We start from the raw sequence: 235,919 nt of genomic DNA, 5'->3' as shown, positions 1-235,919 counted from the left end.
GATCCGGGGGGGGGCCAAAGGGGGCCATGGCCCCCCCCCCCAAAAAAACGAAACCAATTTTTTTTTCTTATGTGACATCGCAATAAAGGCAGGCAATGAGTACACCACCATCTTTTCCTCAAAAAAAACCCATTGGTTTATTAAAGTGGTCAGAAATTGCCTCAGATCGCACCACAGAGCATCTAGAATCGAACAAATTTCGGGGCCCTTAAGCGGGCCCCGAACCCCACGCCGTAATTTTTTTGACCCACTTTTTTTTGGGGGGGGCCAAATTTTTTTTTTGACCCCCCCAAAATTGTGTTCTGGATCCGCCCTTGTACACTAATACAGAACATACATATTGTCTTTTTCCGGCTTTCTTGGTTATTGTCTTACATGTGCGGTGCGTTTCACATAACATTTTGCCACCTAGTCCTATAATGCTCTTCAATTTCTTTACATATCACAGTTAAATTTAGAAAAAATTCTAACTGCATGCACGTGTTTTAGCGCAAGACAAAGACTTTCTAGCTTATTCAGCTTCAGAATATACGTTCTCCGTAACATATAAAAACTTGGGAAACGAAAACATCAATAATTTGAAATACATGATAAAAGTGAAAACAATTTACAACTACTCTTTATATAATATTATACAAAATAAAACCCGGTTGAAAAAAAAAACTCTCGCTTTTAATGTTTACGCTATCTGGGGTTTATATATCGCGCGGCGAACCCATTTTTATTTGTCTCAATTCCCCGCATCATTTCGTTTCCTAAGTGGTTGAAGCGCGATAACATTGGCCGCCTTTTTCTCGGGCTTTCTGCAGCAAAATGCTTCCAGAAACGCTTGCCTGAACCTCTCGCCTCCCACATTGAATATGACGGGGTTGATGGCGGAGTTCAACACGCGAACAATCGCCATCGTGCCGTTCCAGATCCTTCCAAATTCATACTGATAGGTTACCTTATCAGATAATTGGGCTGTAGTCATTGCTAAGTTAACAATCCTAAGAAGGTAACAGCCGAAAAACACGACACAGTTGACAAAGAGAACGACTGTGACGCGATTGCGTCTTCTGGCTGCGGTCTTGGTTTGCTTTGAAGCGGTTGGTGGCAATTTTCGCGCTTTCTTGAGAAGAAGTGCGTTCAAGACAGCGTTTGTCAAAAGTAACAGAAAGTACAGCACGAGAAAAAATACGGAGAGTCGAGTACGGAAGGTGGGATAAGCATTTATGACCTCAGTCAGACCATTCAGTGATCTATGTTTATCGTCATCAGGCCACACGAGGCAGATTGTGCGAAATGAGAATCGGTACAAGACCACTTCTACAACCCCCGGTGCAAGCGTCACAACCCACGTTAAAATTACCAATAGTATGGCCCTCTTCTTGCACTGCAAGCCCTTGTATTTATGAGGATGACAAATGGATATATATCTTTCGACCGTTATGAGTGTACAAAACCCAAATCCCGTGTAAGCACTCACTATGTTTATTACAGTCATTATGAAAGTGATAAGCGAAAACACATGTCCAAGATTCCTGACGCCGTACGGATGCACTGTATGCAAAACCTGATATTGCAATATTGTGGAACTACTCAATAAGATAATCAAATCAGCCACGGCAAAATTGGATAGATACAAATTAGTGAAGTTGCGCAAAGCGCGGACACGATACAGCGTAAAGAAGTAAGCAAAGATGGCCAGAATACCAAATGTCTTAATTGCAGGTATGACATATCCATACACGCTTACCTCAAAAGTACCGAAGTCAAACCTTTCCGCTCCCTGGCTTGTAATCTTGGCGGCAAATGAGGTGTGATCATAAGCTCTCAAACGGGGGTTATTGCTAGTATGATTCTCGCATGTAGTATTTGGTACATTTTCTAAATATATGTTTTCATAGGACGAGGGGTCGCAACTTCTGAAATCATCAACATAGCATATCAAAAATGTACACACTAGGAAATCTAGCTGACTATGGGTCAGTGAGGTGTTGGCGCAAACAACTACACGAACTTCTTCAAACGGTGCAATAATCATGATTGTCGTTTGTCTACTTACACTAAATTTTCCCTTAATCTTCTCTTTCTATTTAGTTATACCTCGGTATAAGGGAATCGAAATGAGGCACTGGATGATATTGAAAGTCAGAGTCAAAGGCAAGTGTTTTCTTTGTAGTTTTACAATCCTTGCGGTTGCACTAAGAGTTGACTAGTTATGTTGGTCTAGTCCCTGGACGTTGTTGGGTAGCTCCTCGCCTTACATCGAAGAGGGCTCTCCTGGTGTCTTGTTTAAAAACTGGCCGTCTGCAGATCACACGTGGGCAAATGGCGGTAAATGGGGAAATTCAGCTCAGAAGTGGGGAAATTCAGCTCAGAAGAAACTATGTTTCGTAAATGTTCTGGAACTAAATTCAGTTCGATCCACAAGTCAATTAACTTTCAGACAGCAGGAAGGATCGGGTGCGGCGGCAACTTGAAATCAGGTGAGCGTCTATTGATGCCAGCTAGATGTTCGTCTAAATTGGCACACGGTGAAAAGAGTCGGCGCAGTTTGAGTCGAACAAACTCCGGTTACCTCGATATAATGGAGTTCAGCAACCGAGTTATTAGTTGACACTGCATGTGAGCTCACGCCGGATGGTGCTCAAGTACATAAGATTGTTTGTCTTTATGAAAATGTTGATACCTCTGGCGGTAAAACGTATCTTCAGTTGGCGGGAAAATTGAACAACAGACCACCAGCCGAACTCAACTTCTCCTAGCGAGACGGTACGGGTACGGTGAAAATACGGCGTCACGCGGTCAGAACGTTCCCGTCGAGTTTTACTGGCTATGCCGATTTAATTTTGTTCGGTTTCTTGCTCAAATCTATCTGTCAGAGAACGCCAATTGTTGACAGGATCATGCATCAATCAGTGATCTCTCTCTTCTCTTGCCAGATGACACATAAGAGTCTAAGTTTTGCGTTTAGCTGTTCGGACAGTGTGCATCCAGTATTTATGCATCTTCAGTTTTTAATTCCGTTTTGATAACATGCATGGGTAACTACAGACATCGGGGGAAAACAATGGAATTGAGAGTGAAAACTGTAACTTTTTACTTTCACCAAACTATGTACTTCCTTTTTGGTCAGACACATCCTTGATGAAAGTTTTAACAATTTTTTTGTCTAGACCAGGACACTTTTAATGGATGTTTAATTCTTGTCCGAAGATACAAAACAAAAGAATATAAAATATAGAATAACACCCTACATTAAAACAAAGATAAACGGTAATGTAAACAGATCATGGAAATAAACTATTAGGAAAAGGTTTTGTTTCAGATTAAAAAAAAACTTTTGACTTTGGAGACTGTTCAACGTACGGAAATCCATATTCGCACGTATTTGACAGGGACAGGGGGCGACTGGTACAAAATATGCCACTTGTTCCACCCTGAACCAATCAAAACACTTAGAACGCGCATATACGAAAATACTCGCCAATGGTCTGCCTCCTTGTGAGAATTATGCAAATTGATTGTCAATATGAATATGCATCTGCTACAGTTAATAACAATCTGTAGAGCAAGCAAGACGTCACGGGTGAGGAACAAAAAGTGAAAGCCGGGGGTTAAGATTATTTTACAAGCCGGTTTTAGATGGGAAATTTCCCATGGCGTGATCTATTCTCGGTTTCAGTAGATTGGCAAGACTAAAAATAAATATTCCTAGAAACGTAATACATCATTTAAAAAAATGCTTTATACCACTATTGGCTTTGTATTTTTGCTTGTTGTTTGGGTGGGGGGGGGGGGGGGGGGTTGCAATGAGTGAGATAGGGGACATGGAAGAGGGACGGTGCCTCCGATGCGGCCGAATCACTCGATGCTATTGGGTCAGACATTTTTTCTCGGACCAAATAATATAATCGCATATTGGCTTGACATTGCATGGATTTTGAATGAACCAAGGCAATTTCTCTAGTTTTATTGACACTACAGATATTATTTGATTGAGAGCCTGGTATTTACAATTCATTGATAGCAGGTTACAACACTAATATATATATACAGAACATACAAATTGTCTTTTTCCAACTTTCTTGGTTATCGTCTTACATTTACATGTGTGGTGCGTTTCATATCACATTTTGCCACCTGCTCTCCAATTTTCTTTTATATCAAAATTAAATTTTGAAAAGCATTTTTAACTACATGTGTTTCAGCTTAAGACAAAGACTTTGTAACATATTCAGCTTCAGAATATACGTTTTCCGTAACATTATAGAAACTTGGTAAATAAAAACATCGTTAATTTTAAATAAGCATAAGAGTGTAAACTTTTCACAACTACTCTTTATATAATGATATAATACAAAATAAAACCCGGTTGAACAAAAACCCTCGCTTTTAATGTTTTCGTTATCTGAGGCTTACGCGCGGTGAACCCATTTTTATTTGTCTCAATTCCCTGCATTATTTCGTTGCCTAAGTGGTTGAAGCGCGATAACATTGGCCGCCTTTTTCTCGGGCTTTCTGCAGCAAAATGCTTCCAGAAACGCTTGCCTGAACCTCTCGCCTCCCACATTGAATATGACGGGGTTGATGGCGGAGTTCAACACGCGAACAATCGCCGACGTGCCGTTCCAAATCCTCCTAAATTCATACGCATAGATTACTCCAGCTAATTGAGTTGTGGTCATTGTGACAGTAACAACCTGAACAAGATAACAGCCGAAAAACACGACACAGTTGACAAAGAGAACGACTGTGACGCGATTGCGTCTTCTGGCTGCGCTCTTGGTTTGCTTTGAAGCGGTTGGTGGTAATTTTCGAGCTTTCTTGAGAAGAAGTGCGTTCAAGACAGCATTTATTAAAAGTACCACAAAGTACAGCACGAGAAAAAATATGGACAGTTTGGTACGGTAGTAAGGATTACCGGCTACGGCCTCAGTAAGACCACTAAGTGACCTGTGTTTATCATCATCAGGCCACAAGAAACAGAATGTGCGAACTGAGTATTGGTACAATCCAAATTCTAAAATGCCCACTGCAAGCGTCACAATCCATATTACCATTACCAATAGTATGGCCCTCTTTTTGCACTGCAAGCCCTTGTACTTATGAGGATGACAAATGGATATGTATCTCTCGATTGTTATTAGTGTACAAAACCCAAATCCCGTGTGAGCAGTAACATGTTGTATCGCTACCATTACGAAATCGATAAGCAGAAACGCATGACCAAGATCCCTGAAGCCGAACGGATTCACTGTATGCAAAACCTGATATTGCTTTATTGTGAAACTACTCAATAAGATCATCAAATCAGCCACGGCCAAATTGGATAGATACAAATTAGTGAAGTTGCGCAAAGTGCGGACACGATACAGCGTAAAGAAGTACGAAAAGATGGCCAGAATACCAAATGTCTTAATAGCAGGTATGACATATCCATACACGCTTACCTCAAAAGTATCGAAGTCAGATCTGTTTGCATCCGTGCTTGTCAGCTTGCCGAATGACATTGTGTGATTATAAAGTCTCATGGAAGTATTGGCGTTGTTGCTCGTAAAATTCTCACAGTCAGTCTTTGATAAATTCAAGCTTGCACTGAGAGAGCTATGTGTTTTTTCACATTCAGTGTATCGACCGTGACAACTTGTAAAATTATGAGCTATGCATACCCACAAAGTACACACTGCTAAGTCTAGCTGACTATGTGTCATTGTAGCGTTGCCGTATACTGCTGCGTGAAATTCCGGTGGTAGAATATCTCCGTATACCATGATTATCTCTTGTCTATATTCCCCCCTTAGTGACCTATAAAAAGGTGGTGATAAAATTCTCCACCCTGGCTACTCCGTGTGATTTTTTTTTAAATCGGATGCTCGGAGGGTTAATCTTGTTTTCTATATTTTCAAGTGAATCGATTTTTTTCACATGAGGCACTATGAGACTAATTAATGCCGAAAGTCAGACTCAAAGGGAAGATTTTTCTGAGTTTTGCAATCCCTGCGGTCGAGAGCCGTGACTAGTTCTGTTGGTCTATAGTCTCTGGACGACGTTCGTGGGTAGCTCCACGCCTCACTTTGAAGCTGGCTCCTACAGTGCACGTTGTTTTAAAACTGGCCGTTTCAGATCACACGTGGCGGCGTTTGAAATCATCGGCACCATCTGTAGTAAATGGTCTAGAGCTGGATTCAGTTTGATCCGTACAAGTTCATTTTTAGAAAAGCAGGATCGGGTGACTGGCGGCAACTTGTAATCAGGTGAGCGTACCGCCTGAAGCCGGTTCCTTGTTCGTCTTACTTTGCACACGCGGTGAAAACTCTTGAAGTGCGGCAACCCAGCGATATTATTAGCTGAGACTGTGAGCTCACGCAGGATGGTGCTCAAATACATGGATTGTTCGTCTTTATGAAAATGTTGATGCCTCTGCTGGTCATAAAACGTCTTTTCAGTTGGTGGGAAAATTGAACACCAGAACAACAGACCACCAGCCGAAATCAACTTCTCCTGGCGAGATGGAACGGGTGAAAATGCGGCGTCACGCGGTCAGAACGTTCCCGTTAAGATTTATACGCAAACAAGTTTTTGTGTCGGTTGGGATGATCCTAGTGTAAACGTCGAGGATGTAAATTTTTCAGTTTCTTGTTCAAATCTGTCTGTCAGAGAACGGCAATTGTTGGCAGGACCATTCATCAGTAATTGATGTAGCTCTTTGCATGTCAGATGTAACTTACGACGGTTCTGCCACATAGGAGTCGGAATTTTGTTCGGACAGTGTGCATCGAGTATTTATGCATTTTCAGGTTTTATCCATTTTGATAACTCGGACAAATCGGGAAACAATGGAATTGAGAGTGAAAACTAACAACATCCTACTTTAAAACAAAACTACGGTAATGTAAACGGGTATATACCCATGGAAATAAACAATTAGAAAGAGGCATTATTTCAATTCAGATTTAAAAAGAAAGTCGTTTCACTTCGAAGATTCTTCAACAGAAATCCTTATTCGTACGTTTTTGAGGGCGACTGGTTTAAAATATGCCACCTGTTTCATAAAAGCACCCTGAACCAATCAAAACACAGAACGCGCATATTATTCAAAAATACTCACCAATGGTATATCTCCGTGTGAAAATTATGCAAATTGATTCGGTCTTATGTTTGCCTTATTTTACTGCTGTACAATAGTGTCCCCAAAAAGTGTCCGTCTGACTTTTTTCGAAATTAACTGCAAAACCACGAGGTCAATTTTAATTTTGTTTGATTGTGCAGATACTATAATGCTCCTTATCCTTGACCAATAATGATCACAACTTGTTTGGACCATGTGACCAAGTTCCTTGACTTAATGAATTTCAGTGCTGTGTTATGTAAGCTGTGTAAAATCGTTCATGTTGAAAAAGGGCTGCGGTTGATTGGAATCCTCATTTGCTTGGCTTTCAGTCATCATGGCAAGACCTCAGTTTAAAGCTCAAGGGCAAAGGATTCCAATTCCAAACCACATCAGGTTTTTTTTCACAACATGCAGGATTTTACACAGCTTACATAACACAGCACTGATATTGATAAGGCAAAGAACTTGGTCACAGTGTCCAAAAATGTTGTTGTGATTAATTAACCATTGTGAGGCGTGATGGAAATAAAATGAAACTCATTGGGGTTTAGGACAAGGATAAGAGGTATCTGCACAATCAACACATTTCAAAATAAGCTTCACGGTTTTTTAGTTACATGTATTTCAAAAACAGTCAAGAGGACATTTTTGGGGGACACACGTGCAGAATTTAATGACAAGAACACAACGGTTGAAAATCATTGACGCTCAGTACCACGTTAATGAAGTTTTTATTTTTAAATGCTGCAATGTAAATAATTAGTCCGAAAAGGGACCACGAGGGTTGCAGTAATTCAGTAGCCGGATCTGGGGGGGGGGGGGGGGGGTGTGTGTATGTGTGTGTGTGTGGGGGGGGGGGGGGGGGGGGGGGGGGGCTGGGGGTTGCAAACCCCGTTGAGACGCTGAACAATGTTATGAAACTCGTAAAATTGGGCCAAAATAATAAATGGAATGCTATTAAGTTCCTAAATTTATTCTTGAATTGCCTCCGGACCCTCCCCTTTTGTATCATCCCCCCCCCCGTTTCCTAGCTAGATCCGCCCGGTAATTTTACCGCTTACGTCACCGGTGAGGAACCAAAAGTGAAAGCCCGGAAGTTAAGAATAGTGTAAAAACCGGTTTCATTATTTAGATGGCAAATTTCCCACGCCCTGATCTACTCTCGGTTTCAGTGGATTTGTCAAGACTAAAATAAATATTCACAGAAAATGTAATATATTATTATTCTGTTTATTTTATACCACTTTTCTCTGCATGGTATTTATTGGGTTTTTGGGGTGTGTGTGCAATGAGTGAGATGTGGGAAATAGGAATGGGGCGGTGCCTCTGATGCGGGCAAATGACTTGATCTATTAGAAATGAATCAAGTTAATATAAGTAAGATTTGAGGCTTTGCATGGTGAAGATACTAAATAATGAAAGGAAAAGTTAATATATAAGCCGAATTAATTTTGTATTATGTAGGCCTACAGTATCTTGTCATATCTCTGCCATTCCAACTCACACATTTTCGGAATCATTGTGTTGACAACAATTTTCAGGAAGCTAAACCTGAATGTTCTCTCTTTAAAACAAAAGTTTGAGTTAGAGTCAGATAATGTCAGTCATTTACGTTGATCAGATCATTGTGCACAATTATGGGGACATAAGGGTGCAGTGAACTAATTCCAGTGAGAATTTCTACGCGAGCTCATTAGCATAAAAGGTACCCCCCCCCCCCCCCACACACACACAATTTCTTTTGAAAACGGAGACCGTTTGGATTTAAAAACGGTGGAATTGTGTAAACAATGGCCAAGGATCAACTCCCTGGTTTTTGGGGCTTCCATCTGAGGACAGACTTCATAAAATTACGGTTGAAAATGGGTCCTATTTGCCTGAGAAAGTGGCAGGATGCCACTTGTAAAGTAAAATAGCTACATAAGGCTTGGGAACTATCACTTTTCGGGAGGTGATTTTGTTTTGGTGTGAATATTTAAAAATTTAATCGGCTAGTCTACCCAAAACTGAAAAGAAATAAAAAGATGAAGGACAAGACAATAATTTAATTTTTGTTTGAGAAACCCCAGTGACGTCGGCTTGCATGTTATTTGGCAACTTTGTTAATTTGACACTGTTTTCAATGGGGCTTGAAATGGTTCTGTGCACCCATAAGCACTGCATGCTGCGCATACCAGACGCCCTCTAGTGACGCTTGGGAGTCATTTTCAGCGGATATGAAACCGAAAGAAAAAGTTCTCTTTTAACTTTCTCTAAGCCAACTGATCCCCAACTGTCGAAATCTATCACAGCTGGAGGTCCGGAGGCGCAGAAAAATCCAAGGATGCAACAACTTGTTCAGTCAGTTGATCGTCTCGAGCGCCCGTTTGACTCCGGTGCCGGTGGCGACGTCAACCGCGTTTATGAATATGCACCGGCCGGAGACGACTCTCTGTCCCGGGGCTATGCCCCGGGCTGGCCCGGGGTAGCTATCGGCTGATGGGCAGCACTTCGGAGCGGCGACAGGGTTTAGGGAGCGATGTCCGACCGCTCATCCCTTGTTGGCCCGTGGTGCTTTTAATCATGCCAGAATTTCTGGAAAAACCATTAGAGTTTTTGCCAGGGACTCGTGATATAAGGACGGTTGCGGAGTAAAGGGATCCTTTATCTGTGCCGTGCAAGTTCAGCAGGTTTGGTTAACAGGAAGCAAAAAAGAGGACATCACAGGGAAGGATGGGGGGGGGGGGGGGAGGGGTCGGTGATGGGGTTAAGGGTGAACTGAGAAAGTGCATATCCAATTTCCAATTTAAAAGGAAACACCCCTTTGCCTGCGTATCCGCATTAGATATGCAGACCGTTAATTGCTAAAGTGTTCATCCCAGTGTACACAGATGTACGTGATAATTATGAAAAATTCTTTCAGTTCATGATTTGTTGTTTTATGTGTAAAACCCTTTCTCTTCACATGGCTTATCATGATTATATATCCATCTTTCTTTCTGTCTCTATCTCTCCCCTTTTTTTGGGGGGGGGGGAGGCTTTTTCAGGCTTCACTCAACAAAATGTCTACAGTTGGCACCAAAATCCCTTTTGAATTACAAAGAGATATGTCCGGGGGAAAACAATTAGTTAACGAAAATATCAGATAATGGTCCAATATGTTACACATATCTTGTTTTTATAAAACAGTTACCGTACAGAGCCATTTTCCAGAAGAAAATCTGCTACATCTGGTATCCGTAATAAGTGATAAACAAGGGCGGATCCAGAACACAATTTTTTTGGGGGGGGGCCCAAAAAAAATTGGTCCCCCAAAAAAGTGGGTCCAAAAAATTACGGCGTGGGGTTCGGGGCCCGCTTAAGGGCCCCGAAAAAATTTGGATTCTAGATGCTCTGTGGTGCGATCTGAGGCAATTTCTGACCACTTTAACCAATGTTTTTTTTTGAGGAAAAGATGGTGGTGTATTCATATGCTGCCTTTATTGCGATGTCACATAAAAAAAATTGGTTTCGTTTTTTTTTTGGGGGGGGGGGCCATGGCACCCTTTGGCCCCCCCCCCCGGATCCGCCCTTGGTGATAAACAAGTTATGAGCAGGGTAGGAACATGGAAGCATAAACAAACTTTTATATGTACATAAGTGGGGCCGCTATACACACATGCTTTGACAGACTACTTTATTATCACAAAATGTTCACAGCCGATATTGCACGAAAATCTTTAAAGGCATGCAAGACACATCTAGTTTTGCCCAAAATCTCTCTTGAAGGCGCGCTTTCCTTCGGAATGATGCATTGTGCAAAATAACAGATCCGAACGGAGCTTTGTCATTTCCAACGATTAACTGTCCCACTATTCAATATTTAAATAAGTTTAAATACAAAGTAAAATCTGAGTTATGTTGTTTTATGCACCGACAACTTGTAATATACGAAATATGTAATTCTACGCACGTCAAAGCGATCTAAACACGTCACAAAGTCTGCCGCGCAAAAAGTTAGCTTTTATGGACAAATACAAAAGAAGACCACAGTTTCTATTAACGTTGTGGTTAACATTATCATAAGGGAAATATTATTCACAATGCTCGTGTTAGAATTCCTCTTTTAAACCAAGGCCAGCAAACTTCCTGTCTGAGGGTCTTTTTCAAGACCGGTTTCAACAATAAGTTACAAAATTTGGTTGGGATAATCTCAATATAAAGACAATGGCAAATAACAAAGGTGACGTCATTGTGAATAAGCGGCTTTGTAGCAAAAGCTGTGACTTACATTGCAGTTAATTTACTTAATGTAACTGAGAAGCGACTCCATCAATGCTGTTCTGGCTGAAATATCAAACCCTTAAATGCATCTCAAAGTTTCTGCCGAAAATCAAATTTTTACAGTAATAATTAAGTGAGCTATTGGCAAGTGGGCGTGCACAGCGGCCCCTCCCCTCGCTCAAGGCCTGTCACTCAACCTCCCTCTCAGAATTTGGGAAAAGGAGCTTTTTACTGTTTTAATCTGTGCCCACATGTGCCCCTCTCCATAAAATCGGCCCCAAGTACCTCTCTGCAGATTAGACCCTTTGTTTAATACGCCACATGTTTTTGTTAACAAATCTACTCGACATATCTAATCAAATTGGCGCACTCCGACGACTTTAGTTTTGTTTTATGAGTTTTGTCCCAATGTTGATGGAAGGTATGACTGTAGTTTGATCAAACAGTTCTCTTCGTAGTTACCTATATACGGAGTATTACTGGCCGGGGAGTCTTAAGCTCGAGACTCTTCAGTTGTCAACCGATCGATGCTTTTCATGGCGCTTCGCATGGACCCATTGGTTGTCTTCATGGAGCTACAGGTAGCGAAGATAGCACGCCGATCTTTCTTGCCCGCCTCACCCTGAGCGGACGGGTCGGAGCGGCACCTCGATCCGCAGGTCACGCTGAACGCCTCGTAGAAAGCCCGCCGGTACCGCGAGTTGGCCACGTTGTAGATGATCGGGTTTATGGCGGAGTTGCAGTACGTCAGCAGATGACTGAACAGGAGGAAACCCTCGAACTGCTTGTTGGATTGGTAGCGTGTGTGTCCTGTTAGACGCCGGACGAACCAGTAGAGGGAGAGGGTCTGGAACGGCGCCATCAGGAGGAAGAAGATGACGCCGTTGATGACCAGCATCCGTGCGATTTGGTTGCGGACTTCCAGGTTCTTCCGCACGCCGGCCGCCTGCCGACCGATGACGCCAAGCCGGTCGTTCATGGCGCGCATGACGCGCACGAAGAGGACACTGTTGACCGCCATGGCGACAAAGAAGGGAAAAGTCTGGATGAAACTGGCGTAGCGGAAGACTGCCTCTGAGACGGAGAGATAGGCAGTCATGGTGGCTGGTAGGGTGGCTTCGAGTTCCATGGTCGGCCACATCATGCAGTAGACGACGGTCCGGCACTGTGACGGCACGGTGGTGCCTGCCAATATGGCCGCCACCACCCACGACAGCACGACCAGTTTGGACGCGTTCCACGGGTCAGCGTTGCCCACGAAAACCTTCATTGGGCGACAGACGGCGTAGAATCGCTCGAAGGCCACCGCTGTTACCAGAAACTCGCTGGTGAAGAAGGCGATGTAGGAGACCACATAGATGACGATGAAGCAGCCGAAGTTGATATTACCCTGGTCTTTAGCAATGGGCGAGCTGGCGAAGTGGGCAATCTCCTGTCCCATAGCGGCTCCCAAGAACAGAATATCAGCAAAGGCGAGACTGACTAGGTACACATTCACCACTGTCCTCATCCGATGTACACGAGCCACTACGAACAAGAAGGCAATGTTAGACAGAAGACCGATGGCCATGATGATCGGCAGGATGTAAGTATTGACAATCTTCTCCATGGGGCTGTACATGTACTGTTCCACTTCTTCCTCCGTCTCGACAAACACGAGCGTATCGCACGACAGGTTAAATGTCCCGAAGAGTTGGCCGTGCTGGATGAAATGGCCGCTGCCGTTCGCCACGGTCCAGTTCAGGAACGAGAAATCCATCTTCGATCCTTGAGCTAAAGACGAATTGTGCAAACAAAATGTTCTGCCAACCGCATAAGCCAGGCACGAATTACTATGTTACTTACTGTCTCGGCCTATTTTTGGCAGCTCCCAGTCTTGCTTTTAATTGCACACGCAACCAAATAAAGTCCGGGGCATTGTGAGCGCAATAATTGTACAGGTCTAAATCTGATCATTTTCAACCTGATCACCGCTTTTGCATCACATTTCCTCGCCCTCAGAACTAGCGTCATTCTTGGCGGGGAAAAAATCGATCGGGAGGCAAAGAAAACGGCGAACTCAAACACAATGCGATGTAGGTAACGACTGTATCGTATTTGCAGTCTCTCCGGTGCACATTTTGACGAGCAGAGCTAAGTCTAGTTTTTATGCACGGCTTTTTGGTCGATTGAAGGAAAAATAAGACAGTCTGTCGCCCAGCAGACTGATAAGAACTTAAAACTGCGTATCTGATGCTAAAGCCCCTGAGTATTCATTCCCTACTGTTCCACTTCAAAAACAAGACGCCTCCTGTCTTGCCGGAAATCATGCGGATGTGCTAAGAGCGCTGGGGGCGTTTCGATCCACATAAACCGGCACCTCGTGGCTAAAAAAGGTCGAGAACATCGTAGATACATCAGGAGCAAAAGCAGGAAAAGTACATCTTGTAGATGTCACCCCTGCCTCAGATAAATGTGGTGACGACAAAACATCTGCTAGGTAGTCCTGCCACATTAAAAAAAATCGTCAGCTCTCTCAAAAGTCTGACGAGGCTAAAATAGTGACTTGAAGTAAGTGAACGCCCACAATATGAACTCACATCAGGCCCCGATGAAAAGACAATCGACAACGGCGCACAGGCACAGGTCCTTATATGCTTGCCCCAGTGCGCGCTCACATCACGACGGGTCCTCTGATTGGTTGGTGTGCAACCACCTGACTGAATCCATGCACCGGATTGGCCCCTCGCCGTCCACCTCGGTTGTAAAGTCAACCAGGGGTTTCAAAACGATCTAATTATTTTGCGTGCGCAAACTGTCAGTGTATAAAACGGTGTATCGAATCGGTAACCGTATCCGCGGGTCTGACAGGCCGACCGTAATACCCCACTCAAAAAGTGAATTCGACGGGTCGTTCTCCGTAAACAAGTCCTAGAATCGCTCGGAAAAGGGAAGTCTGTTTTGCAAATAAGTGGAGCAGCGCTAACACGAAGTAAACGACCCATCGCACCGTTGGTTTCAACCAGAACAGCAAACAGCCGTGACATTGTCTCAGCCGGGAGGCCTTGTAAATCCGCTGCGAATCCAGTGCACACCCAAACACCGCCACACCAAGATCTTTATTTGCTCAACTGACATTTTCTAATTGAAAAAGTGGAGTTAGTTACAAGGTGTCTAAACACCCCTACTTTACATCACGTGAGGGAGGGTGTATCACGTGACTATTGACTCTTGCATAGACTCAGATCCGGTTCTTTAACGGCGGAGAAATGTCATTGCGTTGACTCCAAATTTAATGGTAGATTTTAGCGCATTCAATTTTTCCTTTTAAACTCGAGATAGCTTTGGATGGATTTGCATGGATTGAAACAAAGGTGGATTCGAAAAACAGAATTGTATTAGTTGCACATGCAGAATTCTATTAAAGTTGCACACAATCACCCCTTCGAAAAATACACTGCAAAAAAGTTTGGCACTTGCACATTATAACAGTGTAGTAAATGTCGTTTTACATTAATTACAGATGATTTTAAATGCAATGCTGCCCTCTGTTGACGATTAGAGTTTGCCAGGAATTGATTATTAATTTTACACTAATCCCATTTTGCATTATAATTTTGCGTCTCCCCACTCAGTGTAACTGGCGCAGATATTTCATCTAAAATATGAATAAGAACGTATTCAATTAAAAGCGCTGATAAATTTCTCTTGGACAAATTAATTCATATTAATTTAAACTAATTCATGCAGCATGCATTTTTGACTGCCAGAGACAATAGAGAAAATTAAACCTCGGTTTCGTGGAAGGATCGATATCAGCACATGCGTCACGACCATGTACCATAATCAAATGACCACTGCCTGTTAGCAAATCGGCAAGACTGGAATTAAAGTGTGTGGAATTTCTTCTACCCTTAATACATTAATTTGATTTACGAAATTGGTATCTATGCACCGGGACCTCATCAACACAGGGAGCGGGGACGGTACGGGTTGAGTGTCCCGCTGGGCTCGAGGATAGATGTCCCCGAGCAACCAGATGCATCCTTAAGTGCAGGGGATGGACTACCTCCTCAATTAGATGTAACGGCAGAGTCTCCGGGAATATCAGCTGGGACATTTGATGATAGCGCTTTAGCGTAATTCTCTCGACAACGGGCAGACGGTGTTGAGTGTTACTCCGCGGCTTGCGTCGCAGAAAGCAGCATGGCATTCGTTATAACGGAGCTGGCCCTCGGTTCAAAATGATCGAAGCACCACGCCCAGAGGGTCCGATCCGATCGACACTTTCCATGAATTTTTATAATTCCTGTATCGATCACAGATCCATGCATACAATGTGCATTCCATATGAAACTTGGCGATAATTTACTTAGGTTAATTCCTGATCATTTTCATTATTCAAAAGGCAAAAACAAAACTGTTTCAGTTCCTATGGATACTTCAGATACCATTCAAAGGAAATAATCAAGAAAAAGGGTCCAATTAGTTAACCTTTAAATTATTTTAATGCAGTGCCTTGGCGCTCCTTCAAAAAGATGTACGAGCAAAACAAAACATATTTGTTTAACATGTAGGTTGCTGAGCTATATTAGGCCTACGTATTAAATTAAGACACAATTAAAGAACCCATAGCTTGCAAGTTTATCCTCTGTTTCAACTCAAGGGCCCATAGTTTGCCATGCACATCCGCGTTATCCATACTGATGCGGGATAATCAATATTAAACCTTCCTTTAATGTGACAAGTCCGAGCGTTGCCCCTCCTTGGTTACATTTTCTGAACGGCATGTTTGCCTACAGAGCCTGTCGGCAAGGGACCAAGGTTCATCAAGCAAGACAAAGTACATAGCCCCCGTGGAGGTTACATCCCAAGATCTTCACCGCCTAGACAACACGCACGCAGTGACGTAAAAGAGCGCGCATTCGAGGGCTCTCTTGCGGGGAGCAAAGAGGGCTTGAGACCGTATACCACTTGCTGGGGAAGGACGCTGCGGACGAAGCAAGCGCTGAGCAGACCATGCTGGGAGATTTTGATCTCGAGCAGGTTTTTTTTTTTAGGCTGGAGTGGGTCCGGCATGGATCTGCGCAGATTTGAGGATGACTTAACAAACCGTCTTCCTTGTTTGTCGTTTGACTTCAAGACCCGAGGTCATTTCGATAAACACAATTGTAAGCAAAAGCGAGGAAAACATTTTAAGTTCATGCATGTTATTGAGAACATCATTGACTTTAGTGCAGGCACATACATGCACTCGCTAACGATCCCCTGTCAATAACATGTACTTGTTTCAAACTTTCATGGACCGTCACTGCAAAATATTCCAACTGCGTGCAGGTATCTGGTATCATGCACCTTTGAACCATTTCATTAGGATAGCCGACAAACCGAAAATGAGCAATGAAGGTAGAGTTTGCGCTGATGATGGAGCAGTTTGCACTGCAAAAGGATATTTAAAGGGGGTGCTGGGGTGCTGTGGTCCAGTGGTTACGGTGTTCGACTCGTGTGCCGTGGTATATGGGTTCGAATCCTGACCGTGGGAACATGGTGCTTGTCCTCTTGAGCAAGGCACTTTACCATTATTGCTTCGTCCTTCGGATGGGACGTAAAGCCGTAGGTCCTGTGTGTTGTGTATATAATGCACGTTAAAGAACCCATAACACTTATCGCTAAGAGAAGGGGTTTGCCCCGGTGTTTCTGGCAGTGGCTGCAATATGCGCCGCAGCATCTTGTAAACCGTTATAAGATGCTACATAATGGGTCTCATATTTCTCATAAACTTTATTTACCTTTCTTTAATAAAAAACATAATCTCCAGCGCCTTGAGTATATACCTAATTGTTGGTAGATACGTGCGCTATATAAGACTGCGATATAAAAGGACCGATTAACTATCGATCAAAAGATAGTTTATAAACAGAAAAGTCTGAGTTGTTACGAGGGAGCATGCATGAACACTCTGTTTTCATTGCCTCGGAGTGCACTGGCACATCGCATATACCTAATAATGGTTGTTTGTTTTTTTCTTGGCCTGAATGTTTTAAAATCTTCGCAACATCTCGAGTGTTCATTGTGCAAGGCGAATCAACACCGAAATATCACTGACCCCCGTTCACCCTGTCACATGAGATGACCGCCGAAGGATAATAACTACTGACGTTCTTGCCTTGTTTCCAGGCCAGCAGAGGATTATACGTGAAGACAATGTCAATCAGAAAACAGACGTATGTCGCCACGTGCAGAAAGATGTGCCGCGTCTCAACCGATATCATCTCCCGAGTGAATGAAATTCTCCCCGTAGGGCACTGCTTGACAATTTCCCCCACTATGCGGAGTGGCACAATTCTGCCTCCCCAAGTGTCCTCCATGCTCCTCTTTTGTTGGTGGGTATGATCTTCGTTTGGGGGCATGATTTCTCAAAATGTCACGACGGAGTGTTCTCCTCCAAAGACTACTCCATTACCTATAGCCGGTCCTTGCACTCGATGAGCCCGTGTGGCCGTGAGCGCGGTCGGGCGGTCTTTCGATCGTTCTTCTTCACGTCACAAAGCTGAAAGTGGAACGATTTGAGAAAAAAATCTCTGTGATAAAAGGTTAGGAAATGAGGCAACAGGGAATCGAAACTCTGGTGCGGAGGGATTTTGACGATGCATGCATGAACCAGAAATGTAAACACGTTTGACAACATAGTTCTCAATTTCGCAGCAGTGATTTTCATGACACCTCCTTAGAATTTTGAGGGCAAACTCTCTTTCAAAATTGTTTTGCATTATAGTATTCTTGTATGGCCGTTCGTGCCAGCCAAATTAAAGACATGGGTTAAAATGACTTCGAGGCTATTTTTGAAGAAAACTGAAGAAAACTGGTATCATTTGAAGGTTTGCACCATCAGGCGCGGATCCGGGGGGGGTTAAACCCCCCAGCTCTGTCAATTTTTTGTCTACCGAAATTCATGACAAAAAATGCGACCCCCTCCCCTGCTCCGACACCTATTTTTTTTTTTGCTAGTAATAATGTCCGCCTTGGACAAAATACGCACAGAGCCAGCTTGGTAAGCTATAAGGGGGTCTAATGTACATTACTCTGTGATATAGTGTTAATAATCGTCGGATATGAACAGCGCCCCATTTTAAGTATGGTACGAGCCCCCCCCCCCGCCCCCCGCCTTTTTGATTTTACTGAGGCCAAGTGTCCGGAGAAAAAAACTTGTCTACATTTCAGATTTTTTTTGCCGATGAAACCCCCCCCCCTGCGAAAATTCCTGGATCCGCCCCTGATCATGCATGGTGAGCTCAGCAGTAAGTCTGTAGTGACATGTAGTGATCGTGTGACACTAAAACTCTAAAGACACTGTCACTCAGTGTGGTTCTGAGAAAACCAGTGTAAACTCAACGTTTTGGACAGAATTTTCTGTTTCTCGTCGCCGCGGTGAGAGAACAATCTCGGCAAACGCATTGTCCGGCGCGGCACGGCGACACTGCCGAAGCTGCATCCGGCGACTTTAAGCTGCGTTCCTGCTCCCACGAATTAAAGGCCACTCACCTCACTCGGCCTGACCAGTGGCCAGCAAACTCCGGTCCAAAGTAAATTACTATTTACTCAAGTAAATTATTCAGCCTTCGGGCTTGAGATTGTATCACGTGCGAGTGGTCATCGATTATGAGGGGCATTTCCTTGAATTTCAGTGACCAAGACCGAATGTCACCGTAGTCGCTAAATCATGTGGGCAGGGGGGATCCACAATTTCGTTTCCTCAAATTTCACCGTGGGAAAATGGATCGGGCAGCAGTTAAAAACAATTTCTCAAGACTTTGCCCTTCTCTTGATAAGCAGTTAGGAAGGGGAAAGGTCATCACTGCACCTGCATCCTCCTTTCGATTAACGATGGAATCTTATACGAGATTTTTCCAGATAATGCGGATTGGATACCCTAGATGCGCTATGCACAGGGCATAATCCTCAGCAAATCGAAGTGAAAACCAATCTGCTGTTCCTTTTTTTTTTTTTAATCAAAAAGGTCTTTTATTATTAGGTCAAATTTTCGTTAACGCTAGGAAAGCTCATCTGACAGGCTGTAGACTTTTTGTCTGGAAACAGAATAGCCAGAACAGAAGATGCGGTATCGCGCAGATTACCATAGCAACCGCAACGATGCCACTTTAATGGTATTATAACCGTGTAGTTCGAATCACAAACTTCACGCACTACTTCTTTTGCACAAAATACACGTTCGAAACAATGAGCACGCACGTACGCACACAGATTCAAGATGGCGAACCACTGGCAGGAAAGGGATTCGTCGGCGTCGACTTCATTCGACGACGAAATATACGACCTAGATCGCCTGCGAGCAGAGATTGAACAGGAGAAGGATATTTAGTAAGAACTTATGGATATAATGTTGGGAAATAATCAGGTTATTATTGAGAGAAAACCATTTGCCTCGGGATGTTAAAATCTGGCGTTAGACATCGATGATTTGGGATTGATAGACATTCGTTTCGCATGTCAAACCGTGCTTGGTATGGGCGGGGCACGGGAGACGGGGGGAGGATGATTTGGTGGTTGGAAGAGGTGGATTTCTTTTACTTTCTGGGCGATTTTTGACTGCCACATTTTTGTTTTTTGCATACTTTCTTTGCTTGTTCACTTTAGCTTGGAACACCTAGGCTCATGAAGAAATGGGAAATTTGCAAATGACGAATTTCCATGCCATAAACTCTCAAAGTCTCATGATTCCTTTGACCCATTTGAGTCCTGCTGCCTACATGATCAAGAGCTGGGTTTTCCAAACTAGATTATTTTAAATATGGAAATTATGTGTATTATTAAAGACAGGTAAATGAAGTTAATGAGTACCTTATACTGGTTTACAAGGTGCTTGGTTTACAAGATGCAAGGTGCTTACATATAGCTGGGACAGTTTTAAATCTGTTACTGCTCTTCTTGAAAAACTGGAATATCCACCTTGGAAAATAGGAGATATGTACAGCGCCTCACAAACTTCCACAAAATCTTCAGTGGACAGATCGACGTTAAAGTTCCACCTGAAATAACCATTAGGCAACCAGAAATAACAACGAGACGCTCAAAACCCAACTACCTTCAGATCCCCTTCACCAATATCAAAGGACTCCAACACTCATTCTTCTATCAGACCAGCAAGGACTAGAACGACCTCCCTCAGCACATTACTGGCATAGGAGACACCAATCAATTTAGTGATACCCTTAGATCCCTCAGCACTCGTCAATAGCAAGCTGAGTGATATTCCTGTAGGAGCTGATCAGCTATATCAATCAAGATCAAGATTAATCCATTATAATTAATTACCTCCTCAACCCGAGCAGGCCAGTGAACTGAGTTTGAGACGTGACCGTGCATGGCTTTTTTGTTTAGTTTTTGTTTTTCCAAGAGTACAAGTTTTTCTTCCTTTATTGTTTTATATCGAATACTAGTATTGCAGAATAATTATAGGCCTATTGTCTTTTTTTCTGGCTCTTGGCTCTGGAGGATTTTTTTAAAAGGGATGTCGGCCTAATATTTGTAATGATATATAATTTTAATGCTATAATTGTTTTCCTTTATATTAGTGGAATGCTTGAAAACTCAGTGGGAGATTTGAAAAGCACTGTGACCGAAATGGAAAGGAGATATGAACTGGCAAGTGAGGAAGGTATGCATGCAAAGGCTTACATTGTGTGATTGGGACAGGTTTCTAAATTAGCCCAAGCCTTTTTTTCAGCTTTTCCTTTTCACATTAAAGGCAAACATCAAAAAATAAAACTACCAAATCATTTTGAAATACCTTGCTGGACTGTTAGTGAATGACAGTGTAAAGCATCCTGTAAAATCATGGCACCTGGTATACTGTCATTTTCAAGAAAAGTGGTATTTTTGTATCAATTTCCAACGCTGATCGGCCGATCAGCGTTGGAAACAACTGGCTTTTTTTTCTTCAAATACTGGCCCCAATTGACCATCGCACTTGTTTGCAATCGATTACAAACCTATGAATGGGTACGAGCCAGCTAGACTGGTTCCCTGACCTTACAATTCCCCAATGTATGTAAACTGCTCTGTTTCTTCTTATATGGAGTCAGGGAACCAGACTACAGGAAAATGATCGTTTTTCTTGGTTTTTATAGCATTTTCGAACCCAAAACCTCAAAAAAGTCAGTGTAACTATATTTGCTTTATATTTCCAACCCCCCAATTCGATCCATTTCTGAAAATTACAGCAAAAGCAAATGATGTGTATTCCCTTTAAATTTAGGCAGTGGCTATTTGGCAGACGCTGGTTTTCTTTCAGTAAATGCTAATTCACCGGAGGTCATCTTCGATTCCTCTGGCAAACTGAACGAAAACCAGTGCATCCAATATGATATAATTATATATCAGCCAGTCAAAGAAAGCCTCCATTAAAATAATAATAATTAAAAATAATTGTGCTCATATAGCACTTTCCATCGTATCAACAATCTCAAAGCGCTTTTCAATTGTTACCCCGTTCATCAGGCCGTGGGACCACGCGGCAGCCGATATCAGCGCTCAATTGAGCCTCGACCCTCACAGGTACCCATCCTGGGTGGAGAGAAGCAATTGTAGTTAGGTGTCTTGCCCAAGGGCACAAACACCATGTTCCTGGCAGGGTTTGTGCCCTTGGGCAAGACACTTAACTACAATTGCGTTTAAATAACATTTATAATTGGCTGGACCGATTGCGTAAAAATAATGTGTACCAAAGGAAACTGGCTTGGCCAAATATACACTGCCTTAAATTTATACACATGACTTAGTCTTAGTTCTTATTGACAAAAAATGTAATCATGGGTACAGAAATCTGTATGAAACATTCATAAAACATTGTGTGTATGGACAGGAAAAAGACCAAAAAAATAAATGGAATGAAAATTCAATATTGATTTCTTATGTTTTTTTCCGTATGGTTTTAAGATTTTAAGAAATCCATCTACACTTAAAGTAAAGCACTGTTTTTTTTCTTTCATATTGTGTCCAGACAATGAATGGAAGACACGATGCGAGACTCAGGAGGAATTGAACCAGCTTCTGAGCAAGCAGATACAGTACCTGCAGGACCGGCTAGACCAATCACGGGATAGCGCCAAGGATGGCTTCGAGAGTGACCTGCGATCTTATGACGAACTCTCGGAGGTAGGCAGCATAGACATATTGCTTATTATTGATTGATTGATAATTGGTTGACGATTGATTAATTTACCAGTGGATTGATAAGTGCATTGGTTGACTGATAATTGTGCCATTCCTCATGGGTGATGAGGAATCAATTTTGTTTTTTGGGGGGGGGACAATAGAGTGGTGGTTTGATTAATGAACTATGTGTTAGAATAAGTTAGCTTTGTTGGCATAAAAAAGTATGACTTACTTGCAAAAGAAAAAAAATAGTTAATTGGCAGACACTCTTGTCATTTTTGTGGTTTGCATGCAAAAACTCCCCCCCCTCCCAAATTGGACGATTGGCCTTTATTTTTTCAACAGCTAAATGGAGACGGTCAAATTCTTATTGTTCAAAAGAAGTAATGATTTTAGAACATTTAAAACCATTAAAGGTAGATTATATCATTTGTGATTTGTGCATTTTTGTTTGTTTGAAACAACAAAAGTGCTCAAAATCTAAAGAAGGGTGTTTAACAACTAACCTGATGAACTTTTAGCTCAATGAATGCTGTACATTCCGAGAGAACAATATTCAAGGATCTGGATTTCAATTCAAAAGTTGCCAAATCATGTTTTGAATTGCTCCCGAAATCAGCGTCCGGGACACGTTCTTAATCAGAGGATTTCAGCTGCGCAATGTCACGCACTGAACCGACAAATTATACATATATTGATTCCTTTGGGGAACTAACCCACCGGGCCGGTTTTTATGTGCAACCTCTTTGAGGGAACACGGCGAAAAAAATCATTAAAAACCGGCCCTTTTTCACATCTGTCGCCACAACTTCATTATTCGACAGAGTATACCTTAGATCTTACTACAGTATGACCCTAATAATATACTCTTTCAGATAATGAAAGAAAAGCTGAATAAAACACTGATTTTCACTTGTGAAATGATGTTAAACACTGCATTTTTAGTCAAAAATCTCCCCGTTTTGTGTGTAGACACAAAATCTCTCGAGTCATTTTTCTTCGTCTCGTCAGCTTTCCAACAATATAACCCTTATTGTGATTGGTTGAGGATTAGGCTCGCGTGTATTCATTAACAAAAGAATTGTTCATCTAAACTCCAATAAAATTTGCCGTTGCTCATGGCTCAGTGCGTATAGGGTCTGTTTATTGTACACGCGCTAGGCAGCGCTAGTGTATATACACAGAGCCCGGGAGCTGTTATCTCTATGTCCAAGGTCATCTGGCTGTGCCCTTTGGCCGGTTTACACGGGGTCCTTTTGACCACAAAGGATTTGATATGGCGTGCGCGTGTGCGTCGTGTCAACGCTTGCGTGTCAACACGTGCACTCATTCATGGCTTCGCTGAATTAAAAACTACTAATGGAAATTTCCAAAAATGCGTCTTTAGACGCATCTTTGGAAATGGCCTTCTTTTACTGTTTTCGTCTAAATGGCAGCATGCCAGAAAGAATAATTTTGTCAGTTACTCTTTGGATAGCTGCAAATGATAAACTCTACCTATAAGATTTTAAACATAAAGTGTGCATGTTTTCCTTCAACACCAAATGTGCCTATTGTATATTTCTGTGAAACAGATTCGAAAGGAGCTCATTTATATAAATGAAATAACAGTTTTAACCTATATATGGATAATAAAAAAGAACCAAGTATCAACTGGTGAACTCAAATAAATAATTAAATTGTAATATAAGACATTTGTATTAAAAAAGGCGTATTTTAAATGGCAATTTTCCAATGGATAGGTTTATCAGAAAGTATCAGATTGCATCCCTACAGAAACTGACTGTAAATTGCCATCCTGGAATGACCACCCTTGCCCTTGTGCATTTCACTACATAAATATCTGATATGCAACAGATAACTCCATTAGCTCAAATGGGGCTTTTTTTTGTATTGATCGGTTCCCCCCAGATAAAAGGGGGAAAAAAAAATCCATTACGGCGAAAAGCACTGAATGTCGGGCATCACCGGGGGGAAACCAGGCCGTTTTATTTGCGCCGACAAGGATCGACTGTTGCCTTAGCAACCCAGCAGTCCATTTACACAAGTAGCCGTATCAAGTGTTGATTGTGACCGGTTTCCCCAAATGTCTGTTCTGGGAGAAAAAAAAAAAGGAGTCGTTCGCCCGGAGTAATATTTTGCAACGGAAATCAAACGAGGGGCAACAGTTTAGAAAAACAGTGCATTGATCACAGTGATTGCAAAATTTTTTGTTTTTTTCGTTGCGATGGAAAGTGACTTGTGTCTGGCAGTTGTTTTTTTAGACAAGGATTGACAAGATCAAAGGATCACACGGTTGTCAATTTAATCCTAATGCATATTTTACGAGTTAATCATTTTAGGAGTTAATCCATTAATTATTCACCATATCAATTATTTCTCAACTGTTTGCTACATTTTTTTGAGAAGGGTGTTGCATGTCATCAGTACTAATAATTGTGCATGACAGTTTTTTTAGGTTTATTTAAGTGCATTTTAAATCAGTATAACTTGTCAGAGCATTCGCTGTGAAAAAGAGTTCGTTCTCAACTTCTGCCATATCTCATGGTTACACCAGCTTGACAGATTTGTTATAGATAGCGTAGCTGAATTGACAGCCTCCGCATGATATGAACTATATGATGTGAACTATAGATGATATGAACTATAGATGCATAAAATTGTACGTGTGTCAGTGTTGAGGCACTGCGATCCAGAACCAATTGGGTAAATGGACTGTTTATGGGAAAAGGGTTGGATCGTACCAGACGTTGGCCTTTTAAAGCATCATGAAACAGTCTCTGATTTTTTTTTTTCATGACACAGTTTATACAATTCAATATTGCTTGATGTTGGTTCATTTGAAATACAAATAATTGCAGTGGTATGATAAATATCCAGATATAAAAAAAAGTGGGGTTTTTTTGTACGGCTTTTGACATTTTCCATTTCGAGTACCAAAGTCCATTTGCAAGAAGGTGTGGGGGGGGGGGGGGGGGGGGAGAGAACTTTTGACATTTGTGAGGATGATGCGACAAGTCATGACATTTGTGGGGACGATGCGACAAGTCATGATGGAAATGTCAAGTGTTTTATTTTGTTTTTGTCCCTTTCTTTCTTGACTGGTTGTTTGGTACAGGGCAGCTTGAGGAAATTATTGAAGCAAATTGAGCGGGAGAAGCAGAGCCTTGAGAGCCAGCTGAGGGATTATGAGTGGAGGCTGGACCAGGAATCAAAGGTCAGTTCTTAAAATAAAAAAAATTACAAAATTAAGAAAATTAAAAAAATCCTTGAAATTGTGACTTACAATGGATGTTAATGCTCAAGAGATATGAATGAAGTAGAACTGAAGACAATAGATTCCAAACTACAAATTCAGTTTTTCGACCTTAATATTTCAAGTCTATTTTGTCTTTGTTGAGAAAATAATTATCTAAATTTGTTCAATTTTGTAAAACCAAAATTGCATTTTTTCTTTGTGGTGCACGGAGTGATAGTAATATTGTGCTTTGCACGCAGGCTTTCCACAAGGCTAATGACGAAAGGAGAAATCTACACACGGAACTCTTACAGGTAATTATCATTTTCAATGAAATGAAAAATCTGTTGATTACACCATAGAGACAGGTTTACACCAATTCCTGCAGACCTGTCAACTCATTGACATTTGGAATTCATTGTTCAATGAAAAATTGAACGCTCTTGAAGCATGTGATTTCCAGTTAAAAAAAAAACATTTTATGATGTTGGAAATCTTCATTTTTGTTCCCCACACTTTAATACATTTGTGTTAAAAAAAAAAAATTAACAACTACATCCTAACAACTGCATTTGACAAATTTCCTTAAAAATGAAGGTATGGTTTGGGGGTTGGTTTTAACCTCGCAAACAACCATTCCCCCTCCCTAAAATAAAAGAATTCATCAATATTGTTAAAATGTATTAACACTTTAACTTTTTTTTATAGGCAAAGCTGAAACTGGAGGAGCTGAAATTTACAACCAATGCCGGCAATCAGCAGAAGAAACGAGCCAATCAGAAAGGGCGAGGAGTGGAGGAGAAGTAAGTGAAATATTTGGGATAAGATTGTTAAGACAATTCTAAGATGACATGTTGACTTTCAAGGTCAGGACGTCCGCAAAGAAGATGATGGTTAAGAACCTTCAGATTTGCCTGTGGAATTAAGGAATTACTTTAGTAAAAGAACACAACATGGTCAGGTAGGGGCCAAAAAGGCAAATCAGTGAGGGCCTTGAGAGGTAGGATGACATCAGTTTGGGAAAAAGATGTCAAATTATGACATCTTGTGAAAGAATGGCATTCATACTGAAATTTATATGGAAATGTAGTTCAGATTTCCCCTTGGTAAAGTGAACTTTATGCTGCGTCTTGGAGACATTGACCCCAGCCAAATTCTATTGGGGCTTCATTCAGGATCAATTTCCATTGAAAGTATTCATGAATTCATCTGCATTGAAATTTACATTTCACAGTGACGATGAGCAAAGATGTTTTTATAATATCCACATTTATGATTCATGAAAGCTGGAAAAACGTTCTTCTCATAATGCATAAAGTTACACCGCGTTGGCATGCATGGCAGGCACATGGACTGCATACGCGATCACGTGCAATTTACATTTGTGTACTCAAGAAAATTCAGTCCTATCAAACTAATGAGCATATTTAATCAGTGAAGGCAGTAACTACTATAACTAGACATTGAGATTTTAACCGGATATTGAAGCTACAGTCCATCATTTGTAATTTGTGCATTTTGTTCGTTTGAAGCAACAAAAGAGTTCAAAATCTAATGAAGGATACTGAGCAACTAACCTGATGAAGTTTCAGCTAAGCTTCAGCTGTACATTCCGAGAAAAACAGCATTCTAAGATCTCAATTTCAAATCAAAGTTACTGAATCATGTTTTGAATTGTTTTGAATTGCAGCTATACGCGACGTAGCGTACTGATCCGACGAATTATAACAACCGCGCGCGCGTGTGCGTCGTTCCAATACTTGTGCGCGCTGCGCTGAATAACAAAACGAACTACTAATTTAAATTTTCCTATGGTGCTTCTTAAGAATCACCGTTGGAAATGCCTTCTTTCGTTGATTACTTCAAAATGACAGCTTCCCAGAAGGAATAATTTCACAGGGAGTTTAGTTCCCTTACTATCTTTCAACCAAGTTTGTTTTTCAACAATAATTACGCCAGTTACTTTTCGGATGGCTGCAAATGATGGACTATAGCTTTAAACTGCATATTGATATTTTTTAACTGTATGTTGAGGTTTTAACTGGATGTTGATGTTTAACTAGATATTGAGGTTTCAGCTGGATGTTAAGGTTTTATTAATGAGGGTTTTAACTGTATGTTGGGGTTTTAGCTGAATATTGGGGATTTAACCATGTACACGAATTGAGGTTTTACTTGGATATTGTTTTAGCTGGATATAGAGGTTTTAACTGGGTATTGAGGTTTTAATTGCATATATTGAGGGTTTTAACTGCATGTTGAGGTTTTAGCTGGATATTGGGGTTTCAGCCATGTACATGTATTAAGGTTTTACTTGGGTGTTGATGTTTAGCTGGATACTGAGGTTTTAACTGGATATTGAGGTTTTAACCATGTACATGTATTGAGGTTTTACTTGGATGTTAAGGTTTGTAACTGGATGTTGAGGTTTCAACCATGTATTAATTAAAGTTTTACTTGGATGTTGATGTCTTCAACTGGGTATTAAAGTTTTAAATGGATATTGAGGTTTTAAGTGGAAATTGTACTCTTTTGTTTGTGTAGCGTTCCGGACGATCAGAGGATTTTAGACCCCAAGCACGGTCCCATCAAGAAGACCGCGGCCATCAAGAAACTACCCAAGCTTGACGCCTGAGGCAGACCGAGCGATCGGGTGACGGAATCTGAGACGCAACTCGACAGCAGTAATGTCGTCAGGGTTGACCAAGTACCTTAATGTGTGCTAGGGAAGTGACGTCATAACAGTGTCTGTGAACTGTGGGGTAACAGGGTGGTAAAAGGGTGTTATGTGTTTGGTTGGGGGGAAAAAGGTTAATTGTCACAAATTTTCTACTTCTATTTCTCGAGACAGAATCTGAGACACAACTCCAAGAAAAAAAGTTGCAACCTGCCACTTTTTTCTTCATATATATCATCTCAATGAAAGTCAGTCATTGCAAAAATGATAAGACATGAATCTGGGACTAAGAAACATTTAAAATTTTGTTTGAAAATACTTGGAGAATGTTCTTGACTCTCCATAGACTTTGTACAAAACTGCTGAAGTGGTGTCAGGTTGCAATATTTTTTCCAAAAGTCCACAGCAGTAATTTCGTCAGGGTTGACCAAGTGCCTTAATGTGTATGAAGGAAGTATCATATTCAGTGCTAAAAGGCTATAACTTTAAAGACAGTGTTATATTGCCGTCTCTAGCAATCATAATGAACATGGGTACTGTAAAAGAGTGCCTGTGGCATATCTATTACAATTCTTTAAATCTATATTTTAAAAGCTCTTAACAGAATTTATTCACAAATACGCAGGTTACTAATGTAGTCTTTTTTGAAGGATTAACTTTCAGTAGCGACAAAAACCCAATGATTTCTATCACAATAGTTGTAAATATAAATGTGGCTGTTGTACAATATGTGTACATTTTTGTAAATTATTTTGAAGAGTTTTAACAGTGGTCAGAAGACCATTTTCTGCAGTGCAATATAATGTATATACAGCTTCAAGTAAATAGTACTCTTCTGTATAGCAAAACATTTCCAAATATTTCACAACGACTCAGAGCTTTTCTATTTTATCGTTTTGTTTATTTACAAACTTGAACTTAAAATATCATACTTTCACAAACCAAACAAGTCTGTCATAATTGACCAATTATTTTTAAGTATCAAACTGCGAACAAAGTTAGTCTTTTCCTTTTCTAAGTGTTACGTGAATGTGTAATGACTGAACAATGTCTAGAAACATCTTTTTTGGGGGGCCAAACATCTCTGCACTAATTACAACAGACTGAAATGGATAAAATCTAAAATTGTTTGTTTTTAATTTGAGACCTTTAATTAACCATATATGAATAAACGTGTTCACAAGGCTACAGAAAAAAGGCTTTTGTTTAAGCATTCTTTCTTGTAAACCTTACAACTTTTTTTTTCAATTTTCAAAATCCTTTGTTGTTCATGTATGTGTACAAATGGTAGGAACAATAAATCCTCCAATTCGTGCAAAAAAAGTCTTGTGAAAATATCCTTTATCAAAAGTCCAAATGGTTAAAACTGTTGCTATAAGTACAGTGTTCCTATGCATCTGCCGACTGCCCACAAAACGATGCGCGTATAAATTGCTAAAACAATGCAACCGCGCATCGCTATAACCAATTAGAAGAAGACAGTTCAGTATCGCCTTTACAGGAAACTATACTATAATTTGATTAAACCGTCTCGCCCTTTGGACTAATTGTGGATCCTGTTATCCCGCTATCTGAAAAACAAGCACTCTAAAGTGTGACGCAGATGTCACGTTTTTGCGGTCTTAATAGCAAGAAGGTTTTCTCTGGAGACGGTAAATGTTTTTCGAGAGTTCAGTCGGAGAAATGTCAAGATTTCTCGGGCTTGGATAAGAGGCATCAAATTTCTTTGACTTCCTACCAAATATGGTTGGGCCATGTTTGTTAAAACAACTGACCGAATCTGTTAAAACACTGTCCCCGAACAAACAACAGGTGAAACGTAATTGCATAATTCAACTACAAAATTTGGCCGCATGGCTACATCTGTTCTGACTCTGCAGCCAAAACACACATTTGCAATATAAATAGATATCAAACTGTGTAATCAAGACGAGGGATACGAGGAGCAAATTGAGAGGGGACTAAGCACCGTTGATATATTGATATTATTGCTGGTACCAATTTTAAAATTGTATTGAAATATCACAATTCTCAATATTGAGGAATGATATCGAAAATATCAATAATGCGTCAGATTATCGTCAAAATAAATCTCCCGTTAGTGCTGTTACTTTGTGTTTAACATTTGCAGTATAATGAAATAAAGCTTGGCGACAACTGGTGCTTGTGACTAAAAAAAAAAAGGCGAAATGCCAAACGGCGTCGCGTTGTGCTCTGCGTTTGCTGGAGTTCGTGGTCTCCCCAATGTAAAACCTCAAAAGAAACCACCCGTTCTGGACAATCTCTCAGTGCTGAGATTTGTTTTAAAAAGTTTGTGCAATATGCTCCTGAGAAAGCCGTGGAAAATTGGGGCTTAAGATTGATTAAAAAAACAAAAACAAAGTGTCGTCTTTATGGTCTTTATTTTTTACATGAGATAATCGATATATCGAATATTCTCGATATTGGATATCCGATATATCGATTATTGACAATTCTGATATCGACAGTGCTTAGAAGGGAACCCTTTGCAAACAAATCAGAGAATTCTCAATCTTGCGTTATTTGGTTTAACATGCACCTTCCAAATAAAATCTAAACACCACAGCTCAAAAGTAGTATAAATCTCTGATTTTAATGTACATCAAAGCTGAAGCAAATGCAGATACTCCAACTGATTGGCATCCGTCATTCACTCAGTTTCCTGGGCAGGGCACATGGGGTTCAAAGCGTTCAGCCATCTTCTTAGGAGGGGCTGCATAAGAAAGTAGAGAACAATTGGTTACTTGAAGATGTTTTTGCTTTAATAAAATTAAAGTACAAAAGATGTCTTTCTATACAGACGTACCATTTACATTTGCAGATGAGCACAATTTTGCAAAATGTACTTGAATAGCTTCGGTTTAAAATTAATGTCTATGGCATGTATGCAAGGAAAACAGAATATGTACAAATAAATATTAAAAAGAATGGTAACAAGTGCAGAAAATATGGTACATACCTGTGCACTTACTTTACTGAGGTAAAAACAAGGTAAATATTTATATTTGTTGTATAAAAATAAAAAAGTCTGTTAATATGTTTGATAATTTAATTTTCTGAAAACACAAAGTGTTACAATATTGCACTTTGGGCACACTTCAGCAAGCAGCAGCTTAAACGTATTGTACCATAAAGCCAATGTGAACCTGATGATTTAATAACGCACGTTTCTGAAAGTCTTCTGGATGTCTTGCAATGTAGTCCTCAATGTAAAAATCCCTCCTGCCAAATCGTTCCTTTTCCATAACTCCCAGAAACGAACCCACGGAGGCCCCAGACAGGCTGTACAAGAAGTGACGGTGTACCCCTGTAAACACACAAACAAAAATGCAAAACACAGAATAATTCAAGTTATTATTAGAATGATTGATATTGTACATGTATGTAACCCCTCCTGCTGTCTGAGTAGTCACAGACAGTCAAAAAATCAATCCTCTTCCCCTGCCATGCCTTTTATACAGGCTAGTCAGTTTCAAGCAAGCACTGTGGCTAGTCAAATTCAGTCAACAGACAAAAGCAGGCAAGTGGTTGGCACAGCTGGTTTATCAATAACCTACGGTCAAATCAATGAAAGAAAAACTGTAATGATGAGAATTATTTATAATCATGCTAATAAAATAACAAAAAGCTAGAATTTAACATGAAAGAGGTATCATCTAGCAAGCACTCATTGCGTGCGAAAAGGCATTAGAAGGCACTGTATCTTGCGTTTTTTGTCACACGGAAGTTTTGGCATTTTTATCTCAGATTTTCTCATTCCCAAACAAACTGTGGATCGGGGAACAAAGTTTTTCCGATAGGGTACATGTCATAATCTACGGTGACCTTTCTTGGTCTCCCACTGTCGTCAGCATTATAGTTGTCACGCCCCAACTATCGCATCGGTCCCAACTATAGTTGGGCCTGTCCCAACTGTAGTTCCACAGTTGGGCTGGCCCAACTATAGTTGGGCCTGTCCCAACTATAGTTGGGACGGTCCCAACTGTAAGTTCCATTGTTGGGCTGGCCCATCTATAGTTGGGCCACTCCGATCTTTTTATTTTGCGGTCCCAACTATAGTGTACATTGTTCAACTTGTACGATTATAAAACATTCCCTACAACTCTAATACACATCTGACTTTACTGGGGACCAATGAAATGATCTATGGGTGGGGACCATCTGTAGTTGGGCCACCGCAATATTTTTATTTGGCAGTCCCAACTATACATTGATGTACGACTATAAAACATTCTCTACAGCTCTGCTTACATGTCCGACTTCGGACCTTTGACATTAGCTATGGGTGGGGCCCATCTATAGTTGGCCGGCCATGGCAATCTTTGAATTTTGCAAAATGTTGCTGGATAATAAAACCCAGCGGTGCACAACTCATCCAACTAGGCAGTACCACGTGACCGGCCAGCCTTGCGGCATGCATGCACGACGAATACACGGTGCCAGCGCCGCGGAACATTTAATCCAACAAGATCTATCAAGCATGAAGCATCCGGCGCAACTCCAGTCCTAACTATAGTTGGGCCGACCCAACTGCCGCACTATAGTTGGGACAGTCCCAACTATAGTTGGGACCGATGCGATAGTTGGGGCGTGACATCGTTAATATATGCATAGATAATACTTTGCAGTTTTTTTCTACAGGGGTGTAACATTTACGGTGCAACCAAAAAGACGCGTTCTTATATTATTTTGGAATTTTTTTGTCATAACTATTAAAACTTGACATCTTGACAGTTGTCTTTGTTGATTGTGATGATCAAAATAACAATATAAAAGTGGGCTACATATTAAATATGTATGTATAAAATGTAGTTATATAAATATGTAAATATAGGCCTTTGTATAAATTAACAATTATCTATTGAGGTTTCAACCGTTATATTGAAATTAATCTTGATATTATGAAAATTGTATTGGCATTGAAAAAAAAATAAGGAAAAAGAAAGAAAAGGTTTGACATGTTTGAAAAGCTCAAGGAAATATTTTTTCCTAAAACCAAGGAGTCTAGCTCATTTAAAAAACAAATATTATATTGAGTGACATGGCTCGGACAGCACAGATTTTTCATGAAGCATCCCCTACGTAAAATTAGGCAGGATTTATTTCTAAACTGCACGCTTTGGAATTCCCCGCTTGCCGCCACAATTAAACTTAAAGTGATTTCGCTTAGTTAATCGGTATGGTGGATTATCGTAAGCCAACAATATAAGTTTTGTTGAGTAAAAGAGTGGTTGCTTTGCTATTTTTAAGCTATTTGAAAAAAAGCTTGCAAAGCCTTATCTGCGCAAAAATAGGATTAGGAGGATCGAGGGGACGAGGATACCAAGTTAACTGTCCGGAAACTGGACACACATGACACACGCCACTCAAAGCATAAATATTTTTTGTAATAATACAAAAACGCGCCCCTTACCCGACCATGCAGGTCTTCTCATAAGACCATTGTGAATGAGTGATGTAGCCAGCCCAATACATCCACATATAACCGTATATTTATTCAGATATGAAGTGAGATTTTTCTGCGCCGAAGACATTTTGCAGCACGTACGAACATTTCTCAGTAGTGAAATAGTCATCTACCCTACCGCCGTACAGAATATTGCACATTCAATGTAGGTTAGAAATAATTTGTACACGTTCAGGTATAAGACTCACATTTCCGTCGACAAAATTGTCGTTGAGGGCAGCATAACGTTTAAGTAGTCAACAACGCGGTGTGGAGGTGCGGCGCGGTGGAATTAAATTCTCACATTTGCACACGCTCTCGGTAATAATAATATGTGATGATTGAATACTTGATGATTTCGCTTTATATGTAACATAAATTGCTGCAAGGTGAATCTACATGTGATGTAAAGTACTCGTATGATTAGACTAGGTATGATCATGGAGCTATAGCTCCATGGTATGATGATGAGGGTCGTCGTACTTAATTTGAGTGGGCGGGGTACGTGAGGAGTACTGGGTGGGGGGGGGGGGTAAATCTCGTCTCCATATTAAATATTCGTGTAGTCTACCTCATATAATGCTTTTGATCATCAGCAATAGTTAGTTATTTCAAATAGTAAATAATATTGACAAACACAAAAATTGGAGGAAAACAAAATTATATTTTCTATTTAAAAATCGGAAGTGTAGGCTTAGCTAGGCCTAGCTGGAGTTACCTCAGCCCTATATTTTATGATGGTCTAATACAACAACCCAATGATGAAATATAGGGCTGAGGTAACTCCAGCTAGGCCTACGTGGTCATGTATCAAAGCATCAAAGTTTACCTTGAGTTTTATAAGATGGAAGAAAATTGAAAGCAACAAGTTCGTAAATGTGTGCATTTAATCCAACAGTCACTCCATTATGGATGCAGACGCTGATGATGATTCCTCGACTTCCAACGACGATGCCTCCCCAACCACAGTTGAAGAAGTCCTCTCCATGATTGATGCCAGCCTCACTGCCGGCGATCTAGGCCACGCCTTCAGCGGTTACCTCTACCTCCTCCAAGGTGAGGACCCAGGATGCAAGGATCGCATCCGGGACGACTTTGCCACGGTTCTCCATCAGTGGGCGGAGCATCAGGAGGCGGCAGGGAGGCGGGAGGATGCCCTGTGGTGCTATGAGGTTGCCAGGAGGCTGTGGCCCGAGAACGCTGAGATTCACAACAGTATGGGGGTGTTCCTTCACAGGTACACACGAGGTGGGGCACATGGACTATGGAGTACTGAAGTGTGATGTCATTTAGAACTAGAAAGTGTAGTGCAAACGAATGGAGTACGCGGGCGTGTTGGTTCATGGGCTGAATCACTCGCTAATGTCTTTCACACACATTTTGTGCGCATGACGTATTCACTTCGGTACTCCATTCCTTCTTTTGTTTTGGACCAGAGGTTTCAGAGAAGTGGTAGTTTTGGAGTGCCGTGGCTTCATGGTCGACCTGGAGCATTGAACTCGTAGTCCGTGGGTAATTCTGTACCAGTAGGTTATGGGTTCGAGTCCAGCCTGGGGTTATGGTGCGTGTGCCCTTGGGCAAGGCACTTTATCACTCATTGCCTTTCCCTACCCAGGAGTAAATGGGCACCTGTGAGGGCAGAGATGGTTATTGTGATTGGTGATTGACAAAAGCTGCTTTGCGCTGAAATGGCAGCATCGAGCTGTAGCCGACATTGTCTTTGAGTTGTTTCATTGGCCTAATGAGCAGGGGTAATAATGATGTAGTGCCCTCAGCACCAATAATGGTGGATACGTGTGTTACATAAAAAAAGACATTATTAAACACATTTGTTGTTTAGTCTTGGAAATTGTGGATTTTATTATTTTGGATAAATGACCCCTGAACGAAATGAAAGAGGAGTCAAGTTTCTTTGACAGAGTTAGAAATAAATATAATTTGTGTATTATTTGCAATGATATACAATGCCACTTTTTTGTCAAATGTAAAATTGATATCATTTACTTAAAAATTATATATCTCACAAATGTTGCAGACTGGGACAAGATGAAGAGGCAGCATCATGTTTTCGCCTCGCTCTAGAAATCGACCCCGGATTCGCCGGCGCCCAGAAAAACCTGTCCAACATAGTCGGTTCCCCGTTCCAGGGATGGCATTTTCCGATGCTCAACGACAAGAAGAGGAACGTTGGTTACCAGACTGCCATAGCTAAGGCTGTTACACAAGGGCACGATCGGGTACTGGACATCGGTTCCGGTACCGGACTGCTCAGGTTGGTTTTAATTATTTTGAGCAATATTTTTTAAAAATGGAACTTAGTGGCAAGCGGTAGCTGTTTTGAGCTCTAGATTGATGTGCTATCGAGTCTTTTATTAGTTGGCACAATTTACAGCTTAATTTCCTGTTGGAGGTTATCCAATATTTCTTGTCTCAGGTTTGCCAGCGCCAAAGGTTGTGATAGTCTGATAATAAATCATTCCTCTTTGCAACCCCCCCTCCCTCAAAAAAAGGAAAGAGACACTGTATCTACTATCTTCCAAGCTAACTTTTTTCAACCAATTGAAACTGAATTTGAAAATGATTTTCACTTTAGTAAACAAAATATTAAGCTGTAACAGAAATTATCACGTCTGTAATCGTATGCTAGATAGTACCCATCATTTGTCAGTTGTTTGTAAAAAAATTTTGAAATACTTATAAATCTCATCAGTCAAGTTTCACTTGCAAGGAATGATGCCCAATCAACTTCCCTCATTCGAAAGTGGGTCATGAATATGCATGAGATTTTGAGGCCTCTTTGTCTTGACAACTACGTTTTTTTCATTTGTATCCAGTGTGTTTGCAGTGAATGCGGGCGCCAAGTCGGTCTTTGCCTGCGAAGAGTCACAGGATATGGTCAGACTGTCACATGATGTTTTGGCAGCCAATCAGATGCAAGATAGAGTCCAGCTACTGCATAAATTATCCACGGATATGAAAGTGCCGGAAGATATACCAAACAGGTATAAACTGAGATTGTTTTTATTTCTGGTTTTCTAAGGATTCCATAAAAGTGCCCATGTAGCATGAAAACCTGAAAAAAAAACCTGTAGAGTGAATTAAACAATGAAAAGGTTAAGTTTTAAAGGAAGAGCAACCCAAGAAATCAGGTCGACACTGAAAAGTCAATCCACCCTGGCGGGATTCGAGCCCAGATCACAAAGGTGGAAGGCGAGGAAAGTAGCAATGCACTTCTGAATATAACTAATTTTGTCATTGAAGTACTTTCTGTTTTACAGATTGGAACAAAACATTTTGGCGGTGAATTTAGGGAGCAAGTGCATCAAGCTTGATGCTTTCTTATTCTTCAGTACAATTCAAATGCTCATGAAAAACAATACTTTTTTTGGCTGGATTTCCAGAGTGACCCTTGTGGTGACGGAAATCTTTGACGCTGGACTTTTTGGAGAAGGAGCTGTCAGTACCCTGCAGCACGCCTGGAAACACCTGTTACTACCTCCAAAGGCATCCGATTCACAGGTGTGCAAATTAAGGGCCTGAGTGTGGTTCACATGAAATTCGCTGTGCTGTGTCCTCAGGCAAGATAATTGACAGCAATTACTTCTCACAACCAATGAAAAGCTATCTTTGTGAGTCCAGTATATCTTGGTATGCCTGGACACATCTGCTACTACCACCAAAGGCACCTGATTCACAGGTGTGCAAATGACCTGAATTTGGTTCATATGAAATTCACAGCTGGGTGTGTCCATGAGCAAGATACTTGACAGCAATTACTTCTCACAGCCAATGAAAAGCTATCTTTGTGTGTCAGGTATATCTTGGTTTGCAGACAGCTGATTCACATGTGTGTAAACAACCAGATTTTTAGTCATGTTAGTCTGACAGTGTCTTGACCTTCACCAAGATACTGACAGCAAAAACTTTTAACAGCCAGTGGAAAGCTGACTTGCTGACTCCGTGACTCGTAGCTATGGTAGCGTGGCAACTATTGTTTTCTAACGATGGGCGGTTCAATTAGCACGATGTTGCTAGACTAGGATACCATACTTTCTTCAGTCTGCTTGCCAAGAGGTAAAATAATTTTGGGACATTTAAAAGTATATCTGTAAGAAGATGCACAGAACACCAAAATCATCTACATTGCAGAAGACAAAAATAATATTTTCTTTGAGAATGTAATGTAAACATTTCTCATTGATGCAGCCTGCAGGATCTTATGGTCGAGTTATCCCAGCTGGAGCCACTGTCTTTGCTCAAGTTGTTCAGTGTCAGCACATACGGAAGCAGTACAGGTAATTGACGTTCCAATGAATGGTTAAATCAGCTCATGCAGTATTTCAATTAGCACATAGTGTTTATATGAAAGTATTTTCCTAATGGCAACCAGATTCACCTTCTAGCGAAGCGCAAGAAAGAAAAATGAAAGTGGAAGTCAATATCTTTTGAAGATGCAAACAATTTACAATGGATTTACCATGTAACAAGATTTTCTCAACGAAAGAAGATGCTTTGTCTCAAGACTTGTCGTGATTTTAAAATTAACCAAAAAAGGGATGTCAAATATCTTTCATACATTTTAGAGGAGTAGAAAGTTGCACAAAATGTGTTCCTAAGGAATTTTCATTTTGTGGACCCTTTAAATGAATGGCAATCAAGTTGAATGGGTTAGCAGATCAATATAAGGCCGGCCAGCTCAATGGGTAGCACACGGATGCTGCTTTCAAGAGGACATAGGTTCTAATCCTGCTGTGGTAACTTTACGTCATTATTACCCCTAAATCAGTTGATTTGGTTTTCAATTCACAGGGTGTTGAATGAAAGGATCTGTAACCTTAATGTACGCGCAGTGAGGTTTGGCACCGAATGCCAGAAGCCAATGGGAGGCAACCGGGAGGAGAAGGGAACCTCACAGAAAACCTCAGAAACCTCAGAGAACCTCAGAAAACCTCACTCAGATTACCAGGAAGAACCGTACACCTCAGAGAGGATCAGTGAGGTTCCCCTGAGTTACAAGGCATTGACTCCAGCCATGAAAGTACTGGAAATAGACTTCAACGACCCTCAGGTAAGCAAATTGATTTTTTCAAGTTTCCAAAGTTTATCTTGTAAATTTCTAATTTGTTTTAATGTAGCCGGGGCGCTGTGGTCCAATGGTTACGGTGTTAGACTTGAGTGCCGTGGTGCATGGGTTCGAATCCTGACCGTGGGAACATGGTGCTTGTGCTCTTGAGCAAGGCACTTTACCATTATTGCTTCGTCCTTCGGATGGGACGTAAAGCCGTAGGTCCCGTGTGTTGTGTAATGCACGTTAAAGAACCCATTAACACTTATCGCTAAGAGAAGGGGTTTGCCCCGGTGTTTCTGGCAGTGGCTGCAATGTGCGCCGCAGCACCTTGTAAACCATTATAAGGTGCTACATAATGGGTCTCATATTTCTCATAAACTTTATTTACCTTTCTTTAATAATTGACATAATTTCCAGCGCCTTGAGTACCTAATTGTTGGTAGATACGTGCGCTATATAAGACTCCGTTATTATTATTAATAATTGACCAGATTGCTAATAATTGATAGACCCTTACATATACACATTGATTAATGATGATCATGATGAATCGCATTAAATTTCTTATGAAATTTACTTGATAAGTACATAACTCTGTTAATATTTACTTTTATCATACAAAATATTGGGAAAAAAATTGAACAGGGATTAATACAAAATTCTACAAATGAATGAGTTTGATGAGTATGTTTCATCTAAAGCAGTAAGCAGCGACATCATTTTATATTCATGAAACAAAAACTTTGGAAAAAACAAGATTTGCAGAATATCTACGTAAAAAAACATGACAGATGTGAAGCATAAACTGCAGGGCAAATAAATAAAACAAGCAAAACATGATCACATGGAGGCTAATATAATGACAGATGTAGTTTCAAATTGAGACTTACTGAGCGATATTGTCGGTTGTGATACACAAACGAAAGGGAAACATTTTACGGGCCTCCTGTCTGAACTCCCCGTTCCTCAAAAAATAAACCACAACGTTAATCCAGCTGTTAGATAGGAGCAGCCCGTAACTGATTAAACCGCCTATGTCAAACGAGCTACGGCTTCGTTCCCTAGTGATCAAAATAATGGCAGCTGGTATTATGGTCACCATAAATGCTACCGTAACGATAAAGACAGTTTTAGTGGACCTATTTATAGTGTTTCTGTGGGGAGGATTTGGTCCCGTGTCTGCATCAGTAACCTGGGCTTGGTTGGCGATGCGTTGACGTTGTTGACGCGCGATCACAAACATGTGAGCATACAGAGTCAGAAAGACGAAAACTGCGAGTAACAAGAATCCCATGGCTGTGTAGTTGTAGGACGGTGTGTGCCTAACAGTCCATCCGCATCTTAAAATAGGGTCAGCGGTCTGGTATCTCCAGTCGACAGCGAAACCGTAAACAATCAGTGTTGTGAACATGAACAGCCAGGCGCAGCAAACCATGATCCGCGCTCGCGAGACTGTCATCAGCGACGGGTACCTCAACGAGAACACTACGGAGATGTAACGATCCACAGTGAGAAGAATCAAAGAGCAGATGCTAGTTGCATGCGTGTTGTGGATGAAAATGGCATGCACAGTGCACAGGAACTCCCCAAACGGCCACGATTTGCGAATCAAGAGAACCAGCGTCGGGATGCCGGGGAAAATCCCAACGATCAAGTCGGAGACGGTGAGGGAACGCAGAAACACCTTGGTGGTGTCCATGATGTTTTTGACGCGCCACAGAACCAGCAGGCACAGCAGGTTCAAGACGATGATCAGAACAACGTTCAGCCCAATCACAATCACGGTGATAATGTCACTGGCTGAGTATCCCGATCCGGTGTTCTCCAAAAAGTCGAGATCTCCCGTTTCATTCATTTTGTCTTCAGAACTCATAATCTGTTCTCAACTCAAAAATGAAGTCTCTTAAACCCGAACAGAAAGTGTTGAGTACTCCTCAGATGAACATTTTAATGCCTCGCCTTCCCATCAATGCTTTGTTTTTAATGACATTTGCCAGTTTCAGTACAATAAGCCCCTTTTTGGCCATTAAATGTAATATAATACTTTCCTTATCGTGTCGACCTCGGTGCCTATAAACAGTTGTTGCTGCCTGCGTCTGTACACCAGTTTTCTTTTTCCTTTCAGTTATTGCCACATTCTTAAGTCAAGCGCGTGTGTCAGCATCTTGTTGGTTAATTGACTGCGTCGGGAGATTGTAACCGAATCTGAAGCGTTTGGCATATTAGCAATCCCTCGCCGTACCCCATCCATCAAAGTAGCTCACTGAGTAATTACTTGCAGTCTATCTGGACCCCGCAACACAAATTTGATATCCTTCAGCAGAAGCCTTTATGTATGGTAGAAACATTACTTTGTTTTTTTTTTACTTTGTGTCTGATATACCGGAAGGAATGATTAATAATACAGAGAAGGATTAATTAAATGTACAACTAAAAAGTACAAGTTAACATTTACTTTTTTTTTAAACGGGATTTATTGCAGTTCAGTAATGATCTGTTGAGTGACAGCTTGATTGGAAAGGGCATGTGTGTTTGACAAGCAATCTAGCTTAGGGAAATATTCGCCAAGTGTTTTTACATGTAATTACTGTCAAACTGTGTTGTGGTTTTCATCAATATAACATACATGGTTATGGAGGTGTCCAAATGTTATGCAAATTGAATATTATAATTTTGTAGTGGTTTAGATTTTTATATTTTGTTTTGCTTTGTTTTGGTGGGTTATTTTTTTTGGGGGGGGGGGTGGGGGAGGGTAAAATTCTTATGTTAGGCCAAAAAAAAAAGTCTCCGGTTTCTGGTATGCGCACGCGTCGCCGTAGCCATGCGCGTCGGCAAAATGAAAAAGTTTTTTTTTCAATAAAAGATGATGACTCAAAACCGCCAAACTCACTGGTTTGACTGGAATCCTGCTGCTGCACAATTTTAATGTGTTTTTAGATTGGGTTATGGTCGAGAATAAACTTTATGTAGCCTCTCTGGACTCCCATATATTTGCACTAAGGTTAGTCGGGCACCATTTGCAGTCATCAACCGACATTTGAAGCAAAAAACTCAGGTAAAAAAAAAAAGCCGCATCACCGCACCACTTTTTGGGCAAGCTCCAAACCAGAAACCGGAGTATTTTTTTTTGGCCTTACAGGCAGACATGCAACTTTTCCCCAGACCGCTGATTTCCTAATTTTTTTACTTCTCATGAATGCCATTACAAATTGAAAAACACTGTACAAAGTCTTGTGTAGTTTGGAATTTCCTCGTTTATTCCCTCTAAATTCCCAGTTGCATGCCTGTACAGGTACTTATATCCTTTATTTCATGACTAGTATTTTGTAAAATTTAATACTTATTAAAAGTAGAGTAGATCATTTGCAGCTATCCAAAAAGTAGCGTACCAAATTATTGTCAAAAAGCTTACTTGGTTTAAAGATAGTAATGGCACTGAACTCCCTGTTACTTATAATTAAATTAATAATTAAAACAAGGTCATTTCCGAAGATGAGTCAAGTCACGCATTTTTGGAAATTTCAGTTAGTAGTTGGTTTGTAATTCACGTGTGCGTGCTATTATTTGACGGGTTCAGTGCGTGACATTGCGCAGCTGCAATCGGCTGAATGAAAACGTGCTCCGGATGCTTATTTCGGGTGAAAATCAAAATATGACTCGACAACCTTTGAATTGAAATCCAGATTCTAGAATATTGTTTTCTCGGAATGTACAGCATTCACAAAGCTATAACTTCATCAGGTTAGTTGTTAAGCATCTGTCGTTAGATTTTGAGCACTTTTGTTGCTTCAAACGAAACAAATGCACAAATGATAAATGACACACTCTACCTTAATGACATCAATTGCATGTATTAGATGGAATTGAAATACTGTGCAACTGATGTACCAGTCAGAAGGATATAATAAAGTTTCATCTTCAGCCAGCATAATTATTGGCTCATGTAAGAAATAATATTAACAAGATAAAAAAAATTGTGCTCCAAATCTTGGGCATAACGTAGACTTGTTTGGCGTCTCCAAAGAGCTGTCACCACCAAAGTGCCAACATCTTCCCCCTTGTAGATCCTGTCAGCAGACCATGCAACCAGCGAGTGGAAGCACATGGACTTCCCTGTCCTCAGCAATGGCCGTGTGGATGCTATCATATCCTGGTTTGATCTACGTCTTGATGAGACGGAGACTCTCAGCAGCTCACCAGAGAGTGCCTCATGCTGGGAGCAGGCGGTCTTCCCTGTGTCTTCCAGCAACTTTCCTTTCCCGCAATCGGATGGTAGGTGGTAGATTAAGAGCCTAACTTATTAGGTTTTAAGAGTGAGTTCTTTTACTGTACCTCTTTGGTTTGAGGTTGTAGGATGTCCTGGGGGTTAATGGTGACCTAGGGGTTTATGTTAAATGTACACAGGATCATTTGATCTTTGTACATTTTTATTTTCGTTTGTAGCCACAAAATTGCTGAAAACCTTAAGTAGGGTGGATAACAACTAACCTGTGGAAAATTTAGCTCAATGGCCGCTACACATTTTGCAAAAACAGACAAACATGCACAATTTTTCTGGCCTAATATTTGGATTCCGTTGTTAATACACATAAAATGTCTGATTTTTAAAAAGAAGTTCAATATTTTTTTTCCTTTTCTTTCAAACGATACCATTTCAGGTTGATCATCAAACAGGGTATTTGGTAACACCCCTATTTTCAATTAGACCAAGGTTTTTCTCATTAAATCAGTTGTTCAGTTTCCGGTATATTCCCACGTGCCTAGAACAGTATTGAATCGATCCAGTTCCTTTTTACAGCTCCATGGTTCATATAATCTTTTTTTTTACACATCCAAGGGGGTTGGGGTAGCTACGATGGAATGTAGAGAGATTAGTCAAGCCGGGAGTAAACACTGCGATTTCACCTCCCTGGGTTAGGTGGTTACTGATAGACCAAGACATTATCAGCTGAACAATTAAGAAATGGAGTTCTCTTGCCGCACTTTCCGGGGGTAAACATGATGGATGATTTAAGATTGTGGGATGTCTAGGTTTAGGTTGAGGTGGGAGGTAGTCTTTCGTGTGACTCCAAATAACTACAGGGTGAGTAAAAAAAAGGAAACCCAACTGTCGGGACAATTGTTTTAGTGAAGTTCTGCATGTAGCACTTTCAAAATCTAGGACACGAAAGCCCAATTAATAAGTTTTCTTTTAGTACAAGAATCATTTAAATCACTCATGTACTTGTCAAGTTACGGAATTTTAAACACAACCACCATTTTAAAGTTCTGTCCACGGATCACACAAAAAAGCGTGCATTTTTTTCCCCAGCAAAACGAAAACAATTTAAACACATCCCTATGTGATTTGTTTTTACTCACCCTGTATGCCTCAAAGGGATTATCTGGTTAGAAGTTGCCCAGTGTCTTGTGGCATTTTATAGTCAATTGTGATGAATTTCACATTATTATGACCAAAAAAAAAACAATTTAGTGTGATACTTTTGTTTTGATTTAGGAAACTTTGAAGACACTCTCTGTGTTGATAAAGGGGCCACTATCACTGTAGCCATGTCTTGCCGTGACGAATGCCTCCACCTCAGATGTGCAAACATTACCCATCATGCCGCATCCAAGATGGAGGATTCCCTGCCTGCCGGGAAACCAGCTTCATCCCATGAAGAGGCAATGGAGAGCATGGTTACCAGTTTTGAGCAGAATCTTGTAACATCTGCCGACTCAGCTGGCAGAAGTCGTAAAGAAAACTGCTCTGCAGATTCACCCACCGATATCCCTGCTTCTTATACATTGCAACCAGACACAATTTCTATCCTGAATGACCAGAAATTCAACAATGCCTGTTATAGTGCAATAAAGAACCTCATTTCTGAGAACGAACTAGCAGAAGAACACATAGACCTTGCCTGTGTAGACTCTTCATTAACAAAACCAGAGCTTGTCTCAACACAGCAATCTGCATCACACCTACATTCCGACAGCTCCAAAAACTCTTCACACAAGTCCAGAACTTCCAAGTTCTCAGTGCTAGACATAGCAAGCTCTGCCTCCCTGACTGGTCTCTTTGCAGCAAAACATTCCTCATCCACGAGAGTCTGTTTCCCAAATAGCCAATCGGAGACCAGGTCTCTTATACAGACAATCGCCACAGCCAACGGGATCGAGGATTGTGTGGAGTTTGGGTCGGAGCCACACCCCCTGAGTCCATCTTCAGAGGCGACATTTGATGTGTTAGTGGCAGTCTTGGTAGCACCCTGCGGTACACTCAAAGAGCGCGTGCTGGAGGATATTGCTGTTGGCAGGTTGGTTGTTCATCCAAGAATTTGTTCAAGACTCTTTTTCTCTTCAAATGAAAGTTGGTTGGATTCTAACCTACAACCACCCACTTGCTAGTACATGTATCTCAAGCTTGCACAAAATACTTGCTTAATGGCATATTGTCCATTGATCTCATACCCTAGGCATGCAATGTGCAGCTTATAGTTCAAGTAGGTGACTTGGTAGGGACACTAACCCTAAACCGCTGCTAATAACACCGTTTGTTTATTGCCCGATGGGCTTTCACCTATTTATCACCCTCCAATGCAAAAGATCATAATACAAAAAGACTGCCTGTGTAATGAAGCGTGGATAAAAACTAACAAACCCTGGTGGGATTCTCACCCACAACCTTCAGCATGCTAGTGCAAAGTTGACTGATCAATCTACCACCTATCTCCTTACCCAGGGTGTGTGCTTTGAAACCCACGGGTCGGATCCTACCGGCGTCGGTGTCTGTATTTGCCATGTGCATAGAGTGCGCCAGCCTACAGAGGGACAGTGAAGTGCTGGGTACCGACTCCACCATGGGAGTCAAGATTGACGAGTTCATTAACAAATACAAGGTAGGAATATAAGTTGGAATGTATACATTTTGTCTTAGTAGTCATATGGTGTCTTTCCATTATAAGACTGCCTTATAAGTGAGCTGATCTGAATAGATAACATAGGTTGTCTCCTCAAGTGTAACCATCGATTCCAAAATTATTGCCATGAAGACAATATACACAGATATTTATGGTGAAATAGCATCCATCTACCTTCCCAAAACTGAAATATATCTGAACTACCTGCCACATCAGCGAACAGACTTGAAAAATAATCATCCTTGTGAACATTCAGATATGATTCAATTGGTAAACAATTTATCAGTCGTTTTTCAAAATGACCACAGCTCTGATATGGTGAGTTTGAGATAGCTCAAGATCTGAAAGTAATTTGCATTATCAACATAAAAGTCTGTTCTATATTTCATGTTTGTTTTTATATTGCGCAATTAATTTACACAACAGCAGGACTAATGTTAGATCCGACCAATTAATTAAACAATTTGGATTGTCACAGGTGTCCACATTTCTAGACATCCACCTGTCAGCGCGGTCCTACAAGCAGCTTAGCCCGCCCTTCCTTCCTTTCCATCTCAACCTCAACGAGAAACCAAAGCCAGACTCGACAGATCTGCCCAGCTTCGTCAACCAGACCACGACCCACGCGTTTGAGGCAATCAACGACGGCACAATCACAGCGATACCGTTCTGGTTTGACATTGGCCTGGACGCGTCCAACCACGTGAATACATTGGACATTGAGACACACTGGAGGCAGGCGGCTTTTCTGCTGCCAGAGGGGCAACTCGTCAGGAAGGGCGACTCTGTGAAAGTAACAGCCACACTTGAGAACAGTTGTTTAGTCTTCCAAGTTGAGGTGGTTAGGTAGTTGTTTTCTTTGTCGCAATTACGTCCAAATTAGCAGATTTTATTAGTGAAATAGGAGAATCTCTTTTGTTTTACATAATTTTTATATTTTTTTATCAAAATGGGTAGGCCATTTGTACTTCTTGGACTATTCTGCAAATTGAATCTTTTTATTTACTTTATACCATCACTGTTGGCTTTGGTTGTAATTGCTGTTAATCGTTCAGTTACTTGATACTGAAATTGCACCGACATATCATGAATTGTACAGTAAGACCAAATTCAATTTTGCATTTATGAACCAACTACCCATTCTGCACTGATGATATGGCATAGTTGACCCTGCTGAAATCTCAGAAAAGATCACACATAATCCACCTTTGGCCTTAGTCAAGGTTATCTTTAATTTCATAGTTCAAGTGGCGTGGCAGGATAATAAACAAGTCTGGTTGTACAAATGGCAATATGTTGCAACATGTCATCTTTTATTGTAATGCTGTAGTCTGTGTAAATATAAAGATCTATGCACAAACTTGCATTTATGTGAATAAGCAATGTTTTGGATTTTACATCTATGATTACAAAGGTAAAATTACATTCATGGTTTACAATCTGGAAAAACATTGTTTGATATCTCTCATATCGGTACTTGATATAATTTATTGTTTACTTTGTTAGTTTCCGTTAAAAATATGAAAATGCTTCCAATGAAATAAGCTTTGTTTTGAAGTCTTATTGCCCTAAAGCAGCATTACTGATCATGGTCTACATATGAAATAAAAATGAGTATTTTATTAACCTATTTTCAAATTTAATACATTTCAAGGTACTTTGAATGAAAATATCAAGGTTTTTGTTGGTGTATTCAATTACATTATACTCAGGTTTAGATTAATAAACTGCCATTTGATATGGTCTGCTCAAAATACTAGTAAAGGAATTTCTCAAAATACCAGTAAAGGAATTTTCTTACAGTTCAGTTGTGTAACAAAATGCTGTATTACTATATGGTATCAGCCAAGTCACTGGACCAATCAAAGTTTAGATATCAACTTACGAACCAATCACAGCTGAGATAGTAATACTTTTGGTATACCTTGGCAAAGTAGTGAAAACCACAGAAATGTACAAAGCTTCTCATGTACATTGCATGCAATATACAGCTTATGTTATGTATTTCAAAAGAGATTTCAAAAAGGAATGTCATACTATACGAGTAATAAATGTTTGAGTGCAATGGTAAGAATAATTTCATGAGGTGACAACTGGAATGATCTGTGAGCCGAAGCCGAGTGGAATGGAACATGCCGTCTGTCACCAAATGAAATTATGCTTTCCACTGCACGAATGTGAAACATTCATTATTTTTTTTTATACGACACCTGAATAAATCCTCGTCATCTGAACTTCAATTTACCATGGATTGGATCTTCTATTTTTGCGGTGCATCCGGGGCTTGGGTTGGGACAAGTAATTCAATGACACATGATTAATGACCACCAATCAGGTGACAGGGATATATTCAGCCGTTGTAGAGTAGTGTTCTAAGCCTCTGAGCTTCCAAACCCGTCACCATCTGGTTTTCCTTTCCGTTTCACCTCCTTGCCCTCCGGGTATTGCTCCTCACTTTGCTCCACGATGCTTGCCACTGTGTGTGCCGTCTCAGAATCCAGGGTTGAGGACTGGTGACTCCGAATTTGCTCCCAGTCCATGTCCTCGAAGGTCATCCCTGCATAGCTGACCTTCTTGACTCGTTTCTTCTTGGCGACGGCAGGGGAATCATGGGAAGGATGTCCTAATTTGCTCGGGTCCAGATCATCGAAGGTCATTCCAGCATAGCTGACCTTTTTCACCCTTCGTCCTTGAGGTTTGGCTCCGCGGGGAGCGTCTAACCTTCCGTCAAAGGGCAGGCCATTGTCAATGTCACTGTCGTCCTCGTCATCTGTCGGAAACTCTTCGTCCAGGAAGTCGTCAGTGTCCTCACTGGCATCGTCACCGAGTCCGTCCTCTTCTGTCGGTTTGGAATGCTCTTGGCGCGATTCTCCTTGAAACCCGGGGTTTTCGATTCCGTGAACCTGATTGGGTTCGCCATCTTGATTTGGACGCGGCTCGCCGCCATCGTGATTCTGATCGCCGCCATCTTGGTTCCTGGGACTGTGGATCTCGGCTGCGTGATCGAAATCTTCGGTGTGGTTAATAATGATGTCTGGCATTGAGATGAACTGGTGCCCGGCTTTCCTCCTCCTGGGTGGTTCAGCTTCTTCCTTTGGTGGGGCACCATTCTGCTGGGATGCAGGAGAGCCTGCTGTGGTCTGCTGCTGGTTGTCATCTCTGCTAGTATGGTCGCCTGTCACAAAACCAGGAGATAGAATGGTCATTGTTGGATGGTCTCTTATACAGGATAGTTTAAAGGGGGAGGGGTCAGGACACGGACAACTAAAAAGTGGGGGGGGGCACTTGAATTTGGAATCCAGATGACCAATTTGCATTCTTGGGTCATGGGGGAGGATACTAAAAAAATGTGTTTTAAAAAATATCTTATTTAAGATCACTTAAAAAGCATATGACACATTTGCAATAACTGCAATCCTTCAAGGCATAAGTTGTATTAAATAGTGCTTTTAGTGCACATCTTTGTAACATAGAAGCTGAACTGGTTTTAAAAAAAAACCCACACATAGCGTTTTCTACAAAATCCTAATCGATTTAACAATCATCAATAAAATTTCATTCATTGTGATAGTCACTGAACAATGGATTTCAAAGTTTAAATCACCACCCTCCCCCCAAAAAACAATAAAATCTGCATATGTTTGCATAGAATTAACATAAATATGCATATAGACTTACCCCTTTGTCTGAACCGACCAATTATATTGGACGCCACATCAGACACGCCCCAGATTTGCTTGAGTGACTGGGCGAAGCTGAGCCTGGGTTGGCCTTCAACCTTGTATCGTCGGTAGTCAAAGGCGTAATTAAATAGAAGGGCAACTAGGACCATCTCGAAGCACAGCAGAAAATTCTGCAAAACAAAATGGATATGTTAAATATAAATAAAAATAAAAATACAGAGTTTTTGATGCAGAAGTAAAAAAATTCTGTGTTGGATTTCCTAAAAGACGCTTTTTTCAAGCAAGACGGGGGTTACTTTATCTAAATTGTTGATTCCGATTCTATTAATTTTGAAAATATAAAGCATTTGTCACAACCATTGTCATCTGTGCATTTTTCCCTTTAAGTCAGATTTTTTTTTTCCAAAAATATATCAGCCCCAAAAAACACAATTGCAGACATGATAGTTTTCTATCTTAATAGGATTTCCAAATCTTTTTTTCGTCTTTCATTTCCAATTATTTCCTCAATTTTTTTTAGCATTTTGTACTGTAGGCATTACCCTTTGGGAGTTTGCAGGACACCTTTTCCTATTATATTTTTTGAGGGTCAAAAACACGTCTGTGATCAAGGGCGGATCCAGGGGGGGCCAAAGGGGGCCATGGCCCCCCCCAAAAACGAAACCATTTTTTTTTTTTTTTATGTGACATCGCAATAAAGCAGGCAATGAGCACACCACCATCTTTTCCTCAAAAAAAATGGTTAAAGTGGTCAGAAATTGCCTCAGATCGCACCACAGAGCATCTAGAATCCAACAATTTTTCGGGGCCCTAGCGGGCCCCGAACCCCACGCCGTAATTTTTTAGACCCACTTTTTGGGGGGACCAAAATTTTTTTTGGCACCCCCCAAAAAAATTGTGTTCTGGATCCGCCCTTGTCTGTGATTGGCGCACATTATTTTCAGGCATGCAGTCAGAATTTTGTAACAGTCCTCTAAAATCCGCCAATCGCTGTAAAGAGAAAACGTAGTCATAACGCCAAATAATATTCATCACTGCATGAACTGCCACCTTGCCTACTATTAAACTGACCTCCAACATGGTGGCAAATTCCTGTTTGTCTCCAACAAAACCCGGGTAGCTAGATTTGATTGCTCCAGAGTTGGCCAGGAGACGCAAGAACATCGTCTGAAAATGGTCGAAGAAGAGCGCCAGGTGGACGCCGACGAACTGCGAGCTGGACTTGGGTAGCATCTGGAGTTCCTCGCGGGTCACTTTACGGAGAAGGGATAGGCAGAACATGGCGCACTGGTGGGAAAGAGGGAAAGAGGGCCGTGAGCAAGGCGAAAGGAATTGGGATGGGAATCGTTCGAGCAGTCAGTGGCAAGAGGAGAAGTACGGGACGTATATAGGTTGATCTAAATAAAATAATATGGGGTGTGGAGGACATTGTGGCGTGATGCGCACGAAGGCACATTTTATATTTTTGTTCAATTCAAGATTTTAAACGGGGAACGGGGCGGGGGGGGGGGGGGGGGGGGAGCGGACAGGCAGTTGTTGGGAGGGGGCGTGGCCCCGTCCCCCTTTAGTTACGCCACTGAGTAATAACACACATTCTTGTTTTACTATACTCCTGAGGACAATGCTTTGTGTTTTCCTTTGTCCCTGTAATATAACGCACTCACATAAGCACACAAACACACTACAGAGGACCGTTTTGAAAAAAAGACCCAACTCTCGAGGACTGAAAGAATCTGTTGTTCTCCCTTTGTGTGTCTGTCCCTTGGGTTATGTAGAACAAGTACACCCCCCCCCCAAAAATAAAGGTACACACAAACGTTTGTTTATGGTGTAAATCGAAGATTTTCTAATTTGTTCCTCTTCCCTTTTCCTTTGTATGTACTTTTTCGCAACAGCTCTCATTGGTTTTGTACACGTTTTCTGATCAAGGTCGTCCTCGATTTGGTCCCTGTCCTCGATTCACCGATGATGTTGCACGTGTGTGTCCTCGATTTACACCAATAACAAACGCTAGCATACATACAAGTGTGTATTTGCCTGCAGTATAGGGGACCTCCTATTGTCCCTCTTTTGTTTGTACCTTAACTTTTTGGGACGACCTCCCACATGTTTTGTACATGAATCCAACTTGGGGACCTCTCGGGAATTGGGAACCCTATTGAATGCAGAAACAAACTCACCACCCCTACCCCCTTCCCCACGGTGATCTACCACTGAACTTCTGAAGTATTGAACTACATAATTATCAATATTCTCGTACTCACAATCTGGGCGATAGTTAAGAAGATCGTCACCCATAGGTATGCACCATCAGGTGAGAACCACCCTTGCAGAAACGTCTTGGTTTGGAATGCAGTTCTACATATCCAAGACAAAAAAAACACACCAAAAATCTCTTTTAAAAGAGATGAAAATATGACTCATTCTAATATATTTTAGTGCCTCGGTTTCCAAAACAATACTCGCAGCAAGCTTAGTAGAGCTGGTCCAGGGCGCACAGATTATATTAAATTGATTTAGAATGGCTATTCACTGGATAGTCTTTTAATGCATCTGGGTGTAAAGAACCGGCCTGATAGCCCATTGGTAGGTATTACGGGTTATCCTACATGATGGCACTGCCCGGCTTGCAAGTGACAGATAAGCCCTTTTCACACTAGAGCTTCTCAACCCGGGTTGAACTCAACCCTGGGCGAACCCAGTGTCGCTCTGGGTTGATTTTTTTTTTGATTTTTCAAGCCCGCGTTTAACCCCGCATCGTTTCACACTTGTTTCATGCAAATCAAGCTTATCATGCTCAGTTACTACTGTTTTGAACCCTGGCAAGAATTTCAACCCGGGTTGAAAATCTCAAACCTAGTCTGGAGCAGGATTGAGTTCAACCCGGGGCGAAATCAATCGCGGGGTTGACGCAGGGTTGACGCAGGGTTGAAATTCTTTAAGTGTGAAACGATGCGTGGTTTCAACCCTGCGTCAACCTGCGTCAACCCCGAGATTTGTCTAGTGTGAAAAGGGCTCGAGTCAGCCAGTCAGTCGGTCAGTCAATCAACCAGTGAGATAGATATACCAAAAGGCACTATGTGTTGATCCTTTAAGACCAGCAAAAATAGCAAAATTTTAAGCATAATTGTTGCGTTGCCTTTATGTAAATCTGGAAAAACCACAAATCTGTATACCGATCGCATTTTGTTATTGTAACAGCTTTTCCAGTATGATATTTTCTTTTTGAATTCGTTGAGTCAGAAATGGTCGAACTTACAGAGAGATTATGGTGAAAACTATCCGGATGATCTTGTAGCTGAACATGCCGTACTTGCATTTTTGAATAAGCCTGCAAAGAAATTATTAATGTAATGAAATGATCAAATTCATCGTCATAAATTGTGCAGGCATTACGAATAAATTTGTTTAAAGTTTAACCCTAACTCCCTAGAGGATGTGCAAAATCGTATTGAAATTGGAGGATTCAGGACAGTTAGGGATGATGAAATTTCTACTTTGTATCAACGAACATATGGTGTGTTTGGAATCGGGTAGAGCAACTTAAGAAACAACGAAAAGTTCAACTTGAAGACGAAAATCGGTTTCCAAAACAGTTCGCGATGCAGCCACTGATCTTCGTAATGTTCAGAATTATGTGGGAAGATTGGTGAATGGGGGTCCATCAAAATAAATAGACGTAGCTTAAATTTGTATCCCTCGTGGTTTGAAAAAAAAATACTTAAGTTTATTTAAGCCTCCACAAGAAATTTCAAAGTTTAAAATTTGTTGAAAATTCCTAAACTTGACCGTGCAGTTTTCCCTGGTAATCCTTTTTGTTTCATTAAGTGGGAGGCAATATAGGGTGAGTAAAAACCGAAACCCAAATGGCAGGACCAATTTTTGAATGAGGTTTTGCATGTAGCACTTTCAAAATTCAGGATATGAAAGGCCCAACTTTTGTTTTAGTACAAGGATAATTCAAATCACTCATGCACTTTTTAAGTTACAGAATTTCGAACACAAACACCGTTTTAAAATCCGTCCATGGATCACAAAAAGTAAGTGTTCTTTCAGCAAAACGAAAACAATTCTCACAGGGATGCATGTGAATTGTTTTCGTTTTGCTGAAAGAAAAAAACACGTTTTTTTATCCGTGGACAGAATTTTAAAAATTCCGTAACTTAAAAAGCACATGAGTGATTTGAATGATTCTTGTACTAAAATAAAGCCCATTGATTCGGCTTTCATATCCTAGATTTTGAAAGTGCTATAGGCAAAACTTCGTTCAAAAATTGGACCTGCTATTTGTGTTTCGTTTATTTTTTTTGACTCGCCCTGTATAGTTCAATGTACAGCGTTAGTATAGCCGATAGAGCCATAAACTTTGGGCTTTTATTTGTATCTAAAGTAGTTTTATCTGATCTTCTTGTGGCATAATTTAACACGCTGTTCATTCTTGTTCCTCGCTCGGATGACCTTCGACCTGAAATCTGTAATGTATCATCATCCCGCTCATTGGTGCTACAGCAATTTTGTTGAATGTAGACGCTGATAAATATCGAAAGTAAATAACTTACCATTCGCACAATAATGTTCAAGGTAATTCCAAATATGTTGTTGCGAGTTCACCCCCCCCCTTCCTTAAAAAAAACATAACGTGTTGGTGACTCTCTATGTATATATTTATTTAGGCCGAAAGAATCATTATTTCAAGTTAAAGGCCTCTGCTTCGGATTTGTTTTCTTGCATTTTCGGCTTAAGAAACAAATGCACCCATTTCGGGACTTCCAGCCGTTTTCTGTATTAAAAATACATTGCTCAAAGACATAGGCCTATTACGACATTTTCGCACTGGCATGATTCGGCCCAACATTGGGAAGATTCTCCACATGCGAGTCCGGCATCCGACTATCCGGTTCATAAGTGACCGTGTCATACTCGCGCGCGCACGCCCATTGGCCAAAGTGTGACGTCAGTTCATTTTAAACCACACCCACCATTCATTAAGTAGCGTTGGAACCACTGGAACCGGAAGCTAAGCAACTTGAGTGTTTATCCAATGGGCGCTAGTAATCAGTGGTGCGCGCGCGTGTATGACGTGTTAACCAACCAACTGGATGCTACTACTTTTGGAGTGGGCGTGGTTTAAGTTGCAATGACGTCACGAACCGGATCATCTCGCCTCACCTCTTGTTTGGCGTCGCCTTCTTCCAGCAGAAAGGGCGCGGGACCCTGATCTGCGGCTTCATGGCCAGGCGATTGTCAAAGTTGGGCACCTCTTCGAAGAAGGCCACGAGGTAAACGACGTAATTATAGACGAGGACGGCCTGGTACAGCTGACGGATCGACTCTAAGTAGATACCACTGTCCGGGAAACGGAGCGCGAACCACTGTGGATTGAAAAAACGACAAAATATTATACGAATCGAGAGAGACTTTACTAGGTACGAAACTCAGATTCAGATAAAAAAAACTCCCTCCAGTTTGAAAGTTTCAAATATGAACGAACACAACTAATAAATCTTGTATACACAAACGGCACACAAAATCTTTGAGAGTAGGGCCCAAAGTTTTTTTCTGTTCAATTTGATGGCTTCCATTTTGCAGAAGAAACCCACATGCACTTGGACCTCGACTCTAAACATTCTCATGCATAATAATGACAAACGAAAGCTTCTACTTACACTAGTCAGCTCGAAGATTGGGATCATTAAGAGAATTCTGAAATACAAACAGGTACGTTAATATTTATTATCAAAACTCGTATCGGTATTCACACATTATTACGCTGCCTTGATCATTGAAATGCGCTCGGACGTGAAAGACAGGCTCAGTACCGAAAAGCTCCCGAACATTGCCAAGCAAGAGTGGCAAATCCGTTCGGGAAGACTTCCAGAATCAGAATTCCTGCAAACTCACCCCAAGAATCATTGACTCTGAGTCTTGGTATGAACAGTGGAATGTGTGCGTGCATGTCATTTCTTGACGTTTAATAGTCGGCAAGACATTTAAGAGTGTTCCTGGTACAGTAGGAATATACCGTATACTCATTACTTTACCTGATGATGTATTTCTGCATAGCTGGGCGTGTGAAGCACTGAATGTGGTTGATGATACCCCAGGCGGATATCGCTAAAGAGGCGACCATGGCAAAGAACGCTGGTCCAGCCAGGATAATCACTAAACTCTCATCACCTTGCGCCCCATGTATTATGTCTAGGATGATGAGTGGGGTGGCAGTGACCACCACAAGTCCGTACAACACGAAGAAGACGGGGCGAATCCAGAGCCTCGAGGACCGGGGGCCGGCGTCGCTCTGCTCGGAGGGCGTGGAGGCATGCTGGCCCTGCTCGGCCTCGCTTGAATCGCGGTTGTCCTCCATCCCGTAAAGTTGAACCGGTTGACTGCCAATGACTCAGATAGCAGAGGTGCTTTCCATGATCACATTTTCACAAGGATGGTCGAGTAAATCTCAAAACTGCGAATAGTACGAGCGTGCGAAATTAAACCGATCCAATGCAAAGTTGCTAATGATTCTCGTACGACAAGAAAATCTGTGCATCGCAACAAAATTATTCCTGTATATATCGTGACACGACTTGTAAGTTGTATCATTGACACGACTTGTCATATGTGTTCTTTTTTACTGTGTCAGAGTTACTGGGTATAATGGCACACTTATGTTTACTTATTCAAAGTTCAAGAGCTTTGATAAGATAGTGTGTGACTGTGAGCCTACCTGTATACAATCGTGTATAGTATATATGCTAGGAACTTGTTCAGGCAGTCTTACAGGCAGGTTTACGTACATGTTGCTGTTCCAGCTTCGTGAAATTGACCCCTGGTGCATGGTATGATCTCCTCAAACACTCCGCTGACTGATTGACCATCTGGCTAAGTTGGAATTCATCTGGATTTCTGATTAGGGTGGCCAATGTAGCCGTGGGCGGGTGGGTCTGAGGAAGGGGGGGGGGGAGATGTACACAGCTGGCGGGTACTGGGTATCGATGTGATCTGCCAACCTCCCGAATCCGCCACAAATGTTTGCCTTTATTTTTTGCTCATTTAAAACGAAGAAACTTGACATGTGTATTGAATTCGAATAATTGATGCAAACAAACGATCACGCATATTCTTTCTTTTTAAAACCTTTTCTATAACGTTATTTTACACAATAAAGTTTAAATAAATTTGCTCCTATATATATACAGAATCGTTTACTTCGTTCTCATTGGCTACCAATGTTAGAAACTGCACCAATCACAGTCCTCGCAATAAAGGGGCCACAGGGCTTACATCAATTAGACGTATAAACTTGACGAATCAGATTGACATATTCTCTATTGTCGACTTTATTGGTTACACTTCGTCACTGATCTGTATTCTTCGAGGAAACAATTAAGGCATACGAAAAATATTATATAGGTTTACAGATAAAACCTAATTCAGTTTTACAGTCAGGTAAGAATTGCAGACTTTTCCATTTGTGTTTACACGCTACTTAATTTAATAGTTAAATCATCTCAGATTTCGAGTGATGTTATGAAATTTATTCATTATCATCATGACTGTCATCCATCCAAAAATGTGCGTCATAACCTACCACATTTATAACTAGATATAATCTGCATGTACCAGCAATATGCGACCACAAATTGTCAACAAAAAGGGAAGCCTGGCGCGGCCCGCATCAGGCGTCTCTAGCTCTCAAAGGGGCCCTCTCAAAGGCCCAGTATATAGTGTGGCATAATGGCATGCACCTTACGAGGTCCTACGCCTCCGAGCTGCCAATTCCGTCACCTTGTGTATTTAAGTCTTTGTCTGTTGACTTGATACTCGGCGTCTGGGAGTCCATGGTTGGAGACCGATGGTTCTTGATGTGGTCCCAGTCCATATCGTCAAAGGACATCCCTGCGTCGAAGCTGAGCTTCTTCACGCTTCTCTGCTGGGGAGTGACAGTCTGGTGGTCCAACCTCGCATCGACGGGAAGATGATTGTCATCGCTGTCGTCGTCGTCGTCGATCGCAAACTCTTCACCAATCAAGTCGGTGTCACCACTTATGTCATCCCTAGTGTCCTCTTCCTGAGGCTTCGCACCTAATCGCCTTTGATCCTCGTGGTTTTCAAATCCGTAATTTTGAAGCCCGCCATCTTGGCTTCCGCCATCTTGACTTTGGCCGCCATCTTGGCCACCGTTGTCAGGGTGAATATCGTCGTTGGTGGCGTTGTCTGAATCGCTGTGGTGATTCAAGACGATGTCAGGTAGAGAGATGAGCTGTTTGCCTGCCTGTCTGCCCAGGGGACTCGAGACCACATCCCGAGGTGGGAAGGATTCTTGGATAGAGGTCGGTGAGTCAGGAGTGGGTGAGAGCTGGTCTGCCCAGGCCGTAGCCTCGCTGTGCTGCCTGTTGAAAGTATGACCTGTCCGCAAAACAAAAACGCAAATAGTCTTTTTTGTTCCTTGTACCAAACAAAATTAACATGTAACAATTTGTTTGTATTCTATTAAAATATGCAGCAGGTATAGGCGTTTTTTTCTGGGGTGTTTGTCTCGAAGAGGTATAACACCGTGCGGTGTCTGATATGAACATTGTTACAAAAAGGAATAAGGCTTACTCGAAAAAGAAATTATAGTGTTTTGCAACTTTCGGCAAGAATATTTCGGTATTTCAATCTGCAAAAAGTCGCATCTGGAATCTCACCTCCAAACCTGAGATGCTCCATAATGTTGCTCTTGACATCGGACACGTTCAACATGTGCTTGAATGACTTGGACAGTATCATCCTCTGCTCACTGTCTGTGTTGTAACGCTCGTAGTCGAACGCATAGGAAAAGATGACGGCGCCCAGAATCATTTCAATACAGATTAAAAGATCCTAAAAAAAAAAGAAACAAGTTGTAATGCTGGATGATTTAATTGCACCCTCTCTTTTTCAAGAGTAAACTGCAAAGCAATGCAGTACATGGATTGCTCAGCTTGTGTCCTTAAGCAGGCTAGTTTGCAGTTGTTTATTCTCGACGGGAGAATTGTTACACAATAATATTGTTCTGTTTATATACCAAAAATGTCTACAACAATTGCCTCAGTGGCATCACTTATGTCGTGTTCATGAAAATTAAAACTATGGAGTTAAAGGATGTAGACATAAAATGAAAATAAGAAGACGTTACTATATATAGTCCACCCTCGGAGCGAAAGTACTTAAGATGGAAAGAGAGTATACATAACCAAAAACTATATGCTGGTCATGAAAAGCATTCTGTACCCTACCTGAAGCATTGTTGCGAAGGCAAAGGGGGTCTCATATCCCCACTCTGGTTTGGGCGTCAAGGCTCCAAACTGGGCCAGCATAGTCAGGATGACAGACTGGAAGTTCGTGCAGAAGACCACCACCTGGATACCAACGAACTGGGATCTGGAGCGGGGCAGCATCTGGAGTTCCTCCAGGGTGGCCTTTCGGAGGAGAACCAGGCAGAAGATTGCCCACTGGGAGGAGACGAAAGGATGAAATAGAATGTTTGAGTTATAGCAACATGCAGAGGCCTACAATAACCTCTGATTGTACGTGTTTGAACCCCCTCTAGCGCCCTCAGTCGTTTAAGTTATGGTTTATTGCAAAGTGCAGCTGAGTGGAAAGAAGTAATTGGTGTAAATTGTATTGCTCAGGGACACAAGAATAATGTGAAATTATTATACACAACAAAAATAAGGTATTCAAAAGTAACCAAGATGCCCCTCTCAAAACCTTAAGACACACTCCTGCAACTTAGAGAAACCTGCCAAATTGAGGATCTTTGAATTCGGCCTGAAAAAGGAGGGCGTGGCATCCTGTGGGCCTATCAAAATGTCTATCACAACGACAGATGGACATGTACTTACAACTTGGGAGATGGAAACGCATATAGTCACCCACAGGAAGGCGAACTTGGGCGAGTAATTACCCTCCTTGAAATTACCAGTAAGATCGGTGATTCTACGGAGATTTGAACAGAAAAAAAAGTGAAGAATGAATACACCGCGACGGTTCGAACGAACGCAACTTCAAAACATTCTGTGTGCTCACAAGCCTAGCTTATGATCAAAGTGGGGAACATTTTGGTCCAAAATGGAGATGTCCTCAATAGCTTTTGAATTAAAAAAACGCCTTTAGGAAGCAGCTTCTGAAGCTGCATTCATCAATAGGCCTTCGTGAAAAAAAAGTTCCAAAAGCCTAAAGATTTTTGTCTTATTTTGTACTCTCATTCAGATAGAGTAGTGTTAACCCGATTAACGTGGACACTGTTATGCTGTGTAACATTTATGTTAAGTTTATGGCTTTTTTTCCTAAGGGGGAAACCTCGATCATTTTAAAACGTTAGCTAGATTTACTTACATTGAGATGACGGAAAAGATAATTCGGATCACCGTGTAGTTGAGGACTCCGTTCTTGCATCGGTTGATAATCCTGGGGAAATCAGAGCATGGTTTACAAAAAGCCGACTTTAAATTTGCTGAATAACCAAATCCAACGAATTAAACAGGACTTTACAACTTGTGATACATTATTTGAGCTCAGCACGAGCAAAAGCCTCAATTGGGAACTTAAAGGAATAAATTGCTTTAAAGGTTTTAAAAAGAACAGAGTATTTTTAAAGCGAAATAACAACAAAAACCGTGAGTCAGATGACAAAATTGTGCGCCAGCATTGACGCGCATTTTACAGATACTCTTTGACCTTTCATGATTGTGTTACTGTATATTGTATATTCACGCGTGCCTATCACACAGAGGAAAAAGAAAGGTCCTCAGATGTGACGTCAGATGTAAGGGATCTATCTGTTTGGTAAGCGTGACGTCATTTCTTAAACCACGCCCACTGCACACGGAGTAGCAGAACCATTGAAATATTGCCGGCCAATGGGCGCTGTGCGTGCGCGTGTATACAGTCCCTTACGAACCGGATACACTACATGTACTCCAGTTTCTTTCACTTGGAGGAGCAAGGTATAACTCCGAATCAGGGCGTGGCGTGTCTGTGCCACGCCCCCTGGACACGCCTCTTTGCACAATTACCTCTGGTTAGGGACCGCCTTGACACAGCAGCAGGGAGGCGGGGACTTGATCCGAGATTTGGCGACCAGCCTCTCCTTAAAATCAGGTACCTCTTCGAAAAAAGTCAGGAGGTAGAAGAGATAATTGTAGATGACGTACGCTTGATAGAGCTGACGTAATGTGTCTAAATATATCTCCGCCGCGGGGAAACGTAGAGCGAAAAACTGCAATGGACAACAAACAAACAAGTTTTGTTCTGGTTTTTATTGGGAAATAAAACTGAACCAAACATATTATTGTTATTTTTACGGAAGGGAGTTGTACCCCTGATGTTCAAATAATAATTATGATTATCCCCGATTTTCATACTTAAAAATCCAATGCTTACACTGTTCAACTCGTAGATTGGCACCAACCACAAAATTCTGCAATTATAAAAAAAGAAGAAAGTAAGGTTGTTATCCAAATGCAGTAAAGGGACATTGCCAATTTTGTTTTTCGTTTACCAAATTCGGAAAAAAAGGCCAACTCATCATACCTTATGATGAACTTCTGAAGGTCCGGTCTAGTGTAGCACACAGTGTGGTTGATGATGCCCCACACCGATATGGGTATACAGATGATCATAGCAAAAAAGCCAACCCCGGCCAATGTAATCTGAAAACTGCGCTCATCCGCGTGCACGATGTCCAATATTATGAAGGGGATTGCCACCGCGACGAGCAGTCCGTAGGCTACGTAGAATGCCGGTCGGATCCAGCGCCGCCAGTTGCTCAGGCAGGAGTGGGGGTTCGAGTCGCCCTGCACCAGGGGCGTCGGGGCCGATTGGCCCTGCTCCGCGGCGCTGCTCGGTTCAAGATTTATCTCCATCATCCTTCTAAATCAGAGAGTTGGATGACAGGTTCCTACTGTGAAGAATATATTTCGTCCGGGCTAAAACCAAGTTAAAAGAATGCGAACCAAAGATATTTATCATCGAGGAATTCGCTTCTCGGAACTTTCAAGGGTATTTACTTTGTAAACTTGTTTGTCGAAATTGTGGATTTTGACCCACAAACCGGAGGCATGTAAATGCTCACAAGGTCAGAAAATATGCTTTAAATTCATCAATGCACTGTTTTTTTTTATATTATGACATAGGCTTATTAGGGTTACTGGGTGACTGGTGTTTGCAATTTGTTTTATTTACCCTGTCCGAAGTCCACTCACTGCTTCTGTGGGTGCCGATAAGCCTCCATCGAATGGTCTGCACAAGCACGAACCAACTATCATCAGATAAGTCAATAGCATTGTTGATCGCATAGCAAAATATTGGATAGACGGAATCATGCAAAAAGAAAAAAAATCGAGGGGGGGGGGGAGAGGTAGTATGTTAAGCGGGAGGGGGGGGGGGGAGATAAGATTGGGGTTATGTGAGGGGGTTCGGGGATGGACATCACTTAATATTGGGGGCACTGTTCATTGCAGATCGGGCTTGTTCTTTTTATTTTTGCTCACGTACCCCTCATTTGCTTGTCATTTGGAGAGACACGCCCTATTGGCGACAGTGTTTTGTTTCACTTTTGTTCTTATCCTTGGTCCACGTTCTGTATTTCGTGTGTAGTGTTTACTTGGTTTCTTATCACATGTATGTCCTTTTGTTTTAATATCAAATATTATGTATTTATTGTAATTGTGTGTATATTTGTCAATTTGCCGAATAAATGTTATTATTTTTATTAGAGAGCCGGGCACACGCTCAAACTCCCGAACCCTCCCCCAGTCCTCCTCCCCCAATTCTATTATTGCGGTACACGTAAAAGCGCCCTCAATTGTTAGAAAGAAAACATGTCAATAATACTTGTTCCTGTTTCTTACTAAATAAGTTAATACACGTATGTAGTTCGAGAGTTCTACCTCCATTCTCGTGTTGTGAGTGATCGTACAGATCTAGCCTGTATTCTAATACTACGGACTGTCGGACCATGGAGCTATAATTTCGAAGTTAAAACAAGAGGAAAAGGAATGCTCAGCTATTTTAAAGTGGTAAATGTAGGGCCTACAAATCGTAGATCAGTCAGCACAGCTCAGTAATAGTCAGTATGATGGGATTGATGGCATAGACTTTCGCATGAGTCATCATCACGCTTCTAAATTCTAGTACCGTTCGCCACATGTAGTTGATGTACACGTAGGCCTAGATGTTTCTCTAGGGAGTTGAACTTCAGAAGTGTAATAGCTGTTTTTCGTGTAATGTTAACATTATAAATACATGCAAATGGAAACTTGTTCATGTTGTTTGCACCACAAAGTTTAAGGATGTGAATGTTCATGATTAAAGTAAATACTTTATTTATTCTCGTTTTGTGAAAAACACGGCATTAAAAATGACATAGTCAGATAGTTTATGTTTATGATAGTTTATGTTTCTTCAACTTGGTAACATACTCAATTGTATTAGCACGCTTTTAAGTGTTAAATAACTGTTAAATATCATTTGAATTCTGTTTCTTCCAGTTTCGACAGCAATGAAAACAGTGAAGACTAACAACCGTCAGTAAGAAACATGGCTCAGTGTCGGGAAAACGGCATCAGAACTGTGACCACCGCATCGGAGAACCAGTTGAACCTGCTTCGAAAGTGTCACCAGAAAGCCCATCAGACAATAACCAATGCTCTGACCCAGGACGAAGCCGGTAATTTGGACCAAGCCATCCAGTTGTATAGCGACGGCCTCAGCTATCTTGCCAAGGGTCTTGAGATCCCTTTTGGGGGTGGCGGGGCCAGGGGGGGCAGGGATCTGGAAGACGCTCGCCAGATGCAGAGCCAGATGCGGAAAACCGCTCGGCAGATGAAATCCCGACTGGAGGAGCTGGAGCGCGACGCGGCGCGGAGGGCGCCCTCAGCTGCACGACGCAGCACCCTCAGCATGGGAACCATGCAGGAATTGGAGGAAAACTTGCGAATGGAGGAGGAGCTACTTGAGCTGGACCAACCGCCATCTTACGATCAGACACAAGCGGATGCATCTGAGATCTTCGCTGTGCCAGACGGTGTCCAGATATTCTTCATCAACCCGGAGGGTCACGTCTCTGCACCCAGCCACCCGGGGGCGCTGCGCATTTATAAATTCAAGGACAGCCGACTCGTTGACGCAGCCAATCAGCCGCCGGCGTTTTTGCAAGTGGATGACTGGCTGTACCCCTTGGTGCCCGGGGAGTCCCCCGCTCTGAGGAGTAGGCAGGGGGCATTCGTCTTCCCAGATGTGGTGTCAGGGGTGCCTGGGGCATGCGTTGGGGTCATGTTTGATCCTAACATTGACAGGTTAGCATCTAGCTACTTCAGTTTATTGCAGCTTTGTTATATCAACCTTTATTCAAGCAGAATAGAAAACATTATTAAGCAAGAACAAAGCGAGGAACATTTAAGCCCAGGACGACACCTGAATCACAAAGTGGTCCAAGTAATACGCAGGGCTGTACAAAGTACAAAAAAAAAAAAATAATAATAATAATACAAGACAAGAAAGTCAGTACTTGTGATTAAGGTCCATACATTTCTTTCACTATCATACATGTACAGCCGATTTTTCAAACTGTACATAGAACATTTTATTTGATGTTATCTAATCTATACTTCCGTAGTCATCAGTTTTACTGAAAAACAAATCTTTCACTGTATTTTGAAGGAAAGTTATATCATCCTTGAAGTCTGTCGCTCATCAGAATGGAATTTTTTAATTACCCACACAGTCTAACTGATTCCAGTCAGCAAAATCTCACATAGACATTGGAAAAACCTTGTTATAGAAATCTCTTGTCCAAATGCTAAACTGGAGCCTTATCATTTTTTTTTGACAAAGAGCAAAGATACAAGCATTTGAGCAAGCAATCCAAGAGCTAACGGTGTTGAGAGAGCAACAGGTAGCCCCACCCAGACCACCTCCCCCTCGATATCGACCTTCTGAGGGGCGGGAACAAGCAGAGGAAGAGAGGGAGGAGGGAGAGCAAGTGAGCACCAAGATAGCCAAAGGCATCGCCATTGGTGAGGGGCATAAAAAATGAAATCTTTTCCGTACCTTTGTAGCTCATCGGGCTTGAGTTTTTCTCCGTTTTCAGTGACATGAAACAAATGAGACTAATTCTATTTCTCCTAGATGGGATGCCAGCCATCACAGATTACTCCCCAGTACTCAGTTATACTCCTGGGTGGAGAGAGGCAAGTGGTGGTGAAGTGGCTTGCCCAAGGACACAACATATGGCCAGAAGAAGGATTCGAACCCCTTCCCCCTGATCTTAAGTCAAAAACCCTAACCACTAAGTGGGATTGAATTATTATTGGACTATCGTGATATTAGTTGGAAAATGACGATGAGTTCTTTTGGCTGTGTTGACCCTAAAATCTAAAAGTTATCAATATAATGCATACCTTGCCCCCTTTCATCCATAAATTGTTTGTGTTCCAAGCGCTGTGGTACTGTGAAGTGTTCCTCATGTGAAGCTACAATACTTTGAAGATGTACCACAAGATATTACTGACATGACCTTTCGATATCGTGAAAAAGTATAACAATGTTATTGTGGGTGATTGTTTTATGATTCTAAATACTTGAAATCACCCACAGGTGCCGAGTGGATCAGCTGGGGGTTAGGCAAGGGGGCGGAGGCCACCAACTATCTGATCGGCGTCGGCAAGGAGAAATTAAAACAGAACCTGAAGACAAACGAGATACCCGCCGAGATTGAGGAGAAGTATCAGACAGGGGCCGAGTATGCACAAAAGGCATCAGTGGTGGCCGTCAAGGTATGGACTCAATAGTCTTATCACTGTCTCATAAGCCTGCCAGGTGCAACACAGTGCAGCAGGTGTACAAGTCTGTGGGGTCTGTTACATTGGGTCATCAACACCAGCTAATCAACTGCCAATTCTAAAAAAGTGGAAGCTAGTCCCATTGAATGATGCAATTGTTGTATCCTGCTGCAGCGAGCAACCATGAACTCTGCGGCAGTTTGGCCTTAAATGGGACTTTGACCTGTTAGATCACTTGTTACACTTGGCAGGCTTGTTACTTGGTCAAGTGTTGCATTGTTTTCATTGGTGTTTTGGACAGAGTTTCTGAACAAAACAACTGAGTTGGTTAAGGTAATTACCCATTCAGTATATTATTGCCATGGTCCAGTGGTTACGGTGTCTGACTCAGGTACGATGGTGCTTGGGTTCGAACCCTGCCAGGAACATGGTATTTGTGCCCTTGGGCAAGACACTTTAATACAATTGCCTCTTTCCACCCAGGAGTATAAATGGGTACCTGGGAGGGTAGAGGACCAAATGTGCGCTGATATGGGCTTCCGCGTGGTCTCGTGGCCTGATGAAAGGGGGAATAATTGTAAAGCTTTGAGATTGTTGATATGATGTAAAGTGCTATAAAAGCATTACAATTTATTTATTTAGTTACAATAATATAGAGAGTCAGAGATGGTTAAGGTATCATTGTCCTTCCGACATCTGACATGAGGTCAACCAAATTTAAATATGCGAACGAACATTTAAAGGCACTGCATGTTGTGTACATCGGTGTAGAGAAGATAACTGAAGGACTCCCAAAGTTATTTTGCTCCACTCATTTCACAAGCTGGTTGTATTGTTTATGAATCATTGTATTTCTTGTACATTTCTAATTCTTTCTGTCTTGTAGGTGAGTCGGGCCGTAGTAGACAGCCTGTGCTACTTGACAAAGAGACTAGCTCAGGAGGCCAGCCCCTACATCAAGGAGCAGAGCGACAAGTTCTTGAAGAGCAAAGACCAACCGGACGGCAAGAGGAGTAAAACGCTGGATGGGGTCGTGGAGGTCGCAGCGAGCAGTCTACGAGGTACGATGAGAACTATAAAAAATAGTCACCAAAACACTGCAAACAAACTCTGCCACTAAATGCACCCTCCATCTCTAGTGCATTTAAGCAAGTGGAGTAGACATGTTATTCATGGCACACAAAAGTCAGCATCTTCAGCTTTACTAAAATACAATGAACTTCTATTTTTAACAAAATCTGCCACTAAATGCTTCTTTTGTACGAAGTACATTGAAGCAGTTGGTGTAAAGTACCTTGCTCGAGGACACAAAAAGTCAGCATCTTTAACTTGATTCATATCTGTCTTTGGTAGATACTGCTTCTTTTGGACAGTCACACTCTACACCAACATTTGTTAATTTTACTAGTTTAAAATTTGAAACGACCTTTTGGAACCTTTTCTCAAAGCATCAAACTAGAGTTCACATGGTTTAATGGTAGGCCAGTAACTGGGGACATCACTGTCATTTCCTGCAGGTTTCGGGACCGTTTACAGTGGGCTGGAGACAGCGGCAAAATCCTTGGCCAAAAGCATCTCCAATGCCACTGTGGAAGTTGTGCAACACAAGTGAGTAAACATGATTTGTGGAATAAAAGTGACATTTTTACTATAAGGCTTATCATGGAGATTTAAATTGAGTAAAAATTCATGACTTGCAAAGTAGGTTTTTTTTTGCATGGTGTTCATATTCACTGACAAGTTGACATCAAACGCTTAACATCGACGTCAGCACCAAATACGTCATTGGTTTCCTACACAAGGGAGAATGAAAGAGGATTTTAAAGGGAGGTGCCCATCATAAATTCCAAGGGATTCAGGGTTAAAAGTTTTCAAAAAATAAACTTGTTCGTTTCAGATATGGCAATGATGCAGCACGTTTCACCGACACCACCCTTGATGCTGCAACAAATATTGGAGTGAGCGCCTACAACATGAATCACATCGGAGTCAAGGCCATCGCCAAGCGAGCCGCAAAGGACACTGGGAAGGCCGTGCTGGAAGACTACAATAAAGAGTCGGTCAGTAAGAACGGCAAAGATCAGCCCAACGGCCAGCGGAAGGGAAGCAAGTGAACATTAGGCAGCATATGAGCACTATTGGCTAGGTCGTCGACAATTAAAAATACACGACAATAGCCACATCCATAGCTCCTGGAGCGCATTTCAGACATGGCTGTTGCCATGGGCTGACATTAAAGGTCAAAGGTCATAATTAATTATGATGTCAACGCTGTAGAGAGGCTGTCAAATATTTAATTGCAGTTTATTACAAATAAATCTGTTTGAATTAATAACAAAAGGTCAACATTAAGGCTGAAATGTGGGTGGTAATGTACATAATATAAAGTTTATTTAGTAGTATTGGGTGAATTTTATTCTGACAGTTGAAAATTATTTCTGAAAAGAGTTACCAGAATAAGTTTTTTACTCGAAGGAAATCATTTTCGATCTACAGAGTTGCCTTTGCTGTTGATGTTAGCAAAAAAATACCAAAATATGAGATAGACGAATGTTGAAGGTGGATAAATTAAGAAAGACTTATTAGTATAGTTTCATCTAACTGTATCTTATTTAATATTCATATAAAGTAATTAACATACATTTGTTTATTTTGTTTAGTTAATTTGGTTAAACATTAAAACTTTCATACAGCGATTTTGTAAACAGTGAAATGTCACTGAAAATGCAAACTGTCGCTCATTTTATCAAATATAACTTTATTTTTCTTTGTACATACATGATCATAATAATAGCGCTTCAATGTTGTTTGGATTTATTGAATTATGGATACAACTCTTGGGAAGAATGTAGTATCCAGACGCCACTTCTTTGGTTGTGATCAAAGTCTATGGAGAGTCGAGTGCATTTTTAGGGTATTTTCTAACAAAATTGGAAAACAAATTCAGTCCTAGATTCATGTCTTTTTAACATTTTTGCAATGACTGACCTTCGCTGAGATAATATATAATGAAAAAAGTGGCGTCAGGATGCACATTCTTTCTCTACTCTTTACCTTCTTGTTTCACTGATTTATATCATATTGGCAAGTTACAAAACTCAGTGAAAAGAACATCTTCGGCATACTATTTAAAAAAAAAAAAATGCTGTAAGGATGATGCACAGTAGAATGAAGTAAAATGACATTTTTGTCAGGCCGTAGACGGCTAACTTAAAAATTGCTTTCTGTATGGCCGCATTTTTATAAAAAAAAAAAAAGAGCAAACAGATTTCTTTAAACCTTGCTTTAATACACATGTTCTTCGATTTAAATCAAAATAAAATATATTTGTTGTGTTTTTCAAAGATCATACTTCATAACTCTTCCAACAGAAACATGTGAAAAGTGGAATTACATCTCTGAAATAAAATATATTAAAACACATCCATTTGTATTTTCTTTTCAGTTCATATCAGAATGTTACATCTGGACCGATCATGTTCTTATAGGTATTGACACTATTTGCAAAGATTCAAAAATGAAACTGTCAAAATATCATGAATATCCTACTTGACTGTAAGTAAATAATAGGATGAAGCAGCCTGTGAAATCAGTGCGCCTAGTAGGCTGTCAATTTTTCGAGAAAAGAAAAACTACTATCATTTCCTTGTGATGGCTATGGCCAAACCATCATGATTGTAAGTGAAAATTATGCTTTATGTCCAGAAAAATGAAGACCAATGTTCACAGTTTTCCCAAAAAGTATTGAGTACTAAAAATATACTGAGCTGAAATTTCGACAGGTTAATATTTTAATTCACTCTTTTCACACTTTCGCCATGGGAATGCAGAGCCTCGATCTGGCAACTTTACACAATGACTATAGCCGGTTCAGTGATTCCCGTGTCGGGGTTCAGATCACTGAACCGGCTATTTTTATTGTGTAAAGTTGCCAGATCGAGGCTGTGCATTCCCAATGGCGGAGCATGAAAAGAGCGAATAGCCTGCTTTCTTGTATTCCTTGAATCAACAGAAACACATTTCTTTTTGCAAATGGTGCCATTACTGCGAAGACAAAGTATGGGGAACTAGCAAAATATAAAAAGTACTGAGCTGTTAGAAAAATTCAATAGCTAGGATAAAGTTGACAGTTACGAGGTTAATGGCAGAAGCAGCACAGAGATAACTGTTTGTGATTAACATTGGTTCTCATCATGGCGTCTCATTTGCCTTTGACTTTTGCGATCAGAGTAGCGTTCTCTTTCTTCATCTCCTTGTAGTCGGCAGTAATCTTCTGCAGGTTGGCAATGGTCTTCTTGTTGCTCTCGGTTTCAATCTAAAACGAAAAATTATAAAAAAAATTCCATTCAATATTGACTTGCACCAGAAAAGGAGAAACAATTTTTCTCAGAGTTCTGAATTATTGTGCTGTTTGTATAACAGAAATGTCAGCACAATAGACTAGAACATCGCTATAGCACACGCAGCAGATTTCAGATAAGATTGCCCAGTATGCCGTTTTTCCTTTCCTTTTGCCCGATTTTCAGCCACCCATGCTTGGTACATTTGCAAATGAGATTTGGGAGCCATTAGGGATGTTCATTAAAACTGAATATTAGGTATAACCTAATCCGATTTTGAAACTATGGTGACAGTTCTGGTAGCCAATACTGGGACACTAGCATGCCTGAGTGTATGTACTTTACATACACCCCGAGGACAGACACACAAAGGTAGAACAACAGATTCTTTTGTTGTCCTCGAAAGTTCATCTTTTGTTGAAAGCCGTCCTCGATCGTGGCTTTGTGTGCTTAGTCTGTGGGAGAGTGTTATATTATAAGAACAAAGGGAAATACAATGCCCTGTCCTCGAGAGTTATGTAAAGTACACTTCACTCAAGAGGAGTGCATTGCGTAAAATACCAAAGTGAGATTAAAGCCAACCCAGTAATGGAAAAAAAGTGGGCGACTTAGACTGCTCTATAGCTGTTCATGTCATGGCCAAAATCTACTGTTCCTTATACCGTCAAAAGAGACTAATGAAAACTTTCATGAAAAATAAAATTTGGGGTTTTACCTGATCTTCCAAGTCTCGGATCTCCCTGACAATACTGCCGGTGTCTTCCACGGTTTTAATGAGCTGATCGAAATTCTGGAATTTAACACAAATGTGTTTTTTAATGATAAATAAGTGTTGCAAAAGGGGAAATTGGAATAGACAGAAATTATATGAAGCCTTTATAAAAGGAAATTTGTCATCTTACCTCATGGAGGGCTGCGAGGTACTTGTATGCCTTGCGAACTGATTCATCTTTCCTAGCGTCCTGCAAAATAAATTAACAAGAACGTAAAAAAAAATTTTTTTAACAAAAACGAAACAATGCTTCTGAATCCATACATTTTTTAATGGTGTTTATAATTTAGTTACCTGTTTAACTGAACATAGTTGAAATGCTCACACTTTTGAAAATTCACGTTTTTAAATGTGAAATAATATTGTGGATTAATAAGAAAAATATAAAATTACTAAAACTTATGTTGCATTCACATTTCATAGATTTTAAGTCTTTACATACATTCTTTTACATATTTTGCACATTACTACAAATATTTTACATACTGTAGTCACACCCGCAGTTAGCTAAATGTAGTGTTTTATTTGCTTTTCATATGGGGAAATTTATCAACTTATATCTTACCTTGAAAATGAGTTCGTCTGTGACAGTGAAGGTCCGGTCTAGTTTTCCTGACATATGGTTGATTTCTTTCTGTAGTGTCTTAGTGTCTACAAGAACCTAAACCAAAGAAAGTATTATAGTCTTATGAGTTCCTCGATCTTTCTTGTCTATCATAATGGTAAAGTGAACCTTTCACTCACTTCAGTTGAATAAAATCAATGGCTGAGGGGGACTCGAACCAGCAACCCCCTATATAATGTATCAGTGCTCTACCAACTTAGCTATCCAGATTACTATTGTCTTTCTTCCAATTTTTCAATTTCTGTGGCCATTGACCACAAGTTATACAAAAAAAATTATTCTAAGAAATTTAATGCCAAAAAGAAATTTTAAAAATATAGAATACCTTTTGAATTTCATGTTTCTGCTTCTTGATATTGGCCACAATTTCCAGAATTCTTCTTGTGTAGGCTGACCGGTTGACGTCCTTGGTCATACGCTCATACTCCGAAACCTGGAACCAAACAAAATTGTGATATTACAAAGGGACCATTTTTTAAAATCTGTATTCTACCTGCTTGTTAATTCGCCAGTGCACATAGACCTCTTAGATCACAACTTTTGGTCAAGTGGCTCTGGTAGATCCGTCGAACTCGGTCACAAACACTGTGCGAAATATCTCAAAACTAAAGGTGGGCAGGGCTTATATGGCCAAAAACAGGAATGGTTCATTAAAAATTGAAACTACTAGGTACTCTGTTTTCTATCTCTTTCTTATTTTGTCTCTGCTAAAAGCAGTATTTTATGTCCCCTAACGTAGCACGGCACATAACGTGGCACACTTGGATATTTTGCCTCTAGTGCCTTGCTAGAGCAACAAATTTACCCGAAATTTCACAGTAAGTGAAATTTTATCAAGCTCTAAACGTTCCCATTTATACAAATTTACCCGAAATTTCACAGTAAGTGAAATTTTATCAAGCTCTAAACGTTCCCATTTATAAATCTTGAGTTTACCGACCCGTTACAAAGTTAGCAGAGAAATTTATTTTGCTGTGATTTTCCACACAAATGCCCCAAAAAATAAGAAAATAATTTTCTGACAAACTTCAAGTTGAATATGTGAGAAGAGATAGTAATGGTTTATCAGAGACTTTTTTTAACTTTAAAGAAATTCTTAAATGTTAACGTGGGATTCTCCGAGATTTGTTCAAGTGCGCCACGTTAGGGAACACTCAGCCAATTTTGTGCCTTTTGTGAGTTTTGGACTAAATTTCATGACACTGAAATTGTTCACAACAGGTTCAACAGCAAGCATTATTAAGGTAAAAGTACCAGTATTTAACTGAATGAATTTGAAGTTTGTCTACAAAGAAGTGTGGCAACACTGCACGAGGAAATTTTTTGGGGGGGGACGTCAAAGTGCGCCACTTTAGGGAACACCACTATATGAGTTCATATCAAGTCCGTATCAAGTCACAATTTCCGTGACTCCAAATTAATTCAAGCCCATCTGCAAAAGACTCGGACTCGACTCAAGTAACTCTACTACAACACTGGCATATGGAATCCTACCAATTGTTTGTGTAGTTCTTCCTTGCCTCTTGTCTCATCCACCACTTCTTTCATCCTGTCTCTCAATTCCTGGATGTCCTCCAACTTCTTCAACGATTCGCTCTGCCAAAAAGAACCAACAAAACAATAAGTGAGACTGGTATAGTCTGGATGCGAATGAACCAAAATACAGTTGAAAGTTGTTCAGTGTGTGTTTCTTAGGAGGCGCCCGGTCAGGTTGGCAGGTGGTTCGTTCCTCGCCTTCCACCGCTGTCAAGGGCGGATCCAGGGGGGGGGCCAAAGGGGGCCATGGCCCCCCCCAAAACGAAACCAATTTTTTTTTTTTTTTTAATGTGACATCGCAATAAAGGCAGGCAATGAGTACACCACCATCTTTTCCTCAAAAAAATTGGTTAAAGTGGTCAGAAATTGCCTCAGATCGCACCACAGAGCATCTAGAATCCAAAAAATTTTCGGGGCCCTAACGGGCCCCGAACCCCACGCCGTAATTTTTTATACCCACTTTTTTGGGGGGACCAAAATTTTTTTTTGGCCCTCCCCCCAAATTGTGTTCTGGATCCGCCCTTGACCGCTGTGACCCGGGTTAGATTCCTGCCCTGGCCACATATGGATTGGGTTTTCAGTCCCTGCCTGATTCCGTGGGTTTTCCCCAGAATATTCTTCTTGGCTTTTTCTGCCACATCTTATACTGCGATTTCTTCTCACTGTCTTCTCTCTACAGGTTTCTTCAGGCTTGCGAGCTACAGAGCCTAGGGCGCTTTTAAGGAATCCTTGGTTTCATTACCAGATATAATTAATCATAAAATAATACAAATAATAGAAGCTGACACTGGTCAAGAGTTTAGTGCTTAAAACAGTCTTGTTGTTATAAGCAGGAGGTTGTAGATTTGTATTTTAACCGTAACATTCCCAGATTTAAGTTTGGAGGATTTCTAAGGATAAAGGAACTGGCAAGTATCATTACTTTTAATGGGACTCGATTATCCTTACAAGGGTAAGACCAAAGAATAGGTTCCTGCAAAATGGTTGATTTTTGCAAGAATCGGAATAATCCTTATAAAAATGCAAACGGAACCAATCAATACTAAGCCTCACTTCTCAGATATTCCCTACGTTTGGGTTACCTCTTTGTTAGCATTCTGTTCCTTCAGTGTGCGGTATTCGTCAATCAGCGGAGCCCTGTGTTTCTCCCACTGTTTCGCTAGACTGACTAGGCGCTGGGCACTAGACTCAACTACCCCCTGAGGAAAAAACAACAACAAAATGACAGAAATATAATCACAGCGTTATGTTTACAGTGCAAATTACAAATTCAATTCGGTCAGACATGTAGAACAATTAATTTTGTTAAAGGTATAGTCCATCATTTGTAATTTGTGCAATTTGTTCGTTTGAAGCAACAAAAGTGCTCATGATCTAAAGAAGGGTGCTGAACAACTAACCTGATGAATTTTCAGCTCAGCTTGAGCTGTCTATTTCGAGAAAAAAACAACATTCTAGGATCTTGATTTCAAATCAAAAGTTGCTGAATCATGTTTTGAATTGGGCCTGAATTCAGCGTCCAAGACACGTTCTCACTGAGCCGATTGCAGCTACGCAATGTCGGGCACTGATCCGACGATTTACAGCAATCGCACGCGCGTGTGCGTCGTGCCAATGCTTGCGCGCGCTTCGCCGAATAACAAAACGAACTACTAATTTGAAATTCCTACGAAGGCCTGCTTTTGTTGATTTCTTCAAAATGACAGCTTGCCAGAAAGAATAATTTCACAGGGAGTTTAGTCCCCTTACTATCTTTCAACCAAGTATGTTTTTCAACAATAATTACGCCAGTTACTTTTTGGATAGCTGCAAATGATGGACTTTGGCTTTAAACAGTTTGCATACCTGTAGTTTAGCGATGTTATTCTCAGCATCAGGAAGAAGATCCATGGTTCTCTTTTTGACTCTGTAGGCGTCATTTTTCTCTTCACTGCTGCGTTCTTCGAGATTCTTCTGTTCCTCCATCTATTGCAACCCAAAGAGAAAAAAACAAGTTAGGAGCTTCTCTAATAGCGTCATGTGCTTGAAAGGGATTTTTCTCCTTTGTTTTATTACCTGTTGTATTCCAGCCGTGAATTTCTTCATGTCCAGCTCCAGTCCGTCCATCTGATTGGTCAGTTGGGTCAGCTGATCTCGCAGGCCTTGCTGTTCGTCTTCTCTCTTCTGTCGCTGCTCTTCCTCCGTGTCGGCCTTGGGCACGCCCTCCCCGATGCCCATCTGGGAGATGGCCTTGTCATCATCCTGAAAAGAACATGAGAACAATCAGCATATCACCTTAAGCCTCGGTATACAAATAATAATCTTAATAATATTTATGCAGTGTCTATGATACTTGAGCTGTTTTGAGCGATCACAAAGCCAGAGTTGTAATGACTTCAGTCGCCGACTTGACGCGAGTCTCACTCAAGTCAAACATTTTCTGTGTCTCCACTCAACTCAACTCGAGTCATAACAGGCAAACGTCTGAACTGGACTCGAGTCACTGCCAGCAAATGAGCCCTTATGGCCAAATCCGGAAAGTATCCTAAACAAATGCACTTGCACTTGCAAGGTGCTTGCCATAATGCCTCATACTATGCAGGCTTCTACCTTGTAAATAGAATTACATAAATCATCGTCCCTGAACCAGAAACTAAAAAGTACATCAAACCATTCTCAGTTTTTGAATACTAAATTAAGATGGAGCAATCTTTTTACCTAACTGCTCAAGGTGACTCGGATGACTGCCTCTGAATGGCTCAACTCACCTCGAGTCACAAAATTCAGTGATTCTTTAACCCTTACTCCCTGGGGTGATTTACTAGGAACCTTCCTCATCCTTGCAAATCCCAACATCATATGGTAAACTGAACACATAAACAGTTGGACTCTGGTTATTTGTGGTATGCCTAATCCCATGTAAAGCACAGTCAGTTTAGTGCAGTACAGGGTGAGTAAAAAAAACGAAACCCAAATGTCAGGACCATTGTTTCAGTGAAGTTCTGCATGTAGCACTTTCAAAATCTAGGATTTGAAAGCCCAATTCATAAGCTCTCTTTTAGTACGAGAATCATTCCAATCACTCATGTACTTTTCAAGTTACGGAGTTTTAAACACAACCACCGTTTTGAAGTTCTGTCCACGGATCACAAAAAGTTCAGTGTTCTTTCAGCAAAACAAAAACAAATCACATAAGGATGTGTGTGAATTATTTGCGTTTTGCTGAAAGAACGCACACCAATAACAGATTCCAACAAACTCTGGTGTTGGAGTTTGGCTGGTTGGGAATCGTTAGGGTTACAACACTGCACAAGCCTCACCATCTACCGTTTCAGTACAGCGTCCGTACCAACACGTGACTCCTTACCTGAGCAAACTGCAGTTTGGAGGTGTGAGTGAACCTGGACCCCTTGCCTTGCTGCTTGCCGGGTGTCTTGTCGCTGAAGTTGCTCAGGAACTGCAGCAGGTCCGCCGCTCCGCCTGCTGCTGTCACTCCTCCAGCCTCGGCCTTCTGAACGTCCTGCTGCAGCTGAGTGGCGATCTTCTTCTGCAGGCGTTCCTTCTTACGAGCCTTGTACTCCTGTTTTAAATTGATCAATAGAGTTTTATAAGCAAACGCCCCCCTTGTAAGATGATATATTAGTACGGCAAAGTTTTAAAAAAAACCACTTGTTTTTTGTCCACTTTTTTTTTTAATGAAGGATGCTGCTTTTTTTCACCCGACGATGGCAGATTTTCCAAGATGGCGGATGGATTTTTCCATTTTCTCGACTGTTTTGCTGATACAGAATTGTGTGCAACGGAGCCGTCATCCTTTCTGCATAGCTATAATTTTGTTAGAAAAAAAGGAAGCAGGCGGGAAAAAAGAAGAAGGCAGGGATGAGAAACTGCAGGCATGCAACTGAGAATTTAGACAAAACGAGGAAATTCCAAACCACACAAGACTTTGTACAGTGTTGTAAAAAAAACGAGGAAATCAGCGGATCCAAGGAAAATTTGCATGCCTGAAACTGGTATATTTTTTTACTTGGCCTAATAGTGGAGGAGTGAATCTTGTAAGATGGAATTGAGAGTATACAGCGCTTAAAACATACGTTGGTAAAGGACAAAAGCTAATATCAATCTCCTCAAATTGTATTTCTAACTTCAAAGGAATTTATGCATGGAACCTTTCCAAATCCTCCAAAATATTAGATTACATAGGGGTTGGGGGAGGGGTGAAGGGGTGGGGGTTAAATGGGGAGGGGGTTTAAAGGGTGAGGTGGTTGAATGGGTGGGGGGGTTGAATGGGTGAGGGGGTTGAATGGGTGAGGGTGGTTGAATGGGTGAGGGGGGTTGAATGGGTGAGGGGGGTTGAATGGGTGAGGGGGTTGAATGGGTGAGGGAGCTCAATGAGTGAGGGGGTTGAATGGGTGAGGGGGGTTGAATGGGTGAGGGGGGTTGAATGGGTGAGGGGGTTGAATGGGTGAGGGGGGTTGAATGGGTGAGGGGGGTTGAATGGGTGAGGGAGCTCAATGAGTGAGGGGGTTGAATGGGTGAGGGGGGTTGAATGGGTGAGGGGGTTGAATGGGTGAGCGGGGTTGAATGGGTGAGGGGGGTTGAATGGGTGAGGGGGGTTGAATGGGTGAGGGGGGTTGAATGGGTGAGGGGGGTTGAATGGGTGAGGGGGGTTGAATGGTTGAGAGGGTTGAATGGGTGAGGGGGTTGAATGGGTGAGGGGGGTTGAGTGGGTGAGGGGGTTGGATGGGTGAGGGGGGTTGAATGGGTGAGGTGGTTGAATGGGTGAGGGTGGTTGAATGGGCGAGGGGGGTTGAATGGATGAGGGGGTTTGGACGGGTGAGGGGGGTTGAATGGGTGAGGGGGGTTTGAATGGATGAGGGGGGTTGGACGGGTGAGGGGAGGGTTGAATGGGTGAGGGGGGTAGGGGGTTGGAGAAGAGTGTCCTCACTTTCCTCAAACAGCCCCTTCTTTTTGATTTGAGGCTCCACCCCCGTCGGGTCACAGCAAACTACAGTTTTCAGCTGGATGCAGACAATCTGGCATGTGTTACCTGTTGTGTTAGTCTGGACTGCAGTCCGACGCTGTTCCATTCCGTCTCCCATTCCTGGGCTGCTGTCACCTCGGCCGCGTTGGTTTCAAGCAGCGATGCCGCTGTGTCTTCGTGACGCGGCGGCTGCTGCGACACCAATGGCAGGGCTTTGGAGTAGTAGCTTTTGACCTCTGTGAAAGGGGACATATCAAAATTAATGATTATTTTATTGTTAATTGAGTCACATGTATTCACAAGTAAAGAGGATCCTTTGTAAATTGGATTCAATTTCAGCAAACGGTAATCTAAAGAATTATGTGATAAGCCTCACGATAAATTATTTCATAGTTTTTAGCTCAAATTCATCTTACATAAAAAAGGCATTAATTACTGAAGGTGTCCAAAATGTGAGTGTTGAAGAATGGGTGAAAGCTAGATTGTGTTAAACTATGAAGAAAGGAAAATTTCTGGCGAGAGTTTGGCCCTTTCATGGTCTGAACTGAGAAAGCATCGGTAAATTGTTCTTGTCAAATACCATTTAGTGACACATGGGCTAACCTACAATTATTTTGCATGGCTTATGTGGATTAAAATGTACGGCAAAGTAATCTGTGATGTAACGTTTGGCTCACCTTTTGGTATTTTCCTAGAGAGGTCATCGAGTCCACTTGGTACAGTGACAGCAACACTGTGATACAAGTGTGCGCCGCTTGCACCCTAACACAGCAAGGGAAGAATAGCACCTTTCTCTATTAGGTTTTATACAAATTGTAGGTTGTATGAGCTGGCTACTACAAGACAACCTGTGAGCATAACACTTCACAATTATTACCCCTGTTCATCAGACCATGAGACCATTTTTTTTTGCAGCAGCTCGAGATCAGCGCAATCTAGTCTCTACCCTTACAGGTACCCATTTACACTCCTGGGTGGAGAGAGATAATTGTAGTAAAGTGTCTTGCCCAAGAACACAAGGGCCATGTTCCCTGTTGGGGTTCAAACCCATGTACCACAGCACACGAGTCGAACACCGTAATCACTAGATTATGGTGCTCCACATTACCCATGAACTGTGAAAAACTGTGGGGAAGGGGTGTACACAAGAAAGTAAGCCACATTCAGTTGACTTGATTATACGCTATTATGCAAAAAAAACCGGTAAGAACCACTCACGGTAAAAAACTTCACATATTAATCGGTTTGTTTTCCATGTTCAGCAAATATGTATCCTGAGCAGCATTATGAGTTGCCACAGCAGTACTTACTCCCTCGTTCAGCTGTCTGGGACAGGGACAGGCAAAACACCTGCTGACAGCAACTCACTGCAGTGTTCTACACATAACACTTGGTCAGTTCCTGCAAAGCAAACATTTTCAATGTTCAACAAATGTGTTAACCCACCTCCCTGTTCCATTGTTTGGGAGTTCTCCATCTGATCCCTCGCTTCTTACAGCACGGCGGAAGCCAGGGAGTCTGTATCTGATCCGCAATGCAGGCTGCTATGGAACGACTCAGCAGTGCAGATTTTCCTAAAAGTTACAGAAAAACAATGTTGATTTTCATTATAGTAGAATGCGATGTTAAAATTCCTGTTGCATTTGGTTAGTATTCCAATAAATCTTTTCCAAAGACAATTTTACCTTCTGGATTTTGATAACAGATGCTGAATTTATTTTTCTTAAAGGGGCAAGTTCACTTTTGCTCTTCACAGCCAGAGGTGCTTGAACAATCCAAACGTCCCTTAGGAAATTTTTGAGGGATAAATTTGTCCAAAACCAAGGCCATGGCCTCCATTACCTCTGTGCTATTCTAGGCTTGGAAGAAACCTTCCATGGCCCCATTACTCCTAGTCACTAAATGGGTGGCAATGGGCGATTGGAGCAAAGTGCCCTGCTCAAGAACACAAAGGGTCAAGGGTCAAGGCCTCACCTAGTGGCTCATCCGAGGTGACTGCAGTGTCCTTGGGTAGCTTCTCAACCAGGAACATCAGCACCCGTCTAATGTCTGCCTCATTGGAGTACAGAAATGTCTGGTACCCCATCTCACCCTTGTACCCTAAGGACTAAATGAGAAAACGTTGGAAAGTGGAGGGCTAACTATGATGTACATAAGCAGGACATGCATATTCATAATCTACATGGATCTTTCTTTGCAACAGAGCCAAGAATGTAATTCATAAAAAATCAAACTAAAGTAATGCAGAGAGAAACTTTTAAGAAATGTGACATTCTCTACAAAACCACCTATTACTCACTGTAGCGGCTGAAACCATCCAAGCATGGTTTTATTGATTTTTCAATGATTGACCACAATGTCATACAATGTGATACAGGTGGTAATGGGTTAAGAGCCAGTTGCTATGTTGCCATTTAACAAACTACTTCAGTGTCCGAAATATTTGCTTTTGTTTCAAGGTATTTTAACCATAGTAATCACGGTAAATAAATTCGTCTTCAAGATATATTGATAAAACTAACACGTAAATCCTCACCAGATGCACACTAAGAAAATGTAATGCTTTATTGTTTTGGTTAGAAATTAAAAATAACATCAAGATACAAGTGTGGTAGAGGACGAAAGAACATAAAATCAAAAGTCTACCAACCACGAGGGCATTAGCCAGGTCTGTTCCCATGCGGAAACGGGCTGACATGCCTGGGGGCAGTGTCAGGGGAAGGCTGGTGGAATCATCGATAATCTTCAGGCATCGGACCGTGGCCTTGATGATCAGCTCGGTGGAGAACTGTCGCAAGCTGACCACATCTTCCTCAATGTCACTGCACAAGAGATCATCAGGGAAGGCGTGAAATTAAACAGCAGTACTACACAGCTTGAGTAAAAAAAAAACGCATCCCAAATGGCAGGACCAATTTTTGAAGGAAGTTTTGCCCGTAGCACTTTCAAAATCTAGGATATGAAAGCCCAGTTGTTCAGCTTTCTTTTAGTAAAAGAATCATTCAGATCACTCATGTACTTTTCAAGTTACGGACTTACGACATTTTGAACACTAACACCGATTTAAAGTTCATTCCATGGATCACAAAAAGTAACTGTTCTTTCAGCAAAACGAAAACAATTCTCATAGGGATGCATATGATTTTTGGGAGCTATAACCAGACTATCAACGGAAAAATTCTGCCAACCGGACACCACTTTTTCAATTAAGTTTCTAGCGCCAAAAGTTACCTCTTTTATGGTTATTCCCTCCACTTTCCCTCCTCTACTCTCACCCCTCCTTTCCTTAATTTCTATTTATCAATCAGTCGCTCACTTCATCGAGATTCGAACCTCGGACGCTTGCTTGATACATGAGTCTCTTAACCGCTAGGCCGCGCACGATCGCTGTTGCAATGATCAATCTTTGGACGTATTTGAAGTATCCATTGAAATAAACTAAATATTCATGAGAAAATAAATATTCATAATGACGTATTGCACTATCATTGCCCCCATTGGCCGGCTCATGCGACGTCTCATGCGACGTCATGGTTATCGATGTCATGCGTATAACGTACCGCTGTTCCAGACACTTCAATCAGTTTTGACCGGCTGCTTCAACTCGGATCTGCACTACATGTGCATGCAAAATGTGCTCCAAAAACACATTTTTACCAATTTTTTTTCGCATGTCCACTCTTTCCTGGATTCCTCTTGGTTGAAATCACAAGGTAAGGTGAAAATTTGGATGTTTGGCGGCAGGTAAGTGGTGTCCGTTTGGCAGAATTTTTCCGAAATTGAAATCCACCCCAAAAATTAATAAATAAAAAGAACGACTCAATGAAAAACACAAAAGTAAAGAAAACTATTAAAATAATAACAGAAAAATAACAGACACAAACCCCGCCCCCCCCCCCCAAATAAAAGAGGTTTTGCAGTTTTTGAGCTCGTTCTGCTCAGCTAGATTCGCAGTAATGATGTCTAGTTGTTGCAATGCCTTATTGAAAATAGCGTTACGGCTGCTGTAAGTTTGTAACGATTGGCCATAATTTAAGGCAAGCTGAGCACTCACTAGTCACTGACATTACAAATTGCTGACTGTCATTGTCAATGCAGTGGATCGGACTCGGAGGCCGATTTTGAGTCAAGCCAGCCGCAGAAAAAAAACATCGTTTCCCTTTTATGCCTTGATCAATATATCTAATTATCTTACCAGCCGATTTGGCGAAAGGTATGGATAATTATATTATCAACCTCTTCCATGTCTTCGGATATAGGCAAATCTTGTTTAGAATTTTGCGATGCGAGATCACATTCACACTCGGGATCGGCTCGATTTACGGAGTCTCGAAATGTACGCGTGAATGAATGCAGCCAAGGAATAGGAGACTGGTTTCCAGACACGGGGGGCGGTGCCTGACTGGGGTTTTCTAAATTTTGATATCATTTCGGTTTGGTTATTGGAAAGGTTCCTGCAGAGTGGATGGATATTGTGTTTAGCAATAGAAAAATAGACCTAATGTGTGCTTAAAATCATTGCATTGTGTCAAAAGGACAAGGAGTGGAGTATTTTCGGCTTGTTTTTTGGGTCGTTACATTTTTTTAATGAGTGAATCATGCAATTGACAAGGTGATGAAGGTCGAACTAGAACGCAGCCGAAGTTTTAAAACCGCCTTCATCGGCGGCTCTCGTATAGTGGCGCTGAAATCTATATATATAAGAGAGAAGTTTACTCGCCCCCGAGACGATGTTTGCTCATGAAAGGATCCGAGACCGCGGGCCCACGCAGCGCCAAAATCGCTCCACGTCCGTAGAAAAATGCGGAGGGTGTCTTCCGCCGGGTCGGACACTTCGGGTCGTCCTAATTTTCCCGTACGGACCGGCGATCCGTTTCGTCGATTTTTCGTGACTGCTTTTTGCGCAGGAATTTGCCGTCGTGTGCGCTTTCACGTTGACTGCCTGGCCGCCCCCTGTCCTGGCTTTTTCTGCGTGTCTAGACTGTGCGAGGTCAGCGAGGTCAACGTAGGGGTTGCGTTTACATGTTCTACTCAGCCGTTCTGCAAAAGCGTTCACCAAATTGTAGATGGGGTGACCTTGGTAAAATATTTTTTCTCCATGGTGCGTGGCCACCAAGTGCTCCTATTCTTTCATGTGCTTCGCTTGCCGCCCCTGCGCCGAGTGCAACGAATACTCAGAAGGACTACACATTAAGTATGCCTTGCGCGGTCTGACCAATCGAAAGTCTACACTGCGTAGTATTTCCGGGCTAAGCAAAACTGTCGATGGCAACGCGTACTGCAGCCTGCTCCACACCCTGAAAACGAGGTTGGGTCTACGGTGCTCGCTATTTGAAGCGCAAGCATGTGACGTGTAGAGTGCTGTTGCTTCCATAATGGGCGTTTTCGAATCTCTGTTCTTGACAACACTCGGGTTAACCCGACACGAGAACAGCGGTCTCGAACGTGACGAACAGACCCGAGAGCGCGTTCGTGGATCGATTGTTTCACTCCCCGGTTGATGGAGGGTTCGGCGAGGTGCAGCTTGAACAAAATGGCGGACTGTGCAGATTCGTAAATTGTTTTTTGTGGGTTTTTTTTTTGCTAATACCCTAATGATTGGAATAAGAATACCATTATAGTGCAGGTCTGCAATTTCATGCCCGCATGTCCGGTTTTGCAACAGTCGTCCTCGTTCATTTGGAACTTTAGGCCTATAAGTACAAATTCAGACGATTGTCGGCCATTTTGCATTGCTTTATATCGATGCGACACGCACCCGCGCGTTCGTAACAACCAGCTCGAGAACACGTTCTCGTGTTACACGCGTGTTGTCAAGAACAGGGATTCGAAAACGCCCAATGTGTTTACAGCTCCGAGCTTCCACCACCAAGGCTGCGCGTTGTGAGTTCGCTGCCCGCCACGTATAATCATGGAGGAATAAGAATTCCTCCATGGTATAATTCAGTGTCGTGTTATAATTTCGGGGGCCTGTTTTGGGTCAACGAAGGATCGCCGCGGTCTCGGATCCTTTCAGAAGCTCCATGGTGCGTGGCCACCAAGTGCTCCTATTCTTTCATGTGCTTCGCTTGCCGCCCCTGCGCCGAGTGCAACGAATACTCAGAAGGACTACACATTAAGTATGCCTTGCGCGGTCTGACCAATCGAAAGTCTACACTGCGTAGTATTTCCGGGCTATGCAAAACTGTCGATGGCAACGCGTACTGCAGCCTGCTCCACACCCTGAAAACGAGGTTGGGTCTACGGTGCTCGCTATTTGAAGCGCAAGCATGTGACGTGTAGAGTGCTGTTGCTTCCATAATGTGTTTACAGCTCCGAGCTTCCACCACCAAGGCTGCGCGTTGTGAGTTCGCTGCCCGCCACGTATAATCATGGAGGAATAAGAATTCCTCCATGGTATAATTCAGTGTCGTGTTATAATTTCGGGGGCCTGTTTTGGGTCAACGAAGGATCGCCGCGGTCTCGGATCCTTTCAGAAGCAAACATTTCTCGGAGGCCGAGTAAAACTTGCTCTTATATATAGATGGTTGAACCAACTTGAATAAAAGTTGAATCGCAGACGGTCTCGCAAATTGTAAGAAGTTCAAGTTTACGTTTGTTGAAGAGTCCAATACTGAAACTTAATTATGACCTTCCTCCATGATTCAGACCGTTTGTAATTTTTTGGTAACACTCAACATTTTCATTTTAAATGACACCTTCACGTTTTATTGCATTATGATTTATTGTCAAACTGTACAACCACCCTTCGCCTGTGTACTACAGTAACCTTTTCACTACTTTTTCCAAATGCGACTGCCTCACAAAAAGCCAATTTAACAGACCAACGGCAACATTTACAGACAGTTGCCATGGTACATAATTATCATGTGCGTAAATCAACGGGGGACAGGGGAACCCCCCCCCCCCACACACACACACACACACACCACACACACACACACACACACCCATTTTGAGGGGGGACATTGTTTGGTCTCTCCCCCCCCCCCCCCCCCACACACTTTTTTTCTCCCCGAATAAAAATATTGTAGCCTACAATAATGATTCTATTGCTCAGAATACATGTAGCTGATTCAATTACTCAAAACTCCAAACTTTCACAGATGATCTTTTGCTCAAATTGGTTTTAGAGATCAGAAATTGCCTCAGATCACACCACAGAAATTGCTATTCTTTAACTGCATGTCTCCCCAACTATATCCTCCATTTACATTTAACTCCCCACATTTTCATCCCCAACACTATACGCCCTACCCGATCTATGATCGGGTAAACCAGCTTGTCGTGAATATTGACGTCAATATTTGCCCCGCCCCAAAAACCTGAATATTGACGTCAATATTCGCGTTAAAAAAATCACGTCTCTTTCTTAGATCAGACCCAGACCGGATAATTTGGACGCGAGTAATGACTTAATATTCTTCTTCTTTTCTTTTTTTCTCTTTTTTTTTCTTCAATTTTTTTTTTTTGCTTTTCCAGGGGGGCACGTGCCCCCCCCCCCCCTTGCCCCCCCCCCCCTCGCGACGCCCATGGACCTAACCCAATTTTCCCTTGTCCTTTTCCCACGAATTTCGGTATTTTTACTAATTAGACCAAGAGCAACAAATATAACCTAATTGCAATAATACAATTTTGCCTCTTAAGGGGAGCTGTGCCATTAGGGAAACAGTTATGACTGTGTCTCCCTATAATGGTACATTTAGTTATAATACAACATTGAACATTTTTATAACGCGCTTTAATCATAAATAAAATGCTCTATGGCGCTACACTACGGATACAATTTTTTTGAAAACCGATGGAGGAATGCAATATAAATGTGATCAAAATATTCTCAGGAAGCCTAAAAACTGGTACATAATATACACGGCATTACTAAAATGCACTATACTTCTAAAAAAAAAACCCACATAGATACTTCTAAACATGAAAAAGAAAAGACTTCATTTAGGCCTAGGCCTATGTAGTTATATTTTGGCATATTTGATCATTTGGCTTGCATGCATTGTGCTCGTTTCTAATAACATGACTCAAAACCCAAAGAGGAATGTCCAAAACTAACCTTTTGAAGTTTCATCTCAGTGCATTAAACTTACAGAAAATAGTGAAAATCATGCACAACTTTTTGAACACGACACACGATTTCGTCTGTATTAAAGGGAATATACATCATTTGCTTTTGCTGTAATTTTCAGAAATGGATGGAATTGGGGGGTTGGAAATATATAGCAAATATAGTTACACTGACTTTTTTGAGGTTTTGGGTTCGAAAAAGCTATAAAAACCAAGAAAAACGATCATTTTCCTGTAGTCTGGTTCCCTGACTCCATATAAGAAGAAACAGAGCAGTTTACATACATTGGGGAATTGTAAGGTCAGGGAACCAGTCTAGCTGGCTCGTACCCGTTCATAGGTTTGTAATCGATTGCAAACAAGTGCGATGGTCAATTGGGGCCAGTATTTGAAAAAAAAAGCCAGTTGTTTCCAACGCTGATCGGCCGATCAGCGTTGGAAATTGATACAAAAATACCACTTTTCTTGAAAATGGCAGTATACCAGGTGCCATGATTTTACAGGATGCTTTACACTGTCATTCACTAACAGTCCAGCAAGGTATTTCAAAATGATTTGGTAGTTTTATTTTTTGATGTTTGCAAATGATGTATTTTCCCTTTAACCATAAATACACCGATAATTCTTTTTCAATAATAAGGACCTTGCTTTGTAATTAAAATTATGGAGATAAACTACAAAGGGGTACACTTAAAACTTGCTGAAAACGGAAACCTGTGTATTTTTGTTTTTGTAGCTTTAAAGCTGATGCTAATGGAATATTTCATAAATTTGCCTTTAATATTCAGGCATGGATTGTCATACTTGTGCCTTTACTTTGAACTTCCCATAGATTATTTTTTACATACAAAATATACGTACCATGCATATGTTTGTTTTTTTGTTAAAGGGAAAATACAACATTTGCAAACATCAAAAAATAAAACTACCAAATCATTTTGAAATACCTTCCTGGACTGTTAGTGAATGACAGTGTAAAGCATCCTGTAAAATCATGGCACCTGGTATACTGTCATTTTCAAGAAAAGTGGTATTTTTGTATCAATTTCCAACGCTGGTCGGCCGACCAGCGTTGGAAAAAAACTGGCTTTTTTTCAAATACTGGCCCCAATTGACCATCGCACTTGTTTGCAATCGATTACACACCCATGAACGGGTACAAGCCAGCTAGACTGGTTCCCTGACCTTACAATTCCCCAATGTATGTAAACTGCTCTGCTTCTTCTTATATGGAGTCAGGGAACCAGACTACAGGAAAATGATTGTTTTTCTTGGTTTTTATAGCATTTTCGAACCCAAAGCCTCAAAAAAGTCAGTGTAACTATATTTGCTATATATTTCCAACCCCCCAATTCCATCCATTTCTGAAAATTACAGCAAAAGCAAATGATGTATATTCCCTTTAAAGAGTATTTGGGGGTATTTTTTTCTAGCATTTTATGCAGTTACATAATGTTTACTATCTTGCATCCATTATTGTTCTTGTTTACTCTTCTGGCAAACCAGTTTTTTGCATAAAGCCGCCTGTTAATGATGATAGTTTAAAACGTTCATGATACGTTGTTTTTAAATTGTGCGATTATGTAAATAATCAAACCTGATTTTAGTATAATTTTTGCAGAAGGTTACTTGGAAAAATTTGAAAGTCATAACTGAAAAAAATGGCTGGTCAATTAGCCTCTGCACTGATGACATCACACACAAATCTATTTTTCAAGGTGCCGCCCACACCCGGCGAAAAGCGCATATACATCAACTTTAAGCGCAAATGTTATGCTCAGTTTGAACGAGTCACTTTGAGCGGCATTAGTTCTTATCAGAACTACAACTACTCAGCGAAAGTCGATAATGCAGGACAAGTTCTGATCAGAACTAAATATCTACTGAGCGACAACAGTAGTCAGGGTGGCCGTAAGGTCATGGCCAAATTCTGCCAAATGCACCTCAAAAATCTGTCAGATTTATCGAAAATCTGCCAAATTCCCATGAATTACTCGAAATACACTATAAACACTACTGATACTCCACCATGCATAGAGCCTGTATTACAAGCAATTCCTCGTTATTCTTTTCATCATGAACAATCCAGGCAGTTACGTTAAGGAGAATACACGAGAAAGTGTGGATTCGTAATGAATTCACGAGGCGCGAAGCGCCGAGTGAATTCGTAAGTTAAGAATCCACACTTGCGAGTGTATTCTTCGACTTAAACCATTGCGTCAACAGAAGGACTGGAAAGAATGTTGCAACCTGATGCCACTTTTTTCTTCATATATCATCTCAATGAAGGTCATTCGTTGCAAAGATGATGATAAGACATGAATCTGGGACTGAGAAATGGTTCAAATTTTGTTAGGAAATACTTGAAATGACTCTCCATAGACTTCGTACACAATTACGACAAAATGGATAGTTCAGACGACGATTTCTTTCTGACTAAAAGTAGACTTTGCAGTGACGGTGGCGAATGTGACAGTGAAGATGCTTTGGAAAGTTTCGGAAACTGACAAATTTTCACGCAGACGGTCACCCCCTATTCAGGTTCATTATGGAGAACAATAATTGTCCGACGTGTTCAAAGTGTGGATTCGTAATTCCGAATCCACACTTTACTAAAGATTCGTCGTTCCGAATCACCACACTTTTAACAATAGTGTGACGTCATAGCAATGGTTTATATGAAATAAATCACGTGTTTATAGGTCACACGCAATCGGGCCTATCTGATATGCAACTGCACTGTACATGTAGGCCTATATCGTACATACACCACGAGGCACCTCATTGTACGACGGCTGGCAACAAAAATAGGCAGCAGTTTACAGCGGCCCTTTATTTTCGATTCTTCCAGCTCCTAAAACTTCAGAGGGAGAGAAGGCAGTGTAGTACCTTCCAGTTCGTATCCTGGTAATACTTTTGTTTGAGTTATGCAAAATAAAGCAACAGTGATCATGCCATGGACTTATGTAGCTCGCCTACATAAGTGTGCGTACGCTAGGTATTTGCTCGCGTGTCCTTATCTTTTTTTCGTGTAAATATTGCAGCTGTATTGAGCAGAATATTTCAGCAACTGAAAAGAAATTCACCAATTTTGATAGCTCCACAAATCACGGTGTTAAATTACCACCACCGGATCACACACGATCAGTAACACCGTGCAGTTTTGAAGTGTACGGAAGAGTGGGGGAGGGGTGTCGTGTAGTTGCGCTGTAGCCTTACATTAAGGCCATCGCGGCTTTAACTTGCCAGCATTTGACAAAGCGGCGAAGGGGGGCTGGACGGGGCAGGGAGGGCATCATAGACGACGATTGGGGGGGGGGGGGCGCTAAGCAGTATCATACATTTTAAAATCTCTTTGTTTGACATACTATAGAGTCAAGAATGGCAACAACCCAGCCGAAGTCCGACACTAGTCCTTCCTCCATGGACGCCTCCGTCCGAAAACAAGACAGGTTGCTTGCCTACCTCAACATGCTCAAGGAGCGAGCCGCTGAGATCAGAGGCAACCCTGCCGCCCTGCTGGCCGCTACGGACGAGTTCTGCTACAAGACTAGAATGATGCACGTTGGAGACAAGAAAGGTAGGCCCTTTGATGTCACACAGAAAAACGTGAGATCAAGTTCTTGTAATTAAATACACTTCTTTGATGACAGTGTAGTTCTGAACGGCTAGACCTTCGGGGTCCAATACACATTCTCAGATTTTTAATGTAACACAACGGTGAAAGCAAGTTCTACGACATTGCAGTGAGCTCATGTGTGAAGGTCATCTCAAGTTCCGGAAGACATCCATCTATTTCTTTCTTTTTTAATACATCAGAAATACTTTATAGTAAGTTAATTTTGTGTTAATGGTGTGCTTTTTAAAGACCTTTGACTTGATTAAGTAACACACAGACAACATCAAGAAGCAGTTTAATGATATACATATAGGCCTTTCATTAACAAAACAAGTTCCCGGTTTGGGAATTAAAACAAGCCAAATTCCACATTTCATAGAATGTCCAGCACAGCCTGCAAATACATTTTACATGAGGCATAGTTAACACTGCACTGTACATTGTACTAACTTGCACAGCATATAATTGTACACGTACAGGATGTATGCACTCAAGACGCTGTGCAAATCTGTTACATAACAGAACTGGCCCTAAGTCAACTCCAGTGGGTCTGTATGATTATTCATGACTGCTGAGATAACCACTGGCCATGATTCAACACATGGTGGCGCTTGAAAAGAATTCTCTTTGTAAAACCTGCGTTATTAAATTCCATGTCTCAAATCAGTTTTAGAGGTTTGGTTAAGCTAGTTGAGAGAATGGTTCTGAAAAGAACCAGAGGTATAAACTCGACGTTCCGGTCAGTATGCTCTGACCGTCTTCAGGAGAGTGCCTAAACTCTAAGAAAGTGAATACTTAAGTAGCAAAAGGCGAAATCAATGGAGTGTGACTGTGAAGTTGCATCCTGTGAGGATGCCAAGTAGACAGGATCCTAGAGCAAGCTTAGTTCCCATTGATTTCGCCTTTTGCTACTTCAGTATTCACTTTCTTAGAGTTTAGGCACTCTCCTGAAGACGGTCAGAGCATACTGACCGGAACGTCGAGTTTATACCTCTGGTTCTTTTCAGAACCATTCTCTTAGTTGAGAAATTATTCGCACATGGTGTTTCCGCAAACCTTTCATTATTTAGTATCTTCACCATGCAAAGCCTCAAATCTTACTTAAGCTAGTTGATTTACACGTAGGCCTACTTCCATATTTATCAAAGAGACCACTTGATTTTGGTCTTCATCTTCCCACTTGAGAATGTCCTCTTTTTCTTCACCATATCAGGTGCTATAGTGCGCAAGGTGGTTCAAGAGTTGGCCCCTATGACGTGCCTGGAGCTCGGCACATTCTGCGGCTACTCGGCGGTGCTCATGGCGAGTGCCTTACCCGAAGGAAGCCGCTTCATCACCCTTGAAGCTGATGAGACGCACGCGGCAGTTGCGAAGGAGTTTATCGAGCTTGCGGGAGCTCAAGTCAGCGATAAGGTATTGCCTCCTTGTCAATTTATCACTTCTCAACTACATTTTTGAAAATTATTTTCGAAAAACCTAATCAACGATTGGTTGTGAGCTTCAGGTTCATCCAGTCAGTAAGCAGTTTGCAGCAGTCTTACTTTTTTCATGTACATAATTTTATTAGATGTGTGAACCCATGGAAGAATAAGAACACATTTTCTTAGCACCAAACCTTTCTTGGCCATAATATAAAACGTTCAGCTCTCGGTTATAAGTCCTGTCTCTGCCACAGTTGTGTAGAAGTCTTATTATTGCATATCTATTACACAGGTTACCCTTGTTGTCAAGAAATCCGAAGATGTCATCCCAAATCTGCGTAAGGATTTCTCGGTGGACACCTTGGATTTCGTCTTCATCGATCACTGGAAAGAGCTGTACGTCAGGGACCTGAAACTCCTGGAGTCCCACGGTCTGCTGAGGAAAGGAACCGTTATCCTAGCCGACAATATGATTTACCCTGGAGCTCCGGACTATCTCGAATACGTCCAAAACTCGGAGAAATATCAGACTGAGTTGTTCCACTCTACGTTGGAGTATTCTGACAGGGAAGATGCCGTTGCCAAATCAATCTACTCAGGCTAAAGAAAAACATATAATGCTCGAAATTTGGGCTGTTTTGTTTTCTCCTGTTGTGCGATGTGATTGTATACGGTTGCGATTTCTCATAGATTGTTGTACGGGATCAAGGAACTGGTACGGGAGTTTAGGGTTTTTGATCGTGGATGGGGCAGAAGTGTGGTGTTATTTACATTAAACTAACGGAATTTTAAGGGCCTTTATTGTGTTTTTTTTCTCTCTCATAGGGCATTACATTATAGGCTCCGTAGATAGGGAAGCTCACTGTTTTACCTGGTTCTGAATTCATTAATTTCATTTTTTTTTCTCGTCTTTTCTTTTCCAACTCGGAATTAGTATTAACGTGTTAAAAAAACATTCATTCTCTGACAGGATATTGTTTGTGGTTTCTAATTCTGAGTCATAATTTTAGAATGATGATTGCTAAGTGGTTTTAAAGAAATTGTCCCTCCAGTAATGTCACATCGATGCATTTACCACATCATAATATGCCTGCGCACCAAAATAATGTATGTATGTAATCCACCCCTTGAAGAAGTGCACTTGGAGACATTTTGAATGTCCTTATGAATGAAACTGACTGGTTAATTACTGGGATGGGAAAACAAATTCGTTCAACAACAAAACAATCCGCTACCGGTATCGTGCTACACACCAAGAATTGGGGAAAAAATATATATATGAACAGTTTGTATTGAATCTAAATATCTGATTGTAAGAAAATACATTTGTCATTCTGGACCCAAGTTAAGGCCAAAAAAAAAAAGTCTCCGGTTTCTGGTATGGAGCTTGCCCAAAAAGTGGTGCGGCGACGCGGCTTTTTATTTTTTTACCTGATTTTTTTGCTTCAAATGTCGGCTGATGACTGCAAATGGTGCACGACTAAACTTAGTGCAAATATATGGGAGTCCAGAGAGGCCACATAAAGCTTATTCTCGACCATAACCCAATCTAAAAACACGTTAAAATTGTGCAGCAGCATGATTCCAGTCAAACCAGTGAGTTTGGCGGTTTTGAGACATCATCTTTCATTGAAAAAAAACCTTTTTCATTTTGCCGACGCGCATGGCAACGGCGACGCGCGCGCATACCAGAAACTGGAGACTTTTTTTTGGCCTTAGGATGCAGCCTAATACAAGCAACCTGTCGGCTGGCTCCTTAGGCCGAATATAAAAAAAACATGTTTCTCGTCCGGGTGTTTGTAAAAAAAGGAGGAAGCAGGGCTTTTTATTTTTTGTCACGTTTTATTTTTAATGAAATAATTTTAAAAAAATGAATAACATAATATAATACATTTGCGGGGTGAATGTACAAGAGAGGTCACCCACTGAAAAAAGGCGCTCTCTCTTGCCCACAATATTTCAAAAAAGGCGTATATGGACCTTATAGGTAGCAGTCATCAAGGTAATACATTAATTGTCTTGTTGTGAAATACCAGAAATATACCTTTTAAGCACTCATTGTTACTGAATTAAAATAACAAAGGATGCCCCATAAGACGGCCGCTATACTCATAAAGTCTACCCATGAGGTCTAAGAAATACGAAGGGTGCTCAAGTTTAAGGAATAAGTCAATCTGGCATGAAATGTCATCATGGCCTACGTCAAAGTGAAAATGCACAAAACGCTGCTCCGTCCCATAAATTCAAAACTTTTATTTTTCGATTCATTGACATTCAACGGTTGTATTAAAAATGCTATCAAAAGCTTGGAAAACACGACTATCCTCTATCAATAGAATTTCTGTAGAAATATAACTATGCAGTTTTTCTAGTATATATTTTCCTGCTCAGTCTTGCAATTGACTTTGTATTTCGTTAATCTTTCAGAAATTTGAGATAATTAACACACTGTTATAATGCAACTCAAAATAATTATAATATACACGACTACATGTAATTGTCGCACAGATTTTTCATATTATTCAGGGAATTATTGTAATTAAGGGAATTATTGTTGTTAATGTATTTTTACTCTGTTGGACGGTTTTTAATCAAATTTGGTATACTACTTTTAATTGGATAGTTGTATTTTTGGGAGACAGGTGTTTTTACCAATTAATCTGAATAAAGAAAGTATTATTCCATCCTGTATGCTCATTGTCTCTGTCCCTTTGCCAGATTCATGCTATTGTGTCTCATTCAGTGCACATCACTGGAGTTCGTTTCATTCCCTTTAACGCGTTTCTATCGTTCCGTTCCCCCTGTGAGCGTCCTTTGTTTGTCTTCTAATCAGTCTTTTTTGAGAACATTAGTCAGTGTGGACGACTGAGCGTTACATGTAATCATTCATATTTCATTGTAATTTTTTTTCTTATCGTTAAACTTTTAGGCCGTTTAAAAAAGAATCACGATTTAAGGGACATAACGCCATAGCGTCTGTTATCTGTTTTACTTTACTCTGGGTCAAAATAGATAGACCGTGACATTGCAATTAACGTTGTGATTTTGCGGGTCATAAAGATGACCTTACCGTCTTACCAGCACGGAGCTGTAGCTCCATGGTACCGGGCACCTGGCCGGCAACAATGACCCATACGCAGCATCGATATCGGTGGCCTACTATTTTCGATTCTCTTCAAGCCCATAAAAAATCAGACAGTGTGCAGTACTTTCCTGTTTGAATTAAGGTAATATTTTTGTTTGAGTTATGCAAAATAAATCAAAACTATCATGGACCCATGCATGGTCGGATTCCTGCAAATCGGTTTGTACGGTGCACGGTGAGGATGATTAAGTTACTATAGGCCTATCTACTTTTTGCAAGTTTCAAAGCTCGCGTGTCCGGTTACAGCCCGATAGTCCGAAGGTTCGATATAGTCCGAAGGTTCTTTAGTCCGAAGGGTCATTAGTCCGAAGGGTCGTTAGTCCGAAGGTTCAATAGTCCGAGGGTTCGATTGTCCGAAGGTCCGATAGTCCGAAGGGCCCATTAGACCGAAAATGGAATAAGGTTAATTAATCCGAAGGTTCGATAGTCCAAATAGACGATGGGGTTCGATAGTCCGAATTGAGAATAAGGTTCGAATAAGGCACCCCCCCCGCCCCCAATAGCTCGAGGCCTCTTTTTTCCTCGCTCGGAATTTGCCCCCAAAAGTTCCCTCAACTTTAACGCTTTTCGAGGGTCTACCTCCAGAACATGAGGCCCCTAACTGAGCTGCACCTGCAAATGAGACCTTTGGTAATATACTACGCCACTGCTCAAAAAGTTACTGCGCAATTTCTTTGTTGCTTAAAATTTGGATCCGCAGTCCAGTGACGTTTGCACACAAACGGGATTGGCTTTAATAGCAGGGTGGGGCTGAGCAGGGCGGAGCTGAGCAGGGCGGGGCTGAGCAGGGTGGGGCTGAGCAGGGCGGGGCTGAGCAGGGCGGGGCAGAGTAGGGCGGGGCAGAGCAGGGAGTGAATTTGATTTTCGATGAATTAAAGACTACATCCTCTATGCTGTGGTTTCTCCCAAATTATTGTATGCATTCGAAGCGACTCAAACGGCTTTCAAGCCCCGAGTCCGGTTACGCTGGCGCCTATGCGATCCCGCTCTTGAAACGAAAAACAGTAATAGCCGGACCCATGCAGGACTTCAAGTGAGTGATGCGTTAATGACTCAATTAAGACCTCGGACCAACCCGTGCACATAATAAACACCAGTAGCCTACAGCTGTGGAAAAACGAACATTTGAAAAACGTGGGGTGCGGAGGGCACCCCTCCCCGGGTACACGTGCCTGATTACGCCGTCAACCTATAAATGATAGACCTTACCCTTGTCTTATCAACTTGAACTCTCCTGCATGGTCTACAAACACTGGACGCCATTTAATTTCCTATCGGTATAGATAGTACGTTCCAGATACATGTATTTATGTAGAAAACGAAAAGCCAGTAGGCCCTACATAATTCACGCAGCATCCTCAGGCATAAATATTCCAGGGTGCAAGGATGGCAACGGAGGACATATCTATGGACGCTGTGATGCAGGAATTTGCGCAGGATTATGTCGGTAGGGCCCAGAAGATGTTAGCCTACCTCAAGGAACGGGCGACAGACATCACTGGAGACCCTGTTGCCCTGCTGGCTGCAGCCGACAAGTACTGTGTCGAGAAGGATCGTCGAATGATGCACGTTGGAGACGAGAAAGGTCATTTTTTTTCTCATCTAGTGTTGATCCCATTCTCCGATTTGTAAGTTTTCATACATCAGTGCAAGCCAATTCCTGATGTGAGTTACACTGTTTGAAGATCAGAATCGCCAGTCCCATTCACGTATATTGGAGATGATAGGTATCCTGTATATTTTACTCGGTTGTCGAGTGGTAAGACGACTGCACGAGTAAACAGGATGTCGTGGGTTCGACTAGCTTGCGAAGCCCTTAGGCAACACTGCACTGAGTACATTAGGCCCCAAAAAAATATTCGGTCTCTGGTCAGACCAAAGTTCCGGAATTGACGCGGGGACGCGGCTTTTTTTTTCTTTTTCTTCAAGCTTGGATTGTACAGACAAGGTGGGGTACTATTTTGCTACTTGGTGTCCTCATGTACATTGGTGTCCTCCATAATTTGCCTTGGTGCTCACGATCATTTGCCTTGGTGCAATTTCCCATTCCTTGGTGCTCTTTGGTAAAAAAAATTGAGGAGGTGCGGCAATAGAGGGCGCTGTTGGAGCTACCGCGGAACATTTTGGAAAAAAAAAAGATTGACGCGCATGATTAAAATCGACGCGCGCGCTGACCAGAGACCGACTTATTTATTTTTTTGGCCTTACATACAAAAACAATTATTATTCATGAGATGTAATTTAGTTGTGGTACCCACCGGCAACCTCGGGGGGTCACGCCTGCACAAGTAAGCAGGAGGTCGTGGGTTCGAATCCCACCATTGTAGTTTGTCATTTTTTCCTCACAATCACTCGCAACAACACTGATAGTATATAGTTTTTACAAAATACGTTGCCGAGTACAAAACCCTATATTGAATATAAAATTACAATCCCTAAATTTTCGTTACCAACATCAGAGGCACAGGAACTAACGATAAATAGGCCTAACTCATAGGGTCATAATAATTTTAAGCTCATCTTGTGAATGTTCGCTCTCTTTTTTCCCCTTTCACTTCATCATCAGGTGCTATAGTGCGCAAGGTGGTCCAGGAGTTAGCCCCCATGACGTGTCTGGAGCTGGGCACATACTGCGGCTACTCGGCGGTGCTCATGGCGAGTGTTCTACCCGAAGGAAGCCGGTTCATCACCCTCGAGGCTGATGAGACACTCAAGGAGGTAGCCGAGGAGTTCATCGATCTGGCAGGACCACAAGTCTCCCAGAAGGTAAAGTGTTGCCTTCTCAGTGATCTCTTCCAACAAGCTAGTTGCAATATCGGGAGGGTGCAATATTTTTTTTATTTTGTCAAATCTACAAAACCTACTTTGCGTCTTCCATGCATTCTGCAGATTACTATCGTTAACAAGAAATCCGAAGACGCCATCCCAGCCCTGCGTGATGATTTTTCGGTGGACACCTTGGATTTCGTCTTCATCGACCACCTGAAGACCGAGTACCTGAGGGACTTAAAACTCCTCGAGTCGCAGGGCTTGTTGAGGAAGGGAACCGTCGTTATGGCGGACAACCTCAAAGTTCCGGGGATCCCAGATTACCTGGAGTACGTCCAAAACTCGGGGAGATATCAGACCGAGTTGATACAAGCTAAGCTTGAATATTCCGAGATGGAAGACGCCCTTGGCAAATCAATCTACTCAGGCTGAAGGGAGCCTTAAGCTGGACCCGAAAGCCCCAGTTTTGAACATTGTCAATATTAAGGCTGGGGGTTGGAGCATCCCCTTATTGAATTAAAATTATATCCCCCCCCCCCACACACACACACAGTTTTACATACCTAGTGTGGACATTCCTTTGTTTTCGTGTAGTTCAGAAAACCAGTGAAAAAAACTCATTTTTTTTTAAACTGTGAAAACTCTTTCCACCCAATTTTTTTTTCACTGTATGATTCCCAAAAGGTCCAATTTTGCGAGGTATAGTCGAAGAGTTAGCCCCTATGACGTGCCTGGAGCTGGGCACATACTGCGGCTACTCAGCGGTGCTGATGGCGAGTGTCCTACCCAAACGAAGCCGCTTCATCACCCTCGAAGCTCAAGAAGGAAGTTTAAAAGTTGCCAGGCAGTTTATCAAACTAGCGGGAACTGAAATAAGTGACAAGGTAAGTGGGAAGCTATCTGGAGTGCGTTCTGGAGGCTGGAGCATCAAACAAAAGATCTGTGGGTAATTCCGCAGTTTGTGGGCTCGAGTCCAGCCTATGGGGCTGTGGTGTGTGTGTCCTTGTGCAAGGCAAGTTTGTCACTATGCTAATGCCCATCCGGGAGCAAATGGGTACCTGTGAGAGCAGAAATGTTACTGAGATTAATTTCAGCAGCTTTGTGCCAAAAATGGCAGCATGTCGAGCTGTATACTGCCTCGAATTAGTCTTGGAACGTGCTCCGACACGAGTGGTGCAAAAGTGCTATCCACCGTTCACATACATAGTTCATTATAATTCCTTCCTGTTTTATAATTTAACACAGATTACTATTGTTGGCAAGCTGTCCGAAGACGTCATCCCAACTCTGCGTGAAGATTTCTTGGTGGACACCTTGGATTTCGTCTTCATCGACCACTGGAAGAAGCTGTACCTGAGGGACCTCAAACTCCTGGAGTCCCACGGTCTGCTGAGGAAAGGAACCGTTATCCTAGCCGACAATATGATCATCCCAGGTGCCCCAGACTATCTGGAATATGTACAAAGCTCGGACAAGTATCAGACCGAGTTGATTCACTCCACTCTGGAATATTCCGACATGGAAGACGCTTTAGCTAAGTCAGTATATCAAGGTTTAATAACCGACAATAATAACCGGGAATGGGTGAATAGGGAGACTCTCCCATAGACTTTTACACAAATTTTTCAAACTTAAATGTGACCTAACCATGGGCGTCGCCAGGATTTTTCTAGAGGGGGCATAACATATTTTTGCCCAAAAATTCCTGTATTTCTCAACACATTCTCGATTTATCAGTTTTAGAGGGGGGCAGGGACATTTTGCCCCCCCCCCCACCATTAAATTTACACCACTATGACTTCGCGCCTCTTCTTATTTTCTTTTTTTCTCTTTTTTCTCTTTTTTTTTTCATTTTTTTTTTTTTTGGCTTTCCCAGGGGGGCACGTGCCCCCCCCTTGCCCCCCCCCCCCTCGCGACGCCCATGGACCTAACCCAATTTTTCCTTGTCCTTTTTCCACGAATTTCGGTATTTTTACTAATTAGACCAAGAGCAACAAATATAACCTAATTGCAATAATAAAATGTTGCCTCTTAAGGGGAGCTGTGCCATTAGGGAAACAGTTATGACTGTGTCTCCCAAAAAGCCGATGTCTCCCTATTATCGAAAAAAATAACGATGAGGTGTCTCCCTATAATGGTACATTTAGTTATAATACAACATTGAACATTTTATAACGCGTTTTAATCATAAATAAAATGCTCTAAGGCGCTACACTACGGATACAATTTTTTGAAAACCGATAGAGGATTGCAATATAAATGTGATCAAAATATTCTCAGGAAGCCTAAAAACTTGTACATAATATACACGGCATTACTAAAATGCACTATACTTCTAAAAAAAACCCACATAGATACTTCTAAAAATGAAAAAGAAAAGACTTCATTTAGGCCTAGGCCTATTTAGTTATATTTTGGCATATTGGATCATTTGGCTTGCATGCATTGTGTTCGTTTCTAATAACACAACTCAAAACCCAAAGAGGAATGCCCAAAATCTAACCTGTTGAAGTTTCATCTCAGTGCATTAAACTTACAGAAAATAGTGAAAATCATGCACAACTTTTTGAACACGAAACACGTTTTCGTCTGTATTAACCATAAATACACCGATAATTCTCTTTCAATAATAAGGACCTTGCTTTGTAATTAAAATTATGAAGATAAACTACAAATGGGTACACTTAAAACTTGCTTTAAAACCGTAGCATGGGTACTTTTGTTTTTGTAGCTTTAAAGCTGATGCTAATGAAATATTTAATAAATTTGCCTTTAATATTCAGGCATGGATTGTCATACTTATGCCTTAACTTTGAACTTCCCATAGATTTTTTTTACATACAAAATATACGTACCATATGTTTGTTTTTTTGTTAAAGAGTATTTGGGGTTTTTTGTATAGTATTTTATGCATTTTTGAATTATGAATACATGTTTACTACCTTGCATCCATTATCGTTCTTGTTGACTAAACCTGCAGTTTTTTGCATAAAGCCGCCTGTTAATGATGATAGTTTAAAACGTTCATGATACGTTGTTTTTAAATTGTGCGATTATGGAAATAATCAAACCTGATTTTAGTATAATTTTTGCAGAAGGTCACTTGGAAATATTTGAAAGTCATAACTGAAAAAAATGGCTGGTTAATTAGCCTCTGTACTGATGATGATCATCATCATCATCAAGTCGGCTCGAGACGTTGCCGTGAGGCCGTCTTGAGGCGGGAACGATGCCTGACGCGCCACACCTCCCTTGACTCCATGCAACTGGCCAACTCTTCCTTCGTCTCGACTCCTGCATCCTGCATCAACGTCATTAGCATAGTTGTCCTTGGGCGTCCAGGCTCTCGTCTGCCATGCGTTGGTTCCCAAGCCACGAGCTTACTAGCAGGCAGCTCAGAGAAATCTATTTTTCAAGGTGCCGCCCACACCCGGCGAAAAGCGCATATACAACTTTAAGCGCAAATGTTATGCTCAGTTTGAACGAGTCACTTTGAGCGGCATTAGTTCTTAGCAGAACTACAACTACTCAGCGAAAGTCGATAATGCAGGACAAGTTCTGATCAGAACTAAATATCTACTGAGCGACAACAGTAGTCAGGGTGACCGTAAGGTCATGGCCAAATTCTGCTAAATGCACTTCAAAAATCTGTCAGATTTATCAAAAATCTGCCAAATTCCCATGAATTACTCGAAATACACTATAAACACTTAAAATCACATGGAGATGTTGTAATACTGCCTTAAGTTAAGATTCAAATTACATTATAAACAATCTATAGTCATATAAAGGTGTTATGAAATTGCGTAAATTTAAGTCAAAACGAGGTTGCGTCACGACGAAATCTGATTCCCAGTGAACCTCAGCACAAAGACAAGGCAACCTGTCCTATTTTGCGTCAACAGAAGTATTGGAAAGAATGTTGCAACCTGACGCCACTTTTTTCTTCATATATCATCTCAATGAAGGTCATTCGTTGCAAAAATGATGATAAGACATGAATCTGGGACTGAGAAATGTTTCAAATTTTGTTAGGAAATACTTGAATGACTCTCCATAGACTTCGTACACAATTACGACAAAATGGATAGTTCAGACGACGATTTCTTTCTGACTTAAAGTAGACTTTGCAGTGACGGTGGCGAATGTGACAGTGAAGATGCATTGGTAAGTTTCGGAAAACAAATTTTCACGCAGACAGTCACCCCCTATTCAGGTTCATTATGGAGAACAATAATTGTCCGACGTGTTCAAAGTGTGGATTCGAAATTCCGAATCCACACTTTACTAAAGATTCGTCGTTCCGAATCACCACACTTTTAACAATAGTGTGACGTCATAGCAATGGTTTAAATGAAATAAATCACGTGTTTATAGGTCACACGCAATCGGGCCTATCTGATATGAGTGAACCCGTTGGCTACAATTAAATGCAACTGCACTGTACATGTAGGCCTATATCGTACATACACCACGAGGCACCTCATTGTACGACGGCTGGCAACAAAAATAGGCAGCAGTTTACAGCGGCCCTTTATTTTCGATTCTTCCAGCTCCTAAAACTTCAGAGGGAGAGAAGGCAGTGTAGTACCTTCCAGTTCGTATCCTGGTAATACTTTTGTTTGAGTTATGCAAAATAAAGCAACAGTGATCATGCCATGGACTTATGTAGCTCGCCTACATAAGTGTGCGTACGCTAGGTATTTGCTCGCGTGTCCTTATCTTTTTTTCGTGTAAATATTGCAGCTGTATTGAGCAGAATATTTCAGCAACTGAAAAGAAATTCACCAATTTTGATAGCTCCACAAATCACGGTGTTAAATTACCACCACCGGATCACACACGATCAGTAACACCGTGCAGTTTTGAAGTGTACGGAAGAGTGGGGGAGGGGGTGTCGTGTAGTTGCGCTGTAGCCTTACATTAAGGCCATCGCGGCTTTAACTTGCCAGTATTTGACAAAGCGGCGAAGGGGCTGGACGGGGCAGGGAGGGCATCATAGACGACGATTGGGGGGAGGGGGGGGGGCGCTAAGCAGTATCATACATTTTAAAATCTCTTTGTTTGACATACTATAGAGTCAAGAATGGCAACAACCCAGCCGAAGTCCGACACTAGTCCGTCCTCCATGGACGCCTCCGTCCGAAAACAAGACAGGTTGCTTGCCTACCTCAAGGAGCGAGCCGCTGAGATCAGAGGCAACCCTGCCGCCCTGCTGGCCGCTACGGACGAGTTCTGCTACAAGACTAGAATGATGCACGTTGGAGACAAGAAAGGTAGGCCCTTTGATGTCACACAGAAAAACGTGAGATCAAGTTCTGGTAATTAAATACACTTCTTTGATGACAGTGTAGTTCTGAACGGCTAGACCTTCGGGGTCCAATACACATTCTCAGATTTTTAATGTAACACAACGGTGAAAGCAAGTTCTACGACATTGCAGTGAGCTCATGTGTGAAGGTCATCTCAAGTTCCGGAAGACATCCATCTATTTCTTTCTTTTTTAATACATCAGAAATACTCTATAGTAAGTTAATTTTGTGTTAATGAATAATGGTGTGCTTTTTAAAGACCTTTGACTTGATTAAGTAACACACAGACAACATCAAGAAGCAGTTTAATGATATACATATAGGCCTTTCATTAACAAAACAAGTTCCCGGTTTGGGAATTAAAACAAGCCAAATTCCACATTTCATAGAATGTCCAGCACAGCCTGCAAATACATTTTACATGAGGCATGGTTAACACTGCACTGTACATTGTACTAACTTGCACAGCATATATTTGTACACGTACAGGATGTATGCACTCAAGACGCTGTGCAAATCTGTTACATAACGAACTGGCCCTAAGTCAACTCCAGTGGGTCTGTATGATTATTCATGACTGCTGAGATAACCACTGGCTATGATTCAACACATGGTGGCGCTTGAAAAGAATTCTCTTTGTAAAACCTGTGTTATTAAATTCCCTGTCTCAAATCAGTTTTAGAGGTTTGGTTAAGCTAGTTGAGAGAATGGTTCTGAAAAGAACCAGAGGTATAAACTCGACGTTCCGGTCAGTATGCTCTGACCGTCTTCAGGAGAGTGCCTAAACTCTAAGAAAGTGAATACTTAAGTAGCAAAAGGCGAAATCAATGGAGTGTGACTGTGAAGTTGCATCCTGTGAGGATGCCAAGTAGACAGGATCCTAGAGCAAGCTTAGTGCCCATTGATTTCGCCTTTTGCTACTTCAGTATTCACTTTCTTAGAGTTTAGGCACTCTCCTGAAGACGGTCAGAGCATACTGACCGGAACGTCGAGTTTATACCTCTGGTTCTTTTCAGAACCATTCTCTTAGTTGAGAAATTATTCGCACATGGTGTTTCCGCAAACCTTTCATTATTTAGTATCTTCACCATGCAAAGCCTCAAATCTTACTTAAGCTAGTTGATTTACACGTAGGCCTACTTCCATATTTATCAAAGAGACCACTTGATTTTGGTCTTCATCTTCCCACTTGAGAATGTCCTCTTTTTCTTCACCATATCAGGTGCTATAGTGCGCAAGGTGGTTCAAGAGTTGGCCCCTATGACGTGCCTGGAGCTCGGCACATTCTGCGGCTACTCGGCGGTGCTCATGGCGAGTGCCTTACCCGAAGGAAGCCGCTTCATCACCCTTGAAGCTGATGAGACGCACGCGGCAGTTGCGAAGGAGTTTATCGAGCTTGCGGGAGCTCAAGTCAGCGATAAGGTATTGCCTCCTTGTCAATTTATCACTTCTCAACTACATTTTTGAAAATTATTTTCGAAAAACCTAATCAACGATTGGTTGTGAGCTTCAGGTTCATCCAGTCAGTAAGCAGTTTGCAGCAGTCTTACTTTTTTTCATGTACATAATTTTATTAGATGTGTGAACCCATGGAAGAATAAGAACACATTTTCTAAGCACCAAACCTTTCTTGGCCATAATATAAAACGTTCAGCTCTCGGTTATAAGTCCTGTCTCTGCCACAGTTGTGTAGAAGTCTTATTATTGCATATCTATTACACAGGTTACCCTTGTTGTCAAGAAATCCGAAGATGTCATCCCAAATCTGCGTAAGGATTTCTCGGTGGACACCTTGGATTTCGTCTTCATCGATCACTGGAAAGAGCTGTACGTCAGGGACCTGAAACTCCTGGAGTCCCACGGTCTGCTGAGGAAAGGAACCGTTATCCTAGCCGACAATATGATTTACCCTGGAGCTCCGGACTATCTCGAGTACGTACAAAACTCGGAGAAATATCAAACTGAGTTGTTCCACTCTACGTTGGAGTATTCTGACAGGGAAGATGCCGTTGCCAAATCAATCTACTCAGGCTAAAGAAAAACATATAATGCTCGAAATTTGGGCTGTTTTGTTTTCTCCTGTTGTGCGATGTGATTGTATACGGTTGCGATTTCTCATAGATTGTTGTACGGGATCAAGGAACTGGTACGGGAGTTTAGGGTTTTTGATCGTGGATGGGGCAGAAGTGTGGTGCTATTAACATTAAACTAACGGAATTTCAAGGGCCATTATTGTGTTTTTTTCTCTCATAGGGCATTAAATTATAAAGGCTCCGTAGATAGGGAAGCTCACTGTTTTACCTGGTTCTGAATTCATTAATTTCATTTTTTTTCTCGTCTCTTCTTTTCCAACTCGGAATTAGTATTAACTTGTTAAAAAACATTCATTCTCTGACGGGATATTGTTTGTGGTTTCTAATTCTGAGTCACAATTTTAGAATGATCGATTGCTAAGTGGTTTTAAAAAAATTGTCCCTCCAGTAATGTCACATCGATGCATTTACCACATTATAATATGCCTGCGCACCAAAATAATGTATGCATGTAATCCACCTCTTGAAGAAGTGCACTTGGAGACATTTTGAATGTCCTTATGAATGAAACTGACTGGTTAATTACTGGGATGGGAAAACAAATTCGTTCAACAACAAAACAATCCGCTACCGGTATCGTGCTACACACCAAGGATATATGAACAGTTTGTATTGAATCTAAATATCTGATTGTAAGAAAATACATTTGTCATTCTGGACCCAAGTTAATCAGTCTTTTTTTGAGAGCATTAATCAGTGTGGACGATTGAGCATTACATGTAAGCATTCATATTTCATTGTTATTTTTTTCTTATCGTTAAACTTTTAGGCCATTTAAAAAAGAATCACGATTTAAGGGACATAACGCCATAGCGTCTGTTATCTGTTGTACTTTACTCTGGGTCCAAAATAGATGGACCGTGACATTGCAATTAACGCTGTGATTTTGCGGGTCATAAAGCTGACCCTACCGTCTTACCAGCATGGAGCTGCAGCTCCATGGTACCGGGCACCTGGCCGGTAACAATGACCCATACGCAGCATCGCAGTTTACATCCCTTCGATATCAATGGCCTACTATTTTCGATTCTCTTCAAGCCTATAAAAAAATCAGACAGTGTGCAGTACTTTCATGTTTGAATTCAGGTAATATTTTTGTTTGAGTTATGCAAAATAAATCAAAACTATCATTAACTCGTGCATGGTCGGGCTGCAAATCGGTTTGTACCGTGCACGGTGAGGATGACTGAGTTTGGGCAGCTCGCACGTGCGCTAGACAATTATTTGGAGGTGCTACAGGCCTATCTACTTTTTGCAAGTTTCAAAGCTCGCGTGTCCGGTTATAGTCCGAAAGTTCGATATAGTCCGAAGGTTCTTTAGTCCGAAGGGTCATTAGTCCGAAGGGTCGTTAGTCCGAAGGTTCAATAGTCCGAGGGTTCGATAGTCCGAAGGTCCGATGGGCCCATTAGACCGAAAATAGAATAAGGTTAAATGATACGAAGGTTCGATAGTCCGAATAGACGATGGGGTTCGATAGTCCGAATCGACAATAAGGTTCGATAGTCCGAATTGAGAATAAGGTTCGAATAAGGCACCCCCCATCCACAATAGCTCGAGGCCTCTTTTTTCCTCGCTCGGAATTTGCCCCCCAAAAAGTTCCCTCAAGAATTAACGCTTTTCGAGGGTCTACCTCCAGAAAATGAGGCCCCTAACTGAGCTGCACCTGCAAATGAGACCTTTGGTAATATACTACGCCACTGCACAAAAAGTGACTGCGCAATTTCTTTGTTGCTTAAAATTTGGATCCGCAGTCCAGTGACGTTTGCACACAAACGGGATTGGCTTTAATAGCAGGGTGGGGCTGACCAGGGCGGAGCTGATCAGGGCGGAGCTGAGCAGGGAGGGGCTGAGCAGGGCGGAGCTGAGCAGGGAGGGGCTGAGCAGGGCGGGGCAGAGTAGGGCGGGGCAGAGCAGGGAGTGAATTTGATTTTCGATGAATTAAAGACTACATCCTTTATGCTATGGTTTCTCACAAATTATTGCATGCATTCGAAGCGACGCAAACTTTCAAGCCCCGAGTCCGCTGGCGCCTATGCGATCCCGCTCTTGAAAAGAAAAACAGTAATAGCCGGACCCATAATACACAGGACTTCAAGTGAGTGATGCGTTAATGACTCAATTAAGACCTCGGACCAACCCGTGCACATAAACACCAGTAGCCTACAGCTGTGGAAAAACGAACATTTGAAAAACGTGGGGTGCGGTGGGCACCCCTCCCGGGTACACGTGCCTGATTACGCCCTCAGCCTATAAATGCTAGACCTTACCCTTGTCTTATCAACTTGAACTCTCCTGCATGGTCTACAAACACTGGACGCCATTTAATTTCCTATCGGTAGATAGTACGTTCCAGATACATGTATTTAATAATGTAGAAAACGAAAAGCCAGTACATAAGTGAAGCCCTACATAATTCACGCAGCATCCTCAGACATAAATATTCCAGGGTGCAAGGATGGCAACGGAGGACATATCTATGGACGCTGTGATGCAGGAATTTGCGCAGGATTATGTCGGTAGGGCCCAGAAGATGTTAGCCTACCTCAAGGATGACGGGTGACAGACATCACTGGAGACCCTGTTGCCCTGCTGGCTGCAGCCGACAAGTACTGTGTCGAGAAGGATCGTCGAATGATGCACGTTGGAGACGAGAAAGGTCATTTTTTTTTCTCATCTAGTGTAGATCCCATTCTCCGATTTGTAAGTTTTCATACATCAGTGCAAGCCAATTCCTGATGTGAGTTACACTGCTTGAAGATCAGAATCGCCAGTCCCATTCACGTATATTGGAGATGATAGGTATCCTGTATATGTTACTCGGTTGTCGAGTGGTAAGACGACTGCACAAGTAAACAGGATGTTGTGGGTTCGACTAGCTTGCGGAGCCCTTAGGCAACACTGCACTGAGTACATTACATACAAAAACAATTATTATTCATGAGATGTAATTTTAGTTGCGGTACCCACCGGCAACCTCGGGAGTCACGCCTGCACAAGTAAGCAGGAGGTCGTGGGTTCGAATCCCACCCTTGTAGTTTGTCATTTTTTTCTCACAATCACTCGGAACAACACTGATAGTATATAGTTTTTACAAAATACGTTGCCGAGTACAAAACCCTATATTGAATATAAAATTACAATCCCTAATTTTTCGTTACCAACATCAGAGGCACAGGAACTAACGATAAATAGGCCTAACTCATAGGGTCATAATAATTTTAAGCTCATCTTGTGAATGTTCACTCTCTCTTTTCCCCCTTCACTTCATCATCAGGTGCTATAGTGCGCAAGGTGGTCCAGGAGTTGGCCCCTATGACGTGTCTGGAGCTGGGCACATACTGCGGCTACTCGGCGGTGCTCATGGCGAGTGTTCTACCCGAAGGAAGCCGGTTCATCACCCTCGAGGCTGATGAGACACTCAAGGAGGTAGCCGAGGAGTTTATCGATCTGGCAGGACCACAAGTCTCCCAGAAGGTAAAGTATTGCTTTCTCAGTGATCTCTTCCAACAAGCTAGTTGCAATATTGGGAGGGTGCAATATTTTTTTTATTTTGTCAAATCTACAAAACCTACTTTGCGTCTTCCATGCATTCTGCAGATTACTATCGTTAACAAGAAATCGCCATCGAAGACGCCATCCCAGACCTGCGTGATGATTTCTCGGTGGACACCTTGGATTTCGTCTTCATCGACCACCTGAAGACCGAGTACCTGAGGGACTTGAAACTCCTCGAGTCGCAGGGCTTGTTGAGGAAGGGAACCGTCGTTATGGCGGACAACCTCAAAGTTCCGGGGATCCCAGATTACCTGGAGTACGTCCAAAACTCGGGGAGATATCAGACAGAGTTGATACAAGCTAAGCTTGAGTATTCTAATATGGAAGACGCCCTTGGCAAATCAATCTACTCAGCCTGAACGGAGCCTTAAGCTGGACCCGAAAGTCCCAGTTTTGAACATTGTCAATATTAAGGCTGGGGGTTGGAGCATCCCCTTATTGAATTAAAATTATATCCCCCCCCCCACACACACACCCAGTTTTACATACCTAGTGTGGACATTCCTTTGTTTCGAGTAGTTCAGAAAACCAGAGAAAAAAAGTCATTTTTTCTCAAACTGTGAAATTTCTTTCAACCCAATTTGGTTTTTTTATGATTCCCTCTAGTGTTTCTCTTCATTTGGCCACGGATAAAAACTAACCCCAAAATGCCTCTAAACCTGTTTACCAGAGAGGAGAAACATTGTGTGGACGTGGGCCAGTCCACACAACGTCGCTGCTATCTGGTCTATGTGGACATCTTTTGTTCGAAAGTCCACACAGTGAATGTAATGCTTGTACCGACGTTTGTTTATGGTGTAAATAGAGGATTTTCTTTTGTTCCTCTTCCCTTTTCCTTTGTTTGTACTTGAACTTTTTCGCAACAGCTCCTCATTGGTTTTGTACACGTTTTCCAACCAAGGAGTCCTCGATTTGGTTTCTGTCCTCCATTCATCGATGATGTTGCACGTGTGTGTCCTCGATTTACACCATAAACAAACGCAAGTGCGTGTACACCTGCAATCGTGGACCCCCTATTGTCCTTCTTTTGTTTGTTTTGTAAGCAGCAGCTCGCATTGGTTTTGTACACGAATCTCAATCGTGGACCTTTTTGTCAATCGTGAACCCTACTGTCCTCTATTGTTCAAGGTCCAGGATTTGAATGCGTATTCACCTTACCGCCCTGACTTTCACAATACATCACCGGTTTCTTTTTTCTCGTATTTATGAACGCTGCAGCAGGGGCGATCTAGCTTTAGCTGCATGGGGGGGGGGGGGGGGGGGGGGGGGGGGGGCAGGCATATGCTACGTACGTTTTTTTCTTCATGATTTAGATCACCTACCCCTTACCCCTCCCAATCCCTCACTGCTGCACAAATCACCATCTTGCATATTATGTTATGTCAAAAGGTACCATAAGGAAAGCCTATATTTACTGTATCTACGTCCAGTAGAACGACTCGACCCGAATTTGACATGGGTCCAATTTTTAATCGTCTATTTTTTATATTTTAATAACTGGCAAAACAAAATAAATGATTTCCAAATGCTTTAACTGGCTCTTGGTAACTTTAAATCCATGCCTTGTTACCACGTTTCCAGCAATAACGACATATTGATCGTAAGCCTTTTTATAAAAAACAATCCACTTTTACTAAAATGTCCACGCAAGGCTTCCTATACGGGTCTATATATTGTGCTTGCCCAACGCGTTGGTTAAGCGTTTGCCTGACGGGAAAAAAACTTAACGCTAATATCCATGCATGCGAACAGTTCGGACACGTCGGACAACGTTTTCCAGCGTCGGCCAACGGATGCATGCTATATCACGGATATTAATTGGAATACATTATCCCAACTTTGCGGGAGGATTTCTAGTTCGGTCTTGGACTAGTCTTCGTCGGCTTCCTCCAGGACTTGAGGAGAGACACTACAATCTTATAGCTGAGAAATTGGGGCTCAAGAATGCCTGAAGACGCGTCCAAAGATCACAGAAATGTTATGGCTCAACCATAAAAAATATTCTCACCGCTCGTCAAAGAAGCACTGCATGCCTTGTCCGATCAGAGTACACGTATTCGTAGAGGCAGCGAAAAGTGCGCCGTTCATTTATCAAAATGAAAAACAAATTTTTATATGGCACTAATGACACGTTCAAAAAAAAAAGAATCAAAGAGCGAGGCGTTTTGGTTAATATGTGTATAACTGTAGACGTCTTTTCAGCTGAGTCCCCGCCCCGATCGTTCGCAGTGTATCGTCCGACCCCCTAAAGCTACGCGGTCCTTTTTCTATACGCACTCACCTTCAATTATTTGTGTCTGAGAACGCGCGCGCGTATGCAAGCGTTACCTGCGCAGTCAGCGCAGATAATGGAGGGTCGAGGATAAACTACTGACCGGAACTGGCCTTTGTACGTACACGGGGTCACAATGTATCGGTACATGCCCGACCTCGATTTGTGGCGAAACTCAGCCTGACTGGACAATGAATAACCGAAGGTCGTTGGACCATACAATTAGAGGCCTACGTGATTCGAAAACAAACTATATTGCCACTGTCACTACTAGACGTCACACTAGCTATAGCCATAGCTCAGAGCAGACGGGGCGCGGTTGCTGCTGACGAACTTGCCACCATCTGCACTCAGAACTGCGTGAGTAATATAATTAATACTATATAAACTATATACCTCTCGCTTTTATTGTAAGAACAAAATCACTTTCGAAGAGCGAAATTTCTACCATATGGGAGCGGGGGGTTACCTGGGTCATATTGTAGGACTTGGTGCCATTTTCAAAATAACACTACAGCTGCCCTCTACAATATGTTGATTTTCCCAAAAATACCGCACTTGCCCCGCACGAAAGAGTGATGTATTAATGAACACTTGAATTGTACTACAATGTATACAATACTGTCTACTCGATATTGTCCCTGCAATTCCGTATGCAATACTGTTGGAATTAGGAACCAGACGCTCCCATCAACTAAAATTAAATTAAAACTTATTTGAAACCTGTTACTCCTCGTTGGAAGATATATTTCCGTGAAGTCACTTCACGTTACGCTCAAAACTGCTAAAAGCATGCAGCAAGCAAACGTTTTTCGGGTGCTATCCAACAAACGCATAATTATCGTCGTATAGGCCTATGGACATCTATAGGTTTTCATTCCTTAGATGGTTTTAATTTTATGGTACTGTCAGCGTGACACTAGCACCCACACATATCTTAGTTTGACTTCTGAGGACCCTTATTTGTTATTGATCCCATCTTCTGTTCATGTTGTTTGGACTTAACTTCTTCTTAACTATTTCTCGACATGTCCCTTAGGGTTTGCACACGAAAACCTTCTGAGCTCCGAGTTGTTCTCTGGTCCTTGGGGTTATTGTTACCGAAGGCAGCCCACTGCTCAAAAGTCCTCACACACAAAGGATTTCCAAGTTATCAAGTTTCAAAAGCACAACGACGGTACGGAACAGGACAATTTTCAAGAGTACGGTAGTCATGGTGGAGGAAGCGGAAGCGATGACCGAGCGGGCCGGCAAGATGCTCGCCTACGTCCTACAGCACGCGGTGGAGGGAGACGCGGCCAGCGTGATACGCACTGCAGACGAGTACGGCTACAAGTATGAACGGATGATGCACGTCGGAGACATGAAAGGTATGTCAGAGTGGGGGTGAGGGTATGACGCGAAATTATTAACTAGTTCGGACATTTATTCTAATTAAGCCATTTTTCAGGGTTCGACCTTAACTTTTTTGTTCACTGGCCAGCCGGGCTACTGAAACAGCCTCTTAACTAGCCCGCGGGCATTTTCACTAGCCCGCATTTTTTTTTTTTAGCTCAAATACAAAATGGCGCATTTTCAGGCTCAATTCTGAGGCAATTTTGTCAGTGTTTTTAAATATAAACAGATCTAATAATATAACCTTTTAAAACAGTTGGAAAAAACCGAGACACAATGAGGTTTTCTTTCTAAATTTAATGATTTATTTCTTCCTGTCCTTTCATCTTTGCCGTATCCCAATAATATTTTGACTCGCCAGCCGGGCTACTTAAGGAATAGTTTGACTAGCCCGCCGCCGTTTTGACTAGCATTTGGCAGGCGGGCTACCGCTAATTTCGAACCCTTTGCATACATAGATCTTAATTTACGACAACATTTAGGTAAAAGCCTGAAGCCGGTTGCTTTTGAAAAACAGTGACAACACATGAAAAAAGACAATCGTGGACACACGTACACAAGACACAACCTAGAAAACACAAGCTATGGTGTGAGAAGAGATCATCAAACTGAGTTCATAAATTTTAACTACATTTGTAATTATGTGAATGTGAATCGAGACCATGACCCTTTCAGGATTTTAACAAATACAGGGCGAGTCAAAAAAAGAAAAAAGAAAAAAGGAAACCCAAATGGCAGGACCAAATGTTTAATGACGTTCTGCATGTAGCACTTTCAAAATCTAGGATATGAAAACCCAATTAATAAGCTTTCTTTTTATAGTACAAGAATCATTCAAATCAGATGTAGTTTTTTTAAGGTACGGAATTTGGAACACAAAGACCGTTTTAAAGTTCTGTCCACGGATCACAAACAAGGTAAGTGTTCTTTCAGCAAAACAAAAACAATTCACTATATCCTTATTAAAGTTCCCTTCCACTATTTTCCCGTGCACTATTTTCCCGTCAGGTGAAATAGTCCGCGAAGTTGTCAACGAGCTGGCGCCCAAAGTCATCCTGGAGCTGGGCACGTATTTCGGCTACTCGGCCGTGCTGATCGCCAGCGTCATGCCCGAAGGGAGTCGGTTGTTGACGGTTGAATTTAATGAGAAGAACGCCGATGTCGCCCGGCAGTTCATTCAGTTTGCCGGGGTGGACGATAAGGTGAGAAAGAATTTCACAGGAGCGCTCGCCTGGTAACCTCTAATTCTTTGTGCTTTCATTGGACAGTTTTTGTTTACCTGATGACCTGCATCAACCTTTTCATTCTCTCACTGGACGAAGTTACTTTGTTTATCCGATGACGTGACCAGGGGCCAACCTTTTTTAGCTCTCATTGGACGAATCTTGTTCACTCGGTGACCCGGGTCAAAGGTTATATGTGCAAATGACCCATGCCCACGGCGTGCACGCGGGCTATATTGAATATTGATCTGCCGACAACGCTTTGCGAAACTGAGTTTCCTTCCCAAGTTTTTGTGAAACGGGATTTAAGGCCAGTCGCTTTAGCATGAAGAGTTGACCCAGCTGTTGAACAGGAAAGGCCATGGGCATGTTACAAAACAAAACTTGAGTGAAGGCGATTATGAAGACAACTGAAACTGATCAGAAAATCACTGGTTTCACTTCTTCGTGACAAAAAATAAGGTTTCGTTGTTTTTAAGTTGTTATATTGATTTAAATTTATTGACAGGTCACCCTCATCGTCGGTGATTCCGCGAGAGTCATCAAACGCCTGCACGAAGACTACTCCGTGAAGACTTTGGATTTCGTGTTCCTGGACCACTGGAAAGACGTCTACAAGCGTGACCTCCAACTTCTGGAGGAAACACGCCTCCTGCACAAAGGCACGGTGATCTTGGCCGATAATGTCATCAGGCCGGGCGCACCGGAGTACCTGAAGTACGTGGAGACATCGGAATGGTACCAAACGGAACGAAAGTACTCCAAGTTCCAATATACGGACGAGGATGATGCACTGGCCAAATCGGTCTATTTCGGCCCGTAAATTAATCACCCCTTCCCTTGGATTTCTGATTTTGGTGTTGAGTGTTTTGTGTATGCCGTTGTTATTAAATGGGTTCTGAAACTATAACTATAAATTTTGCGATTTACGTTTATTTGAGATCATGACGTCCATCATCGGGTTAAAATATTGTTAACATATTCATATATGCAAAATATTTAATCTATTTGATATGTGGAAGAGGAACGCCGGTGTTATTGTTATATATGACATCAACAAATCCCACCACCGTCTTATAATGTTCACTTAAAATATTTATTATAGGTTACGTCCGTTATGTTATGGGCTAGCACATTTTAACTTAAAGCCAGAGTCCATCATTTGCAGCTATCCAAAAAGTAACTGGCGTATTTATTGTTGAAAAACATACTTGGTTGAAAGATAGTAAGGGGACTATACTCCCTGTGAAATTATTCTTTCTGGCAAGCTGTCATTTTGAAGAAATCAGCGAAAGAAGGCCTTTCCAACGGTGCGTCTTAAGAAGCACCGTTGGAAATTTCCGTTAGTACATGTAGTTGGTTTTTTTTCAATAGGCGAATGCACGCAAGCGTTGGCACGATGCACACACGCGCGCGGTTGCTTTAATTCGTCGGATCGGTGCACAACATCGCGTAGCTGCAATCGGCTCAGTGAGAACGTGTCTCGGGCGCTGAATTCAGGCCCCATTCAAAACATGATTCAGCAACTTTTGATTTGAAATCGAGATCCTAGAATGTTGTTTCTCTCGAAATATACAGCTGAAACTGAGCTGAAACTTCATCAGGTTAGTTGTTCAGTACCCTTCTTTAGAATTTGAGCACTATTGTTGCTTCAAACGAACGAAATGCACAAATTACAAATGATGGACTATACCTTTAAATATTATTTCAAAATATTTATTTTATCTGTCATATCGCAGACAGACGCAGGTGCTGCGTGATATATGACTCCGAAAAATATTCCACCACTTTCCTATTATACGTTCACATTTTGATATTTGGGCTAGAACTTTTTAACATTTATATTTTTCTCAAAATATTTATTCTATCTGTCCGATCGGAGACAGACGCAGGTGCTATTATATGACTCCGAAAAATATTTTACCACTTTCTTATAATGTTCACATTGTGATATTTAACGTCTTACAAAGTAAATTACACAGGGGACGCGCGTTAAAAAAAAATACATTGTCGGCCTTTCTTGATTTGGGCATGCGCAATAAATTTTGTGATGTAGACTGTTTTAGGAAGGCAACACTATAAGAACATTTTCTCATGCTGAATCCATGTATCATGATGATAACTATCATTGCTTCTAGTGGGAAATTTAGTTGGTTCCGTTTTGTATTTAATTTTCAAATTGCATATGTATTTAATTTTCAAAAAGCTAGTATAGTAATAAAATGTAATGCCTTGCAATAACATAGTCGTTAAAACGATGTTGAATATTTGAATAACATTATGTTGGTGGGCTATACAAACCAACGTTGATCTGTTATTCGTGTGCGTTGTGTTTCATTTTGATGACAAAATAAAATTGTCCTTAGCCTTTACCTATAATTTTAGTCAACATATATACACGCCTAAATAACAATAAAATTATCATTTTATGATGTACATGTATTTTTGGGGGTCCCGGAGATGTACATTTTCGTATCACGTCGGTATGGGGCACAACATTTTGTCCGGCGAATTGAGCAAAACCTTAAACTTAGTTTAACACATGTTATTACTTCGTAAGTATTTTCTTCCCGATCGTTCATGACAAAAGAAAAAACTTTGGACTGTCAAACAAGAAAACACGCATCTTCCCGTCTGATCAGTGTACATGTACATTGTACAGCTGCCAGAACAAACTTGGTTAGGTTTGCCTTTCGGGAAAGTGGTAAGTGTTACAGATTTAAGGAAAATGTTATACAAATTACGCAAACTCGTTGCCAGGTAGATCAACCCGTTTAATCTATCAACACATTTTATTGCACTTTGTTCTTTTTCAGTTTCATTGAAATATATATATTTTCTCTTCTAATATATACAGGCTAAAAAAAGTTTACTTTTCCCAAAATTAAAAGAAGGTAAACGCTACTGCATTAAAAGACAACATATGCACTCCAAGGAAAATTCTGAAAGTTCTATAAAACTATGACTCTAAAAAATCACTCATTACCGCAAATAGACATGGCATATATTATTAGGGGAATAAATGTGTGTTCGGGAGGTATTATAACACTCTGTTTAAGACCGGTTGGAGTCTGGATGGGTAATTATCACCCATCCAGACTCCAACCAGTCTTAAACGGAGTGTTTAATACCGACCTAACACATATTTATTCCCATTCATAAATACTTTTTCAGTTTAAAAAAATAATCGTTTCCGTCCAAAAATCAAAACAAGTAAAAAACTAGACATTGCTAACCATTTTGTTCAACAATTTTACTTCATGTTGTATCTAACACCCCTCTGACTATAATATGGAATGTCCCTCTACAATTCCTTACCTTATAAGGACATTGGCATGCGCGTCGCGCGTACTGCGTGATGTCGCGCAAAACGCAGCTGGGCGGGTGTAGTGTGAATTTCGGAATTTGAACTACTGATTCACTGGTATTGCGCATGCTTTCGTGAGGAATGTGAAGTTCAAGCAATGAAACATTGAAAGGCACCGGATTTCATGGGAGTCCAAATTTCATGTGACACTGGAAAAGTTTTTAAGACCAGCCAGCCATGTCTTTTTCATCCGTTTAAGACCGGCCACGTTACGGGCTCTCGACCAATAGGAATGGGTAAACTGTCTTAGGTATTTATGAATATTTAATCAATATAGAACAATGGCGATAGCAACGATGACAGTTCAAGCATCCTCTTAGGAATGCATCCAAGCTGCTGGTACTCAAGCAGAGAAATTAACAAATATGGAACTGAAATGAATGAAAATGTATCCGAGAAGAAATAAACATTTTATGTCCTGGTAGAGACTTCATCACCCGTGAATTTATGCCTGTGGGTTGTTGACAGGAAAAACAAACACTTGAACATCTGTCTAATGCTATTTTTGCAAATACTGCCGAACCATTCATATTTGAAGTGATCTACGTACAGTGCAGAGTAGAAGAGTTTGCTGAAAAGTTGGTATCATCATCTGTCACCAGTGGTGTAAATATGTGTCAGACAAGAGGGGGGGGGGAAGAGTGGGGGGGCTAAACATGTCACTAGGGGGCGCTGTTTACGATACAGATGTACATCTTAATGCAAGCTTTAAAGCTTTTGTGCTGATTGTTCTCTGCTTTTCAGTGCTATTGAATAAACTTGGGCTGTTGAAAAGTTAGAAAATAACCTTAAAATCTGCGTTTTTTTCTCACCATAAAAGCTTGGCCCCCCCCCCCCCGTCCACAATAAAAAAAAGTGTGGAGGTTGGTTATATCCTTCCCATCCCCTCCGGATTTACGCCCTTGGGTGACACAACATCCAATTTGACACAACATCCAATTTGCAAAACAGTGAGGAACTGTTTTTTAAATATCTAATGTATTAAGTGTCCATGGAAAATTTCAATAAACATTGGAAACACGATCTTCAGGACAACCTTAGTAAAATAAATTCAACTTGAGTTGATAGTCAAAATATATTCTGTCCCTGGTAGGTGCTTCATCAATTAATTTATTTATCTTCACACATGATCCACAGAATATTCTGATGGTATCTGTTTGGGTTGTCTGGTGTTTAAAAAAACACAACGGAATGTTAACAAGTGCAGATGGAGCGGCCTCGATTGACTGAACACCCTTAATATCAATTACCTTCACTGGTTACTGACCAAATGGATTCACTGTTTGGGTATTCCAGGCTGTGAACATCCTCCCTCAGGGCACTTCTCCTTGCTGCAACTGCCTGTTTCATTCAAAAGAAGAAAAAAATAAGAAATATACACTCACTTTCTTCTCGAATCGAAATTTATGGTGGGTAAATAAAGAAAATCTGTTTACATAATAATATTTGCATGACTGAAATTCAGAAAAGTAGAAAAGATTTGAATTTTTCTTTAAACTTGCAATGGAAAAGTTTTTGATTGGACGGACTCAGTTGAAAACTGATGATTGACCACTTTAAGAAGACTGACTTTGTCAGTAACATGAAGAAACCTTATTAACCAAAGGAATAGATTTGATCTATAGATTTCAAATCCCAGACACAAAATTTTTATTTTGTCAATGCCACTACAGTGGCCTCCTAGTTCTATTGAAACAACAAACTGCATGTACTGAAGAAAATATATGAAATGGAATCGGCCGCCTACTTTTTTCAGGATTTCAGCAATGCTGGTCATCCGCTGCTCTCCGAGCTCAGACAGACTTGGGAGCTGGCTGGGATGCGGCCCTGCATCTGTGGTCTTGAGGTTCCTGCGTTGCCCCACCAGAAGACTTGGATCCAGACTCACACGTGTTGCTGGTGGCTCAGGTTTAGTCTGGTGCCTTGTCTTGATCGGGGCTTTGCTGTGGTTCACATCTGGCTTTCCACTTCTGTTTCTCCAGGTAGCGGGGTTTGCGAGCATCATCTGAATGGGAGGCGGGGGTGGTATCACCTGCTTGTCCAAGTTTAAATTTGTCGCAGCATCGTTTGCAGGAAGCCGCGGCGATTTTTCAGGGATGCCATCTCCTCTGTAAAGTCTGGGTGATGCATGTATCTGACTACCATCTTGATTGAGTCTTGGTCTTGAGTCAGTAATGAAGTAATCCCGGAGTGTTTTGGGTTCTGATTTAGGATCGGATCCTTCGTCCAGACTATCGTATTCAATATCCTCACTGATAGAGTCCGAACTTGAACCAGAAGCTGTCCTGTTCTCTGGAAGTTGTTCTTTGGTCGCTGAACAGAGTCCCTTACCACCCTCTCCGATTGGGTTCGTGTCAGGTGACATGTCCATCGCCCTCTCGTGGGAGGCGAGAGCCACCTGGTGAAGCTCTCGCTGCGTCATCTGCATGGATCCGTCAACCAGGGCAATGATGGAGCGGGCCGAGGTGGGATCTTCCATTGCCTCCCGAGGGATGTTGGCAGCTGAAAGGAGGGACCGCCACTCGGGCGGGAATGCGAGCGCCTCAAGCGCAATCAGAATATCCTACATGAAGGAATGAGTAAATTAAATAACGAATTGTAACTTTGCAAAAATGGATCACCAGTTACCAACAGTTCTGATTCATCAAAACTTTCAACAATGATATCACTGCGAATTTGCAATGATTTTGATGGACATCTTGTCGGGGATATGAAAATGTGAAAAAGCCGTCTGAGAAATGTGAAAAAGCCGTCTGAGAAATTCTGAGAAAAGTTTGTGAATTTTCCTTTTTCAAATCTGTTGGAATAAAAATGACTAAAAAAACAAAAACTGAAACTTTAATCAACTGAGATAATTAAGGTCTTCCTTGCCCAGGACCAAAAGAAGCCATTCATTAAAATATCTGTTCTCAAGCTTCAATCTTTAATCACCATCATTTTCTTGAGATGGTACTTGCCTTAAATGATGGGCGTTTGTTGGGTTTGTGTTCCCAGCAGGCTATGATGAGGCATCTCAGGGGCTGAGGACAGGACTCTGGGATGTCTGGTCGCTGCTTCTTCTGTACCGCCTCCAAGACCTACATCCCAAGACATTAGCTTCATTTCATAGTCAGGTTCAATTTATAGAAAAAGTCTACTTTCCCTCTCAAGATCGCATCGATGTGCATTTATTTGTACCCGAATCCCCTTGCCTCGAAATGAAAAGATAGCCTAGTTAGGTCCCAGTTTTGGTCACGATTCCTTATGAAGTGTCCCAACAGACTTTTCTATTTCTTCTGATGGGATATTATCGGGGCTTCTATAGACCTTTACCATGCTGCCACCATTTCAGTCATGTACACTGTTTCCAGTAACAGTACTGAATGATAACGTTTTTTGTGCAAAAGGGAACCTGACTATTTTTCCTTCCAGCCTCGCTTTGGAAAAAATCAAGATGGCCGCAACATGACAATGGTCTATTAGACTGAAATGCTAGGTCCGATACCTATAGTAGGAGACAGGAAGAGTGGAAGGGGTCATAGTGGATCTACGAATGGGGATCAGTGTGTGACCACACATACCTGAAAAACTGAGAGTCCTCGGTAAGGAATCAGGCCGGTGAACATCTCCCACATGATGATGCCAAAACTGTACACATCAACCTGGAAAAAATGGCACGGATTTCAAAATCACGTTGTTGTTTTTTTAATGCAAATGGACTATTTCTTCGCTCGTACCCCCCGCCCTGCAAACAGGATGCTGGGATGCTCTGATGAATTCACACTCTGATTGGTTGGATTTTGCGTGACCTGTGACCTGCGCGTCATCACGGTCATGACTCTGCAAGCCTTGAAACAGCCATTTAGACTGATTCATTACTCTTTTATTCCAGTTTAGAGATGTTTGAAAAGCGTAATAATGTAGGAAATTCTGTAAAACTTATCTGCATTGTAAATTTACAATTCCCGTCACTTGCTCAGGCTACGTTTCGAATCACGAACCAATTCCATTATGGGACGCTCAAAATTTTGTCCACATGGTCCGCAATGAAACAGAAATCACATCCGGTATGGAACATGTGCATTTCTTTGGGAAGTTTTCGGATAGCATTTGCGCACATTGTCTAACTGCGGTCTTGAACAGCTGCAGCCAGATGCTTTATACATATGTCATATGCCACTTCCTTCACAAGATTCTGTGAAGCTCATCAGAGTATCCCAGCGCCCTGTTTGCAGGGCGGGGGGTACGAGCGAAGACTATTTCTTGACAATGAAAGATCCATAGAGGGATGCAAACAAACGATTTTGGCAAGACTTCGGCAAGTAATAATGGGAATAATCAACAGATAATTAGAGAGTTACAAAACTGTCCAACTGTCGAATTGCATTGCATTTGCAATGACGCCAACATCCCATCATTAAGATAATCTCTCTTCCTTGTACCTTGTCGGTCAGGCTGTTTGCAGTGTTGGCCATCAGCTCCGGTGCCATCCATGCCGGGGTGCCTTGAACTTTGCTTTTCTCTAAACTCTCTGCTTCATGTCTGCAACAAGGTCATTCACCACAGGAATGTTTAATGGTAAAATATCAGGTTCTGCCATTAACTGATGCAATTTCATAGGTACTCCAGTGATGTGTAAAGCCTGTTTGAGAAAAACTTCATATCCTGCTTCGAGTGGGATTTGAACACACTGAACAATTCACTACATACTATCATCAGATATAGTTCCTTATAAACTGTTAATCAGTATGCTAACACATCAATGGCTAAACTGTCCAAGTGAACAATTAGCAAATAAATATAACTTTTTGACGGCAAATCTAGAATGTTTTTGTTTGAAAATTTACCTGAGTTTGGCGAAACCGAAGTCTCCAATCTTGGCCCTGCCGTGCAATCCCAGTAGCACGTTCATTGACTTCAAGTCAAGATGCAAGACCTGGGGTCGATGCCGGTGAAGGTAATTCATCCCCAGTGCGATGTCCCGGGCAATCTGGTAGTACGCGACGTGGTCTAAGGAACCCCTGTGTGGGAGCAGCATTAGGGAAGGTGGTGGTGAGGAGCATACTAAATCAGTCCTTCATTTTTAAGGAGCGCGATCGCGCAGGCGCTCCTACTGCGCTCCTCGACTGTCTCGAAGGAGCGCTAAAAATAGCGCTCCTCAGAAATCCAAAAGAGGGCTCGTCAAACACGGGAAGTTTAAAAATAATAAGTGATAAAAACGCAAAGGATTTTAAGTCTTAAGCTACACGTATTTTTCGTTGGTATAATGCCCAAACTCACGTTAATATGCCGCTGGACATCGCTTAAAATGAACGAACACCGAGCTCGTACGTACTGTATAAGATCGTGTGTGTACAGCGGTTGTATACTGTGCGTGCACAATCTGCATATCGCGTAGAGCTGCATGAAAACACGTGGGCCCGTACGTGCAAGTGCAGCAATGACTGGTTCCCGCTGCGCCGCGCACTAAGTCCCAATGAAGGCATGATGAAAATGCGGTAACCAGTCAATGTAATAGTCCTGCGCGGTGCAATGCACTGCCTGCCGTACAGTGTTTTGCGTGCAGGCTGGACGGAATAGACGTCGTAAAAATGCCAAGAAAACAACGATTGAGAAGGACGATCTTTGCAAGCTTATTCACAAAACTTGATCTCTCTTGTCTGTGTATGTATTTCCCGTGTTCATGAATTTATTTTGAGGAAGTTTTACTGGTATGTGAAGTGAAACGATGCAGCGTGTTTCACCGAAATCCTATACCGTGAAACGAGTCTCATTGCCGGCCCACCACACACAGTGCATCACAAACGCTCGTACTACTAGTGCGAAGTTCAGATGTTGTTAGCCAGTTTCTCGTCGTGACTAGCATTGTGTATATGGCATACTTGACCTGCATTTTCCGTTATTTTTAAGATTATCGACGGCAGATATTTTCGATAAAACTTAAGGCAAGTTTGTGTCATTTTGAGGCCCTTTTTTGTGAAGCTTTCGTAGAGCAATTGAAATAGTTCAGGCTGAAAATTTAATATAATTTTAACGAATCTGAAAGCAATTTTTCAGTTGCTTTATGTGCCGTTTATTAACTCTCCATTTTCCAAGTATAATCAAGTGATGAACCAACTGACACCTGTATTAAAAAATGAAAGCCTGAGCAGTAGTCAAACCTTTTATTAATCTCCATTTAGTTAGTTTTTTTAAATAAATTTTACTTTGTCTTACAGTTACAAAAACGAAAAAAGTAACGCAACTTGAGCATATGTTATTATGCAAAAACTAATAATAATGCAGCCCCTTGAATAAATCCTTATATTCAAAATAAAACAAAAACAATGGTAACCCGTCGTTTTACCGCTGTTTATCCGTAGATTTTAAGGAGAGCGATTTGCTCTCCTCGAATATTTGAGGAGAGCGATTTATAGCTCTCCTGGATTTTCTTTAAATGAAGGACTGCTAAATGCATATTGATGGCTAGCCTCACACAAAAAAAACCCATGCATTACACCCAGAAAACTGTCATATTGAGGTTGAAACAGTACAGAGTGAATTACCAGTTCGCTCTCACATTACATTAGTCTGGTAAATTTTTGGGGAAAAAAGGATTGCTTTAAATAAAGTGGTGTAATATAACACAATATGGATAGTGAATGGATGCAAAATGCTCTTCGTTTCTATTTCTTTTCAGTTAAAAACTGACATATTATCAAACTGATCAATTACCAGAAAATCACATAGCTAAAATCACACGACCATCCAAACAAGTTTCTTTATAACTCAATCATAATCAAACATAGTTGCTCAAAAATTACAGTGTCTCATATGAAAGGGCAATTTCTTTTCAGAAATAAGGTTGTATTTTATGGTTACTTGCCTCGACTTGTCTCGGATTCTAGCATACAGACTACCCCCAGCCATATACTCCAACACCATCAGGGGTAGCGAACCAGTCGTACACACCCCAAGGAGTAGGACCACACGGGGATGCCTCAACTCATGCAAAAGGCTCACCTACAAAAACAATTAGAAATACAATCCTTTAGCTGGTTTACATATTAATTCACTGATGAATATGTGAAATTATATAACCGACATACAGATCCTTGTCATTTGATTGGTGGAACTCACATCACGTGGCATTCGTTATTGCTCCCATTCACGCCGCGGCTCAAAAAGTACTATCCGCCCATGGGGAATGGGAAATACTATTCAACAGTTAAAATCATGACGCGGTATTTGTGTGCAAATGCATGCTGGTGTGCGCGTTCAGCGTTGCGCGTAGCGCGTATTGTTCCAAAGAGCCAGCGCTACAGCGTTGGGTTCAAACATTTTCGTGAAGGGGTGGTTTGGAAGAGAGAATTACATTTTCCTCCAGTTTTGTATTGAAAAAAAGTTCAAATATATCAATTGACAAGGATCTATATGTCAGTTATATAAAACAAATATTGAGTGGCTTTAAATAGTGAAATGGGAGGAACATTATCGCTCGGTAAAATCTGGACTTTTCCAGTTCACTCATAATATTCCTCTCATTCCACGCTGAGCCACTCAATATTTGTATACCATACTATGCTGGGGCAGTTTGGGGACGTTAAAGGGAGTAACAGGCAGGGTGGTTTGGGATGGTGAACGGACTAATGGGTAAACCCTGTACAATAAGAAGTGATATTCCAACCAGTGCTTGAGGTTCCACTTTGTGTTCAAGAAAAACAGTCTTGTACTTCAGTATATACACACAATATTCAAATGAAATTTAGAACTGCACTTAACACACACACACAATATCGCTCACCTCTTCAGCAAAATAATTGCGGTCAGCAGCATTGAGCGGACTCTTTAATCTCTTAATGGCGACCTCCGAACCATTGAAAAATCCATGGAACACCTGTGAGAATGTCCCCTCTCCAATAGTATCTGAAAGGAATTTGAAATTACTGAGATTTATTTTTGATAGTTTCAAAGATTAACAAGTGATGAGTGTTACTTAACGAGTGAAAATTGGCAGTGCAATTTGTCTTACAATTTCTTTGAAAGACTGGAATTTCCAGCATTATGTTATGTCTGTGACAGAGCTTTTAAGAGCTCAGTGAATAAACCTGAAGGTGTATTTTTCCAAATCTTATACATCCATCATATCGTAATGGTCAAGGAGATTATAGACTAGGAGTTTTGCATCACCTCTCTGAACAATAAATCAGATATCATGCTTAATGGACCGATCCAGTAAGCACCGCCCCATGGTATTCTGACCAATCACAGCCGTGATTTATGTCCAACATGCGTGCACAAAAGTCCGACATGCGTGCACGCGCGTATGATGCGCGCGGCAGGAAAATGCAGTGTGGCATTGGAGAGGAGCACGTGTTAATTTGCCTACGTGTGCAGTGGGAGGGGCTTACTGGATCGGTCCATTGGCTCTGTCACGGACATTACACTTCCTTTCATAATGCGGAAATTGCCCAGTTACACAAAAGTACTAAGCTGAACTACAATTCACTCCTTCTCCAGACATAACATTAAGTCTGCACATTTGGCCCTTGCTTAGCCTGTTCTGTCTTTAGTTCGCCTTTTTGACAAGGGACCTTAAACATTGTGTACAATATCATCAAGTTTTCAAGAAGTGTGCTTTCTGACCATACCTTCTTCGTGGTAGAGTATGTCACCCTCCGGCAGCTCACAGTTTTGGACTGGATCCCGATGCTTCAGACGACTCAATTCAGACTCTAACAACCTACAACGAATCATAATTGTGCATGAGATGGAATTTTGCATCGAGTGATGTAAATCAATATTAGGTTTTGCCCTTCACCGACGTATATACACTATATACTCAGTGTGTTACCTCCCGAGTGAAAGTTGGAAAAAATCACTCGGGTGGGACTCAAACCCACGACCTCTTGCTTTATAGTGCAGACCTCTTACCACTCGACCACCGAGCTTACGGGATCAGTTGGCTAGTTCGAATCTGATGTACATGTAGCAGCGGGTACCGCATTCAACTATTCATAAGATGGAATTTTGCGTCGGGGTGATGTTAGGTTTTGCCCTTTACAATCACAATTAAACCAAAAAAAGAGGCTTACAACAAAGCTTGATCTCAAGCATTTGAATTTTTTTGAACTACATTGTCCTTTAGCAGGGATGTAGTAGGTGCTGACATTTTTGTACGTAGTTGGAGATATACAAGAAAATTATATGGTGCCAATGTGTTTATCTGTGATAAAAGAAATGAAAATTGCAGGGGCACTTTAAAACATCTTTGCATTACCATCAAAACAGCACAAGGAGTTTTTGAGATTTTGTTTGTTAATTGAAGGTTGAATTTCTTGAGATTCTTACCGGATTTGCTTCTTGTGTTGCTCTTTCTGCTTTCTAACTTCCCGCATCAGCTCGTTCTTGGACATCGAGCTATACACTCCCCTGGCCGGACCGGAACTCTTGGGGGCGTTCTGGGCTCTAGTCGAGGCTCGTACCGGGTCAGAGGATGCCGACACTGTTGCTTGAGCAGCTGCCATATCTCTCTTGAGGGACGCCAACTGTTGCTGGAGCTTCTCAACTTGGCCAGCCACAGAGGATGGAGAATCCTTGTCTTGTATTCCTTGGATCTATCAGAAGAAGCAAAAGCCACGTTTGATTTTAATCGGGAAGATGGTAAAAACCAAATGGGTAAAATCTTAAAGGTGTCCGTACTTTTGACTTGGGAAAATTTTATGAAGACTGTGGCTAAATGAACCGATCTGGGCATATGAACATGTGACCGCACAATTGGCCACCCTGTATCCTCTATTGTTGAAACGTACGACACTACGGATCATTGTTCACAAAGATAAGTGAATAATACCTGTTACGGAGTATACTACAACATCTAATGTGTCCACAATATCTACGATGACTTTCATTAAAAAAGAATTGAACAAAAATATTGAGTGCAGTGTGAGAAGAAACGATTGAAACACTAGTCTGAAAATCCCTGTGTTATGTGACCTTCTAGCAATGCCAGATGTACATCTTTCCCTTGCCGACTTGCGCTATCTGCAATGGCCTTTTTCCGAAAGTTGGCCGGTAAAAGTAACCACTGGATTCGGGAAATGTAACCGAGAAAAAAACTTTTCTAGGCTGTTTGCAATGGACCTAAAATGGCAAAATACCCACCGCCTCAGTGAGCTTTGTCACAAAACGTCTAATGCAGACACAGTTTTAGTCATCAATATTTGAGTCATACAAAACGTATATCTTTGTGTAAAATATTTTAACAAATAGGAATGTGACACTGACCTTTAATTCCAGATCCTTAAGTCTGTCTTCAGGAGCTTGTCTTGGGCTCTTTGTGGCTGTGAGAGGATCAGCGATCCCCAATTTATCCTGGTCAGTTTGATTTGAAGGAATACTCCTGGTCAAAAGGGGTCCACCTGAAAAAGATATTTAATAGAAAATGTGTTATTTGAACATTGAGCATAATAAAAGATAAGAGATCTTTACATATTTTGTGTTAGGTTTAATGAATATTCACATGCATTTTTCCAATGTGATGTTAAATCTCAATTTTGAGGTTAGCAAAATATTCTTCTCTGCTGCTCTTTCTGAGCAGTATTTTTTTTCAACTTCAAAACTTGAGATTTAAATCCACATGAGAAAAATGCATGTGAATGCCCATTAAATCTAATTTAAACTTACAGAGATATTTGCCCCCCCCCCAAGGTATGCACATTTCTGTCTGGCATTAAGCTAATGAATATTCATGCTGACCTTGAATGCTCATTTTCATGACATCGGTGTCCGGCACTACATTCATTTCATGGCTTCCATCCCGTAGTGCCAGAGAACCCGATGCCTCCGGTGATGACCCCACATCCACGCCCCCTGAATCGTCCTCAGCCCCGCCCATGCCCTCCTCCCCATTCCCTGCCTCCATGTGTTCTAGCTTCTCCTGTTGCCGCTTGGCGTGCTGCATGGCCATCTTGTCTCTTTCGGCTTTCTTGGCTCTTCGGAGTCGCTCAAGACGTTTCTGCTGATTCAGTTCTTGCTCCTGCTTCTGCCTAAGTTTTGTCATCGCTGACTGAACACCTATAGAGAGACCAAAAGATTATTAACCCACACACCCTTGACCTTTTTTTTTTCCAAGGAATTTTTTGAATTTTCTAAAATCTCCTACAGTTAAATGGCACATTTTGTAGACACTAGTTTCCAAGGGAAATTCAGCCTGAATGGCTAAGCGTTTCCTTCCTCATTCTGGCAAAATTCTCCAAAATGGTCAAAGGACGGGGAAGGTTGGATGAGGCAATAGTCACTTCTTGTCCAGTTTTGGAAGAGGTTACTAAAAATTCATGGCTCCTAAAGAAATGACAGAATTAACAAGTACCCCCCCCCCCCATTTTGGTATACAAGACTATAATCTGGTCATACAGTCTATGAAATAATTCTTTCTGGTATATTGCAAGTCCTAAGTAGAACAAAAAAGTTATGGCACTAGTTTCCTAACCTGATGTGAGTGTCCGGTTAACAACGTCTGCGGACAGTTTCTGTCCCCGCTTCTTGGTATTGCCTTTCGCACTTTTGGTCCTGTGTGTGCCAATTTTGTTATCTTCATTCTCTCTATTTGAATCTGATAACTGAGAGTCCCTTGTCAAATCTTCTACCAGAGATGAACTTTCGTTTGAGTCTTTCTTGTTCGTCAGTAATGATTCCGTGCCTGTTTCTACACTGCTTGGTTTGTTGCTGGCATCCAAATTCAGTTTGGCACTCGCAGACAAGCTTGAAGAGGAGATGATGGGATTTGGACTTGTAGATGGTGGCGAGTTATTCTCGAGGGTAAAGACTTCTTCAAAATTGTCACCATCTACAAGATCCAGCAATTCGGTTGTTGATGGTAATTCTTCAGATCTTTGTGTGACTGATCCTCTGTTGCCTTTAAGTCCTCTTGGAGAAATTCTTTCACCATCTCTGGGTGAGAGTTTTCGAGCTTTTGACAGTGTCCTGATTCCTTGGACAATTTTATGGAGGGAAGGCCCAGGGGTGACACCCATCTCAATAACTTGGGTCTCTGTGAGCTCTGGAACCATGTCCATGGTGACTTTGCCGCGCCTGAAAAGTTTGACACACTCCAGCGAGTCTTCAAGATTTAGGGTGCACAGCCAGAGCTCGACCGAGGCGTCAAATAAGAAGTCTGCGTGATCATCATCTTTAGCCACTTCACTCTTGGGATGTCCTGCCATATCTGCCGGATCTTGATGGCGACCAGACTTGCCTTCGTGCCTTCTAGAAATGGCCGATTTGCTTTTCCTAGCTGTTGAGTCGACTATGCCATGTCTGACAGATTTAGAATTTCTTGCCGAATTGCCTAATACTCGGCTATTTATTCCCTTGTTTCCCACTTTGCTGGTGCCTGTCCGTGAAGCGACTCCATCAGAACCATCACTTTTTCTCTCCTTTGAAAGATTTGACAGCTGTTCGGGTTTCAGATTTGCGCTGGCCTTGGCAATGACTTTAGCTTTGAGGTGTGCAATCCTGTCAGGGAAGGACCCCACATCAGCGGGTTTAGAGTCTCCGCTATTAGTGTTCCTACTTGTTGTCTTGATGACAGGCTCAGTATGGTCAGAGACTGGGTTGGTGGAGGATACTGACGTCAGCTGAGTTTCATCTTCGTCACTCACATCAAAAGAGACTCTCCTCTCTCCAGTCTTGGTTAGCTTTCCTGCAAGAATGTTGATGAGAAAGAAATCTTTCTGGCTCTAATATTGATTGCTTACTTTAAATTTCTTCTGCTCTTTGAACAGTTGAAATAAACGTCCTCTTTATAATGAAATGTCACATCGAAAAATGACAGTTTGATCACTTTTAGCTCCAAGTACCAAAAATCCATAACAAAATCTCCACCAAAGTTTGAAGTCCTTTGACAGAGATTTAGGTTGACAGAGCCCAGCTCAATTTATTAACCTCGGACTTCACAGCCAAAATGTAACTTTAGATTACTATTGAAGGATTTTGGTGGATTCAAATAGGTTCCAACCTTAAATGCCTACTCAACATTTAAACAAAGACATATGACAGGTTCTCTCCTGTGCCACGAGGGTTTTTCTCCGGGCCCTCCGGTTTTCCTCCCTCCGGAAAAATCAAACACTTTCGATCTCAGGCTGTGCTCCGTGGTCATAGATGGGTCGATGTGGCCGGCAGCCATAGGCGCCTTTACGTGCCAGCGGCCCGACCACGTTGTAGCCGCATCCTTCGCAATTCAGCATCCCAGCTGCGAGTAAGGATGATTAACCTCCCAAATTATTATTATTATTATTATTATTATATGAAAGTGTTCTAAAATTTCTCAAATACCTTCACTCACCTGACTTTTTGCTAGTTTTTGGGGAATGCAACAGTGCATTGACCTTGATGCCTCCTTGTAGTGACAGCGCCCTCTGGTGTTGAGCTTCCCCCTCTGCCCTCCTGTTGGCACCCTGCCGCACCGGCGCAGACTTCATCCGAAGGTTCCCCTTCCCTGGTTCCCTGCCACTACCGCATTTCCCTCCACTGTGCAGATCCCTATTATCCTTCGTGGTTGTTGGTTCGGTTACCAACTCTTCTTTGCTTGCTGGTGAGACTGGTGTAAAGCTCTGCGTTCGGCCCCTCCTGCCATGACCTATGACCCCTGCGCTTTTAGCTCTTGTGACCAGCTTCGCCGATTCCTTAGCCTTCTTGTCAAAGAGGTTCTGATTTTGGGGAAGCCCCTTGTGGGATCGGTAGCCGGACATTTGACCTTTGGCCCCAGAGAGCCACTTGGAGTTTCCTGTAGCTTTGCTGCAAGTGTAAAACCAATTGTGCGAAAAATATAAATATATATATTTTTTTGCAAACATCGAAAAGACTAGCCCGACTGCATCTGGCCGTACATCTGGAGCTTGAGCAAGATTATGAATATATGCATTGTCAGTTCATGACCTCGTGTTTTGTTTGGCCAGCCGCCCCGCACGCCTGACAAACGTCATGAACTGAATGCATATTCATAATATTGCCCAAGTGCGCCCGCATAATGCATAAGTTACAACGCGGCCGCCATTTTGAAATCGCATGGAGGAACATTTTCGGGATGATATTCGTGGGAGATGATGACTGAAAGTCGTCGTTTGGCCAGATGGATGAACATTTTTAGATAAAAGAATGTTTTTTTCGAAAAGGTATGAGTTCCTCTACGACTAGGAACCTTAACTTTGGAAATTTCTGTCCTGGATGAGAAGATAATCTCGATCAAAATCGGTAGCAAAATCGCTACATTACAGTTAAGCGTTTAGGGGAGCATTGGCGGTCTGGCCATACTACAGAGCTTGCGATAGTACTGTACGGCCAGATGCAGTCGGGCTACGAAAAGACAGCTTGAGAAAACATGATGAGATTTATCTTAACCTACAGATTCCTGCAAAAAATAAGACATATCAACATTCCTGAATTCATGTGCTGAATTCATCTTCCAATTTGTGAGAATATTCTACGAAAATATATGAATTAATATTTACCTGATTTGGCTTCTTATGGAAGAGTCATCCAGCAGTCTGGCTTTCTGTCGATAGAGGACATCCTCCATTGCAGTGATGTCCTGCTCTAGCTGGTCATTCTGTTTCTTCAGACCGTCCATTCTATGAAGTGACAAATGACATGTTGGTCATCGGTCTATACAATTTACCACAATGGCTATTGTTACAGCAGCCGTAACGCGATTTCTCAAACTGCTATTGTTACGGACCCGTCTGGTTCCTTGACTTAATAGTATTCAACATCAGTATCTTTGACTGTTGGAACCAGACATTCAACCAAATGGTTCTCGGACTTTATTTACCTTTTTAAAAAAATTCTCCAAAGCCAATGATTACAAAGAGGAAAATGAAATCTACTTTAACAAAAACATATTTGGCTTGATGTCATGGTGTTTTTGCAATGACGTAACGATAGCAGTTGAATTGCCTTACGGCTGTCGCATCGATAGCCACTACTGACTTTGAAAATTAATTTTTAACAACGTGGTAAATTTGGCTGACTGGTTTGACATTCAATTCAATTTTGGGGGGTCACATGACAAACATCACCAAAAAACATGCATGGCCAAACAAACCACAGATTACAATTTTACACAATTTAATATGGTAAGGAATGGTCAAGCAGAAATGGACAAAAATGCCCCAGCAACAAGCATGACAAGATTTCGAGTTTTAAAAGTGTTGTCTGAAATTTTCACGGATTGCATGCAGTGCAACTGATAAACTCCGATCTCTCGAATAACCCTTCAAAACGCTAAATCTATGCTTAGTAAAACGAATTTCAACTACATCGAGGATGATACACTATAAAGCTTACCTGACTTTAGCTGCCATAATAACAAATCATCTCAGATGCGGAATTGTGAGTATTTTTGGAAACCCATTCACGTCCGTGTGAATGGCGGGACAACCATAAACAAAGTATGTGGCACAAACCACTTTGCGAAGACTGCCCGATTGGGGGTCGTACCTAAACTTGTTAAAGTCCATACTGAAATTATTCTGACATAGTTACAAATAATGTTGAGGAATTTCTTGTGACACTAACGAAAATAATAAAATACTGAACTTAATAATAGGACTTAATTTAAATGTTAGGATTTTTGGTAGCATTTTCCTTCATTTGCAAAACGTTAAATCCTTACAATTATTGCGGGACATGTAGGAAGTCTAAAATTAATGAGCTCGATAAACAGCCAGCTTACAAAATTGACCAATTCCGAATTTTGCCGGCAGCACAGTTTTTGTATGGACAACGCGCGGTATGTTTGAACTCCGAAAGATCGTCTAGAAATCCTGCTGATTTCATATGGAAATTTGGGCATTGTGACTTTTGTGTACATCTATCGAATAAAAAATAGGACTGCTTTTTAGTGTTTACATTTCCATTTCATCGTGATTATTTACTTGGCCTTGGGCATGTTGGGGCGTAGACCCGTGAACGTGGCTAACGCCACGTTCACGGGTCTAGTTGGGGCGGAGCTAAAGTGTTTTGGGAGGGGTGGCCGGGTTAGGGCATGGAGGAATAAGAACACAGGGGGAGGGCTAGGTTAGGGGAGTCTATTCCTTCCGCCATGGTGGGGGTCACAGTAATTTTGATTGTACATAATACTATTCCAATTAATAGGCCTAAAAAGGCTATTAAAAATGGCCATGGATTCTGGAAACATTTATTAAGGCCAATTATATTAGGCCTACAATTATTTCAAGCCCAAAAATTCTTCGGGCTTTGTTTAAATTTAATACAAGTTGCAGCCATCCTAAAAAAGCCTGGTTCGTCAGGCGGCCATTTTGGAGGGGCAAAAAAAAAGGCCCTTCCGCTTTCTATTTTTATTAAAAGGCAGGACGCTAAACGTTTTATTTTTTATTTTACCTAATAAAAGTAGGCCTACATCTATTTGATTATCATTGTTATCTTGTTGACAGCAGAGATGTAAATATCTCAGGTCTGTGATTGATGCCTGACCTTTCAAAATGAACGAGATTGCAAAGAATGCGCAAACCTTCTTGGAGACTCTGCAGAGTGCTTCTGGGGAGGAGGTTGAAGAATGGGACACGGAGGCCTTACGCAGAGCAATTCAGTGGGCCAAGTATTTTGAAGAGGTAAATTTTTTCTCTAATCTTGATGTCTCAATTTCTCAAATTGTTACAGACTGTTTTCGTCATAAAATTATACTTTTGCATTCGAAACATTATTAAAAAATCTTCTTCATTTAACAGGTTCACAAGAAATTGGCAAACAAACCAAAGAGTATCCAGCAGCTCAACCGAGTGTTGAATCTGATTGGTCACTTGCCTGGGGCAGGTGTCAGCCAATCGGAAGTCACCTTTGAAAGTCTGGGCCAATCAGTGAGGCTGTTACTTCAGGTAGGGGAGAACTTGCAATATAGCATCTGATTGGAACAAGTTCTAATCTAGTTAAATCACTAATTCAACAATTAATTTATTGGAGGGGTAAATACCACTAAACTCAATGTTTCTTAAACTGTCAAGAAGATTTCTGTGCGATATATTCTTTTTCAAGTTGTGATTTGCAACACTTTTCTATATTTCATTCAAATAAATTTGACAAAATCCAATTTTACTATATCCCTTTTTTTATTGGAAGGCACTACTCCAGAACACCCACTTGAGCTCAGATCTTTACAGAGAGGTCATCAATCAGTACACTCAGCTGGACCGAGGAAAAAGTCCTGATGGAAACTCTGCAAGCAGTTCCCAATGTGACGAGAAAGAGGAAGGAATCCAGACCAATCAGATACTCATACAGGTTCGCATGCGGTAAATAATTTAGTCTGGTACCCTTTGTGTAAACAATGTTAGGGCCACATCCAAACCTCTTGAGTAAAGCTGTTATATAGGTTTTCACTTTTCACCCATTACAGCTATATTGGAAGCCTGTTTGGACACGGCTTAGGCCAAATCCAAAACAAACTTCCAGAGCAACAGCTACGTATATTGTCAGCCACGCAAGCTCCCAAATCGTCGAGATGGTCGACAACCTCGAAAGTAGCTCTTGACAAGAGATTTGGATAGTGATTATGTCCCAACTCCCTGGACAACTTAGTATCCATTCCTTTCAGCTGACTTTGATCCATGATGTTGAAATTCATATTTGCATCAATAACCTCAAACAATCTTCAGGTTTTTTGTTTGCCTTGTTTCTAGGATGTTTCAAGATTCGCCAAGGCCAAGGCAATGCGGATGCACCTACTGGAAATGAGACTAAAACTGACCCAGTCCCTGCAGGAGGACCTAAATATAGAAGGTAATGGACATATCGGGCGCTTTCTACTATGTTACCTCGTTTAACCTAGACAAGTTCAGGTGATGACCTTTATTTGACTAGCAGTTGATTTGTGACTAAATGCCTGCGAACTATATCAAGGCACGGACCCCTTTAGTCACTTAGACCCGCGCAGCTATTGGTTACTAGTGATGCAACCGTGCAGCAGACTCTAGTTCCAAATAGCCAACTAGAGTAGTTCAACTATCCTCCGTTCGGGCAAAGTTAGTCGAACTATGGTTAACTATAGTCTTCACTCGAACTTGCTCCTATGAGTAAAATGTACTTTCTGTTGTTTACTCAGGAAAATCTGTGCATCAAGTTGCCCTGGAGACGGATGCAAGTCTGCTCCGAGATCACCTGATGCATCACCTGACTGGCAGCCGGTCACTTGAGAAGTGAGTGTCAAATACCTATTCTCATAATCTCTCAAAAGGTTCAGTTCAGTAAAGATTTTCTTTCCAGGATGAGTTAGACCTTCAAAATATTTTCTTATTTCTTTTTATTTTGCAATGCAGGACAAAGGACTACCTTGACAAGCGTTTGCATTATGTGGCAAAGCTACCAAATGGGATTGTAAGTAATTAAACAAAAATCTTAGATATTAATCGTTTTGTGCACTGAATATTTAGGTACGGTAAGATGCACAGATTATAACATTTCCTGGGCAGTCGCTAGCGACCGCTTTGTGCACCAAAGCATTAAATATGGCAGGCCGGGATGAAGGGGAATTTTAAGGCCATAGTTTGAAATAAGAGAACCGTCTCCAGGAATTTTCGCAGGGGGGTTTCATCAGCAAAAAAATCTGAAAATGTACGCAGGTTTTGTTCTCCGGACACTTGGCCTCCGTAAAATCAAAAACTGGGAGGGGGGGGGGGCTATATTTCAATACCATATTTCAATAGGGGGCGCTGTTCAGATTCGATGATTATTAACACTAGATTACAGAATGGTGTACCGTATTTGGAACAGGCAGACATTATACCAGTAAAAAAAAATGGGGGGGGGGGGGGGGGAGGTGTCACGGGGGGGGGGGGGGGGGGGTCGACTTATTTTTTAGGAATGTGTATGATATTTTTTTTTTTTTTTTAACAGAGCTGGGGTTGTTTTTTTTGGGACCCCCAAAACCCCCCTCTGGATCCGCGCCGGGTCTCACATTCGATAGTTCAATCATAACCTTCACGCTATAAGCAGTTGAATGTGATGTTTGTCTTCCTGCACAAGGTTCTTTAAAAACATTACTTGTTTCTTCAGGAACACATAGGTTTATGTTTGGTCAGTGGTTTTACATTGAAACGTCAAACTTCATTCACCACACAAACATGTTTCAATTTTTAGGAGACTATTGATAGCATCTTAGTTCTGCCTGGATCTGAAAATGAGACTGAAGCAATGGCTTTCCAGCAGTGCGAGCAGTTTGTCTCGGAGTGGATCACAAAGAACAGACAGCAATATATTCAGGAAAATATGGACACAGGGTAAAAAGTTAATACTTTGATAATTATTATAAATCACATGATTAGGCTTGGGGTGAGGGAAGGGATTGAAAATTAGCAACGATTTGCTGAAATCTTTTTCGGGAAGAGGTAGGAGTTGTTTGGGTCAACTATGGAATTACAAAGTGGCAAATTAAGTGCCCCCCGGCGCTTGAAGTATGATTTCGAAAGTGTAAGTGGACTTTATGATAGGAGCTCAGGGTGTAATGCTGAGTGATTTATGCTGATTGCAGAATAATTGTCCAATTTCTAAGCAGAAAACAATACTTAGGCCAAAAAAAAAAAGAAAGTCGGTCTCTGGTCAGTGCGCGCGTCGATTTTAATCATGCGCGTCAATCTTTTTTTTCCCAAAATGTTCCGCGGTAGCAAAAAAAAAAAAAAGCAAAAAAAAAAGAAAAAAAAAAGCCGCGTCCCCGCGTCAATTACGGAACTTTGGTCTGACCAGAGACCGAATATATTTTTTTTTTGGCCTTTGCAAAATGATTTTTTTCCTTTAAGCGAAATCCAGCTGAGATCTACTCAAAGATGCAAAGGACATTAGAAGAAAGATTCTATAAGACATTTTGTTTTTCAGTTGTATATTTTGTTGCTCCTTATCCTTGCTACAGAAAGAAACTTCAATTGTTTTCTTTCTATTATTTCTATTTTATTTCTGCAATTTCACTTTTATCTGAGTTCGAAAATACATACAAATGCAAACTAAACTTCAAATTGAGAATGTGCTATGTGCAGAATGTACTGAATTAAAATGTACTAACAATTTAAGCAAATTTAAACAGTTTTTCATTGATTAAAGAATGCCGAAGCAGTCATGTTTATGTGCATTTTTTTTTCAATAATATATTATACAAAATTGCAAATCATAAGGAAAGTTAATCCACAGCTACTTTACTTCAGGTATCTTCATATGTACACAATTGTTAAACTGTTGCCAAATACAATTGATCAAATGCAAAAGTACAAAATCTTCTTGTTTTGACAGTTTTCCTTTATCTATTTATTATTTTGTAATATGCTAAAAATCGATTACAAAATGTTCCCTAGTGAAGAGTTTTCAAAGTTCTTAATAAAACATTTTTTTTTTGCATGTACTACATGCGACATTTATTAATTTAAATAACTGGTCTTACAAAATACATTAAGTGTATCAAGGTTTCCCTAATAGACTAACTACGACCTACAGTATAATTGTTATCGAGGGAATTCAGATGCACCACTGTTGTGGCTTAATTTAATTGCGTCATCCAGTGCCACTCTAGGGAAAATACTTGCAAGGGATCAAATTATATCTGTGCCAGCAATGTACATAAAGTTCCATTCTTATGGGTACCAATCCAGTTTTGACCTTTTTACAACATTTCAGTCTCCGTTCAGAGTTTTAAGACTAACTATCCTGTCTTATCGGGTTCAATTTACCTCAATCAAATCCACTTTATCATTGTTTTCCTTTTCTGTCTTGGAAGATGTATCTGTATTTCTTGTTTCCATTTCAATGTCTCCTACCTGCTGCTTTTTCCTGCAACAGCAGGAGTAAAGCAAAGTGAAGGTGATTGCTAAGATAAGGCAACCACCCAGCACGCTTCCAATGATGATACCAATAAGGGCTCCGGTCGAGAGACCTGTGTCACCTGGTGCACTCGTGGTTTGTGATGGATCAGTGGTGTTCAGTAGGTTTTCTGTAGTCAGTGGGTTGTCTGTGGTCAGCGAGGAGGTATTCTGTGAAGCACCTGTGGTTTGTGAGGCACCTGTGTTAGTTGAGGCACCTGTAGTCTGTGATGCACTGGTGGTCTGTAAGGCTTGTGTGGATTGTGTGGCACTTGTGGTCTGTGAGGCTTGTGTGGCACCTGCTGTCTGTGTGGCACCTGTGGTCTGTGAGGCACCAGTGTTAGTTGAGGCACCTGTAGTCTGTGATGCACTGGTGGTCTGTAAGGCTTGTGTGGATTGTGTGGCACTTGTGGTCTGTGAGGCTTGTGTGGCACCTGCGGTCTGTGTGGCAACTGTGGTCTGTGAGGCAACTGTGGTCTGTGAGGCACCAGTGTTAGTTGGGGCATCTGTAGTCTGTGGGGCACCTGTGGTCTGTGTGGTGGCTATGGTCGATGGTGCCGCTGTGGTTTGCGAGGTGCTGGTGATCACACCCGTGGTCTCTACAGCTGTGGTTTCTAATGTGGATTGTGAGGCTTCTGTGGTCTGTGAGGCACCTGTGTTAGTTGGGGCATCTGTAGTCTGTGGGGCACTTGTGGTCTGTGTGGTGGCTATGGTCCATGGTGCTGCTGTGGTTTGCGAGGTGCTGGTGATCACACCCGTGGTCTCTACAGCTGTGGTTTCTAATGTGGATTGTGAGGCTTCTGTGGTCTGTGAGGCACCTGTGTTAGTTGGGGCATCTGTAGTCTCTGGGGCACCTGTGGTCTGTGTGGTGGCTATGGTCGATGGTGCCGCTGTGGTTTGCGAGGTGCTGGTGATCACACCCGTAGTCTGCACAGCTGTGGTTGCTAATGTACTGAATAAAGTCCCTGTAGATGTGCCTTCAGTTCCTGACATCGTGGTGACGTCTGTCTGGGCCAGGACAAGCCCGAGCAAGCTTATCATCACCGGTAGGAACACTGCCATTGTCGAGAGATGCTGGAACCAAGCCATTGTTGTGTGGAGGAACTTCTTGATATTTCTGCAGGAAAACAAAAAACCAAAGCATTCCTTAGCTTTAGATTGAACTATCTGAATGGATATATACATTTGGACTTTTTCATTTTAAACCAGTGACGGTTATGTTGTACACTGAATAATGTCTTGAAATTCAGTCTTGGCGTTCAAGGGTTAACCTCTTTTCGGAAACAGAGTTAACCTTTTTCAGAAATAATTTTAGTGCAGGTCTAAAATGCTCAGGTCGTCATGAACTGTTTTCGAATCACTCCGGTGTCGTCTCCTGCCTTAATTCGGCTTCGGCGTCGCGAGATGTTTAGACCCCACTTGGATGACTCGGGTTCAATGTAGATCCCTTTCCAGCTAGATTCCCTAATATATGGCCGAAGTTCAGAGGATTTCAATTTGGTTTTCACTTAAGAAACTCCCCCCTTCCTGTCTGTAGCTATAGCGACATCGCATGTGACGAGGCCGCGTTTGGAAAACCAAATGACGTCGACCCTCTCCGAATGTTCCTGTAAATTCCGGCACAGCGGGAGATGGGCCTCAAATTTCTTTCCATGCAGTGCGTATAACATGTTACTTGAAATATAATGTTTTGCATTGCAATGATATTCTGTACTCGATTGTTTTTAGCTGGTACCCCTCTTATATTTAATCGGATTATGATAATTATGATTAGTTGTTTTTTAACTTGAAGGAAAGATAATCACTATGATGATAAAAAGGATAATCCCCATCATCATGACGGACGTGATTCATCTGATCTGAACCTTATTTGTATTTTGATCCTTTTAATGTAATTAGTTTTAAGGACGAATTGGGAAGGACATTATTTAGTGTTAAGAAACATATAGTTTTTGCTTTAGCGCTGTGCGAAAGGATGTAGCCCAATTTTTTGCGCAAACTAAATGGTGAAAAAAATGAACGAAAACACATGTATTGAAACGGAATCATGTGTTTTAATTCCTAAGGTTAGAATTTGCGCCGATGTATGATTTTTTTTTAACTTGGGTTGATTTGAAAGCATGGGCGTCGCCAGGATTTTTTGTAGAGGGGGGCAAAACATATTTTTCCCAAAACATTCCTGTATATTTCTCAACATATTCTCGATTTCTCAGTTTTAGACGGGGGGGGGGGGGGGGGGGACATTTTGCCCCCCAACTCATTAAATTTACACCACTTGACTTTGCGCCTCTTTTTTTTTTTCTCTCTCTTTTTTTTTTTTTTGCTTTTCCAGGGGGCTTGGGGGCAAGCGCCCCCCCCCCCCCTCGCGACGCCCATGTTTGGAAGTAATTAAATGATTCCGCGTGACATATTACTACTTGGATGGCGAGGCAAAGCTGCTCTTAATGTTTTTTTTTTTAATATCTCTTGCGGAGGAATGGGCGCAGGCTCTCTGAATAATTTTGCATGGTTGGATTATTTAGAAAAAAGGCTAAAATAAAAATTTCGACCACGTTACTAATTCTTACTTAATATATGCACATAGCTGAGCAACCCAACATAGTGAAGGGTCGACAGATTAGTACAGATGAAGTACAGCTAGCCTCGTTTTTGAGAGCGAATAAAGATTTTGGTAGTGAGTGATCAAGGCATAGAAACGGAGGCAAAAATGGGTCACGCCGGTCAGCCACGTCCGTTTCTGTGCAACGCAACAAATTTGGTTAAAGAGGTGTATGCTCTGTGCTCTTAAAACAATAATTGAAAACAAAATATCCCCTAACGAAAGTTTAATATGTATGTTTTGTTTTAACGATAAGCTTTTTCCCTTATGCAATCCTCGGGGTGAAATTGGCAAAAAAAAGAAAAAGAAAAGTCTCCGGTTTTTGGTATGCGTGCGCGTCGCCGTAGCCATGCGCGTCGGCAAAATGAAAAAGTTTTTTTTTTCAATGAAAGATGATCGTGTCTCAAAACCGCCAAACTCACTGGTTTGATGGAATCCTGCTGCTGCACTATTTTAACGTGTTTTCAGATGGGGTTATGATCGAGAATAAGCTTTATGTGGCCTCTCTGGACTCCCATATATTTGCACTGAGTTTAGTCGGGCACCATTTGCAGTCATCAGCCGACATTTGAAGCAAAAAAAAAAGGTAAAAAAAAAGCCGCGTCGCCGCACCACTTTTTGGGCAAGCTCCATACCAGAAACCGGAGACTTTTTTTGGGCCAAAACGGTTAATTTTCGTTTTGCGCAAAAAATGAACCCGTCCTGCGATAGCTGTCGCACCGCAAATAATTCGAATTGTGTAACTAGAAATAATTCGGTAACAAAACGTCGATATTTTTTTCCGTTCAATGTTTCATTCAAGAGAATAACTTTTATATTGCTTTAGAAATAGCAATTGAAACAACAAAAACAAATCTAACTTTCGGTGCACTTCTTTCTTGAAGCAAAAAGCCTGCCCGGACATCCGTTTCGGATTTCCTTCACGATTTGTGATTTTTGATAAATACAACTTGACAATTTTCGAAACATAAGGCCTATGATATCCATTTTTCATACAGATTTTCTATATTAAATTCACTTTTTTTCATTCACTCCACTTAGCTCCTGTGTTTTACCTAACCTACAAATGTCAATTTTATTTAAAGGATAATATAAGTTTCTGCAGGATTTCTCGTACGGCTCCTCAAAAAAAAAAAAAATTCTACAAAAACTGCAAAACTCTTACCGCGATATGAAGAGAACGATCTAGGTCTTTCCGAAGGCGCTTCGGCTGTGGTTTCACTGTGGTTTTTCAGTGTTTAAAAGCTCGAAAGATGTTCCAGATTGCACTCTGCATGCATGTCCAGCTCTAATGAAGATGATCAGCCAAGGTGTGGTTCATATACTGTCCAGTGTATGATCTTCCGTCTCCATGGTACATGCAAACAAACATTATACTATCTGATCTGATGCGACGATTTTAATTATCAAGCTTTTACAAGCGCCGAGGTTGAGTGGAAAACAATTGGTAGCAACAAGGCCTGAAATTAATTAAACTCAGCTCTCCAAATCCTTAAAGATTGTTTCATTCCTCTAAGATTTGTTTGGTCCGAATCGATGTGTGACTTTTTTTTTTAATTAATACTTCTGAATTCTGACCTGAAGTGGAAAAAAGTTGACGTGAACTATTGTAGTTGCGGCGGAAGTATATTTGAGGGACAACTATCCCAGGCCAATCCTTAAAGAGATGTGAGCATTAGCACATTGGCAAATACTGGTTATCAGTGGTACTTAGTAATGTTATCAATATGCACACAGGGGAGAAGTGTATGTGCTAATACTAGCTGGGGTAGTGGTACGCATTGTTACGTGATCATCTGCTCAGCAACAGTAACCTCTCCTGGCAAGTTTGGATATGTATTTAAAAACCCATAAGGGTCATGAATGTAGTAGTGGCTCCACTGTGGAAGATTCCAACAGATTGTCTTGCTTGTCCTCTTTTTATTGCGCCAACTAATAAGCGAATCTTAGTTATGGTTAAACTTGCATCCTCCAGTGTTAATTTAGAAAGAAATTAAAGATTTGCGCGCAACTTGAATATCGTTTTCCTCCATTTCTTAATTGCGCTGGTAAGGTTATGGTGACGATGGGTGGGTGGAGGAGGCCGAGGGGGAACACTGATAAATGGTCCGTGGTTAGCCGAAGATACAGGGTGGATCAAAAAAAAAAAAAAACGAAACCAAGATATGATTGCTAATTGGAACAGAAGTAGGGCACATGTGAATCAAAGGGAGATATCCTCTGTTAGGGTTGACCTCCTCTTTAAAATGACACCCTGATCATGTCCTTACATTCATGGTTGACTGAGCAGTGACCAATTTTATGAAAGGGTCTATTTAGAGAATTGCGGCACTTTTCATGGTGAAATCTTTTTTTCCCACCTGCCTTGATTGGCAACCACAAAAATCACAATTGAAAAGTGGCCAAATTCTCTAAATAGACCCTTTCGTAAAATCGGTCACTGCTCAGTCAACCGTGAATGTAAGGACATGATCAGGTCGTCATTTTAAAGAGGAGATTCAACCCCATTAGAAGATATCTCCCTTTGATTAACATGTGTCCTACTTCTGTTCCAATTAGCAATAATATCTCGGTTTCGTTTTTTTGTTTTTTTCGGTCCACCCTGTATATGCTGGTGGGGCGGGGCTATACTTCTTTTTCAATTGGGAATGTATTTCCAATGCTGAAAAATGGGTATATCCGTTTTGGAAAGCCCCAAAAATTACAGCTCTCACAATTCTATATTCAACAAATCAATCAAGATTCATTACTGTACTCACACTTATCTTATTACTCTATTCAGTTGAACAAAAAGGGGAACAAAAATATCCAACAGAAAGAAAACATGCCGAATTCCAACAATCAAGGTGGTTTTATTTCCCAAATAATACAACTGATCACAGCACAAGGATCTCTAAAAAGTTAATTCAATATATCATTATATTATAAAGCTTTATTTAAATATCATGTAGCACAAATGACAATTTACTTATGCCAAAAGGTGGGATATAATTCATTTCAGATATTTGCTTTCATATATGAATTGTATACTGCTTTGAATACTTTTGAAGAAAAAAATGCTTCAATAATTTACAGTTACTCACACATTAACAAATAATTAATATGGGGGGGGGGGTTGCCACACTTATGGAATCTCTCACTCTTACTGGACAAGTTTTGCAGTTAACCACTCGGTACATGAATATGCGTAGATTTAAACCAACAATTAATATGCAAATATGCAAATCAATGAATGCATGTATATTAAAATCAGTGGGAATAGGGCGTGGTAAAGGCCACAAACTAACTTTGAGTTTGAAAACTATTGCTGCCATAAAATTTGAACTTCAAATAATTTTGCTAATATTAATACATAATTAAGACTTTCTACTCAGTGTACTCTCAACAATCATATTGATTATTCTTTTCTTGGATATCAGAAAGAAAAGTAGATATCCATAAAATCATTCAGTCTACAAATGTCAGCCTCAACTCATAAATCCACGCAAACTTCTGATTACTACCTTGTGTTAATAGAATATCGTCATGCAGTCACCAGATACAATTTGAAAATTTAAAAGATAATTCCTTATTGTAAGACTTCACTTGAATATAGTACTCATATAATTTTGTACACTTATTTGTTCTACACATCTACATTAATCAAGTTGGCAATTCTTGTAAAAAAATTATTTATACATCAATGTTCCTCAGTCTTATTTACAAACTTAATATTACTTTGTCTTATCGCTGTATTAATTAATTACACAAGTATTTTGGATCATCCTGATTTGGTCACGTGAAAATCTTGAAGGTGGGTAAGCTTATAATTGAAATTTACATCATTACATCCAGATTAAAGCACATGTGTATTAATTAACATGAGACTACATGTGAATTGGTACCGCAAGTATATACATGCACATGCAGGTTGTATTTTTAACAATATACATCAGGTACACAATTTTATTTTTCCTACATCGAAAAATATGAAGCTAAAAATAGTACTACTTGCAGTATAAAAATAGTATCTGATTATGGTGAGAGGGCTGTCAACGAGCAAATCGATGAAAATATGAAATCTTCTGATAGAATAAAGTAGACTCTCGGCTGAAATGCACATTTACCAAATACTTCACTAAATCCTAAGGTTTTCCTTCAAAGAACCTTCCCAATTTTGACAAAGCGCAACAATAAGCAGTGGCACACTATTCTAAAATATAAACACAGTGAGGTCACAAGCCCAGATAATAATTGTTTGGCCCAAACCAAAATCCATCAAAATCCTGCTGAATCTGGCTGTGGATTTTGAAAGATTTAGGTTGGTTAGGGCTAGATTTGTATAACCATAGGTCTTGGCTGGCCAAAATAACAGCTCACTGCTGCATAACACACTGAAACTCGGACTGTGACTATAACTTAAAAGCCTCACCTAAGCAATAAACTACACATATTTGACGGCTGAGTAAAAGTGAGTTGTAAGAAGCCCTTTGTAAATTAAATTAAAACACTATGTGCAATATATCAATACATGTCTGAGCCCAAAAAGTTACATTTGGCAAAAATAAGAATTCCCTTGAATCTACTGCTCACATTATAGACAAAGCTCCATGGATATAAATATGGGTTTCCTCCTAAGAGATGTTTTAACACTCCCTTCATGTTCAGTCTCGAACCATGCCTGCACGGAACATGAGAAGTATTACAAGTGCAGGACCTTATGTGAAATTCTTATAGTTGTTCATATAAACAGTATTTTGTTTTGGTTTCAACTCAGCAGTGAAGAAAGAAAAACAATCCAAGCTTCCAAGATGATGACGGCCAACAACCACCTTTGAACTATCCCAGCTGACTGACCACTGTTAATCATCCCCTCCCCCTTAGTAATAATCATTAACGAGTCTCTCTGTGGATAGCGTCGGCTGCGACGGGTGTCTGTGGGAGGGCTGATGCTCCCCGAACCCACCGATCGGGGGCAGCTGGGGGTTATAAGCCACCTGGGACATGCTGGTGTCGTAGACTTTAGCCCGGGGAACGCGGGATAGGGAGGAGCTTGTGCCCATTTCGTGGAGTTCGGCTTCCTCTTGCCGTCGGCGGGACTCGTAGTCGCGACGCTTCAGGCCGTCCTTGACGTGGCCCCAGTTTGCCGACAAACACATCAGGAAGTGAACCTAGAAAATAAAATGAACCACAGATCATCAATAAATTCAAACAACATCACACATTGGGAATTAAATGGAATTTGCGTCAGGGTGCAAATCGGTGAAGGGCAAAACCCCAATATTAAGTTTCCATCACCCTGACCCAAATTCCATTTAATGGATAATTTGGTTGCTGTACCCACTGCTATATCCGATTGGAACCTGCCAGCCGACCCTGGCAAGCTCGATGGTCGAGTGGTAAGACGTCTGCACTAGTAAACAGGAGATCGTGGGTTTGAGTCCCACTTGAGCGATTTTTTTCTCACAATCACTACGGACAACACCGAATATACAGTGTTTATAAAAATTACGTCGGCGAAGGGCAAAACCCATGAATCAGTAATGAAATAAATCGAAGATCATCAATATGAGCAATTCCAAATAACGCGCACCACCACCGAGATCCAACATGACACAACAACAACAAAAAATTGTAAAAACTGCCAAATCCTTACAACACTGCACAGTATGGTTTTGCATGCTGATGCCAATTTTTCCTAATGTGCTGCAAAAATGGCCATTCTTTGATAACCTCTTTCGGGTGATATGAGTTGCGATTAATCAAATGATGTCGCATCATGAAATAACCCTTTAGCCCTTGTGCCGCCCCAAACCGCCCTGCCTATTACTCCTCATACCGCCCCAAACCGCCCCAAGCACTCTATGGTTTTATAGATTCATGGAGGAGTAAATACAATGTAATACAGTGTAATACAAGTGTTTTAAAATGGTTACATCAATGCAAGTCAAAGATAACCAAATCTAATCAGGAAGCGAATCTAAATATTTCCACTGACACAAAAGTAAGAGAATATCAATTTATCAAAGAATCATGTAATGGGAAGTGAAACTAGAAATACACAATTTGATTTCGGGTTTCAGGTTTACTGTTATCATTGTATTATTATTTTTGCTTATTGTAGATGCTTCTCTATCCTACAACTTACCAGGCCCAATAACACGAGGGCGCAGCCTCCCAACAGTATGCAGTACATGACAAAAGCTTCTCCTGCCTGTTAACAGAAGTGGAGAGAAAAAAAAATGACAAAACAAGTCTTTCAGATTGGCATTATCAATACAGTGGAACGCCACTACACTGAACACCGCTATACCGAACATTCTACTTTACTGAACATCATCCTTGGCTCCCTGTTTTAATGTATAAAACGCACCGAACATCATTGTTGAAAAAAGTCAACAGATTAGCAAAAAACCTACTGGTTGTACATGTATTAAACACTGTTTGGGCCACTTTTAATTCCCGAACATCAAACCACCCACGGTTACATCGTGTTTGAATGTTGAAGAGCGATAGATGGCTATTATTTCCCCAAGGAATAAATGGAAAACCACCCGTTGCTGTAGTTTTGTGACAACTCCTCGTGCGGCGGCGGGATGTGAGAAATGCCAGTTCAGTGACTTCACTTTTGGTCAAAAGAGGGTACCGGCGGTTCAAAATCGCTATACCGAACGATCGTTATTATGAACACTTTCTGTGGATCCCACAATGTTTGTTATAGCTGCATTCCACTGTACTTAATTCATACATAAGATTAGTCACTTTCTTAAAAAAAACATAGATTGGCCATCCATGCCTATGGAAAATGTTTCATTAGAACAGCTTAGCTTTCCTAAATTGACAACCAGACACAACCTATCCTTTAAAAGTCTGTACAAACTTCTAAAGGAAGAAACTAAAATATATTATGTAAAATGCCAGTGTTTTTTTTTATAATTAAATATTTAAGCAATTGTCTCATGATGAGATTGGTGTAATATAGAGCAATTTAGAAGAGTGTGAGCAACCAGGTAATTCGGACCATGAATTCTATGTCCTAAACTCAATTACAAACATCACCTACAATTTCTGCTTGCAACAAATTTAACCAATATAGGCCATCAGCCTGGATGTTTGGTCATTATCAAATCCGGGCATAAATGATTATAGTGCGCATGCACAAGGTATATATCGCCCCTAGAGTGGTAACAAGCATTTTGATGGACATTTTGAAAAAAGGGTGATAGCGCCCATAAAGCTGCCACCGCTGCAATGCTATCACATATTTTCCAACTCTGGAGGTGTATACCTTGCCAAAAATCGCTATGACGATTATTCCCCTCATTTGATACAAGGTCGGATCCAGGGGGGCCAAAGGGGGCCATGGCCCCCCCCCCAAAAAAAAACGAAACCATTTTTTAAAATTTTTATGTGACATCGCAATAAAGGCAGGCAATGAGTACACCACCATCTTTTCCTCAAAAAAACATTGGTTAAAGTGGTCAGAAATTGCCTCAGATCGCACCACAGAGCATCCAGAATCCAAAAAATTTGCAGAGTACCAAGCATGTGAATACTCACCAGATCTCCAAATTCTTTCAATGTTGTGCCACAAAGCTCTGTATTCACTGTAGATTCAACATTGACGAAACCTGTGCAAATGAAATAGAAGACACAAGTGACAGTATGATGCTTTCTGAGAGTGGCCAGTGATACCAGGCATTCTGGCAAAATGTGATAGAACTGAGCAGAGGTCGAAATGAGGGTTTGTAGGTTTAGCAAACAGAATTTACATTTTCCTGGCAATAGTGTTTGTTGCACTTCAATCACACACTGACAAAAAAGTAAAATACTGAAAACATAGCCTTCAAAGTTTCAGGTTTTGTATTCATGAAAATGAAAGATGTCAATTGTTTTTCCTTAAAAATACTATTATTCCACGATATTTATATTATTTCTTTAAAACGTGTGGTAAACGTTTAAGAGATTACAAAAATCAATAAATCTAAAAAAATCCCAAAAGAATAAAATAAAAATTCTCCACCCCGGCTGTACCCAGTTCCGTCTCATTTTGCCAGTACACATCACAAATAACAAATTCCATCAAACCTGGTATCAGCCAATCAAGAGACCGAATCGTTGTATAAAACGTTTTTAGTAACAAAAAACCCAAATTCCCACAAGTCAATCACAAGTTCATTACAATTCCATCACGAGTCCATCACGAGTCCATCACGAGTCCATCACGAGTCCATCACGAGTCCATCACGAGTCCATCACGAGTCCATCACGAGTCCATCACGAGTCCATCACGAGTCCATCACGAGTCCATCACGAGTCCATCACGAGTCCATCACGAGTCCATCACGAGTCCATCACGAGTCCATCACGAGTCCATCACGAGTCCATCACGAGTCCATCACGAGTCCATCACGAGTCCATCACGAGTCCATCACGAGTCCATCACGAGTCCATCACGAGTCCATCACGAGTCCAGCACGAGTCCAGCACGAGTCCAGCACGAGTCCAGCACGAGTCCAGCACGAGTCCAGCACGAGTCCAGCACGAGTCCAGCACGAGTCCAGCACGAGTCCAGCACGAGTCCAGCACGAGTCCAGCACGAGTCCAGCACGAGTCCAGCACGAGTCCAGCACGAGTCCAGCACGAGTCCAGCACGAGTCCAGCACGAGTCCAGCACGAGTCCAGCACGAGTCCAGCACGAGTCCAGCACGAGTCCAGCACGAGTCCAGCACGAGTCCAGCACGAGTCCAGCACGAGTCCAGCACAAGTCAAGCACAATTTCACCATAAGTCCATCACAAGTCCATCACATGTCAATCACAAGTCCATCACAAATCCATCACAAGTCCATCACAAATCCATCACAAGTCAATCACAATTCCAGTCACAAGTCCATCACAAGTCCATCACATGTCCACCACACGTCTATCACATGTCAATTACATGTCAATCACAAGTCATACAGTCCCAAGTCAGGTCACAAGTTATTGTAATGAAATTATCTCCGTGACATAGACGGGGGCTCAGTTAACAAAAAAATTGGGCCTTGGTGGTTAGTCAGATTGTATACTGTTGTCAAAACCTACCATACTGACTGAGATTCACACACAGTAAAGCGGGCAAATTCCCGTCAGCATCGGCACTTGAAGACGTGTACATGCTCACCATGTAAGTAAAGATCACGGGGATAGTGCAAGCGCCACCAAGAACGAGCCAGATGAAAGTCAGAAGGTACAAAATATAGAGCGCCTGGGGTTTAATTGAAAACAAAAGAGGTTCCCAGGGTGAAAGGGTTAAGGGAAAAGTTTTGGTTAATTGGTTAAATCAGAACTAGAAGTAGAACTGAGTCGTGAATATTTGGGACTCAAATCCAGTCAGATGTCAATGGATTTAAAGGGCCTATGTCATCAGTGGAATTTTGTTTAAATGCGATCCTTTAAATGTACCTTTGTTTTCCATTTAACTAACTTTGTAATCTTCATATCGCCGTTTAAAGGGTGTTTTGGTGTCTTTTTGGTTTTTATGCTGAAGCAAACTTCCATATTCATACGCAAAAGTGTGATGTCATTCAAGGCAGAAACTACAGTTTCACATCTGCTTCAGCAAAAAAAAAGTCACCGGAATTTTAGGGGTTTGCTGTGGGTTGTTTTTCTGCTTTCAGTGGTTCATGGTTGTTTCAGTATGTACAGTAAGACAATGATAAAACTTTATGCACAAGTGTTTTCAATTTTAAGCAAAATTTGGGGTTTACAATTTGAAAGGAAAAAAAGCCTAAATCTGAAGTGTGTGTTCCTTAAGCGACATTGCAGCAACAGTGTCTTCATTGTCAGGAAAAGCATGACTTTTTGTAAATTCATTTGAGGGACCCTGAAGAGACTTGAGTGAAACACTAAAAATATTGATTTCTTTGAACCAAAAGTTTGGCAACTCACAAAATACTCAAGCCCCATAAACAATTATCACCACAAAAAAAAAATGATTGAAGAACCTACCATTTTTTCACACTCAAATTTCAAAGTTACCAAACTAGTTCCAGTAAAAAGCTCCTATATTTGTTTAGAATACAAGGGTTAACCTGTCAAGTACCCTCAATCCATCAGAAAAATCCACAGGTTTGACATTTTGATGAAGTTAGAACTTTATAGCCCGGCCACCATCACATGGGGTTTGATTGTTAGGTCACTGTGTTAGGTTTGGTAGATTCAAGAAGGCATTAAGCAAAAATGAAAAATGCTAAGAATTTAAAGACTTTAGGGTTAACAGAGACAAGTAGCTACAATATGTTCCGAATGTTATTGTAAGCAAACAGACAGGAAATCTTACCACTGCAGATTGAGAGGTCACATGGGGTTAGAGCACCAATTATGAGAGACTGTTGTTTTAGAGAAATCCCTGATCTACAATATGTGTTAATAGAGTATCACAGATTTGTTGGTATTAGGCTGTGTTAATTTAATGGCTATGGCCTGCAACTGGACATGCGTCTATGGAAGCAGTTGAAGCCACATCCCATAGACACCTGTACTACCGCCAGCCTAGCCAGATAATTTGGACATGGTTTCCCAGTCATTGGCAGCACTTTCATAATACTCACCAGACTAACACACCCCATCCCCCCACAGCAGACGTCTTGGTCGTCGTACACTTGAACTTTGCTCTGTTTGGTTGCCGCGTAGCCTAGAATGATGTAGATGAATGCTGTGAGGACCATCACCGGGGTCATGGCGTAGACGGTGATCCTCAGAGCAGGAATTCTGTAACGATCACGTGGAAAACTTTAGCATAAATAAAGCTGCCTAAGTTGTCCCCCGTATAATACAGGTGCATTCCTCAATGCAGATGGAACCAGTTCTTGACACATTTAGATGGAAGTTGTACTCTGAAATGCAAGCATGCAAACCTGGGCTCAATTTAATGCCTCTGCTTACTGTAAGCAAAAAATCCCTGCTTACTATATAGCAGAAAATACTGTGCTTATAGTAAGCGTATTTCACAGGTTAGTGAGGAACTTTTGCTTCTGTGCATGTGTACATCCAGTAACTAAGGATCCTGTGATGACAGGGTTAGTACATAGTTTTATTGCTAGTGCGGTTAGCACAAAACGGTAATCGTAAGCACAGAATTCCGTGGTTATAATGCCATGAAATTGGGCCCGGATATGCATGCACGCTATGTGTTTCAAGCAAGGGTTTTTGTGAATGGCCACACATCACCATGTACTGTACCTGCAGTCCACACTGCTGATTGCACCACTTCATTGCCATCCTGAAATAGGCTTATTTTTTTTTGCCAAGTTCCTTTTTTATTTTGTAGAGTAACGGGTATTTCATTCCATTATTATACATCCCAGGGACGATTTTGGCTATTTAGGGCCTGTTTGTATTGCACAGATCCCAATCTGGATCCAGGATCGATTCATTTGTTTTGCTTGGATCCTTATCTGTATCACTGATCTCAGGGATCCTTTTTGAGAGGTGAATCAGCGCGAGATTCAAATTGGTGACTAACGAAACAACATACATTGGAACGTTAACCATCTCGAGATCAGGCGCTGTTTTCTTTCTTATACATAGCACAGTACTGGTTCCAAGGATCCAGAATTGGATCCATACCGAAACAAACGCAGCCTTTGTAGTACTGCTACTCTTCTAAATGATTCTGTGCGGATTAATTTAATAGTGAGGAGTCTTAGAGATGGTGCAATATTGAAAGAAACATCTTACACCAGCTTCCACTCCAGTTCTGTTTTCTTGAACATATCCTCCGTGTTGTTCAGTGCAGTCAGGGATGCTCCACAGAACAAGCCTACTCCACAGTACACCAGGAAAGCGGACACCATCGAGCCATAGGGCAGATACTTGGTAGAAAACCCTTGAAAGAAAAAAAAAAAAACAGGAAAAAAACAGGGAAAAAACAGTATGAAAATTAAATCATATAGAATCTAAAGCGGTCAATTGCTTTTGGATATGAGGGTGATATTTGGTAGAACACCCTTGAAAGAAAAAAAAAAACAAGAAAAAGGAGTATGAAAAGTAAATCATCTATAGAATCTGAAGCGGTCAATTGCTTTTGAATATGAGGTGAATTTCTCTAATAAAAATCCTGAAACATAAAAACGTAAACATTGAAGTGCCTTTTGTTTTGTTGTAGTTTCATTTATGAGATTAGGAATGATTTCCCTATGTCAAAAGCGGCCGTGCACATGTAAGTGACATGTACATTGTACACGTACCTTTACATGCATGACATTTGCTTTGCAACCGTATAGGCCATCAGCCTCGGTCCAAAATTTTGGCCATGCACCGGTATCAAATGAGGAGAAAAAAACGTCATAGCGATTTTTTTGGCAAGGTATACACCACCAGAGTTGGAAAATATGTGATAGCATTGCAGCGGTGGCAGCTTTTTGGGTGTTATCACCCTTTTTTTTCAAAATGTCCATCAAAATGCTTGTTACCACTCTAGGGGCGGTATACCTTGCGCATGCGCACTATAATCATTTATACCCTGATTTGATACTGACCAAACCCCCAGGCTGATGGCCTAGTAGAAATCAGTACAATTTTCATAATCGTCTAAAATGAATGGAAAGGATCCGTTCGACCCCCTTATTTGCCAATGATTTGTTCAGCTTTTTGAAGCATTTCAACAACAAGCACTATGACTACATATAAGTAGTGGGTACATGCACTGTCGGTTTACTCACTGCATGTAGGCCTAATAAAAGTGCATCTACTCCTGTTGGATAACGCCAAATTGTGTCATAAAAAAAACCTACACAACTGATGCTTCCACACTGTAATGGTCGGCAACCATGTCTTTCAAGAATACACTAAAAATAATTCACAATTCGCAATTCAGCAGACATTTATTTTGCACACTGCAATAAACCAATACAAAGTGAGATAATATAATTACAATACAGTAATATTATAAAGTGCACCAGAAATGGCCTTTGGCATGTTATCGTGATTAACATTTCTTTCAAATGGTAAAGTATACTCTCCCTAAAATGCCTTTTACATCTACGTGTTGTCAGAGGGCAGCAACAGTTTTTTAATTTACGAAATGCATCATCCCCTCTCATCTGATGCAATTTGACTAAAAGTAAGAGCCTTTGTTTAAATATCACTGGCTTCCCTGAGATATTAACATGTGCATGTACACCTGTCATGCCCTACATGGCAAGCAAACCACTGCACCACATGCGTAAATGTACACACAACACTGGGTGTGGTCCCAAGTGCAATCTATAAACAAGGTCAGGTTTCAACGACAGGCCTTTACGGCTTCATTTATAATACACTCATAAGCCTGGCCGAATTGTAATTTGAATAGCACGCTGATACCGCTACACATATTAAGCAGCAGTATTGGATATGTATCATCCTGCAGTGATCTTTACATAAAAACGCTGCATGTGGCTAATTGATGACCTGCGTGATACACCTGTATGACCAGAGGCTGTTATTTTGTTTATCTTTTTATTTTTTATTATTTTTGGCTGATCTTATCAATATAATTTTATTTCCAATCAAATCTAGGCATTAACCATCACCAGTCAGCATATGTGACAAACATGTACACATCCATACAAAAAAATAGCTACAGATTAAATTGTGTAGTATAATTAACCTCCATGTTTACTGTCAAAATTATCTTACATTTTTTTAAACTTTTATTTTTTTTTCAACAATCGTAGTGTATTTTTTTGCACAATTGTCTGGGTACTGTATTGGGGAAAATAGTGAGTGTATATCCTGAATCAAAATTTTTAGAAAATGTTTTTTCTTTGTGCTAGGTGCGGTAGGGGTGGTTGTTTTAGAAATTCAATCCCCCCCCCCCTCTCCACATAGATAATATCAACCCCTACTCAGGATCTGACAGTGCATCTACGTCCTGTTAGGATGCAGCTGATAGGATGCAGCTAAAATGGTCTGTGATTGAACAGAGTTTGGGGAAGTGGGGGGGGGGGAGATGAGATGGAAGATGCAGGTGGTAACAAATCAATAAGTACTCATTACTGACCCTTAGTATATATTAATACCACCTATACAGACTCGCACATACAGGTATGTACATGTATGCTCACCTTAGGCCAAAAACAAAAATAGTTCTGCTTCCAGTTTCACTACCTACCCTATTCTGACAGCCCCTACCCTAATTTTTTCATGAGAAAAAATGAGAAAAAAAATCCCAAAACCATCAATTTCTACCTTTTACCCCTCGACTACACGCAGATGCCACCATATGATTGTAAAAAAAAAAAAATGGCCCCCAAAAAATTCCCTACCTACCTACCCTATTTTCGAATGCCATGTAATTGGAAGCAGAACCATTATTTGTTGGCCTTACATCAGGCAGATGTAATGATCACAGAAGTTAGTCAATGTGAAACAGGGAAACAATCTCTTTACAGATACCATCTCAAAAATATCTTCCTGTGCATTCTCCTAGGATGGCCTAACTTAAGTGTATGTGAATATTTATATCGTCATTGAGTCGTTGACCACAATACATATGGGCAATTCCACGGTTACGATGTACTTTTGAGTTTCCTTGGGCTGTATGATAAACAAGACGCACAAAATTGGTTACTCGCGTTACGAAAATGTAACGGGAGTAACCCATTTTGTGCGTCTTGTTTATCATACATAACACATTTTTCTGGATGTCATCTTTGGTGCTTAGGTAGGTCTAGCTCTACTCTATCAACCATGGGGATCACAGTTATTAAACCTTTTCAGTAAGGTAATTACAGCCCAAGGAAACTCAAAAGTACATCAAAAATGTAACGTGAGTAACCGTGGAATTGCCCATATACATGTATGGACAATGTACATTGTAGGGTGTGTCCCCCCGTGGTCAAACTTATTAACATCCCCTTAGACTTTGACCATGCTGACACGATACAGGTAAACATTACCCAGGTCGTTCATTAATTACACGTTACCTGACTCACATGCTATTAATTACAGGGAGGGGAAGTTGCTAAATGCATTACATCATAGGGATTTTCATCCTAATTAAAGTCCTTCCTCTAAGCTGGCTTTTCCATGTTTATCGTGTGCGTTCCACCTGGGGAAGTTTTAACTTATTAACTTAAATTTGATAATTAGCCTTTATCAACCTCATTTATTAACCTCACCCATCCCATCCCGTCCCAATAAAAAATAACGGTGATTCGAGCAGGCCTCAGCATTTTTTGCAAATAAGAAGTTTTATAAATCCTGTACAATCCAAAAGTGTGATAAATCAATACCAATACTTATAAACAAAAAAAATTGAATACCATGCCACATGTCAAATACTAGTGGCTGAGCTGAATTGACAGTCCTCATCAAACCGCATAAAAATACTGCAAAAACAGGTGAAAGATTTTGGCAGTTTTGTGTTACTCTTTTTAAGTCATTAGCAAAAACACTGATGTACACTGCACACCTATACGAACAAATACATGTACCAGTAAATTACATATTTTTTGACATTTTTTATTACTGTCCGCCCCTGCACCCCATCATCAAATGCATAGTACATCCTTGACCTTATGGTGCATTATATGGTACAGGTGGGTATCTATGCCAAAACATAAATGACAAGACAAACAGACCTAGACCACATATCATTTTCCTCTAGATTCATGTTCAATGTATAAATGCTTGTTAGAAAAGCCATGTTAAAATGCAACATTGGAATTACATGTAGACTAAAGCCCGGTTCATACTCGGCGCGAAAGCGAAAGCGAACGCGAATTTGCGACGTCGTGTCAAGTATTCGCGCTGCGAATTTGTAAAAGTTGAGCACATTTCAACTCGGGCGAATTTCACAGCGAACCTTTCATGACTTCAAATTCGCTTCGCCTTCGCATTCGCATTCGCATGGAGTATGAACCGGGCTTATTGTCACCTAAATACATAGTGTTCACACAGGGAAATAAAGCACATGCAGTACCAGGAAATGAAAAGTCAGTAACAGATACTCACCCATTCTTAAATATTTAAGCTGTTTTCTCTCCTACACAAGACTGCTCCTTCTCTCACGAAAAAGGAAAGAACCTCCAAATGTATTCCCGAGTATAACTGCAGTTCTTTCAGAGTTTAGTACTGGCTGTTGGAGAGTAGTGTACATGTAGTTATAGCAATCGTGCCTCACGCACTGATGATGATAGCATTTGGGGTGTTCCCTCCGAACGCAGTGATCTTTGGAACTGTACACACTGTAGAGAGGGGAAGAACAAATAGGCTCTAATCAGTGAGTGGGCTTGGCTGATGATTGGGCTACAGTACGCAGTGAACAGGTGGGCCATGGTTGTATGTTATGAACCTGTCGTTAATAATAGGTGACCTATATGCATTGATAATGTACACGCTGAGTTGGTATCAACGATGCAAAGAATTTAGCGAGGAAATTGTTATATTTAACAGCACTTTTCAATCATGTTAACAGTAAAATCTACTAACTGTAATCTTTTGACTATTTTGTGATGTGCTATTGTCTTTTTGTTTCTATAAATGTAAGCGAATATAACTCAGATAATTACGATTGTCATAAGAAGTCACCAAAACACATCCAAAGTCCAGAATCAGACTAGCAATCGGCATGAATTCTGTGACAAAGAGTGCAATGGTGTGACACCTTTAACTTAAATAAAAAAGGAACTGCCCAGTGTTAGGCCAAGTAAAAAAAAAAAATCGGGGCCTTTTAAAGAAAAAAAAACGACGGAGGCAGGGATTTTCTTGTTTGCTTGGTATTTTTTTGCCTTTTTCGCCCAAGATTGCAGCTTTTCTAAGATGGTGGATGGATTTTTCAGGGTTTTTTTTAACGCTTTTGCTGATAAAAAATTCCAGAGGAGCTGTAACTCTTTCTAAATTCTAAATAGTAGCTACACATTTGGTGAAAATAAATATAAGACAATTGACAAAACAGTTGCAAAATATACTGCAAATATGTAGAAATTTAAAAAGGAGGGGGGGGGGCAGAACAAAGGAAGATGCAAGGATGAGAAACTGGGTTTTTTTTTACTTGGCCTTAGCTATTGTTGTATTGCATTCACTGTTCACAACAGCTAGAGGAACTGTTGCATAGTCCAGACATGTGACACATCAGTGACACCAGGAAGATATCTGTAATAATGTTATTAAGGGAATAAATGTGTGCCCGAGAGGTTTTTATCACTCTGTTTAAGACCACTTAGAGTCTGGGTGCTGATAATTACCCGAGCCGGAGGCGAGGGTAATTATCAGCACCCAGACTCTAAGTGATCTTAAACAGAGTGATAAATACCGACGGAGCACATATTTATTCCCATTCATAAAAACCTTTTCGGTAAAAAAAAATCATATAATTTGTTCAAAACATCCCGATTTTGTTCAACAAATTCACTTTATGCTTTTTGAAACATCCCTCTTGCAAAATAATGGAGTGTTCAGCTAGCGAGTAAGATGTAAACAACCCTTTTATGGAGATTGACGCGCGCGTATCATGTTCTGCGCGATGTCGCGCAGAACGCACCTGGCGCGTTGCGTTTTGAATTTAGAACTATAAAATTCTGACTCCCTGGTAGTGTTGCGCATGCCTACGTGAGGATTGTGAACGTTCAACCAATGAAACGATAAGAGGCACTGGATTTTTAGGAGTCCACATTTTATTGTGACACTGAAAAAGTGTTTAAGACCAGCTAGCCATGTCTTTATCATCCGTTTAAGACCGGCCACGTGACGGGCTCTCGACCAATAGGAATGCGTAAACTGTCTAAGGTATTTATGAATGCTAAATAAAGGATTTACCACTTGCCAGATGCCTGTCCATTCAGAACACTGCAAACATACTCTGTACACATACATTTGTGTGTACATACATGTATTTCATTTTTTTTTAAATCACAAGTCAGGAATACATTATAACATGTGCTGCAAAATAGCCAGCTTTTTTTTATCTGCCACTATTATTGTACATTGTACATTGTCGGTTTGTGAATTTTTTTCAATTTTTATTCTGACAAATGAGATTCGACGTGATAAATTTATCATTCATGCGAGTTACAAATGTTATGCCATTTTTAGATGGCAGATTAAATTTGTCATTTCTGCATACGCATCAAAATACTACGTGTAAGTGAGATGTTAAATGACATGAGGCTGGACTCCAGAATCCATATTTTACTCTCACTACTTACAAATCATTCCCTACCCCCCCCCCCAAAAAAAATTGCATCACCGAATACTGGCTGTGCCTCTTATTTACTAGCTAAGAAAACCCAGCTCTGAGGAACAGGACATAGCATGGGAATGTCATGAGCCTTAGTAGAGATGGGTTTCCAAGCTCCTTGTTAACATAAATTGTGTCCAGAAATGTAAAGTGTAAGGCTTCCGATGAGCAGAGCCTTACAGTTTGGGAAGTATACGTACGTCATGTATGATGTACCCCCAGCTAAAAAATATATTCTGTTTAAAATATAAAAAGACAACTATTATTAACTAGAAAACACTCAGAGAGTGCAAACCTCTGCCATCTAAAGGCTAAATATTGTCAGTACACCCAAAAGAAATACTCACATAAATGGTGAAGAGTCCCTAAAAAAATCCCCAAATCCTGGATCCACACCCAGATCCGGATCACTTCCAAAATCCAATCGATATACTTGTACCATGGATCACCTTATTTCATGCAAATCCGTCCATTACTTTTGACTGTCTTGTTAACAGACAGACAAACCAACCAACCAACAAACTAACCAACGCCAATGAAAACATAACCTCCTTGGCAGAGGTAAACATGGTAAAAATCAAATAATGAAAGGTTTGTGGAAACACCATGTGCAAATAATTTCTCAACTAAGAGAATGGTTCTGAAAAGAAGCAGAGGTATAAACTCGACGTTCCGGTCAGTATGCTCTGACCGTCTTCAGGAGAGTGCCTAAAGTTAACTCTAATCTAAGATTAAGAAAGTAAATTACTTAAGACAAGCGAAATCGATGAAGTGTGAAGTTGCATCCTGTGTGAATCACTGAATGCCAAGTAGCTGGGATCCTAGAGCAAATCTCGCATAAGTTTACTGTGGGAAAACGGCTGAGCATACCCTCTATTGTGTTACACAATCAACGAAACAGCCTCAGGATGCTAACAAACAATAACATTATAAACTGAGCTTGATTTAATCATGGTCCATGGTCATGCATGGACAAGATGATGGCGCAAGGATAAAAACGGATTGCACATCATTTTGACAAATTACAAATGGCAATGCTCACAATAGTCAACACAAAACAATAAAAACTTCAACCTGAGTTACTGCTCTGATCCGTTTTTGAGTGAACCCATCGTCCTGTCACAAGTCATGTCCACAAATGAAGTGTCAATTGACAAAATTTAGCTGCTTATAAGACTCACGTCAAGGTGAAACCCTGACGCAAACAATAGACTATTTGAAGAGCGCCCTCATTGTTGGGACAAAGGAAATTCATAAATAAAGATGACATTATACCGCAAATTCCAAAAATGAAGTAAAAATTATTGTTTTCATGGCTGCGTTTCTTTCATTTCGTACATATTATTTTATGTCCCTAATATCCGTAAAATGATTGTTTTGAACTTCGTTTATCTGCATTTTGCAGACTACATAAAGTTCCAGAGAACACTTAAGTCATAGAAATTATAATAATTGAATATTATAAGGTTTTTAAGCACGAATTTCTGGACAATGGTTGAACTGTTTAAGTCTATGGATCCGGTTCGAACCGGTTTGATGGTCAAATTTTCTCAGCCCGCCAAAATCTCGTGACATTCACCAGTTTATTTAAATGAGCAATTGTTTTTAATCCAATCAAGTTGATCAGATTGCCAACCTCCGGTCATCAACTAACTTGTGACCAATCACAGTTGCTTATATTAGCATTACGTCATCACCCCAGCTGTCGTCTGCTTCTCATTTCTGAAAATGTAGGGCCTCGGGTTGCTAAAAAAAAATAAAACTTACCGTTTCGCCACGGATTGCAAGAATTTTCTATTGTACTCATCGGCATCATTAATCATTCATTTATGTGCATATCTCCCTAAAATTGTATACATTCAAGACCAAAAAATCAGGAAATTTGACAAGAGCGGATAAATATACTGAGAGTGATCAACCCAAGATCCGACCACTCTGCATATGGACAATATTAACCTGTCGTCTTTTCACTTCCATGTCATTCCGCAGTTCAACTCCACCGAGGGAGGACCTGTTAAGATTTGCTCTTCTTTTTTGAGCAAATATTTTGATCAATTCGGTTTTATTTACAGGACAGCACTCAAGCTGTCACAAACTGTGAAGATTTACCAATGTTGTGGTCAATATAACTGAGTCAGTTTCTCCGCCAGCTAGAGCTGAAAATTTTCAGTGCAAACCGTCAGTCTGTCTGAAGCCAAATAACTCCACGAACCGCTTTCCTTTCACCATGTTCACTGGTCACCATGCAGTGTCCGCGTCTGAACAGATTATCCCGGTAGAGATGTCCAGTTCCGCGGTATGCCTCCGGATCAGTCGGTATTTCCAGCTTAAAATTCTTCAAACTTTGGTAAGCTTACAGCACGTCGTTTCTTTGAAATGTGTAAAAGTACCGTTTGACTGAAATTAAATCGGAGTTGGTCTACTGAACATTTTTACAACTCATCATGCTCATGGTATCATAGTGAACTGTACTACTAAGAACTAAGCTAATACGTTTTTTTGTGAAGTTATCTTGACATATTTCAAAGGCTGCTGTGACTTCGGAGTAACCTAGGAGTAGAAGTCTTCGTGCGGATAAGTCTGTGAACCACACCAGAGGTGAGTGAATGTCAGTGAAATAAACTTGCCCATAAACTGCAGATAGAAAAACTGTGGCTCTTGTGCTTCTTTGGGTGTCACAGGCTACATAGTGTTAAAGTCACTGTAAAATAAAGCACACTCTACTATACTCTTTGAAAGAATTAGGTGAAAATAACACTTATTTGTGTTCATAGGCCTATATGTCAGCCTCCATTTTTAAAAAGCCGTGTTGCATTGCTGAGCTCTTTCATAAGCAGATTCTATGAACGTCCATTGTATTGAATTCCGATAGATTGAGCGCCAAGATTTCAGGCCATTAGTACATTAGCTAGTAACAAAAAAAATTCTATTTTGTCTGGCGCAAGTAATTTGCATAGGAATTCGTCTGACACGTGCAGTGACATTGTGTTTCCACGTGGAATTAAAATAGTGGGCGTGGCTATAGGCTCCGTTAATCCCATCTTATGATTGACAGGTTGAAGTTTGAAAAGACACTGGAATGCGGTCACTGGGACCAGGTGCATGGTGACCTGGGTATCCAAGTAAACAAGTTTTGATTGGTCATGAAACGGGCATCTATATAGATATCTTCTTTCGAAAACTGACTTTGAGTGAAAAAAAATAGATTGTCGTGAATCACAGAGAACTCCTTAATATAATTATGTTATTTTGTAATACTAATAATAAGGAAACATATTGCATCTTCACCATAGCAACTGACACTGCTGAGCTTTTTATCATCAAAAGTTTAAATCTGTAAAATAGTATTATTCTGAAACAAAAAGAATGGATTTAAAAATACCGAGGAGATATTTACCTTAATTGGTTGGATAGTGTTCCAGTGGAAATGTGTAATTTTTATTTTTTTTCCAAAATCACCGAATTTAGAAGAAAAAAAAGTAGCAATTTTGTACCAATGCAATCGCTTGTATTTAATTAAACTGAGAGAAAGGAGCAGTTACTTTATGCAAATGCATATATGACATCAAAATATTTAAATATAGGCTCAACCAGCTAATATTCCTAAAATTATTTATTTGAAGATTCGACCACAATCGGGGAAAAATTCAAGAACTTAATAATGGATTAACTATTGCATTGATTTATTTTTATAATGCTGCATTACATATAGGTATTTAGTAAAAACATTGCCAATTTATTCAAAATGAGGACAATTTCTATCCATTGTATTTTAATAGAGTTAATTTATAAAATTTGTATATCAGTTGTAAAAAGTAAAAGTTATAGATTTTCATTAAATTTGTCAATTAATAACTGCATTAAGGATATTTATAGACAAAGCCAATGAAAATCGAAACAAATGTGGAATTTTATACTTCCTGTCGTTTGTTTTTGAAGAAAGCAATTTGCGAGGGGCATCTTGAAAATTTAAATCAGTTAAAATCATTTCCAATATTAATGCTTGAAATTGAAGAGGTAAATTTGGATGTCGTAAAGAATGATATAATTTTTAGGAGGGAATTTCATTTGGAAAAATTAGAATTAGGATGATAAAACAGTGTAATGGATCATAAGAAATGCGACGAATTTCAGTTCATTATTTTTAAAACGCGGGTAGGGGTGGGCCAGTTGGGCCTTAACCACTTAACGACTTGCAAAAAGAGACAATTATTGTAGTCCACCCAGTGACTGCTGACGATGAGGGCAGTATGCACATTTTACAGTCCGTGCTTCCAAATTGGCATCTTTCACACAACACTGAACCCGCCCCCATTCCATCCCGCGCACGGCGTGGCAAGCGAATTTATTTCATATCGCTGGCGTTGAATCCATTTTTGTGATTAACTATGTTTTGATAAGCTAAATGAATAAGCTTCTCGGGCTCTTTCCTTGAAATAAATATTATCCGAACGAGATAATCCGATTATCAGATTGGAGAAGGCATTAATGGATATGATTCGAACCAGGGATCCAAAATTATACTTTACTAGCTTGGGCCAAAAAAAAAAGTCTCCGGTTTCTGGTATGGAGCTTGCCCAAAAAGTGGTGCGGCGACGCGTTTTTTTTTTTTTTTTTACCTGATTTTTTTGCTTCAAATGTCGGCTGATGACTGCAAATGGTCCTCGACCTAAACTTAGTGCAAATATATGGGAGTCCAGAGAGGCCACATAAAGCTTTTTCTCGACCATAACCCAATCTAAAAACACGTTAAAATTGTGTAGCAGCAGGATTCCAGTCAAACCAGTGAGTTTGGCGGTATTGAGACATCATCTTTCACTGAAAAAAATAACTTTTTCATTTTCCCGACGCGCATGGCTACGGCGACGCGCGCGCATACCAGAAACCGGAGACTTTTTTTTTTGGCCTTAACGACATCTGTTTTTTGAAATATTAAGTTATGTAGGGCCAAACCAGTGAACATCATCACTAATTTTCATGAATAAAATAATTTTACCATCGAGACATGAAATCATATGGGAATAAAACGAAATATGCGTACCAGAAGATTCACCAATACTTGACGATGAGGGCAGTATGCCGAGTTAACGGTGAGCCAACTGGTTTATTTAAAAAAGAAAAAAAGTACACCCTCTCGGCATCAACTACCGTTTTGTACCATCGTTCTGAAGACACGTATGACCATGAGGTATGCATTAATAGTGTGTCATCTTGGCAAGTTTATGCCCTTGATCGATATAGGTGATAAGCTGGAGCAGTTGGAGCAGTTATGGAGCAGTTACACCTATGGAGCAGTTACACCTATTCCCACTTGAAGTGCGGAGAGTAAGGGGTGACCTTATTGAGACATATCAGATCCTGAATAGCTTCGACGATATTGATCCAGAAAAGTTCTTCTCCAAGTCAAGTACGAGTACCCGAGGTTACAGGTTGAAGTTGTTTAAGAAGAGAATGCATAAAGGTCTCCAATTGAGGAAACACTTCTTCTCCCAACGGGTAATAAGCAACTGGAACAACCTCCCAGCCTACGTCGTAAATGCCATGAATGTCAACCAGTTCAAGAATAGATTTTACAGTTACTTGAAAGAATCTGGATATGGGGTCTTAAAAGGCTTAAGCCTATAATTGATATTCCCATCAAATCTTAAGTGTAAGTGTAAGCTCCCCACAAGAACATCACTCAGCTTGGAAGGGGTGGACATGCTATCCCAACAGCACCTCCACCCCACCCTCCCGGCCCCCCCCCCCCCCGCCCCCGGACCCCCATCACTGACCAATCTTCGACGAGGAGGGCAGTATGCACAGATAACGGTGTGCCAACTGGGTGAGAAGACATACCGCCATCCCCCCCCCCCCCCCCCCCCGACTAAATCCCACTTGTGCACTTCGCGTGTTTTTTTCGCTCGTACCCCCTCCCCCCACCCTTCGCAGGAGGTACTGGCGAACGCAGTAATCATATCCCACAAACACTTTACCAATACCTGACGATGAGGGCAGTATGCAGGGTTAACGTGGAGCCGGTTCTGGACGTTCGCCATTATAACAAAGCGGTCTTTTCAACTCTAAGGCGGATCTTTCAAAGGTGGAAATACATTCTAAAAATCATCCACTTACCCACTTTCCTTTCTTTATTGTTGCCCAAATTTGGCAAAATAAAGGACTTATGGACGACACAAAGTTACTACTCCTGTGCTATTTTCGAGTTTCATCCCTACAAAAAAAAAACATATTTTTTTTTTTACATCAAAGGTAAGGGGTCTTTTCACTTTCTGGTGAGAGTGAGACAACGACAGAAATTATGGAATAAATACTTGAACAAAATTTCGAGCTATTTGCGAACTTAAAATAATTCATGCGGATCTGCTGTGTGCCAAAAAAAGCAACAAAACATTAAAAGCCTTTTTTTCCAAAAGGTATATGCGCCCAAAATAAAAACTAGTTTCTGCGTTCAAATAGAAAATTAAAAAAATTTAGAAAAACTCTTGAGAAGAAAAAAAACCCGAGTTTTCTTGAAGAGCAGGGAGAGAGTAGAGCAACGATTATAGAACAATTCGAACATTATCAAGCCAGAAATACCTGGTTCGATCAGCGCACAATTTTACATATTAAGTGCAAGTAACATTTTCGCGCCATTTTCAAGAAGAGATAGTGGCAACGTGGTTTGGATCTTTGAGCACTTCCCCACATTATCTTGGCCTTTGAGTTTAATTATTTCCCCAATAATACGAATCCAAAGATTGCATTTTCCTTAACTGGATAAAATTTGATGTTTTTGGGAAATTAACAAATGTAAAGGGGTAGCCTTGCATTTTTATCAAATTTGGGCAAAATTTGACTTTTTATGGAAATTAACAAATGTAAGGGGTTAGCCTTGCATTTTCATCAAAATTGGATAAAATTTGATGTTTTGGGGAAATTTGATGTTTTGGGGAAATTAACAAATGTAAAGGGGTAGCCTTGCATTTTTATCAAATTTGGGCAAAATTTGACTTTTTATGGAAATTAACAAATGTAAGGGGTTAGCCTTGCATTTTCATCAAAATTGGATAAAATTTGATGTTTTGGGGAAATTTGATGTTTTGGGGAAATTAACAAATGTAAGGGGTTAGCCTTGCATTTTCATCAAATTTGGGCAAAATTTGACTTTTTATGGAAATTAAAAAAATGAAAGGGGTTAGCCTTGCATTTTTCCAAAATCGGGCAAAATTTGACTTTTTATGGAAATTAACAAATGTAAGGGGTTAGCCTTGCATTTTCATCAAAATTGGATAAAATTTGATGTTTTGGGGAAATTAACAAATGTAAGGGGTTAGCCTTGCATTTTCATCAAAATTGGATAAAATTGGACTTTTTATGGAAATTAAAAAAATGAAAGGGGTTAGCCTTGCATTTTTCCAAAATCGGGCAAAATTTGACTTTTTTATGGAAATTAACAAATGTAAGGGGTTAGCCTTGCATTTTTATGAAAATTGGATAAAATTTGAAATTTTGGGGAAATTAACAAATGTAAGGGGTTAGCCTTGCATTTTTATCAAATTTTGGCAAAATTTGATGTTTTGGGGAAATTTGACTTTTTCTAGAAATTACAAAATGTAAGGGGTTAGCCTTGCATTTTCATCAAAATTGGATAAAATTTGATGTTTTGGGGAAATTAACAAATGTAAGGGGTAAGCCTTGAATTTTTATGAAAATTTGCCAAAATTTTACTTTTTATGGAAATTAACAAATGTAAGGGGTTAGCCTTGCATTTTTATGAAAATTGGGAAAAATGTGATGTTTTATGGAAATTAACCAATGTAAGGGGTTAGCCTTGCATTTTTATCAAAATTTGGCAAAATTGGATGTTTTGGGGAAATTAACAAATGTAAAGGGGTAGCCTTGCATTTTCTCAAAATCGGGCAAAATTTGACTTTTTATGGAAATTAACAAATGTAAGGGGTTAGCCTTGCATTTTCTCAAAATCGGGCAAAATTTGACTTTTTATGGAAATTAATAAATGTAAAGGGGTAGCCTTGCATTTTCATCAAAATTGGATAAAATTTGATGTTTTGGGGAAATTAACAAATGTAAGGGTTAGCCTTGCATTTTCATCAAATTTGGGAAAAATTTGACTTTTTATAGAAATTAAAAAAAATGAAAGGGGTTAGCCTTGCATTTTTCTCAAAATCGGGCAAAATTTGACTTTTTATGGAAATTAACAAATGTAAGGGGTTAGCCTTGCATTTTTATCAAAATTGGATAAAATTTGATGTTTTTGGGAAATTAACAAATGAAAGGGGGTAGCCTTGCATTTTTATCAAATTTGGGCAAAATTTGACTTTTTATGGAAATTAACAAATGTAAGGGGTTAGCCTTGCATTTTCATCAAAATTGGATAAAATTTGATGTTTTGGGGAAATTTGATGTTTTGGGGAAATTAACAAATGTAAGGGGTTAGCCTTGCATTTTCATCAAATTTGGGCAAAATTGGACTTTTTATGGAAATTAAAAAAATGAAAGGGGTTAGCCTTGCATTTTTCTCAAAATCGGACAAAATTTGACTTTTTATGGAAATTAACAAATGTAAGGGGTTAGCCTTGAATTTTTATCAAAATTTGCCAAAATTTTACTTTTTATGGAAATTAACAAATGTAAGGGGTTAGCCTTGCATTTTTATGAAAATTGGGCAAAATTTGATGTTTTATGGAAATTAACCAATGTAAGGGGTTAGCCTTGCATTTTTATCAAAATTTGGCAAAATTTGACCTTTTCTAGAAATTACAAAATGTAAGGGGTTAGCCTTGCATTTTCATCAAAATTGGATAAAATTTTATGTTTTTGGGAAATTAACAAATGTAAAGGGGTAGCCTTCCATTTTTATCAAATTTGGGCAAAATTTGACTTTTTATGGAAATTAACAAATGTAAGGGGTTAGCCTTGCATTTTTATCAAAATTTGCCAAAATTTTACTTTTTATGGAAATTAACAAATGTAAGGGGTTAGCCATTGCATTTTTATCAAAATTTGCCAAAATTTTACTTTTTATGGAAATTAACAAATGTAAGGGGTTAGCCTTGCATTTTTATGAAAATTGGGCAAAATTTGATGTTTTATGGAAATTAACCAATGTAAGGGGTTAGCCTTGCATTTTTATCAAAATTGGATAAAATTTGACCTTTTCTAGAAATTACAAAATGTAAGGGGTTAGCCTTGCATTTTCATCAAAATTGGATAAAATTTGATGTTTTGGGGAAATTAACAAATGTAAGGGGTTAGCCTTGCATTTTCATCAAATTTGGGCAAAATTTGACTTTTTATGGAAATTAAAAAAATGAAAGTGGTTAGCCTTGCATTTTTCTCAAAATCGGGCAAAATTTGACTTTTTATGGAAATTAACAAATGTAAAGGGTTAGCCTTGCATTTTCATCAAAATTGGATAAAATTTGATGTTTTGGGGAAATTAACAAATGTAAGGGGTTAGCCTTGCATTTTCATCAAATTTGGGCAAAATTTGACTTTTTATGGAAATTTAAAAAATGAAAGGGGTTAGCCTTGCATTTTTCTCAAAATCGGGCAAAATTTGACTTTTTATGGAAATTAACAAATGTAAGGGGTTAGCCTTGCATTTTTATCAAAATTGGATAAAATTTGATGTTTTGGAGAAATTAACAAATGTAAGGGGTTAGCCTTGCATTTTCATCAAATTTGGGCAAAATTTGACATTTTGGGGAAATTAAAAAAATGAAAGGGGTTAGCCTTGCATTTTTCTCAAAATCGGGCAAAATTTGACTTTTTATGGAAATTAACAAATGTAAGGGGTTAGCCTTGCATTTTTATCAAAATTGGATAAAATTTGATGTTTTGGGGAAATTAACAAATGTAAGGGGTTAGCCTTGCATTTTCATCAAATTTGGGCGAAATTTGACTTTTATGGAAATTAAAAAAATGAAAGGGGTTAGCCTTGCATTTTTCTCAAAATCGGGCAAAACTTGACTTTTTATGGAAATTAACAAATGTAAGGGGGTTAGCCTTGCATTTTTTCAAAATTGGATAAAATTTGATGTTTTGGGGAAATTAACAAATGTAAGGGGTTAGCCTTGCATTTTTAATGAAAATTGGATAAAATTTGACATTTTGGGGAAATTAACAAATGTAAGGGGTTAGCCTTGCATTTTTCTCAAAATCGGGCAAAATTTGATGTTTTATGGAAATTAACAAATGTAAGGGGTTAGCCTTGCATTTTTAATGAAAATGGATAAAATTTGACATTTTGGGGAAATTAACAAATGTAAGGGGTTAGCCTTTCATTTTTATCAAATTTTGGCAAAATTTGATGTTTTGGGGAAATTTGACTTTTTCTAGAAATTACAAAATGTAACGGGTTACAAATGTAAGGGGTTAGCCTTGCATTTTCATCAAAATTGTTAGGGGTGTATGCACATTCTGTGATATAGGCCTAGTGCCCGAATCCCGACCAGGGAATGGCTGCTGGCAGCAGAACCTGCGGCGCGTCCGAGTTCCGTGGCGCTCGTCTACCCAACTGTACGGTGCGGCTCCGGCCGGGATCGAACCCACGACCTTCGGCATGAGCGTCAGGGAGCCTACCACTGGGCCAACACGCTCTTCTTACTTCAATGTGTTCGGACGATATATATAAATGTTCTGTTCATAAATCACGCATTTAAAAAAAAAAAAAAGGCAAAAGGCAGCGTGAATCTCATTTATCAGCCTAAATAGATAAGTAAAAGGGGAAATTATAAACAAATTACCGAAATAATGACAAATCACCAGATCAATTAGTTCATTTTAAAAGAAACCGTTTTATTGGTAAAGCTCATTGCCTTGTCCGTTTTCTTCGATTTTCAAAAAGTTAACAATCTTCAGAAACACTCGGTTTAGGTAAGTCATTAAAACCAATGTGAGCGTTTTGGATTGAATGAGGCACATCTTATATACCCAGACTAATTTCTAATTCTCGCATCAAAACGGTAAAAATTAGTACAAGCCAAAAGAAATCTCAAGAGCCATTTCAGTAATCAGTTAAACTCCTATTCCTAATTCAAGGAATCTGATTTGAAACCAAAGGTTATATTTCATTACATTAAAATTATCACAAATTCGAAAATCCTTTATGGTTAACAGAATATGACATTTAATGGCGCTTCAAACCGTTTGATAATTTGCTTCAACTCCAGACTAAGCCACTAAAGCTCTGTAGAGCAATCAGAACAAGTTTGCATGGAGCTGGCAAGCAGAAAGTACAATAAACTTTTTGAGAATAAGCGAAAAATTTCAACTGAAAAACAGTCACAGAGCACGGTTTTTATAGCACTTTTTTGCAAAGCGAAACATTTTTGTGCTTGCAGCAGCTCCACGGAAATTGGTCACTTACCCCTTCAAAATATTTTGAATACGTTTACTTGGTTGTTTTGTGGAAAAAATGACTGACAGTTCCAACCCAATGTGGGCGACCAAACAGTTTTCAATTTTGTTACAATATCTACCATCATAGTGAAGTTCATGTCCTTTTCACAATGATTTAACAAACAGTTAATCAGTCTTTCAGGATTTTACACCGTTCTCAAACACAGACTAAAAAAACAAATGGTAAAACTAACACAAATTCGGATCACGTAATTAAAACATTAAAACATCATAATGTTCATTAAAACAGCCTTCTTTAAGACTTTAATCATTCAACTGTCCTGTTCAACAAAATGACAATCCTTAAAAGACTCAACATTTGTCCTCGAACTACCTTCCAGAGGTCAATATGACAAAAAAACATAATTCTCTGGTATTTTCAGTACAAAACATCTAAAAACTAAAACAACCATTCACAAGGTGACCACTTTCACATTGCCCCTACAAACTTGGCAAGTAAGAATACATGTACATTTTTGTTGCATACTTTTCTTAATAGTTTTGATATTTTTTTCTTCCACTCTGTTGCCAAAGTGATTTTTTATAAATAATACATATCTCACAATGTCTATTTTTTTATGGTACAACTTTACAACTGATTTGTTTTCTCTTATAATTTACACAGGTGTTGTCTTGGGGGTGAAAGTTGATATACCACAGCAGCTATGGAAATGATTCATCACTCAAGCACCAACGTAAATTTTAAAATAAATAATAACATATAATAATGTACACACATGCATAAATATAGGATTAGCAATATAGGATTCATAACAATTTGACCACACCTATATTTCTAAGAGAGCTGTGTTTTTCTTTAAAAGGAAATTGATTCCCAAATGCATGTAATTGGCTACAAATTATAACTCTAAATCTATTATTAGAGGGGCTTTCATCAATTCAAAAGCATTTCAGGTAGTAGCTACTTTAGCGAGAAATTAAAGAAAAAGTTAATAGTGATCAGAATCAATTTAGTGTTTTCACCAATTTGTTTCAAATTTGTTTCCAACTACCAACTGAAAACTCTTTGGAAAAAAAAGTAATTTATTTCAATATTCTTACTCTTAATGTAAGAGCTCCCGAAATTTTCCGGAAAAATATTACTGGTTTGAAAGTAATGAACAGATATCACGTCAAGACATCTTTACCCGCACTAATACATTACCAATCCAGCATATATTATTTTTTTTCTTATAAAACCTTTGGTTAACATCAGGTGCACTGCAAATACTGTACAGTAATTTGTTATCCTATGCTAAATTATACACAGGCAATATTTTCATCTCGTATTTATTGTCTGTGAAATCGGCCACTCCAGGCCAAATAAGCCAGGTGGGGACCAGAGCCACCAAGCTCCCATAAGAAAGTGCACATGTAAACAAAGCGCGACATCATAATGTCTCGGGTCTATAAGCCTCTGCACCGATGACGTCACATTTTGTTTACGTGTGCGCTTTTCTATGGGGCTACGAAACCGTCATCCCCACCAAGCTCCCGTAAGAAAGCGCACATGTAAACAAAGTGTGATGTCATCAGTGCAGAGGCTTATTGGCTTCTTGTTTTTTCATTAGCACATGTAGAATGTGTGTTTCTGAACACGCATGCATCTAGAGATTTATAGCAATGAAAATATCCAATGTCATCAATATATTACTAGTACTTTACCCTGGAGGATTTGCCGTATTTTAGACAAGTCTGCTCGATGGTCCATCATTCTGGACCAAACTGAGAACGCAGAACACTTTCTTACAGGTTACAGCAACCGACATTGAACTTGACTTAACACGTCTGTTTACACGGATTTTGTTAGGCAAATATGGCCTACAGAATCAGGGAGCAGCACTTGATTGCAAAACATCTGATAAATCACCATTCCTTGTGTTTGTTATTTTTTCCTGCAGATTAAACTCACACAATTCCTGCAGGAATTTGATTCTCCAAAATCAACACACCAAATTTGTAACCAAAATTATAACTGATCAACTGCGCTGTTTCTTTTTCTCCCCTAAAAATAAGCCAACAAAAATATAAAAATAAAACGATTTTAATAATTGGCATGCTGCAGTTTGTCCATTTTTCGTTCAGGCTTTTTTTCGCCAATAAATTAACGAATGTACACACTTAGTTGGTTATCCTTTCTTTGTTTGTGGCTTCTTAATCACAACTTACATATTAAAATATTTACAACTAATAACACCAACATATCCAACAATAACCTTGCAGTGAGTGTTCTTAGATCAAACCACAATACCTTTCTTGATACCTGGAAAGTGTTCCCCTTTTACCACACACACTTTTCACATTTTTAAAATGAATAACAATACAATACTTTTGAAAAGTGATACATGGAAATTAAAAACACACGTAATGCTAAAAAATGTTAAGCCTCATGTTTAGGACGAATAGTAGCTTAAAAGTCACACATTTAAAATTGAAGTAAATTGTTTCTTGAACACCAAGCACTCAGAAGGTATTGTGATGAAGACAGGAACACTCACTGACTTTCTATAGAATGACGCCTAAGTCAAGTGTCTACAGGAAAAACCAAACTAAGTGACCTGAATTGATTGCAGAGGGGGACATGGGGCCATCCCCTCCCCTTCCTGGTCCTGCAACATCTGTGACGAGCAGCTGGACACTAGGGCAGGGGATGAAATCCCCTGGGGTGGGGGTGGCTTCCCCACCGGTGGGGGCGGCAGCTCCCCCTGGGGCAGGGGAGGTGCCGTGTCTTCATTGTACAGACGCTTGATACTTGCGTATATGTCGTCGTCCTCCTCCGTCTGATTCTTGCGCTTTGCCGTCTTGGGGTCGTGGTGTTGGTGACCCCCGGCGGTGCCTTTGTCGTGGTTGCTGTGTGGGTGGGGCGGGGCGATGATGTAGACCACGTTGTGGCCTGGGTGGCCCAGGAGGGTGCCCGTGATGAGCTCACGACACCGTATCAGCTGCTGATTGTCCACCTGCAAATTGATAGTGAAACAAATTGATTTAAAAAACAAAATTTGGTTTTATACTTTTAACAGGAATTCGAAAGTGAAACACTGTCAAACACATTGGCAACATTTGCTTCAATGAAACATTTGTTGACGTCAGGAAATTTGCTTTACTCTCACTTTCACATGTGTTTCTTATGCCACAGTAAGCAAGGTCTGTGTATGCATTCTTGATGTTTTTTTCGTTGGGAGCTATGAGTGAAATCTTCTAATCAATGCAGTTTTTGTACACAAGTTTTAAGGAAAACAAAAAATTAAGTAGAGAATTTTGAAAAATGGATAATCGGTGTTAAGGGCCATTACCTAAAAAAATATATCAAAGGAACATTATGCTATGATTGGTTTTATCCATACAGGTACTGAGATAATATCCAAATTTGAGTACTTACACCAATCAGTCGCTGGAACATCATGGACAGCGTCAGCCAGTCCCGGCTGACCACCTCCAGCTCCAGACTGAGCAGCGCCAGGGCCAGCACCGACGGTCGGAACGTGGCCAGCTGGTGATTGGCCAGGCACTGGCTGAGCCGACCGGTCAGTATGGACAGGTGTCGGGAGGGGGTCATTTGACCCAGAGGAGCCAGGAGGTGGGGGACCTGAGTCAACAGCATGGCATGGAACTAGGGGGGAGAAAAAAATGACAATATTACAAGGAAGAAAAGACATTATGGGTTCCAGAGGATAAGTTTAGAATTCGAATTCATTAACTTTCTCTTCTTTTTTTTAAAAAGAATTCTATTCCTTTCATTCTCATCTGTGTACGTCATGACTTAAATCATTTATATTTTATTGGGAATGAATGTGTGTGAATGAGACTTGAAGGTTGGCATGGTAAAAAATCACAGAAGTTTGTAGTGGTATCATGTATCTTTTTGTTAAATAGATGTGTGGGTTAAGCTAAGGTTTTAAACAATGAGCTTTGTATACACCAGGAAGATGTGTGGGGTAAATTGGATGCAATATTTATAGCAGATAAATTCCTTTCATATAAATGCCTGATAAAACAGTGGATTTTAAAAAAGTCCAAATTATACTACGACACACCTTAAGCAATCACTATGGCTCGGAACACGCATCAAATATTATTAAATTTGGAAAAAAGAAAGAAAAATATTAAAGCTGGAAAGGAATGAGGGTATGGACTTACAATCTGTAGGAAGTCCAGTGCTGTGATGGTGGAGAGATCCCACCTGAGCTTGTCCAGGACAATGAGCTCCATGCGCAGTACTTCACCGACGGAGAAGCTGCAGCTGCTCTCCTGAACAAGATCTTCTGTGGCCGGGACATCCTGGTGGAAGGGGGAAAAGTGGAGGAGATGTAAACGGTCAATATGTAAAAACATCTGTTGTCTCTTTGACAAAACTAATCTAAATGGCCCAGGCTCAGCATCAACAAAAAATAAGAATATTTAAGCAGTCCTCCATTTTGAATGTGAAATGTACAATTGTATAATTCAAGTTCAGTCATCTTTGTATGACTAGATCAATTCTCATGGAACGAATAATAACTAATAATTATAACTAAATGGTGTTTCTGTGAACAAAATTACTACAAAAGACTGGGGGAAACCACACAAATATTGAGTTAGGGTTCAACATACACATAGGAATCTACAATCGTACTTATTCTCATTAATTTCAAGATTCGTCAATCAGAATTGGAGATTAAAGTATCTCCAAATATGTAAAACATTTCTATGGATTTAAGGAATATCAGGTCAAGCCAACTTGTCTATTGGTTCATTCATGAGAGACAATAAGTTCCTATAAAAAGTAAACATCAAAACACGATAAATTTAGAAGTGACTCTTACCTCATCTTCTTCTCTAAGCTTGGCACCCAGGAAGAAACAGCTGAAGGCAATGCACCTCAAATACTTGGGTCTTGCCTGCATAAAAAAAAAATATGAAAAAAATGCATACGTAAGTCCCACCTTTGAATCAAATTCACAATATAAAACCGTTTGTTTTCTGTCTTTTTTTTTTCTCACTACAAATTCTTGAGGATTTCAAAATTTTTCAAATATGCAACACACAAGAGTACAGACTTTTCTAGAAATTCTGCCTGTAGATCAATAGCTGCTTATCAGTTCTCTTTCAATTCATATTACATTGAGCAAGGTGCTATCGCTTTTTAATTGCTTTATTTTTTAAATATCCTCATCAGCAAATTTCTTATCCAACATTTCATCATAATTAGGCCATATTTGTCTGCATTTTGAATACATGAATACAGGCAAAGTTTAATATTAACCTGTCAGATTGATTCAGGATCTATGAGGGTTCAGCTGTCAAAACAGCTGTTGGCCGGAAACCCATATTGACCGAGCTTTGTCATGTAAATGAGTTTGTTATTAAAAGCAGCACAAAGGGTACACCTACATGAGTGAGTATGGTATCAGCGAGCACACAGTGACTGTGCTGTGTGTGGATGTATTGAACAGCTTTGCTGTCAACACTGAACAAATAGAGGGTTTATGTAGTCTTGTGTGCATTTACATGTGATGTACATGTGATGTACAGGTTAGCTGTCAGCACAACTACATGTAATAAACATGTCCTTCTACACAAAGGGATACAATCTTTGTCCAGTGTTGTGGATTTCAAGAATTCTAAGACTGCCCCCGAACAGGGTTGGTTCCCAAGGTTCAAAGTCTTTAACCCAGGTGCTCCGTGAATTTAGTGATTTTGTGGGTGACTGCTCTATGTTCCGACACCCCTATGTTCCGACAACCTAGATTGTGTTACTCCCGGTTAGGGTTAGGGTTAGGAATATGAATATGAATATGTGCAGTCGGAACATAGGGGTGTCGGAACATAGAGGTGTAACCATTTTGTGTACCATTCTCAGTATTTTTGAACTGCACGACTGTCATCCATAGTATGGCATTTTCCTTCAATGCAATTTGTAAAACAAGGATTGGCCTTTTAAGAAAATTAAGTTAAGATTTCATAAAGTTGTTTAATCCTAAAGTGTGTTTTAAAGCACAGTTACTATGCTTTAGGCCAAAAAAAAAGTCTCCGGTTTCTGGTATGCGCGCGCATCGCCGTAGCCATGCGCGTCGGCAAAATGAAAAAGTTTTTTTTCAATGAAAGATGGTCTCAAAACCGCCAAACTCACTGGTTTGACTGGAATCCTGCTGCTGCACAATTTTAACGTGTTTTTAGATTGGGTTATGGTCGAGAATAAGCTTTATGTGGCCTCTCGGGACTCCCATATATTTGCACTAAGTTTAGTCGGGCACCATTTGCAGTCATCAGCCAACATTTGAAGCAAAAAAATCAGGTAAAAAAAAAAAAATAGCCGCGTCGCCACGCCGCACCACTTTTTGGGCAAGCTCCATACCAGAAACCGGAGACTTTTTGGGGGGCTTTATGTGATGCATATGATAAAAAAAACCTGCTGCAACTTTATGCATGGATGCATGCATTTATTAAAATAGAAGTAAAAAATATGTATATTGTACAAGGTTTGCATCCTAAATAAGTATGTTAATTATACGGTCATCTTCAACTGTACATGAACACTGTACAACGGGGCGGGTATGTATACATGTATATTAGGAGCCCAGTTCAAAGATCTGGCAATTTTTGCAGGTACCCCAGCCCATACCAGCAGGTATAATCAAAACACCATCTTTGAAGATACCAGTATGTTTCATAAAGTACAGACCACACTACACTAGGCAAGCTAAAAAATAGATTTCGCTTCCCTACATGTCTTTTGTTGTGAACAGCTCTTTGAATTCCGACTTCATGATGTCAGACTAAAAAACGCAACAATGCTTGTTTGTTGATTTGGCAATATTTTTCCTGGTCCGAATTCTGCCGTGATGAAATCTCTATGGGAAAAACCCACGGCTTCCTTTACAATGCTTTTATGAGTTTTATCTTTTGTGGCCAGAAATTGAATCAACATGTGCATTCGGACAGATAATGTGACCTCAATTGTACGGGTTGGGTTTCAGAAGATGCTGCATATCAAGTACGGACATGTAGTGAATCAACTTTGCCTAGGCTATACAAACTGTGCACAGGTCTACATAAGTCTTTGCCCTGCAAAGGCCACTCTGCCTGGGTCTCTGTAAATAAGCCCAAATGGAGCCAAACTGCCAACCGTTGTTCTCTGACCCCTGACTAACAATTGATGCAACTGACTGCAATGCAATGTACACGTATGCACCTTATTGTTCACAATGTACACGTACGTTATTGTTCAAAGCGAAACCATAACTGCAAGTGCAAGGGGGAACAGAAAAACAAGTTCTGGCATGCCAAAACCTTTTTTTTTTTGGAAGGAAAGTTTTCTTACAATACAATTTTTCATATCTCCCCTGTTGACGTCATTTGAATGCACATTTCTATGGCTTATTCTACATGTAGGCCTACTTCATATACATCGTCTATTGCCTTATCTACCAAGTGTCAAGTTTCTTTTGGCATAGAGCCAATAACACCAACGCTGTCAAAACTAAATCACGAGCTATTCAGATTATGAAAAGAACTACACTTATGCAGAGATATGGAAAATTTCAAAATAAACATGACTTGACTGCTGATTGATGGACTGATTTTCAATAAATTAACATTATGGCTCAACTTCTAAATGCATTAGGCTGTGCATTAGGTGTTTGTAAATAATATTATGTACCAAATACGCAGTATTCAAAATACTTTTCTTTGACAACACAATGTAATGTTAAAAATAACAATTTCCCTACCTTAACAGCCATAAGGAAACGGTCCAGTAGTCCAGTGCTTTGCATGAAGGTTTCGGGGCAGTATTTGAATTTCTGGTTCCATTCAAGCAACCACTTTACTGCCTCGTCCCTCTGACTGGGCTGGATCTCATTCTCCTTTAAAAAAAAAGAAAACCCAAAATTTTGAAACTTTCTTCCAATAAAGTACAAATCATACAATCATTTGAAGTTAAACATCTGTTAGTGGCCATTCAAGAAATAAAGGCTGAAAATTTGGGGGTGAAAATGTTATTTAAATGTCAACAATGCCACAGGGAATTTCCATGAACAATTTCTCAATGGTTTGGAAAGAGGAACTTTAATTTTTCCTGTGTCCAGTTTCAGAGGAAATAGCGTAATCACTTCCTTGATGACATCACGCTTTAATAACGAGAATCGCTCGTGCTGTACCAAACATGGAAATTCATCAATCTCCGATTTCCATAGTGACAAAAAACTCTCTCCTTTTTTTAATTTACTCAAATTGATTTTCCAGATGTGCCTGAATGAAATATAACGCCCTCTTAGGAGGTAATGATGTAGCTTACTGGTGTAAGTTAGCGATCAACACCGCAATTTCACTGTTGTCATGACAACAACTTCATTACAGGCTACTCTCAGCATTTAATAAAAGCTAACGGCTCTTGACCTCATTGAAGGTTTCATTCCAAGTACTTAATCCTTTATGTCGATTGTACTCAAGATTTTAGCGTTGTCTGCTTGTTGGGTTCCGCTTGTTCATTCATTTTTTGATGGATTTCGCCATCCTTTCATTTGCATGAATATAAGTGTCCAGATTAATGAGATTCTGATTCCAAATTATCACAATGCATTGAAAAGCTTTGTATGGTTTTGTTTTTGATTTACATCTAAATTATTTTGTATTCAAATAATGCAAAGTTGACATGTTGCAATTATATTTTACAACCCACTTCACCAAAATTTAGTTTTGTAAATATTGCAAAAAATAATATTTTACCCATGTCTCATGATTAAAATCCACTCCAATCTCCATTTACTTATCAATTAGGTTTTCATTCGTTTTTCATGTGAAATGTTATGGATTGTAGAAAAAATCGGAGGATTTTCTACCTCTTCCTGGGGCTCTTTGAGAAGAAGGGGCCTCCACACCTGTTGTTCCTTGCCCAGGGCCTCAGAGAGCATGCCGAACAGCATGCTTGCCTGCAGCCCCTTCCCTGAGGAACGCAACATGGCCCACCCCACACACAGCAACCACGGACACCTAGGAAAAAGAAACATAGATTTTGTTATAGGCTACTTAAGCTTAAGCAAATATATTTGTATGTGTGATATGTGAAACAAAACATTCTGATTGGAAAAGGGTTGGTCAGCCAATATTTTTACACCCCATGATCCTCAACTGTTCTTTATATTAAAAAAAAAAGGTGGTAAATACTGATTTTCAAGCTAGAAAAAATTCCTGAAACAAAATTGTTTAACAATATTAAGGCAAAAAATTTGGAGAAAGAGAAAGATAGAATCAATGAAAATACCTATTTTCTCTTAAATATGAATAACCCTTTGTGCCTGCTGATAATTTGCGATATGATGCAACAAAATGAAATTTTACAATTTGCTTCTAATTTCCATTCTCTATTTCAAGTTTCAACTAATTTATTTGCTTTAATTCTGTCTTTTCCAACAAAGAATGAAGTTGCTACATATTTCACATCAGTTACATATTTCAATTTCATTGTAGGCCTATGTACGTTTCTGTAGAAAAAAGAATAATGTAAATGGTAAAGTTCCATTGACGACAATAGCGGCTCACTACTGATTTTGTTTACTTGACCCCACAACAAAGCAACCCAACCGTTTCAATATTTTGACCATCAAAAGAGACTACGCCCAACTCCAAATTCACGTTAAAATAACCTTAAATGAATTTCAAATTTAATTACTACAGTACCCAGAGTCATAAATAACATTTCTGCCAATGGAACCATTTTAGTTCAGTGGTTATCTTTCAGAAATATCGAGAATTTGACGTCTACAACCGTTATCGACCCAACTTGTTTGTTCAGGAGTTGTCAAAACTCAGCTGAGGCCAACGACAAATTTAGCAACAGAAAAATGATCGAAAATAATTTACCTTCCGCCCTAAACAACGACACATGCAACAGCTGAGCGAATCAGCGTTATCCATAAGCGTCTGTGAAGACTCCTGTCCCCAATTAGCACATCTTGGCGGTCATTTTCATCTGCTAACTGCTCCAAATTTCGAAAGAAAAAAGGAAGGTTGAATCTACACACACAGCTGATTTGTGAATGTATTATTTTTAGCACTAGCGCATAATCCTGTTTACGGTGTACACCGGACACATATCCGATGGTGATGAACGAATATTCATCCGCACAAAACTAAAACCATTACAAAACAAACCTTGCCCTGTCTTGGAAAAGACATTGAACATTTAACTTATTTTAATGAAAAATTTTCACAAAATTTACAGAAGGAAAGTTATATAATCTAAATAATTTACCACGGACTACTTTTCCAATTGCGGATTGAGTAGTGGTGAGGAGTGCATGACATGCATTATGCATGCACGTACATGTACAAAATACGTGACGCTAGAGGGCAAACATAAAAATTCAGGAATAAAATCAAGCTAATTTCCCTTCCCTAAAATCAACAATCCGACAAATTAATTTGATAGCAGTTCTTCATACTGCTGTTGCAGAAAATAACAATTATCGAGAAATTTCGAGAAGCTTCTATTAAATATTCGAAACAAAACCACTGATTGGCAGGTACTTGCTGTGACAGTTTTAGCGCGCCAATTTTGAAACCGTAATTTGGACAATGGGCAGTCAGTGCCATTATTTATTCATTATCCAGGGACCACAGTGCCCCACGCGTGCGTTCATCGTGGTGCCGACGTCCAGGGTCCGGGCTCGGCCCGGCGGCGCGGGGACATGCAGAACCCACACCCCTCACGATTCATTAATGTTTATTTTTCAATTCTAGGGCAGGTTTTTAAAAATGTGGAAAATATTTGACATATGGGCTTAAAAGGACGGCAGAGCAGAAGTTATTTTCTTCTTTAAAATTCTCTTAAAAAAAACTCGAGCACATACTAAAAAAAAGCACTGGAGAAAGCAGAAAACGGAAATGTGAATGTGCTTTGTTACTGGAGGGAGGTGCTATGTATAGATGTTGCACTTGAATAATTTTATCAACTTTTGAAAGAAATTTACCCATTTCACTGGAAAAGATGTTTCAAAAAAATCTGATTTTTTTCCCCATTTCTTTTTCATCCCTCTATCTTATTTTGTTCAATGTGTTTGTAAGATTTGCACTGAATGTATTTGATTTATCTGTGTGAGAAAATTAAAAAGTCTTTAAAAACATCAAAGGTGTCTCCAAAGTAATATACAATCAAACATATAAATGATACTGTTTTCGTAGGACCTTTATTGCACTTTTACTACTACAGTATACATGTACTTGAATACTATAGCCACAAATTACTAGTTAATTTACTACATCACAATCACAATTACTAATTCGTATGGTCTACAGAAGAATTCACAACAGCAGGCTACAATAATTTCTAGACATCGATATTGCACAGTTACAACCTTACTACCAATGAAATTTAACAATTAAGTTCATATTAGCATTCTGGCAGTGTTGAGAAAACGTGCAGACAGAATAACTATGTACAAGTACAAGTAGCAAATGTTTAATGAAATTTCATGAAAACCTTGTCTTCCAAGAATTTTCTTTTGAAAATGGACTTGCCATCTGCATACCGGATGAACGTAACACATAATATTGAAAAAGAAAAATCAGAACATGATTTTTTTCTAAGGAATTATAGGCCCCAACCTTCATTTTGGAATCCATATGATTGTTGAATTTATTGAAGTAATCTTCGGTGGGAAATCATACTTCTTTAAGACTCACAAGAGACAACATGATCCTATACATTGGCATTACTTATCCAACTTTACAGGCAAGATGTACACATAATTATTCATCATAACACAAAACATAGAATTAACAGACATACGCAATAACATAAAATAGAACCACATTAACATAATAAAAGACTGTTTCATATATTTACAGAATGTGAACAACAAGTAAAAATAATCTGGCATTTATTTAATCATAAAACAAAAAAATTAATCAAGGTAAGACAGCTCGGATACCATAAAAAAAAAAAATATCTCCAACACTATAAACCATTGGAGCGGTTTTGAATAAAGGCATGCAATATCTTTTTCAGTGTCCAAAACAAATTATATGTGGTTAAAAGGCATATTTTTGCTCTTTGTCAAACATTAACAAATATTAAGCTTCTACTGGTGAAGGTTTTGGACTTCCCAAGTTGAAACCACGCCAACTTTTCATTTTCAATAAAACACTCAAACACTATCTATAAGAATTCCTAATAGTAATATGTACTGTTCATCAAAGTTACATTTTTTCAATGCCAAAAATATGACAGAACATTCAAATAATGATATTTTTTCATTTAAAAAAAAGGAAGCATAAAGAAACAGCTGCAGATCAGGAAAAAGCAATCTTTATTTTTAGGAACTCAAATATTCTTCGTAAATTCAGTATACTTTACACTAATCAAACATTAATACTTAATAATTAAATTCAGTCAACTAAGAAATAGTTCAGTACTTTTTTTTCCATTTCACAAAAAAAATTGCACACATAAACAACACTGAGTTTTTACCACAGACCCCACAATCTATAAACTTTCCAACGTATATAAAGAATTACGGCAACTTAACGACATCGAATCTATGAATATTTACATAAAAAGTCATGCAATTGTGATGAATACTATTAAGCAATCAAATATATACAGTTTTGTTTAAATTGCACATTTTGTAATCGTTCGGTTGTTCAATAATTTTGTTCTCTTGAGAAGATTTACACTAAAAACTTAATTCAAAGTATTTAATTTTGAAGGATTAAACAATAAAGGTGATGAATTTGGTCAAGATATTGCACAATGCCATGGAATACCGTGTTAAGTACTGTTCTCATCAAAATCATACAGTCAATATCTCTCATGATTTTTTTTTTTGGAAAAAAATAGAGCTAATTCCAAAAGTTGGTCATCAAACATATATCAGGTTGTTATAAGTTTCAAGATTAAACTAGTGTTATAAGACAGTTTTACAGAATGATAAACTCTGTGCTTTGGTATATCACTGTTGACAATGTCATAAACGGATCTGCAAATAAACTAAAAATGGTGTTCTTTCTACATTAGGAGATACACACTCAATGTTAGTACAAAGTCTCAGGATATTTTAGTTGTGTTGTCAACAACTCTGTTGTCAACAGTTGTCCTAAAGCTAGTTAGGTTTTTTGATTGGATATTTATCATTTTCAAAGAAGAAATTCAAAGTGTGGAGGGATAAGCCTCATGAAAGATTTTGTAGCTATATATGGCAAGAGTTTGTTGAAAGGGTGGCAAGATGTTGTGAAACATTTGACAATTTGTATTTTTACAAGACATTGCACAATTTTGTTGCAAGTTGTCATTTTAGGTGTTGTAAGATCATCCCTGCAGCATGTGCTATGATATCTGTTTGAACGTTTTGTCACAAAAAGTTCATAGCTTGTCACTGCAAGATGTTGCATGATTTCGCTGCACTTGCAAGATCTGTACAATTGCACTCTTCCCGATTCACCTTGCTGTTACCCCTAGTATCCCTGCACTACTGGAAGTCATTGTATGGCATTACCATGGTGATTATTTCATCTTCAGTAAGTGTACTCATCATCATCTGGTGTGTGTTCTGCCCCATCGGCGCCCTCTCTTGGCCGGCGTCCCTGGAAGTACTTGCCATCCTTGTCAAGAGCAGTGGACTACAGGGGGGAAAAATAAGAATTTTTTTTTTTTTTTTTAATTGTCTTAAGTATTTCTTTCAGAATGTCATTTGACCATTATTTTTTGCCAAATAACATACATGCACACAACCCCCATAAAAAATTGTTGCCCCCCCCCCCCCCACTGGAAATTTGGCAACTGAGAAAAGCACAGTTGATAAGTTACCATGATAAGCTGGTTTATTATAAAGTACCATTTTTAACATCCTATGGAAAGCTAATAGCACCACCTATTGTCCCACATTGAACATGATGTCGGTTTTAAAAAGCGCCCCATGGGAAGATGGTGTCCAGCCATTTTACGGAGGCAGGTGTAAAAACCTGTCTACCTTTCAGCAGGATGAAATTGTGTGCTCCCCACTGCAACATCCAGCCCCCCCCTCCCCCCTCCCCCCCCCCCCCCCCCCCTCCCCCCGGATTATTATTATTATTATTATTTATTCGGCCAAATAACAAGATAAACCAAGCAATCCACAAAAGTAAACAAAACTAAACAGAAACAATCCAATCCAAGCTGGCCAGGATTGACAAAATTATAATAAAATGAGAAACCTGGTTATGCCGCTGTTAATAGACAGACTCTTTGAGGTGTGTTTTGTTTCTCATTTAAAGAACAAGACATGAAAGGTCTATTACCCAAAGAACAAAATCCAAACATCAGATCTTATACTCACAGCGATCAGAGCAATACCAGCAGCTTTGATAGACTGCTTGGGCTTGATCTTGAAGTGTGTGTTCAGCTCACCGGAGACGTCAATCTGCTGTTGGACTCCACCGTCATCACTCTGAAAAAAAGAGAAGGTTTTCAGCTGAAGGGGTGTACCCATGCATTCCCAAGAAGGTGGAAGAGCTATGATTCTCCCCTTGCAACGAGCGATAAAATAGCACCTCATTTTTAAGCCCAAAGTTGAACATTTACAAAACAGGGGCCAACTCCTTGAGCTAAGCAACTTATGGAACTCTGCCAAGTAGAAGTATATGAAGCATTTTCCAAAATGCAATATATCCATTTGAAAAAAAAGTAAAAACTTTGCACGTTTTTGAAATTTTAAAGAATAAAAAACAGTAAACAAGCAGTTTCTACACTTCATTTACAACTTAACTGTATTCTTAAATTGTGTTTGACATAACAGCCGTCAAAACTGATTGGGCAGCCAAAGGAAACATGGGATTCTAAAAGTTAACAAAATGCCATTTATCGCGTAAATAAACTCTTTATTTGGTACCAGTAAACCTTGTGTACTGGCTTTGTTAGTTATCTGCTAATTTTGCTTTGGATTGGAATTGGGTAAGCAAGTCATTCTCTGCTCAAACTCAAAAGGAGAACATGCTGAGCACTCCAAGTTGCCGGGGGAGGGCGACTTGGAGGGAGGGGGGGGGGGGGGGGGAGGAAGACAAACCTGAACACCACCAACAACAAAATGAACTTCATGCACAAGTGCCGCCTAAACTGATACACTTGTCTTCATGGGTAGGTATATAGCGCCATCTACTGGTCCAGCCTGGAATCCACACAGCAAACTAAGCCCCATCCCAATGACTTGGCTACGGCTGCAATAACACACATGACCATGGGTAGTGGCTTCAGCTGCCTCCATAGGCACATGTGTACTTCAAGCCACAGCCGAGTCATTTTGGATGCGGCTTAATACTCACAGCCACCCATGGGTGTTCCATGACTTGGGCAGCAGAGAAGCGCTTCTCTACGTCCACCTCCAGCATGCATGAGATGAGATCCTTAGCTACTTCCGAGATGGAGTCCCAGTAAGGTGAGATGAACTGGAAGTCGCCAGCGATGATGTGGTCAAACAGTTCCTCCTGGTCATTACTCTCACTGAAGGATGCGGGAAAGAAAACCAAAGCAATATGTAGTTTTTATTGTTAACTTAAACTATCAAATATACCTAAGATTATAACAGGTTTAGGCTTTGTCGCCAAACTGTATAATATTTACAGCGGTTTGTTGAACACCTTGAGCATCATGTAATCAGAAATTACCATGACTAAAACAACACTGACTACTCTTTTTGGGGGACTGTTCTGGATGGTTACAAATGTGCACCACAGAAAGTTAATGAAATGTTGGTGTAATTTGAATGTGAACAAAGGACTGCATATGGGACATCCAAATGTGTCTTCCTTATAGCACACTCGTCTCCTAGTTGTAACAATGAAGCGTTTGTAAACTCACCTTCTAAATGGCGGGAATCCACAAAGCAGAATGTAAGTGATGACGCCTGCTGCCCACACATCAACCTTCAAGCCATACCTAAATAGAAACCAGGGTTAGATGAGGTAAAAGTTTTAGATCTCTCATGCTCCCCATTCTTCAAGGGATGGATGAGCATGAGGTTTATTTTTCAAAAGGAAACAAAGGCTTAGGTGGATCCAGGTGCAAAGGGAAAAATGATGACTGAGTTTTGATGAGTATACACGTAAGGAGGATTTTTGTCATAGTATTCACAGTTTGGAAGGAGGATTCAAGGATCTCAAGTTCACATCTATTGCCATGACATACACATCAATGAGTATCACTTTGTTAAACTTGTGTCGCATTTTACTCCCTCCAAAAGGACAACAAAAGAATTCAATTCACCAGATTTAATTTTGGAAAGTGGACAGGGATGTAGTCAAGTCCATCACAAGTCCAGTCAAAAATAAATCACAAGTCCAGTTAAAAGTAACAGTGGATGAACAATAACAAGGGAATGCCTTTGTCAAAGCTCATTTGAATAGTTTGTGATTTGAATTGGGACTGGAGGAATAGTGGATTTGCAGGGACTTGCAGGGACTTGTGATCTGGACTCGACTACATCCCTGCAAGTGGAACACCATTTTGGCAACCAGTTTTCAAAAAATGTCCCTGTTGCAAAAGCTGTTAGTCTTTTTGAGTTATGGCAGACTATAGCAGGGCACTATGCGTGGTTTTGTGAATTTAGGTGAATACAAAATAGTGCCCTTCTGTTGTGTCTACCATATCCCCAAAACTATAGCCGGTTAATGTTGGGTTTTCAATCAAAATTGAGGAGGGCAGACAAGTGAAAATGAAAAAAAAATACCATCCTTACCCAGTCTCCAGAATGATCTCAGGGGCCACGTAAGTGGGCGTCCCGCACACCGTGCGCAGGGGACCGGTCACCTTGGTGGCCAGCCCAAAGTCTCCCAGCTTGAGTGACTTGGTCCCGTCCTCGTGCTCGCACACCAGGAGGTTCTCGGGCTTGATGTCGCGGTGGACAACGTTCATGGAATGCAGGTACTTGAGGGCGCTGAACAAGTTGTGGACCATGCAGCCCCCGTCGCGCTCCGTGTACTTGGTGGCGGAGGTGATGGCGTCAAACAGATCCCCACCCTGATGGGGTTAAAGGGAATGTACATCATTTGCAGTTGTTGTAATTATCAGAAATGGGTATATTCAGGGGTTACCATGTTATACAACATATCATTAAACTGACCTATTGAAATGTTTGCGTTCTCAGATGTCCACAAAAAAGGAGAAAAAACTGTGGTCGGTTTCAACCGTCGCGCAGTCCTTGTCGCCTGCATGTATGCTTCTGTCAGTCAAACAGTGAGCATTGACGAATTAGATCCAGACTTCTAGTCAAATGACTATGTTTCTTGGTCAAACTTGGTATGAACAAACACCATGAGCAATGTAAACAAACAAGAAGGTGGGCGGGGCTTATGACTACATCCAGAACAGTCCATTGGGGGAATTGGGGGCTTGGGAAGGCATTTTTGAGATTTTTGTGAAATTCTAGCAAATAAGAATTCAGACCTAATTAATAAGAGAGAAAGAGTGCGCCAAGTACTTTTTTGGTAAAAAAATAATGCAAATTGGAAAACAATTCCATAAAAAATCCAACGAATTTTTTTTTAGATCTTTTTTTTACCTTAACCAGCTCCATGACCAGGAATAACTCAGAGGGAGTGTCAAACTCTTCAATCAGCTGGATGATGTTAGGGTGCTGGACCTGGCGCAGGATGGACACTTCGTTCTGAATCATTTTCTCCTGTAAAAAAAAAATATTTGAAAACATTCAAAACAAAAACATCAACGCAAAACAATTGAAAAGGGTGGTGCAAAGAAACACGCCAATATCAAATTTAAAAAGAAAGTAATAAATAATTTTGGAGAAGAAACATTGTGTCATAAACGAATTGCAATTTACTCTTCTTTTTCTTTACGAATAAAAAAAAATCAAATTAATTTAATTAAAATTTAATAAAGAAAATATTCTTTTGAAAACTCTTATATCCATCTGCATCTTACCTTTCCGACACATTTCCTCTTGTTGATGATTTTCAGTGCAAACTCCATTTTGGTGCCCCTGCAGAAATAAAATAATTTATCACTTGCGATTTCTCTTTAATGCTCTCGCATTTCGCTTTGAAGGAGGCCTTCAGCTGTGTTATGCTTGAGAGTAATGTGGTGTATTAAATTAAATGTATCTGAAATTTAATTTTCTGGTCAAACCTAGCCCGAGTCTAGTGGTCTACGTGACTGTTTTGTTAGCAACAATGTTCTATGCAGTTTTATTTGCCTTAAACACATTCGTTTAAAAAAATGCTTTTGGAGGACAACATTTTTAGGCTTTGTAATTACCTTTCCCTTTTTTTTTTATAATAATATAGATTAAGCTGAGAGAAGCAGCTTTGTAAAATTTTATTCATTTTTTTGTACAAAATTTTGCAAACTGCTTCTCAGATAATTCAGTATCTGGGTCATATATTAAATATGTTGTGTTGAATGTCAACAACTTTAGCCTAATTTAATTTGACTGTCTAGGAATTTGCTCATCTTAAGTGTCGCAGGAATTTCAGCCACGTTATTCAGTGTAGCTGAAATGAACCAGAAGTTAATATTAAAGGATTGCAGAATTACAGCGCTATCCTAGCTACAGTCAATAAAATGACAATATGCCAGAGCGAATTATTGCATGATTGCTGATCTGTGTGACTAAAACATGATTTCTGTGAGAATAAATTTCATTTGAGCTGTTAAGAAAAATACAGCGGGTTACCAGTCAGAGGTTATGTACATCACATTGCACACTTTTGGCTGGTTACCCATTTTTGCGGAGCCAAATTTGGTCAGTCCGTGAGCAAATTTGTGCGATTAGCAGCTCGGTAAAAGTCGTCGCAAGGTTACATGTAATCCTGCATGACATTTGAAAATCTTTGATAACATTAACAACATGAGGACGACTGCATATGTCTGATGCAGAGAGTGCACAATATGTGATAACGACAGTGAAAATTAAATGAGTTTGGGCAAACTGCCGCCCGAGTGCCTGCAAGTCCCACGGAATGTGTATACTTGAAAAAGGTCATTTGATATACAGAGAGTTTTATGGGTTTGCACTTCTCTGTTAGTGCAGACTGTTTAAATGTCAGACTTCTCAAATTTGGTAAAATATTGAGTGAAAAGTATTTAAATCAAATATACACAAAGATTACATCAAGTTAAAATGTTTGAGTCCAGTTCTGTTATGTGCATGTGGGAGCTTCCACATGTATGTTCTTCAACAAAAGGTTTGATGTAATTTAAGAATTTCATAAATTAGTTTCTTGCCTATAAGAACAAACTTACTGATGAGAATGCAATAAAACCATTGATTAGGAAAAAATGGTTTATAATAAAGGCTAAATGACTTGGATTGATTTGTTCCTAAATTTGGTACATTTTTTTATGTAGAATTTCAAATTTTCTGCTCAATGATGTTGTTGCCTAAAAACAACCCAAAGGAAATCAAATGTAAGGAGAACAAGTTTTCTTGAATTTGTTGTACCATTTTTATGGAATCAATGTGCTGTCAGAGATGAAATTAATTCATATTGTATGGTGCAGATGTAACACAGAAGAAACGGTGGGTAGGGGGTACAAACACACTCAGAAGCGACTGCAAGGAACTAAAAAAAGGCAACACCAAAATAAAAGACAAAGTACACCAAACTCATGCTTTCCTCTCGGTTCATGCATAGCACAGTTTATTGAAACAAAAAATGGCCACAAAAATGTCACATGTACAGACAATTCAGTGCTGAAAAGAGTGCCAAAAAACAGCGCCTGGTTGTGCCTGACATTGCTTGCGAGAAGTAAACAACAATGCTATGAGGTATTCACAATCAAACAACAATTGGAAATGCCGAAGAAAAATTTCACCATATTCTAGCATTGCGTTACAAATCCTACTTGCACTTCATGATTTTCCGAAATGTATACACACTTACATACCATATACATGTAACCAACTGTTTTTGATTTCGGTATGGTTTTACTTGAACGCCTGATTCTTCAACTGACTATGAAATAAGTTAAGATTCAACTTTGTAATTCACATATCACTGATCTTCAGACATTTTTGCAAAATACTGAAACATCCACCATCTTTCTCCCCTAAATAAATACCTTAAGTTATTGCACATGAACACCAAACATTACTCTACCACAACTACTACCCGTGCTGACCCTAGTTACTTTTGTTGACACTCATTAATTTAATGCACAAACACAACACAGCAAACAACTTTTTACCAGATTTCTGTACATCATTTACAAATTGCGTCGAAAATGCAAAATCATCAGTTGGTATGGTTTAAAATGACATTTTTTTTTTCCATTTTGACAATCTTTATCATTACTTTTTTACATTCCTCAACATTTCAAATTGTCAAATTCAATAAATAAATGCTTTCAGCTGGCCAATTTTATCTCAATTTCTATACAACTTCTTAAATAGCAGCCAAAAAAATAATTCATATTTTCCTCATTTTATTCTCAGAAAGGCCAATACTCAACTCGAGTCACATACATTCAACCAACTAAAAGATATACATTTCATCAATTTGATATCTTGGTTTTTAAACACTTTGAAAGATTTTCACTTGTTTTGTTTCCTTAAGTACATGCACGATCCAAATGAAATCATTATTTTGTTATTGAATTCATACTCCATTATTTCCAAAAAATGCATTAAGCATCACTCGGACATTTTTCACACCCATGATTCACCATAGCAACCAAATATTCCCACTAGTTGTGTTTCCAATATTCTCAGGTTTCAATTCCTCCAATAACATCAATTTAATTTTCTCTTGTCTGACATGTGCAATCTAGACAAAGCACTCGTCCAACCAAAGTGTGGCGCCATATTGGATGGTCCCCGGAATTGAAAGGCAAACATCCACGATTATTAACAACAAATGAAACTGATTGATCTCGACAAGGCGTCGCACTCGGAATTCCGAACCGGCTCAATTTGGGCCACTAGTTGTCAAGTCTGTTGAGCTGGTTATGCTCACGTTACTGTGCCGAGATGGCGTGAGGAGGCAAAGTGCAAACTGGCTGTATATAATGCACGGAATAATGTGACAACGTATGGATGGTACCTTAATACTTCTTACTCATTTCCGAGAGACTGTGGCTATTTATTATCTTTGCAGAAGCCATAAAAAGACCGGCCCAACACTTTCTTTCAATCAGGTATTTGTGAGAGATATGAGGTACACTAAATGCTCATCTCATCTCTGTGAGACTGTGGCTATTTGTTATCTTTGCAGAAGCCATAAACAGACTGGCACGACACTTTCTTTCGATCAGCTTTTGGTGAGAGACATGAGATACACTAAATGGTTAAACTGTTTAAACAATTCACAATTGTGACTTTCCCAAAGACACTGTTGCGTAAGAAATCCATGTTTTGTAAAATTCTATCACACGTTTTAAAATAAATATTTAAACCCTAATTAATAACCGGAACCATCTTTATACAACGTTTCCTCTTCAACAATTATATACATACTGATTGGCAAACCTTTTTTTCGCCACGATGATAATTTTTGACAGATATTCGTAATTTAATATTCGTAATCATAAATAGTAGATTTTACCACAAAATTCCACACAATGTCAAAAAACTGTTGCCAAGGATGACATGAATTGCAAAAGAACATGTTCACACGGCTGAAAATCAACAATAAAGTGACAACAAAACAGCAGCAAAATTGTTACAAAAGGTACAAAACTCAAAAGCAAGCTTCAAATAGCATAAATAGAAAACAAAGCCACAAAAAGGCTAAAATAATGACAAAAATTGTGCATGAAATGCATTAAATGAAATTACACATGAAACAAAATGGTCGGGACGTTTGAACAATTGCATGCAATGTAAATGTATTGGTGAGCATAATGGCGCATGCTACTGGAAGAATATGAATGTAATGAATGTCATCTGCTGAAGTACATGAGAAAATAGGGCAAGTTTACAATAATGCTGATCGTGAAATGATACAAAAAAGGGTTTGGCAAGGGTATTTTGGGGTCAGTTTTGGCTTGATGCTAAAGAGGGAAAATATCTATTGTGGTAATGAAAAAACTGCGCATGATTCTTAAAATATAGGTTTTTTTTTTTAAATGTTTCAATTTCAGGCAAAAGCAATGATCATTTTTAACTTCTCAACTATGTTACTTCAGGAAAAGCACAAAAATATATTTGTAGACAATGACACGGCTGAATGGCCATATAAAATTTGGCAAGGACATTTAGAAATACTAAATTTTTGGTCATTATGCATCCTATTCATTAAGTAAAATGGCATTTATAAAGTTTGTGATATTTTTCTCGAAGAAACTCAATTCAAATGAATACTTTTCACAAATTCAAGAATCCATCTGTTACTTGATTCTGAATGATGTAAGGCAACGGCTGAAATGCTTTGTTACAAAAATCTATTAAATCTTGGGAATATTAAGGGCAAGTTTTTTTCTTTTTCTTTCTTAAATGCTGCTTGGTATCTAGACTTGGAAATGCTATATTTAATGAGGACAGGAATGCTTTGAAAGTAAATGCTAAGGTATTCAATTGCATTATCTGGTTTCCCAAGAAATTTCAAAATTTCTTCCTTTTTTTCTTCATACTGCATCACTTACATTGTAAACTCTTTATAACTAACATAAATATGAACCCTGAAATGCCAAACAGTAACCTATCCAGTTTTTAGTTACACAACCATTTTTAGAAAAAAAATTAATAGCCAACATATATTACTGTTCTTCATGCAATGTTACCGCATTTGTTGCTTTACGCACAGAAATTTTGGCAATTTTGATTTGCCCTCTTTAGACTATCACAATTTATTACTTTTGTTGAAAAAAAAAGGACATCACAAAGTGCCTGGATTTTTCAGAAATATATGCAAGGGTTCGCCATGGACCACATCGGGAACATTTTGAAAAGGATCCACATTTGAAAGAAATTTATGAGAATTCCCATTTACTTGAACACAATTTTGACAACTGTACAGACAAACATTTCCTTCTGGCGTTATAGTCTTCGCTCTTTGGCCTATGTAAGTAATATTTCCATTCGGTCTGGACCGTAATTTCAACGACAGTAAAACTTCACCTGTTTAAGCACTCCTTGACCACTGCAAAGTTGCCGTCGCCGATCACGCGCCCGACCTCGTACTTCTGATAGAGGGCGCCCTCTCCGTCGTCCATGCCATTGTCCTCATGGGGTGAGAGGTCATGGTCTTGTCCTGTACAAAAAAAAAGGTGGCAAATGTCCTGAGGAAATCTGAAAAGATTCCTTTTCAACTAAGTTGTAGAAACACAAAAGCAACTTGATCGACGCAATGTTTTGTTTTGTACATGGGCTATGCCTTTCAGTGGCAAGGCAAGGGTTTGTCTAACCAAGGTTAATTCACAAGTTTCCATTAAATGCATAACGCAAAAAAGGAGTTCACTTTTGTTTCAAAAGACCAAATTTCTCAGCCAATGAGAACTGGAGGGAGTGTCAACTCTGCTGCCACATTTTTGTCTCTTATCTCAACCAGCTCAAGGCTGTCCAAATGTCGGAATTAATCAGCTCAAGCTGCATTGTCCCATCTTTCTCATATGAAAGTACCACTTCGGAGAAACAAGCGGGGGTGTGATGAGTATTGCAGAGACCAACCCCTCTCAAGCAGAACCACAAATCCCACGTAGGCTCCCAAACCACCCATCACACCTCAACGCACCCAGGCCCGCAATGAAAAACCAATTAATGTGGTTTACTAGGGCACAGTAATCCGCAACAATGTCTAGACATGTTCCAGCAGCTGATTCATTGGAAGGTCGGGTTTGAAGACAAACTGGTGAACATCTGGCAGAGAACAGACAAATCCAGGTTGGATCACTGTACACTCATGTGGCCCCCTTCAATGGTGAAAGCATGTGATGCTATTGTACAAAGCAACTGCCCCATGATGGATTATCTGAACAATAGCTAGCACAATGCTTTCCACACTGAAGGGGCGTTCGTGATAGAATTGACAAAGTGTCCGGATTGGTTTACAGGTTTTTTATTTTTCGATGAGCAAGGGGGAAGCTTCTTCTGTGACCAACCAACACATTTTGCCTCCTTTCAACTCTAAATGGCAACCAAGGCAAGACAAGCACCATATTTTTAGTAAATGTAAATATCACTGCTTTTTAAGCCTTGTATTTTCATGAATAACAAAAGCAGCCTGTTTGTTTGTATTTCAGCCAGTGGCTTTTTCGGGCTTTGAGGTTGAAACTTTGGCTGCATCGGCATTACTTATCCATGGCAAGCAATAATTAACACATGGTCCTGTGAGACGTAGCTGAATTCACTTTCAAAACTGCTATGTTAGGCCGTGTCCAAGTTACGTGGCTGTGGCTTGAAATTACACACAAGTCTATGGTAGCGGCTGCAGCCACTTCATATAGTCTCCTGTGTAATTTCAAGCCGTAGCCAAGTAATTCTGACAGGGCCTTACTGCCAGCCGTATAGCAAAGTAATTCAGACATGGCTTCATAGATCCAGCAACTTATCTCACCTGTCCCAGCAGTACTCGTTGAAGTACCAGAGCCTCTTCTGCTGCCCTGTGCATGAAAATGACAAACGATAATCTTAAGTTTGAAAAATAATTTCATCAAAAAGATTTTCTCTATTAAAGCATATGAATTAAATATGTTGAAAATATCCATCTGAACAATGCCAGCAGTAATGATTCTGCAAGAGCCGTTTTTCATTTTTGGTGGCTTTTTATTGTTACTAATTAAAAAAATTACCAAAGAAACTGACGGGAGCGGGATTCGAATCTGCAACCTCCGGATTACCAGAGTCTTCTTACTAGCACCCCTTGAACAAAGACATTGTCAAAATGAGGAACTGCCAACATACATGTATGGCTGGATAGCTCAGTTGGTAGAGCACTGGAACGGCAGTCCGGATATATAGGTTCAAGCCCTGCTCAAGTCAATATTTTTGTGTGTTCAACTTTAATATTTTAATGCACCTCGTCAACCTGTGTGGTTCATTTGAAATAATTTTTTTTTTTTTTCAATTTTGCTGGAAAACAGGTAACCTTATCTTTGATTTTTAAACTGCCCTCCCTCACATCAAAGCCTCAATGCGGAACTTTACACCCACAGAATGCAGGTGGTGCAAGGTGGTGATAGTGTGCACCCTGGTGAGCCTGCTGAACTCACCACTGCGGGTAAACAAACGAGTGATACATGATACACGACTCATTTACCCCACATCTGTCGCCACAATGTTATTCATGAATGTCGGCCCCATGACTCATCTAATGCCACGGCGCAGGTGGATTGACTAATTCATCCAAATCCAGTAAAAAGGATTTTCCAAAGAAAATCGTGGATTCTCTGTAAAGGATAGACTGATCGATGCCTAATCTCGTTTTCAGTCTTAGACAGAGTGTCTTAAAAACTGGGAATGTTTCTGTTCCTTGTCAGCAAGAAGCGTGTCTCTTCTAACATGTATATTCAGTCAAATCCAGTAAAAGGAAAATCAGAAAAGATCATGGAATTGGGATTCTGACTGACAGATGGACTGAAGCCTAATCTCATGAAACCTAATCTCATTCAAGGAGCGTCTGAACACTGGGAATGTTTCCGGTACTTTCTGCAAATTTATACAAATCTCTTTCTCAAATGAATGAAAGAGACATGAAACAAACCCTCATGTGGTATTCAGATCATGCAATACATTTTGTTGCAATTAGTTTATGCATGCTTCATCTGTCCAATTCTAAAAAGTGCTATTGGATTTAAAAAAAAAAATAAATAAAAATCTCAGGTGAAATTTACCAATTTCTCAAGATTTTTTTTGACTGAGAAAAGAGACAAAGAAAAAAGAAATAAATCAATTGATTTCCAATTACTTTTTTCTCCATCTGCTTCTAAAGACCATTAACTCATATTCGTAACATGGGAAATGATACTAATTTTCACAGAAATTTTGAAATTTGTCATTTGCTCGATAAAAAAAGAAGAAAATACAAACAAATCTAAGGAAAGGACACTTGAAAATGATCATCAAGGCTGGCCTATGCATTATGCAACAACAATGCAATATCTGAAGTAGGCGTTAAAAACGTTGGCACAATAGTGACATATCACATTGCCGGCAATATGAAACTTTCCATTTTGAGAAACCCTGGCTGAATCGATAAAAAATAATGACTGACGACGCTTCAAGCACAATGAACAGTCGTCTCGAATGAGCAGTGCAGACGCTGGGACAACATTAAGATCAATAGTGGCATGGCGGGAAAGGGGAAAGCTCTCAGACTTCCAGGGAATTGGCAGTATTCGAATTATCGTTGGAATTACTTGTGGGAATTCTTGGCTTACATTCTAGAGAAATGTTTGTTTACAGAAATGTGAGCATGAATCAAGACTTGACTTTATATTTTTTTCCCAAAAGAAAAGATTAAATGGCTCTGTTCCTGTCACATATTTTGTGAACAAACATTCAAAATGATGGATAAAAGCACCATGGCAAAATGTGACTTTCACAAACAAGTGTTTTATCAAAGAGAAATTCATAACTGATCAAAAAAATTGATTTTTTTTTATTCGGTTAAGATCTGTTTTTAAAGATGTTTTTATAGCCGAAAGGTTTTTTTTAAACTCAAAGAACCAGTTCTGAATTGCTCCTTGGAACTCCAAAAACTTTTCTACGAAGTGGGGGTCAAAAAAGTTAATTCTGGGACATATTGAGAACTGTCTACATGTATAAAAGCCGCTACCAAATTACTTAGATATGGCATGCAATTACAAATGCGAGTATCCGGTCCGTAAGTGACTGCACCATACACACCCACGCGCCACTGATTACTAGCGCCCGTTGGCTAAACACGCCACTTTGTACTACCTGCAGTTCCAATGTTTCCTATGCTACTCCGTGAGCAGTGGGAGTGGTTTAAGTTGAAATGACGTCACACTTACGAACCGGAATGAAGCCACGTAATTTGGACATGGCCTTAATATGGGCTCCACGCACAAGCTCCTACTCAACGATAGGAAAGCGAGAGTTGGGGGAGACCACTGGGAGAGACATTCAAACGGATTTCCAAAGACGCCTTGTGCTCAAGCAGAACACTACGGCTTTGTTCACATATTCAGAAAAAAAAAGTTGTGCGTGTTTCGTGCAAACCAGTATAGGCACACATCATATCCCATCCACTGGGCTCGAAAGTGGTAAGAAAAACATCTCTTGTTCGCGCATGGAGCCATAGAATCAAGAGGACCTATAACCGACCTTTGACTTGGATGATGCCACAGAGGATGGTCTAGCGCCGTTTTCTGTTGCATTTTGCAGCTTGTGGAGGCTTGGCTTTGGTGCGATGACAGGTCTGAGGGACATGGCCGTGGACGGCTTGGGGGAGGCTGAGGATGGGTAGAAAGGAACCTCAGGCCGCGGGACTACTACAATACAAAGCAAACAGTCCTCCATTTAAAAATCTGTACAGTTCATATAACAAGCATTTCCCTGCCGAAAACTGCTTTAAAGAATGACCACTATACCGAATAATATTTTGTGGACCAAGTTTGATGACCGTGTATGGTTAACGTGCACAGTTGGACTGATTAATCTCACCCAATACTTGGACTACTATTTAATCTAAGCATTCTCTGGATAAGCCCAGCAGGATTGATTGCATAACTTAATATCAATATCACGAAATAAGCGTAAAGTCAGACTTTTTACGAGTTGTGATATTTAATTATTTGAATTCTGCAGAAAAAGAGCTTTCCAATGGTATATAACGTTTAGGGATACTGAGCTCAGTTACGGAAATACAGATCACCATCTTACTTGAAGTTGTAAATCTGATTTTCGGAGAAAATTACATTTTAAAAATCCTGCAGTTGTGTTACAGCGAATCCACTGTCGACTAATAAAAACAGGATGAAAAATTGATTTTTAAAGATGTTTAATGGAACAAAAAATTAGAGAAAGGCAAAAGTGGACTAACAGATCATGTTTTACCTGGAAACAAAAACTGACCACCCATTCAAATTTTGGGTTTGCTCCACTGTACTGCAAAATGACAATTTCTGACTTTAAGCTCATTTTGTGGCGACAGGTCACATAGAATGTATCAAAATGCATGAATGGGAAGGACTCTGGAATTTTGTGATAATATTTTCTGACTACATTTGTCATCAGTTTAACTTTATAGTTCTTGCTCTCTATAATGGGTAGAGTTACATTTACGACAACTGTTTCTCCCCGATTATCAAGTATAGTTTTCGGGCCAGGAGACCCAAGGTGTTGGGAATTTTTGGGTGGTGCGGTGACAAAAGGGATCAAATCGAATTTCGTCTCTAACCTGGTTTTGGGGAAGACATGCGACGTGGTGTGCCTGGACTCTTCATCATAACACGATCCTTGCGCTTGGTGTTGCGATAAGGAGAGACCATCTTGCACTCTGCATATGAAATGAACGGAAATAAAGAAAGGTAGCGCGAAGCCAGTCCAAAAAGAAAACTGATTTCAGGATTTTCTTTCTTGCAATTGGTTTACACTTCAATTCTTGTATCATGGAGGTAGTCCATGCTTGTATCCACAATCATCAAAAAACACCATAATCCCAAAAGTACATTGGTTGTACCCAGCAAATAAGTATCAGAGTAAGATATTACGGGGTTGGCCATGCAGTGAATTTTTCTTGGGAACATATTTTGTGCAACTTTCTACTCCTTTTAAATGTAAGAAAAATATTTGACATCCCTTTTTGGTTAATTATACTGAAAAGTGCACTTTTTTAAACATTAAAAAAATGTCTATGCTTTTCCAGACAACTGAGGGCGCTGTTGCTGTGATGTAATTTCAGGAAGACATTGTTCCGTTTAGAGGTTTTCTGTTCAAATTGTGAACCAAAAATTGCATTAAAAATATTACATTGCATGGCCCTTTAGACTCTGCACAGTAGACACGAATTATATCTTTCCTATTCCAATATGTAAAGTACTACGACCTGCACAAAAGATCATGAAAGTTGTTCTGAATAGGGACGACTAGGAACATTATGTACGTCGACAAGGTGAATGTCATTCAGCCAGAAGTAGTGACAGGTGCTATGATAACGGTTAATTTAACATCAATATTGCCTCTGAACTATGAGGCCAACAACGTCTGGGGGCGACCAAGTATAGAGAAAGGTGTCCTGGGTCAACATCGGTGCATCGACGGTGGTTGACAGGGCGTGACGTTAATTTACTGATGTTTAGAATACGGCCTACGACCACATGGGACCATGCGTTGAGACAGTAGCTGCAAGCAGCGACGAAATATTCTTAAAATTCTCGAAAATACTTTAAGGTTTAAAAATGTGTAAAGTAAAATGTTATAAAATAATGGCGAACAAAATTGGTAAATTTCAACTCAAACAATAAATTAAAGAGTCTATCATTAAAATATTGAATTTTAAATATTCCAAAGGGTGCAGGGGGAGGGGACATTATAAAAACTGACACGTCACTGTACTGTGTCACTGCTGTATTTTGAATTGTTAATTGTCTAAAAAGCAAAAATTCAATGTGTCAATCAAAGCCAGACTTGTATTGTAAACAATCACAGGCAGATTGTGCAATAAAAGTAAAATACATGCTCATGTAGAAAGGATGTATTAGGGTGTGTGTCGGCGGTGCAAAGGAACAAGCACAGCCTCCCTCTGCCAGATATGTTATAACAGACTTAGATGTGGCTTTCCCCTTTAAGTTTCCAGTAGAATCCATGCATAATTTTCCTCAGGCCGGAGAACTGAAGCATGCATGACTCACTGCAACTCGTGTGCAAATTGCAATCCCAATAAAACACCTACAGAAAAAATACACACCTCGACCTGACAGACAATGACACATTGTATATTTGGATAGCGTCAAGCCACCTCTGTGGGCAACTAGAGCGCCCTCTTTTGATCGAAACAGGCAAAGTGGCAGGCAGTATAGTACCAAACATGAAGATCTTGGAATATCATGAGATTATCGTTTACCTTCCACAGCAATGTCAAAGTCGTCATGGGAGTAGCGTTCCTGGCCATATGCGATGAAAACGTCGTCATCTTTGAAGAAATCTTGAAGGCATGTGATCTATGAACCAAGGGAAAAATTGAAGAAGAATTCTTGTGATTCAGTCAAACCTTGCATTCATTTTCACTGTCTGCTACAGACCTCAATATTTGATAGGATTTGAGATAAAACCTTGTTCAATTTAAGAAGCTAAGCTGAATGCTACTGGAAAGTATCAAGCAGCACGATTTTACGGCATCAATGTATCACAAGTTTCTTTTGTCCTTGGAACGATTCTAAATGTTTCTCCCGCCAGCCAAGAAATATTGATTTTTTTTCTGGATGATTTATCACCAATTTTACTAGGGCTGTTTTGGGGGGGAAATCACACCGGTATCTCCCGGCAACATCTGCATGCATGTACAAACAAACAAATGCGGGGACCAGTTTTTATCAGACACCCTGCTAATGGAGGCAGCGAAGTAATTTATAAAGTGAACTATTTGCGGATTAAAAAAAAGGGAAAAAAAGGTGAAAATGGGACTGGCTTCACCACTTAGCGCTTAATGAGATTGGTTTGGTGGGGATATATCGGATAATTTTTTATCAGAAACAGCCCAGAAGCACAAAAAAATGTAATTTTCTCGGCAGATGGTCAAGCGTATCATGATCCTGTGTCATCACAATTTTTACACGTTTGTCTCTGTCCTGGAGGAATTTATATAAATTGCACACAAACAAAGGATAGTGATCTTCAGTGCTGCGTTTGGTAGGGTTGGGAGGGGACAACGAGCGGGTGAAGCGAAATATCTTTTTTTTGGTATTCCTGGTGGAATTCTGGACTTGATGATTTGCTATAAATATTGATGAAGTGTGCACTTGTGCAGGGTGAGTCAACCCTGGCGAGCCGGTGCAAATGTTTGTTGTGACAGATCTTGTTGATATGTAAACTTGGAGTATAGCGAATCACTCAAAGTAAAAGAGGAGATGGATATCATACTACGAGAGTCAACAACTGTCGTAAAACTTCTGACAAATTGTTTGTATAAAATGTGAATCAGCCATCTTAATTTCTCACCCTGCAGGATTAAATAACGGTAGATAACACCTTGGACAAATTGATATTTTGTATACTTTGCCCCTCTACTGTTTTACCTCCCCTTCTTTAGCTCAACTAAAGACCATGAACAAAGGGAAACTACTTATCCTGAGGACCTGATATATAGCCCAAGTAGTCCTCAGTAGTTTTCATTTAAACCTTAACCCTAACCCACTTGGCTCTTTTTGCTAGAACCCATCCTCAACCCTCTAAAATCCTCAAAAATGTTTGCACTTATATTCAAATGAAGGATACCCAGCGCCTCAATCCTTCAAAATCGTCAGACAGTCCTGCCTCAAAAAATGCATTAATCCTCAATCCTCCAAAATCCTTCTCCTTTTCAAACAACATTCATCCTCAGTATTTTGGAGGATTAGGCCTAATGTGGATTAGGGTCGGTTAAGGGGATGTCAAAGAAAACGTGAAGTCCAAAAAATAGGAGTAAAAGAGGGTAACAGTGTGGAACATTTATGATAAACCCAGACTTTTTATCGGGGGGGGGGGGGGGGCAACTTTAGTGAAATTTGCATTTCCTTTGTCAAATACTTTGAAAGCAAAAAATGTCTCCCTCTTCAAGGCTGTCATTGTACACCATCCATTGTCCACGAATGGAACCCAAATTTTCTATCTCTGCCGATGATTTGGGACAGGAGTGTGGAGGATGTACGCCTCCCAAGAATTAATCACCGAAGTAGGCCAATCGTGACTTTCCTACCAATTGGGTAGATTGTGTCGCTCTTCAGGGACTCTCGCGTCGCCCCTTGGGAATAGCAACCCCCCTCTCAACATGCTCAGCAAGATCAGGCTAGTTTTCCCCCGTGGTGCACCCAAGCGGCCACACCTCTGAGCCCCTTCTCTTTATGAAACCCTACCCTAAGCATCAAACAGGGGTCTTTTGTTCGCCCCGAAACTCAAGCCATCGAGTCGTGCTTTGGAGATTTGCTCCCTTCTTGGTCTCGTTAGGCCGTCACCTCGTGGGCACTTTGCAGGGTAATTGGAGGCTGCCCTGGTCTGGGGACATCTGGAGAGGGTGGCGGACACTCGCGTTTCGTGACAAATGTGGAGACGAGTGGTAAACGTGGTGGTTTACTTTTGTTTTTCTTGGTTTCTCCCCAGGTTAAAATTCAAGGACTCTTGATATTTATGTAATTCTCATCAAATTGATTGATTGGAAGTCCGGCACTTTACAAAAGCAGTCTATGAAATTTCAGCACAGACACCTGTCTGTATTGCAGAATGTGAAGTTCTTAGAAATTACATTGCAGGTAGAAATCTCTACTTTATGGAAGCAGGAATTTTCCACAATCATCAAGGGCTTTGCCTTGTCGCTTAAAATGTTTCAGCAGGGAAGTACATATTCTATTAGGAGTGCTAGAGTGTTGCCTAAATGGCAGGCGTGGATCTAGAGGGGGGGGGGGGGGGGTTGAAACATGCCACCCCCACCCCCAATGATGACACAAACAAATAAATTATAACAATTATAGTAATAATAATTACCTAAGTCCACCTGTCTGTAACAATCGGACATAGCAAAAATCTGAAGGGCCTGACCCCCCCCCCCTGCAAAAATTCCTGGACCCACCCCTGAATGAGCAACAAAACAATGCCTATAGTAACTAAAGGAAAAGCTAGGAATTGCCGGAACCTGAAACAAAAGAAAACTTGCTTTAAATGCAACAAAAGAAGAGCCGAGTTCAAGACGAATTTCAATTTTCACATCTTCTACAAACTGCCTAGCGGTTAAAACACTCCTACAGAACAATTCTTAATCAACACAGCTGCAGCGAAGTACAACCACTATTATCAATCACGCTCAGGATAAGTAACTTGCTGTCTTGTTCGGCTTGCTCTTCTCATTAGTTACTCAATGGTCCCAGGAGGTCGTAGCTAAAATCAAGAGGTTGCGTGATATATGGGTCTCGTGTGTAAAGTCTGTGCACGCACGCAACCTATAATGGATTATGTATGTTTCTGCCCTATATTTCAGTGTTGTGCAAATATCGGAATTGGTGAATTTGGCAGGTCAACATGGCTTCAAAGTACAAACACAAAGATCATGATTACAAGAGTTTTATTTAATACTTGAAAACATTTCATGTACGCGTACATACCGGTATGCACATAAACAAATATTCAAAAATTGTATTTCACTAGTAACAAGCTATTTTTTTGTCAGATATGAAATTAACAGCTGGAATACACCTGTCAATTGACATCGGATGCACTTGTTCATAAACTCACTATCACGATATATTGCACCCATGGAGAGACGTCATGTATTGTGCTACATTGATCAAATCCCCTAATATAAAATTTTTATTGGTTTATTTTGAGTATATTTTATAACTACTAGTCTTACAAAAGGTGCCTGTAGGACAACAGAATCTTCTTTTTAATTCTAAATTCCGATCCAACATGTCTTCACAGGCTGTATTCACGTCACGCACATCAGTAAATTATTCAGTCGCCCTGGTGTCCCGCGGCAAACATCTTTCTCTGTTTCAACGTGAATAGGACGGCTTTGTACGGAGCAAAGATGCGGGTCTCTCTGCCCGCGTGCATCGACTTAAGTCGCCTCTATAGGCCATTGAAACTTACACCTTCCTCCTGGCTATGATTTTAGACAGTGTTGAAAAACTTGAAACTTGATACAGATGTACAGATGTACACGTGCAGAAAATTCTAATTTCTTTTGTCACGAGACAAGTGCGTATGCAAATACCCACTGGCTAATTGTCTGGGTATATTTTTACAAGCTTCTAGTCAATAAATAGTTTTTTGTTCTTTTTTTTATATAATTTTTTTGGTTAATTTTTAATTTTTATTTTTTTTGGGGTGGGGGGTTTCAGGCTTCCATAACATTCGATGCCACAATCAGTTTGAGAGAAATTCAGAAAATTAATTTTGTTAATTATTAAGAGCTTGTCTACCATGCATTTCTACTAACCCTCCTGCTGTCTAAACAGTCACAGACAGTCAAAAAATCAATCCTCTTTCCCTATCATGCCTTTTACACAGGCTAGTCACCAACAGTCAGATCACAAACCAAGCAAGCACTGCGACTAGTCAAATTCAGTCAACAGACAAAAAGCAGGCAAGTCGTTGGCACAGCTGGTTTATCAATCACCTACAGTCAAAGCATAGCTGTATCAAGTTACATAAACTGTCACAGCCAGTCAATCCTGCTTTATGTAGGCTGGGAGCTCTTAACTGTTCCAGTCACCTGATTGATTTTGACTGGAAGAACAGCTTTGCAAATAAATGCATGTTTGCATAGGAGGGTTTCAATGAGATGCAACTTTGCAAGATGGATGTTTTATCTTCATCAACTGAACAAAAAAAATTTACACTGAAATATATATCTTAAATTTCCATCAAGTATTCCTTTTTTGGCAAACTCAACCATACAGCATTTTTTTTCCTTACAAGAGAATACTCTAACTACCCCCACATAGTGACAAATGATGCATACATGTATTTACAATATATCCATGCACCATGCAGTACAATCAGAGAGAAAGGACCGCGGTACAATGGATCAATTCCTCCAGCCAATGTATTCCGATGACTGCAGCTCACTAATCAAGAAGACAAGTAATCATTCTACCTGAATTCACCGATAAGCCTCTGAACAGATGGGCACAGCTGTTTGGATGCATCTCCCAAGTGAAAGGCCAGCATCATCTTTTGTGCTGCTAAACAAGGCTGTGAACAGCCACGGACCACCACCATTCCCTCCCCCTCCATGAAAAACATGAACGAGGTTGTCTTGCCATTTGATGTGTGCAGGATATGAATGGGCAAGCTAATTATCTTCATGCATCCCCAAACAATCCTATCCACGAAAGTCCATTGTAAGTTTTGTTACATTTTGAAGGATTCTGCATTTTATAGCAATTTTTATTTTAGAATGCAGAATAAACATTCAGAACTTGATTATAAAAATAAGTATTTCAATGAATTTTCCCCCTCCCCCAACACCATCTCCACCCCAACTCAACCCCCCCCCCAAAAAAAATTGCATGGGGAGCATGACTTTATCTGGATGAATTCTCTCTTTTTTTTAAAGGAAAGTAAATTTAAATATGAGTTTACATTTGTTTTTAAGAAGGTCAGTTTAAATTTCTGCCCAAAATTCCATCAGCAATCCTGTCCCTTTAAGCCTGTCCCACTCACGTTCATTAAGATCTGGCAGAGGAGTCCGTGGACTGCCCAAAATGAGATGCAGAATATCTGCCCAGAATGAATAAAACACGGCTTAACCGGCATTTATTTTTTGGGGCCTGCAGTGTTTTTCCAGGACTGGCTGGGATTGGACGGCAACCTTATAAAGCTTTGACATGTATTATGACTGAATTCTGCAAAGTAATAACAAGAAACCCTGAAGCAATATTCTCTCTTAAATTTAGTTTCCAATGTCGCAGTAATTTTTTTTTTGCAACTTTGTTTTTAAGAGCGAATTCGCTTCTGCATAGGTAATGTACATTTTCATTTTCACCAATTTGTGATTACATCGTGTGTATTAAATTGTTTTGCTGAACGAAATATAATAATGCACTGATAATAGTTGTTTTTAATAAATGTGTACATTTTTATAATTCCTATCTGTACGTCCGTAACAGGTTATATGAACGAACAATGAAAACAAAATACATTTGCATCACACATGTTTAAATGCTCAACATCATGCACAATTGTCTCAACGAAACTCTTTGAAACTATTGAATTTCTCAAATGTTTCAGACCCAACCATATATTCATACCATCGTAGTTGTGTACATTAAAAAGCTCAGATGTAACATCTGCTCTATACAATGATGTTACAACTTAATAATACCAAATTGATGCAACCCGTCTCTCTTTATGTCAAAACTCGGAACCATCAGTCAGATAACCGGTACTTATTCAGTTCTAATCAGGTAGGCTACTCTAATGAGAAATTTTTCGGCGAGCGGTTTCCGCTTCAAGATTAATCCAAGAATTTACCAATAATTAGATGCAGGAGCACTATGCCCCAAATCAATGCACGGCGTTTAGCGGCGCGTGTGCGATACATTTCAGTTAATTGCAGTAGGTGAAGGATCAATATACAGGCTCTTCGTTGAAAACAATGGCGACACAGGCCGTGTTACTGGCTCGGAGCTCCATCTTTGCATGCCCTAGATATTGTTTATTTTTTTACTGTTTATTTCAAATATATTTCAAAAAATGTGTACGACTTTTGATTTTTGAAAGTCAGTATATTATGAGTGGAAACTGACTGGAGTCTATCCACAGGGAAACAGTGATGCATTTCTTAAGATTTCAAGAAAAAATAAATCGATAAATTCATATGAATCTCAACTATTTTCTTCATTTCAATATACCATGCCTGCTAAATCTAAAAGACTCTAAATGCACAACCGAACTGTCTGTTTTGATTTATTGTGGATAGAGGTGATTAGAGAGCTGGCCTAGAAAATATTCTTTTCAGACAAAAATTCCTTTAAAAAGTCAGACTGAATGACAAGCATTGTGACACTTATGACCATCACAGATTTTTTTAAGATGACTGATTACTGATTTTGAAGAGTAAATGTTGATCATTCAACTCATCAATTTTATTTTATTGTGCAGCATCTGCAGACCATATGTTCGGCTTTCACCAAATTCTTCCACCAGCTTGCATATTTTTCATTTTATCATAAATCTGAACCTCATAAAAATCATCATCTGAATCTCTTGGACTAACTCGGAACTCAAAAATGGACGCACTCATAAAAGTGACTGCCACTTTTTACAAATCTTGTCCAAAAATCTTGTCATAATGGGCGACTTATTAAACCATATTTCATTAAAAAATGAGCAACAAATGTCGCCCCAGATCAGACAAACGTAAGAGGAAGAGTGTTATGGGTTTGGTGACAAATGTAAACACTATGGGGTGACTCATTGATGAGACAGCATGGAGCGAATGTCAATACACTTAGCATCAGTGTCTAGTCCCTTGAGCCCAAGGCAACACACTGGTCATAATGAATGCGCTCCATTAGTAGTACATTGTGTTCTTCAAAAGAGGGCTAATATGAATTTTTCGCACTCTAATTTCTATCCATGTTTTGGGGATGATATATATTCATTAATTTAAGGATTTTAAATTATTATTGATTTTGTGTTTTTCCAAAAAGAAATTTCTTCCACACGTGAATTATTTGTTCATGTAAAGTGCATGCACTTATGGTGGCGGTAGGCCTAATATTTATTTTATTACATTAAATTTTACATTAAAGTAGAAATTAAACTAGGGGTATATTTTTATTTTTATTTTAACTGCATGCCTGCAAATATTTTTCATTGTAATGAAATAAACATTTGAATCGAATTTAATTCAATGTTTGATTTTTTTTTCAACACCACTGCAAATTCGTTTAACAATGTTGCAAATTTTCTTATGACACAAGCTATGCTTGAGTCACAGACATGACTGATTTTTTTTGTTGCCCCAATAAAAATTGAACAAATAAACGTGACGTTATTGATGGAAACTTAATTGGTTTATGAGGTCCGCTGAATTCCTGGCTTGAAATGTCATAAAATCATTAGTCACTGGACTAACAAACCCTCGACATACATTTTTTTTCCAGAAAAATGTTTACTTTTCCAGTCATAACACACTCGGCGAAAAAAATGCATTGGCTGACTGATGACTGCTAAGATAATCGGAACGTGACATATGGGCATTCGAGATGTGGCAAAAATATCCTTGGAACATAACATTATCACAAGTCGATTAAAAAAAGAGAGAGATGTCGTCTGCTGAGTGCTGATTTTAACCAAATAAATTAAAGTATTTTGTAAGATAAATGAGATAATTCTCTCAGAATAAAGGTAGGAAAAATGCATTTCGCCGAATATTATTTCAGAACTAGCGGACTTTATTTTCAAATCCTTATCAAAAATCTCCCTGATCTTATTACAGATACATGATTCATTTGTCAAGCTTTGCAGTCAGTAAAGATTGAAATTCAAGCAGAACCCCAGAAATGAAGACGTCTTGTGGTCAGCGAAAGCCTGTGAATTCTAAAGCTCTCAACCATTTAAAGATACATTCACTGTGCTATTCTTGAGTTTCACCTCGAAAATCAGATTTGTTTTTTTTAATTGCTATTTTCCTAGAAATATAAAAGTAAATTCACTTTTGAATGAGACATTTAATAAAAAAGTCTGACGTATTGAATTTAGTTATTGAAAAAAAAAATCAAATTATTGGCTGCCAGACAATAATTCAACTCTCACAGGGCGAATTAATTTGTGCGCAAAATGAAAGTGCGATTTCAGAGAGTTGCAGACGCCCAAAATTGGAATAAAGTAGTTTTTTTTGTTAAATCAAAGTATATACAAATTGATTTTTTTTTTTAAAGCAATCCGTTTTTGAGAAGCATGGGATATGAATCTTTAAAAGAAGATTTTTCAAATCTCAAAACAGACACCCACAACTTAACATTTCCTTGTAATTCAAGGACGAATGCATTCTCCTGAAATAATATAAATCATGAACAGACTAGTGGGCTGACCACAATCTAATAAGCTTTCTATCGACCAATACAGCATATAGCTGTGTATAATTTGTGTTCATGCGACACTGCACCAAGCATTTCATGGTTTTTGCACTCTTCTTGTAACGGTACATGTCTGTTGCAGTGCTCTGCAATTTCGCAGACAAAAATTTGACAAAAATTAATTAAGAGAGCTAGGCTCTTAAATCCAATTATAAAAGACATCCAAAATTAATGAAGGCATCTTTTTTTCAATTTAATACACTGCAGATTTGTTCACTGCATGCAGTGATCAATAGTAAATCTTTTTAAGATTATCATTCCTATGCTGCTGCAAACCATTAGAGCAAAATAATAATAATAATTATAATAATAATAAATAAATTGAAAACAAATGAAATCTGACTGCGTGTGTTAGTGTGGTGTTTATGTGCATCAAAATTTTTTAATGTTTAGAATTAGAAGTTGTAAAAAAAGATTTCTCAAATGTAAATTAAAATCTAGATCGGTCCATGTTATTGTCTGATATAAAATCCGACTACATACATACATGTATAGATCCCTAGTTTCCAATTCTATGACCAGTTTATACTAGAATGATTTATTTTAGAGTTCAGCACTGCCAAAAAAAGGGAAATTTCCTTGGAATATGCTGCATTTTTGACAAAGTTTTATCGACTCACCTGTCGTCCATCCAGCGTGTAGAGTTTTCTGACAGCTCCTGAGTCCAACTTGATGGCCTCGGTGATGTCTGTAAGGACCTGGTCAAAGGAGTGAGCCGTCTTCTTGTTCAGCAGGATCCTGACGGCCTTGCGTGGCTTGGCACCACTCTTGATGATGGTCACCAGTTTAGGCTTGATAAAATCACGGTGGTCCTCAATCAGGCCCTCCGTGGTGCGAGGCATCGGGGTGCTGCTGTCACGGCCCGCCCCGGCCACGTCTTTGTCCTTCTTGGCCACGATGCCGACTCGCCAACTGGGATCGCTGTTCTTCATGTAGTCGATCCTCTTGAAGACTTCGATGGAGGAGCAGACGTAGCTCTCGCCGGCTTCGAGTTGGTCTAAGTTGGAGATCTTGCGGGAACCGTCGATGCTGAGAATCTGTCGCACGCCTTGCGGCAAGTGGGATTTGTCCGATAGAGTCCGCGTCAGATCGGCGAGGAGGGACTCGAAGGTGCGGAAGCGCTCTGGAGACACGGCGTAGACGATCCCCTTGAAGAAGCGGTCGCCGTTGCGATAGAATCGTACCTTTTTGGCTTTCTTCTCCAAGGTGCGCTTTTGGAGGGAGGTACGCAGTAGGAGGTTGTGGGCACTGTGGCAGGGGCTGGGGAGGCCATTGCGTAGGTGGTGCTTGCGCTCAGCCTGCGGCCGGAAATGTTCAAACTCCGCCATGGAGAGTGATAAGTCTGCCATGTTGATGGCCGCTGTCAAATCTTGACTCGACTTTGGCCAAAATGCGGCAAATTACCTGCACATAAAAAAAAAAAAAAAAGGATATATCTAATCATCTTCCATCCTACTGTCTATTTATAACTGTTTGAAGCATCGAAGCAAACATATACAAGAACCCATGATTTCCACTTGAATGGCATAGTGTTCATTTCTGAAAAATGAAGTTACTTGTCACTTGTTGAAGACAACACAACTTGCAACACAGATAGAAATAAGGAACGATTTCTTCAGAATTCAAATCAAATTTAAACACTACATTCAATAACTAATTACTGTTAACAGAACTGTTGAAACAAATCAACAGGAAAGATGTTTAAATAATAAATATTGGCAGATTATTTACATATTCAGTAAACTAGCAAAATAATTTTGGTAACGTTACTTGAATCAGAAACCAAAAAGCAAAGATTTTATGATTAAAACTAAAAAAACCACCGTCTCTGAAACCCACATTAAACACACCTGTTTACTCACTTTTACCGGCTCAACCGCACAAGCGTGAAAGAAAAATATCCACATGCACCGCTGATCAAACCTACATGTGCCGTCTGCGCAATACGGTGACGAAGTGGTTCAAGGAATTGCTGCACCGACTTAGTATGATAAAACCAAACGGCCTCAGGTTTCCCTGCGTGATGAGTGAGTCACGCAGGCCCAAATATAGCTCATTACGTAGTCACCGCTGTAGAAGTGTGCATGCGTGCACTGAGGCTGCATGGCGCAAATGCCGGCTAGACAATCTTGACATAATTAAGCAATTCTGCTGCACCGGTCCATGTGCATAATGTGTGAGGGGGTGTGCGGTGTGTTTGTACGCGGTCTCTCGAGTGACATTGATTCATGCGAGGGAACCTAATTGCATCCTTGCGTAACATGTCTGAGTCAGCCTGTCAGCATGGACAGTCAGGCACGCTGTTGGGAATTTCTGAAATTCTCATCTTATCACTATCAGAGGCAACACAGTCATGATGAGTTTGGTTTTATATATTTCATTTGCACTGAATTTTAATTGCTCAGAAATATGACATGAATCAAGTTGACTAACCATATATACAAAGGCAATTTTTCAAAGACCTAACATGACTGATGGGACCATATTTTAAAAATTATTCATATGATAAAACCTCAGCATACATATGGTTTCCAGATGTGCACAGGATATGCTTATTTTCAATATTTGATTAATGGGGTTTGATCTTTATTTTGGTTTGTTAATAAATGGATCAAATTCTTCATCTGAATCACTGTGTGTGTTTTGCTCCGGATAGGTTTAATCATTTGTAGAGTAGGGAAAGATTTCCATATACGAAGTTCACTCATTTTCCTCTGTATTGACTAACAAGCCCCCAGATAGCAATTTCATGTCATCAAAGTCAATTTGAGCAGTGAGAAAATACAAGCATTTTCTTAGAAAACTTAGAAGAATTTTTCAGTCCAATCTCATAGGGTTTGTACGCAGGGTGTTGAGTGAACCTCGTATATGGAAATCTTTCCCAACAAAAATTTGAATATCAATTACTACAATCAGGATGGAAAAATATGGGTCAGAAAACAGAAGGTAATCAATATAGTTGGGAAACTTAGTGCTTGGTTTTTCTGCCTAAAATTTCAAACGCAGTGGCTTCCGTTACGACAGCCGTAACGCAATTTTCAAACACTATTATTACGGCAATTTAAAAACACAATGCGAATGTGTCAGATTTACAACTGCCCTAGCACGATTGGATAAATGCTCAGCTACCATGCAGAAGGTTCCGGGTTCGATCCCGGCTTGGGCTGCCCAACTTTTTTCTTTAAATAGATGTATTTCTTTACTATGATGTTGTTAATCAAATCGTTCTTTTTCAAATAGGGAGGGCCTACAGTTAATTTTCTTCTTTGAAATCATTGGCTTTAGAGGATTCTTTTACAAAGGGAAATAATTAAAGTACGAGAACCATTTTAGTCTGGTTTCAGCAGCCAAAAATCCTGACATTGAATGCTATTAGATTAGGGAACCAGACATTTCCGTAATGATAGCAGTTGGAAATTGCATTATGGCAGCTGTAACGTGAACGATAGCCACTGTGAATTTCAAATTCATCATGAGGGAGTTTCTAGTGGACAAACGCCAAGTCTATTTTTTTGTGGGGGGGGGGGGTGGCAGCATATGTGGACAGTTGAAGCCAAAACATGCTGGGGGAGGGGTGGTGGGGAGGGAGTGGGTTCGACCTTATTGGAAGTTGGGGGCCCCATCATTATCTGGTTTTTCTTTTCTTCTGTTTATGTTACTTTATACGAACCCGATCAAATAAAGGGATGATCGAATACACTACATCAACGATTAAAAAAAAAAAGCCGTTCTCACTATTCGTGTTGTGGAAAGAATTAAAGTAGTAAAATGGTTAATGATAATTATAATGGCAATACAAATTAGGCCTCGCAATGAAACCCAGTCAGCCAGTGCAGTCGACAGCCGCAAATAAGTCACTTAAACTTGACACACGAAATAGTTTACCTTTCCCGATACCCCTTCACCAGAACCACGATCAGTCTCCAATCGGCTTCTGTTAACAGCAAATGTCTGAATGCAAGACGAAGAGTAAATATTGACCAAAACAACCTGGACCTTTCAACGGTCACAATGTTCAGGACGCCTCGCAGCGAGCAAATCCAAGATAAACGGCGCTCATCCCGCCATTCTATCGCATCCAAATGCACAATGTTTGCCCTAGTGATCAAACCTATCCGCACGATGAATGAACAAACATGGTACCGTGCCAAATCCCGTGGTACAAATGCACACAACGATGAGGGTGCCAGACTAGTGAATCACCGGTACGGTACCCAGTAGACTGACAGTTCTTTCTGATTGGGGCGCGTGCCGCTCATTAACATAAACTATCAGTCCTAACAGGTGCACCGTCGGCTGTGATTGGGTAGTTCACCGCCCGGCAATTACGTATGAAAATTAGTTGGTGCTGTTCTCTTAATCTAGAAAAAGAAGTAGAAATCACCGAGCTAAAGTTTGAAAATTGTCTCTAATTTGTTTTTCCCTTTAAAAAAGAAGATATTTTGAAGATTAAACAATCCTTAACTTCAATGAATAGCACTTTGCAAATATCTTAAAAATTTGGCATTAGTTGAATTTATACTTTTTCAAAAGTACAATGCAAGAAACAAGTATTCACAAAAGTTTTTTTTTAACATGGCAGGATTTACTCCATACAGAGTGAAATTCAAATAACAAAACTAATCTCTTTATACAAGTACAAGAAAATAAGGGTTTCTCAAAGAACTATTTGCATAACGGTCGAAATAATGGTGAATTCAAGCAAGCATAATTTCATGCATACACAATGAGCTCTCTTAAAAGCATGTGCTGAATATATTTACATGAATCTACGAACAAAAACAAATCGAATTTGTCAACAAATTGTAAGTGATTTATAATAGAGTTTTACACGTCGATCCAATCGGACCAAAGCCCTTGCTACTGTGTTTACCAATAGTTAACTTGAGCTTAAATAAAAAATTTCATTAAAAAACTGGCAATTTGTTAATGAATTTACTGTACAACAATATCATGTCAAGATTCCCGGATGGACTTCTTTGCAAAGTAATACGCTTATAAGATACCTTGGGTTAGTTGTTTAAAGTGTTCTCAAGAACAGATAATAAAGAAGTGCGTTCTATTTTGGACAAGTGTTAAAATACTTCTGCATGTAACTTTTCCTAATGGTTGTGCTGACTCAATTAAGTCTAACTTAGGTTAAAACTAGTTCACTTGCTGGATTAAACGGGTTTAACCCTTGCTTGCTTGAAACTAGATTTTTAACCGGGGTTAATTCACCTGCTTGGTTTTATAATAGTCAATTGCTTCTTAAATGTTCTTACTAAGCTTTTGAAACATACACATTTTTTGGTGATACATGCAATTTGTGTAAAGAAATAAAATTAGTGATTACAAAATTAGTGTTCCCTCTTACATTCAGAAGTATTTTGATTTTGGGCTGATATTTTTGCTTAAAGCAATCATTAAAATTAATATTCAAATTAAAATAATCAACAAAAAAACAACAGCTACGATTTCTACGAAGATATGAATGTTTAGAAGTATAATCGTAAAACAATCCACGCCAAATTACCTTCAAATGTTTTTTATGGGTCCTTAGTTGATAAGGCAACAAATTAAAGCAACGGAATTCATGGGATTTTTTGGCTCTTCGAATTAAACATTTTCCCTTGAACTCACAACCATTTTTTTTTTTACTGACCAATGATTATAGAATATTTTTTGTCAAATGATTACTGAAAACGGAAAACAAATCCTTCACTTATAATACAACTTCCAAAACAAAACCACCCCAGATAATTCAAATAAAGAAAAATAAGTTTAGAAATTACCAATAAAATCCAATGCAAGTAAATCATAACAGAAAATGAACATTCAGAAAATGAACAGACTACAAAGTTGACAAAGAAAACAATGCAAGGCGACTCTGCTTACAAAGGGCAGCTTCTGAACAAAACGTTTACACCATTACATAAAAGTGATTTTTGGTTAGCTCTGTGACTGCCATGTTATCAGAAAGATATCAGTAGCTTTGTGAGAAAAGAGCCTTTTTAACACCTTAATTCATATAACTAAAATGCCACTGCCTAAAACGTCTTCTCAAAACAATAAAGCAATCCATTTTTGAGTTTTCATCCATTTTATGCTTTCCACACTTTTACATTCAACATCAAGTTTCTGAATTTTTTTTTTTATATTAAAACAAACACCCATTTTACCCTGCACTTTGTTTAGAGATGCCACCAATATATCAATAAAAAGCCTGAAACACTACTAAAAAGCCTGCAACTACCCTTACCCCCTTTCAAAAATGTGTTTTCTGGATGTTTCAGACCAAATCCAGCACTTTTAATTTGTCACATTTTTTGGAAAAAAATCACCTGAATTCAGGTTAAAACCTGAAAAGTGGCATGTCTGTTTGTTTAGTGTGCGTTAGTGTGCTCACAGAACTTTCAATTTTCATATCAACAATATGGAGTACATCCTACTTGAAGAATGAATTTTTGAAAATTTGTAAAACTAGAAATTATGATCTTTTTGGTTGAATTTTTTTTTTTTTATACTTGTAACCACTGACTGTTAAATATTGCTTTAGCCAGGTAAATAAAAAAAAGAAAAGTATCAAGTGAAAATGTGCCTTTGATTTTTTGTTCACACGTAAGTAGCTGGTAAGATTTGAACTTTTTGTTGGTGTACTGCGAAAATAATTTCTTCCGCAACATCGGTGGGAAGAGTATTGCTTGCAGCATCAATGTTACAATGAAACACATTTCTATCAAGATCAAAAGCTTCTCCATATACACATATGAACAATCAAAGATTTACAAAAGTCAAAGCATTTGAACTGCATAGTAAATGTAAAATTCCCACGCAAAACCAACTGGCATTATATTTGATTTTTCAGTTTTTTTTTCTATTTCAAACAGAAAGATGTTGGACACTACCAACAAGTCACCACTTATACAACTTTGGGGAAAAAAAGAAGGAAAAAAGGAACTGGAAACAAATGCAATTAAAACTTCAAGTTATTTTTGACCGCCAGTAAACTTTGCCAAACAAAATGAAATCTGCGTAGGAAGCTTGAACTGTACAGAAAATGTCAATGATTAACAGTCCTGTTTTTTGATATGCAATAGATCAGCCACAAATGTCTGTGCACAAGTTACTGTAACAAAAGTGTGTGTAACTTTTCCTTGAGTGTTGAATTTGGTGTTTGGACTCACCCAGACAAGTCACAAGGAGGCTTGCAACAGTAATGCAATAGGCTCGAAAGAGCCAAGAAAGGGCAGACTATATGAATGGACCGGTTTACCCATATTCCCTCATCTAAAATAAATCAGATGTTACACCCTGATAAAACTTGCTTCACTAAACCTTAAGAACACAGGCTGTAGAGAGAGCGTCACGAATCCGACTTCTCACAGGTGTCGTCTGCCACTTTCTCCAGGCACTCCATCACCTCCGACTTGGACAAGAGCTCCTCTACCTTCTCGGAGGAAATGTCGCCCTCGACGGCCACTTGCATCGTACCGTCTGTGCTGGCCTTGACGACAGCCAGGGGTATCACCTCCCCATTGCCACACGTGACGTTCACCACGCCCCCTTTAATTTTGATGGAGACTACACTCAGGCTTGAGGAGATTGTGGAGTTGGCAGGGGTGATAGGAGGCAGAGAGGCTGCCAGGCTGTTGGCTGGTTTTGGTGGGCTGCTCTTCTGGGGTGATGCTTGAGTTTCCTTCCGGGGTGTGGCTTCTTTGTCGCCCGAGGATTTATTGGTACTAGACTTCTCACTGGGCTCAGTATCAGAGTCTTTCCCTTCATTGCTAGTTGGCAAGTCTATCAAATTGACCTCATCATCGTTTTCACTCTCCTGGTTCAAAATGAGGGTCCTGTTCTCATTCGCGGCAGAGGCCTGCTCACTACCTGATTTCACTTTTTCATTGTCCTGGGGGATTTTGTTGAGACCATCTGCCAGATTACGTGTACATTCATCATGTGTTTGCGACGTAGCTCTGGTTTCATTTAGGGGGACAGTTTTAGTTTCAGCAGTTTCGTTAGGATCTCCGCCAATAGCTGCTGATGACAAATCAGAGGAATCACTGCTTCTGTTGATGCATTCAGTCAATTCAGGGCTATTCTGGTCCGTAGAAATGGTGGCAGTTTCCAGCTCACTGTTGTCTACAATTCCACTTCTGTCATGTGATTCATTTACACTGGCAGTCTGATTACCAAGGGATGTGGTGTCTTCCGTGTGAGACGTGGATCCAGCATCAGATACATCACTGCTGACCCTTGGGTCATTCTCAGTCAAACCAGTTTCACTGGAACTTTGGACAGGAAAGGCTTCTGTTGGGCTACTGAGAACAGGATCTGATGTCACCTCTTCCATTTTTTCTGAGAGTTCCTCTCCCGAATCGGGTTGGGGACTTCCAGAACTGACCTCCATCAGAAGGTCGTTTTGAATTGCCTCGGGGACTGTTACCTCGGTAACTGTTACCTCGGGGACTGTTACCTCGGGGACTGTTACCTCGGGGACTGTTACCTCGGGGACTGTTACCTCGGGGACTGTTTCCTCGGGGACTGTTACCTCGGGGACTGTTACCTCGGGGACTGTTTCCTCGGGGACTGTTACCTCGGGGACTGTTACCTCGGGGACTGTTACTTCAGGGACTGTTACCTCAGGGACTGGAGATGTCCGTGGGGGAGTCATATGAAGGTCAAAGGGAAGGGCATGGAGGGCAACGGGGACTGGGCCCTTCAAAGAAACTCCAATACTGTCCTCCTGGGGACTTGCAGCTGGTTTTGATTTTGGAATGACTCTTGGAACAGCGCTTGCCCCTGGGACAGTCATGGGGAGGCCTGAATGAAGGGCTGGTATCAACAGATTGGTGGCAGAAGGGGGATCAGCAGTAATGGCCTGAGGCGTAAGTCCAACATCACTGACAACAGCTGCCAACTCCTCTTTCCTCACACTTGGTTTGCTCTTAGGTGCCAGATTTGACAGAAGACCGAGCATTTGTTCATACTCTTCCCTTGTGATTCCTTTCTCAGAATCTGTCTTGTCAGCATCATCGTCCGATGAGTCCATGTCGATTGACTCGGAATCCTGGGATGTGGTCTCGCTCTGTGCTGCAGACACCGCCCCATCGCTCCCGTTTTTCATTTCCTTGATGTACTCAGCGAAGTCAGGGTCTTTTTGGTCAGTGAAGGCAGAGGGGAAGTCCAGGACATTTACATCTATGATCACAAAGCAAAAAGTAGAATGACTGTGGTAAATCTCAAACAATCACCTAACGATATCCTGAAAATATAAATAAATCTGAGGTTAACCCGAACTACTATACTTGTCATTCAGAAATTCGAAATTCAGCTTTTCCCTGTAGATTAATACCGGAAAATTTCCTTGAAAAATATTGCGTCATTATGACGTAATAAATTAATCTTATACAAGGTTGTATTTCTTGCGAACCTTAACGTCTGTATCATTGTGTGCAAAACGTGTATCTCGAAATGTGTCAAAATTCACATTCTTGTACTGATGCATCATCAATTCCGTTTATTCTTGCATTTTTCAAGCCAAATGATCGGAATTAAAAAGTAGGACACAACTGAACTTTCGTCCTACAGTTACATTATCTTTTTATTTAAATAAGCCACAAAAATGTACTGAGCCACCGCAAACCTATTCATGCGTTTTTCTAAAACAGACTCAAAACTGAGATACAACAGTTTTGCACTGACACAACCACTTGCAAGGAACTTTTCTGAATCCTTCAAAATCCACTTATGTTCAGGTGCCCAACGGTTCATTCTTTGTACCTTCATTTTCAACAAGTATCAAGTCCTACGTAAATCTAAAATAGACTGGGCTCTTTTTTTCGTCAATCTCACAAATCCTTCACAGATCTGGTAACAACAGATTGGTGGCAGAAGTGGGATCAGAAGTGCAGTCCAACATCAATGACATCCGCTGCCAACTCCTCTTTACTCACACAGTGGTGTGCTCTTAGGTGCCGCTTTTGACAGAAGACATATCATATGTTCATTCTCATCCCTTGTGATTCCTTTTTCAGAGTCTGTCTCGTCAGATCCGGAAAAAGGTTAAGGGTTGGTGACCAGCTGACTTACCTAGCAATGAAGCCAACTTGCTCCGCTTTTGGAAGTTCTCCTGCTTTAGTTTGGTTTCCTCAATTTCTATTCTAAACGTATCCAACTCCAACCGTTTGATTTCATTGTGCGCCTGATAAAAAAAGGGAAAATAAATTTAATAAAGTTACTCAAGAAGCTTTATTTTCAACTTAAAACAAACTTGGCAAAGGAATATGGCAATGTTTAACATGGTGATTTGTTCATAGTTAAAGTGTTGCCCTATCTCTCAACCACTGAAGATGTGAAAATTGTTTTGGGTTGCCTCAAAGGAAACCTTTCTTCAGTAAATTCCAAAGAAGGCAACAATTTTATAACTCCACCTCAACAAGGTACATTGCATTTCTAGCTCACATATATTTGTGTCAGTGTGCCCCACATACAATGACTGAGAATCCATGTTTTAGATAATGCAGCTTTGAGATTGCACTCATGCAGTGGAGCAGTTAATCCTCAAGGCACTATCGGCCCAACTGCTTATTGGTGCAAGGGGTAATGGAAAATTAGCCCCAACACGCTTGCAAGCAGAACCAGGTGAAAAAGTAGAACTACAATCAAATAAAAAAAAAGGACAATAGTAGGACTTCGGATCGGTGGGGGGGGGGGGGGGGGGGGAAATCAGGATAAAAGTAGCACTTTTGCGGGCATTCAGGAGCAGTTTTCATTGGAGCTCACTCATGTCCACAGCATCATAAGCCTCATTTGGCATGTTCTGTACTAACAGCACTTTTGTGCTCCATCCTCAACTAAGCTCTTGAAAGTACAGTTGCAGTGCTCCTGCGGCCAAGCCCTTCATTGAGTCATGTAATAGGAGTGTGTAACACTGTTATGGAAACTATTCAAAGAGATTTCATTTTTTTGGAGTTGTGAAACAAAAAGTAGGAAAAAGTAAGGGAAAGTGGACTTTAAAAAATTGGAAAAAGAAGCAGCACGGTTAAAAAAATTAGTGAGTTATAACAATGCACCACCAAGATTAAAATTTTGTTTTGCCTTTTGAATATTGCGTTACCTTACCCATCATTTACATCAACTGACATAATGTATTATGCAGAAAGACACCCTTTACAATCTTGCTCAACACAGTTTTGGTACTCACATAAGTCCGGCGTCCCATGTATAAATGTGAATAAGCAGCTTCCCACCAACAAAATCAAACAAAAATTCAAACAGTTCCCCAAAAATATAAAGTATCCACCGAGCTGAAACTGCAATGTCAGTCTTTTCACTCTTTGCAAGGGGGCTTTAAGTACCATAAAACATGATTCAAAAAAGTAGGATATCAATATGAAAAGTTCTTACCTTCGCAAGAAGAGCAACCTTCGGTGCCCGGCTGTTCTTGTCATTCAGTAAGACGACTTTGAGGCCTCCAAAGAGATCACTTTGGTCCCGCCGTCGCTGTCGTTCTTTAATCAGATGAAGGACCTGATAAATAAACAAAAAGCTACCATTTTGTCACATGGCAAATTTGGATCCTTATTAAGGCCTTTGCAAAGTTCAGATGTAAGGGCAATGTTCAATTGCTGAACAGAATGAACTTGTTTTACAACCGAAATGTGGGTTCGTTTCAACAAGACATCAAACGTTAAGGAATTTCAATCCCATTACATGGGGTTTTAAGCTATTCAGATTATAAAGCATTACTTAAGAAAAAAAGGAGGGTTAATGTCGTCATACAAACAGAATTGTTACTAAGTGAGGGTTCTCTTAAATGTATGCATTCCATTTAAGTTTCAACTTTCTAATTAACCAATTGGCTGTCATTACTGGACCAAGTCCAGTCTAATGTGGCTTTCGCCAACCCGGGATTCCCGGGTTCGTATTCATGAGCACCCTACTGAGATAATGCTCTTTAATCAGTTAACAACCATAAATATATTAGCACATACTAAAATACGGGTGGGAGTGCAGTGGTTTGTCCTTGATAAACAGTCAGGCTATCCCCAATGTATGTGCGTCTGTTGTCCAAAGCCAGCCTGTCTCTCATCATAATTTGAGTGACGAGTGACGAGCCAGTTAAGTGCTGGAGAGCTACCTACATCTAAGAAAGCCACATTAGACTGGGCTTGGTCCAGTAATGTGATTTTGTGAAGGGGCTAACATAATTTATTAGCTCCCCCTCTAATGATTTCAGCTCATTTACCTTGTTGGGTTTGTCCCTCTTGTGGCGCTTGGGCTCCCCATCTCCATTATCATCGTCCGACGAAACCTCAAAGTAAGACTCGATGAACTCTGGTTCTTCCAGTGCCATCATGGACTGCTGCACGACAGGTGACTTTCTCTTTCTCTTGCTGCTACTAGAAGTAGATCGGACAGGGGTCTTGCCAACCAGAAGCTTCCGGTGCCCCTTGCTCTGGTCCTCACATGATACGACATCTACCTCCTCTTCTTGGTCATCAACGAGTAAAGATGGGCGCACTTTGTGCTCAGTCTTTCGACGGGAGTCTTTAGGGGCGATGACAAAATGGGAGGTCGAAGGCTGGGGAGCATCTGAGGTGAGTGCAATGGGAACAATCGGTGGATCCTGGTTGGGTTTGGGTTTCAAAAGACGAGGCTTGCGTTTGATGTACAGCAAGCTTTGAGGATGTATTTCGTCAAGACTCTCTACATCGACAAATTCGTCAGAGTCGTCGGTTGAACATGGAACCTCCGCAGTTGCATTCGGTTGGCTTTCCTCTGACGGGGGATGCTGGGGTGTCCCTACAGTTGTGCCCACTGAAAGATTAACAGCTTCATTTGGTTTCAAAGGGTCAGGACCTTTTGAAGGATGCACTTGCTGATTGAGGCTTGTGGGTCCAGGGTCTGGTGCAATAACCTGTGGAGGGATTTGCCCGAGATGTGTTGGCATGAAAGAACTCAAAGTAGTTGGGGTTCTGGCTGTCGCAGTATTCTCAGGTGGTGACTTGCCTGTGTTGTTCATACCATTCAAGTTTGCAGAAGATGTTGATGATGTGAAAGGTTTGCTTTGGACGTTTCCAATCTGAGACGCTGGAGGGGCTTGAGCAACACGTTTCAATGAATTCTGCAGGTGACCCCACGTTAGAGGAAGTTGTTTGGAAGAGGACATTGTGGTGGAGAGACCCTTTGGACTGCCAGAACCAAGTGGTCCAAGACTGGGCATAACTTTGGGTGCACCAGGCAAACCATTTGGTAGGGTTGGAGTGGACTGAGTTGTTGGCAGCTTCAAAGTCATACTTTGGATGGCAGGAGGTACTGAACTCTTCAGTGTATCCTGGACAGCCTTCAGGGGTACCAGGTATGCAGACGGGTTCTTCCCATCGGAGATCAGAATACTTCCTGGGGGAAGGCTGGTCAACAAGGGGGCAGTCCCTGGCTTCATCGGAGCAGTAATGGTGCCAGCTTTGGCAAAGTTCAACTGCCTGCTGATGGCATTACTGGGCAGGTTTGGAATGTTCTTGGATTCTGTTGAGGGGTTACTCTTGGATGGCACTTGCGTACCCAGTGTTGGCACTTTGTTTCCCAGTGTTGGCATTTGGGTTCCCAGTGTTGGCACCTGCTTTCCCAGTGCTAGCATTTGGGTTCCCAGTGTTGGCACTTGCTTTCCTAGTGTTGGCATTTGGGCTCCCAGTGTTGGCTGTTGGGTGCCCAGTGTTGGCATTTGGGTTCCCAGTGTTGGCACTTGCTTTCCTAGTGCTGGCATTTGTGTTCCCAATGCTGGCAGTTGGACACCCAGTGCTGGCACTTGTTTTCCAATTGCTGGTTTTTTGAAAGTCTGCTGGACAGAAGTCGGTTGACTGGTGGAAGATTGAGTAATTGGCAGAGATATTTTTTCAATCTTTGTGGCACTCATTGGAGATTTACTTGTCAACTGCTCCTTGAATGTATTCTTTTTTAAAGAAACTGCTACATTTTTCTGTTCTTCCTTGCTGAGTATCTCGACAAGAAATTTGCCAACACGCATAACACCTGGGCCACCATCAACTTTGGATGTATGCTTGGCGATGGTACTGAGGATGTCATTCTTAGTACCTGCCCAGTTGCATTCCGACTGTATTTCAATCAGAAGAGGTGAGCGAACACTTGAGGCTGGGTATTTTGAGTTGATGGCTGACATTGATGACCCTGGGAGAAAAACCTGTGTCTTACTAAGCTTTGGATTCTTCTCATCTATTCCTTTCTTCTCCATGGTATACGAAAATGCAGGGACTTTCACAGGCTTACTTGTGCTCACGTCAGTTGTCTTTGGGTCAATCCGAACTGCTTTTGGTAGGCTTAAAGCAGCAGAATGCAGCTTCTTGTTAAGATCTGCCACAGCACAACCGGGAGCCACTGAACCAGACTGAGTTTGGTAGGTTCATTGGGCTTCACAGGGTTTATTGGGTCAGTTGAGGATCCAGCAATTGGGCTAGTTGAAGGGGATCTGACTGGACTTTGTATCTTGGTGATAACAGCACTAATCTTCGCTTTAGCATCACTCATTTCTACCATCGCATCCTGGGATACTTCCTTCAATTGAACATTTGATGTAGAGACAGATTTTACAGAGTCAATTGAAGGAGTTACATCATCAGCACACACTTTGGTGGCAGAAGTGGGATCATCGTTTTGGTTCAGTGCAGCCAGTGTATCTCCATCAGGTTTCTTGGTCTGCTCGGCTGAAACAGTATCCTCTGGTTCTTGTGAATCACTAACAGTGCCCAGTTCATTGACTTCTGGTAATGTCTCATTTCCTGAAAGTGCTTTGGGAGATGTGACTTTAGGTGTATTTGTTTGTTCCTCACATGATTCAGGCACTTTGCTGATAACTCTCTCATCAATGGATGCATTATCAGTGGGGCCATCTTTGGTGGCACTCTCAGTGCAACCTGTTGTAGACTGCACCTCTTTTCCCTTCTCTTCATCAGTAGGACTGTTCAACAATCTTTGGGTCTCCTTTGTACAAGTATGCTGTTTGCTTACCGTTGTCAGGGAGGTATCTTTAAAAACAACACTGAGTTCCCCAGATTCCAAAGCTTCACACACTTTGCAACTGGTCTCGGTTTCAGTTGCTACTTTGGAGTGATCTTCAGAAACGCTGACTGGAGTGCTTGTATCTGGTGCTTTGCTACAAGAAGTAAGGCATGTTGATGTTGGTGGAATGATAGCAGCAACTGGCTTCGTCTTGTTGTCCCCTACATTTGGGTCGCTGCTCATTGCAACTTGGGCATCCGATTTGGCATTATTTACAGGTATCTGTGCAAGTTTGCTTCCGTTGGCTGCTTGATTGGATGTTTGATGATGAAGGCCAGATACTGGGACTTTCTGTACCATGTACGGCAGTGTATTGACAGGTGCATACAGGAGAACCATTCCTTGCTGGTTGGACAGTGGTACCTGAACCGGGGCATAAAGAACACTGGGTACAACATCACCAACCTTGGGGACAGAGCTAACAGTCTTTTCGGCTTCAGAGATGCTTGGCTGCGGACCCTTCTTTAAATTAGCAATCTCCTGCGCAACAGTTAATGGAGGGGTCTTTAGAGCTAACTGGGAGTTGCTTGGGACTTCTTTTGGAAGACGCTGTGGCTGTGCTACATCATATCCAGTAGCATTGGCTCTTTGCAGCTCTTGCTTTTTCTGAGGATTGTCAGACATGCTGGAAGGATTGTCAACTTTAGTTTCTTTTGGTGGGCGCTTGGATTTAGGCTTGTAAACCATTGCCCGTGCACATGATGTTAAACAAGAGAGTATTCCTGGCTTTTCCCTTTCCTGGGGAAGGCTTGTATCCTCTTCCACAAAAGCAGAATTATTGTTGCTGAACATCCCCACTCCATCATAGAAAAGCATGGACTTCTCCTGGAAGATGGTGGGCCTCTTACGGTTGCGCAGAATCCGGACACTGTTGCGCTGACAGACACACTCAAACATACACTCAAGCTTCCTACAATGCTTGGTCAAACGTTCCACTGGCAAGTTGAGGTTGATGCTTTCGCAGATGCATCCCAGGCGGCAGAACTCCTTGTCACAAGTGGTCTGCTGGTCGAGTCTCACAAACTGTTTGGGCCCCTTGCTCTTTCCCTTTCTTGACCCATCATGCTTTTCAGTTTTAGCTTCAGGGCTGGGTTTGCACTCTGAGCCAAGGGACAGATTCTGTGTGTCGACATCTTTCTCAATCTTTATCTTAACTCCTGTTTCCTGTCTTGCTTCTTTGGACTTGATAAGATGTGCATTTTTGCCGGGAGCATTAAGTTGCTGAACCAGACGGCTGTTTACAATCTTCAACTTGGTAGCCCAGCTGGTTTGAGATTTAACCTTTGTTGGGCTTTTCTTCACGAATGCGCTGCTTTCCTTCAATTTCTTGTTGACACTTTCCAGCCTCTCCTCTAATAAGCGCTTCCTTTCATCAAGATTAACCTCTTTGCGTTTGGGTTTCGGAGAAATATTTAACTTAGTGCCTTGCACACTTTGAGGGATCTGAGGAACTTGTTTGTCCTTTACTGCATCTGATGTTTTAGAGGAATCTGATGGAAGTGCCTTGTTGCATGAACTTGGGGATTCTTTTTCCATTGGGGCTGATTGTGGGTCTGAAATTCTGAACGCATCAGAAGTATGTTTCAAGCTTTTGGCAAGCTTCTGTGCTGTTTCTGCAACTGTTGGTATTTTGGACTTGTATTTGGCCATCTGCCTCTCCTTGAGTGCCATGTCCAAGGTCTTGAAAGAGCTGGACTGTTTGGAAGGCATCTTGAAGGTAATCGAGGAAGCTCTACTTTGGAGCAGTGGATGCCCAGGACCCGCCAGGGTTGATGACTGTTTCTCCACATCCTCCAGGTACTTGTCCAGTGCGTCACTGACAAATGCAGACTTGGATGACATGACTTCCTTCTCAAAGGGTTTGAAAGGGATACTCTCTTCAATTGGCAATTTTGTGTATATTTGTGTAGTTGATTCTGCTTCCACTGCTGGTGGTTCGGGAGTCTTATCAGAGGTTGGTTCAGGGTTAGCCTTGGATTCTGTAACTTTTTTGCTGTCCTCTTCCTTTCCATGCATTGTGAACTTCATCTTCAGTCCTGTCATTGGCGTTGCCGAACACTTTTTCATTGGGCTGTTGATCTTGGATTTTGCTGCAGGTTTTACTTTTTTGCGTTCAGGCAATTGGGCCCTCCTACGAGATTGATGGGCACCCTTCCGAGTCCTGATTTTAAAGCGAATCCCATACGCTCTCAAATTGATGCATTTGATTCCATTTCCAATCATGTCTCTTCTGATGGACAGGCCACGGTGAACAAGCTTAGGATGCAAGACTTCGTGGCAGGCACTTTTTCGCATATCAGCTAAAAGTTGCTTCTCAAACTGTTTAAACTGGTTTTGGTCATGTACACTTTTCCCTCCAAGACTTTGTGGTTTGTTACCGGTAGGGCTTCTTATCCGGAGTGGTGAGGGCACGTGGCAACTACCTGTATCCTGTTGCACATGTTTTGGCGTCTCCTCTGGTTGAGTTTTGAGGTAAGATTCAAGTTCAGACTGAGTGCTGAAGGAAGAAAACAATACTCCGTCAATTTCATCCTCATCCCACAGGACTCCACTCTGAATCTTCACTGGGCTCAGTCGCACTTCCAGCCGTTCAAGAGGTACAATGGCTTTATTCAGTGTGGGGATGCTACCCGATAATGCTTTGACATTATTGGTATTTTTTAATTCACGTGATGAACATCTCTCCTTGCTCCCTGACTGAACATGGGCAACACTTTTTTGCAATAGATTCTTGACAGGCTTCTTCTGTGGTTGTCTAGAACTGTTATTAATGGGGTCAACCTTCCCTGATAGGGTGGGCGATTGAGGTTCATGAGATGGTGGAACTCTGTTGGATTGGAGATGGGCACTCACTTGGGGTTTAATACTGTGACGATGAGGGCTTACTGCTGCCGATCTGAAACGTGTGCTAACAGACTTCCGTGAAGTTGCTGGCTTGCAGAGATCAATGACCGGACGGCTATGTGAGACTGGCGATTGGCTGACAACGGGTTTATTCCTCATGGCTTGCATAGAAGGTTCTCTTGCACCTGATCTTTTGCTGGTGCTTTTGGTGAGAATGCTCTTCATTGGCCTAGGACTGAATGCATTCATTGGCTTTATACGGGTACTTGGAGAAGCGGCTTCATGGTTGGAAGATGCTGTGCCAGCTTTCTGATGTTTGCTTATGGTTGTACGGGAACTGCCTTTACTGTTACTTGTCCTTGGTACTCCATTCAACATCATGTTGCTGGACTCTTCAAACTCTCTGCCTCCGTGCATTTCTCCAAACCCACCAAGTTCTCCAATGCCACCAAGATCGCCAAATCCTCCAAGAAGTCCAAGCTCACCAAATCCTCCAACTTCTCCAAGTCCTCCAAGGTCGCCAAATCCTCTACGATCCCCCAGTCCTCGGAATTGTTCTAAATGTCCAAGATCTCCAAAATCCCCCGGTCCGCCAATATTTCCAACACTTTGGGAACTGCCCTTAGTTTTCCTTTTTACTTGACCGATCTTTAGGGAGCGGCTGACAGACTCACCAAGTCCTGTGGAACCAACCTTTCCAATTCTTTCCCTCGGTAAGCGACCTAGAAGTGGGGAACTGTCAACAGACTTTCCTATTCCAAGAGAATTGGCCTTTCCTGTAGTTTTCCTAAGCGCTAAACCGGAATTTATGGATTTGCCTGTGAGTTTTCCCATTTCTTTAAGTTTTCTAAGTCCTTTTGTATTTATCTTCATCTTAATTTTTCCATGCCATTCTACATTTTGAGGACTGCCAATGGAATCTCCTGATCCTGTGCTGGCCCTTCTGGCAGTGAAAATTTCTTGTCTTTCCAAGATGGGAATGATTTCATCAGACTGTGAAAGCCCTGGCACGGAGGTGCTGCGCTGCAGTTTCTTGGTCTTCCCTCCGGCATGAGCTCTTGCTGAAGTGGGAACACCGCCTGAAGCCACTTCGCTGTTCCCTAGCTGATGCTTAACATGTCCTGAGAGAGAAGGGCTACTTGGGGAAACTTTCTGCCTGCTGTCACTGAAACTGCTGACTGGCTGGTGGATGCGGGAGACTGGTGGGGGTGCTGTGGGCTTCTTGAAGACAAAATCACTGCCTTTCCTTCCTGGAGGAGTAGAAAGGCTCCTGGAAGCACTGCTTGCCTGGTGTGACATTCTGCTCCCATGATGAGTAGTTACATGTAAAGGTCTACTTTCAGATGCCTTCTTGCTGGGAACGAGCGCTGAAAATATGTTCCGGTCTGACCCTGATGTAACCTTTGGACTGAAAACACTCACTTTGGCATTGTGCTTTGGAAAGGATTTAGGAGTCGTTGCCGTTTGGGTTGACACCCATATCACATCATCCGAGCTTCCTCTGTGAATTGGTTCTGGTTCGGTGAACTTGGTGTCCCAGATGGTTCTGTCTCTTGATTGGTTAGCTGATGAGGAATGCAGCTTCTCCCCTGACCTTCCGTCCTGTGGAACACTTGATGAGTAACTCGATGCATCTTGCCAGTGTCTGTCTTGGAGTGCTGATGTTCCCAGACGGACCTTACCGCTGTGAGTTGACTTTCTGGCATTTGTCTTTAACTTAGCCGAAAACATCTTGATTTCATATTTGTCTCAGCATATCAGCAACAGTTAACCTGCAAAAAGTAAAGAAAACATGTATATTGACAACTTTTAACAACTACAATGATACTGTAATTTGCGTTTTCTTTGTTCATTTTTTTTCCGTTGTAATTCTTTTGTTGAAATGTTTATTCATGAATGAATAAACAGGGCACTTACGAAACGGAATGCTTTTTGTAAAAGTTATTATAACTATTTTAGAACCATTTTTTGTTATATTTTTGTCTTCCATTTTGTGCTCATTTTTTGTTTTTCAAAGTTGTTGTTTCATAGGATTTGTCAATATTGTGGAGAGTGACATTTAAAGAGAGATTTGCCTTTTTACTGTATAATTTCCTAATTTTCTTCCGTATTGTACAATGTTCAGCAGAGTTACTCCTAGTGGTACCCAGGCATCACTGCCAATGTAGGGTGCTTCTTAAATTTTGGGAAGTGTGGCCAAGAGGTTAGGGTTCATGACTCGTGATCAGAGGTTTGAATCCAGCTGCTGGCCATATGTAGTTTCCTTGGGCAAGGCACTTCACCCCTACTTACCTCTCTCCACCCAGGAGTATAAATGGGTTACCGGCATTTGCTGGGGAGTAACCTGCAATGTACTGGCATCTCATTCAGTTTCATGCCGCTGAAACTGGAGATACGCACTAGCCTGATTGGCCATATTGGCTCGTGTACAGACTTCACTTTGGTTTAACTAGTGGTATAGCTCACACGAAACTAGGCAGTCACTTCTGAACTTTACAACTGATTTTGTGGGGTCGGGTCACAGCTTTAAAAATGAGAGAAATTATAATGAAACACCCACCTATCAACATGATAACCTGAAGGTAGCATTCAAAGGGTACAGCCACATCATGTACTACTGGGTAACAACACATCTATCAAGAAAAAGGGAAAAGAAATATTGTTATCAACAACGCCATTTTTTTTCTATGAAGCATACACCTTACTGCCAAAGGTTGAAAAGTGAATTAAAAGTCCGGTGCTGCCATAAACCAAAAAAATAATTTCAACTCATTAAAACCAATAGACAGAATTCAAAACACTTCAAGAACAATCTACTTTTGACCAATGTGGGATCAAAATAATGCAATATTTATCAGGCATGCAACTGAGAATTTAGAAAAAAATGAGGAAATTCCAAACCACACAAGACTTTGTACAGTGTTATTCAATTTGTAATGGCATTCCTGAGAAGTAAAAAAAAAACGAGGAAATTAGCAGATCCGAGGAAAAGTTGCATGCCTGATTTATGGCACTACTTAGCAAAAACAAAATATAAAAATTAATCATTCGGCAAACTCAAACATTTGGCAAAAATCAACTGTGAATCATGCACAATAGGAAACTCAGTAATATTGCAATTTACGTACTTCAATGCGACTAGTATTTATTAATTGTACATTCTGTACACTTATAATTTCATATCCAATTACCAAACTTATGTATCACTATGCAAAAAAGCTTTTTTGGAGAGAGAATACTTTTCTAATATACATGTATTGTTATATTTTTTTCCATAAGAAATTGAGGGAAAACAAAGGTAAACAAAACAGAATAAAAAAAATTCAACCTGATAAAAATTTTAAATCATCTTCAATAAAAATGGATTATCGTTTTTCAGCTCTTTAATTCAGTTATATTGTGGGCTGACTCTTAATAAGCATGGGGGATCCGAGGGGGGTGGGGGTGGGGAGGGAGCTTGGGAGGGGGGCATGGTGAGGTGGGGTGGGGAGAGGGGTAGTGCAGGGGTACAAGCTAACCTGTAAGCAAGAGCTCAATAGCAGCACCCCTCCCCCCAATCGATCTAATAGTAATAGGTTTTGTGAAAGGTCGCTCTGTAAGAAAATTTTAAGAATGTTTCAAGTGTAAAAATGATGTATTTTTTCCTTCAACATGATCATGACTTTTGAGGGGTCTTTTTTTCAGATGTCATTCTTTGCAGTATCCCACGAGTTAACTTTGAATGATAACAACAGGCAAACGTGACAACAGAATGCGGGTGTGGTTGTTATAAATGTACAGTAAATTTGCAATGAATCTCAATGCAGTTTGTTGTTTTGTCACTATGGCTTAGCCAGTTTATATTTTAAAAAAAAAAGTAAAAAAAAAGGTAAGTGCAAATTTGTGATGTAACAGCACTGCAAATTAGCAACAGTAGACCCCATTACAACTGCAGCAAATCTTGCCAAGTTTCATGTTGTCAAGTTCACTTGGCATGAATTCACGTTAACTGTGTGGAGTATGAAAGACCGATGAGAAATGTTAGACTTCAAACTTAGAAAGTTTACCGGCTTTCAACTGGGGAAAAAAACAAAGAAAAAAATTGCAGGTTTCATAAGACATTATGTCATGTTTTCCCAAATTTTAATGGCATATTATATTGTAAGTGTGAAACGAAAAAAGGGGAAATCAGCTGATCCGATGAAATTTACATGCCTGAGTAATAACATTCCAGTTTTTATTTTCAAATGTAACTGACATGTAACGTATGGCTGCGTACAGGGGCCACCACAACACAAATTTCAAATTGGTATCTCACTAGCTGCCAGTTACTATCTCGCCATGACGAGTTACCATCTCGAGAGATAGTAAGTTGCCGCTGACAGATAGTAACTCTCCGCCGAGTGATCGTAAGTCACTGCGGCGAGATATTAACTTGCCGCGGCAAGATAGTAACTCGCCCAAACCAGAAGGCAAGTTGCTGAGACAAGATACAAATTGGCAATTTTTTTGATTGCTTGTGGACCCTCCACGCTTCGGTATACGTGCACATGTATGTACTACATTGTTTCATGTTTCATGTTCTGTAAACATTTCAAAACATTTTTTAAACAACACGCATGAGACAGTATACAAATAAAACATGGTTTGAGGGTTGACAGTCAATATTGCTCTCCAAGGTATTGGAAGTTGACAGTCTACATGTAGTCTGTCAACTTCCAATAAAGAGGAGAGCTAATTTTGCCTATCCACCCAATCTAAACCATGTTATATTTGTTTTACTATACCTCATACATATTAACAAACATTTCATGAAGTTACGCATACGTTTTCTCAGCAAAATGTTGTCGTGCCCCATCTTTTCATGTAGCTGCTGCGAGGGCGATATTCGCGCGTGTGCACTACCCCTGTGCGCTAGTTCCAATATTGCCTCACAAAGCGCATGCGTAGTAGACTAGCGCACTGGTAACCAGTGCGATAGCATAACGCATGCGTATTTAACCTGTGCATGAAACCTCGTGTGCGCACTCGGCCGACACGCGATAGTGCATGGACCAGTGAGAACTCGGCTCTCGATCATGAATATGTATGAGGTACGGTATAGTAACACGAAATAGCTGATACAAAGGCTCTTCGAAGAGATTTACACTTCACTTACAAAAACGCGAAAGCAAATCCTATGTCATAACGACACGGTGAATTCGCCAGGTTTAATGATCTGTTTTTGCAATCTGCTGCACAACTACTTGCGCCAAGTATGATCCAGGCTTTCATTGTATATCAAGTATCAAGACGTGTACCACTGAGCTTACATGTACAGTATGTATGCAGGTGTAAATGTATGTAAATATTTCAATCAGTTGATTGCGTGTCGGAGTTCATAGGGAACGAGAATCTTTCCTCAAGTATCGGCCTCGCCGCTGACCCCTTTTCACAGTCCAATTTAAGTTTTGATAAAAATAAAATACAATGGACAGCTAAAGGCTCGGAGTTAATTCTGGGTTTCTTATCACACGACCTGTACTTTCCATGAGACCAAAATGGTTCGTCTGTATGAAATGTATCGTTGATTTAGATGTTTGTGGCCTGCCTGCTCTCCATTGCATGAACACATTCCAATATGTACGTACATGTATTATATGCTAACAATTTTCTGTTGTTAAGAGCAAAGCAATTTGGCATGTGGCATGTTAATCTAAGCGTAATTTTGGGGACAAAACTTAGTATTGCCTACCATTTACCCGACAAAACATGGCTTTTACATAAATATCATAAATAATATCGCCAGTGACGTTAATTTAAATAGAACGCAAGGGATTTTATGTCAGAAATATAACGTGTTAAAAAAAAAAGTGCAGTGTGCAAATTTATTTTCCTGCAATAAATGGACAGTATATACCGGTACAGGCTGACATGGATGTAAAAGCAAGTTTCAGACTGCAACCCAGTTTGTCTTAACATATCCAAAATGTATTTTTAATGAGCTCATTTGCACAAATGCTATGGAAGATTAACAGACAATTGCTTCACATTTAAATGATATTTCTTTGCAATGCCTATACACCAATACATTAATTACATCTTCTGTGTTTTTAAATAGTTTTGATTTTGTCTCGTTTCATACCTTGCAGACTAGAAAGGAGAGAACGATCGTATGAAAAATACACCCCAAAAGATTGTTAACGAATGGTGTATACAAATGTACATGCACAACGCCCAAACACACCATCAATGCAACGGCTTGGGGTTGCCTATAGCATTGACCACATGGCATTTTGTACACAGCGAATGAATACGCTACACACGTACACAATATGCCATTATTGAACCACGCAGCACGAACTGATCGCGAAACCACCACGAGGTCGGTAGCGTAGCTGATCCAAAACAAGTCGAAACACTGCATAACAGCCGGAAAATCACAGGCCTTACCAACAATAGGCTTCGAAAATAATATCTGCAATCTCTTATTTCCTATTTGGCGATTGTTGTTGCGGGATGTTTTGTTTCAAAGACGTCGAATGTGGACGCGAGATCAGTAAAGTTTGCAAACACGCTACGCGTGTGTAAACTCGTTAAAATAAACGCGAAGTTTCGTCAAGAAAACCTCTCCCAAATCACCCTGAATGTGACAAAAATAACCACCACAGCATGTATTAATCGATTGGAAACTATTATCCTACCATAAGTCACACTGTCGTGAACTCCTGAGAGTCGCATGTGGAAGAAAACTGGCTCGGTTTTGAACGAAACTACTTCCAGAAATCGGCCAAAATATCTCTCCGCCATTTCCGATGCTGCGTATGGAGCAATGCATTGTGGGAATGCAGTGACGTTGCGGCGCGAATTCCCTGCACGTGGTGAGCTCACGTGAGTGGGCGCATACGCGCGCCAAAATTGAAATTTGAATTTGTGCAAAATTAATGGTCGGTTAATTTTCAGTTGTAAATTAAAAATATTATACACATTGTTTAGGTATGGCTATATATATATAAACGGTTTATAAACCAATTTTTTTTATTAGGCCCACTTAAATTAGGTACTCAGGCTAATAACAGACAGCTATGTTATTAATAATGTTCTGTCAAAAGCAGACGCTTCTGGTCAGAGGTTGAAATTGAGATTGGGCCAATAAAAACACCAACAACAACGCTGTGGGGATGATTTTTTTTTCGTTTTTTCAATTTTTGCATATATTTGTAATCCTGAACATGTCTAAAATATACTATAAAAGTTTGAAACCTTAGTTTAAACTCTGAATATAGCTTTTTAATGATATGTTAAGGTATATCAGTTAACATGGTTACAGAAATGTCACTTGAAACTGGTCTTAAAAGTAGACCCCAAACTTTAACTGCCATTTTCTCCGTGTTCTACTTTTCAACACGATGAACATCAAAATAGCATAGCTTTGCCCAGGAATGACCGGTTTCAAAAATTAAACCACCCATTAGCCTAGAAGGAAAATGTACATATTTTAACAATATGCAAATAATCTCATTTGACCTTATGCCCAGAGCTAAAAAGTCTGATTTTGACAGATCAGGTCATTATAGTGTAGGGCCTACAGGGCCTATCTCAGCAGTCAGTCAGGTCAGTACAGTCAGTGGTCGGTAGGCCAGCAAAAGTGCGATGGGTTGGACACCCTTGATTGATGCTCAGTGTACGCGTCAGTAGACCATTGGTATAGGCAGCCATTGTGGTGTCTTATGGAAAGAAAATGAACGAGTCGGAAATTCATCGTGGACCTTTTGAACTATGATGGGATTGGTAGTTCTGTCATTGTTCAACCGAAATGGGCCTAAAATGTAAAACAATGTGCTACAAAGACTATGCACGCGTCGCATGTCAACTCTTGAGTCAAATTTTCTAGCCCATGATTAAGTTTGCTTTATTTATATAGCCCGCGCCATGAGATTTGTAGCCAATAATATTTTTATGTTGCAGCCAACGGTTGTACATTGAGGTGTTGCGCGATAGCAATGCATAACAGGGCAATTAATAGCGACCAACGAATATAACAGTGTTCTGCAGTGTAGGCCTGATGGTCTTTGTGTTAATGCTAAACCCACGCCTCACTGAACAAACAAAAACGCTATTCGCTGGTGATGTACAAAGTTCATAATGCTGCGCTTCGCAGCCAGTAGGCTTTTCCATGTAGGCCTATCACGTTCGTAAATCGCGGGAAAGCATGAGATTCGTACGTGGTGCATGTGCTTAACTACAGTGGTCATACGACACTTGCCAGCGCGCGACGCACTGAAGGTTTTCGTCGAGAGTAAAATAGCGCCACAGTGTGGTTGCAATTTGATGTTTGTAGGCCTATTTTATCCCACGTACTTTTGAGTACAATCATGTATGTTTACATTCTCAATTAAAACTGCACTTCAATACAAGCAGCTAAGAAATAGCCAGTGGAACCCATGGGCGTCAATCGGTGTGGGGGGCGGGGGGATATCCCCCCTCGTTAAAGTGGGAGGTATCATCATTTGTTCCCCAACCCACCCACTTTTTCGGCCCCAAATACAACTTGTAGCCTTTATTTGATTCTATAGCTCAGAATAAATGATTCAATTACTCCAAACTCGAAAATGATGTTTAAATGATGATATTTGCTCAAGAAAATTTCGTTAAAGTGGTCAGAAATTGACACAGAGGGAATTGTACTTTTCACCTCATGAAAATGGAGACAGGATTATGAGCTCGAGAAGACAGTGGACTTGTAATTCGTCTCAGGGCTTTGGAGTTTAGCCTCTCCCCTTCTGCCATACTACTCAACCAAAATCTATAAACTTATTTTTTTTTTAACGTTTTAATAAACAATGAAGAAGATTTTTATGGTTGTAGTTTTTTTTCAAGACCCGTTCTTTATTATCAGAGTTAATCTTAACTGAATAAGAAAAAGACGCAACGCCCCATCAGAGCATTTGAACAGCTTTGGCAACATACAAGTCAAAATTATATATTCAGGGAGGAAAAACAATCAACTTCATTTTGTATAATAATGATAACAATTTACTTGATTATTTACTTTTCAATAAGAAGGTCATTTTTATATTTCACGGTACGTGGTCACCGGATAAAATGAAAACTGAAATGAGTAAAATACAGAAACGATTCATATAATGATTATTATTCATGGCAGATACAAAATAAAGAAACTCTACGATAATAAGCCCGCAGCTAAACAGGCAATTAAAGTTGTTTGTACGTTACAAGACAGTAAAATGCAAAAAAAAAAATTATAATTACAAAATAATAACGGCATGACGGAATCAAATATTGCAAATTATTATTATAACTACTAAGAAGGACATGTGACTGACATTCATTTCTCTCTTTTTGATGTTTAACGGAAATCCCCGTACGACAGGGTTTTATTTTTTGTACATCTAAGTCGCTACATAATACAGGCCTATGTGACTGGTGTGGGTAAACAGTAAAATGTTAACTAGTAAAAGCGTAGGTCTAGTCAAAAAACGAAAGTTGGAAAAAAATTATAATTATATATATTGAGATTTATGGAGACTTAAAATATGTCCCAGAAATTAAAATAAAATGTAATTACCGAGTGCTAAGAAATGTTCCTGTTTTTTTAACTTAACTCAAACTCTGTGTAACTTAACTTGAGAATTCAACCAGAGAATTAAACATCAATGCCTTTTAAAAAACGTTTTTAAAAATCACGATAAAAAAGTATTATTGCAAGTGCAAATGAACACAACTACCAAAACTTTGGCAAAACCAAATTCATGCAGTGATGCTGAATTCCAGACAAGGGTTTTTAGCAGCGTTGCAGTACTAAAACAGTCTGGCTCCTCTGTTGGTAAGGTACAAGTACCGTTAGTATACCACATACTAAACATCTGGAAAGAGGTTTAATTCAAAACGGGCTAGGTATATAAAACATACTTCCACACAAAACAAAACCAGCAATAATAAAGGAATGCTTTAAAACAGAAGCGGGGAAACTAATGGATGTAAAAATCGACAGTCAATCAAACCAAGCAGTAAAATAAGCTATCGGTGGTAGATAAAAATAACCGGGTTAACTTATTTAAAACGGTTAAAAAACAACAACAACAACATAATCGGTTGCCATACTGATTGGGCGATTAAAATAAATTAATAGATATTTAATTTATAGTTCAGCTTTTTACTGGGTTGTAGTATTACATCAAATTTACAAAAGGTCATGACACTGATTTAGTCTTACAAGGATCTTCTACAGTTAATTCACTTTGTACATTAATAACATATTCTGTTAGGTTATGCATACAACTGTTATGATTTCAGTTCAAAAATAATTTGTTGTGTATCTGGTAAGAGGACACAATCTTGTGACATAATTATGGCAGCACAGTCTACATCTTAGCTTTTGGTAAGGAGGAAAGTTTCTTTCTTTTTGCCTCAAAGGTTAAATAATCATATGAAATTCACAAAATTATTATCCTGAGCAATGTTTACTGTTTGAGCTATAAATTAATGCAAAGATTGCTCAAATAACAATCGGGAGTCGCGATTTTTATTGAAGATTTCTGAACATGACGTGCATATTTTAGTGGTTGTCAAAATTAAACTA

General features: G+C 40.4%; 19 protein-coding genes, 1 long non-coding RNA gene and 1 pseudogene across 29 annotated transcripts; 10 read left to right on the top strand and 11 right to left on the bottom strand.

Moving 5' to 3' along the window:
* Positions 1–10,727: 10,727 nt before the first annotated feature.
* LOC119729374 (thyrotropin-releasing hormone receptor-like) lies at positions 10,728–13,957 on the bottom strand. The gene has a single exon (XM_038201995.1). The coding sequence runs from the start codon at positions 13,098–13,100 to the stop codon at positions 11,835–11,837; it is 1,266 nt and encodes a 421-aa protein (XP_038057923.1). The 5' UTR covers positions 13,101–13,957; the 3' UTR covers positions 10,728–11,834.
* A 5,538-nt stretch (positions 13,958–19,495) lies between these two features.
* LOC119727729 (coiled-coil domain-containing protein 169-like) lies at positions 19,496–30,593 on the top strand. Its single transcript, XM_038199762.1, has 7 exons — positions 19,496–19,699; positions 20,914–20,996; positions 22,341–22,495; positions 25,614–25,712; positions 25,994–26,047; positions 26,442–26,536; positions 28,278–30,593. Exons 1-7 carry the CDS (start codon positions 19,590–19,592, stop codon positions 28,366–28,368), a joined length of 687 nt encoding a protein of 228 aa, XP_038055690.1. The 5' UTR covers positions 19,496–19,589; the 3' UTR covers positions 28,369–30,593.
* On the bottom strand, positions 29,349–34,021 carry LOC119727730. Its single transcript, XR_005271002.1, has 3 exons — positions 33,845–34,021; positions 31,598–31,738; positions 29,349–31,144 (listed from the first exon to the last, which is right to left on the bottom strand). It is a non-coding gene; the product is annotated as an uncharacterized LOC119727730 (long non-coding RNA).
* An 81-nt stretch (positions 34,022–34,102) lies between these two features.
* Positions 34,103–47,139, top strand: LOC119727727 (protein arginine N-methyltransferase 9-like). Of its 3 annotated transcripts, none has more exons than XM_038199757.1 (11): positions 34,103–34,198; positions 34,776–35,114; positions 35,913–36,149; positions 36,712–36,879; positions 37,279–37,396; positions 38,084–38,172; positions 38,687–38,945; positions 43,010–43,217; positions 44,443–45,244; positions 45,670–45,826; positions 46,326–47,139. In XM_038199757.1, exons 2-11 carry the CDS (start codon positions 34,786–34,788, stop codon positions 46,695–46,697), a joined length of 2,739 nt encoding a protein of 912 aa, XP_038055685.1. In that variant the 5' UTR covers positions 34,103–34,198; positions 34,776–34,785; the 3' UTR covers positions 46,698–47,139. The 3 variants fall into 3 exon arrangements, with proteins under 3 accessions (XP_038055685.1, XP_038055688.1, XP_038055686.1); XM_038199760.1 differs by having other exon boundaries at positions 34,111–34,198; positions 34,796–35,114; XM_038199758.1 differs by having other exon boundaries at positions 34,113–34,309.
* Positions 46,902–56,307, bottom strand: LOC119727728 (transmembrane protein 184C-like). Its single transcript, XM_038199761.1, has 8 exons — positions 55,572–56,307; positions 55,197–55,233; positions 54,700–54,902; positions 52,790–52,861; positions 51,795–51,888; positions 50,602–50,817; positions 49,526–49,700; positions 46,902–49,022 (listed from the first exon to the last, which is right to left on the bottom strand). Exons 1-8 carry the CDS (start codon positions 55,892–55,894, stop codon positions 48,220–48,222), a joined length of 1,923 nt encoding a protein of 640 aa, XP_038055689.1. The 5' UTR covers positions 55,895–56,307; the 3' UTR covers positions 46,902–48,219.
* A 345-nt stretch (positions 56,308–56,652) lies between these two features.
* Positions 56,653–61,689, bottom strand: LOC119729392 (transmembrane protein 184C-like). The gene is made up of 8 exons (XM_038202014.1): positions 61,084–61,689; positions 60,934–60,970; positions 60,567–60,769; positions 59,887–59,958; positions 59,394–59,487; positions 58,785–59,000; positions 58,215–58,389; positions 56,653–57,933 (listed from the first exon to the last, which is right to left on the bottom strand). The coding sequence occupies exons 1-8, from the start codon at positions 61,416–61,418 to the stop codon at positions 57,284–57,286; spliced, it is 1,782 nt and encodes a 593-aa protein (XP_038057942.1). The 5' UTR covers positions 61,419–61,689; the 3' UTR covers positions 56,653–57,283.
* A 676-nt stretch (positions 61,690–62,365) lies between these two features.
* Positions 62,366–68,756, top strand: LOC119727724 (spartin-like). Of its 4 annotated transcripts, none has more exons than XM_038199754.1 (7): positions 62,366–62,567; positions 63,042–63,848; positions 64,387–64,568; positions 65,149–65,327; positions 66,220–66,394; positions 66,851–66,941; positions 67,231–68,756. In XM_038199754.1, exons 2-7 carry the CDS (start codon positions 63,091–63,093, stop codon positions 67,445–67,447), a joined length of 1,602 nt encoding a protein of 533 aa, XP_038055682.1. In that variant the 5' UTR covers positions 62,366–62,567; positions 63,042–63,090; the 3' UTR covers positions 67,448–68,756. The 4 variants fall into 4 exon arrangements, with proteins under 4 accessions (XP_038055682.1, XP_038055681.1, XP_038055684.1 ...); XM_038199753.1 differs by having other exon boundaries at positions 62,366–62,570; XM_038199756.1 differs by having other exon boundaries at positions 62,370–62,456.
* LOC119727723 (coiled-coil domain-containing protein 22 homolog) lies at positions 68,469–81,923 on the bottom strand. The gene is made up of 16 exons (XM_038199752.1): positions 81,765–81,923; positions 80,220–80,391; positions 79,544–79,676; positions 79,016–79,143; positions 78,247–78,331; positions 77,636–77,805; positions 75,953–76,165; positions 74,662–74,847; positions 74,452–74,571; positions 73,689–73,805; positions 72,565–72,666; positions 71,396–71,503; positions 71,011–71,106; positions 70,576–70,635; positions 70,389–70,463; positions 68,469–69,648 (listed from the first exon to the last, which is right to left on the bottom strand). Exons 1-16 carry the CDS (start codon positions 81,812–81,814, stop codon positions 69,535–69,537), a joined length of 1,929 nt encoding a protein of 642 aa, XP_038055680.1. The 5' UTR covers positions 81,815–81,923; the 3' UTR covers positions 68,469–69,534.
* A 6,695-nt stretch (positions 81,924–88,618) lies between these two features.
* Positions 88,619–91,948, top strand: LOC119728167 (catechol O-methyltransferase-like). Its single transcript, XM_038200255.1, has 4 exons — positions 88,619–88,643; positions 89,019–89,225; positions 90,478–90,677; positions 90,978–91,948. Exons 2-4 carry the CDS (start codon positions 89,027–89,029, stop codon positions 91,287–91,289), a joined length of 711 nt encoding a protein of 236 aa, XP_038056183.1. The 5' UTR covers positions 88,619–88,643; positions 89,019–89,026; the 3' UTR covers positions 91,290–91,948.
* A 3,268-nt stretch (positions 91,949–95,216) lies between these two features.
* On the top strand, positions 95,217–97,101 carry LOC119727892 (catechol O-methyltransferase-like). The gene is made up of 3 exons (XM_038199969.1): positions 95,217–95,415; positions 96,397–96,596; positions 96,720–97,101. Exons 1-3 carry the CDS (start codon positions 95,217–95,219, stop codon positions 97,029–97,031), a joined length of 711 nt encoding a protein of 236 aa, XP_038055897.1. The 3' UTR covers positions 97,032–97,101.
* Positions 97,102–97,279: 178 nt separating this feature from the next.
* LOC119727891 (catechol O-methyltransferase B-like) lies at positions 97,280–98,248 on the top strand (the record flags this gene model as incomplete). Its single annotated transcript, XM_038199967.1, has 2 exons — positions 97,280–97,483; positions 97,845–98,248. Coding segments are annotated over 2 exons (567 nt in total), but the record flags the coding sequence as incomplete, so codon positions are not given.
* Positions 98,249–101,017: 2,769 nt separating this feature from the next.
* Positions 101,018–104,809, top strand: LOC119728166 (catechol O-methyltransferase-like). Of its 3 annotated transcripts, none has more exons than XM_038200252.1 (4): positions 101,018–101,208; positions 101,678–101,875; positions 103,134–103,333; positions 103,635–104,809. In XM_038200252.1, the coding sequence occupies exons 2-4, from the start codon at positions 101,686–101,688 to the stop codon at positions 103,944–103,946; spliced, it is 702 nt and encodes a 233-aa protein (XP_038056180.1). In that variant the 5' UTR covers positions 101,018–101,208; positions 101,678–101,685; the 3' UTR covers positions 103,947–104,809. The 3 variants fall into 3 exon arrangements, with proteins under 3 accessions (XP_038056180.1, XP_038056182.1, XP_038056181.1); XM_038200254.1 differs by lacking the exon at positions 101,018–101,208 and adding an exon at positions 101,278–101,299; XM_038200253.1 differs by lacking the exon at positions 101,018–101,208 and adding an exon at positions 101,344–101,471.
* A 1,448-nt stretch (positions 104,810–106,257) lies between these two features.
* Positions 106,258–108,118, top strand: LOC119729367 (annotated as a pseudogene).
* A 1,976-nt stretch (positions 108,119–110,094) lies between these two features.
* On the top strand, positions 110,095–113,590 carry LOC119727097 (catechol O-methyltransferase-like). The gene is made up of 4 exons (XM_038198963.1): positions 110,095–110,191; positions 110,871–111,201; positions 112,235–112,428; positions 112,958–113,590. The coding sequence occupies exons 2-4, from the start codon at positions 111,045–111,047 to the stop codon at positions 113,270–113,272; spliced, it is 666 nt and encodes a 221-aa protein (XP_038054891.1). The 5' UTR covers positions 110,095–110,191; positions 110,871–111,044; the 3' UTR covers positions 113,273–113,590.
* A 3,223-nt stretch (positions 113,591–116,813) lies between these two features.
* Positions 116,814–131,276, bottom strand: LOC119727764. The gene is made up of 16 exons (XM_038199813.1): positions 131,120–131,276; positions 130,285–130,404; positions 129,120–129,571; positions 127,266–128,477; positions 126,533–126,850; positions 126,062–126,195; positions 125,126–125,391; positions 124,426–124,517; positions 123,579–123,700; positions 122,661–122,797; positions 120,643–120,816; positions 120,238–120,337; positions 119,377–119,457; positions 118,774–118,893; positions 117,564–118,379; positions 116,814–117,157 (listed from the first exon to the last, which is right to left on the bottom strand). Exons 1-16 carry the CDS (start codon positions 131,134–131,136, stop codon positions 117,059–117,061), a joined length of 4,260 nt encoding a protein of 1,419 aa, XP_038055741.1. The 5' UTR covers positions 131,137–131,276; the 3' UTR covers positions 116,814–117,058.
* A 142-nt stretch (positions 131,277–131,418) lies between these two features.
* LOC119727765 lies at positions 131,419–135,345 on the top strand. Of its 2 annotated transcripts, none has more exons than XM_038199815.1 (8): positions 131,419–131,564; positions 132,229–132,405; positions 132,523–132,669; positions 132,911–133,072; positions 133,471–133,570; positions 133,893–133,986; positions 134,107–134,164; positions 134,927–135,345. In XM_038199815.1, exons 2-8 carry the CDS (start codon positions 132,277–132,279, stop codon positions 135,068–135,070), a joined length of 834 nt encoding a protein of 277 aa, XP_038055743.1. In that variant the 5' UTR covers positions 131,419–131,564; positions 132,229–132,276; the 3' UTR covers positions 135,071–135,345. The 2 variants fall into 2 exon arrangements, with proteins under 2 accessions (XP_038055743.1, XP_038055742.1); XM_038199814.1 differs by having other exon boundaries at positions 131,422–131,564; positions 132,232–132,405.
* Positions 135,346–135,705: 360 nt separating this feature from the next.
* LOC119728826 (flocculation protein FLO11-like) lies at positions 135,706–140,851 on the bottom strand. Its single transcript, XM_038201223.1, has 2 exons — positions 140,394–140,851; positions 135,706–137,746 (listed from the first exon to the last, which is right to left on the bottom strand). Exon 2 carries the CDS (start codon positions 137,716–137,718, stop codon positions 136,492–136,494), a length of 1,227 nt encoding a protein of 408 aa, XP_038057151.1. The 5' UTR covers positions 137,719–137,746; positions 140,394–140,851; the 3' UTR covers positions 135,706–136,491.
* A 1,204-nt stretch (positions 140,852–142,055) lies between these two features.
* On the bottom strand, positions 142,056–158,636 carry LOC119727720 (neuronal membrane glycoprotein M6-a-like). The gene is made up of 8 exons (XM_038199747.1): positions 158,488–158,636; positions 155,190–155,422; positions 150,930–151,077; positions 149,801–149,960; positions 148,293–148,455; positions 146,768–146,838; positions 145,356–145,421; positions 142,056–144,378 (listed from the first exon to the last, which is right to left on the bottom strand). The coding sequence occupies exons 2-8, from the start codon at positions 155,191–155,193 to the stop codon at positions 144,088–144,090; spliced, it is 903 nt and encodes a 300-aa protein (XP_038055675.1). The 5' UTR covers positions 155,194–155,422; positions 158,488–158,636; the 3' UTR covers positions 142,056–144,087.
* Positions 158,637–168,192: 9,556 nt separating this feature from the next.
* On the bottom strand, positions 168,193–178,864 carry LOC119727719 (cyclin-I-like). Its single transcript, XM_038199745.1, has 7 exons — positions 178,657–178,864; positions 177,636–177,786; positions 176,526–176,660; positions 173,619–173,693; positions 172,954–173,094; positions 172,196–172,426; positions 168,193–171,773 (listed from the first exon to the last, which is right to left on the bottom strand). Exons 2-7 carry the CDS (start codon positions 177,753–177,755, stop codon positions 171,366–171,368), a joined length of 1,110 nt encoding a protein of 369 aa, XP_038055673.1. The 5' UTR covers positions 177,756–177,786; positions 178,657–178,864; the 3' UTR covers positions 168,193–171,365.
* Positions 178,865–181,577: 2,713 nt separating this feature from the next.
* Positions 181,578–211,850, bottom strand: LOC119727718 (serine/threonine-protein kinase DCLK1-like). Of its 2 annotated transcripts, none has more exons than XM_038199743.1 (14): positions 211,343–211,850; positions 208,078–208,861; positions 198,745–198,841; positions 197,080–197,178; positions 196,005–196,171; positions 193,273–193,318; positions 191,838–191,970; positions 186,704–186,761; positions 186,324–186,443; positions 185,502–185,782; positions 184,625–184,702; positions 184,090–184,267; positions 183,108–183,218; positions 181,578–182,412 (listed from the first exon to the last, which is right to left on the bottom strand). In XM_038199743.1, exons 2-14 carry the CDS (start codon positions 208,804–208,806, stop codon positions 182,308–182,310), a joined length of 2,202 nt encoding a protein of 733 aa, XP_038055671.1. In that variant the 5' UTR covers positions 208,807–208,861; positions 211,343–211,850; the 3' UTR covers positions 181,578–182,307. The 2 variants fall into 2 exon arrangements, with proteins under 2 accessions (XP_038055671.1, XP_038055672.1); XM_038199744.1 differs by lacking the exon at positions 211,343–211,850 and adding an exon at positions 209,320–210,233.
* Positions 211,851–212,524: 674 nt separating this feature from the next.
* Positions 212,525–232,006, bottom strand: LOC119727717. The gene is given in 7 exon segments (XM_038199742.1): positions 212,525–216,637; positions 217,529–217,640; positions 218,846–218,968; positions 219,687–221,857; positions 221,860–227,130; positions 227,919–227,991; positions 231,770–232,006. Coding segments are annotated over 5 exon segments (9,471 nt in total). The 5' UTR covers positions 227,090–227,130; positions 227,919–227,991; positions 231,770–232,006; the 3' UTR covers positions 212,525–214,802.
* Positions 232,007–235,919: the final 3,913 nt, after the last annotated feature.

Source organism: Patiria miniata, unplaced genomic scaffold (assembly GCF_015706575.1).
Source record: "Patiria miniata isolate m_02_andy unplaced genomic scaffold, ASM1570657v1 HiC_scaffold_20, whole genome shotgun sequence".
NCBI lineage: Eukaryota > Metazoa > Echinodermata > Asteroidea > Valvatida > Asterinidae > Patiria > Patiria miniata.
This window is presented reverse-complemented; position numbering and strand designations above follow the sequence as displayed.

Coding starts and splice junctions, on each gene's coding strand:
- LOC119727097 (XM_038198963.1), top strand. CDS start 111,045: ATGGTGGAGGAAGCGGAAGCGATGACCGAGCGGGCCGGCAAGATGCTC. Junction 111,202..112,234: donor GCACGTCGGAGACATGAAAG/GTATGTCAGAGT, acceptor TTTTCCCGTCAG/GTGAAATAGTCCGCGAAGTT. Junction 112,429..112,957: donor TTGCCGGGGTGGACGATAAG/GTGAGAAAGAAT, acceptor ATTTATTGACAG/GTCACCCTCATCGTCGGTGA.
- LOC119727719 (XM_038199745.1), bottom strand. CDS start 177,755: ATGTTGCGTTCCTCAGGGAAGGGGCTGCAGGCAAGCATGCTGTTCGGC. Junction 176,661..177,635: donor TCAAAGAGCCCCAGGAAGAG/GTAGAAAATCCT, acceptor TTTTTTTTAAAG/GAGAATGAGATCCAGCCCAG. Junction 173,694..176,525: donor GTTTCCTTATGGCTGTTAAG/GTAGGGAAATTG, acceptor TTTTTTATGCAG/GCAAGACCCAAGTATTTGAG.
- LOC119727728 (XM_038199761.1), bottom strand. CDS start 55,894: ATGGAGGACAACCGCGATTCAAGCGAGGCCGAGCAGGGCCAGCATGCC. Junction 50,818..51,794: donor TCTTAACTATCGCCCAGATT/GTGAGTACGAGA, acceptor CTTTCCCACCAG/TGCGCCATGTTCTGCCTATC. Junction 49,023..49,525: donor TGGTCGGTTCAGACAAAGGG/GTAAGTCTATAT, acceptor GTTTTGTGACAG/GCGACCATACTAGCAGAGAT.
- LOC119727727 (XM_038199757.1), top strand. CDS start 34,786: ATGGATGCAGACGCTGATGATGATTCCTCGACTTCCAACGACGATGCC. Junction 38,946..43,009: donor TAGACTTCAACGACCCTCAG/GTAAGCAAATTG, acceptor TCCCCCTTGTAG/ATCCTGTCAGCAGACCATGC. Junction 45,827..46,325: donor AGTTCATTAACAAATACAAG/GTAGGAATATAA, acceptor GGATTGTCACAG/GTGTCCACATTTCTAGACAT.
- LOC119727764 (XM_038199813.1), bottom strand. Junction 124,518..125,125: donor CAACACAAGAAGCAAATCCG/GTAAGAATCTCA, acceptor GATTCGTTGTAG/GTTGTTAGAGTCTGAATTGA. Junction 118,894..119,376: donor GAGGACTCTCAGTTTTTCAG/GTATGTGTGGTC, acceptor CTTGGGATGTAG/GTCTTGGAGGCGGTACAGAA.
- LOC119727729 (XM_038199762.1), top strand. CDS start 19,590: ATGGCGAACCACTGGCAGGAAAGGGATTCGTCGGCGTCGACTTCATTC. Junction 22,496..25,613: donor CTTATGACGAACTCTCGGAG/GTAGGCAGCATA, acceptor TGTTTGGTACAG/GGCAGCTTGAGGAAATTATT. Junction 25,713..25,993: donor GGCTGGACCAGGAATCAAAG/GTCAGTTCTTAA, acceptor CTTTGCACGCAG/GCTTTCCACAAGGCTAATGA.
- LOC119727765 (XM_038199815.1), top strand. CDS start 132,277: ATGAACGAGATTGCAAAGAATGCGCAAACCTTCTTGGAGACTCTGCAG. Junction 132,670..132,910: donor CAGTGAGGCTGTTACTTCAG/GTAGGGGAGAAC, acceptor TTTTATTGGAAG/GCACTACTCCAGAACACCCA. Junction 134,165..134,926: donor CAAAGCTACCAAATGGGATT/GTAAGTAATTAA, acceptor TTCAATTTTTAG/GAGACTATTGATAGCATCTT.
- LOC119727718 (XM_038199743.1), bottom strand. CDS start 208,806: ATGGCAGACTTATCACTCTCCATGGCGGAGTTTGAACATTTCCGGCCG. Junction 197,179..198,744: donor CTTTGACATTGCTGTGGAAG/GTAAACGATAAT, acceptor TTTCATATGCAG/AGTGCAAGATGGTCTCTCCT. Junction 193,319..196,004: donor TGGCATCATCCAAGTCAAAG/GTCGGTTATAGG, acceptor TTTCATGCACAG/GGCAGCAGAAGAGGCTCTGG.
- LOC119728826 (XM_038201223.1), bottom strand. CDS start 137,718: ATGGCTTGGTTCCAGCATCTCTCGACAATGGCAGTGTTCCTACCGGTG.
- LOC119729392 (XM_038202014.1), bottom strand. CDS start 61,418: ATGATGGAGATAAATCTTGAACCGAGCAGCGCCGCGGAGCAGGGCCAA. Junction 59,488..59,886: donor ATCTTTTCCGTCATCTCAAT/GTAAGTAAATCT, acceptor AAATCTCCGTAG/AATCACCGATCTTACTGGTA. Junction 58,390..58,784: donor CCTTCGCAACAATGCTTCAG/GTAGGGTACAGA, acceptor TTTTTTTTTTAG/GATCTTTTAATCTGTATTGA.
- LOC119727724 (XM_038199754.1), top strand. CDS start 63,091: ATGGCTCAGTGTCGGGAAAACGGCATCAGAACTGTGACCACCGCATCG. Junction 64,569..65,148: donor AGCCAAAGGCATCGCCATTG/GTGAGGGGCATA, acceptor AATCACCCACAG/GTGCCGAGTGGATCAGCTGG. Junction 65,328..66,219: donor CATCAGTGGTGGCCGTCAAG/GTATGGACTCAA, acceptor TCTGTCTTGTAG/GTGAGTCGGGCCGTAGTAGA.
- LOC119729374 (XM_038201995.1), bottom strand. CDS start 13,100: ATGGATTTCTCGTTCCTGAACTGGACCGTGGCGAACGGCAGCGGCCAT.
- LOC119727723 (XM_038199752.1), bottom strand. CDS start 81,814: ATGGAAGAGGTTGATAATATAATTATCCATACCTTTCGCCAAATCGGC. Junction 78,332..79,015: donor CCAAACAATGGAACAGGGAG/GTGGGTTAACAC, acceptor TTGCTGTGTTAG/GGTGCAAGCGGCGCACACTT. Junction 69,649..70,388: donor TCCGAGACTTGGAAGATCAG/GTAAAACCCCAA, acceptor TTTTCGTTTTAG/ATTGAAACCGAGAGCAACAA.
- LOC119728166 (XM_038200252.1), top strand. CDS start 101,686: ATGGCAACAACCCAGCCGAAGTCCGACACTAGTCCGTCCTCCATGGAC. Junction 101,876..103,133: donor GCACGTTGGAGACAAGAAAG/GTAGGCCCTTTG, acceptor TCACCATATCAG/GTGCTATAGTGCGCAAGGTG. Junction 103,334..103,634: donor GAGCTCAAGTCAGCGATAAG/GTATTGCCTCCT, acceptor TCTATTACACAG/GTTACCCTTGTTGTCAAGAA.
- LOC119727720 (XM_038199747.1), bottom strand. Junction 148,456..149,800: donor GGATGGGGTGTGTTAGTCTG/GTGAGTATTATG, acceptor ATTAAACCCCAG/GCGCTCTATATTTTGTACCT. Junction 145,422..146,767: donor TGAAAGAATTTGGAGATCTG/GTGAGTATTCAC, acceptor TTCTGTTAACAG/GCAGGAGAAGCTTTTGTCAT.
- LOC119728167 (XM_038200255.1), top strand. CDS start 89,027: ATGGCAACAACCCAGCCGAAGTCCGACACTAGTCCTTCCTCCATGGAC. Junction 89,226..90,477: donor GCACGTTGGAGACAAGAAAG/GTAGGCCCTTTG, acceptor TCACCATATCAG/GTGCTATAGTGCGCAAGGTG. Junction 90,678..90,977: donor GAGCTCAAGTCAGCGATAAG/GTATTGCCTCCT, acceptor TCTATTACACAG/GTTACCCTTGTTGTCAAGAA.
- LOC119727892 (XM_038199969.1), top strand. CDS start 95,217: ATGGCAACGGAGGACATATCTATGGACGCTGTGATGCAGGAATTTGCG. Junction 95,416..96,396: donor GCACGTTGGAGACGAGAAAG/GTCATTTTTTTT, acceptor CTTCATCATCAG/GTGCTATAGTGCGCAAGGTG. Junction 96,597..96,719: donor GACCACAAGTCTCCCAGAAG/GTAAAGTGTTGC, acceptor TGCATTCTGCAG/ATTACTATCGTTAACAAGAA.